Source organism: Hetaerina americana, unplaced genomic scaffold (assembly GCF_022747635.1).
Source record: "Hetaerina americana unplaced genomic scaffold, ioHetAmer1.1.p SCAF_4, whole genome shotgun sequence".
Taxonomy (NCBI): domain Eukaryota; kingdom Metazoa; phylum Arthropoda; class Insecta; order Odonata; family Calopterygidae; genus Hetaerina; species Hetaerina americana.
This window is the reverse complement of record NW_027286985.1, coordinates 88787927-89039392: the sequence shown is the minus strand read 5'-3', so window position 1 is coordinate 89039392 and position 251466 is coordinate 88787927. Positions and strand designations below refer to the sequence as shown.

At 40.7% G+C, this 251466-nt stretch overlaps 4 protein-coding genes across 7 annotated transcripts; 1 reads left to right on the top strand and 3 right to left on the bottom strand.

The window, feature by feature from the left end:
• Positions 1–14738: 14738 nt before the first annotated feature.
• MED27 (mediator complex subunit 27) lies at positions 14739–17085 on the bottom strand. Its single transcript, XM_071589996.1, has 6 exons — positions 16805–17085; positions 16521–16665; positions 16284–16411; positions 16109–16202; positions 15585–15830; positions 14739–15318 (listed from the first exon to the last, which is right to left on the bottom strand). The coding sequence occupies exons 1-6, from the start codon at positions 16990–16992 to the stop codon at positions 15184–15186; spliced, it is 936 nt and encodes a 311-aa protein (XP_071446097.1). The 5' UTR covers positions 16993–17085; the 3' UTR covers positions 14739–15183.
• Positions 17086–26142: 9057 nt separating this feature from the next.
• Positions 26143–185623, bottom strand: clu (clustered mitochondria protein homolog). 4 transcript variants are annotated; one of them, XM_071589766.1, is made up of 25 exons: positions 183021–183819; positions 111368–111447; positions 67237–67490; positions 65365–65526; positions 63815–63968; positions 62273–62403; positions 57789–57925; positions 54565–54794; positions 52912–53048; positions 51718–51912; positions 48351–48563; positions 46440–46614; positions 45100–45205; positions 44903–45011; positions 43209–43590; positions 40769–40974; positions 39347–39553; positions 36708–36806; positions 35697–35926; positions 35366–35495; positions 34958–35230; positions 34734–34859; positions 33060–33275; positions 32098–32312; positions 26143–28397 (listed from the first exon to the last, which is right to left on the bottom strand). In XM_071589766.1, exons 3-25 carry the CDS (start codon positions 67453–67455, stop codon positions 28280–28282), a joined length of 4170 nt encoding a protein of 1389 aa, XP_071445867.1. In that variant the 5' UTR covers positions 67456–67490; positions 111368–111447; positions 183021–183819; the 3' UTR covers positions 26143–28279. The 4 variants fall into 4 exon arrangements, with proteins under 4 accessions (XP_071445867.1, XP_071445865.1, XP_071445866.1 ...); XM_071589764.1 differs by lacking the exons at positions 111368–111447; positions 183021–183819 and adding an exon at positions 185498–185623; XM_071589765.1 differs by lacking the exons at positions 111368–111447; positions 183021–183819 and adding an exon at positions 185498–185623 and having other exon boundaries at positions 67237–67487.
• A 270-nt stretch (positions 185624–185893) lies between these two features.
• Gle1 (nucleoporin GLE1) lies at positions 185894–215386 on the top strand. The gene is made up of 13 exons (XM_071590263.1): positions 185894–185971; positions 186147–186308; positions 186691–186900; positions 195352–195551; positions 197061–197163; positions 198252–198342; positions 199665–199877; positions 201426–201559; positions 202136–202321; positions 207598–207788; positions 209628–209818; positions 211648–211787; positions 215133–215386. The coding sequence occupies exons 2-13, from the start codon at positions 186186–186188 to the stop codon at positions 215250–215252; spliced, it is 1902 nt and encodes a 633-aa protein (XP_071446364.1). The 5' UTR covers positions 185894–185971; positions 186147–186185; the 3' UTR covers positions 215253–215386.
• Positions 215387–215395: 9 nt separating this feature from the next.
• Positions 215396–220269, bottom strand: LOC139692202 (uncharacterized). The gene is made up of 5 exons (XM_071590264.1): positions 220153–220269; positions 219812–220006; positions 219569–219719; positions 218145–218470; positions 215396–216123 (listed from the first exon to the last, which is right to left on the bottom strand). Exons 2-5 carry the CDS (start codon positions 220002–220004, stop codon positions 215942–215944), a joined length of 852 nt encoding a protein of 283 aa, XP_071446365.1. The 5' UTR covers positions 220005–220006; positions 220153–220269; the 3' UTR covers positions 215396–215941.
• Positions 220270–251466: the final 31197 nt, after the last annotated feature.

Below are 251466 nucleotides of genomic sequence, written 5' to 3'. Positions count from 1 at the left end.
GAGTTCCATATGAATAATGTAATTTGAGGATGAAACAGTGTAATGGTATTTAGGTTCTTTTTTCACTAAATTTGAAAAAGGGAGCTCTCAAATATAAATCTGTACAAATGATCAACTAGTTCAATTATATGATCAGATAGATCAGCTACTCCAGTTATAATGGTAGAGATAGAGAAATACCATGAATAGCTTGTAGCTAAGTTCATTCATTACACTGTGAAATTCAATAAACACTATGTTTTTCCTTCATTTACAAATGTAAAGGAACAAATGAACAAATATACTTGATCATTGCACTTATTCAATTGATTTTCAAGACACACCGCCTGCAAATAAAACCAAAGCACATTTTCTGTAAGCATGGCATTTCTAGCTTCACAGAATAATTACCTAGTTATTATCAAAACCCTTGTTATAAAATGTACTCATTTCCATTTATTCCCTCTGAGAAGTCGAGTCCACCATGGCCGCCCAGCCTTGGCACCAACTGCTGAATGCTTGTGATGGACTTTTGGGCTTCTGTTGTTACTGATAGTCAGATTGTTATCTTCTGTAACTTATATGCTTGGCTAGCACCGTGGTGCATATACCATGCTAGAGCCATTGCCCTAGCATGGAGTTAGTAGTAGATTCCCCCCTAAAGGTTCCTTTTCTTTAAGGCATGCAACCATGTTCTTCCTCCATTTACCAGCACATCCTACTTTTGTCCTGCAGCATAATTTATTATTTCCACATTGCCTTTGATATTCTTTTAGTTTTTTACTTTAAGTAGAAGTCTATAATATTTTGTAACAGTGAAGGCATTAAAAGCAAATGGTTACAGAGTGAATTGGAAGTTGTCAATATGTCCACTGAAAAAAATGTACACATGATGAAAATACGTCATACTGCCATTGAAGGGTACTGGACAACAGCTGGTGCTTAATGGCCTTGACTTCAAGCGAATGAAACACTCCCACACTTAGATCTCTCACTGTGCCATAAGGGCCCGGGAGGAAGGAAGCAGACATAAGACATTCACAGTCTCTTTCGGAAGCTATTGATATCTGTGGAAAAAAGGTGTGTGTGTGGTTATACAATCAAAGTTCCTCCATGTCTTCTGCTTTCTCTTCAATGCCAAGGGCATGAGTAAGCTTGCCAACTTTATGCTACTTCGTCGATATTATTTTTCAATAATTCAGTGAATCCCACAAATTCATACCAGTTGTTTCCAAAAAACATAGATGTTTGCTTTACTTTTCCAGGATGCTGTGATATTTTCATTGAAATTGTACGCTCTGTATAACAAGAAATATATGAAAATTGCATATTTTGTCCCATTTTCGGAAGCTGCTGAAGTAAATGCTATCTACTTGGCCATTGACTGCTCAGATGAGTCAAGGGTTGCATAACTTGGGGATTGACAAGTGCGTTTATTTTTATTTGTGCTCGCGCAGACTTAGTAATGCACGAATAAGCTTTAGTGTCAGCGTTTTCAATCATATTTTGGCTAATTTCTGTAATTAGACTTCCCAAAGTGTGCAATGGCCTTTTTGTAACCGCAGCCTGATGAAATGAACGCACAGATTTAACAGTATCCTTGAGTCTATGCTATTCCTGGTACTATAATGCAGAAAGATTTACATACACAGAAGGATAGTGTCGACCTGACGAAAGGCCATCTAGAACAGGGTTGGCTAAACCGTGGCCTACTTATTTTTTTTAAATAGTTGTCATCACTGAATCCATCTTAATATTTTCAACACTAAAGAGATCTCAGTTCAATTCGTACAGCCTTCGGTAATGTTCAACTCCTCGGTGTCTGAAACATAGAATGGAACTTGTGAGATGATACTTCAGGTGGGTTAACAAACGGACGAATATTTTTATCAGTGTTGCTATTGTGCGTTCCTGCTCAAACGTCCACAAACACCGCGCACTGGCAACACATCATGTGTTTGAAGTCACATGCGCACGTTCGATATGGTCAGTCAGTTCTGAGTGAGCCATCGTGGCGTGGAGTTTGAAGTAGTGTTTAATTAAGTGTACTGTACTACCATGTTTTTTGCATTGAGAATGTTTTAAAGACAGATTCAAGATTAAATATATATTATGTTTGTCAAAGAAGAGCACAACTACTTTTTCTTGACACGAACGTAGCATTCAAATTTCACATAATTGATATCCTTTGTGCTACAGCATACATACTTGCAACTTATTTGTTCTTTTTCTCTTTTTTATAGTTTTAAACTTTTCTATGCTTAATGTCCTGTTATTCATTAAAGTGCAAAAGAAAATGAGCAATAGAAGCCAAGAAGGTTATTGCAAGCATGAATTCAATGAGCAGTGGGCTACAAATTTAAACAAATATTTTTTTAAATATCCAAAACTGAAATATCACTGCATTATACACCAAGAGGCGCTGCATGGGAAACCTTTCAGTATGCAGCACGTTATGTTGCCAGTTGTGAAATTTATGAATAAAATTAGGGCAAAAGCATTAAACAGACGAGAATTCAGAGAATACTGTATATTGTTAGATTTGGAATATGGTGCACTTATCCTTCATTATGAAGTGTGCTGGCTTTCTAAAGGTCAGGTTCTGATTAGATTTTGGATATTGAAAAATGCCATTTCTATTTTTTTAGAACTGGGAAATTAACTGCCCAATGAAATATCTTATTATTTGACAACAACTGGAAATTTAATTTGGCATTTTAAAATAATGTTACTCGCCATCTTAATGATCTAAAATTAAAACTACAAGGCAAAAATAAATTACTTCCTAACTTAGTTAATGGTATCAGTTCATTTAAAATGACATTAAAATTATTACAATGCAATAATTTCAGAGGGTAAAAATCATTCACCTTCAACAAGATGACCAGCGAATGATTTTTACCCTCTGAAATTGTTGCACTATAATGTACATTTAGTGGATGACTCCATTAAAAGTTACTGTCGCTGCATCTGCCCCAGTTTCTAGGAAATTAAAACTTTTAATCTCCCAGTTAGAAAATGAGGATTTTAGTAAATTCCACGTTTGAAAGAGCAGAGTAAATAGATTGCATATAATAGCAGCTTGGCTAAATATATTGAAAAATCAAGATGTAGCAAGAGCCATTTGAAAGTCGTTTTCATGGTTTAACTAAAGAAGAAGATTGCATAATCGTATTGATAAACCCATTTTCGCTTAGTGAACAAAATGTAATGCAGATGTCTAGCAACTTACAAATCGAACTGGTTGATTAAAAACCCAATCCATGTTTGAAAATGAAATTTGATGAGCTTTTTTCAAATCAAAATGCTTCTGATATAATTAATTTCTGGAATTCATTACCTAGTGAACATTTCCCAGAGCTAAGAAAATAGATATGCAAAAAGTTTTACAAGTCGTTTTGGAATGACATTCAGATATCAACAAGCATTTTTATTCATGAAATTGGTTAAAAGCAAAATAAGGTCGTGAATAAGTGACTCAATTTGAAGAACTCTCTGCTGCTTTTAGTGACAAATTTTACACCAAACATTAAAAAACTAGCAAATCCAAGCAGGCACTAAAATTTCATTAAAGATAAGTAATGGTCATTTCCTGTCCCCTTTTTTACAACACCAGAGTTGAAATTAAGAAGGTAAAATACTTACTTGAGTTGTATGGCGCATCTGAACTGGTCTGTGAAAAAATTGGTACATGGTATGCTTAAGGCTGATCACCACTGATCTAGAAGCTATCAAAGTGCATTGTTGCTAACCCTCACTTCCCACAGGGAAATTCGAGAGTTGTTTATCCATTTAAATGTACAGGGTGTGGCAGTATAATTTGCTGATTTGAATTGAGCTCGCCTTCAAATAAGCAGTTATGCTGTTGTAACATGTACCATTTTTTCTGCAGAATTTACTCATCATAGGTCATCTGCTGTGGCTGTCAGGTCCACGAGGGCCTTATTTCTGCCTTATTTTCCTTTCCTGTACCCTTCTCTTCACTTCCAAATACCCATCACCCTCTTCTACATCATCTGTCATTTTGACCCTCCTCGGCCCTCTCCCTACAACCACCATGCCCTCCAGTACTTCCTTCAAGAGGCAGTCCCTTCTTAGCTCATGTTGAAGCCAATTTCTTTTTCTTTCTGTGATTGTGTTCAGCAATCTTCTCTCTTCTCCCACTCTCCTCAACACTTCCTCATTCCTAGCTTGTTTTGTCTACTTTAGTATATCCAGCATTCTTCTCCACGCTCACAACTTAAATGTCACCAGCCTTTCCTGATCCCTATTCAATACAATCCACATTTCAAATAAATATAACATAATACTCCATACATTATATTGAATTAGTCTCCTTCTCAGTCCAATATCTATCTGCTACAGAACACTTTTCTTTTCCTGCTGAATGCTTCCTTGGCCATCAACCTTCTTATTTCAATTTCCTTTTCACTACTTCAGTTTTTTGTTACCTCTGCACCCAGATATTTCTACCCCTCCACTTGTTCCAGCCTTTCTCCTTCAATTGTAATATTTATTTCCTCATCTTCACCAACATTCATTGCTTTGCTCCTATTTATCATCAAGCTATACTCCCCCTTTAGGCCATTAAGGTGTTGCAACAGCCCATTTAAGTGTCCTTCTCCCTCAGGAAAAAGGATGATGTCATCAGCAAATCTGATGCACACCATCCTTATTCCTCCAACTGACACACCTGCATCTTATCTCCAGCACATCCTGACCATGCTTTCCACATCAAGGTTAAAGAGGATAGGGGAGAGGCAGAAGTTACATTATTCTAAATTCCTGCTACTTTAATATATAGATTTGTTCTTATATTAAATTCCTTTCATCTATTTTTAGCATGTCATATATTTTACTAATTTCATAATTCACAACCCTGGCATACAAAACCTCAAAAATATTTCACCAACAGCCTCTAGTCACACATTCACCCCAGAATGTATCACCACTGATATCCTTTATCGCAGTCACTCCTTTCCTTTCTTCTTCTTTAAATCTATTTTCAAATTCTTCCTCATTCCACTCAAAGTCACACTGCATTTTTTTCTGCTTCTACAACTCATATTATTTCATTACTTTCTTTTGAGGCAGTTTTGTATCAATCATATTCCTTTAACTATACTATTTTAGAAGATCATTAAGGCAGTAGGGTGTCCCTTGGTCTTGTATGGAAAGGTAATATTTCCACTCTTCTAAAATTTCTTGAGCCCAGAGCTATCAGGATATATTGAAGAGAATAGGTAAAAATTAACTTATTTTGCCATTATCACTTTCTTCCATATTTTTTCACATTAATTAAATATTTACTGTCATGAATTTCAAAATTATGCTATATGATTCAAAATTATGAACAGTTAAAATTATTATCATGCAAAGATATATGCTAATTTACTTTTTTAATTATTATTCCAGTGAAATTCTTATGGCAATGACAATTATCACTATTATTATTTTCTCAAAAAAAATCAATTATGACAGTTACCCATTCATCTTTATTTCATGTCTGAAGGTGGAAAGGGATGATGTTGTAGTTTACAAAGTGACAAGATTCTAGTGGAAGTCATAAATGCGAAGTTTAGGAAGTAGTAATTCAGTGATAGACAAATTTTCATTGAAGATTCATATGCAAAATTCATAGTTACTTAAGTATTTTTCAAGTTGATCTAGAACTTTGAAAGATTTAGTTGGTTAATGAAATTAGTTTTTCCCTTATTTTTTCAAAATAATTTAAAATTGATTAGTTATTACATGACACGCAGTCATAAAAATGAAATCACTTAGAATATGGGTCCTTTGATGTCATTACTGTAGTGCCTGATTTCGGGTTGTTTTTTTGGTTAGGAGAAATTTTATACATTTTGTTTATCCAAACCCTAACTTAACTGGTAGAATACCAATGCAATTCAGCAATGCTACCAATACCACAAGGATTCATCAAACAAATACTTACCTAAATTGCTAGCAACTACAGACAATGGATCATCAAGGAAATAATAATCCAAATCATCATAAACAGCTCTGAAATAAGGAAAAAATTATTTACATGACCAATGGATCAATTGGACCAAAATAAAACATCTTCTGAATGTTAGGTCTGTAAGACTACCATTAAGGTTTGTAAAAAAAGTTATTGAAAAATAGATTTATTTAAGATATTGCTACATTGTCTCAAATTTCTTCCAAGTACAACCCTTAAATGTTGACACACTTTTGCCAGTAGCTTTTCCACGACTCGAAGGCTCCCTGGTACGTGGATGCCGGAAGGTCCTTAAGGGTACCTGTGCAAGCTTCTTTGATAGCACTTAGGGTCCCATGGTGGTGTCCTTTGAGGGAGGATTTCTTCTTCTTTGAGGGAGGACTTCTCTGAGAGGGACTTTTGGGAATAGGAAATAGTCTGTTGGCTATTTCCTATTCCCTTGTGACTATCCAAAAAGTAGAGGTCTTCTTCAGCATGTTGTATAAGGTCTTCACAAGCCGACACTTGACTCTGTTCTCGGTCATCTGTAAAAACCTTTGGGACAAGTTTAGCACAGATCTTTTGCATTACCAAATTTTCAGTGATAATGGTGTGCACTGTCATCTCATCAATGCCTATACAATCTGCGATCATATGCACACTTAACCGACGGTCTGAATTCAGAATTTCACACACCCGTTGCACATTATGGTTGGTACTCCACGTCAACAGCCATCCAGTATGAGGCTCCTCCTTCACACTTTCTCAGCCAACTTTGAAGAGCTTGTGCCAATTAAAAACTGCAGTTTCTGACATGCTTTCATTCTTGAACACTAGGTAAATTGTGCCCAATGTCTCCGTACCCAATTTTCATAGTCCAACACAAAATTTGATGGCCTACTGCTGTACAATTGTTCACTGCTGTTAGCACTTCCACTGAGTCACTCCACAGGGTTCCACTAAAAACAATTTAGCCTAAACGAACGCTCAAAGGTGATTTTCGTGTTCCTGAGGGTAGTTCTTAAAACAGTCCTGATGAGTCACCAACACTCATGAATATTAATCGTTTTGTGGATTGTTGGTTTCTGCCATTATTTCCTCTCTTAAGCTTTCTTGACTACATTTACTATAAGTAGATCTAATTATTCATAATACTGCTCTGAATAAATAGCATTATGAAGCCACTTAAAACATGGAGATTGCATGCACAACTATCAAACTATAACATTATCAATACAAATCATTTGAGTCAAAGGCTACAGCAATGATGGAAGAAGCAAAAAGATATAGTAAGCAGAAAAGGAATGGCGAGGGCTTTCTATCAGAAGAAAGAAAAACTACCAGTGGCAAATATCATGGACGTGGGGAAGTAATGCATTAAGACTAATGCATCTCCTTTCTTACGGAAGTGAGACTTGGACAAATGGAGAAACAGGCAGAGGAAGAGTGGAAATGATTGAAATGTTATGCTATTTAAGAATGATGAAAATAAAATGGATATGTAGAATAAAAAATGAAGTATTTTGAAGAGTTGGGGAAGAGAAAAGATTACGGAGGACACTCACAAGAAGAAGAGTAAAACAAATGTGATAGATATATCCGTTGGGCATGATAGATTACTCTACGCAACAATTGAAGGAGATATTGTGGGGTTGAATTATAGAGGAAGGTCAAAGAAAAACTATGAGAAGCAAGTAGTGGAAAATATCTGTGCAAAGAGAATTGAAAATGAGATTGGCAGGAGGCAGGATCGTTGGGAGAACTGATGGTGCATGTTGATGATGACATGATGATAATGTAAGGCCACTGTATGAAATAGTTTGAATTAGCATAAAATTGTTACACGAGACCACGTTGAAATGTGAAGGGGGGAAATTACTGTGGAATGATGCAAGAAATTCTCCTTTTTCTCTCGCACAATAGTGGAGAAGACAGAGCGCAGCAATTCAATTATTCTGAAAATAAGACAAATATAATTACCGGTTACCCTAACTGATGGTGACCTATTGTGTCACATTCCCTTGTGTTGGCTTGCAGCATAGGATTTATTGTATGGATGAATAATAATAAAATATTTCATCAATTCAGGAGTTTGATTGCAATCCTATTTTTCAATGCAGGCTCTATTGCAATCAAAGTTCTTGAGACCACCTGTCTCAAAACACCACCTCTCTCCACTTATTAGTGGAACCGTACGAGGTCGCTCAATAAAAGTTGCACAGTATATACCTGTAAATGAGGTAAGCTTATATTAAAAAAAGAGAATTATCAAAGAAACAAAAAATTATAACTTTCTCTCAGATTTAATCTCTCAACTGCCTATGTTTGCCCTCAAATACTGTCAAATAAACAAAACAAAAGAGGGGAATATATTGTCACATATCTAGACTGATCCCAGAGTTGAGGTGTGTTTTATGAATACCCTTCTCATGGAGTCTTTTGCCTGGGTTGCCACAGGCAGAGCATCCAACTGCCAGCTAGTGCCTTTGACCGAGTGACTGTCTGCCCAAAGGTAGTACTTGACATTCACATGCACCCTTTCAGGGACAGAATGAAGATGTGTAGTTTTCATGTTACTTACTGGAATGCCTTTCATGTCTTAATTACCACAATTTACCTTTCCATTAATGAACTTTCCCTAGAAGTATTCACTATTACGGTGCCTGGTATCCAAGTGGGTAGAGTGCTGGACTGTTGAATAGCGGACCTAGGCTCAATCCCTGAGCACTCCCAGCTTCACCCAAGCTGTGAACTTTTCAGGAGCCAGATATTCGGGGGAAATCTGTGGTTTCCCAAGAAGGCAAACCTTCTACCCTGATGAGTGAATTTCACATGCCACATAGGGCTTAGTGCAAGGTAAGCTTTACCCTCACCTATCAAACCAACTTTTTGGGCCTCTATAAGTCTGTTTGCATGTACATAGGTTTTGCATCACAATGGCATTTGCATGCACAATGCCATTATGCCTTCAAACAAATTAATTTGTCACTCACTTGTGCAAATCATTTAACCTGTTTGTAAACTTTAGCTTAGATTGGGAGTATGGGATGAGAGTGAAGGGTTTGGTAAGCCAATGAAAAAGGATGAGGTCACAGGAACTGGAGTGTACAGCCAGTTGAACTTGCTTCAGGAAGAATGTCTCACAATAAGACTCAAAGTTCCACATTAAAATTTAGACATTCAAATGCATTTCTCTTTGACTCTAAGCAATTTATTCATTCATTTAGTTCTAAACTGAAAATAGCCAAGTTTCAGTTTTTTATACCAGACTACAAACATGAAATAAAAAGGAAAATCACAAACATCTGGCCCCAGGTGGAGGAAAACCCACCTTTGAGAGAGTCGAACCTGTGACCTTTGGGTTGTCAGGGGAGGACCTTACCCTGCCACCACTGCGGCTGGCAAATTGAAATGCATGCAAGGTGACAATTTCAACACACGCTGAATGACCCACAAATGATTATTTACACTCATGTGCAAGAGCAAAATTCACTTTGAAGAACAAAATTTGACTCACAGGGGGAATAGGAATGTCAATTTCTTCAAACAAAAATTTAGGATAAGTGAGGAAATGGCATATATGTTGATTGAAAGGGTAATTTCAGGACTCAGGTGATACAAGGTAACTACAAGGTCTGTCCCAAAAGATGTATGACTTAATATTTCCCAAAATAGACAGACAGATGGGCGGCGATTTCTCTGGCTGGGTTCAAGGGAGGAGATTCTCAGGATAGACTGAAGGTCAGTGGTAGTTGGCATCAAGCCTTTGCAGAGTGCAAATCATTCATTTGCTAAACCTCTATAATGTGACTTTTTTACGATCCACCATGAACTGGTTATTGGAACAGGGCTATGCCAACAAATTTTGTGTGAAACTAGGCTAACCTGGGAAAGAGACTCATGAAATGCTCAAGGCAGCTTATGGTGACAATGCAATGGGTAGATCAGATACTTTTGAGTGGTATAAGTTGTTACGGGAGGGTGAGAAGATGTTGAAGACATCCTTTACAATGTCCAAGATGTCTTTCAATCTCAAAAGTGACAAAAATCCTGCAAGAGAGAAGGCTTTGCTGGACAGGTATAGCAGATTAAGTGCTCACATGTTTTCCGATGGACTTGTCATCCCTACAAGCGATGTGCATCAACTTGTGATTGAAGAAATGGACATGAGAAAGGTGTGTGCAAAGTTGGTACCCCTAATGCTCTTGAGAAAACTGAAGAAAACTCACATACAGCTCAGTGGAAGCATGACAATAGGGAGCTTAGCAGCATTCCGGGTGCCACCTTCCAGAAGAAGGTATATGAGACGCCGAGCACCCACTGACAGCGGTATGTTGATGTCCAAGGGTGCTACTATGAAGACTTTTGAGTGAATGTATCAATTCTGGCCATTAGATTTTTTTAATGAACTCAGTACGACTACTTTTGGTACAGACCTTGTATTTGGATGAGAGCAACTAATGAGACAGTTCTATTGAGATCTTAAGTACAGTACAAGTATGCTGTTCTTTTGTTTTGCCTTCTCCATGGTAATGGTGTTGTTTTTATGACAGTGTATGGTGGTGGTTTTGGTGACAGTATATGATTTCACATCTTGTCAATCATAATTGGAAGATAAATTTTTATAATTGCTGTGCCATGCATGAAGTTTTATAATATAAAAATGTACCAAGTACGACTGTAAATTTAGCCTCAAATGCTGTCATGGAGTCATCATGACAGCTTTTGATACAGCCTGAACATTTGGGCCTCCCAAATTGAGGCAACGTAAGAACATCTATTCTAATTTTTCCTTAACTTAATCTTTCACATGATTGTTGGGATAAATTCAATGGGGGCAGGAAAGGTGGATGCAGAGCAATTTGCTTGGCAAGGGAAAGTTAGCGGATGACTCTGCTAAAAAGTTACTGACGCGGCATCTGCCATAATTTACTTTGATTTTTTTCAATTGTAAAGGTTAACTTAACCTTCCTTTTATTTTAAGATCTGATAACCTTTGTTTTGTTCACATTGCTTCTCATCTCATACAATTATCACTAATTTTCTAATACCCTCGTCAAAGATTGTGATCTTTGGCTGACTATGCTAGAACATCATCAAACCTTATGAATTTTATGTATTCTTTGCTAACTTTTACTCCTATCTTCAGTTCTTCTCATGCCTCTTTTACCATTTCTCTACGTGTTCTTTGAAAAGCATGGGTGGTAGCAGACAGCTCAGCCTTATTCCCATTTCTATTACTGCCCATCCTGATTCTAACACTTGTGCATTCTGACACAAGTACAGGTTTAGGATACTTTGTCCATTAATTATCATATGCATATGTATACATCCATTCATTTAATTCTAACTAAAAAGGTATTTTAACAATCCCTAATACCCTTTATCTTCAACACATCATAAGAATTTTCTTGTTTGCCCTTAATTAAGAGTATTTCTTTAATCATATCTTCATAATCCCTCCCATAGACCACAACCTTGACGTGGTGGAAGGGCTTGTGAATTCTGATGACCCCTAGAGCTGTGCTGGTGGGAGCAATGAAAATTGCTCCTAGTAGGGTCACCCATGCCAAATTGGTTGAAGGTTAGGAGCCAGATGAAAGGTAGTCCAGACAGCATCTGTTCCTCAGTGAGGAAGCCGCAAAGACGTCTGATCCCAGGGTGGTGGCCATTGAGTGATGGTGTCATGTTAAAATCAGTATTGAGGAAGGTAATGGGGAAACCACTTCAACTATTATTCCCAAGATTTTTATGATGGACAATATAGAGAAAATGAGTCCTGGCAACTATCACACTCTTGGCCATGTATCATGCCTAGATTCATGAGAGGCAAGGCTTCCATGGTCATTATCTCACAAAATCCTTGCAGAGCAAAATTAACAGAATTAATCAGAATAGGAACTTGGAATGTTAGGACAATGTTGAGGACAGGCAAATTAGAGAATATAAAGTAAGAGATGGAAAGAGTAAATATAAATATTCCTGTGGAACTACTGAAAGGTTTGGAAAAATGTGGGAGGAAGAGTGTGTATGGACTGATTTGTAGCATCTATGAGGAAGGAATCTGGCCGGAAGACTCTGTGAGATCAGTGTTAGTTCCTATTTCGGAAAAGGTAAAGGCTGCACCATGTGAGAACTAAAGAACAAGTTTGATTTTCCACACAGCTACAGTTGTTCTCAGGATCATCAACAAAAGGATGGATAGCAGGGCAAATGATTACTCAGGGAATGACCATTTTGGCTTTTGAAAGGAGAGAGACACATGCAATGCCATTGCAAGAATGAGATCACTAATCGAGAGGAATATAGAATACAATCAGGATGTATTTGCCAGTTTCATAGATTTCAAAAGACTTTTCAGTGAGTGACTTGGGAAAAACTATTTAGTATATTGGAGAAAATAGGAATATATTGGAGGGACATAAAGCTAATCCACAACCTGTATGTGCCTCAGATTACTTGGGTGCGAGTGGGGGACAGAGAGTCCAAATGGGCAGTGTTAGTAAAAGTAGTATGCAGAGTTGTCCATTATCACTGATGCTGTTCAAGGTATATGTAGAGGAAATGATCAAAGAGGTATTGGAAAATATGGAGACAAAAATGGAAGTTGGTAGGGAATTCGTAAAATCAATTAGGCTTTCTGATGACCAATTTCTAGTTTGTCAGCGAGCCATGGGGTTACAAGCGATGCTGAGTGAATTGGAATTCAGTGTGATAGTTATGGGATGAAAATAAATGTATATAAAAAAATATTTTCCAGGAAGACATAGGCTTTTAAATGCTAAACAATAGGAGGGCAGAAACTAGACCATGTGGAACAGTTTACGTATCTCGGAAGTGTCTTAGACCAAAATGATCAAAGTTTTACGCACATAAGGAGAAGAATTGCACTAGGCAAAGAGGCTTTCACAGGGAGGATGGAATTGATGACAGGGACGTTGAGCAAGGATACTTATAAAAGGCTTGTGAAAGCTTTGATATAGAACATAGTTATGTACAGTGTGGACACATGGTCACATAAGCAGGATGATAGACATAGACTCGAGGCTTTTTGAAATGTGGATGTGGAGAAGGTGAAGTGGATAGAAAGGAAAGCAAATAAAGAAGTGCTGGGTATGGTGGGAGAGGAGAATGGATTGTTGTAGGAAACTGAAAAAAAGCAGGAAGTGGGAATGCAGAACAATTTGATTGGCAATGGAATGTTGAAGGCTGTTATAGAGGGAAGAATGCTAATAAATTGAACTTTCCTTTTTGTCCCAGTTAATGTTCTAAATTAGTTACACTTTATTGCAAGTCTATTATAGTCTAGCCATTAATTACACTTCATTAAAGTCTAATTGAATCATTCTGATCCCTGGGCCAAACTCTTCATTATGATTAAGCCCCATCTTCTTCAGAACTCTATTGCTTTCTCCCCAATGCCAATTCTTGTTCTTTATCTGAAATCCCCCACCTCACACTCAACTCCTCCTTCACCTACCATCCTTCCAAGAATACCTGCAATTCTGTCCTCTAATTCATCATATACCCTGTTGACTGCTCCTCCCAAATGATTGCTGCATAACATGTGAACCTGACCAATGACTGAATTCATTGATTCAGCTTTTCCTTCACTATACAATTAATAATATTCTATCACTCCCCTACTCTGTTTACTGTGATTCTTGCTACATTTTTCCCTTCTGCTGTATATACTCTGTAACTGTCACTCCATTAATATCTGCTATCTTTACATCTCACTTCCCTAAAATATCTAGATCCTCGATCCAACTCTCATTTTATATTTTCTAATTAACCTGTCCTTAACATTAGCCGAAATTCCAAGTTTCTATTCTAATTTGGCTCTCTTCTTTTTCTCCTATGCTGTCACTTGGCAAGGTTTTCATGAGATAACAATTGCAGAAACCTTGCATTTCCCACTGCCAGGCATGACACATCACCCAACGGGGCGAGTCCCATAGATGTCAGGACTCATTCATGCTTTTGTCCATTATCATCATCTCCTGAAATATTTGAGGTGGTTTCCCTTAGCCTTACTCGTTAATGTTTCTAATTTGCGTTCATCACCTTAATGGCTGTCCTACTGGGGTCACATGCCTTTTGCAGCTGCTTTACAGAGGAACAGTTGAGTGGACTACCCTTGGTCTGGCTCCATCCAATCAGGCATGGGTAACCCGGCGAGGAGATGTTTTCATTGCTACCCCAGCACAGTTCTAGGGATCATCAGAATACACCACCATTTTCACTACACCGAGGTTGTAGACCAGGGGGAGGGAAGGAGTTGATGATTTAATATATTTCTTAGCTAATAATTTTTAAACAAATCGCAGGTGAGGAAGTAGCTGTAGGGATTTTAATAATGTTTGCTTCACAAAATCCTGATATTGATGCTGTATAAAACCTTCAGGCAAAGAGAAATATAAAGCAAGATAAACCAGGGTTAATTAAACGGGCAATCGGATGATGTGGCCAGTCTTTTATCCAATTTGAATATAAGCAGTTCAATATTGTATTGAGAACAAAATAATTTCATATTTACTGATATGCATTGGGACCTACATATTAAATACAGGTCATGTTCACAGAAAGGGTCCATACACTTAATAATCTCCAAAATCCTTTGAAACGGTTGTAGCACTTTGTAAGAAATGTATACCCTTTTAAAATTGGCAGAAGTTCCCTTACTGCCAGGTGGAGCATTTGGTGGTCAGCTGACCAGTTGTACAATAAAATATCGAAATTGTCATTAGTATCAGCACTGGTTGTGTACTGCCCATTAAATTGTAGAATGATTGGGCCTGATATTTCATTAAAAGACAAAGAGCATTGAAGGCTGGAATTAGAAACAAAAATATTTTCTTTATTTACAATACAAGGAGATTTCATTGACTGTCCTCCGGCCGGACCAAGAAAACAACTGACCAAAATAATTTCAAGAGTTTTCTCAACTCATTCTTCTACTTAAACTCACTCAACAAATTCAAACGAAATGGATCTCTAGCAAGATTTAAATGTAAATTGTGACTAATGGAATCATCATTTTGTTACATTTTTCACATGCATAACCAAGGGAGGATTTGAAAATTCAACAGTAAAAACTGACATGAATTGTAACCATTATCAGTTCATATCTTATTTAAGATTAAGTCATGCTAAATATTAACACCACAGATATAAAAACACGCACTTGTTTGAGAATGGAATACTCATAGAACATAATTTTTAATATTTATTAAAAGTTTCTTTCATGGTTTACAATCTTCATGGAATGGCTCCAAAGTTCGGAAGTCTCTCCACGTAGGAGGAAGGCCACTGTGGAGATGATTTCCACACCTTTTACAAGTGTCACTGAAGAGTGTGTTGAAACTATGAAACCATGTCTGCAAAACAAATACGTCATTATTTAAAATGCCATTGACACATTACAAGAATGACTTCATTAGAACTAAAAATCATAGCTAAATGGGCTTGGGTCACATGCTTCAGGGAATCAGAATATATTAACCACAGTATAAGGATATTTTCTGATGCAGGAGTGAAGGAGAATCTAAGTAAAATGCTCAAACATGGAAGTCTTAATTCCTTTATGCCAACTAACGTTTAACAGACATTTTGGTTTACACACATTGGTTTTCCAGTAACTCACCATGAAAGACCTTACAGCGAGTTCTGGTAGAGTAGGGGAATAAAAGTGCAACATAGCTGCATTTGCATTTTCTGTAACTTTCCTGAACACACAATATCGTGATTCACTCCACAAATCCAACTGCCCTCCCACTCCTCCACCACCCACTTCTGTGGAGAATTCTTCATTGTGACCCTTCACCAGCACCCACTCTATCATGAGTCCTTTGAAGGCAACGACAGCCTTCAGTATCCTGCCCAAGGTTATCTACAAAAGGAGTCACATGAAAATGGGTGATTTACTAAGGGATAACAATTCTCGACTAAAAAAAAACACATTTCAATATTAGGCCCAATGGAGGCTGAAAGGTGGAATTTAAATATTTTTTATTTCCACAACTTAGTGTGCCAATTAAGAGAACAGTTTTGAATTCCCACACACATAATTTGAGTTATTACTTACAGATGACTTCACTTAACTAAATTAAGGAAGCCATTGAATGACACTTGAGCATTAAATAATCAAAAGCAATCACGTTAGCAGACCTGGAGAACAGCATTTGTAGCGAAGGGTCTGGAAACTTTGACATGCATATCACTGAAGAGTCGGTCTATTGTCGCAATAACAGAGTCAACAGCACTAAAATAAAGTTAATTGAACAAATTAATAAAAAATAGGAGATTCGAAGATGCTACCATATTATAGGTACATTTGACTTACTGAGGAGGAACGTTGTGACTGCTGGTTTGCGTTCTTCTCCTTTTTGCACTGAGGCTGGCATTGATATAGGACCTTTTAAGCGAGTTTTGACTGAGCAACGCAACAGCCAAATTTCCATATTCGTGGACCTAATAATTACATTAAAATATTACAGGGGAATCAATATAATCAATATTTTTAGTTGTCGACTGGCAAAATACTGGGCACAAAATTCGCATACTTATGTAAAAATGATACCTTGTCGGTCCACTTGTAACTCTCTACAAGTTGAGGATACAATGCTTGTCTATCTTGAGTGGTTTCCTGGCTTAAAAATGTAGTGTTGCCCAAACTAAATGGCCCAGGTGGGGGCGTCAAGGAGCTTACGGCTTGCTCGACATCCCTAAATAATTAAATACATAGTTTCATAAATTCTAAATAGGTTTTCCTAAAGCCTTTAGCAAAATAATGAAAATGTCCGAGTTCACAGTAAATAAACAGCGGCCAAGCTAAATACAGGAAGGGTTGGGTTACTGTCTTACCTAAGATTACTATTTACTTTGGTCAGAAGGTCGTGTATTTCCAATAAGTACTTCGTTTCTTTTCCTTCTTCACCATGATCTGCTCTGACTCCATTTCCCAAAGTTTCGAAAACATGACCGACACTAGACCGCAGTACATGAATGGCATTTAGTGCGGTATGGAGAGCGTCCAATTGAGCTTTCTCCATAACTAAAACGTTCAAGCTTCAACCGCACGATTTTCCAAAACCCATTCCGTAAAACATCAACAACATCTGACCCTCGCTTGCCTTCCACCTACGATCGACTCCATCGTAATCGAGAGATCGAAATCTATCGAAAGTAACGAGGAATATTTGAGCTGCTGAGTTTAGTTTTATTAATAATTTGCGTGAACTTTGGAAAATAATTGACCTGTTTTGGAATTATGAAGTGTTCTTCAGGCATAGGTATACGATTCAGACTGACTTTGCTAGTACGATACCTTCCATCCTTGCGCTGGAAAATGATTTGTTTTCTTCCGAAAGACACATCATGAATCTGATCAAAACCTGTCTCTAACCTGTGGCAGTGTTCAAAGATGATGTCAAACTTCTTGATTTTTGTATTGATTCGAAGTAGGAATACCTTTGCCATTAGAAAATTAGTTTTCTCCGTTAGAAAAAATGTGCATTTATCCCCGTATTGACTCGGTAAACTAAAATGGTTAGTAACATTTTTGATAGTCTAGTTTAATCCAGGGTCACTAATTTTCTTGAACATAACTAGTTAATTTGCCCACTCAATACTTTTTAAACCCCACAAACTAAGAAATGCTCTGATTTGCTAACCTATTTTTAAAGTGATAAATGGAACAATATAATGGTTAATTGATTGTGGGCAATTACAAGAAGGTGTTCCTGGTTCTCACATTTATATCGGTCTATAATAACATAAAATCTTGTGGCAACTTACCCATTTACAAACAAATTACATTGTGCATTATTGTATGGATTAGAGGGAAGGGGAAGAATGAGCAGAAAGCAGACCATGGGTTATTTGTTTTCATCTTTTTGAGTGATTACTGGAGTATGTATAATTTACTTGTAACCTGAAAATCACCTGTGACTATTCCGGCCAAACACTCATGGGAACCTGTTAGTGAATTTTTCTATCTCCAGTTCAAATAGCTCATTGGACCCTGAGACGTACATCCTATGAGAAATAGGTGTATAAGAAAGTTCAATGAAATGAAGGGAAGTCACTGCATAATGGGGGAGCAAACATTTAAATCGTGTTGTGTTAGGACTGACCTTTTATTGTGTAAAAGGCACTCTTTCAGAGCTGGTTTCAATCCAATTATTCTAATTTTACAAATTTCTGGTCTTGCTCAACTATCATAGCATTACTGCATGAACTAATTAAACGATGAAGTTATGATATTTTTCTTTCTGAAATATAATTTATTTATTAGCTTTTCAGTCCATAGATCAATGATGACAACTCATTATTCATCCTTATCCCTCAAAGAGGTAATTTTCCACTCTTTCCCATTTAATGTTAATTCCATTATCCAGTTGATAGCTATTTATTCTTACCCATTTTCTTGTTTTTTTACGCTTTTATGTAAATTCTCTTTCCATTACACTCATTACAAACCTCATGTGCACCCACCTGTCATAATCCTTCCTGGCTCTGTGTAGCAGCTTTGGAATGAAATTTCTCCTCAATGGCTATTTTGAATGAATTCCTTTTGACCCCAAGTGCTAAGAAATAACTGCAAAAATCCTCAGTAATTTGAAAACTATGAAGAACATACCTTTTTTATTTTATTAAATCTGAACTATCTTAGCCAAGTCTTTACACAAGGTACTAAATGACTGCTCTACAGTGCTAATGGCTTATGGCTGAGCCAGAGAGATAAGCGGAGCCTTAATTATGGTGGGGCAAAAGATTTTAGCCCCTTTTACTAGGTCTACTGTGTTCAGCTCATTTAACTGCACTTGGCTGTTCTTTTTCCCTCCATATAGTGTGCATAGTTCAAATTCAATTTTAAAGTCTTGCAATTGATGAAAACTCAATAAATGCTTGGTTTATCTTGAATGGTCATCTCCTACATGATGAGGGTGTGTAGATTCAAAAGGGAAAAAAACAGGTAAATGCACTTCTGAGAAATATTGCTCCAGCAGAGATAATAAAGGGTCTAAGTAAGGAATTACTAGGGATATCTTCCAGTAATTTACAAGACTGGATGCTGTAGGAAATGGGAGCAATATTGCTGTCTTCCGAGAAATTTCAATGCCATTAATTCCACTCGTCTAAATTTCACAGCTATCATGTTGGCATACTCTAAAAGTTTTGTAGCAACTTGTTATGTATGATTGCAGTGATTTGTGATCACTCCAGGGATACATTTGATGCTCATTGAGCATTGGAGTAGACCCAGGCTGCTAGACTGTACATCTACCACAGTTACCAATAAGACAGAATACTTGGCTATTAAGGCGACAGCAATCATGAATTAAGCTTTGGTGGCAACAGATTGTAGCTGAAATGCCTGTTTCCTCATGTTGCCATATCGTTTGAGAGGCAATGTCTCCAACCTTTCAACAATACTCCCTAAATTTTCTTTGTAAACCATTATACTTTTGTACTCTTGGGAACTTTACCTCTTGCATTGGAGTAGAATCTTTTGGGCACATTTTCTTCTCAAAACTGGCTCTCTGAAGGCCCTTATGATGCTGTGGGTAGCAGAGATGGTGTTGCATATTTCTGGAACACTCTTCTTCAGGTTGTTTAATAAAAGATTCAGATGGTGTGATTCACGAGGGAATAGCATGGCTTTCTCATACTTCTTTCTGAAAATGCTTGCATGCCACCATCCTTGCCAGCCATAACTGAGTACCCATCAATTTTCTGGAATGTGCAATTCTCCAGATCAAGTCCTTCCAGTAGCTTCTCTCTCAATGCTCCAATTGTAATGGCATTGAGGCCAGGGAACTCCACAAAACCCACAAACTTCGTGATTCTTGACATCAGAGAAGCACAAGCAAATGGACAACTGCTCCTTACTTGATATATCAGCTGTCTTGTTGGTCAGCATGCTGCTTGCATATGCCATCTTTGCATATTCTATGATGTCATCTTTGATATTCCGATCATCTACGTAAATCCCAAATTAAATTCTGGATTTGAGGGGAATGTGTTTAGCATTTACCGTAATGGTAGACTCATCAAAGAGGCATTTCACTTCATGGTCCCCAGCACCAATTCAGAAATGGATTGCATCTTGAAGTGTATACCTCTGTGTTGCTCTTTTACCCGCAAAGGCAAGTCATGAGTAGCACAAAGCATACTTGTGGTGACTATCAGCAGCAACATGTTCTTGTTTTCCTCTGTTTGTTTCCTGTAGCCGGATACCATTTGAACATCAAGAGGCACTTCTGCCAAGAAGGCTTTGGCTTCACTGACTGCAGTTTTGTGGCAGTGGTTCGAGGCATGATTTTTGCAATTTTCACGTAAATGCTTGCATTGAGGGAAATGCCTCACTATGTACTAGATTAGGACACTGTGCTGGTAGTTGGTGGAAACAAAACAAGGAATATGCAGAGTCCATATTTTGAATAGGCTAGCCAAAAGGAGTAAGTTTTGCAGCAAACTGTGTTTGCATTTCCTTTTTAGGGGACTAGTATCTTTAGCAAAGTCATCGGTGTAGGGTGTGGCCCAACAGTGTTTCAGCTACTTCTTTTTCTATGCTGCTGTCATCTGTCTGACCCATCAATGCCAATTATTCTTGCAGCATTCCTAAACTTGAGATTCAGCCAACTTGCAACGTATTGAAGTGGAAGGCCCTGCTTGAGGCTCAACAGGACAAGGTGCTGGTGTGGTTTTAGCCTTCTTCTTCTCCTGTCTCCCACTTTTATCACTGTGTTGTGATTGGGCTTACTTACCAGTAAAAAACTTTTATGAAACAATTTCAAAGCAATTGTGGGCCTTATTATCCAGCTGCCTGCTGGATTTAGAAGTTAGCCAAATTGCCAACATGAACCTACTGAACTGACATTGACATAGGCCTGATGGGCTTATGCTGTATAAATAGCCTGTGTAAAACTTCCTGGCAATAATAGACAGGCCTGGCTAATATTGGGGTAAAGGTTAATAATAGAGTAGCCATTATGGGCCAATATTGATTTTTAAGAACGCTATACTGATATTTTGGTCAGCTGGATGAATATCAATGGGAGAATATGGCAATGGGGAAGACAGTCACAGCAGTGAAGTTTCACAGTAATGAAGGACTGCCCGTGGTCAAGTGAATAGATATGTTCAAGTGGAAGGGACTGGGGGAGAGGCAAGAATAGGAAGGGGGAGAAATGTGTATTGTATCACGTTGCCTGTGTACTTTGAAACAGAAACTGAGTTAAACAAGGGACTGTGGATGATTCCCAATTTGTTGTCCATGATTTTGTCTCCGTGCAAGCTCTCGGTGGCATAGAGTTTAAATTTCGTGTGGTGGGCCATCATTTCCGTTAACAGCTATTATTTCTTCATGGATTTGCATGGCATTTCAACCTTTCAAATGTAGGAAAGTAATCAGTACGCTTTCTTCCAACATCATCATCCCAGAGTAGTATCTATGCACAAAAAGGCTCTCAACAGTTTCCCAATCTATCTCTTCCATAGTTCCATTTCTTACCAGCAGTCAAATTATAAAATGCCAATGTTTATGAATTTGGCTATGTGGCACCTCTCAGATCATTTTTTGTTTCCATAAAAGCCCTTGTCAATATTACAGGGGTGATAGAAAATCTGTGAGATCTACAACCATCTTCAGTGTTATTTTTATTTCATAATTGCATTTAGACCTTACTGTAATTTAGCTGATGGTCATATCTGAACTACTTGAACAAATGGCCACACAAATTTACCTGGGAACCCTCTTCAATCTTTGCCCAGGAGCGTGAGCTACCAACTTCGAAAGGAAATCCATTAAGGATGATTAGAATGAATGAATTCTGACAGTTTAATGAATTTGGATTATGTGGATCAGTATATGTATTCGTAGCCCTTCAAACAGTTCTACCTCTAAACTCTGGTTTGAATGAGCCAAGCATATTGAGCTCAACACAGGCTGCTATGGTTGTGTGCAGAAGAATATAATTAGCTCGAGTCAGCTGAGTGGAAGAAGCAGAAAATTAGCACTCCACCCAGTGTCACTGCAAACTGTGTGCTTGGGTCCACATGAAAAATCTTTACCTACATCTAGCCCTCCTCAAGCATTGGTTCACCTGTTACTTCAAATTTTGGAAAATTAATTTGAGTGTATAAATCCGAAAGACCAGCAGAAATCAAGGACAAGTAAAACACTGGTGACAGCACCAAAATTTACGTGGCCTTATTGGAGAATACATAGCACATTAGGAACTTGGAATTCTTAATAAGATCTGCACCATAGTATTGTACGCTCTCGAGTAAAATATTCATGCTTCCCAAGATTTGCTGTGAAGAACTCTTGAAAGGAATAAGAAACACCACACACATTGTGTAATTTTCTTCACCAAGTACATAAAATATTTAAGTTGTACATTCATTTTTAATTTTTTCAAGCTTGGTTATATCATTTTTGGTACAGTTATTTTCATTAGGAGTCTTTTAATTGGTACTACATGTGTGTTACTTTTTTAAACATTGATACAACTCAAAATGATTGCTCTGGATTTAATATTTTGTTCCCTCTATCCAACTGAACTATGAAACCCTTCCATGGCTTTCATTCCTGGTCCCCTTTCAACTCAGGTTCCTTTGCCCTGTTAAGGCTCCAGGGATATTAGTTCCAACCCTGAGCTTGGTTCTATTAATTTTTGATTGCCTCTTCTGGTCAAACTTATGCACTAAGATGTAAACTACCACTAAAATGAAATAAAATACTAAAATTGAAAAGTTAAAATTATTTAGTGCAACGGAGCCGGCCTTCCAACTCTGACTGTGAAGGGCAATAAAAGAGAAAAGGTGAGGTTTGTGGAGGATAATAATAAATTATCTCACCTGTAGTGAGCTACAGTGACTGAGTGAAATTTGCGGAAATTCATGGCATGAATATGATTTTGAAATCTCCTCTCGTACTAATTTATTGTTGCAAAAAGTGACAAAGGGATATGGGACCATGTAAAAAATCTTTGTGCGAGAAGAAACAAATTATTTATCTTACTGAAATTTTCCAAGTGTGGTCCTTAATAAAAACCTCAAAAAATTTTCAACTGTTCCTTTCCTAAAGAAAAAATATTAAAATATCTTTCAGCAGGCCAACAAACCTCTCTATAGTGCTACGTAATGTGAAAAACAAACTGGAGGAAGAACTAAACAGTAGAGCGTAACAATTGAAAGGTGCATGTGAAGTTCATATGCATCTGTGAAATCATAGGGATTTTAAAACAAGACTTAAAAGAGGGCATTTCAGGAAGGTTGGCTCCTCAAAGAATCATCAATATAATATCATGTAGTATTTATGGGAAGAATACATGGATCAAGTTTTGCTTTGAGAATTATATATTCTTAAAGCTTCAATTTGAAATTGTAAAAAAAAGAGGATAAATTTATTGAATAAGTTTCATCAAACATTTCCTTTTGCTGGCCTTGAACTTTGGAATCTCTCCTGTACTCGCACATTTTTAATGAACATTGACCTTTTTTTCCAAGAAAGTTCCCTTCTCACCAAATTACAGAAAACTGCTCACTGGAAAACCTGAAAATTTGAATGTATCTGATAATGACATAAAGCACATTGGAATGAACTGTGCAAATATATTACGAGTGGGATATCACAAAATTATTTTTATTCAGTCATATTCTATATATTAAAAAACATTGTCAATAGCATGTTTTAAGAGATACTGGTTTCATCCATTTATTAAGCAAGTGTGGGTGCTTTTTGCAATAATTAGGAGTACATTGCTGAAAGCTACAGGTCAAATGACTACTGTTCTAAAAACAGGCATGAAAACTTGTTTTATAACATCCTGCGCCTTGAAATCAAACTATAAATGTTGTGTTAGAACAAAACATTTTAAGGCCTTGTGAACTGACTTCCAGTTTTGACAAATGGATTTCAGGGTTCAGTGATTACCTACTTAGTTATTCATAGTGTGGACCATACACGTACTAGGGATTACCAGTGAGCCTCCCTACCCATAGAAAAAACCCAGATTATGCTTAAATATACATGAGTTTGTTATACTGAAACACCCTTCGTGCAGTCTTTTTTTCTTGAGCACCACCAAAATTGTTCCAAATTAATTTATTATCTGGAGCCTTGTATCAACAGCAATGGTTTCTTGGGTCACTGGCCTATTGCAAGGTTGAGCCTGCAAGCCACAATTTGCTCTGAAACTTCCTGGGTAAGTGCCATTCATAAATGATGAATATTTTAAGAGAGGAAACTTCAAAGTCATCTAACCACCTAAAACACTGGTTTACAAGCTGAAAATAATTCAAAGTAAAATACTCTAATTGGTTTTGTATTATCTGAGGATAGTAGCCATTATGGATAAACTTCAAGTCATATCCTGTCATTAAATAAGTATTCCATCAACATTTACTATGTACATTATGGTGTATACAACCACTTGAGATCCAATCTCTGTAAGAGACTGAAACTCAAGAGTGCAGAATTTTACAGACCCCATAAGTGACAGCATACCACCAAGCTAACTAATACAGTTCCTCTCTCAATTCACTTCGCTACATTCCTTACTCACTGCTATACTCTGCAAATACCTTAGTTTAATACACGTTTCATTTTCAGGCACTGCATTCTCCTGGATGGGAAATTACATCCAGAATGAAAATTATTTCCTTTCCACTGTTTCCAACATTTTTACCTTTTGATGAGCCTATTTGCTGAGAAAGGTGATAGAATATTATTTAGCAATTTTTCATTTGCCATGATAGAAAATTTCTACCCCCCCCCTCCCCCCCACCCGAGGAACATTCATCTCATTTTTGTATCAATGTTGGAACCCATTACTTACAAGTTAAGAACTTAATCTTAACATTCAGTTTCAATGTGTTCTCTCAGCCATATACAGGGTGTGGTACTTAAATCCAGACAAATTTCAATTTGGGTTTCCCGTCATATCGTAGTTCCACTGGAGGTCGCGATTGGTTCTCTAAAAGCTAAAGGCATCTAGTACACGGTCTTAACCTAAAAATGGCTGAGTTGTCATGTACAAGTATGGATCACAATTGAAGAGCGGCTATTATCGAATGAAGTCGCGCTGGGCATTATATTTCATAATAGTTTGATTCTTCTGGTACCCCAGATCAACTGTTTATGATACTGTGGTTAAGTATAATGCTTCGGAGAAGTCTGGGGGAGGTTTTGCTAACCTGGTGAGGAAATGTTGTGCGAGGACACCCGTGCTTGTCCGGATTTAAGTGCCGTACCCCCTGTATAGCCATGATTTTTATTTTTATTCACATTTTGATAGCTCAAGTTCGGAAAAAATGACAGAGTGGGCTTTATGTGAAGAAACTTGTATAGAGTGAGCTACACAATTGGAATCTTGAAGGGCCACTGCTTCCATTAGTAAATAACTCATATCATTATCACAGAATTGAAGAAGCATGTCAGTTTGTGCATAAAATCTATTACTGCAAGGCACTGGCTTTATTCTACACAGCTACCTTTTCTGTAATCCCCAGATCCCCGCAATAACTCAAAGATTTCACTCATGAACACCTTAGAAATTTAAGGAATTTCATGTAACTCCCTAACTTTCCAGGTTGTTAGAACCAAAACCTAATATCCTCAACGTAAATCATTTTCCATAATTTTTGTGGGTGTACAGCAAGTGAATTACAGTATGTCTAACACTTATCACACTCAATTGCTGCTCAGGAATTTGTAAATGAAAACTTCTCTCATACTGCTGTTTATGACTAGACCACTCCCATTTCATCCTTAGCAATTCAAAACATGGGTTGCACATTTTATTTGTCCATCAGCCAACACCCTGAAATGCCTACTCATGCTCCAATTTCTATTAGAGCTCTGAGAAACAAATAATACATTATTGTTATACAACCATCAGGAATACCTCCTGAACTCAGAATAAGTGATTGTGCCATTTCTAATCAAAAGACATTGTTACCATTAGTAGCAGTCTAGGTTAAAACTAACGAAATCTAAAAAAAAACTACTTTGGTCAATAGGTACAATATTTTGTAATTCAAGAAATCAAATATAAAATGCTGAAACACGTAAACCATGATTATGTGATAGGTCACTTGATGGTCAATAATAATGACTCATACCTGGAGTGTTGCAAAAAAATGTGTATACTGAAAATTAATTGCATCAATAAATGAAAATAAATTCAATATATTGTGAAATTTTATATTTTTCAATTCTCTTGAATTAAAAAAAATATTTTTGCACACCGGGAAATATATGTGAATACATGCAATCCATGAAGCCATAAAGGAAAACATGCAAGGTGATTCCATTAGTGCTAACAACAAGATATTCATCTGTCTCAAGGAACCTGTCCAAACATCACAATGTGGATGCAACGAACCATTTCCTAACAGAGAATAAGTGACCTCAAGTGGTGATGAATCATATATGATTAGGTATGTACCAATTATTCCAATTGCACCAGGGCGGAAGACTAGGGAGTATAACAATTCTTGCAACAGCAATGACCTAGTGCAAGTTGAATTAGTGAAAAAACACTGCAACACTAATTCAAAAGAGGTAACTTGATGCTTAATCAAAGGAAAACTGAGCTGAAGGCAATGAGTCACAAACCTAAATCTATGGATTTGGTATTATAAACCTGGAATGTTGACTACAGGATGGCCTATAATACAACACATTCACACAACAAACGCGCTTACAAAAATACTAGAATGGTTTATTTCATAAGTCCATGAAGGCATGGACCTACATAACAAATTTATTCTATAAATGGGACTACAAAACTATACTTGGTCTATGTTATTTTAAGATATAATGGCAGAAATGATGAGGGTACAATGAAAACAATAGACAAGAGAAGACAGCAGTAAAGAAGGATGGACGTAGTAGCCATTGCTTTGCATATACATGAAATATATGTTTGTGACCCCATTGGATAGCCCATCCTTTGCCCACAGCTATCATTCTCACAACTCTGCTCTGCATCAACCTCAGCGCTGACTTGCATCAAACAGTAGCACTAGTGCAACATTTTCCAATCATGTCACTTAACAGATATAATGAAGCTTGCTTGGTGGCTAAAAATAACTTCATCAGGACAACATGCTCTAAAAACAGTTTCCCATTATATTTTTTCACTAATTACCAATTTGAGTATGCATTCTATTTTTTTTAATGAGTACTACATAAATCTCCAATTTGATTTATCTTTTGCCAGAACATGACAAAAACCACATTTTAAAACTACTGAGTAATATTGCTACTCTGCAAACTGTTAATACTACATTTCTCATACCTGAAAATATAAAACAACTAACTTCTTGGACATTATCTAATGCCATCTTTAACTAAACCAAATTCCCCAAATATTCAATAGGTAACTTGCATTGCAAGCATTGCATAATTTTTATAAATGGCAAAAAGATCCATTAACATCAACAACTCATATTTGCAATGATAACAACATAGCTATCTAGCCTCAACTCATGGAAGCAAGACTCATTTGTTTTACACCACAATCTCAAAGTGGAAAAAAAATCACACGGTTGAATCACAACATTTCTCCAGAAATGTTACTTCACCTTATTTTTCCACGCTCTTGTAAGGCAACAGAAATCCAGTCGTGCAACCAAACCTAGCAAATTTAACAGGTTACCACTTATTTGGCACCGGTATGTCTTTGTTTAAACATTCCCTGCATAAATGAACATGATGTTATATGCCATGCTGACATAATTATACCATTTCCATTCCCCGTCAAAGCACTATTTAAGGCAGACAGTTAATGAGCCGCCTTACTTAGCGGTTTTGAATGGGCTAAAGGCCATTTTAAATATCACTCCACCATCATATGAGTCACTATGATTAACAACAACCTTGTACGACAAATGGATGGACGTATGAGAGGTTTGCCACGTTAAGCCAAACCTTCCTCAGCACAGTTCCTGACTGGGTGGAACAGATGTTTTCTTTTAGGGCATCAATTACACACAGACACATTCCCTTCCACCACAAGATGATGAAGATGGCTTCCGTACCGTCCACTGTTGAATCATCTTTCCCAGGTTGCAACTGCACATATGCTCAGTTCTCTTCCTATACTGTGACCAAAGTCTAACAATAGTCAAAAGCACACTTATAATCAATTGCACATGCTATTCACAAACAAATGCAGTCACTCCAAAGTGCCAAAAAAATATAACTAGGCAGTCACCACTGTCAATCACATACACGTGCCCCAGGAACTCCACCCCACTCTCTCTCTCTCTCATTCCCGTCCTCTAGAACACACTGTTCTCAATGCCCTAAGCAGTCACTGCTCAACTAGACTTGAGTGATGCATTCCCATTCTCCTTCTCCTCTATTGATGGTGTCGGGGATGAATCCTTCAGTTGTCTCTTCTCAATTTCGGCTTTGAAATTTTCAATATCTTGCTGGCTGCAACCACAGAGATAAATATCAATATTTTAAAGAGGGAGGCAACAATTAAAATCATACAATAATACTAGAAGGCTGTTCGATGCAGAAGCTGTTGATTCAACCTAAAACAGGGAAACAAATTATTGGTTAGCAGTGGTGACACTTGAATTACAAATGCCATATGCATCACAGAGCATCATGCTATTTGAAATTTTAAGGACATTTTTCCTAAGTTATTTTCACTAAACTGTTCACAAGACAACAAAGACATTATTGTACCCAAGAGTTCTGTAGAGATGTTTCTGCAGGAGGATCATTTTTAAACATTGGTGGGCGCTATGCATTTCTAGTATTATGCAAGTTATTACAGTGTCCAACAATCAATTTGACCATATAATCAATCATTTGGTCAGACAATTTCCTCAAATAATGAGATTCACTGACAATTTTTAAGTGGGAGATTTTAGTCATTGCATTAGCTTTATAAGAGCCATTTTATTTTTACTTTGTAACAATGTCAGTTAAAAGTTACGTGTGTGTATATTTATGAATAGTATAAATGTAATTCTGAATAATTCATTCATATGAGGCAAGATTTGTCCAAGGACAATTTTAGCAAATGAAAATGCCTCACACTGTTTTCTGATGACAACATTATAGCTTGGAGCTATCAAAAAATCAGTTGACACACACACTTAAAGATATTTTTTATTGGGGTGAGAACATTACTCTTAGAAGTAAAAATATTAATCTGATGTGAAATATTATGAATTACACAATCATTCAATATTTTACCTATCTACCAATTACCTTTACATATTGGAATTAGAAAATGATCTGATGAGTCATATATGATGACAAGGCAGAGTGTTAATATATATGTGCAAATCCATGGATATGAGGAGAATTAGAAAATTTTACAAAACAATTTGCTACATAATTAAACGAAGGAAGATTACCAATTGGTACATCCCTTTTGGAAGGATGTAGTGTGGGTTTCTTGAAAACCCCCACTAACGATTATCTCTCCCAAGGAGGAGTACCCCCCCCCCCCCCCAGCATACCAGACAATGTATGGTGATGTAGTGCAGGTTTCTCGGAAACCAAGACAAGACAATGTCCTCAACTCAATTCCCTCGTGGCTACAATGTAGCTACTTTGAAGTCATCCCTCCCTCCAAAGGTGTGATGGCCCCGCTATCTCGATGCCTTATAAAGCGAGATGATCCTGGAGCAGGGACCCATTCCCTTCCCCATTCCTCACCCGATACCCTGCCTCTGAGTCCGTCGGTTGAGCCTACAACCACACCAGAGATGCCCAGCCTCGCCCCACTTGCTCCTCCCTACTCCCCGGTGCCTGAACCCCATAGCTTGAAAAGGGTTGAATAAAGACTCATATACTGAATACTACTGTCTCATTCTGTGCTATGCTCCCACCAATGATGTCGCGGCCGCCAACCATGCGGAAAATCGATTTGGCATCTTTGCACTCCCAAAATTGAAACAAGTCTAAAAAATCTGTTACATGTTCCAGGTGTGTTAGGAAGTTGTAATGTGCTGGAATGCCTGGAGTGGAAACAGGATGGGCTTGCCAAGGTAGAGGGCACACATCAATAGTTTCATGTTTCAATAATATTTTTAACTTGGTGTACAATTCATGTAAATTTGTGGGCCTGGCCCCCAGAGCTCTGAGGATCAATCAAAGTTCTGTGCAATGCCCTTTCCCTCTCATGCCAACAACAGGTAATGAAATCAATTCTCCATCACTGGATTTTCGGCATCTGTGTAGACTTTGGGACACTTTTAGGTTAAGTTTGACTGATTTACTCCTTATTTATTAAAAAAATATAAGTGCACAGTAGAAATACTTAAGTATCAAAAAAATCCATTTCAAGGTTTCATATCTGTCATTACACTTAATCAGCATTTTCATTTTTCTAAATTAATTTTTACATCCCTTGATAATTAAGGATCTGTCTCTCTTCTTCATTCTGTGCACACAATTCTAATTTATGTGGCATGAGGGTAATCCCAAACTTGAGGGCTGCAATTGTTATAGAAATAGTAAGGTTTACTTTCAATAATTAATACATCATTTTGCTTGAACATTCCTCTGTTATTCTATTAAATTACCGTTTTGATTTATGCATTTTTGTAGGTGCCAGGGCAGTTTTTGTATACCCATATCATATCAGCTCGTAAAACAATGTATCAGTCAGTCACTGAAAATAAATTTTTGTTTAAATTGGGGATCTAAATTTTGGGATTACCCTTATGATTTGAGGATATTTTCATGTGACATGGGAATACATATATTCACTTCCTTCTTCAATAAGTTCATTCACAGCCTATCTTCTCAATCTCCATCATCCATTTTTGCACTTAAAGCTAAGATTGTGCTAATATCAGTTTTATTGAATAATGTAACCACATCTCTCTCAAAATTTACATTTAAAATTTACAAAACTCTTCTGCAATTACCACATCTCTTGATGTAGTGAGTTGAACCAGCTGACCATCCTATTTCTGTTTCACCATCCCCACCTGAGCAATATTACTACCAAATCCAGACTTTGTGCAAAAACTTGCACCAAGGAAAAGGTGAAATTTCCTTCAGAGAATGCATTGCACACATAACAACATCTAGCATGATATCCGATTCATCAAGCTCTAAAAATGCAAGAGTTAAGTCCATCTTGGATAGGCAGTACCAAAAACTTGCCTACAGACGTAGTCTCTGGTGGCAAAAAGTCAACTTAATATTTTCAAGTTTGAGGTCCAGGCGGCCAGTAACATTGTCAAGAAATGAAATAACTATAAATTTCAATACACAATCACCACCCTTCAATGGCATCTTTCCCTTTTGCACCACTCCATGTGGTGCCTGCGGAGAGCCTCTGCTCTTCCTGCCCCTCCCCAGGGCCATCTGCTTTCCAATTCCTTCCAATCATTTCCACTCATCTGACTGAGCACTAAGGGGAGGTATTGGGACTTTGGAAACTGACTGCAGCCACCCCTGAGAGTGAACATCAGGGAGGGGTGTGTTCATTCATGTTTCTAATGGGCCCAGCAGATGATTTCTTACCCTTTGTCTGAAGAGATGCCCATAGGTTAAGAGTATCTGTCAATAGTGGTTGCACTATATTTGAGGTGATTTTCTTCCCAATACATAAAATGGGTTTTTGAATAAAGAATAAAGATCTGTGCAACAACAACTTACTTCCTGAAAACATTTTGTGACAGACACAAATATTTCCGTCAAGTAATATCAGGACCCCTGAAGAAAAACAAAATCTGCTATCTAACTACAAAATTCCTTGAAATACAAGTATAATACATGTATAGGAATGAGAGTACAACTTGGCCATTATATTGCCTACACTTCTCTTACTATTTTACCTGATTGTTGAAATCTACAAATGGTTTTCCGAGTGGTGACCATGCACACCCTTATCATTCTCCATTATCTTGGTCTAATATAGAGGGAGAGAGTATTATGTTTAAAAAATGGGTTAGGATAATCTTTGCTTGGCAGAAGTAGTTGCACAAAACTCATGGATCACATATAGGTAGATCAGATGCTTTTTTGGTTTTTAAAGTGGCAAGGATTTGATTTTGATCTGATTGATGATATGGTAGTTTAGATCCTTATCTTTTCATGTAAACCAATAAAAAAACTTAACAAACCAAATAAAACATATACATAACAATTTACATACCTGATTTGGACAAAGAGGATGCCGTTGATAACATTGAGCATATCCAACACGCTGCCCATGGAAGGTGCTTGAATCTGGATGGGGGGCAGAGAGGCTCCAGCCCCAGCCTTCCCATTGCATATCTCATTCATCTTCTTCTGAAGTACCACAGCTTGCGTTGTCAGGTGACGCAGGCACTCCGATGACTCTCGTGTCTTCTCATGATCTTCCCCCAGCTTCAGAAAAGGAAAGAATAGTGAGCAGCTGGGTCAGAACTTGGTACCAAACAAAGTCGCATGCATTAACACAACAGCCTAAAAGGTATGTTCAAAAAAAGATGAGACTGTTTGAATAAATGCTTGATTTTATTAGCTACCCTTTAATCATGCTAACTGCCTTCAAAATACATCCCTTGGCTGCCAATACAATGCTTCCAACATTTTTTCCAGCTCTTGAATGCCGCTACACACAACTTCATTCTCGCCGACACAAAAATGTGTACAGCAAGTGTGTGCAAGCTCAAACAAGAATCCCTGTTTTGCGGAGAGAACTCAGGATAGGGCCAGAAGCAAGGCAGTATTTTACTTGTCGCAGATGCTGCAATAAGGCAACACCCCACTGGTTGTGATCTGTCCAGCAGTACTTGCATAGATAGACCAGCCTCATTCTTTTTAACAGACCATGTATTTTCTTTCATTACATTCAAACTATGAATTCTAATCCAACAGATATGAATGTCCATACATGCACATAAGTGCTGAAGGAATACAAAGTAAATGTGTTGGCAAACCATAGGATATACTGAAAATCCCTGTTTTTGATGCAACATAACCAAGACTAAAACATGACCAAGGCTATTTTGATAAAACATGGCCAAGGCTAAATTTATCCTTAGGGACATGGAGCAACACATTGCTCGAGAGGTTTGAATTAATTCATGGTCAGTAATGCCTTTCACTTAAATACATAAACAGAATTCTAACCTGCTGTTTATAGATGGTGTAAGTTTCCTTCTCATTTTGCAGGGCTGACCTGAAGTCCCCCATACAAGATTGTGTCCTTGCCACCAAGTGATATGAAACGGCAACTTTAAGTGATTTGGCTCCATAGTATCGGATGTTCAGTGCTAGTGCTTTCTCCAGAAATCTCAACGATAGCTCATACTCTCCAACGGCATGCAGGATCAGACTTATATTGCTCTGAAATAAAATTTAATACAAGTTTTTTAAAGTATTGCTACAATAGTAAATTAAGTTTATAACTAGGAGTTATTATTCTATAAATTGAATGAAATATAGATGGTGGGTAAAGAATGCAGCCTAAACATTGTCTAACAGTAACAGAATATTTAAACAAACTTTAAATGGTTCCTAAAGGCAAATATTCTCATCAATCTATCCTCATCTCACTCAATACTTTAACTGCAGTTCATCACTACAACAAGCCCCTCTTCAATACTTCCTTCTGCCCTTCATCCCATCCAACGTCTCTATCCTATTCCTGCCCTTTCCTCCTTGGCCTAACATTCTCCCCTCTATCACTGTCTTCAACATCCCACTTCTGATCAATATGCCTGCTATCCATTTTTCCTGCCTCCTTACGATTTCTCTCAAATATCACCTCTCCTCTCCCAACATACTTTCTCCATCATCCTCCACACCCACATTTAAAAATCCTCCAATCTATGCCTATCATCCTCCTTCAATAACCATGTTTCCACATTGTGCATAACTACGCTCCATATCAAAGTTTTGATGAGCCTTTTCTTAAAATCCTAACTCATGATCCCTGCCATCAATTCCCTCCAGTTGAAAGCTTATTTGCCTAATGCAATTCTTCTCCCCAAGTTCCAACTACTTTGACCATTTTGGTCCATAACACTTCTGAAATTAGTAAACTGTTCCACCTGCTCTTGTTTCTGCCCTCCATTTTTAACGTTAAGCTTAGCCTTTGTCCTTCTAGAAAATCGCATAACCATTGTTTTATTTATATTGATTCTCATCCCATATCTATGGAATTGAATTTCTTATTTACTCAGGAATGCCTGCAACCCCTTGGCTGACTGGCAAACTAGAGCTTGATCATCAACAAACCTAACTGATTTTATGGATTCCCCAGCAACTATCATTCTTATTTCTGGTTCTTCCCATGCCTCTTTAATCATTTCCTTCACATATACCTTGAAGAAGAAAAGGTGATGTCTTACTCCTCCGCCTAACACTGCCCATCCAGACTCTCCATCCCCACTCGCACCTGAGCATTCTGAGACATGCACAGGTTGTCGTTAAGTCTCCTATCCCTCCAATCTACCCCTATTTTCTGCTATACATCCATTAATTCTACCCAATATATTCAATTAAATGTCTTTCTGAAATCTATAATACAGACAAATATATATATCTTGATTGTTTTCAATGTTCCTCTCTATTAGTGACCTCATTCTGCTATGGCATCACGTGTGCCTTTCCCGTTCCTGCACAATATTATGTCCATTAAAAGCATCATTAATTTAAAAAATGAACATTTGTCATTAGAGCCCTTAATGCTATTATTTTCGGTCCAAAATTAATTCTGAATGAAATAAAATACTGGGATAACATGCATACAAATCCATGTGTATATACATAAAAAAAATGAAGAGTAAAGCTCATACTCACATCTAATAGTGCTATTTCTGGATGATTTTCACCACAAACAAGTAAGGCAAGGTATCTTGCACGATATAACAACTTCAATGCTGTGCTGACTTGACTGTTGGCAAAGCAGTACAATGCCAGGTGTGTCTAAAAGAAAAATGGTTGGATTCAATTGGATTCTTATACAATTATTGTACTTTGATAACAACTAAAACTTCATTATTAATTAAACAACATGTCCTTACATATTCCGTTATTGTGTATGGATGATCTATACCATTGACTCTCTCTGACATTAGCACTGCTTTTTGTTGATATGCCATTGCTTCTCCATGTTCTCCCATTACATAATTTAAGCGAGCCAGCATCCGTAAACACTGGGCTATTTCTGGATGGGTTGCACCATACACATTGTTCAGTAAATTTAAAGCTTCACTTATTAACTCATAACCTTCTTTCAAGAAGCCCTGCTGAATTTTTCCTTGGCCTGTAGTGTAAAAGTTATAGGCATCACTCGCCTGCAAAAAACCAAATAAATAAGTTTATTCATTAAAAAAGTATGCATTGAAGTAGGTAATAAGGTTTATCAGAAAATGCAAACCAGCAGTATTTACTCAATTAGAACTAGCATAGAAAAAGAACTAAAGATTTACCCTTGGATTTATATGCTTGACAACAGGAAAAATATTTATAATGTCCTCTTCAAAAAATGATAATCGATTCTTAGAATCAAAAGAGTACTCCCGAAGAAGTATTTGAACACCAGTCTTTATACAAAATGATCTGAAAAGTAAGACACAGGACACCAATTATGCATATCCCTCTTTACCATTCATAATTCATTCATCATCCCATCCATTATTTTTTTAACACCATGTACATTAGGAATCTTCACTTTCTTCAGCAAAGAATGAATGTAAGGATTCGTGTACTCGATGGACACCAGGATTTGTACGCTACACCTGATAAGAAGAACTTCATTACCTGAGGAGTGAAATTTTCTGCAGGCTGTAATGCTCAACTGCAGCATCAATCCCATCCGCAGAAGATGCCATTTCCCAGTCATAATAAGTCTTCAATTCAGTGCGTAACTGTGCCCACAGAGATCGTGGTGTTAATGATGCCCACTCAGTGCCATCTACATTCCCTCTGTCCAGTGGATTACCACCTCGACCCTTGCGCTTGTTGCGCCTCTTAGCATTTTTAGTCTGCAACTATATGAAAAGACAAAAATGGATATTTTAAACTTCAATTTTTGCTTTAGTAGTGTACCAAGTATTCATGAAAGAAACAACATAAAATTAGACTGAATCCTACATACCATTTTCCTGCATGAGAATTTACTCTGTACCCTTATTCTGATAAATACATGAGATTTTTTCAAAGGAGCATCCAATGCACCATCAAAATTAATAATGCATTTCTTGTTGCAAGGATAAAATTATTTTATTAGATATTACGTAGATTGCATATTTTATTAGACAGTACGTAGATTGCATATTTTATTAGACAGTACGTAGATTGCAGATGTAGACAAATGTTATACGTATGATACATGTAGCAGTTGTTAAATGATATATGCATGCAAGAAATTATCACATAGTTTAAACATTGATATTTCAAGAAAATTTAAAATATGTTATCAATAGGTTTATAATAATTTCAATATTCAAGTTTGATATCCTGTATTAAAATGAAAAAAAATACACTTAAATAGCATATGAAGCAAATAACTTCAGTCTATCAGAACAACTTTTCATACATAAATCATTTAAATATGCATTATTAAATTAGAAATTTGACATACTATTCATTCACTTGAGTGTAAAACTTAACTAATAACACCTGCTTCATAAAATTAGTTACCCGAGTAAGACAAACAGTTTCTTGGGACTAAGACATTTTCCATTAGAGAAATTAAAAATTGTAGAATGAGCCAGAGGTAAAATGTATTTAATTTTAAAGTGCCAACAAAAAGATTTAAAAAAGTCTTACCTCATCAGTGCCTTGTTGAGGGTGTGGGACCTGACTAGATGATAGGAAACAGTTGAGGAAGTGACTGACTGCAGCAGACAAGCACATCAATTCTGTAGACTGAAAGGTAAAACAGGAATCATATGATGCAAAGTAATAAAAAAACCTTTATAGAATTTTCCAGGATCAAAAATATCTACTCCATTCATGCATGATATAAAATGAGAGGGGAGAATGACATTGTGAGGTATCCAGTTATTAGTATTTGTTACTACTAGTTAGTATTACTATTACTAGATTTAATAAAATAAAACTACTAAGTTGCTGTGCTGAATTACATTGCTCAATGCACAACAACAGTGACCATGCTCACATTTTTGGACAAATATAACATGGGAAAATAGTGACCCAGGTTGCAATAATTGCATATTGCAGTCTCAACGCAAAAAATTGCAGTACTTCAAGAGTAGTAGACAAAAAAGCATAATTTTACTGTGTTACTTTAAATTCCTTGTCAGAGAGATTAAAAAATTTTCAAAGTGAAAATAATCAACTCCAGAAGGTAAACCTGAAAACAAATTGCCAGTGTAATACGACTATATCAACCTAAAATATGAGGTATGTTAAGTAAGTACCACTTGAAAATATTTCTGCTGTGGAGGGAACTGTGGTTGTGATCTCATGATTGCTCACCTATATCTACATTGCTGGTAAAGCCAGGGACAACATTTATGAGCTATCAGATTTTTTTATGTGTCATCGTCAGTAGTTAACATATTTAGGTCTTTGAGTGCCCAGCTAACAGTAAAATGCCATTTATAATTAATTTCTCAATAAATAAAACATGAAGCTAGCTGACAACCATCAACAGACTTGTGAATCCACGGGGAAATTGCCATGGATGATGGAATGCTGAAGAAATGGATATTGTCCATAATGTGGATATTGACAAACAGTTCATGGAGGGGACGACAAGTCATCGCCAATGAAGCAGAAATTAAAGCTCAATTCTGTTATGACCTGCAAGATCACAAGCACAATGTTACTCAACACCATCATTTCATCATTTTCTGCCGTGTTCCTTTTCAATGCTTCTCAGGGTAGAGAAATATAAAATAAATATTTATTTGAACGCCATGGTATTTCGATTTGAATACTTGCCATTACAGTGACCATATTGGAATTTGAGACTGCAGACCCTCTGATGGGTTGTACCTCGCCATTTAAGAAACCTAAACTACATGTATATGGGACCTTATCGGAGTGAGACTTCCTGCTGTTTCGCCATGTTGTTACTTTACATTTGAAATAGCCAGATATTTTCTGATAATATCTGATGGGTAAATTTCATCTTATTTTGCTTAGGAATAACTATCGACACTTCTAGCTTCAGTGGTTAACTTATTCATATACTGCTTGAGTGGTCCTCAAGTTTTGGGCCTAAACTACAGCAGCACTGCATGATTTGAATCTATGCATAAGTAACATTGATTACAATTCCTAATCTGCATTTTTTTATAACTTAACAAGAGAAATATTTTTCCAGAGGACTAAGTCATGCCTTAATTAATAAAAATCAATTATGGATCATATTCGCAAACAAAACAAGGGGAAGAAGTTGCTACTCTATCCTTGCAAAAGCGACCCAATTATTATCCTTGTATTCTGTTGTTCAATGGATGAAGAATATAGAAAAACTGTCTTCGCTGCAGCCAGAATCAGGGGCAGGTACACCTTGAGGAGATTTGTGGACTGCATGAATGCTATAGTTGATACGGGTGAAACTCAAAACAGTGAACTCTGGTGGGGCAGGGAAGAGGGAGGAATTCTCACAATGCATTATAGTAGCATATATGAGTATTATTTCAATCCAGAGCCAAAAATATTGTAGGGGGTATATAGTACACCTTCATATGCTTGAAAATGGTTTTCACTTCCAAAGAATTTTTATTATTGTGTCTTGCATGCATTAGGTAAAATTCCATTTTGGACATACAATATTTTATTGATAATAGTGTTGAATGACTGTGACATGGGAAGCCTTAATGCTTATTATATATATTATGGTAAAGCTTAATGCTGGCATCAAGTGTATTTCCTTATCAACTAATTGCAACTGTGCTACGGTCTATTGATTGATTGATTTTTATTAGTTCCTAAATGTCATGTTTGAGACAGTTATGGAACACGTCACATTGATTACAAATATTCCAGACAGACACAAATACAAATGCAATTGGATACAAAGAGATTATTAAGAGATCTATGAAAAGCAAAAGTACACTAGATTTAGCACATCGCCCTGAAGGTAGGTGAGCATACATATTTCAATAATGGAGTTTCCAGAGATTGGTTTGAACTCAGTCATGCTCATGCTTAATTTATTGTGCCTAATATTTTGGCCAGGATGGCAGATATCATTTTATTGATGTTAGTTTTCACTGTAACATCCTTCCAATGTTGAAGTTTTTAGATACCTATTCACACAAAAGCTACATATTTATTCTTCAGGCAAAAATTTAGGGAAAAAACTTTGGCTTATGAGTGGGTATGTATGGCATTTTCAAGTATGCAAGAGCCCCTGTCTCCAAAAATCACCTAAGTTTTTGGCAAAAGAAAAATAAAATCGGCAAACAAAAAATTCAGGCAATTCCATTTACCTGCATATAGAGGGTGAAAATATGCTTTGCTGCTCTGGTGAGTAACTCTGCCACAGCAATGGAGTGGACATACTCCAGCTGCTTGACATTTGCCAGCATATCTGCAATTTTACCCAGGTACCTGACATTGATTCCCCGATTGTGCATTGCTTCACAGAGTGTAGTTCCATCCATGGGAGCAGAAGAATGGTCCAAACAATCTCTAATCTGAAATATGGAGAAAAAATCCATAAGAAGTAAAGCCCACAAGAAGTAATCCAGTTGCTATGGTCACATGCAAACAATTCACGAGGCTAACTCAAAGTTTTCATTACACCAATCTGAGAAAGTAAACCTAAAACAGCATGGCATAATGCAATGAGGTGCAACTCAACAGTGTATTACAGCAGAAGAACAAAATCACATATATATTTAGGCAATTAATAGAGGGAATATTTCAACAATATCAAAAATCAGTGAATTTAAGGTGCTGTGACAGAAGTAAGAATTTATAAACCTGTTGGCCTTAACACATGATTTTCTAAAATCCTTTGAAGATTTACTTATTGCCATTCTTTTTATTATAGTCATAGCTTTCTCTCTCCCCATGCGAATTTCCATCCAATTAGCCACAGTAACTAATCTATAAGGCTTTGATATATGAGGGCAGAGCTCAGCCCAAACAAATCCTCTCACATATGTAATTAACTCATTAGAGATACGTGAGGGGGGGGACAATTCTTTCCTTGCACCACCGTTTAGATTGGTTATGTTTAGGGTAAATTAAAACACTAAAGAGTATACGAATTAAGGCTAATTTAAAATAAGACTTTTCACATGCACAATTTGATGCAAAGCAGTGACTTAATTCAATGCAAATAAAAATTAACAGGGTGGCTACTCATTTCCCAGAATCTGAATCACAATTTTCCTCCATTTGCATCACTGATTATCCTTCTCCTCAATCATTCAATCAAATGTTTGGAATCCCATTGTGCCAGTGCCTTCTGCAAATCATCTGACATCATTGTAAAGGCCTTTGCTCTTCTCTCACCATGACCTTCAACTTTTGGCTTGGAAGCTTTGACACATGAAAACAATTTTATGCCAATCAGGAAGGATCTCCTAACCGCATGGAACATTATTCCCATTACGAAATCCAAAATTTAAAAAAATGAGGAATTTCCAATTTCCCAGTCTTCCCAACAAAGTTCTCACCCTGATTTAAGTATTAAGTGATAATTGCAGGCCATTTGCAAAGAAGAACCAGTTGCAATCATAAATCTTCAGGCTGAGAGTTAATATCAGGGGCATCTTACATGTTTCTGCTATGCATAACAGCCATGCAAATTACAATGCGAGTATCAATCTATTTACACGTTGCAAGCAATTTCAGAACAGCTTAGAGACATATTAAGAAGCATTAGCTAATGTAATACTTACAAAAGTAGGTATTTGCACAGTGAGAAGAAATTCTGCTGCATCCTTCACCAATTGCCTTTCCTTACGAATGCGAACACCATCTGGATCAACGTGCTTCACCCCAGGCGAATACACATCAGGATTGAACCGAATGTCGAACTCCGTGTCCTTGAGTGAACCAACAGCTAGAGCAGCCCGGCGCACTATGTCACGGGTACTCTCTTCCACTGGAAAAAATACAAGTAAAACAAGAAAAAATGTGCCCCCAATCATGGCCACCACAACAGCACTACATTTAATGGCATTCTTGTGAAATATTTTGTCTGGTCCCAACTGGAAAATTTCTAGCCAATAATGAAAACAAAAATAGTTCTTATCCAACACATTACAAGTACATATCTACATTTTCCCAGGAGAAATGGATAGTAAAACATTTGCCTGGCACAACCATAGAAATATACTTTAATATGTGTTATTCTTGGCAAAAGGGCCATCACTTTTATGCGCTCCGACTTTGAGCATTTTCATATCACTGCCACCAACCCTTCTGGCAAGTGTATGAAGATAATTTATCCCCATTCTAAATAAAGCTCAAATAAAATTAAATGCTATATCTTGTGGATTCATTCCAGTCTTCTCAGTCAAAGCTGTATGATAAAACAGACTTCGAAGTGGCAGTGGTACAAGATTTATGCATATGTAAAATTTTGTAATGCGACAGAAAATGAAAAAAATTATAGTTTACTAGCATTTCTTGGAGAAAAGGTGATGGCATTCAACATATTAATCATAAGCACAGAAAAATAAAGTAAATGAAGTTTACTATTTGTTGCAGGAAATATGGATGAAATTTCAGCATATTTTGATATGCCATTGAATTGGACAGTAAACACAGTTGGAGAGAGATCAGTCCTAATTGTAACAAGAGGGCACGAAAAAATAGCTTTCTTTCTGACTGTGCTTTCTTTCATGGTGGATGAAACTTATGCTTACGAAAAAATCTCCCGCTCCAACATGGTAATTCCCAAGAGGCAACATAGTTCATTTTGACAAAAAAGTTTGGATGGACAATGACGGGTTGACATCATGGTTGAAGAGATGTGGAATACTCAACCAGGAGGGTTACGAAAGGAGGAGTCTTCTCACTTGGGATTGAGTATTCAAGGCACATTTTATGAGTAGCAGTGTGAGAGAAGTGAGGTTACAAGACACTGATGCTGTTGCAGTGATTCCTGGTGGCCTAACTATCATCGCATAGCCATTGGATGCATCTTTTAATAAGGCTTTTTATGACAGTATGAGAAAGAAGTGATTGATTGGAGGAGGAGAAAGAAGTTGCCACACCTGCTCCTACTATAAAAAAATTGTGTAAACGGGTTTTTGAAGTGGTGTGGAAAGAAGACATAAAACCAGGAACCATGATTACATCTCTTAAGAAGTGTAAAATATCCAATCAGGTGGATAGCATAGATCACCTTAGAGATGAGGAGACTTGAGGATTAGCTTGTTCTCGATGATGACCCATAGGATTAGATAAGAAACATTTCATAAAGGACTGGAGCAAGCTACTTAGACCCGATGGCTCTGATTATGAAGTTGAATAACTTTAATGTATTTTCATATATGTTCAGTTCAAATTAAAATTCATTTGTCTTCATAAATAAACAATGTTATGCTCGTTACTGATTTTGGTTGAAATAGTAAATTATCTCATTAATTACAATAGTTAACAAGTTGTAACCAATCAAAATTAGTTTTGATTACTTACATATATCACCTTTTATAAATCAAAAATGAGATTTTGTAGAAGTTCGATTCACACTTGAAATAACATTGAGTTTTTGTATTTGAAAATGGCCTACATGAGCACTTAGGGTTCAATGGTGGTGTCATTTGAGAGAGGATTTCACTATTGGGAATAGAAAATTGCCTGCTGGTGCCTATTCAGGACTGTAAGGGGGTTGGGGAATCATTGCGATGCCATTGAAGGAAATCTTTGCAAGCAGAAGCAGACACTTGACTGCTTTTGGTCATCCATCAAGACCTTTGGGACGAGTTTAGCGCAGATCTTTTGCAAAGCCACAATTTTTCTGTGATAATGGTGTGCACTGCCACCTTATCAATGCCTATATGATCTGTGACCATGCGCACACTTAACAGACAGTCTGAATTCAGCACTTCACGCACACAGCAGGAAAAAATTGTTACCGATACTTTTTATAAATACCTTATATGTAAGCTAACATTAAAGATTTAAATTAGATAATGGCTTCAAAACTCGAGTCATGCCAGAGAGTTGGTGAAAGGGGAGAGTCTGCAATACTTGGTGCCATAGAGGGAATAGCTTATTTGTGACAAGTTGTGCCATTTCAAGGTCACTATACCAATCCCTCATGTATTGGGGCTGGTGGCATGATGCTTCATGGATCCCCAGGGGGTACAGGGGACAGCTATTACTCACTTTCCTGCTCCTCCCCGTTCGAGAAGGAATACGTGATGCTCTCAACTATCTTCTTTGCCTCATCGGCCTCTAGCTCGCTCTCGACCGACTCCTTCTGGCTGACGACACCATTCCTCGAATGCAGTTCCTCTTCCTTCTCCTTGGCAGCCACAGAGGTCTTGCACTCCTCTCCACTCTTCTCTCCATTCACCTTGTCCTTTTCCACACTTTCACTGCTCTGCTTTTCCACCACCTTTTCCAACTCCCTCTCGCCCTCCACAATCACTTGCTCTTTGCTCTCATTCACAACAGTCTTGTCCTCTGAGTCAACCTCACTCCCCTTCACAACGGCTACACTCCCATTCATGACCTTCTCCAACCTCTTCACCTGGCCATCCTTATCCTTTTCACAGAGAGAAATGATATTATGAAGCCAAATGATACAAAGAAAAAATACGGAATTTACTTAAAGCATTACCAACTATGTATACACTCAAAAATTGAAATGCTACAATTTAAAAGTGTAAAAATCATTCGCATTGACTAGGATAGAAATCCTGATTCGTATTCCAGTCAAGGTAAATAATTTTTACACTTTGAAATTGTTGCATTTTAATGAACATTACTGGATGACTCTGTCAAAGTTACTGTTGCCATATATCCTACAGTTCTTTTAAAAATTCAAAAATTGGTTTTATCTTTAAATTAACGGTGACTGTCGCAAAATAAAAAATGCACTAATGAAACAAATTTTGGTGCCATAATATAGTCACCACAAGAAAATGAAATACTTTGGAGAGATCTCGAAACTTAACACAAATAAATTCAGAATTTATTAATTTTGCAATTAACAGCTTAGGTTCAATAAAATAAACTTATAGCCATGCAAAATTTGGTTAGAGGTAATTTAAAACCATAATTTGAACTAATTTTTTACTAATACCATTATTCCCTGACCTCCCGAAACAGAACATTAAATACAAATCTGAAACAAAACTAAAACTAATTTTGAACAGCATTTTAGCATATTTTCTCCAGAGATTGCAGTAAACAATAGGAAAAATTTGGTACATTCAAAGATATTCTAACTTTCTGTGATATATTATGTCCACAAAATAGAACTTACCTCAAAGCTCATGTTTCATGGCACATTATGAAGATAAAACGTGTAATATTTCATTTAATTTCATCACAAAATCTCACTTTTAATTAACTTGCCAGTCAAATAACTGGACACGAAGCAAGTCCATCAGAAACAACAGTAAATGAGATCCCCTCCAATGAATCATTTAGGATTCTTAAGTATTTGAAAATAATTTAAGTCACTTGAACAGAAAATGCTTTACCATTTAATCTGGCCAAAATAGTGTCCTATCATGCTTGAAAGTGGATGAACAGTATTCTGATTTGTTATGAAAGAATGAGGAGTGTTACATAGGGGACAATGTAGGCAAGAGGAGGAAAAGGATAGCCACGCTGGATTGAATGAAGGGAGGTAGACAGTATGCACAATTGAAGAAGAGTTTGTTGTGATGCAGAGAGTCAGGTTAGGCAAGCATAGATATATGGGAGTGTTCATTCTCCGTCCATCCAAAACCTCCTTTAATTGATAAGGCTACCATTTAAACAATACTATACAATATATTTAATGCTATTACCATGGGAACTGCCCAACTGATTCAATGAAACAACTAGGTATACATTCACACCAGTACCTTTAATTCCTTCTCCTGACTGCTTCTTGCTTCTCTCTCCCTCTGCTTTTTCACTCCTAACTGCTGAAGATGAAAAGCAGCATACTTGATGTACATTAGGTAACGAGACCTGTAGGAAATTGGAGAAATGATTACAATTTTTTCTTTGTCCGGCTTCTCATATTCAAAAGAGCAAAAAAAGAAAACTTTCCACTCACTCTATGAAGGAGTCTATGAGCTCTTGACGAAGGCAGCAGAGTTTGTGCTTGTGCTCAATGGGAAATCCCAAAGACCTGACCTCCTTACTCAGTTCTTCACCTTCCACTGAAAAAATAACAAGAAAATGCCAGCTAAAGCAATTGAGCTGGAATAAGGGAACAGGACAGATATAAATGGGATAGGAAACTATGGAAGCGAAATATGTATATTTCATCACCTCCTAAGCCTGAAGCTTTTAAGATAGATGACCCACTGAACATTGATGTTTCTAACACCAGTGTTTTCCAAAATAAATTCCCAAATAGATCGAGGTTGTTGAAATCAAATACCAATTTTCCAAGCATCATGAATGTTAAGCTGAATCTATTGCAGCAGGAGAATTTACAACTTTTAACTTCAGCACTGATTCTAAGAATATGTGATGTGGACACAATCTTTCTTCCTGTCTAACACTAATTAAACACTAGAAGATCTATTTGAAAGAATTTAGGGAACCTATTGACATGGGCTAACTCTGGGGTTGGGAAAGCAATTCATTATCTCTGATGCCCAAGACTTTCAAATGTGTCATTGACTCATTTCAAGGCTAGATGACGACTAGTTCAAGAATTTATGAGAGATAATAACTGAAATAATAGGTTTTCCAAAATCATATCAAGTGAAAATTTTCAAGGAGGAGAAGTAAAGTTTCACCCCCATGTCCCCTTCTCTCTAACAACAGGCAAGGATATTGCATACCAGGGATTCGACCGCCGTTGGCAGAATCTAGGGTTCACGACAAAGAATGTTTATGAACTTGAAGCAGACAGGCTAATACCTGCTCTGCTATACATGCTGTGCTTACAAATTCAACAACAGATAGCCCAGAGTGGGTCTTGCTAGATATCCATGGAATGTCAACTTTTGAAAATAATGTGTAGAAATTTTTCCATTTTACTCCTTTATACAGGCAACCAGATATTGAGAGACCATCCGAAGACAGAGGGTGCATTGAAAGAAGCTAACTTATTTGCTATCACATCACTACACATTGGTATTATTCTGGAAAATACACAACATGGACATTCTTGAAAAACACGTCATACATCTACAAAAAAACAGCCTAGTCTTCATCCCACCAAATCCTCCAATGAATGCTGAGACAATGGCCTGCACGAGGCTTAAGAGTGCAGCAGCTTTAAAAAACCAAAGGACTCCCAAAATCAGCAATGCAAATAGTCAAAAATATGAGTCACTTTTCCAGATCATCTATGATACAGGTATGCAGAATACAATGCAATAATAAAAATTTGCTAATACTACCTAAGAGCAAGACCTTGATAATATTAGCACATCTTACATTTGAGGAAATTTACATCAGGTGGGAAGGTGCGCATGAGATCCAAGATGTAGTGCCGGCCATCATTTCCAACAATTCCTTTGCACTCCACAGATGAGCAGAGTTCAAACACTTCGCCCTTCTCATTCCGTACAGAATGGGGGAGGATCTTCAGTTGTTGACCTGCTTTACTGAGCTATTTTGAGGGAAAATAAATAAACATAATTAATATTTTTGTATCAATACTATTTAAGCAATTAAGAAAAAAATAAAACTTTACACAACTGTAGCTGATGGAGCAGACAAAAATATTTGTGAATAATCAGAACATGTTGGTGACTCCCTGTATAAAAGATAATGTGTTGTTCTTTCGTCAGTTTCTGGCAAGGGCCTCATGGAAAAGCATTGGTGGCTAACTTGATGCATGAAAATTTACATCACCACAAGCTCCCACCAACTACTCAGACATGCATGAATGAAGAATGGTTATTCTGATTTTTATTGCTCTTGCTACATATCTTCAAGCTGAGCCAAATACTAACTTAGCCGCAAGCTATATTAGGCTTTCAAATGAGAGGAGGGGAGGCCAGGAGTAGAAGAAAAACAATACAAAAAAGATCTTTCATAAGAAAAATTATAGTTCATAAAATCTAGCAATATTTTGTTGCTTACATAATTTAATAGAATGCTTAAAGAAACTGAAGTACATAGAGCAAACCCTTCCTAATCTGGAACAGTCTAATCCAGAGACCTGCACAGTTGTGACAGAGTGTGGCCGTGTACTTAGGGTGGCTTATTTTTGATTTATTTAACTACTTCATTTGGGTGATATTAAGACTTTATAGTCCCTTCTTCCACCTAGCCCCTAATTATTACATTTAAGACAAATACAAACACCCAAGCCCTAGGTGGAGGAAATCCCATTTTTGGAGGATGGCAGTAAAAGAAAATTTTGATGGCCCTTTTAATCACCTTTCTCAACCAACTTTAACTTTGAATTAAATAAGGTAGCTCAAAGAAATAGGATGCATACAGGCTTCTGTTGAGAGCAAATAATCCAATCTGAAAAAGAGACTTAGGTCCTTCTATTTTCTCTTAAGTTTGAATTAAATTCCACAAAATGGCAAAAGGCATCTTTGAAATATTAAGCTAGCAGGAGGTGAATGATAGGAAGAGGTGTCATGCTTGGACAAAACTGTTTCTGGTAAAGTAGTTGTTGAACACAAGTAAAAGAGAATGTGATATTGTATTACTTGATATTTTCATTGCATATAAAAAAAACTATAAAAAAATATTCCCTCTCATACTGTGAATATACAATTAAGAAAATTACAATTTTAAACCAGTAATAACGATCCCAAAATAAAAATTCTGACAACTCATGGTATTGTTCATATATTTTTTGACTCACCCAAAAATGAGTTATAGCATCACTGAAATCTTGTTTTTACTTGGTTTTCACATCCAAAATCCCAGTAATCAAGATATTTCACTGAACATTCCGGACTTTCCAGGTAATCCAAATAATCATTTTCCACATATAACCGGCTGATAGCAGCACTGACAGTACACGAATGAAATTCACCGTCACAATATTCTATGCAAGAAAATCTGTGTGTTATAATAAGAGTGGATTTGGAGAATTACAAATTATTTTGATTAAATGGCTTCGTAAAAAACCAGTATGAATAGTTTTGTGCACAATGTTATACGTGAAGCTGAGTACATACACCTTGACTAAATCTGCAGGCATTAAGGGTATTCTGGACCTATACTTAATATATGTGTATAACTTATAATACATGTAATCAGCAGGTTCTTCAATATGTCAGAATGTATCATTGATTATCCAATGGATTAATGGCTACTCCACATTCAGAAACATTCAAATAACAGAAAAATGCTACACTAATAAATGATGAAATAACTTACCAATTCAAGGTATTTGGGATGAGAGACCACCGTTCGACCAAAGTCAATGGAGCCATAAACAACAGACTGCTCTTGTTCTCTCTCCAAAATGCCTGGAATAATGGACTGAGCTGTTACACGATATCCTCTATAATCAATTACTACAGTTCCCAACGTGTAAAGACCCTGAGGGTCAACTGCACTGTACACCCGGACACCTTGTAGGTCATTACGCTGTGAAAGAGAAAAGGAAATAACTTATCATGCATGTCTAAGAAATCTCATAATTAATCACGCATGATCAAAGAGTTACTCAAGCTATGGGTATTAGAAGAATTATTACAACGCAAGTTCATATACTAAGGAACAAATAATAAGGATATTAGCCACCCCTGTACTGGAAATATCATTCATTGTATGTTAATTACAATCAACGGAGAAATTAAAAAGATAACTTTCTTGCTGATCTCAATAACCTTGTGCTAGCATAATTTTAGGGCCAAACATTAAAGGCCCATTCCAGGATTTTGCAAGATATTTTAGAAGTGGAAGGAATGGAATAGCCTAACTAGGTTTTATACAGATAAGGTGGATATTTCACAAGATTTTTTCCATTAAACTATTTTATAATGCATTTTGAATGATTGCCACATGACAGCATACACCTCTTAAGTGACAAGGCAGATTGGCAGCAGTTTGACTGAAAACATTCACCAAGCTAGGTCTTCAACGAGTGCTCTTTGATCCCAGGATTCCTGTGACCAAACACAATTTCATTAGCAGTGTTAATTGTAATGCCACCTCACCCCTTATGACTGAGTGTGTGGCAATCTATCATAATTAACCTTAATTTCATGTTCTCAGCGGCCCAAAAATGTCTTTTATGAATATTTGGTATTGCCGATAGACATATTTTTGATAGTGTAATGGCATGCATATTCAGTAGTTACATAATTCTCATTTAACATTGCATTTAAGTGAAGAGCCCTCATTTGAAGACCTCAAATGACTGGTTTGAAATAAAGGATGCTGTGTGCAACAAGAATGTGTTATGTCCACAATATGGCTGTTTAATGTTTTCATAGATTAATGTTTTAAAGATGGATTAAGGAGGCCAAGGACATCTAAGAATAACATTTAAATGCTTTCCAGGTCAAAACCTGCCATTTCTCCAGGATGAATTTGCTACAATTTACAATGTACATTATCTTATAAAACCATAATAACTCCAGTTTTTAAAAAAATAATATGTACTCTACTTAGTATCAATTTTTTCATTCAATCAAGGATAATTCTTTCAGATTGAGGAAAGGTCCTCCATATTATGGGAAACATTCCCAAAATGAAAAAAACATACAGCAAGCACACTTAGGCAAATGGTATGCTTTGAATATCATTCAAATACCGAGGAGTGGGGTTCATGGGAGGAAGAGCACTCCATGGTTATCATTCCTGCAATCATAGATTATTTACCATTAAATATACAAAAATGTTGTTGCCAGTGTACTACAAAATTTTCATATTTTCCAGGTGCCAGGCCACCCTGCAGATAAGACAGCTATAATGGTTGGATAAGTAAAAATATCCATCCTAAATGTTTATGACACAGAATGCTGCTGACTGAGAGGCCACAGAGGGACCTTTAGAGATTTGGAGCTACTGTGAAGTAATGGGGAGGATGAAATCATGGGTGAATGCATAAAAAATGAAGGCAGTCATGTTTGCTAACAATACTAGAAGGAAAAAATTCAAGAATGGGAGGAAAAATTGAAGAAATGCAGAGGGATCGAAAGATATCAACGTCTAGCAGAGAGGTTATCAATAGGAGTTTGTGAAGTATATGAACAATGAATGCGGGTCTAAAGCAGCAAAATGGCCATGTACGATAGGACACTCCTCCCTATGTTATTGCATTAAAGCCAAACTTGAATGTGCCAGGATGACAAGCACAAATGCACTGAATTCAGTGGGCATGGGATACTTGAGAAGTGTCTCCAGTAAAACAGAGAGACTGGTTGATAAACGAGAGGGTCAGAAAAGAATATGAATTGAAAGCACTAATACATGGCTTATATGAGAAGTATCACATCAAAATCACAAACATGAAGTAGATAATCTTTAGTCATATCCTGCAACTGCTTGTGCCATGAGGGGGAAAGGGATTTTTAAACATACATACATGTGTTATGAAGGAAATAAGTATTAATATTACAAATAAGTAATTTCCATTCAGCATGAAAATCAAGTCAAAGATGAAGTCAAATAAATTTAACATATGAATACCTCTTTAAGATTTATGCTCCTTTGGGAGACTTTTCATATTTTGTGTTGGTTTTCCAATAACGGCTAGACAGGCATATGGACACCATAATCTAAGCTATGCCAAAACCTCATTGATCATCAAAATAATCAGCGTTTAAAAAAGTATTGGCATTTAATCAAAAGAAGTCTTGCTACGAGTATGTAACTGTTGACATGCACAAGGAATATGAGTTAGGATATACCTCTTCCCCACAGGCCTATGAAGTGAAAATACTATACCATAAGATGAACATTTTTTTTTGCAACAACGGATCAATTTTAACCTTCTATTTTACATATTAATAGACAAATATTTAGATGGGGCAAGTCCTTTTCAATTACTATATTGAGGACTGGAACTGGAGAGTAAATAACTGATGACTCACACTCCCAAGGTTAAGTGGAAAAACTCCACTAGTAAGGATTAAATGATTTTCATGAAGCTCGTATTATGACATGCTTGCTAAATGTTGAATCAAAATCATAATTGGGAGCTAATAATTTATGAAATACTGGGCAGGAGCTGGTAAGCATGAAAATACAAGGAATTGTAGACAGATGTGCTACTGAATACAATGATACTTCTTGACGGCTATGAACTTTCTGAATGCCAAGAGTTGTCTCTCTCAACGTCAAATGCTAAACTATATTTTCAGTAAAAGAGGAGGGTCAAATTATTTCAGAAAGGGAGAGGAACAGTAGTGCAGAGCAAACTGGCAATTCAAAGGGTGATATAGTAGATTATGAAAAAAGGATGTATTGATTTTCATTCAGAAATGATAGATTTTCCAAGCACTTTTCCAGAACATGTGACTGATGGTTGAGGCCGAGACTTTGTGGAAATCCATTGCGAACAGGAGTTTCAGAAATAACTTTGCAGCTTCCACATAAAATAACTTATTTATTTTCACTTTTCAGAAAATAAATAAGTTATTTTATGTGGAAGCTGCAAAGTTATTTCTGAAACTCCTGTTTTCCAGAACATATTTTCCAAGGACTTGAAAATAAAACCTGTTGAGGCATAAGACATATATCAACCACATGAATCTCATTGCTGCTCTCCACTACTCATCTTGCAACCACTTACTGGGGCAACAAAAGCAGCAGCATCTCCACCTAGCTCCTTGTAATGATCTCTCACATCAAAACCAAGTGAGAAAAATATGTTGTTCCAAATGAACATCTGCATTTTCGCCTCTTCCCCTGGATTGATGGCCATCACATTCCCATCAATGACAGCCATAGCACCTCTTGTAGCAGCAGCTACGAAGTCACTGTGAACCTGTGACAAATAAATGATTCAAACACAGAGTTTATAAATGCTGTTGCTAAAAAGATAAGCAATTTTGGAATAATTAGGCAGTGCTTTATTGGGTTAGGGTAAGCTCTTGATGGCAATATACACCACAGTACTCATGCCTTCTAATAAGTTCTAACTTATATGGCACAAACTATCTTTATAGCCCATTCTTCTTACTGCAATAACTTACTCTTTAGCTGTACATACTTTATCCCTCTCTTAACTCCATCCATAATACCTGTTCATTTCCTCCCTCTAACTCACTTTCCCACAACCCTACCTGTATTACCCTCGCCATTACTGTCCGAGGCATCCCCAGTGCCCCTCTCAGTATCTGCTGCAACCACTTGCCCTCCCTTCTTTAAACTTCTCTTAAGACCTACCTCTCCTCCCCAAGGATGCCTAAAACCTCATTCTTTGTTTTCCTTTTCATCCATTTTATTTTCTCCATTATTTACCTCACCCACACCTCAAAAGCCTCCCAATCTCACCTTATCCTCTTGCTTCTTAGACCAAATTGCGGAATAGTCATTCAATTATACAGAAGATTACAACTAGACCCCATTTCAATTCATCATAAGTTTTTTCAGCGGATAAAAATTATATTTTCTCAACTTTCATAAAAAAATACACACTTGGGACATTGAAGCTAACACTGCCTTCATATTTTTTTGCATTTCACAGAAAAATTACAGTTATCTTTGTTGTTGAAATTGAAAAAAATGTGTGCAGTTGGCGCCATTGAAAATGGGCATTCAGCAGTTCCAACATTGGGGACACTAGTGGTGACATTTAGAAACAAGTCACACACAATAAAGGGACTTCAAGATGGCAGAGAAACTTAAGAGGCTTCAGTGGGCATTGATATAAATACAAAGATCTTAAAAAATTCACCTACAGTTTTCTATGTTGCACAGGAAACAGAATGTGCCAATAAAGGTTAACTGTTTATTTCAATTGACCAATTAAAATTAGACAAACCTTAAAAATTGCTCTTTCCCGTAACAACCGCTCTGGAAGATTTTTATGAGGCAATTCTCTAGTTGTTTGCAGCTCTTCATTCCAGTCCCTTGTCTGCCCAGGAATATGCTCCTCATATCCAAGTTTCGATGAGAATGCTATAAGTAAGAAGGTAGAATAACCAAGAAAGTGGAAACAACTATCATATAAACTGAAGATATGAACGCAAGAAAAATATCCCTTCATTTGACGATATTATAAACATGGCACACCATCTTATAGGGAATAAATAAGATTTCAAGTTACAACAGGCATGATTTTAGTCTAGCTTCTCTACAATGACTCAGTCAAGCAAGCCATTCACATCATTCTTAAGTTTGCTGCAATCACCGAGCAACATATTTCTTTTGCCTCACCTAAGGAATAAGAATATAGGACATACTGCTGACTTATTAATCCATATGGATGAGTTCTAGGAATAGCTTATATCATCTGTGGTTGGATATTTTGGAGCAGAATTTGAGTGATTATCAAAGAGTAAAAATCATTATCCTTATCAAAATAATATAATCACAAAAAAGCCGAAGTATGCCCATGATACGTTTTAGTATATTAAGTTGGGAGCCATAAAATGCAGCAGGCAGGATAGCTCACTTACTTATAAAGCATTTTCTTATCAATTATTATTAAAATTATGCTTTGATTAGTAAGAAAAATTTTCTTTTTTGAGCTCCATTGCTCTCATCTTCTGTGATGTGGCTACTCCAACAAAAGAGCAGACAAAATTTTTTGTGAAAATAAAGGAAGCATCTTGTGCCTAAATTTAATTTTCAACTACGGGATCAGAGAACTTCATTAGTGGCTTTAAGAATCTCCCAATTTCTGATGGTTACCTGCCAGCAACAGTTTTTCAATCGTGACAAGACAGATCTCTTTGGGAAGAAGATGCTCAAGCAAACTTATATACATGTAACAACAGAGAAGAATGCAGTGCCTGGCTACAAACCAATGAAAGGCTGTCTCATGCTACTATTTTGTGCCAATGCAAGTGGCGATTTGAAAATTGAACCCTTACTTGAATACCATTCAGAAACTCTATGAGCCTTCAATGGAGTGCCAAGTCCAGAAGAGCAGACTTAATAAATGCGATGTGGAGGTCATGGGAAATTTGTATCATACCATGTGTATGAATCATCTCCCTAATAAGGCAGTGGCTATGCGTGCTAGAAATTTGTCATGGTAATGCCAAGTTGCATTTTCACAAAATTTTGAAGTGCCAACAAAATCAAATGTCTAGAAAGCTCTCTAGTAAAAAAGAATAAGGATTAGATCATAAATAATAAACTTATTATTTGCGTTGACCGGGATGTTGCGGCATCTCCCCAATTTCATTGGAATTTAGAGAGCTCTAGTTTGGTTCATTTAGTAATTAATTAATATATTTATCAAAATTATAGAAGCACTACATCTCACAAATTTGGAAACTTTAAAGGAAAAAAACAATGAATATAAAAATGTTCTTCAAAACCATGAAGTTATGCACATATCATTCTGTAGTACTTACATAAAACCTGTATTCAGACATTTTTGGTGAAGAGGCTATCCTGCCAAATATGTACCACCAATAAAATTACAAAAATATATACTGATATATTACAAAATGATCTAACTCACTGTCTTCTGCTCTGATGGAATCCACTGTGTGGTCAATTAATGGTGCACACCAAGCATAAACCTGGTAGGGGGTTGCAACCCTCTCAAATGGATGACGCATTGTACGCTTCTTTTGCAGAAAAGCAAAGTTCCTCTTGAATGCTGGGGATATTTGGCAGAGGAGTTCTATGAGGGAATGGCACAAGTGGCTGGGTGTGGAAGGCTTTGGGTTGAATTCCTCTTCTGATGATCTGGAACGAAGTGAAAACATATGCATTAATCTCCAAAATTGTGGAGCATCATTCACAGCCACTGAAATTCAAGGTTGGAACAATGCATGTGGGATTTATGAAGGAATGAAGATGGGTTGGCCTATGCTGGCTCCACATTTTTATCATCTTCATATTGAAATGAATTTCTGAACAAATTGTATGGATGACTTCAAATGAAGATATCTCAGCAATACCTTTTACAATGGAAAGAAATTACAAAAAAAATAGAAATTCATAAATTCAGAGAAAATAAAAAAATACTTCAAAAACTTACACAACTACAAATATAGCTGTTTTATTTGCAATTGTAAGATGCCACTATAATCAAGTTCATTTTTATTCCTTCCTGATTACACAGACTAGTGTAAATTCATGCTTTGCATTATAAAACCTATATAATCTCATGTAAAGTTTTGAGAAAAATCACAAAATAAAGGGCAAATACAAACACTAGTGGTGGTCACTTCCCATATTTTGGAAAGTCAAATTAAAACAAGACAGTTATGAATTAAACACCAAAACATGACCATTAACCTAAAGGTTGCTTTGGTAGAGTCACCCAGTACTAAGCCTGATGGAATGTGAAATTCACACATCAGGGTATGGGGGCCAGATCCTTTCTCTGTGCCAGTTATAGTTTCCCAGAAAGACCTAGTACCCAAAACATCGTCCAACTTGTGTGAAACAGAGTGCCCACAGGTATTCCAGGGAATTGAACCCAGGCCCTCCAGTCAGTAGTCCAATGGTCTACCCACTGGATTATCACATTTCCTTCATTTATGCAATATCTAATTGTTACAATATTAACTTATCATAAGAGGCCAGTAATTAGGTGCTAAACTTGAGCCAATCAAGAAATTGATATTTAATTTACTGAGAGCATACCACTCATGAAAGTATCACTTTTAAGAGCAAAGCAAGAATAATTTCATTTTTCAGACCAACGACAGCAAATGTTGACATTAAATGGAATACTAGGGGTTAACAAGGGGAGGGATGTAGAGGAGTCACAGGATCCTCCATAACCTGATTGAAGGGCTGAGCAGTCACAAAAATTCATGAGTTGGTAAAGTGAATTTGGTGCAGCAGAGCAATGGGCAAAGAGTTGAAAATTCCATCATTAAGTATGAGGGCAGTCCAACATGGAGAGATCATACATTTTTTCCCCATACATTACTGACCAAAAAATTAATATTGTGAGCTTAATATTGCCATTGATTTGACTCCAGTATTGTATGAGCAGTAGCCATTGTAAGTTGAAACATGTTAACATGTAAAGTAAGCCTATGACAAAATGGAGGTAACACACAATACTGTATCAAAATTTTGCTTTTGCCCGGACGTATCATCAGATAAGGACTACATTACGCCACAAGAATCTTATGGATAGTCTGTTCTTCCCTAGAGCACACAGCTAGAAGATAGTTTAAAATAATTTGAGATGGCAGAAAATTCCAAAGAAAGGTGAACCTAGATCTTAAGTCACTGCCCTTTCAAAAGTAAACATAACATCACTGCTGCCATTTTGAAAGAAGATCATTGAATAACAGTTAGAGCACTCTCAGAAATACTCAAAATTTCATTGGGTAACACTTGCATGTTGGTTACAGGAAAATTGCACTCAAGAGATTTTGTGTATGGCGGATTCCAAGACTGATCATACCAGAACAACAGGATATCCAAGTGGAAGTTTATGTTTCAACTAGCCCTCCTGTTTTAAAGTTTGACTAACTCTTCTTTTTTCTAGAAAACTTTCTTCTAGAAACCTTTCTTCTGTTTACATTAATTCTCAACCCATATCTATCAGACTAATTATATATGCACTCAGCAATGATTTTAACTCCTTCAGCGACTGGCTAACTAAAGTTTGATCATCTATAAACAGAACTGATTTTATGAAAACCTCACTGACATTCATTCCTATCTGTCATTCTCCCCGTGCATATTCAACTATTTCTTCAACATATAGATTCAGAGTCAATTGATAATGGACAACCCTGTCTTACTCTTCTTAACACTGCCCATCCACACTCTGTCTTCGTCCGCAACTCCCAAATGAGCCATCTGAGACATGAACCGGTCGCTGACACCTTCTATCCTTCCTATTTACTCCTATTATCTGCAATAAACACAAATTTTTCCTAATTGACACTCTCTAAGGCCTTTTCAAAATCTCCAATGCAGACAAATACATCCTGATGGTATTCTATGTTCCTCTCGATTAGTGATCTCATTACTGCAATGGCATCATGTGCCTCTCCCCTTCCTGAACCCAAACTCATCATCCCCTAAGTAATCATTTGCTCTGCTCTCCAACCCGTCGTTAATGATCCTGAGAACCAGTTTGGCGGTGGATGAAATCAAACTCCTTGTTCTGTAATCCTATAAAAATAGAGCCTATACCTTTCTTGGGATAGGAACTAACACGGAATTGACAAAAGTCTTCTGGCCTGAATCCTCTCTCATAAATGCCACCAATTAAATCATTAAAACTCTTCCCCCCACATTTTACTAAACCTTTAAGTGGTTCTGTGGGAATGTTGTCAACCTAACTCACAATCTACTACCTTATGTCTGACCCTAAGCCATCCCCATCAGCATGACATTCTCTTTCTCTATTTCTAATCATGCTAGCCTAATACCTTCACTACATAGACCCACTATGCATGTTTTCCAACTTTCTTGAATCTTGTTACCTATATAATAAGTCAAAAATTTACATTTTTGCAAACAAATTCATTTTTTTAACTGTACTAATTTCAATGAAAAATCAGTAGCATGAAAAGCATGGCAGTGTCGAAAGAAATTGATAACACATTTAATTTGCAGTTCCACTCCATTCCTGTGTAACACACTTGATTAATTAATTCAAAATTTTGAAATATATTTCCAACAAATCAATATTTTTTATGCTCTGATTCTGGTATCAATTTGTGTGACCAATACAACTTGAAAACAAAGAAAGTAACTTACTGGTTGACAAAGAAACCCCTCGAACACGCAGTGATGTGGTAATGCTTTTCTTCCAGAGTCACAACGTGCAAGTACATGAGGTCTCCCCGCATTTTCCTGTGGCCTGGAGGGGGGTTCCAACCAGACGTAGTGAGCACCTGACGACAGGAATAAAGACAAACATGTAAGACTGCAACATGTAAACATTGTTTAAAACAACTAGCAGTTACATTTTCTTTTTCCGTGGAAGGCCTGCATTAGTGTAATACATGTTTTAAGCTAAAAAACACAGCATTTATGAGAAAGTAAGGCTAATTACAATTTAGTTTCAATGTAAAATATGAATCTTTGATTGTTTAATAATTTAAATAATTAATTGATTATTTTTTTTGTAAAAAATAGCAAAAATTCAAAGATTTCCTTTCACTTACTGATACTACAAAGTTCGAGGGTAGACTGAAAACTAATGCACACATGCTTGTAGACCACAAACAAAATGACCTTCAGAAGCACTCCTGGTGGAGTGTGGAAGTAACATTCCCCCTCAACATGCATGCACAGGTTTGAGGTCGTTACATTCATCCAGTGTATTTTTAGAAGTGGAAGTATAGAGACATGTTCTAGTGAGTTAAACAGCATGACTTAAAAAGTGACTCCTCCTGAGATACATCATCGTTTAAAGGCTGTTACACTATCATCGCTTAAAGGCTGTTACACTGCTGCTGTAAGGCTGGTGACAATGCTGTTGATGGGTCTACTGTATATCGATGGGTAGTAAAATTTTGTGGTTGCGAGCCTGGAAAAGCCATAATTGTGGATGAAACACACAGCAGATGTCCGATCACTGCCACAGATAAACATCACAAACTCGTCAAAGATTTAAGTCAAAATGACCGGTGAATCACTCAAAAGCATATTGCAAACCATATTGGAATATTCAAGGAAGAAGCTTGTCGTGTTAGAGGTGGCTTGGTACCAATAATCTTGCCACATGGCAACGCTTGTCCACACACCTCGCACGCAACTAGAGAGGCTCTATGAAACCTGAAATGTCAACCGATTAAACACCCTCCTTATTCCCCAGATCTTGCTCCTCGCGATTTTTACTTTTTTCCTCAACTCAAGAGACACCTCAAGGGTAATCATTACACCTCAGATGATGGGGTGAAGGCAACTGTCAAGTCTTGGATTCGAGAAAAGTCGGAAGAGTTTTTCAGTGACGGAATGAAAAAACTTGTTACATGTTGGGAGAAATGTGTTTGCCATAACGGTGACTATGTCGAAAAATACACATATAATTTTGAAACTTAAGAACTGTACTTCAATGCATTTTTAGCCCGATCTTGCTATTTATTTTTGTTTATGGTCTACAAGCATATGTGCATTACTTTTCAGCCTACCCTTGTAATTATAGCTGTAGGGTTTCAAATGAAAGTATAAAGAGGAATACAACAGTAATTCACACGAAGAGAAACTTTCACAGGTGCTATCAGAGGGAACTCATATTTTCTTCTGGATATGAAACTTGGACCCAGGAGAGTTGGTGAGTAATATTTATTGGAGAAATTTTAACAATAAAACAAAGGAACTGAGCTTAACACCAAAAATGCCAAGAGGCAGTCAATTGATCAAGACATTTTTATTTTTATAATGATATTTTTGCATATCATTTCACTGTTACATGTTTAATGATATTTTATAGGAATTAGACATACTTTTTCCTGTTGTGTGTTCTGGTTTTGAGATTTAAACTGCAGCTCTCAGCAAAAGAAAAAGAGGTCTGTTCACGAAGTATTGCAACTTTTGTATTTTTCAAAAATTATTTATGTATTCAACAATATCTATTTTGTCCCCTTCAAAGTAATTCCCAATAGATACTATACACTTGTGCCAAAGTTTTTTCCAATCCTCGAAGCACTTCAAAAATCATTTTTGTGATCTTGTTCAGCTCCTCCTTCGATAGTCTTTATCTCGTCAATCGAAGCGTAGTGTTGTCCATTCATGGGCCTCTTCAGTTTTGGGAACAAGAAAAGTCATTGGGAGCCAGATCTAGAGAATACGGTGGCTGCAGCATCATTAGTGTGTTGTTTTTGGACAAAAATTTGCGCACAAGTAAAAATGTCTGAGCAGGGACGTTATCATGGTACAAAAGCCAATATTTGTTCTTCCACAAAACCGGGCGTTTGTGGTAGATTGCTTTGTGCAAATTGCGTATAACTTGCAGGTAATATTCCTTATTTACCATTCCACCCTGTGGCAAGAACTCATGATGTACCATGTCCCTAAAATCGAAGAAAACTGTAAGCAAAACTTTCACATTCGACCAAACTTGGTGTGCTTTTTTTGGTCTTGGCCCGTACTGCAGCTTCCATTGGAATGATTGAGCTTTAGTTTCCATGTCATAACCATAAACCCATGATTTCTCACCAGTTATGACCCTCTAGAGCAAATTTGGGTTGTCGCACACACAGTCCAACACCTCATTAGCAATGTCAATTTGCTGCTGTTTTTGGTCAAAACTGAGCAATTTTGGTACGAGGCGAACTGTGTCAGGCCCAAATCATTGGTAAAAATCGAATGGCACGAGCCAATGGATATGTTCAGGTCCTCACCAACTTTCGTCTGTTGTTGACGCGCTCAGGCATCCAGCACGTTCTTCATCTTTCATATCTTCTCGGCCCTCTGAGAACATTTTGTACCACCAATAAACGTTGCTTCGGTCCAAGGTAGCTTCTCCATATGCCTTAGTCAACATTCGGAATGCATGCCTGCACTTAATTTCGTTTTTCACACAAAATATGATACAGATTCTTTGATCAATTTTTTGGGACATGCAAAAATAGAAGATAAGCTAAAACATGTCCAAGCATAACAGCTGTCAACAATTAACTGAACATTCGAAATGGCCGAACCTTTCGGCATAAGTGAGAGACATAAGTACCAACATAACGCCACAAAAAAATCGAAAATCAAATATATGTAACCAGTAAAAATTCAAAATTTGCAATACTTTTTGAACAGGCCTAGTGCATGATATGCTTTCATTTTAAATGCTCACAATATGATTCAAAACACTTTGCTTCACAAATTTTGTAAAACAACCTAAGTTTTAAACAAATAATCCCTAAAAGTCAAAGCTCAAAGCCCCTCCTGATCACTCCTCATCCTGTGAAGTGATTGGCAGGGGCTGCTCACATTGGAAATCCCAACAAGTGCACCAATGTTCATCAGTGCACACACACCTTCTATATCTCCTGGTCACCAATGATTGCAGGATATCATGAACATAGAATTCTAGTACACCAGAGATCCAAATTCACTTTTTGACATTTGCCATACTGACATCTGGTGAGTTTTCTGTCACAGCATTACTTGGATCCCTTGACAGCCCCCTGGCACTTCATAATCCCCAAAGGCACCTCACTAAAGCCCACCAAGGCCTCATCTCTACACTCCCTCACCCCTCCCCGAGCAAGGTGGTCGAGATCCACCTACTAGTGTCTTTAATAATTTCCAAATCAGCGCTTATCATCAGGAATACCATGGAGTAAACTATAAGGGTGCCAATCATGCCTTCACTCATCTGCTCTTCCCTTCTATCGGCATGCCCAAGATGTGGCTATTCTAGTGTTCCTCTTATTTTCTTCTATCTATCATTATCTGTTAGGATGAGTAGCTACCATACTCTGAAGTACATGGAGTTAATATTTAATGACAGAGTTATTCCATCAAAAGTGAGTTATTTACAGTGAATTTTACTTAGCCTCACATGTCTAAATTGGCTTAACTTTAGTACTGAGGTGTGATTGTAAAAGTAGTTCAAAAATCTCCCATGTTAATTTTATCATAAAAGCCTGGAATAATTTACAAAGCTCATCCAAATAATAACTGGCTCCAACTTTAGGATATGAAAAAATCCACAGGGTATCTCCCATGGATGCCCTGGGTGTTGTCTTTGCTCACCTTCCCACAAGCTCAAGTGTTTCATTATAACGATAGGTGACGAAAATGCTGATCAGAAGTGAACGTTCCCCACAGAAGTGACTCTTACGAGGCCCACCCAAAAAATTGATCTGTATAACAATGCTACATCATTGCGAGTAGGAGTCAGAGTGTCTTCGGGTGATATCTCCAGATGATTCACAATTTGCCTAGATTGCAATTTTATTAACCATGTGGAGGGTTACACCACCTTGTGCAGCTTAAATGAACTGATCTCATTGCTGCCTGAATTTAATTTAGCTACTGGTCATTGGCCTTAGTTCTGAAAACATTTAAGATGGCTGTCAACTATGGTTTATGAAAAAGTGTGCCAGGGAATTTGCTTTTTTCTGGCCAAATGGAACACTGAGGCTCAAGTTGACTTCCAATAACCTTCTACTTGTCGCCATATTATTCACGGAGTAAGACATCACCGTCTGCACTACACCCATGCCCTTAGCAGGGAGCACTGGAAAGCAGTGGCATTACATATGGGGTGGTGCTGAGGGACGTATGCTGCTCACCTTGATGCAGAGTGGAGCCTTCTGTTCCTTGGCTTGAGGTTGGAGGGCAAGCAGCGGCCTTTCTTTGCTCCCAGGCATGATGTAGTCTGGTGGAGTACAGTCCACACTCTCTGCTCGGCTCTTCTTCTTCTCTGTACAAAGCATATGGTGCACAGTCATCAGACTCCCAAGGGGCAACCAATCAGATACAGCCCTGACACCATTGTACGATATATCTCTCTTCAACATTTTGCATAGAGACCCCAAATGTTACATGGCACAACTGTGAACACCCATGTGTTTTTTATTAATGCATGATGTACAGAGCAAAACACATTTCAGTAATGCTCCACTTTCCAAATATAACTGTAGTATCAAATTTTTCAATTTAAGTTTTTTCATCCAGAATTTTCTCTCAATCCATGGGATTCTCCCATCAGAGGCACGAATCCAAGTTTATTTTCTCAATTTTCTGATTTGTATAGAGGAAAGGTAAAAAAAACAATTTAAAGACACTTTGGAATACCCTGGACAAATTATGACCATTTCCTTGTAGCTCGCCTTTTATATGAGCAGATGCGATTGAGAATTAGTAGGCATGAAACTCATACACAGCAAATTAAAATATTACTCATTGTTTTATATTTTTATCAATTTTATATCATTATATTTATCGTTTTATACTTTTAATAACTTTTATTTAGCATAATTGATCAGATTTTTTGCTACATTAGCTAACTGAACACCAGTAGTTTCTCATTCAAAACCAAAAAAGTACATTAATCTTATTATTATAGAAACAATACTTTATATAATATGCTTTATACTTAAGTATTTTAGCTATTATTATTTTTTATGAAATATTTTCATTAATTTCACATTTTTATTTAAAATCTCCTTCACCATTAACTAGATATCTATTTTGAAATGCAATAAAAATATAATTTCTATAGCAGAAATTTTTGTTCAGAGAAAACTAACTACAAGGGCCATTAAGCTGGAGTACTATTTTTTGCAAATCAACCAGATATTTACTTTTGAACACGATGGTCAATGCTAAGTGGGAGTGCACTGATCAATATGTCACATGAAAAATAAATGATTATGCTATTAATAAATCAAAATGCATCTGAAACACACAGGGCGCCTATTACCAAGGTAGATGTTCTCCTTGCTCTCCTTTTATCCCCCCAACTCCTCACGCATATGATAAGAGATTATACTAGTTCTTCTTCTTTGAAAAAGTACATAGTGGATAATAATTGAGAAAAAGTAGTTAATTCATTATGCTAGTCTTCATTTTAGTATTTATATGTTTTCATTACAACCAACACATTACTAATAATTGTAACTAAATAGAAAAATTCATAATGAGAGTATAAAAAGTGCTGAGGAAGCAAGGGGTCTTATTAATTTGTTCTTATACTCTATCCACAAATTTAACATGAAAGAGGAGAAAATAAAAATTTCCCTGGTACAACATTAGTTATCACACAAACTCAGTCTATGCAACAGAATAAAGGCTCACTTTTTGTCCCTGTTGTGCCTAATTTCTATTCTCACCTAAAATATCACCCTGAGTGACCACATTCAAGAAGGCAAGTGAACTGCAGTCAACGCCATTGTATGCATCTGCAGGATCAAGGGATTTCAGAAGGTCACGCACATGCCTCACATGAATTCGTGCTTCCCTCATTGTATATGGCTCTTCTACAACCTGGAATGGAAAGATTATTAAATATTTTACTGAAGAGTTTAGGAGAACGTGTGAGGAAGAGCTTTTATAGGTTAAGTTTTAGCAATTTAGAGGGAGGAATTAAGCCAGCAGATTATGTCAAATCAGGGTGAAGTTACAATTACAAAACTGGGGAAACCGACATATTCTATTTGTTTTTATTTCTTTTTAAATTTTGTTTTTAGTATCCTGCAAGGTTTGAGGCTAAGGAACAATAAGTTTGATTCTGCATGCAGCCAAGTTAGTAATTAAGATCATCAATAAGGAATGAAAAGGCCAAATGACAACTTAGGATATGATCAGTTTAGGTTCTGTAAAAGCACATGTGACGTCCTAGCAGTAATGGCGACTAATAGAAAGGAATATAGGGCACAGTCAGGATGCTTTTGCCTGTCTTTAGATATCAAGGAGTTGCAAGGTGGAGCACATTAGGTAGAATTAATGTGTTTATTGCTGAAGAAAAGAATATATTAGAGGGATAGGTGAATTATCTGCAACCTGTAAATTCTTCAGACTGCTCGGATGCAAGAGGGGCATAGAGAGTCCCAAATGGGAAGTGTTAGGAAGAGGTGAAAGGTAGAGGTGTCCATTATCACTGGTTTTGTTCAACATATATGAGGAGGAAATGGTTAAAGAAGCATGGGAAGAACTTGAGATAGGAATGAAAGTTAGCTGGGGGTTTGTAAAATCAGTTAGGCTTGTGAAGCTAATTGCCAGTCAGTCAGAAAAAAAGATGCAATTGTTACTAAACACATTATAAAATTGGGGTAATATGTATGGAATCGAATCATTTCGACTCAAAGGAAAGTTTAGGTTTTTGAAAAAGATGAAGCAAAATTAATGATACAACAAGAGATATTAACTAGTGCATTTACATAGATGACCTGTATTTAAGTGTTTTGGACCAAGGTGGTTTACAAAGCTTTCACAAGGAGAATGTAGTTGTTTATAATGATGCTGAGTAAGGATGCTAAGAAAAGATGATTGAAAACCTTTATTTGGAAATAATCTTTGAGGTCACAGAATTAAACAAATGAAAAAGTACTGGCCAGTGTGAAAGGGGATGAGTGAGGATTGTTGGAAGAAATCTAAAAGTGGTGAGGAAAGTGGGTTGACAGTATTTTGATTGGTGATAGAATGTTAAAGACTATGATAGAGGGGAGGACATTAGGTGGGAGAGGTAGGGTGAAAAAGAGAATAGGCATATTGGATAGGGTGAAGGGAGAAACGAAGTATGAAGGGGAGTTTGTTTAGTGCAAAGTGTTTTGTTTTATCTTGTTATGAAAGCCTTAGAAATGAAGCAGCAGTTAGTCTGTGTTCGTCCTAAACTTACCTTAAATGTTAAACTGTATAAATAAATAAAATTTTTATTGCATACCTTGATGACAGATCCTTCTTTAAGACCTTCAATATTCTTTAATTCTGCAAAATTATCAAGAGTATTGCCATCAAGTTGAAGAGAAAAACATGTCCTGTGACATGTATCCTCTCGGTCCATCAGCAGCTGATGGATTTCTTGAACAAGTTCCATGCTGGATACCTGTGAGAATTTGCAATGATAGATTAAAAACTAAATTTTAGAATCTAGTATGGGCCAATAAATAAAGCATTGTTCAATGGTCATGTTTCAATGGATACAAGTGGCCTGTATGCATTAAAAATTACAACTGCTATAGAAAAATCCACATGTCAGGTAGTACATATCCCACAAGTGGGCCTGCAACTGTGGAGTGGAAGGAGTTGGAAAAGTCTAGTACTGAAAAAACTTTTCATAAAGGTACCCACTTGGGGACCGAGTTCATCTGCCTGCAAGTGAAACTTTGAGCAGAGCACAGAGGGCCACACACTTAACTTCCCTGTTTTGGTAAAATAATACAACCCTTGAAAAATAGTTTGATTCAATAAATGATGTTACTGAACAACTCTTCCCAGCTTTGTGTTTTCCAATTTAAGCCAACATGAGAGACTTGTTTTCACCATTGTAGTACAAGAATAAATATGTTCTAAGGCGAAAATGCCAACTAATTTGACTTATCTGTACTTGAACTAATTATCAAATGGGTCTTTACAAAACTTGGATTAAGTGTGGCTACCAACCAAAAATAAGGACCAGTTTTAATTAAAACCTTTAAATTTGTATTATAGAACAAATATACTGTTTAATGCGTACATTGAGCTAAAATTTACTCTGGACTAAGGTATTATTTCCATGAAAAACCTCAGAAATCATACATCACATCAAATGATTACTATATTATCAATAGCAAAAAATGTAAAAAGACCAAAATTTCTGTGCCCCATTAATTTAAGTGAATAAATGACTCAATACCATTTGTACTCATAAATTGGAAAGTATTAACTTTTGGAGTTTACATGGTCAGCAAGTATATTAGCTGTACTGCATTAAACAAAACTTGTTAGAAATATAGTAATATGCCCTTTAGAATAATTCTATTATTAATGAACAAAATTAACTTTGAAAAAAATGGAGGTCAATGACAAACTTATTGAAAATGAATAATGGAAGTTCATAACTTGGAAAACTTCACCTGATTTGTATTACAGTAGAGCTACCGAATGGTTATAGTAAGATGACAACAAACCAAAATAGTAAGTGGCCGTTAATTTCCAAACTAAAAACACTATTAAAAACCAAATAATTGCAGTTTTCCTAACTGCAATTATTTGCTAACACTGCATTATTGAGCCATCAATATGTTCCAACTCAAACAAATCATACTAGAAACTATGCATTCCATTAAATAAAATTTTTTGGCATCAAACATTCTACATAATACTATTGAAACAACATCTCTAGGTTTAATATCAAAAGAAAAATTTAATCAGGCAAATTTTATCATTATACTATGGAACAAAATTAGTGAAATTAAGAAATTATCATTTTGATTGACTAATAATTTCAATGAATGGGTGTTAAAAGAATTCCATGTGCATGCAGCAATGAGAGAAATTAAAAATTTAATTTCAAAATAATTGATCACCAACGAATTTCATTCATTTAATGACATTCCACGCAGACTGAAACAAGCAATTCATCTTCAAATTTATAATTTGATCCTACTTTAAATTAAAAATAGAAAATTCAGAAGATTAAATTAAGTATGCATTTACTATGGACACAGGATGGCCAAATTCAACAGAGAAATTCACTCCACTCTTAGCACAAGGGTGTTCATTAATTAAGGGGACAATCAATTCAGTTGCATGAGTGGGTGTATCCTGCCCTCACCTGTATGTCAAAGGGCTCTGTTCCCGGGGAGACAATCTTCACGGTGAAGCCCATGTCTTGAATGAACACCACCTCCTGCTCCTCTTTGCCCCGCTCCCCCTCCCCCTTTGGGCTCTCCTCCCTCTCCACCCCATTTGTTATCACAGCCACACTCTCCACTTTCTCCTGCCCATTGATTAGGCTCTTGGTCACCACTGGCTCCTCGTTGTGCACCTTCATCTTTGATTCTGCATTGGTGGCAGTGTCACTGGCTTCTGTCATGAGGAGAAATCAAAATACATTTTTAGAAAACAAACATTGATAATTTCCGAATTACCACATGAATTTCACAATATTTTTAACACTACATGAGTTTTGACATTTCAGAGTCATTGTCCAGTGTTTGTAGTATAGATATTAATGTACCACAACACCCTCCAATATGTGCCTGAGAGAAAGATTGGAAACCCTCACTCGTAAACTCAGGGGGATGAATGGTTATACAGTGAAGAAAGTGGAGGGCTTGATCATGAGGATCAAGTCCTCCACTTTCTACACTGTGGCAGCATCGTCAGTAAGTGGTGGTCTTCCATTTCTGGGATCGTCTGTGAGGGACATGCGGCATGCTTGAAAATTCCTTTTCCACCTCACGACTGTGTCATATGATGGGCTATCATTTCCATAAACAGCCATCATTTCTACGTGGATTTTCCAGGCCCTGTGACCTTTCAAATAAAGGAACTTAATCACACTGCCAGCCTCTATATATGAGATTAGACTGAAGAGTCACCATCCAAATGATAAAGAATGAGACTGATCTTAGTTATGGCAGGTCAAGATATGCAGGGATAAATGTACAATTTGGACAACTTTTATAATTCTGGATGGCGGCAACGTAGAAAAGTCTTAAGAATGATAAATAAAAGTTGACTAATCTCGATCGCTTTTTTGTAACAAGTAAAGAGTTTACAATACCCCCTCACATCCTCAGGGATGTCATTACAAACTGACAAATGTACCAAATTGACTATATCCTTTTGAAGAAGAGATTTGTACAGGAATATTTTAAAGGCAGGCAAAAACTTATTCAGGGACATTCAACAATGACCAAATTTTAGCATAAATGAATTACCAATGATTTAATTAAAAATCTGGGGAAAACAATGAAGCACTAATGGCACAAAGAATGAAGAAAACCAAAGGGAGTCTGACATTCCACCAAGTCCAGAGATAGATTTTTATTGCGAAGCACAGGATGAAACAAAGGAAGATGTCAAAATATTAAGATAAGAATATTGAATGCCATAAATAAAGCTCTAGGTCAGGAAAACTTTTGATCAGGAAATCATGGATCACCAATGAAGGGCAGGTTATGAAATAAGGGAGAATAACTTTAAAAATTCCAGTGCTGGGGAAAGAGAAAGTTGTTACATCAGAAAATATTCAGAATGTATCTTTAATATGAGAAATTCTACATAAGAATGGATGAAAACCATGAGTGAAGAACTGATATGTATTTTCATCAACAAATAATAGGATATCATTACAAAGTGACGGTTAATAATAAATAAATAAGAGAGATAAACACCAACGCTGACAGATTAAAGCACTCATTCTTCCCTTGAACAATATGCAATCACAACAGCATCAAACTTAAGCACACCATATTTAATTAAAAATTTGAATTTAAAGATTTAGTTCAACACACCTATTATTGCATGAAGTACAAAGGCACATGCATGTTCATGTACATGTGCACATATACAAAGTTTACATAAAAATATTAGTAACAATTTTTTCCTGACGTGACACTGTAAGTCGCAGGGTGCTCACAACGCGCAGGCTCGGTGGTGGAGAAGGTGACCTTCAACACGCACCAGTCGCCTGCGAGCTTTCGTTCAGGCTAGGCACGTTTTTAGTGGACCCCTGTCGAGTGCCTTGGTGCAAGCGCAAAACGCAGCGAACGATTGAACTTCGGTCCGCCATCAAATTTTGTGTTGGGCTGGGGAAATCGTGTATGGAGGCGTTCGGCATGATTCGATTAGTGCTCAAGGATGTAAGCAAGTCAAAAAATGCGGTCGTTAAAAAGGCACGATCTCCTCAAAGATGGCCGAGAGAGTGTGGAGGGCGAGCCCCGCGCAGGACGGTCGTCAACGTCAAGAACCGACGACAACGTGCAACGTGTGCGTCAAAAGCTAAATTCATACCGTCGGTTAAGTGTGCGCAAGATCGTAGATCGCATTGGCATTGATAAGATGACAGTGCACACCATTATCACTGAAAATTTGGCGATGTGAAAGATCCGCACTAAACTAGTTACGAAGGTCTTGACGGATGACCAAGAGCTTAGTCAAGTGTCTGCTTGCGAGAACCTTATGCAACGGGTTGAAGAAGGTCCCAGCGGACATTCCCGACTTGGCACCAGCACACTATTTTTTATTCCCAAAAGTGAAATTTCAGTGCATATTTATGCATAAATTGCCCATAGCATCCATGCCATACAGTGGCTTGATGGGTTGGTGTAGATGTATTATATGCAAGAGAAGATAATTTTGATACTATTTCTTCTTCACTTCACCTATCAGAGGCAATACGTTGCAGTCAATTCATTATGCCTTCTTCCATATGTAGCATCCATTTCTCTATAGAAAGGAAAGCTGCAAGGAGAGAAAGGAATGTGCTGGACCCACGTAAGATTATATAAAGGTATTTTTTGGAGCATTTCCACCGGCACACACAGAAAAAAGATTAACTTCAGGTTGACACATTTTGGCCAAAATCTAACCCGTCATCTACTATTGATAAAGGCATGAAATTAAAAATTTCTTGCTGTCCACGTCAGTAGGCTGAGTTAAGGCGACACATTATCATCATATCAGGTGTAGTTGGAAAATGGTTAAAACCAGTTACGGCCTCTAAAAATATACATTTCGGTTAAAATAGTCAAATTTTTGTACAAAAAATCTTTCCTAGTATCTGCTACATATGAAAAAGTAAAAAGGGCAATGCCATTTGAGAAATAAGAGTAAAATGCAGACTTTCCAAGATTAATACGAGGAAAAATATATGAAAAAAGCTTGATTTAAAAAATATGCTCAGATATTGATGATGACTGCGGCAAGAAATAATTTTTCACTCAAATACTTTGAATGAGAGAGGTTCTGATTAAGAACTCGTGAAGAAACACCTTTAGAATAAAAAATAAAATCAATAGGAATTTCATGCAGCTCTAACAACAACTCTACATATAATAAACATAGTAGAGGAGATATATGGATGGGTCTTCAAAATATCTTACCTGCCGCGTTTCTTAAAAAAGCCGACGTGAAATTTTTCAAATAATGACCTTGTTCCATTAAATCATCAGAGATCATGACAAAATAAATTTTTTGAGCAAATAATAACATCTGCATAGAAATAAAGGCGAGGTGAAAGAGCACTGTCTTAAAATAAACATACAAATTAAGTCAATAGTCTGCACCTGAAGCAAGGAAGGTATATTAAAATATGTAAATCACTTGTCCTAACTTATGTCAGCTTCACATTGACGAGCTCTAATCAACCCATTACAGGCAAAATTTGCTACAAGAGAATCATGGAAATGGCAGTGCTTGCCATAGGTTGAATAAATTGAACTGATACGTTCAAAAGTATTTTATAAGCCCAGAAAGCCTGAAAACTACTTAAGTAGTTTTAATCATTACTATCTATAACAGCCCATCTTACAACTCGCATCAGTACTTCGAATGATGAGCTGGGCAATTAATAAAAGGTCACCTTTTTCTCACCGCTAGCTACAGACAGATTTAGTAAGCTGAAAATTGCTGTCAAGCGGGATCATTGTATTCTGAGGGGTTGCCAAGGGAAGAGGGAGAGGGGGGCTCGATGCTGGAGAGAGGCGATGCGCAGGGGAGAAGAAGAATGGCGGGGGGAAAAGGGGGAGGGCGCTGGAGACCTTAACTGAGGAAGACGCGCCAGGAAAGAAACTGTTATATTATTAGAGGTGGCCACTTTTAGACGTAAGCTCTCCGGCGTGCCCTCCCCCAATACACTCTCGGCGCATCCAACCACGGGTTCCAACTCCTTCCAGTGCCCCCCCCCTCCCGCCCCACTCCTCAACGCCAAACCTTTCGGCGCTCGTCCCCTCGCCGCACCCGACTCGACGAATCACGTGCTCCCCGTCCCCAAAAGGCCCCGCCACTACCCCGACGAAAACCCTTCACCTGCTCACGCACTTTACACCCGTCTCATTTTGAATCTTTTACCTTGTCGCTTCAGTTACGAAACGATGAGTTTCTGGACGCTCCGCCCTTTTGAAAACGGCACAAGAGCAATGCACGCAGCACCCCTGCTTTCAATTTCCAAAGCCCGAGCTTTGTGTCCTTCCGCCATCGGGTGGGATATCGAAAGTGGAGAGAAAAAATAAACAGAGGGAAGTTGGGCGCCGGAAAGTGGCGAAGGCACTCTTGCGACAGCGATCGAAAGAAATGCAAGCATTCCACAGACCTCACCTCCGAAGGGGGCGGGAGGGTTTGCAGAGGGTGACCGCGGGCTATGCTCCCCAACCGAGCGCCCTTGTGCAGGGTAGGGTACAGGTGAATGCAGATAAAGTCCATTGTATTTGTAAATTGTCCGTCCGGAATGTGTAGAATACTAACTGGTAGTAAATGTATAAATTGCATGTGTGCCTGCCCTCTTCTAATGATTTTTTCTTGTCCTCTTTGTGTAGGCACAGGAACAGCGACTAACCATGTGTAACTCGTAATATGTGTACGCATGTTGCATGAATGGTGTTCGGTTGACCCCTTTCTACGCGGTTTTTGGTTGGATCGTGGGGTGCCATGTGTATGAGGAAATAGAGGGAATGCACGTAGAATGGCTGGTGACTTACCAACCCCTGCCATACGTCCTTGCGACGGCTAGCAGGGTATTGTGCACATGTAGATGTAGAATTCATACGAACACATCGGGCATATTCCGAAGATCTTTGCGACACCTTCCCTAGATATGGGGGCGAGGAAACAGCCGGCCGGCTACGCGAAACCTAAATCCCCCCTCTTTTTTAGAGGGTCCTCCCTCTAAATTATGATGTATCTCCTTCTATCTACCTACCTATGTATAATGTATCTCGTACTTCATCCATTTCAGTTTATCAAACCTATACCAGCAATATACATCCTCATTTACAGATCGGTTCTTTTGACAAGACCAAATTAAACAAAACAAAGACAAAGAAGAGTTCAATTTCTAGTTAATTTCATCAAGTGAACCAAGAATTAATCTAATTCTATAAAATAAATATTATTAAACCTATATAATTAATCTATTATAGTAAATATTCGATTTTTCTAATTAAGATATCCAACGTTTATGGGTTTGTCACTCAGAGTGAGTTGAGAGGACAGGACGAAATATAAATTAAGAGGGTGAATCTTATGTCAGCCGTTGACCAACCCCATTGTATGCTAGGACCTATAAGGAAGTGTTGATGCTGGCGCACCAAATGTCCTCTCATTAACAATAGGCAGAGGAAATATTGGTACTCCAAGGAATGAAGTTCATAACTGGTGTGGACAGTACGATGATTTGTTTCTGTGGTGGCACATACTGCAATTAATGAATCTGTGAATCAATAATTTAACATTATCCGACCGTGGTAGGGTAATATTTGGGTCAAGATTAGTTTGGTGTGTATTCACTCCATGCGAAACACCCTATCGGAGGCTTGCAGGGTACTAAAAATCAAACTACATTTGTGATTTGGCAAAGATGACTTTAGAGACCCTAAATTTGACCTACACGTTGCCCTACACTATTCTAAAAAGGCCCTGAAGTGCTCGAATATAGGAGTACTACCCGCTACACAGCTGGCGTCCTCAGACGTGCAGTGAACCCCAACGGTTACGGTGGTTCCTACACGATTTGATCAACGGCTGCAGGTCGACGAAGGACGCCCCTATATCCCTGCAGAAACCGCACAACCTATGATTAATGCCTTCCACTCGGTTTCAAACCAGAGGTTCACGATTAATCCTTGGGATAATGCTGCAAATCAAGTATGTCACGTCAACCCTCTCAACGCCGCCCACCCGCTTAACTTCCCGAGTTCAATTCCCTGAAGGAATCCAGAATATCTTCAGATTCACTCTCCATGGCATCGTTGGCGTCAACATGAACCACAATTCACAGCCTGGCACACTTCGTGTCCGCACCCGCCGCTCCAAACCGCCTTCGTCACCAGGGTAACGCCGCCGATAAGAATGCATCATGCCGTCAGGCGCTGGTTCACACCCTCATGGTCTGCCCTCTTCCGCGATGGGACCATTACACGTCAGACGTTACCGCTGCCTGTCACTAGAATTAAATTAGTCTATTGTGTATTCACCCCCTGCCACACACCCTTACTAGCCGGGTACTTAATATATAATTTCTAGAATCCCTCCCTTCCCACTCTGACGGTTCATTCTCGGTGATGCTCTCACAGGGGCGGAGGTCAGGGCTGCAGATATCCCAGTGATATCCTCCAATAGCACCTGATACCTGTTGGAGACGAGGATGAAGTTTAACTTCGCATCTCCCAGCCTTCGCCGTAGCGTTAACATTCTTCCGGTACTGCACGAGACAACCTTCCATTCCTCCGGTTTCCGGAAAGGCCCAGGAGAAGACCGGAATCTGGGCGGCCTTTCGATCACTCCGCCGCATGCTGCATTCGGGCGAAGCCGTACGCGTGGTGGAAGAGCAACCTTCCCAACCTTTGATCGAGTCAAGAAATTAATTCACCCAAAAATGATTAAGGCGAAAGAGTAACCAGCATCTTGGAAAAGGCTAACTTATTAAATTCCTACTTTCAAAGCGTCTTCACCAATGTCTCACCGAATGTCTTCGCTAGCTTACGAAATGCCCAAGCGATGCCCAAAATTGCAATCTTATATGGAAACTTATAATCGAATGGAACGTTTGCTGAAAAATATTAAACCTTATAAATCACCCGAGCCCGATCGAATACTCGCTCGTGTATTCAAGGAACAGTGTTGGATATTGCGCCGTATCTAGAAATTATATTAAGAAGTACGTAGTAGATGTCAAGTTTCCCAGTGACTGGAAAACGGCTAATGTAACATCTACAAGTATATTTAAAAATGGAGATAGGGAGGAACTGAGGAATTACATACATCCCCTCACATCCATTTCATGCAAAGTCATGGGACAAATACCTTAAGGCAAGACATGGACCGATATATATATATATATATATATATATATATATATATATATATATATATATATATATATATATATGATAAAACCGCATGTATTATAGCGACAACACAGCGCGTAATTAATTTACGGTATCTGCCCTTCGTTCGATGCCGTCCAGTTAAAATGCTTTTTCCGCGTGCTCGCAGACACCTAGCATGTAATCCGATCGTAGTGCGTGCACGAGTCGTTAAAGAAATTTCATGCCCACAGATTATAACGCGGAAGTTGAATAATTTTTTCGTCCCGGCAATAACTCAGGAAATTTCAACTGTGAGGCGAGCGTCGGCACGACGTTTGACGAGGATGCCAATGAAGGGTTTAACGCGAGTGACCTATTTGCGGGGCAACCGGCGGCTCCCTCCCTATATTCCACAGTCATCTCACTCCGAAGGTTTCTTTCATTGAGGTCACGGAGCATCACTCACTATAAAAAGGCCGACGAGTCCTAATACCTTTGCCGTTCGACTAGGAACTCACGAGCACAGATGAGAATTGGATCAAGCGTTTTGTTCAACCAGCAGTCAGTCGAACGGCAACAGGTAGCTTTAGGGGAGAGCCCCCCTTATCGAATAAGTTGACGTTGCAAATGCCCACTTTTCAAAAAGAGGAAAAAAAGATACCACTATGAGTTAGAGAGAGAGAAAGATGGCACCTCTTCAATTTTATTCTCTAATCCAATGGTCACGGGATCGCCCCACCATGCAATGAGTCATGAAGACGAAGATATATCAACATTTAGGGATCGCATGTTAAACTAAAGAGTTAACCTTCTCCAATCAATGCGCAATTATTAATATGCTCATTTAATAGTGCGCAACGGTCGTAAAAAAAGCAAACGCTGAAATAATTAGAACTACGAGTAAAAAAATTAATACTTATAGTAGATATATTCTATTGTTTCAGGCTTCACTTCGTGGAAGTAATTGATATCCATTATTGAAATAGAAAGAAAGACTCGTACTTTTCCACAGATTTTATTATACGGCACGACGCGTTTCACCGACTTGCGGCATCATCAGGTACAAATTTGCAAAACAGACAGAGCAAGCATATAAGTATACCCTCAGGACAGAGTGGGGGCGGGGAGGGTTGGAAGGATTTGAGGGGGGTGGGGGCTCGCAGGTGCGTTGATGGATTGTTTTGACCATTTCCAGGCTAATTTCTCGGAGAGGAGTGGGGAGGGGTATGGGAATAATTGCTCATTACAAAGTGTCGTGTTGGGGTTCACCAAGTGCCTTCTAATCTCTAATTGCTCGAGAGCGTCCATTTTTAATCCTTTTGGGAGTTGTGTAATATCTCTGGGACAAAGTCACTGCTGTGGTTGAATTATGGTAAATGCTTGGCGAAGAGAGAGTTGTTATTCTGATTTTTGTGACACCTAGCGTGTTCCTTGACTCGTAACTTGATATTCCTGCCGGTCTGACCGACATAAACGCTGTTGCAATCCTCGCATTTCAGTTTATAAATGCCTGATTTGAGAAGGCTATCCTGGGTGTCTTTTCCATTGGCTAGAAGTTTGGAGAGGGTTATGGGTGGGTAGAAGGCTGCTTTGAGTGAGGTGGGTAGGCAGTTGGAAATCCTATATGAAAGATCTCCCAGAAACGGGATCGAGCACCACTTAAAATCTTTAGATACTGCGGGCTGAGATACGAAAATGCTTTTTACGGCCATTGCTTTTTGTTTTTTCCGTAGTAATGTGTCAACTAGTTTGGGGTTGAAACCATTGTTGGTAGCTATATTAGTGATATTCACGAGTTCAATTTTGAAGTTTTTGGGGGAAAGGGGGATGTGTAGGAGGCGGTGGATCATGGAGTGGAAGGCTGCGTGTTTGTGAGAAAAGTGGTGTGCGGAATCATTAGAAATTATATGGTCTGTATATGTGGGTTTCCTATAAATTGCAAATTCGTGTCTATTATCCCTAATTGTGATTGTCAAGTCGAGGAAGTTGATGGTGCCGTTGACGTCTTTTTCCATGGAGAAGGAGATATTCCGATGAAGAGTGTTTAGGAAATTAAGGAAGGAGTCTAACTGTCGGTTGGTTCCGGTCCATAGGCATAGTATATCGTCCACGTAACGAAACCAATAGCCCACGTTTTTGTTATGCTGATTGTCAGCATTAAAAAGATGTTCTTCTACAGAATTGAGGAAGACTTCGGCTAGGAAGGGGGACAGTGGGGAACCCATAGCTAACCCATCCGTTTGGCTGTAAAGGGTGTGGTTGAAACTAAAATAATTCTGGTTAACTGTCATTTTGATGAGGGGGACCAATTCGTCTGAGATATTTTGGGCAATGGTGGAATCCTTGAGTAGTTCTTCCACCCTAAGCAAAGTTTCCGATATTGGTACGCAAGTAAATAAATTGCTAATGTCGAAGGAGACTAGCCTCGCTTTTTCCGGGACATCAATATCTTTCAATTTTCGGGCTAGCTCTATAGAGTTTTTAACTCCATATTTAGGTTTAAAACCTGTGAGATCTCGGAGCAAAACGTCTAATTTTCGTGCCAGAAGGTGTGAAGGGGCGGACACAGCTGAGATGACAGGCCGAATAGGTATGGCTTTTTTGTGTAATTTGGGGAGTCCGTACAACCTGGGGGCGGAGGGGTTCATTTGGATTAAACTAAATTTTTCCCTAGCATTTAAAAACTTACACTTGAACACGGCACGTTTCACTTCACTTTGGAAACTCGCGGTTGGGTCTTTGGATAACGGAGTAATAGGATTGTTGTTGATGAACTCAAGGCACTTTTCCACATACACTCGTTTATCCAACACTACGACACTAGATCCCTTGTCAGCTTTCTGGATGATGAGGTCTTCCTTGCCAATAGTCTTCTTCAGGCGTCGGAGGGTGGACGTATGTTGCTGAAGGCTGGAAAAGCGGGTTGTTGTTGGCACTGCTTCCTTCAATGAGGACATGATGATTTCAGCAACTTGGTGTTTGGTAGCCAGAGATTGGTTCCGAAGGGCAACCTCGCAATCTGCGGCTAGATTTTTAATGTCGGCTTCGGAAACTTTCTTAGAGGGAGCAAACTTCAACCCTTTCTTTAAGATATTACTCTCCTCCTCAGTGAACGTATGATGACTAAGGTTGACAGGGTATATATATGAGGGTATATATGCTTGCTCTGTCTGTTTTGCAAATTTGTACCTGATGATGCCGCAAGTCGGTGAAACGCGTCGTGCCGTATAATAAAATCTGTGGAAAAGTACGAGTCTTTCTTTCTATTTCAATAATGGATACTTATAGTAGAATTTCACCCTCTTACTATTCAATTCTGCATGACCTGTCTTGTTATGATGAAGGCCTGTCGTATAAATGGTTTTGAGTTACGGCTTCCTCTCGATGTATACAAATTTGCACGCAATTTGATGGTTTATTAACGAATACTTTTCCCTTAATTTCTCTTATCCTCCCTTATCACTTACCCTTTTTCCACCTGGCGCTTGCACCCCCTGATTCACATATTTTTGTTGGATCGCGGGTTATTTACGTCGATTACCCTCAGTCACTTTAATGTAAACAATTGCTCACATTGAACGCAATGAACAAAGCGGGGGAAGGGGGAGGGGCGACAGCGACCCAACGGCTAGGAAATTTCGAGGGAAAGTCACCACGTTTGGATTTACATCATTTCAACCCTTGAGCGTCGAGGGGGGATTTACTCCTCCCTACGGATGAGCGACATGCAACCTCTTTCCCTGGCCACATACAAAGCGGTCGTTAATTTGAGAATGTCGCATCGAAGACAACTATTGAGGATTGCCGAAATAACTCCAACACTCAAGGTGTTCATGATGATCAGAGTGTAGAAATCATTCGCCTTCACCGGGATTCGAACCTGGATCCCTCGATGACCGGCCGAGTGCTTTAGCCAGTTAAGGTACCGAGGCGTCCTTTTACACTCCGGGATTTGAATATACCCTGAAAATTGTGGCATTGTAATGCACATTTAGCGAATGACTCAATTGAAAATTACTGTCGCGGCATCTTCCGCAGTTTTTTGGAAACCTAATGTTGTCCAAATACTTTTTCAAAACAGTTGACTTTCTAATCATTTACAACTAAGTGCATTTATTTCCGGGTGAGCAACATACTCACGGACCCCATTTGCTCGAGTCAATAGAATCATAAGGATGAAGCCCAGTGAGAAGAGGCACTCCATCTCACCCACCCAACACGAGCTCCACGCGGTTACTATCGCACCCCACGAACGCTGTTGGACCGTTCTCGATTTCATCCATGCCATTCATCAAATATCGAGGACAGGCTTTCGATGGTCCCTAGGCACCATCTCACTTCCAAGCGCAAGCAAGAGAACCTCTCCGTTCTTTGCACTAATTATTTCTCATTAATGCCTTCGTAACTTCTACCTAAATTCATGCTGTCTAAAAAGCCCACATTTTTACTTCCCCAACGTTATACTCAGGCCCTCAACATACCAATTACTACCTTTCAATGTCTGTTTCAGCCACTCCGTTTGCCTTCTTCTGATTCCTCTTAGCAACTTCATCTCTCCACCCACCCTTTTCAAAACCTTGGCATTCGTCTTCCTCTCTGTCCAACTTATTTTCTCCGTTCTTGGACACACCCGCATCTCAAAGGCCTCCAATTTATTGCCTCAAAGATTCACCCGGTCTCACATCAATTGAACACTACGCTCACTATTAAATTCTTTATCAATCTATTCTCACCTCTTTACTCAGCGTCCCTGCCATTAATTCTTCTCTTTTTGCAATGCCTCTTTCGCTTACGTAATTCCTTTCCTAACGCCCCCACTACTATCCACTTTCTTCTAAAACACTCCCCAAACTCCTCAACTTGCCTTAGTTTATTTCCCCCAACTTTAATGCTTAACTTAGCTTCCCTATTTCCCGAGAATCTCATTTCCTTTAGTTTTTGGTCAATTCTCATTCCATTTATCTTTCATGGTTCCTTTAAAGCATTCAACAGTAACTGCAATAATTGTAACTGATGTAGTTGTAGTATTCAGTAAACCCATTCTAAAGCCATACTGATCTTCGCCAGTTCTTTGCGCCACTTAGTAACGTTCTACGGATGATTTCTAAAATCACATAAACTGTACGTGTAACTAGACTTGTCCTCATAAAACCTTCAAATACAGCTGCTTTACCCTTTTTCGGGGATCAAAATTGTTCCACAGATATCTTCCGGCGATATTTCGTCCACATATATACTGCGTAAAATAACAAAGAATCCCATCCTTCCATTGTCCCCTTAACTACTTAGTAATTCAGCGGGGATATTATTTATTCCAACTGCCTTGCTCGACTTCTACTCCCTTAGCGACTTTTCTATCACGCTATCTAGTATTCCTGGAACCAGGCTGTCCACGTCTACACCGCATTCCATATCTATTTCTAAACTGTCCGGTCTGATAGTTTTCTCTAAAAGCTCTTCCATGTAATATTTCTGACATCCTTGAGTGTCTTTTGGCTGCAATAATATCTTTACTGCCTTATCCCTCATGGCGCTTTTAGCGTTTCCCTTGCTACTTCCGGCCAAGTTTCTTACCTTATCGTACATACCGCTTCTACTTTTTCCAGTATCTGACATTTTTCCACATCCTAGAACTGATCTTCCCACCTCATTTCCCTGGCCGTATTAGTTGCCCGCCCATGTCTGTTTATTTCTCAGCACATTTTACTCCACATTTGAGTGTTTGCGTTCTTCCATTCCCTTCTTTATGGTCATATCTTCTGTAAACCAGGACATTAAATTCTCTTATTCCCTACCATTCCCATCGTTGTCTTAGCTGCTTTCAATCACTGTCTTCAGCTCCATCCACCTTTCTCCATCCGTTTTCATTCGCCTGTTCTCATTTCAAAATATTTATTGAGTTTTCCTTGTTACTCTTTCCCTTTAACTCAGATTAAACCACATATATTTGACATCTTCTATCATTCCTAATACCTATGAATTATAAATACCAATTTTGAAACGACTTTCATGAAAAATGAATCATGGTCCGAGTCTGCAACCACACCCGTGCGACTACGATAGTGGATCTCGCTGCTTCTGAATCCATGATTCATAAATTCTAAATCTCGTACACGTCCAATCATGATAGTACACCCTATCAGGTATCCATGCACTTTGTTTCTCTCGGGTATGTATACCTATTTTTATGTTCATAACAGTGGTTAAGTATCAATTATCACACCCATACTTTTGCAGACCTCAGCTACTTTATCATTTCTAATCCTTAAACCGTTCTCACTCCCATCCCTCCCTCCATTCGCCTACCAGTGCGTTCCAATCCCCCTTTACTATTCTCCGAGTCTTCGTGGCACGTTTCCAAATATTTCTTCTTATTGAATCACGCAAGGCAATTTTCGGCCTATTTATATCCCTCAGTAGGGATCCGCAAGATATTGACCCCCCCCCTCCCTATTAAGCATTCATGGACCATATCATTAATAGTAATCGGGCAATTTTTTTCCAAAAAGAGAGAAAAATGTGCTATCACTTGAAATGCTACCTTTCCATTTTGTTGTAATTTAGTGCATACAATGAAATTGTTCATAGCATGAAAATCTTCTAAAAGATGAAAACTGTTGAAAAACTACGAAACCTTTTACTGGGTTTTGCAAAACCTCTTCTTTGGCGCTTAACAATGATTGAAATTCTTTGCTCATAAAAAATGGCCTAACCAATGCAGTCCTTTGCTTGGGAGGCGCCCTGAGGGGGGAATGTTACCTTAGGCGAATTCCTCGTGAACTCCACTCATCAAACCATCAAAAGGAAACGTAATTAAATGGCGCGCGCTACACACATCCCATTCCCCTTGGTGAGTTAAATGGAAGAAGGGGCCATTATGTCTCAATTTCGCCCATATAAAGACCTCTATCTATTCCATGTAGGCTTCCGCGGAGATTCTTCAGTGGACCTGAGGAAGCCAACTGGAACGTTGGCGAAATATCGTCCGAAAAATGGATACACGCGGAAGAAAACCCGAAAGAACCACTTCCTACCTCTATCTATTCCCCCAATCTCACTCACGACCTCTTCTGGGTGAAACATGTACGGGGAATGTGTGGACAAGCTAACAAAAAATTGGGATTTATTAGAAGATAACTGGGTAAATGTGATGAAAAGGTCAGAGAGAAATGTTATCAATCGCCGGCTAGGCCTCATTTGGAATATGCTGCAAGTATATGGGATCCTCACGAAGTTGGATTTATTGCCTAATTGGATCGAGTGCAGCGTAGAGAAGCTAGATTTGTAAGACATTGATATGATAAACTTAATTGCTTATCCAAAATTAATATTTAATTAAATTAAAATACGTGAGCAGCTAGGCTGGGAATCACAAACGGGGCGAAGTTTAAATTACAGATTGAATTTCTTGCACAAATGGGAAGGACATCTCTTTAGCAGTGATGTTGAAAATGTATTAATACCCACAAGTACTACGGTAGAAGAGATCATGACAATAAAATTAGAGAGATCAAGTGTAGAAAAGATTTAAGATGCTAATTTTTCCACGAACGATCTGGGATCAGAATAATATTGTCCCTACGCGGTAAGGGTAAAAATGTTTGGGTCAAAATTAGTCTGTTGTGTATTCACCCCCTGTCACACACCCAAGTGGTGGCTGGCAGGGTACTAGAAAATGCACGTAACACTCGAAATGACCGTTTTCTCTCTCCCCACGTCCAAATTTCCACCGTCCCAGCCAGATGACCGACTGTTTCATTAGCCACGAACTTCCGAAATAAGACGGGAGTTAGACCGCGCGGGAGAGCCGTCCTGGAAATGCAGGCAGGGAAGAGGGGAAGCCATTAAGCCATGGTTAGGACGCGATTAACTGGAACAGCTCCACACGCTCACGATCCAATCCAATGAAATTATCGCCATTCATCGTTGAAATATGTAGTGGTGGTGGTGACCAGATCTCACACGCAGAGCGGACACTGTCCCTTGGGGGCCGGAGGCCGTGGCCGAAATGATGTGGCGCCCGTCAAAGCATCGAATCACACCTAATTGACAAATATCACGTGGAACAACACAGAGGGTCGGGCAGCGTGGAGGGCTAACGCGGACGGCAGCGCCTGCGTCAGAAATGCACACACACGCACTCGAGGAATTGGTGAAGCTTAGTGCAGGGTTGCTAACGTAACGGACATAGAGCGACGACGGCGGTTGCGGAGGACGGATTTGCAGGGCAACAAATGGGAAAACACGAGGTGTGTCGCCCCTCATTTCAATGAGGCAACTTTCGACGACGCCCAAGGGTCGAGTACCTCAGCCCAGTCGCACGAGACGGGAAAATTCCCTAGGAAGGTCCATGCCAGAATGGTCAGCGGCGAGCCACACTCGCGTACTCACCGCGAAATGTCGCCGAAATGCCGCCACCCCCCAGGGGGCTGCGCACGGCCCTGAACGCTCATCACGTCCGTGGACTATAACAAATTTCTCCAAGCCTGAACTTATCTTCCCATTGCATTTATTTCCTCTTCGGTTCTTCGTAGCTGTCTTCATGCCATCCAACACACCGACTCTCTTTCCTCTACGCTTGTTCAACATTCTTTCGTCCATGACGGCCTTTAAAAGCCCACTGCGACTCAAAATCCGTTTCCACTCTTCCTACCGTCTTTGAGTGTCGCCCAGTATCGCATCCACATCGCCTATCTGTTTATATTGACAGTGAAAGGGTCGCGCTTTCCAAAGCTATCATCGTGGATTCACCGCCAATCCAAATCGTGTATGATGGACTTCTTCAACCTCCAAACCCCCCGCCGCACCGGTGGAAGTCCTAGGGGGTCCGACGAGCGATCCGCCGCTCTGGAATGAACGGAACTGGCTAATGGGGGAGCACGGTGTCGCTCTCCAAGTGATCGTCCCGTCTCTGTGGGCCGCAGTGGAACTTCCGCTGCGGCCCGCAGCAATGGGCGGAGAAATGCGACCTGAAAGGAATGGTGGGGGCAGGGTGGGCGACACCCGGGGCCGCCGAGAGTGAGAAGAATCTAAGACCCCTGCCGCCGCGAAACGGGCAACGCTCGCTTCATTGATAGTTCTTACATTTTAAAATCAAATTATCCCTTAGTGGGGCCACCCAGGTTTCGGGGCAAAATTATTTTAATTGTGTTCATTCAATTGACATAAATATAAAACATTTTCCGCCTTTCTTTCGTAATCACAGAATTCATAACTTGAAGCTATGATTAGTCATTTTATAAAATTATTTACTGCGTTCAAGACTCCGTCGTCGATTGAGGGAACACAGGGCTCCTCCCAGGTCGGCCCACCACCACCACCGCACCAAAGCCCCCGCGAAAGGACTGCGGGTACAAAGCTGGCCAAAGAGCGGCTAAATATTCGCGGGACAGTAGACTTCACTTCTCCAAAACCCCATAAATCCTGAAAAATTGGACGACCTAAAGCAATGAAACCGCAGTAATCAGTCCGAAGGTCGCTTCGATAGGTGAGGGCAGAGCTCATTCAGTATTAATTCCAACGCCGCGTGAAATGAACACAGAAACACGGTATTGAGTGGGGGCCAGTTCATTTCCCTGCGCAGCCAAAATTACGATGCTGATCAAGACGACAGACTAACAAGAGCTTTTCCAACCCAATGTTGCCAACTTTCGCAAATCGATGAGAAAACGAGAAAATTAATTCAGACAGGAAAGTCGAAATGACGGGCGAGTTGAAGCAGCTACGCTCTGCTTTGGATGACCTCCCAAAGCCTAATGTGAAATTAACCAGTCGTATCGAGGTATCGGAATGTGATGATAAGGACGACACTGGAAGAATTCCCTTTTCCTCCCCTAGTGGGGGATCAAATATAGACCTAATTACGTGAAACTCAGCCCTCCTCAACAGCTCACAGATTATTGGAAATCAGCGACCATCAACTGCTCTCCATGCGGGTTCTTCCCCATTTCCCTGAATATCCAACCCCGACCGAATTACCCACATCCCTATTACAGAATTACCCCTTCTAGAGGCATGGAAAGAACTGGAGTTGGAAATGAACGTCAGTGGGGAATTCATTAAATCAGTTAGGTTTGCTGATAATCACGCTTTAGTTTGTCATTCAGCCAAATGTTTGCCGGTATTGCTGAGCGCATTGGAAAGTCAGTGCGATGGGTATGGAATGATAATAAATGTAAACGAAACTGCTTATGTGTTTAGAAAAATAGCAGTCACAAGCAGGAGGAAGTTGATGACGGGGACGTTGAGGAAGGATGCTAACAAAAGGCTCGTAAAAACTTTGATATGGAGTGGGGTTTTGTACAGCGCAGAAACATGGTCTTTGAAGTAGGAAGATAGGCCTAGATTGGAGGTTTTTTGAGATGCGTGTATGGAGAAGGACGGAACGGATGACAAATGAAGAAGGCATCTACCAGGCATGCCAGAGAAGACGGGATTGTTGGCAGAAATCCAAAGGAGGCAGGAAAGACGGGTGGAGAGTATATTTATTGGCAGTAGGATGTTGAAGACTGTGATATAGGGGAGAACCTTAGGCAGGAAGAAGGTTAGAAGGGGCAGGAATAGTACAGGGATGTTGGACGGAATGAAGGCAGTATACCTGTATGTTCTATGAGTCCCCCTTCATCTATCCTTATATATATGACGAGGGGCTAGTCGTAGAGTAGAATATTGGGGTGTATTTTGTTATGAGAGACAAGGGAAGTTTCGCTATACCGTTTGGTATCTTAACCAGTGGATTACCGATAGTAATAATCCCCATCTGATGACGCAAATGACCTCAGCTGTCTGCCTCCTCACCTAACAAAGAACTAGTACTCCCAATGATAATATGAGCGCAAAATATGCGGCCCACTAGGAAATAAGAATCCACTATAAAGAAATGGAAGCGAAGAAGACAGAGATCATCAAATATGACGTCCAGTCGGCAAAAAATCTAATTAAGGGAAGAACCTTCGGGCATGAGGGAATCGATGAAAAAATGATTGCTCGGGCGCCATATATTACTGGTTACTTAATCTGGTCTGCTTCAAGAATGCCTGCACCAAGAATACTTAGCAGAAATATGGTAAATTAGACGTATTGAGGTCGAAGGAAAGGGACCCTGGAGACCCAAATACACCACGAGAGCATCTTACACCATCCAAAGCAATTAGGGTTCAGAAAAGAACGTTCAGCCAACAATTTAGCACAAAATGCTGTAAATAACTGGTGAACTCTCATTATAAATACAAAATAGCCACACTTAGTGACTTCGCAGGTGCATTCAAGTCACTCTGGAGTACTAGGGGCGCATCAAAGGCCGTTACTAAGAGAGGACCACAGAGTAGTAGTAGTAGTATTTAGGGGAGGCAACCGACAGCTAAGGTCATTTGCGCCATTAGGGATGGACAGGAATGGATGAAGGTTGGAGAGAAAACCGGCGTCGACATTACCCTACTCTTTACGAAAGGCGCCAAGGGGTCCGCAGCTTAACGTCCCATCCGACGGACGGCGTACTCACTCAAAGTGCCCTCCACAAAGTACCTCAAGTAGGAATCGATATACCGCTGATAAATGTTCAACACCGCCGAGATTTGAAACCGGGCCCTCTGGGTGGGAAGCCAGTACGTTAGCCTCCGCGCCATCTCGATCCCCCAGGACCACAGAGGAGCTCTCCCTCGGTCACCAAAGACCGATGGTCCATTACAATGAATGAGTTCCCCCCGGAACGCCTACCGCGAAATCTTACTTTTTGGACGGCTTAAAAAAGTAGGAGAAACGCTGGGAAGTGTATCGAGCTAAAAAGTAGAACATGCTGAAAAATAAAATTAAAAAATCCCGTCAAGTACTGATTGAACGACCCACTTACATCCAAATCAGACCTAGCCAGTTTTACTTCGTCTTTTATCCCAATGTATGCAAAAAATTATAGGGTCTTACTCTGCACCGTCTTGGTGTCGATGGACTTAAGAAAACTTTTAACCGTCCGTATATCAAAAAAGGAAGAGACATAGAATTATCTCTCTAACGACCCGTGCACCGAAGATTCTGACAGGAATGATCTACCCGAGAACGGAAATGAAAGCTAAAAACTATCTAAATGATGACTGATTTGGATAGAGAAGAAGTAGGGGGACGGGACGGGAACCGGAATTCTTGCTCTCACACTCACAGCAGAGGAGAAGACACAGAAAGATCAATCGGAGTACATGGTTTGTATAAAAAGTATCGGAAAAGGTTTCGGAAAAATAACTTATTCCGAATATTGCTACAATGCCTCGAAATTCTTCAAATTACATCCCTTGAGCATCGATGCACTTTTACCAGCGGCTTTTCCTCGACTCGAAGGCTCCCTGGTACGCAGATTCTGGAAGGTCCTTAAGGGTACGCGTGCAAGCTTCTTTGACGGCACTTAGGGTCCCCCATGGTGGTGTCCTCTAAGGGAGAATTTCACTTTTGGAAATTGGAAACCGCCTGCTGGTGTCAAGTCTGGAATACCCAAAAAGTCGGGGTCTTCTTTAACGCGTTGCAGGTCTTCGCAAGCAGATACTCGCCTCTGCTCTTGGTCGTCCGTCAAGACCTTCCCGACATGTTTCACGCATAGATTCGCATCGCCAAATTGCCAGTGGTAATGCTGAACTAAAGCTCGCAGGCGATAAGCGCTTGGCGCGTGTTGAAGGTCAGACCCTCCGAGCACTGAACCTGCGCGGTGCGGGCACGCTGCGACGTAGTCACGCCAGGCAAAAATTGCTCCCACTACTTTTTATACAAACCTTGCATATAGAGGGAAGCCTTTGACAACGCGGACTGGAATAGTTATGATTCTACGTATTCTAAAGGAAAATGAAATAAATTGCAACGACAAGAGATTGATACTTAGCGTCCACTTAATAGTTTAACAGGCTTGAGTTTTCTCCTCAGCCCATTTATAATGCACTGTTTGTAAAGATTCATGCTTCTGCGTGAATACTGATGTTCGAATGTTCATTCAATTTCCATTTTATGGTGCTCACTAGCAACAGCACCTTCCCGCTCGAACGATCGAATGGGAATATTATAAAATTTATTGGTGTTTTTTCACCAATCGATTTATTGCATTACGAAAACACATTCCAAATCCATGGCATTCCTTTTTCCACGGAAGATATATTTTAACAACTGCACCACGCACGAGCATCACATAGCGTCGTCATACGAAAGCCGTCGTTATAAATATGCGAAGATAATCTCTCTCCCTCGGCGCGCTTATTATTTACTCGAGGTCGGCGGGAAGAGCATTTCCGAAATCCAATAAATCCTTCGTCAACGACCGCGGTGGAACGCAGGTCGAATTGTCATATTGACGGCACTTCATTCGAAGGCCGAATTTTAAAAGCGGCAAGCAACTTTCCGGAGGTGCCAAACGTCCAACTTCCATTAACGTCACCAGTGCTTCCCGTTCCCATGTGTTAAACGAGGGGAGATAATGCATTTTGCATTCTCGTGTATCCATTTTATGTATTGGTTTTTCAGAGGAATGAAGCGGAGTCTCAGGAAGCATATCGAGTAACAGTACTAATTCAAGTAAATAGTGCTCATTTTATAAACACCGGATGAGCAAACGTTCCCACTTGGGCCCAATTGTAACCGGGAAATATAAAGTGTGGTTTGGAAAAGAAAAGCGACTTCAGGAAAGGGCTTCCATACAATATCAGTCGCGGTAATGGCTTCCCTGTCCGACGGCACGGCCCCCAAATCGCACTTCTCAACTTCTTTGCCGAGCGAGACACTACTACAGTATTCAGCGTGAAGGCCATCCATTTACCCGCAATTTGTTCTCTTCTGCTGACCCACGATCCATTTTTCGTTGCGAGATTGACGCTTTCCCTGCCGAAAGGCCCGGTTCCCCGTCGGCTACTAATAAACGACGAAAATCTGAGAGTTCAACCAATCCCGCTCCTCCTTTCCGCGACCTTGGTTTACGTCACACCAATCAAACAATTACGGTAGCGGCGACAGCGGATGGACGGCGCACCGCGAAGGAAGGAGGAGCAGATACACTCAGATGAAGGCAGTTCCAAGGGAGCAGGGCATCATTACGCAAGTGCATCCCCAAAAGAGATACCGTTGCGTGAATACATGCCTACTGTTGCTGTACAACCCTTGACTTCGATGTTATGCATATTCCTCAATGGAAACCAATCGAATCAAACCAGGATGTGATGTTTGATTATTAACAGAGAAACATTACTAACGTCCCTTAATATCACAGAATGGACAAAGACAAATGATTAGAAAAAGGGTAAAAATATGGGTGGATGTTGATGGCATTTAGGAAAAGAATAAACTCGCGATGTCGTGATGAAGTTGAAGAATTCGATTTTTCTCAAGTCTTACATTGGTATTGAAAAAGCAAATTAATAATCACCGGCAGAATTAAAAACAAAATGGTCAGCATACTATTCCTACGACTTTACGATGACCTCTTTCGATTAATCAGAATGGCGACTGGTAGCAACTTAACACTCCGTTTTCCTATTCCACTCCCGATTTCCGACTACAAATGGAATCTATATCTTCCATTATCTCATTTACCGCCGCTAATGCGGACCTCCCTCATCCATCTACATGTCCCTACGTAGTCAACATCATTCCTCGGCAGAAGTTCCAGTTTAACTCATTTTGGGACAGAGGATTTCGACAAACTGATAAACTCGGGAGAAGTTTTCTATCGCGGCTCTTTCGGTCGATTTGATTTTCACTACAAAACCTTAGGACACGTGCACCTACAAGACCATTGGTAGTTCAAAAGCTTGTCTTGTCTCCTCCGCTCAATTACTGACATGGTCTGTGATAAAAGTCCGATAAGTTTACGCCGCAGTGACATGCGCGAGCAATGTACAAATTTCACAGAGTCAGTCCTTCGTATCGAGCAGGGGAGTCTGTCTAACAGCACTACACACATACACTCCCCTGAAAGAGTCGACGAAGAAGCGCGCATTCCACCATGGAAGAGCGGGCCTCGAGAGTGAGGAGCGGCATGTGCCATCGCCCCTGGGGAAGGGACGGAGGAGGGCGGGTGGATGGAGGGGAGGAGATCACGAGGCGATGCAGTCGGCGACGTAGTAAACAGCTGGCAACCCTTTCGTTGCGGAGGGGCAGTGAGGGGAAGATGGGTTAGTGGGAGGGGGGCGAGGCTCAGCTATTCACGGGGTGATGGGAAGAAGAATGGACTCTGTTAACTTGCGAGAGGCGAGATTTCGTTTCAGAAACAAAATCTGCGCCAGCGTCATTTTTGGGACACTTCAGGATCTTCAAGCCCCGGAGATTTGGTTAACAAGAAACATTTCGAGGGGAAACCAGTTCGGGACATGGAGGAACAAACTCTGCAGACCAAATGCCTCAGGTATCTCACCATGACGGTAACAGCACCGTACCGACATGCTCGTGAATTCCACGACTTCCCCACTTACCCTCTGGGACCGCACGGAAGTTCTCCTCTCGACTATCTAGTCGTCGTCGAACAAGTACGTGACTGGAATACATATAAGGTGATATTTTAGTACCCTGCAAGCCACCGCTAGGGTGTGTGGCAGGGAGTGAATACACACCAGGCTAAGTTTGACCCGAATATGACCCTACCGCAATTGGACAATGACAACAACATTCATACACAGGATGAGAAATATTAACTGTAGCGATCGGATACATAAAATAAAACATGAAATTGAAAACGATCTATGTCGTTTAAAAATGTGAAAGAGAAGACAAAGTCATTTTAATAAGATAAAGGTAGGAGAAGGCACATACGTATTCGAGGCATATTTCCTGATTGCGCTTAGAACAATGTCGACGTGAAATGTTAACAACTTGCCGGTGCCTAGGATAACATTCGAGGTAAATGTCGAGGACATAAACAAACTAATTCACGTTCATCATAATTCAATTCTGATTCACGCATCATGAAGATATGTTACAAAAAGGCCACACAGGGGAAGGATTGATTGACATTTCGGGAGACTTTTCTATTAAATTTAATGTCTCGAGCAATAAATAGGGGAGGGGTATGGGGATGTGAATAAATGGCGGAGACAAGGCGTTGCTCCGGGGGAGAGGGTGGGGGAAGGGAGGTGGGGGGGACATATGGTGGGGGAAGGGAGGTGAGGGGTGGGGGAAGGGAGGTGAGGGGTGGGGGGGAGAGGGATGTGGGAGAGAGGTGGTGGGGGGAGCGGGTGGGGAGATAGAGGGGGTTTAAGTTTGAAGGGGATTCCAAAATTAAGCGCCTCAAGGGGAGGACCGCAGCACGCGCCCTCCCCTCTCCAGCCCCCACAGCGGCGATGGGAGTTGAGATAGCGGGGGCCGGCACCCTGCGCTAAGAGGCCCCTTTTTCCAGTCGCTCGCACGCCCATCCTCCCCCTCGCCTTCTCCAAATGCCCATCCAAATTTTTGCCCTGCGCAGTCGTTTTTGACGCCCAACAAATCTCAACAACGCCCCCTTCAGCAGGCCACCGCCGCCCTTCTTCCGATCGCCTCCTGCCCCTGGACTGACCATCCCTCCCTTCCACCACTCCATGCCCCCAAACCACGTCCGCTGACCACCTCCCCTCAAGAGTCTTTGGACCTACAACCTGCTCACGGAGCTTTTGCTTTCACTTCACTTTTCGCCGCACTGTGATCCCAGTCACTGGTCCCCGACCATCCCATGTTCGGGCGATACTTCTGGGAACGGCGATACCCGACCAATACCTTCCCTGTGCGCTATCAACTCTGATCACACTAGCGATCCCTGGCACCTCAGGCTGCTTTCGGGTGCTGTACGCCATAGTCCTAGGTCACCCGAACAAACCCAATCAGACCTTTCAGCGAGAGGAGGGCTACGCGACAAGGAATCGCCCGCGCAGAGGTTTATTTCCATTCATTTTCTACCGTTTGAGAGACATTTCTCAAAACACTAGTATGCAGAAATGGGATTTTCGAATGTGTCTCAGCGTCGTTTTTTCCCTTTAACGCTTCCCAATTTAGCTACACACTGCCACGTTTTCATCACTCGGGTTTCCCTCACTTGGCCGTTTTACGTGTATCTTACTCCGTTGTCCGCATTAGTCACGCATTCCCCGCTACAGCACTCGGTTAACTCCATCCTAGTCCCTAGCTCATTGGGGGATATAAGGGGACTACGGTCAATGTACACTTCAATATACAAACAAGAATTTACATCTCCAAGATGAACTGCTTTGGATACAACACGACTGTAATAACTCATCGAACTCAGTTTCTCTCGAGACAACCATAGAAAACACTGAACATGGCGGACACGAGAGACTATACATTTTCTGCTATTCATTCATCACTTAATCATGAAAACAATTTGTGTTACCATGAATGCAAGGTTGGCACTATCTTTAAAAAAACTCGTTACCAGAGGCTCCTTAATATTTTTAAATGCACACATTTGCCAGTCGAAAGGGAAGATTTACCTCATTTATGGCACTTTCGCCAATTGATAACGAATATGCTTCTTAGGCCCACTGCAATGAAACGTGCGAGTTTCGAAGCAAGATGGGTCAGCGAAGAATACTCAATAGTATTCAACCACACGGGCTTCAGCTAGCGACTATGACGGGACTACCTGTTGTGCTGAGGACCAACAAAATTAGATGTAAAGCTCCATTAAAAATATCCCGGTATCTCTGATTTTGGTGTACAATTCCTTCATTAATGGATTAATATCTCAATAACTGATATTCAATCACAATACTGTTTTTAGGCTACCACAAATAAGGCCATATATCCGCCTAAAATAAAGCAGTATTAACTTTATTACGAGTATTGAGCATTAATTTTACAACTAATTAATATGAACTTACATTTGCAAACGATTTGGCAACATAGTATTCTTTTTTTTTTGTCTTTATCATTAAAAAGTTTACAGTAAAAATTAACTTAATTCACGAAAATTTATCAATGAAGTTCACACGCTATCTTATGCCACGCGATTGGCAGACAGAAATACTAGACGTTAACAAACACAAGCTACGAATATTTGAAAAAAGACCATTTAAATTGTATAGATTTTTCGCGCTGAATATTGATAATTTTCATTGTAACTGCAGAGTTTGCTTCACGGAATTTTTGCCATTGCTCCGTGACCAAGGAGTTGACATCACGCGTCGAATAGAGTAATCATTCATTTCATAGTGTAATGTGAATTTGCACTATCAATATTTGCCATATGCACACCATTTCAAATAATGTCGCACCTTAAAGTAACTCCGTCAGCCAGACGCCTCGTCGCCCAAGGGGGCGAGACTACTTGGCGGTGAAGCACACCACCCTATCCACCCACGAGCGAGGCTATCGTCCATCGCACACCCTCCTCTCTTGCACAGTGCCCAGCAAGGATCTCGACTTGAAAACAATGAAAAATAAACCATCCACACTCTGGACTCCACTGAAAGAATCGAATTACGAATGTTTCACCATCAGAAGTTGGATGGAAACCAAGTCACGCAAGAGCACGACTAAAATTGTGGCGCGATACGCAAATTAATCGTTCGCTGCCCGCAGTAGGTCGGAGGCATTCCCGACTTGGGGCTCCCTCCCGGCAAGGGGCGTCGAGTTATAGGAAAAGCGTTCGACCGCATCTCCCTCTGGAGCGCGCGACCGAATATCTCCGTAATTGGAAACGAAACGAGGAGCACTTCTCCTCGATGGACAGCTCCTTTCAATCCAATCAAGTTATTCTGCAATAGGGTCGGAGGGAGAGAGAGGGAGGGAAGGTGGCAGATCGATCTCCGACAGTGTCCGTAGCTCAAATTGGAGACTGTTCCTCCGCTGCTATCGAGAAACACTCGAAAGGCAACATGGACGGATGATGCTGGCCGTCCGTCGCAGCACCTCCACGAGGTGGGGAACCACCAAACACATGAGAAGAACCGACGAATACATTTAGCCCTCGCATTACGAACTCAAGCCGTGGGGAAAATGCTGCCAGAGGTCTCCCTTACAATGGGAGGTTATGGCCATTCACCACCCATCGGCAACACATAATAATACACCACCAGCATATAGTATTTCAATAAAAAGCTGGTAAGTAGCAGTAAACATCTAATATATTAAGTTAAGCCTTTCGAAAAATTCGCCTAAAATGGGATGAATGTGTAATTGTTCACCCAATAATAAGCCCGATGGCGTGTGAAATTCACATATCAGGGTAGGGGACCAGTTCCTTTCCTTGTGCCGGCTGTGGTTTCCTAGGAAGATCACACCGAAACCCGAATAATCTCACAGAGTGGGTAGAGGTGAAGGTGCCTAAAGAGGCTTCCCCGGGAATCGAACCCGGGCCCTCAGATCAGTGGTCCACACTCAAAATGACGTACAATAACTTGCGAAAGGCCACTAACTCTTGGTAATTACGGGAAGTGTGCCTAGCTTTCAACGCTCGCCTACTTTCAACAAGTTTCCCCACGTAAGCCGGAAGAACTTCCGCCGTAGTTTCTCTAATGGCCTTGAAACACTTTCCTACTGTAATAATTGTTAAGATTCCCAAACGACAAACCTACGATGATCACCACGCTCTTAGTAACTGCCAACTACACCTCCTCCGATGGTTGCCCGCTGGCAGCGCACATTCTATGCGTGGAGCCAACAGGTGCGAAATGACTTCTCAGTATGTTCATTACTTCCATTGCATATTCGAGCAATAGAAAAAAACAATCATAAAACATATCCAGATCGATGGCCAGGGAATATTACGCGGGTTGGACTTATGTTTAATCCACGGGAAAACAATACAAACTAATTATCCAACCGCCTCCCACCTCAATGAAAGGAGGAGGGGGGTGTAGAAGGAAATGGCCCGTTGGCACGCAAGGTGAAACTGTGGCACGAGGGGAAGACGGAACAGCGTCATGAACCCGTGCTCGTCCTGTTAATCATGCATCGCATCCTTCGATTTTGTTCGCCGCAACAGTCCCTCGTTTCGCAATGGCGTGCGCCATGAGTGACACTGCCGAGTTCTGGCGGCTTGGTGTCGGCATCGCACCCACGTGCTCCCTAAAGCCGTTCGCATCGCAACGCGAAATGCGGACGAGTGCTTTTCCCGCGCGTCGCCGCACGGCCTGGAGGAGGTTGGGGGTGAGAGAAAAAAAGAGAGAGCAGAGAGGGCCCTCGGGGCTGGCAGGCATCTCCGTGTCCTCGCGTCGGTCGACGGGGCGGGCGAAGGGAATTTGGGGATGGATGGAGACGTTTGGAAGGGGCGCGCTGATAAGAGCGGGCAGGCCAGTGAATGGGGGGGTCGGAAAAGAGAACAAGGCGAGCGAAGGGATGACGACTGGGGGAGAGGGGAAGGCGAGGCTGGAGCTGCCGAACGGAAATAAACCCAAAGGAGTGAAAAGGGAAGCGAGAATGAACGAGAGTTGGTAGTCGGGGAGGGGGAAGGAGGGGGGAGGAGGGGAGAAGAGGGGGAGAGGAGACGTCAGAGGGGCGAACACGCGCTGGATCACTCGGAAGAGGGGTAGGGGCGCCGGGCGGAACACACTCAAGTTCAAACTCGGACACACGCAGACGCACGCATGAGCGGCAGCTACCAATAATCACTTTCGTGCGGGCAGGAGAACGTCACTTCCTATTCGTATGCGTACTTGGAATTGACACTGGAGGTCTTTAAATGTCAAGAACGGAGTTCGAGTCGTCGTCGAGAGGTCATTGGGTCAATCGGGCGCCCCCCCAAACCACCCTTCGTACCAGGCCCCGACTTACTACAGTAGATCAGAACACGACGTCAGATATGTGAACGGATGGATTTCAAATGACACTTTTTCCACGTAAGATGAAAGATCAAAATAGATACGATTGCAGGCACGAAGGGGATAATAAATATTGGTAGCGCATTTATTGTGCCGATATCCTGCATGCATTTTAAATTGACGCATCTTAAGAAAATGCTCGCCCAAAATTTTAATATAAATGCATCCTGTTTCTGAATAATTCTGTTGTTGAATATTTTGGCGCATAAATAGCTTCTTTCGTGTTGAATAACTTTTATCAAGGTTGCGATCCAATTTATATCTGTGTAGAGCTTTAATGATTATGCGTGCATGGCTGGTGACCTAACACCCCCCGCCATACCCCTTGCGGGGTATAGTGTAGATGTACTCGTAAACCCACCGAGTACGCTGGCAGATCCCTTGCGCGGCATTATCTCTTTTCCTGTCTTCCATTTCAAGTCCTCACCTCACGAATAGTATAAACACTGAATTCAACTGATTAATTCATTCTTTCATTTTATCGGAAAGCCTTTACATTTCAGATTACGCGTCTCCCCTCCCCCTCACGCGATGCAACCATCGGACGAGCGACAATATGCGGTCTGTGCAGAGCTATAATCATCCAAAAATCAATTGGAGACTCAGAAAACCATAAGACTCACTTTGGGCAAGAACCCCGAAAGAGTGGGGGGATCCTCTTCGTTCTAGGAAAAAATTCCGACGCCACGACACAACTGCAATACAATATTGATCACGACAAATATTTAAAGAATGGAAACAAATTTTCATGGAATGAAGAACACAAAACCAGTTCTCGTATTGACACACCTCAACTCATTACATTCCTATTAACACACATTTGAAAAGAGAGAGGAAGCTAGGATGGCGCTTTAAAAGCCTTCGTTGCGAAGTGAACAAAAGAGGGCACAATAGATTAGACGTACGAAAGAGAGAATGAAATCCGTGGATGAAGGAGAGGTGAGGGTAGAGGGGAGGTGGAATCGATCGGGAGGCCGCTTCGAGGCCAGAGGAAAAGAGAACACCTGCGGCGAAGACGACGGCGATATCTACGGACAAGCAGTCCAGCAATATTTCCTGTAATGCAATTAAAATTGTGAACGCCGGGTGCCGATACTTGTTTCAGTGAGCCGATAAAAGTGAAGAAAGCTCATGTGCCTCAAGCGTGACAGACCGCAGTGACATCAATGCTCACGGTCGAATAACAGCTACTTCATTCCGAGCGTCAGCCGTTCGGGTGGCGATCCTGTATGAGAACGGCATCGAAAATCGGAAAATCTTGTATTCTCTAAGTCCTGTACTCTAAAGTAAATTCCGACAAGATTGCACATGTGACAATGATACAGAGGTAATCCCGAGTGCGAGTTATTTAAAGAGGTCCCCGTAGCACAAGAGGAAAGGATTTTCATTCCCAAAAAACAGTGAAAAAATCGCTTAAAAGGCAGGAAACATGAACACTCAAGATCGATTATTTGAGGGATTATAGGAAAGGGGATTCCGTATTCATTCGAAGTTCCTGATTCGAGCAAGAGAAATTAGGAAGCTCCTGGGGGTGAGGGTTGCAATATATCGTACCCTGTCATTCTCTCAAGCTTATCACTATAAGGAATGATCGATTCTTTCGCGTATCGCGATCGATTTCTCCAACTAAATTATGTAAAATAATACTTAACTATGATGTGAATGCATTTGTGGCGGTGAAACAGTACGCAATGACCCATGATTGTAAACTCGCGTCGCGCACCGCCAGATGGGGGGCCGTTCAGAAAATACGCTCGCACTCTTCTTAAGTAGGCGGATAAATTTGAAGACGTTCGACGAACTTATTTGTTATTATATCCTAATTTATCCTAGTCATTGTGTAATATTTAGAAAAGAAAATGCAAAAAAAACTATGCCTTACGAGTTGTCAATTCAATCAAACCTTAAACTTTGGACGTCCTTTTTAAAAATGCAGACTTAAACCGCGGGCGTCTTGTTTGGACGGCCTCTCAAGAGAGAGTTCGCACAGTAATTGTCCCAATAAATGTAATTCGTCATCTGGACGTAATTAGCGAAGGGTTTTGTGGTATTACGCCCATCAACCCAATGCTCAGTTCCTCCGCATGCCGTATCGCCGCCATTTCTCCAGTCGTAAATTCAACTGGCCTTTAAGAACAACCAGTATTATTTCGAAACGCAGTTTTAGTCGGATAATAGCTCAATTGAAATTCCTGCAGTCTAGCATTGGGCAATCCCAGTCCCTCACTAATCGCATGCCGAAGCGGCAGAGAGACTATCGCGTACGTAATTGTCAAGATTTCAGCACGAATGCAAATACATGCAAGAATACCAGGATTGGAAAACCTGGGCGTTTCCGTCAGCTCATTCGACCGATCACCTCGGCGGTAGAGAAGGAAAGCGAATTGGCGTGAGTGAACATTTATCGACCCGACACCACGAATATTTCATTCATCGGGCAGACTCCCTCTTTTAAGGGAAGTAGGGAATTCTGGGGGTCGAGCCCAGGACTGACCGGACAGCCGGGGTTCGATTCCCGGGCAAGCCTGTCTGGGCATCCTCAGCTCCACCTGATTGTTCGAGTACCAGGTCTTCCTGGGAAACCATAAGCCATATCGCGGCACTGGGAAAGAAACTGGCCCCCATATCCTGATGTGTGAATTTCACACGCCGTCGGGCTGAGTATTCTACCATCACCAACCAAATCGACCTCCGGGTAGGTAACTATAGTTGAGTGGTTCTTTTCCCTATTTCAAAAATCAAGAATTCTTGTTTAAGCACGCCTTTTCTCCTCCTATATTCAGCAATACATTTATTCAACCTAGTCCACTTTCTCGAACGCCTTCTCTAAATCTACGAGATAAGCAAATACACCTTCGTATTCTAAATTTATCTTCAATAGTGATGTCATTAGCAAGAGGAAACTGGCCACTACTGCGTTACTTAGATGGATGAATAGAAGAACTTCGACCGACATCAAGAGTTCACCAAATGCTCCTCGATCTATAGAATAAAATCAGCGAAACATCGAAAAAACCACACGGGGAGCGTCGAGTACGAGATTTATCCGAGGAAGTTAAGGAATCGCGAGGTTCAAGGAGGAGACCCGTGATTGATACGATTCACACTGACCCAGGATGGTAGAAGGCTACGGAAGCACAGGGAAAATCAGCGCAACGGGGGAAACGATGCTAACTCCGAGAGGAAACGGAAAATAATGGAATAATAGCAAATTATGAGCATATAATCCGCTCATGGAATATAGACGTGCAAGACTAAGATTAAGATTGCACGAAAAGCAAATCGAGGAGATCAGTGGAAGTGGATTAGAGACCCTGGTCTCGTCATCGTGCAGGGGGGATGTGATCGAATCGTGGACTGGCTGGCTTGGAGGAAGTATGTGTGTGTATATATAGAGGGGAAAGGGGAGGGGGCCGGGAACTCGGTTGGGAAGAATCGACCGACAGCCTTCCGGTTAGAAAGGTCCAATCGATAAACCCGCCGAGCGCCATTCGTGGGGTCCGTCAGCCAAGAACAACACCACGGCGGGTGCACCCCAGAGAGGGTTCCCTCGCGAGGGAACTCCCGCCTCCATTTGCTAATGCGGCCCCCTTGCCACACCTCTCCACTGACCACTTAAATTTGTTTCGGCAACATTCCACTCCACCCCTCCCCCCACGCACATCCATCATCCAGCACCCCTTCTTAATGCCGCGCTTACTCGACACAACCAACCATCCGCGTAAACTATACATATTATTGCTAGAAAATCGGTCGGGGGTAGAATTTGATTGGCCCTGAAAACTGCCGAAATATGCCGTGAGCGTCTGAGGAACTCAGCACTTCTAAGCAGAATTATAAAAATGTTTAAGAAAAATTCGCAATACGAGCGACCATGAGTTTAGTTCTACAACACTTTCAACTTTAATTAATTCCGTCCGATATGCCCTTCCTTCCTCAGCCAAAATTTCCCTGCCGCTCAATACCTCCCGGATCCAATACGACTCTATCTTGCCCTCTCCCAAGCATTCTCAACCACCTTATTCTCCCTTCCTCAACCGTGCCCAGCACCACAACGAACGGCTTAATGAATGCCCTGCGATGATATTATACTCCTCGGCAAGAAGAACTCCTGTACATCGAAACTTCAGTGTTCATTGCACACACAAAACAGAAGATGCATCCTTTGCACGCGGCGAAATTCGAGGCAGAGATATTCGCTCACCGAAGGAAGAAAGTTGACAACTTCGAACAAAAGCCAATCACGCTAAACTTTTCGCCTGCTCCGACAATTTTAATGCCAACGATCGCTTCTCTCAAGTGAGCAGATTGAGTTCAATTTAGTTTATTCGAAAACATTTCCATTTATGAACTTATGACAACGTAATTGTTGACTTGTGCTCGCGAATCTATCGAGTGAAGAACTGTTAACTCGTTGAGTGTTAAAACCAACCGAATACAGGTCCACAATTCTCTCCATCGTATGAAATTTCTCATTCTTACCGCTCTAACTGATGCGCTTTCGCGATTCTCGGGTCGCATTTCACATCCCCCATCGCCCATCAAGGCTCACTCTCGGCGTTCCGATTCGCCCAGCAATTGGGAACAGGCGAAGTACACTTCCATTGCAGAGCGTATTTTCTGGGGTTCGTGCTCCAAGTGAGGCCGCCCCACTAGTTTCAGCACGGAAAGCGGCGGAGGCTTCCGCGTCGATTGCTCACTAGAAATGCCTCCAGCGCCTAAGGCTCCGAACTCCCGATTGAGCGATGACTCGCCCGGGGGCCTTCGCGCAATAGAAGGGATTTCCTCAAAGAAGAAGAATCTGAGAGACCTCACTCACATACGACGCCACGGCAAACGTGGGCTCGTTTGGGTTTCCAAGAGGGCGAACTTTCGAGAGAAAGTATCGAGCGGTAAAGTCGAGGACTCCTCACGCATCCGCCGCCCCTTCTTCCGAGCAAGGGCCGCCGATGCAATACGTCACCATCCATTGGAAGCGCCACCGCCAACAGAGCTCCGTTGCGGCCTCCTCGGGGAATGCGGGGGTCTCTCCAAATTCAAGCACCCTGCCCACTCCAAGGATAGTACCTCAATGGACCTCTCAACTGAAAGAAAGTTCCTTCTGTCCGCAGAGGAAGATGATTGGGCCAACGGAAATTTCGGTGTGTCTGTGCATGTATGTAATGTATGTGTATGTATATATATATATATATATATATATATATATACATTCATAAATATATATATATATATATTTTTTTTTTAAGGTAATCTACCGGTTAAGGTAGGTTTTTGGATGGACACAACTACCAAACAAATATTTTATTACTCCTATTAAAACACAAAATCCATCATCCTACTCTATATCAGGTCCCTCTTCATCTCTGAGTACTTTCTTCCTCCCTTCATCCCGTCCAACATCCCTATCCTGTTCCTTCCCTTTCCTCTTTTGCCCAACATTCTACCCTCTATCACAGTCTTCAACATCCCACTGCCGGTCAACACCCCCTTCATCCACTTTTCCTGCCTCCATAGGATTGCTCCCAACAAACCCCTCTCTTCGCCCACCATACCGAGTACTTCCTCATTTGTTTTCTTCTCTATCCATTTTACCTTCTCCATTCTTCTCCACACCCACATTTCAAAAGCCTCCAGCCTACGTTTATCCTCCTGCTTCAATGACCACGTTTCCGCGCCGTGCATAGCTACGCTCCATATCAAAGTTTTTACGAGTCTTTTCTTAACATCCTTACTCAAAGTCCCTGTCATCAACTCCCTCCTCCTTGTGAAAGCCTCTTTGCCTAGCGCAATTCTTCTCCTTACGTCCCTAATACTTAGACCGTGTGGGTCCAAAACACTACCGAGATACGTAAACTGTTCTACCTGCTCTAGTTTTTGCCCTCCTATTTTAATGTTAAGCTTGGCCTTTTTCTTTCTAGAAAATCGCATAACCTTTGTTTTATTAATATTGATTCTCATCCCATACCTGTCGCACTGAATTTCCAATTCACTCAGCAATGCTTGCAGCCCCTTGGCTGACTGACAAACTAAAGCTTGGTCATCAGCAAACCTAACTGATTTTACGAATTCCCCGCCCACTTTCATTTCTACCTCGAGTTCTTCCCATGCCTCTTTGATCATTTCCTCTGCATACAGGTTGAACAGCAACGGTGATAACAGGCAACCCTGCCTTACACCCCTTCCTAACACTGCCCATCCTGACTCCCCGTTTCCCACCCGCACCTGAGCAGTCTGAGACATGTACAGGTTGCGGATTAGCCTCCTTTCCCTCCAATCTATTCCTATTTTCTGCAATATACTCATTAGTTTTTCCCAATTCACTCTATCAAACGCTTTTTCGAAATTTACGAAACAGGCAAATACCTGCTGATTGTGTTCTATATTCCTCTCGATTAATAATCTCATTACTGCAATGGCATCACGCGTACCTCTCCCCTTCCTAAACCCAAACTGATCATCCCCTAAGTAATCATTTGCCCTACTCTCTATCCTTTTGCTTATGATCCTGAGAACAACTTTAGCTGCGTGGGATATCAAACTAATTGTCCTATAGTCCTCACATGACGTGGCCTTTACCTTTTTCGGAATAGGAACTAAAACCGATCTCACAAAGTCTTCCGGCCAGATTCCCTCCTCATAAATACTACGGATCAGCCCATATAGCCTCTTCCTCCCACATTTTCCTAAGCATTTCAAAAGTTCCACGGGAATGTTATCTACCCCCACGGCCTTATTTAGTTTCATCTCCCTTAATGCCCTTTCTATCTCATTGTCTAGTATGCCTGGACCTAAGCTGTCTTCCTCTACGTCATTTTCTTTTTCAATGTCTAACTTTGTTGGTCTGAGTTCCTTACTATACAGCTCTTCTATATACTCCTTCCATCTCTCTTGGATCTTTCCTGCGTCAACTATTACCTTACCCGCCTTATCTCTAACTGTTAGCATATCTCTTCCTTTCTTACTTCCCGATAACGATTTAACTTTGCTGTACAGCGCACCGATTTCACCCTTCCTCTGCAGACTTTCCATATCCTGGCACTACGTCTTCCACCATGCTTCTTTTGCTTTATTTGTTGCCCACCTCAATTTATTGTTCAATTCTTTGTACTTCATTTTGCCTAATTCTGTATTTATATTCTTCCATTTTCGCCGCTCATCCATCTTTGTAATCATCTCATCCGTGATCCATGGTTTCCTAGTCCTTTTAGCGTTAACGGTTCCAATAGTGTCTTTTGCGGCTTTAGACAACCCTTTCTTGATCATTTCCCATTTTTCTTCGATAGTACTAAGCCCTTTACCATCCTCCATGATTTTCTCTACCGCCTGATTGTATTCCTTCCTTGTCAACCCATTTAATGCTTCTACATTCCATTTTCTAACTCGCCGCCCTGGCCTTATCTTTTTGAAACGTACGCTACATTTTATAACAACTAAATTGTGGTCAGAGTCCGCATCCACTCCCGGGAAGCTGTGCGAATTCATCACACTGTTCCTAAACCTGTGTTTAACCAGGATATAATCTAGCTGATACCTTTCTGAGTCACCTGGCATTTTCCATATATACCTGCGTCTTTTTTGGTGTCCAAACCAAGTGTTGGTGATGACTAACCCCTGTCTCCTGCAGAACTCAACTGCTTTCTCCCCGCGGTCATTCCTCGTGCCTAAACCGTAGTCCCCGACCTCGTCACCATCTCTTCCTTCGCCTACCGTCGCATTCCAATCCCCCATCACTATCAAATGTTTCCCTGCAGGAACACACGCGATCATGTCCTCTAACTGATCGTATATCCTATCGACCTCTTCTTCCTTATGGTTGCTGCTGTTTATCTCCACTAGTAGTATTCTATCCGTTACCTGCTCTATGTTGACTACGCTTCTTCCTACCTCTTCATTTAATACTATGGCAACCCCTCGTTGGCTCTCGTCCCCGTCGCTGTATATTATTCTATAATTATCACTCCAGTAATCCCCGCTATCCTTCCATCTCACCTCGCATAGACCTAAAATATCTATACTTCTCCTTTCCATCTCTCGCTTCATATTCTCTAGTTTCCTGTCCTCATCGTTGTCCTAACATTCCACGTTCCTATTCTAACTAATTTGGTCTTCTTCTCCTGCGTCTTCTGTCCTGCTGCTGCTGGTTTTCCCTTGCAAGTGTTTCGTGGGATGACGACCGCGGAAGCCTTGCCTCCCCCGCTGCCGCGGGCACGACACACGGCCGATTGGGCCGAGCCCCGTGGTTGCCAGGACTCAAAATATCTCTATTGTCCATCATATTTTTCTTGGGAATGATAATTGAGGTGGTTTCCCGTTGCCTTCCTCAATAGTGTTTTTAACGTGACACCATCACTTACTGGCCGCCCCACTGGGGTCAGACGCCATTGCAGCCGCCTCACTGAGGAACAGACGCTGCGTGGACTACCTTTCGTCTGGCTCCTAACCTTCGACCTATCTGGCATGGGTGACCCTACCAGGAGCAATTTTTATTACTCCCGCCAGCACAGCTCTAGGGGTCATCGGAACGCACAAGCCCTTCCACCACGTCAAGGTATATATATATATATATATATATATATATATATATATATATATATAATATATATATAATATATATATAATATATATATATATATATATATATTATATACTCGACTCGCACTCGACTAGACTCGCACCACTTTCTGGAACGTCTACACTCAATCCCAATTCCGCACAACACAACCATTCTCATGGCCACGATAGACGTCACTTCTCTGTACACCTCCATTCCCCACAAAGAAGGCTTAGAAGCCCTGAAACATTACCTCTCCCTACGATCCACACCACACACCCCATCCACAGATTTCCTCCTCGAATTGAGCCAAATCGTTCTTACCAAAAATGCTTTTCAATTCAATGACAAAATATATTTACAAATAAAAGGCACTGCAATGGGCACGCGTATGGCTCCTGCATACGCCAATCTTTTTATGGGTAAACTAGAACACGACTTTCTGCAACAACAAACCCTAAAACCACTTTTCTGGGCCCGCTATATCGATGATATTTTCCTCCTTTGGTCCCACGGACGCGAAACTTTATCCTCTTTCACTTCCTCTCTCAACTCCTCCTCCTCAGTATCATTCACTTCTTCTATATCCGACTCAAATATTACCTTCCTAGATATCGATATTCACCTCCAAAACAATACGTTTCACACTTCAGTCCACATTAAACCAACCAATAAGCAACAATATCTTCATTTCGACAGCTGCCATCCTCCTCACACAAAGCGCTCCATCCCATTCTCACTCTCTATCCGTGGCTTCCGTCTCTGCAACAACACCCCCTCCCAACAGAAATACTTGGACCAGCTGCATGAATCCCTCACAAAATGTGGGTACCCTGAAAAACTGCTAAACAGTAAAATCCTCAAACCGGCAACCCAATACACTCCCCTCCCCAAACCAAACCGCCCAAAATGCCCTAATCTTATCACCACTTTCTTCCCCGGAACACACAAAATTAAACATCTAATCCGTGACCTCTTCCCAATTATCAATAACACTCAGTCCACATCACTTTTATTCCCACACTGTCCCTCTGTTTCGTTTAAACGCCCGTCAAACCTGCGAGACATCTTTAAGTCCACAAATCCAACTTCAAGCACCCCCGTCTCTCCCCCGCCCCTATCCGCACCATGCAACCGCCCACGCTGCAAATGCTGTCATCTTTTAAGACCCTCCCCCTCACTCAGTACCAACTCACAAACACTCGCCACCTGTACCTCAAAAAATTTTATATATCGCCTCTCCTGTAACTTCTGCCCTGCCTTCTACGTGGGCGAATGCACGACCGCACTTTCCCTCCGCATGAATAACCACCGATATTCCACCAAATCTCCCACCTTTCTTAATTATCCCATCCCTACTCACACCGCTTCCCACAACCAATCTTTTGACGACTGCTTCTCTGTTTCGGTGATTGAAATCCTTCCCAAATCTGCGAGTATAATAGAGGTGAGAACCCGCGAGATGGCGCATATCTGGGTGGCCCAATCATTCAAACCGCCCGGGCTGAACCAAGCCCACTGAATGCATCAATTGGCTGCCTACATATCCCCCCACCCCCTTGCTCATTTCCTATTGGTCCCTTTACCTCTCCTTCCCCCACCTCTCCCCCGCACATCCTCTCCGCTCTTCCCCGAGAACGCCATTCTGAAGACGACAGCCGTGCTGTCGAAACGTAAAATAACAAATTGTGAGTGTCCTTTCTTTGTGTCTCTATATTCTAAAAATCTACATCTGTGTTTTTATATATTTGTGTGTCGCCGAAGAGCGTTCCATTTCGAAGATATTATATATATATATATATATATATATATATATACACTTACATATATATATACATATATACATACATACATACATATATACATATATACATTTATACATACATAAATATATATATGTATATATATATGTATATATATATATATATATATATATATATATATATATATATATATGTATATATATATACATATATATATACATATATATATATATACATATATATACACATACATACATACACAGAAACACACACATTAGAACATGAAAACCCGCCACATGTCGAACATGTATTCATTCACATAAATACAGACAGAGAAGGGATAGGCACCCACATTAAATCCCGTTCGTCGATTTGTTTCTGTACGGAATCTGCACCCACCCTTCCACCTCCGCTAGCCATTTCTTCGCCCTGTGCAAGGGTTTCCACCGCTTTTCCCTATATCTATCTCCGTATAGACATACGAAAAAAGGAACAGTGGGGAAGTTGGAAGGGTACGCATCGCAAGCAGATAAAAATTCCCTTGACCCAGAATTAACCACAGATCTTCGACTTGCCAGCTCGATGCTCTGAATCGCTTGAGCTATCGAGGAAAAGTAATTGCCAAGAAAATCTGAGGGGGTTTATCTAACCATGTTCCTCGATACTTTGGTCTACAGATGGCGCTCGGGCGAAGACAAGGGGAAGAGATAACAGGGAAAGCAGTCGCGAGGAGTAGGTCCAGAGCGTTTAGATGCGAGAAGAAAGAAATGAGCTGTACTGACCACATTGTACACATTGAGACACAAAAACCCGCCAGACGAGGAGAAAATATTCACGCGGATATAGATAAATACAGGGACAAGGGAAAGAATCACATTCGATGGAAGAGCACACGGTTGGTGGTGAAGGTGGTTGGTTGGTAGGTTCACGGTTAGTCGGGCTTGAATACATATAGTAACCACGATTACGGCCACTATTGATTTGCCCTACCTCTGTACATAAACACCCCAAGTAGAAGTTCTCTTTCAGACATTTCCCTCCCGAACACCTCACTCCATATGTCCCTAGCACAGTCTTCCTTTTAAAACTTACAAATTTCGTCACATACATGCATACTTGGTATTTCCATACATTTAATTACAACGAGACCCAGGTTTCTATGCAACGCGTCATCCCCAAGCAAGTTGCGTTCAGAAACTTGAGTGCTCTCAAAAAGGTGGGAGCGTTGGTCCTCTTGGGGCGGCTGGATGTCGGGGGGGGGGGGGCGGAAGGAAAGGAGTTGAGGGAATTGAATCCCCCGTCGCGGGCACTTGGATGATGCAAATGTTCACGCCCCAAGAGGGGGGAGTGGGAAGCGCACAAAAACCGTTGACAATAACATACCTGTACTTTCAAAGGACATTTTTTCAGCTGTTCTGGGGCAAAACGTCATGGGCCTCATTCACAAAATATTGAATATCTGGATGGAAATCACATGTCGAGTATTGGCTGTTTCCGGCGATGCGTCGAAGATCTTTTCATAAAACACGTAATCCACAAATTAGACAATCTTAATCAATGATACTTCTCTTTTGGTGGGGCACACAAGTATTAAGTAACATTTTATGTTGTTTTTTGGGAACATAAACTCTTTCCAAAAAAACTGCGGGAGATGCCGCAACAGTAACTTTTAACGGAGTCATCCGCTAATGTGCATTTCAATGCAACAATTTCAAAGTGTAAAAATCATTCGCCTTGACTGGGATTCGAACCCAGATCCCTCAATATCCGGTCGAGTGCTTTAGCCACTTAAGCTACCGAGGCGTCCTCTTAAACTCTGAAATTTTGGGGCTTTTAAAGGAACAAGATGTTGTGACGAAATACCGTACATACAATGTCACAGGCATTCGTAGTCGTGCGCGAGGCGCCACAGTCCACGAGGTTAAAGGCAACTTTAAACAATTATGGTGTTTTCACTTTGACAAATTCCAAAGAAACTGCGGGAGATGCCGCAACAGTAACTTTTAACGGAGTCATCCGCTAATGTGCATTTCAATGCAACAATGCGCACGACTACGATACGAGGTCGGTAGCTTAAGTGGCTAAAGCACTCGACCGGATATTGAGGGATCTGGGTTCGAATCCCAGTCAAGGCGAATGATTTTTACACTCTGAAATTGTTGCATTGACATAAACTCTTTATATTGCCTTAAGTATTTAAGGAAGAACTTAATTTATTAAGCAAAAAATTCATTGGGTATTTAAACAGAATCTCCGTTTTCAAGCGAAATATTCAATCATGAATTGTATTTTGCACGAGTAATCGCTCGAGTTCCCGAAGAGCTCAATCTTTTTCAAAGCCAAGTTAAGAGAACTCACCAATTCAAGATCTATGCTACACATGCCATTTTGATCTCGCAATTGAACTTATTTTCAAGATACTACTTTTGTTGACATACTAATAAGAATTTAGCATCACTTTCCCACAACTCAATATTTTTTAATGAATCTTACTTCGGGAAAAGCACCGACTAGCAAGAAATTGACGAGCTACTATACGACATAATCAATTCGAAATCTAATCGAAATCACGGCATGACCAGAAAGATCACAAAATGTCAAATTTTGAAATTTTTTATCAAAATAAACATTGAGAGGCAACGCTTAGTGTTTAAATTTTTAATGCAGGAGAACATTAAATCGACTATATGTTTCGATTTCCATGTTCATTACGGTATTTTTTTTACATGAAATTGATGAAAATATCACGAACTTACAAGTACAGAATATACTCGATGGCTGTATATACCCGATTAATTCCCCCTCACGACAATCGCACGCATAATTTCAATTCACATGTTGGAAAACTCCGGCCCCCAACAGGAGGGGTGGGAGGCCGCGCGGCGAGTAGAGGTGCCCTCCCTCGTAGACCAAAGGCCCCCATCGATTCCCTCGTCTCCCCATCGGTGGAGGCACGCCCACCCCACCAGCTCCCCACGATGCTTTCTCGGTCCCCACGGTTTGCCAGGGAAAGAGGGACGCAATCAGGGATCCCTGAATCGGTGATCCAAAAGGGTGACGGCACGCACAATCCGGTCGCGCTGCAGCCGCTCTCCCAATACCAGCCAAGAATGCGGTACCGACGCCATGAGGCACAATGGCACGATCCCTAACAGATGGCAATTGGAAAAATAATTATCTTTTTCTTCAAACTGCGAAAGAATGCAATCGACAGCATTTCCAATAATGAAGGAAAAAGACGATTACTCATTTTTATATTTCAACTTGTTTTTCCCACGAAAAGCCTTCCGCTGTCGTTTATTGTACTCTGAGAAACCCAACTGCAAATATTTAAAACTAAAAAATTTCCACCTGTTACTCTTAAATCAGAACTACTGGGCAGCCGATTAGCAAATTTACAAACTCAATCTTTAAATCAATGATTATTCCCTCGAACAATTATTATTATCAATAGCAAACAAAATCAATCATTCTAGTATGTATTCTAGGGCTTTCAATAATTCATCTTGGATGGATCTAAGACGCTCAGCAATAGTTACACTGAAACAATTCACTAGATCTGAGGTAACATATCCACGCTATGCGCGTTTGCAAATTTTTAGTGCGTCCTGCAGGACCTTGCGGTCCGAGGAACTGCCTCTGAAAATATTGGCCAACGAGATGGCGGGAGGGACCCTCTGCCGATCCGACCCATGTGACCTCCAGTGCCATCCTCTTCTGAGACGAAATCATATTTCCGAAACGAGACAAAATCAATAGCGCTAATCTCCCCAATTAAAAGGGACCAATCGACCAACGAAGAATGTTATCTGCAGTACTGACATTAGGGTCTCACCCCCGCTTTCTTTCTTTATTTTTCTCTCTCTTTCACACACACTCGAGGCCTGATTCTCGAGCACCCAGAAGGCATCCTCACGATGGGGTAAAACATCGCACGCCCTGAAACCTTGAATATCCATACGAACTCTTTGAAACTGGCGAGCGCCTTTACGATATCTATGCACGTATCTCCACTAAGCACTGATGTTATTTTTCTGGTATTCTACCCGTGGACAAAAAAAAAATAAGTGGATCATGACGCGTGGATTGCAATGACACCCTCTGAAATATTCATTTACACATTCGACGTGGTTTTTTGTCAATAAAATATCGCGACATTCTACGAGTACTAATTGAATCGAAACTATCCCGGAGGTACATTTTAAGAAGTTAATATTCCCGTTTATGTTATGTTTCAACAAAATTAAGTCATTTTGCATACTTGTGATCTTTTCATTTTATTATTTCAAATTCCATCATATTCCTAGAAAGTTCATTCATGCTCCAACAATTTGCTTCAGGCGTTGCAAATAGATTCACAATTAATGGCCAAAGTGATCACGCACAAATCGTGTGCGAAAAAAGGATGCCCAGCTGCCAGATGGTTTCCATGAAGTGACCTTTTGTCTGAAATCATTATTTCGCTCATCACCGGCAGCGACGGAGCAAGTGCGCCACACGAGGACTACCCTCATCCCGGCGAAAACTCACTCTCCAGGGCGAACAACTGACCACGAAGACTGTGTGCAATACTTTACGTACGTACGGCGGTGTCTACACGCCGACGAGCTGGTTAAGATTTCACAGGAAGGCGTCTCACGGAATACGGATTAAGGCCATCGAACTCTTCATTTATTTATTCCACGTCAGGATTCCTGATGAGTCCAGAGCGTTTAAACGCGATTTTTGTTATAAATTAATATTTTAGAAATATTAAAGCCACAGCCCACAAATTTTTGAATTAAATAGGCATTAGCGTTGATAAATTGAACACAAAAGTTACACGCAATACTCCAATTACGAAAATGAATATCTTTAACTGTCAAGGGCGATGGGATATGATAATTTTGATATTGTAAATAAAACAGGCTTCATATCTTAATTCAAATTCGACTTCCGAGTATTGGAAAGGAGAAGATGGCAAACACTGCTTTGCTCTAAATAGCATTACGCGGACTGACCACTCTAACCATGGTTTGCTAATAAATTACACAATCAGCTCAAATACCAAACTGAAACGCTAACCATAAAATCAGCATTTACACACGCATTATATTTCTACCTCGATTCCAGAAAATTCCACAGTATGGGGTGAGCGTGAGGGATACCATGCCGGCCCTTAACCCGCGCGCAGGCCTACTCCAATCATATTACTTTCTATGAACACGAACACCTCTGATTCAAGTCTATTCTGCACTTATTGCGTCGATCATCCATCACCTATTACTAGTTTTTTGCATCCATCCAGCCTGCCACCCACCCAGCCAGCCGTCAACGGCGCTCGCCTGGCCAAATCATTTCCAGTGGACACAATAGGTTGACCGCGAATTCCATCTCGACAACTGAACAATCCGCATCGGCGCCTCCAAATGCTCCCCGCTCAATGGGATCGCGACGTTCTGGATGCGCCGACGCGGGGGCGCTCCACTCGCGAGGGGAAGGTCGATGGCAGGGGGTTGGTGGGCGACGAGTCTGGTGGGAGTGAATCGATCACAAGGGGGTTGGGAGGTCAACCGGGGGAGACGGAAGTGGAGTGGACCGCTGCGGAAGGGGGCGGTGCCGAGGGGGAGGCGGACGAAAGGGGTCGAACTCTTCGCAGAGGCAGTGACCTCTGGTGAGAGGGAGAGAGTGTGCCAGCCGCTGAGGAGTCCGGCACGCGACCGGTACCCGGACCGACGTGGGGTCGTGCTTCTGGCGACGCGCGCCTGCAGCGGCGTCGCTCAAACGAACGCGGTGGCGGGAAGGAGGGAAGCAGAGGAGAGAGAAGGCACGAGAGAGTCCCGGAAGCCAACGGGGCCGGATAAATCGTACTCACCGGCCACTCTACAAGAGTTCTCAGATGGAGACCTTTTCACCGCTTATTAATTGCCAAGGCGGTGAACGGATTTCCCTTACCTGAAATTAAGAACATTTTCATTTTAAAAACAGTCTCATTATATACAATTAGTATGCACATAAAATAATTATCACAATAATAATTAATAATAGTTCATTCAATCTTAGATCACAATTTACCAGTCATGAAAACATAACTAATTAAAATACATAAGAAATGTTAAAAAATTACCATTCGGATAACGCTACAACTTCTAACAAAGCCAAATAATTCACAGGAGATGCTGTAACAGTAACATTTAACGGATTCATCCGCTAAATGTGCAATAAAATCCAAAAAAATTCAAAGTAAAATCCGGGTAAGAATCCCCGTCAAGGCGAATAAATTTTTACCCAGAAGCAAGAATATTTGCTCACATATATTCTCAACGGAACCATTGGCAACAATGTTCGTGTGCTGGTTCACTGGTTCAAAATCACATCAATGTTAAGTGTGATAAAATAGCAATACAATTCAATTAACGTTATTTTGCACGGTCCGAAACGGTTTTTTATTAAATCTACAAAATTAAACAATACATATAGTACGTATTCAAATCTAGCCACTCCATGGAAGATATCTTTGAGCTTGGAAGAAACACTTTCGACACCTCAGCCTGTCATTTTTAAAAAAATATGTATAGAATGGCACTCTTAGTGCCAAACATTCGGGTCGTTGCTACAAAGTAGAAGTGACTGCCCATTGATTCCATTTCATAAGTTTCCAATATTCTCACGAAGAAACACTTAAGCACGGAAATTACTATCATCAAAATAATTCAGCGAACTCATTCGTGAACCTTATCATTTTTCTTCACCCAGTTCATTCTTTTGGCAAGCGTCCAAATACGCAGATTAAAGTGGTAACAGTTCTACTCTTTATATGTCATCTACACAATACCCCGCAAGCCGCCGCAAGGGCGTGCGGCGGGGGGTGTTTGGTCAACACCCGTAAGAGAGAATAAAACCAAATGCAAATCTACATGCATGCAAATAATTATACGACACACATATACCCACGCGATATAGCTGCACCAAAACAAGACTGGTCTCGCAGAAGTGAGAAATAAGAAGGGGAAACTCCACCATCACATGGACATGTATAACTCATGGCCCCCGCCCCCAAACACACAAGTTTTTGAAATCTCGAAGGCTGGAGTGCGGATTTCAACAGTGGATTCCCATCAATACTCGACAAGGTTTTCTCGCGGAGAGTATTGAAAGAAATTTACTTTCAATCCTCCGCCGCCTCCATACTTTGTTTTCAAATATACCCGACGGAACAATGGAATAAGTTTATGACAACTGAAGGGGGCACACGTCAGTCGGAGATTTGGAATCGCCATTTGTAAACATGGCTTTCCGTATTTATGCGTTCGAAAGCTCTCAATCACGAGAGACACGCACGGTTTAAAAAAATAATACACAAAAGGGAGAAAATGTGTCGTATACCGCGAACCCTAATATCTTCAAAGTACGAGGGTCATTCAATAAGTAAAGAGACAAATGACTCTAAATCAAAAACGGTTCATTGGATTCATATTAAGTTTGGGCTCTTTTTTAAAATGATCGCCCCAAAAATTATGTATTTTTCCCATCTTTCTTATAGCTTCCGAATTCCTTTGGCAAAGAATTTTTTCGGTTTGCCCCGAAGCCACTTTAGCACCGCTTCCTTGACTTCCTCGTTGTTGGCAATTCTTTTTCCACGTAAGGCGTCTTTGAATGGTCCAAACAGGTGAAAAACAGAAAAAGGCATGATGTGGACTGCATGCAGGATGAGGTAAGACCTCCTAACCCTATTCTTGATGCTTATCTTGGGTCAGCTGGACCGTATAAGGGCAGGTTTCGTGCTGAAAAATGACTCCTTTTGCCAAGAGTCCACGGCGTTTTCTGCCGATAGCCGGTTTAAGTTTGTTCCAGAATCTCAGACTAGTACTGGCTATTGATGCTCGCTGATCTTCAAGGATATCGCAGTAGACTGGACCCCGCGAGTCCCAAAAGATGGTCAGTAGCAGTTATTCCGCGGAGGATTGAACCTTGAATTTTGTGCGAACTGGAGAGCTGGTGTGTTTCGTACTCCATACTTCGGCCAAAGGATCGTAGTGATGGATCCAGACCTCTTCGCATTCTATTAATATACTGGTCGCAGATATTCTTTCAAAAAAAGCGTCTCCTTAAATCAATTTCGTTTATTTAAGTCCTGAATAATGGAAAGTCTCGATTCTTTACGAGAATCAGTAAGTTGGCTGGGAACCCATCTCGCACACATTTTTCTATACTTCGAATTGTTATGAATGATATTGTGAGCAGTTGCAACACTTCCTTGAACTTCCCTTGCTATCATTTTAACAGTAATTCTTCGCGAATTAGTCCATACATCCTCGATTCTGACGAGGGACCAGAAACTTTGACTGGACATCCACTTTGGGGTTTATCACCCACAATAGTTCGGCCACTTTTAAACCGATCAACCCAAATGTAAACATTTCCACCGTTCATACAACTTTTCCCCAATTCTATCAACATTTAATAAAGTATTTCACTTAATTTTGCATCATCTGCGAATGAAAATCTAATGAGAGAGCGCCGCTCTTCTAAGGCGCAATCTTTGAGTGGATATGCCATAGTGAACTAAAGATTATGTTGACATAAAATAATATACGGCTGATCAGAGCTCATTTCAAGGTTGCCAACCAATACCTCCGAAAACACGGTAAATATTGATTGAATAGTTATAAAATGTGAGCATTTGTCTCCTTATTGAATAACCCTCGTAAGTGGGCCATGAATAGGATGACCAGCGGTAAAACGACAGAGCCCTGCCACAGAGATCCCCGCTAGTGACTGCACCTTCCAAAGGTGTAAACCTGGGAGGGGGGAGAGAGAGAGAGAGGAGGGGGGGGAGCCGATTGCGCCGAACAATAGATATCGGGTGGGGCGGGGAGAGACGGGGGAGAGGCCGTAGGAGACTCGACAGCCGCCGCGGGTAACAATGGAGGAGAGCTGCGATGACGTAAAGGTCACCGCTTTGGGAAACCCCAGTCATTCTCAAACCGCGCGATCCTGCGCTGAGAATTTGAGACGCTTGCTTCTGGTGCTTTCAAAAGGGGGGAGAAGATACAATTCTGAGACATCAAGTTTCTGTGATCGAGTAAACCGCATCACGTGCGAACTGCGCATTCCCTTCCCCAAGAGTAACAGATATCGTACGCAGCCGGACGGAAGAAAAATGAAGGTACACTTCAAAATAATTCTGAAAAACCAAGACTACTGAACTGAGCAGGTAATTCTGAGGAATTCAATTGAGAAAACTGAAGTCCGGGGAATGACCTTCAAGATTTCTGAAAAACAAAAGCTCAAAAGAATTTTCGACTTTATATAAAGAGAGATGGCTTGTGGCCACCTTTGTCCGTACGCGTGTGGACACCTTTGGAATTTGAATAAGAATTTGGAGAGCGCCCTTTGTTTTCTCGCGAGAGGAGTCACATTCACTCTCTTGGGTACCGTATTTGCAATAATAACGCAGTGCCACCACCGAAATATAACGATTTATGTCATCGATATGATTCACAGAACTAGCTCAATCAAAACACCGGGAAAAATAGTCAACGACAAGCGCGCCTGAAGGATTACACCGGCTGAATAGCATCAACACACTTTTATTTCATCTCGCAGAAATATTTATTTCCCTGACTCTCATACAGGGTTAAAAATTACACATTTCCTGCCTTATTGTAATGTAAGCAGAGGCTGACATGTCTTAATACAAATTCCGGCATGCCGACATTCTAATCGATAGATTTCAAGTACTTGCATCGCTCAGGAGCATTTGCAATGAACAGACGGCAGCAGTAACAGCTGCGAGAGTCACGGTGGCCACGCGCGGTGCTGGGTCCTTCTTCAGAAATGTGTACGGCCACCGCGAATCCTTTGAAAGCACCGCATCATTATTTATCGATGGATGAGATCCACTCGAACTTTTTCGGCTACCCCGTTCACCAAACATTGCAGCACGAAAGCCTTAACTAAGGAGGGGACGGGAGCCGCGTTCTTCAGCGGGCGCGCGGGAGTTAAATTTAAATGCACTCTTCGAGAGGAGTCGAACGACGAGACCACGAGTCTCGGCCGGCACGTGTGCTCCTCCAGGGGATGGCGATCTGCCGTGGGAAAGGGGGTGGGGGGGGGTCGAAGTAGTCGATAGGGTGGCTGGCGAGGGGGAAAAGTGATATTCGTTTCGGAGGCGGAGGAAAGAGGGGTAAAGGAGTTGGGCGGACGGGAAGGGGGGTGGGGTTGGAGTTCAGGGCAGAAAGGGAGAGGGTGACGTCACGCGGCAAGAGCGAGGAGCAGTCTTCTCTCCCGCCCCCATCCGGGATTACGTCACTCCCTCCCCTCCAACACGGCGCCCAACGGGGTGATGGGAGAGCTGTGACGTCAGAGACGAGCCTACTAATCCGAGAGCTCCCTCCCTCCACTTCAACTTAGTCGTCGCCATGGCAACCGTCCTTCCATGAGGGCGCTCAAATATTCGCACGCCATAGTCCACGAGGAAATACTGTCCAATGAGCGAGATGATGCACGTACGCCTCTAAGAAACAGCAATGCGATACGACCTTGTAGAAGTGGGTCTTCACGAACAGTTGGGGCCGAAGCGATTGGGTTGCGTAAGGCTTTTACGGTCGGCTAAGCTCATGCCGCGCTGTAAGCTTCGCTTGTTATCCCACCATTGCTGCTACCGTCATGCAGACGAGGTTGACTTCCAGTATTTCATATTTTTTTCTAAAAAAAAGAGTAAACGGACGATGATGATTATCGGCCGATAATCTGATATGATTGCAGTCGTTCTTGAATATTCGGCTCCAATTCGGCCCCAATTCTGATTAACGAAATCCATGCAACGCTCGCTCCTTCAGGATGCCTCTAGTTCAGGAATATCCAAGCAAAAATATTCTACAAAAACTCATTGTGCCCCTCTTTAACTACTTTCCTGCCAAAACCACACATTTCAATAAAATATTTCGAGAGACTACGGACCTAGACTGACATTTTCTCCATTGATTTCTAGTGCCATTTATTAATCATCACTCACTTCACAAGCTGCATGATTTATCTGCCATTTTTTTCTTGCCTTTAGCACTAAAAATCTGATTGAACTTGCATTATTACCTTCATCGGATAAAGGAACAGGATAACATTGTCCGACTGCGGTGGGGTCATATTGGGGTCAAAATTAGTCTCGTGTGTATTCACCCCCTGCCGCACACCCTAGCGGTGGCTTGCAGGGTACTAAAATAAGTAAAATAAGAAACTAAAAGTCCAAGGGAAATAACGACTTTGTGTGGTAGTTGAACAATCAATCTGGATTAAATTGTTTTCGATAACAGAAGCAAGATAACAGACAGCATTCCTTTCCTCTCGGATGGGAGTTGAATTTGCATTTACCGACAACTCATTACTTTGATGACATGCACTCCGCAGACCCCACTGACTAGGATTCACACGGGAGACAGCTTTAGATGACGACCCGTGCTCACACTGGAGGTGTCTGGACGTCACGACTAAGACCATGGAACACAACGACGCCTTTCGATCAGAGATCAATGAGCACCCCATTAGCTGGACTCTCTGACTGATCACACAGGAGTTGCACGAAGAGAGAGCTATGAGTGACATCTCGACGGGTCCTAGCCCCTCTTTCTTGTTTCCAGCCCATGAGCCAGTTCCCCACTTCGCGCCCTTTCAGTCCCTTCGCCCCCCCTCCCCAGAAGTATTGTTATGGCGCCTTTCTCCCTCCGCCGCAACAATACGCGCCCTCTCGTCTCTGCCGCCACACCTCCCTCTCAGCTGCAGAGGCCGCGTCGCCACACGAGGCGGCGTAAGAGGGAGGGCGGACCTCGTCCTCCGCGAATTCCTCGCCGATCGCTCACGTGCCCGGCGCGTGTTGCGGAGCGCTGCTAGATTGACTCGATTGGGATTCAGTCAATCTAGCGGCGATTCGAAGTTCGTTCCTCCGCACACCAAACGGGGAGGAGCGGCATCCACCCTTCGTATATAGGTCGACAAGTACTAGTTGGTCAGGTCCCGAAGAAGAAGCGGCGACGTGCGCACCACGACTTCCACCCCCACGCCCCCTTCCTTCCCCTTGCTTCGACCCTCTGCTCCAGGTACTCCGGCCTTCCTCACTCCATAGTTTACAACTGTTCATCTTTTCCTCACACCTAATTCAATACCAATTCAGTTCTCCACCGCCCCAATCCAGGTTCCTCTCGCTCATATTTTCAGCCTTCAGTGAATTCCTTATTCCTCTCCTTCTCCATTACCTAAATTACTCATGATAACCAACTTGATGAACTAGTTTCATGCATTAGACACGCTATTCTTATTTCTCGCCACTGCCAGATTTAAAATGCTTCACTTGCAGCTGTGTTTATGCATAAATGCTCCAGTTTATATGAAGGCGCGACGTATTGAAGTCGATACGAAATAAAGCCAATTCCGAATAAGTTACTTTTTACGAAATTTTTTTATCTTAAAATGGGAGTGAGTTACACGCTATAAAATTACCTTCTAGAGCAGTCCGTATCAGTAAACCTAATTGATTTTCGGAAAGTCCCCCGAATTCCATTCCTATAACCAGTTCTTCCCATGCCTCTTTAATCCTTTCCTCCACGTTGAACAGCACCGGTGACAATGGGCAACCTACCTTAAACCTCTTCTGAACACTTTCCACACAGACTCTCAGTCCCCCACACACACCTTAGCAGCCTGAGACACGTACAGATTGCGGACTTGCCTCTTGTCCTTCCAATCTATTCATATTTTCTGCGGTATACTCATTAGGTTTTCTCAATTCACTCTATCAAAAGCCTTTTCGAAATCTGCGAAAAAGGAAATACGTCTTGATTGTAATCTATATTCTCTCTGTAACTGATCTCATTACTGAAATGGCATAGCGCGTACCCTTCCTCAACCCAAACTGATCGTCCCCTTCATTTGCCCTACTTTCAATCATTTTGTTGGTGATCCTGAGAACCAATATTTAGGGTGTGAACGTAATTAATACTTGGGGTAGCTCAAATATTGCGACTACATGGGTTCGATATGAAAATTAAATGACGATATTATGAAGTTTATTTACCCTGATAACAGCAACCATCACATTCGTGAACGCGGCCTAATAAGTTAAATGAGCATAAATTCATACAGTGAATCCCACCGCTGTTGCGTTTGGTTCAACATGAGATCATAAGTGATAATTATCGATCTTTCGCATCCTAATAAATGAAGGGGAACTATAAAGCTATACGTTTAGAGGAGACGGAGAGATTTGCCGCGGAAAAATAACATCTAACAGCCAATCATCGCAGACATAACTGCTGATGTTGACTTTTACGGAGTGTTTCTATGATTACAATTTCTCGTATAACTGAAGCAGAGGGATGATAAAACGACACTTAAAAAGTTAACTCGTTCACAGAGAAAAAGGAATCGGGCAAGGAAAATTCATGACACCCTAATAGAAACAGGAGAAAGAGAACGCAATACGAATCCATCTCTCTCAAAACGCGGAGACAGATGCATCTTACAAAGCTGCGAGCGAGAGAAAAATAAAGCAATTATAAACGCCAACAACTTCTGCCGCAAACAAGTCATTCCATGCCAATTTAATAGTCCGCAACTTCCGAGCGAATTGTTGAGAATATTTTTGAGCACAGAGCGAAAATTTTGATTTGAGGATGCTTAGCGAGACTGTGAGGGCGACGCAGTCACGATGGTTTGCGGGCATCGCAACTCAATTTGTTCGAAGACGGCAGCGAAGTGGAGACAAGTTACAATCACTAATACTGTCCGAACGTCACTTCAAGGTTATCTAATCAATATGGAGCCAGATCTTAGGATTTGGGTCAGTCAATTTGAGAGTACCGTGAACTAGCCAGCCAGACGGCGGCCAGCCCAGCTCTCCGTGACGGGCGCCCTCATCCACCGAGGACGCCAACCGTCGCGCCCAAGAGCGCCATCCGGCGATACGGATTTCGGAGTGACCTTCATCCCTCGGGTCGCTATACGCCTGCCGATACCACCCGCCGCACTCCCGAGCTTTAAAGGGAGGTATAACTATAAGGGCCGGATCAGTTACTGCTGCAACAAGGGTTAACTTCTTGTCCCACACCATTTGCCCTCACTCGTGTGCGTACAGTCATGACCCGCCAATCAAACGTCTCCCAATCCACTTACACTTCCCTTTACTCTTCAAACGGTTTCAAACATCACCATCAGTTTTAAATTTCAGCGCAAATCAACGATCCGCGAGACGCGTCAAAGGGAACTTGGACACAATTACAAATGCCGACCTCGACGTCACAACACCAATGTGTACCGTGTCGTCATGGCTTAATCCGCGAACGTACGATTTCGAAGCAGTCTACCGTCGCCCAGCGTTGTCGATCGGCGGACGACGATGGGGGCGAGGGAGTGAGAAGGACGGACAGCCTTCCCCACAAGAGCGCCGAAAACGGCACCCGACTTCTATCCCCTCAATGCCATCATTCCGTCAAACCAACACTTCCCTCCAACTCTTATTGGAAATACAGAAAAAAAGAACTAGAAACTACTTTTAAGGAACAGAGACTCATAAAATTGGAGAGATTAACGTCTCTATTATTACTTCCTCCGGAAGCCTTCCTCCTTTTTAGCAATTGTTTCGAGAATTTATTATTGCCCCCATCGTACTACGGTAGGCGAGATCATGTCAACAAAATTAGAGATATTAAGTGTAATACAGCTAGATTGAAGATGTGCTTTTTTCCTGGGATGGGAATATGGAATCAGAATAACGTTGTCCGACCGCGGTAGGAAGAAAAAAATCGAGCAAAAATTAGTCTAGTGTGTATCACTCCCTACCACACACCATTGTGGTGCCTTGCAAGGTACAAAAATGTTGGAATAACAATCAATGAATCACGGTATCTTTGATAACAATAATCATCACCATAAGCATTTACGTGCAAAAATATCTATGCTATTATTTTTAACCCTTCGCGGTAATGGTGTTGCCAGCCCATAGGTCACAACCAAAAACACTCTCTCCCAACAACTTTTCCAGAAATATACGGTGTAAAGCTTTATGGTTTCCTTTCGTGAATTAAGACTTCCAATTACTAGCATTAGATTTCCTCTTTGATGTTTTTCAGCGTTAGATATACGAGGGCTGTCCAGAAAGTAACCTCCGTTATGCTAATATAGTATATGTAAAGTATACTGGAATAGACACAGAAAATTTATTATTTTCATCTCAAAACTACATACTCTTCTATATATACATATTCACCAAACAGATTTAAACATTTGACATATATCTGAACTAGTTTACGGTTTTAGAGAAAGACCTTTTACCCGAAAAAAACAAACAGTTTGCGATGAGGGTGCCCAGGAGAGCTGAGGTTGCCGAAAGGGGTCCCCTGGAATCGAACCAGGGCCCCTTTGCTCATGAGGGGCTCATGAGCAATATAACTCTCCTTCCAGTGGACTACCGCGTCCCCTTCTTAAATAAAATTGTGTAAATAACTTGTACAAGGCAAAATTAACGATTGCCTCATATGATATCGTGCCTCCGTTTGGCGCGTGACACCCCAATGGAAATGCCTCCGCGAGTCAGTCCATTCTTCTCCGCGTACATACTGGTCGGCTACGGATTAAGCAGCGACCTCTGGACATGACCAAGTGTGGCCGAGTCCTCGGTGGGGCCTTCGCGTGAGGAGACTCGATGTGGCGCGGCTTTACATCTACATAGTACCCCGCAAGCCACTGGGGAAGGTGTGTGGCAGGGGGACTTCACGGCTCTAGCTGAGGGTTATTCGTTGGGAGGGACGGCGGGGAAAGGGTGATGCATGCACCTTAACGCCTTCGTGATCGGCTGTGCCCCATGCACGGGATATTGTCCCCCAGGTCGCGGTGCCAGACACGTTCAGGACTTGAAGGAAAAATGCTACGAGCATATTTGGAGGGGAAGTAACAGAATCAAGTCGACCGCCAACACTGGCAATCTGACGAATACGAAGGCGGTACTAGATAATACGTTGGATTGAAGCGAGACCGAAAGCTGGAGTGCTCGAGAGACTGTCGGGGCACGGAGTCTTAATGGAGGGGGAAAGGAATTCAGACAAGGCCGTGGAGGGGGATCGTGAAGAAATCCGAAGTGAATATTGATCCGACCCCCCGCCGATCCACCCTCGCTTCTTCGGGCATCAGGGAGGAGCGCCCTCCCGCTGCCGAAATTCCTAATGGGGAGGAGAGGAAAGGGAGGAGGGGGAGTAGGGGGCACGTGACGACCTCCCCCGCTCGTATTGGTCGATCGCGGCGTCCGCAGTTTTGTTGGGGTAGGTTCCGCGCCTCCGCCGGGGGCCTCTGGCGGCGGGGACGCGTTTGCGGGGGCGAATGGAGATGCTGCGGCTTCGAAGGTGGGGCGGGGGGATGGCTTCTGAACCACCAGATGGGAGCCGGGGGGGGGGGGGTCGGAGGAGATTGCTTAAAGAGGCGTCCGCTCTTTCCCTTCCGGGAAGGATAAGCGCATCGCACAGGGAACGAACCGCGGCGCCTCGGAGCACATGAACAAAATAATTTTCCCACGGAGGTGACGTTCGCACCATGAGGACTCTGCTCCCTGCTGGACAATCCCATGAAGACCTAACACCAATAAGTCCTCACAGCAAATAATAACACTCTTCCGAGAAACTTACGCGTAAAATAAACAGTGATTAATTCATTAAAATCCTTCTATATTTTGAGGGACTCGGGTCAACCAAATAAGGCGCGAACAAAACGATATTCCCAGTAAAGCGCCGTAAAGTTGCTTCCTAATTATGATGATGTGCACAAATGGAATAACACGTGAACTGCATGTTAAATTAAACCATGACATTAACATCCTAAGAGATACCTGGAGTAACCAATGCAACAAACAGCTAATTAACGATACTCATTCAATGATTAGTATCTACCCGAGCTCTATATGTTGGCAAGACATCCAACTGGTTTGCATTCAAATTTACATTACATAGTACCCCTAGCGCTGTCGGACAACTTGAGCGAATCTGATAATTTATCACCCATGGGAAAAAACACTCGAAATTTAACGGTTAAATGTCTCCTTCCTTAGACTGACTACATTAAATAATATTTCTTCCAGTTTTAAAGGGTTCAACCTTTTATAGTTTAAGGAAATATTATTTAATATAGTCAGTCTAAAAAGAGGCAGTGAGAAGCTTAATTTATCCTTACCGTCCTTCTCTTAAAGAAAGAAGAAATCTTAAAGCTGTCATCTGTTTTTGAGTGAATTAACTGTAGACTTATTTCCCTGAATCTGTCTGAGGTACGACCAAAATACTTTCGAAATCTCTTTCAAATTGTTTGCTTATGTTTCCTATTGAATTAAGTTAAAGCTTCCGAAATTCCTTCTTGACAATCGTACTAGATACCTTACAATCTCAAGTAACTAATTATTTTTATCGATAGAGATATTATTTCTTATATTTTTCATCTTGACGTGACATAGCCTTTGTCGTCTTAACGATTTTCTAACATCCACGTTGTACCATTTAGGTTCCGTGCTATCTTTTACAAATTAACTTGGAATGAAACTTTTGACTACTGAGCGCACGGTTGCAATGAAGTGATTCCACATAGCCTCGGTATTTCGTTGTTTACCATCTTTCACAAAATTTGCAAAGTAACTCTGTAGCATGCATCTTAGGCAATTCTAGTCCCATTCTTTTCGCAATCAGATTTTTCCTCTAGGTGTCTCATTTCAATTTTGGTTGACAATACTTGTTTTTGGTGGACTATCAAAACCGGTAGACGGATACCTTCCAAAACTGAGTCCTCGATTCTTGCGTTTCTATGACTCCTTCTACCCAAGAGTACAGCTGAGAGAAGTAAACTACTGAAAACCTAAAGATCACAAAACAATGTACTACGCCTTAGTATTGTCTCAATGATATTAAGATTTCGCAAGTACCGCCACTAAATGTGTTCATCCGCTTGCATGCAAATTTTAGGCTGGCCACTTTCAAAATGAGTGTCAACATTTCTCTTATGATTCATAGCATCCGAGTACATCCATATTTTGGAGAGCTAGAATCATTGCATCGCAATGATGAATGAATTACTCCCAATAAAACAACCGAGCTAAGTCTCACAGATCAATTGGTCACGTCGGGAAGCATACCTGTAGCTCTCCTAGGAAGAGAACGCCCAAAAGAAAAGAGAAAAAGACCTCAGGGAGCAGAGCTTAAAGAGCGCAAGGCAGCGTTATCGGGCATCGAAAACCCATCCCCCACCGTACTACTGGAGGCGAGATCATGTTAGTAAAATTACAGATATCAAGTGCAGAACAGATTGATTAAAGATGCAATTTTTTTCACGAACGATAGGGGATCATAATAACATTTCTCGACCGCAGTAGGGTAATGCTCGGGTAAAATTATCCTGGGGTGTATTCACCCCTTGCTAAAATCCCAAGTGGTGGCTATTAGGGTATATAAATAAATAAATGAATAAAAATAAACGTGGCAGGGATATTTGACAATAATGTGAGGACCAACCTCGCTACCCACGGCTCCCCCACACACACTCCGGTGCGTCACCTAGGAAGACCCGACCTGAGTAAAAAAAATTGACCACGAACCTACGTGCCACGGCATATTTATCCAGACCCAGCATAGAATCTTCGTCCCTCACGCGAAAATATCACTGCAGGCGGTACACACTCTCGCAAGTTTGTACCCCTAAATTAAAGATTAATGCCACTCTGCAAGACTACATCGCAAGCATTTTCGTATCCACTTGGTACGTTTTAAAGGCTTTCTCGTCGAATATTTACTGCTAATTTTAAGTGACCAAACGTATGAAGCTGTAATGCTAATTCACACCTCGCCTATCTCGCAGATACAAATCAGGGAGCTGTTCTCAATAGACCGTGCGGGGTTACAAAAAGACATCGCATTTCGCGACTCCGGACAATGATTTAGTCGGCTAACGGCCCGCCGGTGGTCTTTGACCTTCGCGTAAACAACCACGTCGGCGACAATGCCTTTCCGGCACCCGCTGCCCCCGGGGCGGACACCACACTCCGGGGGCGTATCACTTGACTCCGCCCCCTTCCCTACCGGTTAGAGTCAGACTCGGCAGGGTCTTTTTGCATGCACCCTACTAAATATGTTTACATTGTCATTAAAATGTCTCAACGTAATTAGGGAACTTTCTACCTTTAATAAACTATAAATGAATTGCGCAAAATTAATTTCCATTACTATAATCTAGTCGATCACTCGGAGATAATCAATGACGTTTCCCACGTCCTCAAACACCCAGACAACGTACAAAATACTGATTAAGCCCTGACCACGTGAGTGCCTTTATCAACACACGAACTCTTGCCACGTTTGACTTTTCATGACCTTGGGCAGACTGACGGAATGATCAGACAAAAAGCGAACGACCTTCATCAAATTCCGGCCGAGTTGGTCTTGGGTGGAACACGATCGCCTGCTCGTGCAACTCCCGCAGATACGAGTCTCGCCTTGAGCAGAGGGGGTCGTAAAAATTTTGTGGTTCTGCTTTTGGAGCGGCTGGTGACCGGGATGTCTTATCCCTGGGGTCACCAGTCGCGCCCAGGGAGCAAAAAAAAGTCCTCTAAATGCGCTGAATCGAACGTCCATTGGAAGTATCGTTAGCTACTAAACTCCAAAGCAACGATAGGAATGCATGCACTAATTTAACAAGTCATTGGCACTTCTCTCAAATTCACTCATTAATATCCCAACTCAGTTTTAATTGCACGAAGGCATAGTTACCGAATAAATAAAAACTTTGTATATTTTCACAAGTAATTTATAACCTGACGGTGAGCCTGAAACCATCCAAGACATATTAGTCAATTAAGAATTCGAGCAGAGCTCCAAAATGTACACAGAGGCCATATTGGTGGACACGAACAAATTAATGGACGATAGCAGCGGGATGCATGGTTAGGGACTGCTATTCCGCGAATCGATCCCAACCACTCGAGAGACACAGAACACGAATAACACCTTGCCAATGCTCGATTACGTTGAGGTTCGGCGGAAACAGGACGCCGTGAGCCTCCCACTGGAGCTACGGTGGACTGAGAGCGAGGCTCTCGATTAATCCGGCGTCGCCCATCCGCCCTATGTTCGTACGACTGAAGAGAACCACTGCCACAAATCGAAGGGAAGGCGACAACACCCACTTCCTGCAGAGACGAGCGCCAGTAACGGACCTCATTAATATTCGAGAAAACACCACGATAATTATAAAAGCTATATGGCTCCATTCCGCTTTTTGGGAGCAATCTCTCTCTTTCCCCATTTCGGGATTTTTAAATATTATTTTAGTACCCTGCAAGCCACCACTAGGGTATGTGGCTGGGGTAGAATACACACTAGACTAATTTTGACCGGAATACATCTCTACCGCGGTCGGAATATGTTATTCTAATCTCTTATCGTACGCGGAAAAAATGATATCTTAAATCTATCGGTTCTACACTTTATCTCTCTAATTTTACTAACATGATCTCTCCTACCGTAGTACGATGGGGGTAATGATGCATTTAAAGCATGCAGATCTGTAAACCAAGAGAGGGTCGACATGAAATCGAAGAATGAAGAGAAACAGAGCGATCCGTGAGCACAAGGCACAAGAAAACTCCAGGTGCATACCCTCAGATTTATTTATTTATTTATATACCCTGCAAGCCACCCCTAGGATGTGTGGCAGGGGGTGAATACACACCAGAATAATTCTATCCGAACATGATCCTACCCCGGTCGAACAATGTTATTATCATCCCCTATCGTTGGTGGAAAAAATGACTTCTTTAATCTATCTGTTCTACGCGTAATCTCTCTAATTTTTATTAGGGTGATATCTCCTACCGTAGTAAGATGGGGGTGATAATACATTTACAAAATCATCGCTAAAGAGGTTTCCTTCCAATTCATGCAAGAGCTTCAATCTGTAATTTAACCTTTGCTCCGAAGTAATTCCCAGCCTAGCTCCTCTAATATATTCCTCTTCAACCAAATGTTTTCGTACATCATTTATTGAAATGGTATATTCATAAACGCTTCATAACTGGATTGAGGCATTCCTTGAACAAACATAAGTTACCAAAGTCACTTGTTCCATCTTTGCAATAATCAGCGAAGGGATTTTAATGGCCCATAAGGCATTGATTAGTACATTGACCCCACTCCTGAAACCACTTTAAATTCATAGCAAAAACGTAAAGCAATACGTTGTTCAATACAACGACTACAAGCTGTGCCTTTCAAATAAACAACCTATTCAGCAAACTAACATTAAGAGGTAATAAAGACGTTGAAGAAATTTCAATTTCAAATATGATTCATTTCCGAGCCATTTTGAAACAATTTTCAATCATGCTGAATTTCCCACCTCATTTTATCTTAATACACTGCAGTTCCCTCCCCATTCATGCCGCCTTTCGATCACGGTGGAGAAGGGAAGTGGCGCGAGTGCAATACAGTGCCACGAAGGGTATTGCAAAGGATCTACGATGTTTTCGGGAGAACACCATTACAGTGCGCTTAGGTTGATTCTAAATATGGGAATAGGAATTACCATTTTACCCTTGAAATCTCCATTCCAAACAAAATCGAACAAATTACTTTTAAATCAAATTTAAACAAGCATCAATTTAATCAATCATCATCCCCGTTTGATTGCATTTTAACTGCAGGTAAAAGGCACCTCAAGATTGTCCAGGATTTGGTTATTGTAGGCACTCCTTATTCGTTCGAAGTTTTCTGAAAAATTGGGATGCCACACCTCCAAGGGAGGAGGGGGCTTATCGTGATAAAACCTGTACCCCTCCATCGATTATCCCCCAACATCAATAGCGGCATTATAACCGGCGGAGAGTTCAATGTCCCATCTATTGATTGGGAAACAGTTTTAAAACAAGAGGTGAAGACAAAGATAGCTGCGAGTCGCTATTGTGCTCTTTTAGTTGAACTACATACATTAAATTGTCACTTCAACTAGTGCTATAACATTCGCGATTTGCTTACAAAAGAACGTTTAACTAAATGGACCCCAAATAAGAAGCTCAAAGAAATATTTCACTGTCGGAAAAGGGGACTATAATGGAGTAAAGTACGTGTTATAGATTTCATTTGCAAGTTCTAAGAAATTTAATAAACACTGAGGATACATGGAATCATTTCCTTGAGATCAAGCGATCGGCAGTCAAAAATTGGTACAACGCAAATGTCAGCAAAGCATTGCGGCGTCAAAGGTTATGTCACGCCAGGTTGAAAAGTATAAGGACCTATAGTACCTTTAGCGACAGAAGGAATGAGATCACTTTAAATTATAAGATACTTTGGGTGAATGCCAAGAAGAAATTTCGGAGTGTTAAAAGAAATCAAGAGGAAAAGATAAGCTCAAAATTTGAATCAGAATCCGGAAGTGTTTTAGTCGTACGTCAGAGGTTCAGAGAAATAAGCCAACAGTTAATTCACTCAAAAAAGATAAAAGCTTGGAAAAGGCTAACAACTTCCTCCTTTCAAAGCGTCTTCATCAATGTGGCACCCTATGTCTCCGATAGCTTACCGAACCGTTCCCACCATCCGATGCCCAAAATTGAAATCTTATTTAATGGAATAGGACGTTAGGAAAATATTAACTCTAATCTTCCGAGCCCCATCAAATACCCGCTCGTATGATTGGGGATATAACGTCGGAAATTGAGCCATATATAGATATAGAATTAGGAAGTCCCTAGTAGATCACAAGGTCCCCAGTGACTGGAAAACGGCTAACGTAACACCAGTATATACATCCACTCACATCCATTTAATGCATGATCATGGAACATACAGCTGCTAGTTTGATCGTGAGACACCTCCAGAGTCAGGAGTTATTGATGAAAAATCAGCACGATTTCCGAAAGGGTAGATCCTGCGAGACACAACTAGCTCTTTGTGTCCATGTTATTCTTATTTTGGGAGATAGCAATAATCCAGTAGACGCAGTGTTTCTAGATTTTAAGAAAACCTTCGACAAACTAACTCAGAGTAAATTTTTCACAAAGCTAGAAGCCTATGGCATTTATAAGAATATTCTTATCTGAAATATTATTCGCGGAGGTTTATCGCAGAAAAATTACTCGGATCAAAGTAACAAATCCCGTCTGGATCGAAAAATCCCTCCGCTCTCTATGGATTGGAAGGTATGCTTATAGGAGGATAATTATTTTTTGCACCGATGGACGGTTTAAAAATTAATTTTTTTATAAATCCCACCCAAAACACGGAACTCGTACGATATTTTCCAAATATTTTGGTCACAATATAAGTAATGTTATTGAGTTCCAAGCCCATTCACCGCGGGATATGTAACGTAGTCATGAATGAAGAGAGATGTGGGAGCAGAAATAGTGAAACCACGGAAACGTAATCAGAAAAGTGAAAAATGATTAACGCAACAGGTCGTCCCCTTGGAAAAGAGAGGAGGGGAGGGGGGGTAACATTTCTACATGTGCCCGCCGTCCACGAGGCCGCCCTTTGAAGTGGAGAGGCAAAGCGAGGGGGGGGGGGGCTCCCCCATAAGAATGCAGTCTCTGTGGGGAGGGGGCTAGTAACTGTGGAACCTTGTCCCAGGAGAAAGCATATTAACGTCCCTTCAGTCACCTTTTAAGACATTAACGACCCGAGTAAAAAGACACGCAATGCTACCAAACTGGCGCCTCGTGGCGTTCGTATCGGATGGCAGATCAGTGTACACGCCTTTAGCTAGTTGCCCATCGGGCGAAATATTCTGAGTTAAAATTTTTTTTTGGAGCTTCATGCCCGGTGTGTAATCACCCCATACCACATACCCTAGCGGTGGCTTTCAGGGCACAATATATTTATGTATGTAACATACCTTGCCAAAGATTTGGTTTGGTTAGCCTTCAGCGATCACAGAACAAGTGGAAATCAATATGCGCGTAAAGAGCCCAATATCCGGCGGGCGGGACTGTAACTGCCAGTGAAAGTGGGTTGCAGACTTGCGAGACGACGGTTAGAAGGACACAGATAGCACATACACAGCACTAAAGGAAACAATTGTTCCGACACTGTCTTCCGAAACGTAGCAAAAAAAATCGCGAAAACAATGATAAGAATATGACAAGATGATGCCAGGCATCAAAACCATTTTCAGCGGATTAAAAGAATTTCTACGAACACCAATACATAGCTTCTCTTGTCATTTCTCAAAGAAGAAATTCCAACAGGTAGGGCTAAGCATATACTGCAGTCGAAATACATTTTATGAAAAACTAGTCAACAGCCTTAGTTATGGCTGCGTTAGCCTTAGTTATGAAAAAAAAGATTTCATGTTGTTCTCTACAATAATACGGACGGCAGAAATAAATCATGTCGACCACTCATCGTGACATGGCGTTCGAGATATTACAAGCAACATTGGCGAAGAAACCTTCACTCCGCTTTTCACCTCGTTGATAAGATACCGCGGCCTCGCCCACTTTGGCCCCGACCACGTGACACACACCCCTGGCGAGGGAGTGGGGGAGGGGGCACGTCGGCGACAGTCGCGAAAACGATGAGGACGCGGGTATTCGCCAGACATTCGGGACACCTTTTCCAATTCAATCATCGAATTATCGCGGCGGCAACGAGAGTGGGAGATGGCGCCGAGGAAATGCCCAGGTGGACGGCATTTGGAGCGAGGAGGGAACAGACGGTGCTCACCAGGTGATATTCCTAGACAATCAATATTCCGAGAAAATAATCCATATTTGTGCGGCGAATGAGAATGATTACGAGATATATGGTATGTACTTAGATGTTTTGACAATCTTTATTTAATTTAGGAAATTAAATGTAGAAGCATTACGTGGGTTGACAAGAAAGGAGTTTCAGCAGGCATTAGAGAAAATCATAGATGCGGGAAAAGAGCCAAGTGCCATGAATCTCGGATTAGATTATTAGAAAGATAGATGGGAAAAGTAAATGGAAAAATGTAAACACAAGAGTTAAGCCGAAGGAAGTACAAAGAGTAAAATAATGAATTGATACGGGTAAGGAATAATTCAAAAGAAACATGGAGGGAGATGCAGTGCGAGGATATAGAAAGTTTGCAGAGGAATAGTGAGATTGGGGCGCTATACAAGAAGGCCAACAAGAAAGACAGAAAGAGAATATGACGAAGATGAAGATAGCTTAGGTCCAGGCATAAACGACGAATAGATAGAAAGGGCATTAAGTGAGATTGAATCAAATACGGCCGGGGGAGAAGAACATTCCGGCAAAACTACTTAAATGTTTAGGAAAATGTTGAAGGAAGAGTCTATATGGACTGATTTGTAGCATCTGGCATTTGCAGAGAAAGGAATCTGGCCGGAAGACTTCGTGAGATCAGTGGTCTATTTTTCTATTCCGAAAAAGGTAAAGATCATATAATGTGAGTACCTCAGAACAATAAGTTTGATTTCACACGTAGCATAAGTGGTTCTCAGGATCACCAAAAAAAGGATGGAGAGCAGGGCAAATGACTACTTAAGGAATGATCAGTTTGAGTTTAGGAAAGTAAGAGGCACGCGCGATGCCATTGCAGTAATGAGATCACTAATCGAGAGGAATAGAGAATACGATAGGGATAGGAACACATATAAAGGACGAACAAAGGAGAGGTTGGGAAGGCGGAATCGGGCAAATCAGAAGTGTAAAAATATTTCCTAGACCAGGACTTGAACTCCGGATCTTTTAACTTGCCGGGCGGATGCTCTGACCACTTGAGCTATCCATGAAACGTAATTTACAATAAGATCTGCGATGCCCTAAGCAACCGAGTGCTCCGATTCCTTGGCCAAGAGATGGGGCTGTTAGGGAGCTGTTTCACCCACCAAAGGATATTTATATGTGTTCCTATCCCTTTTCCTTATATCTATTTCCATGTGAATATATATATATATATATATATATATATATATATATATATATATATATATATATGTATATATAAGTGTATATATATACATGCATAATGTGTGTGTATATATATATATATATGAGCATATATATATGCACATATATATATTCGTTGCGTGACCAATGACAGGTAGTGGGACTGCGATTGATTTCGTTTTCAAATTGATTAATACCTGAACTAAAGTTGTGGCCAATAATAATTGGCAATGGAAAATAAAATTTCAGTCTTCAGTTAAAAAAAACCAATTTGATATATCTGAAAACAATTCAATGCAATAAATACTACAAAAAAATCAGAGCACCAAATATTCATTTCGTGCGACCTTTCATGACATTTTTCAGCCTTCAAGTTTTCAAAAGAACGCATTCCCGACTCGTTTCAAATTCAACCTAAGTTTGCGATGGCTTCTGGTTGGGAGCAGCAGCACACTATGATGGCACCACCTACCCCTACTTACTACATTGGTCGTCCAGACAGGATGCCGTTGCGCCACTCGGGGGCAGTTTCGGAATTCAAAGAAGGCAGGCGAGGTGGGAGAAGAGTGGGAGTGGGATGTGGAAGGCCGCGACAAATGGGAGAATACTTGGCGAGCAGGTGAGAAAGACAATAGGTTTAAGGACGGCAAGGAGGCTGGCAGAGTGTATTAATACTAAAGAAGAAAAATAATGCTGGGCAACAAAATTGCTAGTCTGGGAGGACGTCTTTAGAAGTCCACGGTGATGTGTTTTCATGGTGACGAAACGTGCAACTAGATCGGTGTATTTTGAGCGGACTGTAGAAAAGCTACGCGAGGCTAACAACTGCCATACACACGCACATGCCTGGAAAAAGCCACGTCGAGTCCGATCTCGGCACAGGGGTGGCATCGAGGGCGGTGGGTAGGCGGGTAAGAGGGGGAGGGTCTTTGTGGATTCCGTTGTAGTAGTAGGCAGACTAGCGGTGGCGGGCGACGGTTCTAATTCAATTTACCCGTTTCCGACGGGGGGACACTCCCAACGACCAGCAGAGCCATCACACACACGGACACCCCTCACTCCGTCGGCCGCAGAAATCATTCACCTGTTATCCACACGAGATGGATGAACAGAGCCTGTCAGCAGCCAAGTTCCCCCTCCTCCTAATAGTACCTTGCAAATATCACACTTTCCTCAGCTAGATGATAAACGAGGTCAACCTGAGGCGAACATAACTGTTTGGTGGCCATGTACATTCGACATAAATTTCAACTCTATGCTCGAGCACGATTGGTATGAATGAGATGTCTATCGTGATCGATGAGAAGAGTAGCAATCGCGATTTCCAAATAAAAGCGCCGAGTGACTTCAAAACATGCTCTTTTCTGAGCATGCACAATGGACAACGAGAGCTGTGATTGCTTAAATAAGTAACCATTTGTTTCAATTCTTACTTCCTCCATCTGCAGCATAGAAGAGCGTAATGAAGTCAAGGGAAACGACCTCCTCTCTGATCGTTTCATTTGGCGGATATCCTTCAGGGTGGACGCTGGACAGAAATGTGTACACAGAGGCTTCGCATTACTTCTTTCCACCATCACACACGACTGCTCTTCTCCATCGCCATCAGGCGAATCACTGCCATTGACCCCTCTGGATTAGGACGACAGTGAATGAGGACAAAGACCCTGTCGCCGGACGATGGACGCCGGGAATCAATGGCGCGACTTCCTTCAGGTTTTTAAATCGCAACATGTTTTTTCTAAACTTTCCTGAATGTATCCGCGAACTACCTCGGCCGCCTCGATTCCTGTTATTTCCTATTTCTATTTACTAAGAATGTTGCTGTTACACATTGTTTGCCGAGAACCCTTAAAAATGATTCCGTGGTTCGACCCTGGTACTATCGAGCGTACCCTGAGGGACGTGTTTGCATGGGGGCGTTATTCAGCGATGAATGGGGTAGAAGACTATGTAAATTTGAAATCAAGAAGAGGAAGCGAAGGAAATGCAAAAAAATAAGGGAGTGATAGAGAAGAGAAGAGTGGGACGGCTGCATTTTCCGCGTAGAGAACAAGGAGGCCACCTTCAATCCCTTTGAGACCTCTCATCCAAACAACATAATTTTATTATTAACACGATTGGGTATGTAGTGATATTTATTCCAATACTTCGTTCCAACTATAAACCTTTGTTTGCGATGAATACATCTCAAAAATGTTTGGAGACAAAAATACGTTTAAGGTCACCGAAGGCTGGATAGAAGGCTAAATGATTATAACACGTATTCATTTACCCAGATAATTTTTTATACAGCACTTAATTGCAGCATACGATAATTTTTGAGCAAAGGTTTTCGATCCAATCTACACAAGCAACGCCAAAGCCATACCAACAGTTGCTCTCAATGGTAGGGCGAGGCTGCCGAGGACAATGCGTAACATGGGGTCCACTGAATGAAGTGCATCGTTATCGCATCCGAAGGACGTTTTTGCGTAAATATCTATTTAATTCTAAAAGATAACAATAACTTCACGATGATCGTAAACCGTTAATGGTAAAAATAACCGTGAACGGATAACGTTATCGAAAAAACTCGCTCTTATTGTGGCTGTTTTGTCACAATTCAAAAGTGTTAAGACGAGTTGGCGCATGAAAATCGCGCTCCTGTTCGCTGCACTCCTTACAACAGCGCAGCCACACTTTGCCCTTTACCACGCAGCCTGCACCCGAACGGAAAGAAAAGGCTTCCCTCCCTAGAGCGACTCGTTTAAAATAGCCCCTTCCTTCACCCCTCCCCCCCGCGAGCCCTCCACACTCCCCTCGGAGTCAGTTGTCGTCCGCAGGCAGCCGGCGGAGAGCGGGGCCCTCACGCCTCTCGCCGCGGTGCTAATTGTCGCCGCCAAGTGCTCTTAGCGGCAAGTAGATAATGGAAGGGCGGGCGGAGGGCAAGGTGTCGAACGCTCGGGGCCGCTCCTTCAAAACCATTCGACTTACAACTCCTCTAAATACCGTCTAACTCCATAATTTAACCATTCACGTTTGCAAACTGAGAAATGCAGACAAGTAGCAAGTGCAGAACGATTTATGATTTATTACCACCAAAATACAACGGGAGTGCCTGCGTGCAGTTGTACTCACGATCAAGGACTTGTTCACTGGTTGGTAACTTTCCGAAACGGACCCAAAGTTTATAAAGCCCCGGTGGCGGTGGGGTAACGTCCTCGTATGCCAACCCAGAGGTAGCGAGTTCGATTCTCGCCTAGGTGGCTTTTCCTCCACCTAGGGCTTGGGTGTACGTAATTGTCCAAATTTTATATCTATGTTCGAAGTCCGATGTAAAGGTCGAAGTGCTGTTTTAGGAATAACACAAAATACATTAATACGGGCTTACCGATTGCAAGGACGAGACAACCAGTGCACAATGCCTTCCGGTCCAATGCCTTCATCACTTCAAAGCTCATTCCCAAATAAACTAGACGAGTCCCGACAATTCCGCTCGGAGTGGCATGAACTGCGTACCGACCGGGCAAATATCAATTGAAGAAATGCGAAGCGCAAGCCAAGAAATCAATAAGAAGCTCCTTGGCGATATACGAACGTGGAAGCAGAGACTTCCAACTACTTATCCTAATCCCCCGCCACTAATACGTAATCCATTCCAACCATAGGAAGAATGAGTCAAATCTCGAATTCTTGTTGTTAGCATTCGACTTCAAATCACAGGCTCTTTGAATAAATTGAAATTATTACATGAAGTCAAATTCAACATATTTTTGTATGATAATAAGAATCCTTTGAGATTTCATCCTCTTCCTGCAAAGAACATTTAATTTTATATCACTGAACAAAGAGCAGCCATTGTGAGCCGTCTCGCGTGTTCTGACCTTTATGCTTCTTACGGATTCGGTAAGGGTTTCGATCACTAGATGTCAAATGATTGGTTGTGGGAAGCAACGAGAGTAGGAATGGCATAATTAAGGTAAGTGGGAGAGACAGTTGAGTATCAGTGGTTATTCATGCGGAGGGAAGGAAAGGGTAGTCAGAAGGCAGGACAGAAATTACAGGAGAGGCGGTATGCAATGTGTTTTGAAGTGCAGGCCACAAAGGAATGAATCTTGGGTCGGAATTTGGTAGTCAGGGAGGTGGCGGGTCGAAAGAGGTGGCAGCATTTGCAACGTGGGCGGTTACTTGGTGCGGAGAAGATCGAATATGCGACGTAAGGTGCACTAGAGGCCTCTTATATTTAAAAATGTCGCAATACATCGGGGATTGAATTAAGGCCAAAAAACGATACCTCTTGTTGTGCCCCCTGCTCCACGATTCTAACTCACTACACCAGGAGGAAATTCTTTCCTTCCAAACCAAACTTGGACCCAGAGAAGGCCTCTCACCAACAGACATATCCATTCCCCCCAACCCGAATCCCAAAACCCCCTACTTCTATTTGCTACCCAAAAAAACCACCCCAGACGCCCCATCGTCTCCAGTACCAACTCAACCACCGAAATAATCTCAGCATTAATGGACCAACACCTTCAACCCATCGTCACTTTCCTTCCCCTCTCACTACATCGAAAGATTCGCACCGCTCCCCTCCCCCCTGTCTTTTAACTTCCCTCCCAATTCCTCGAAATACTAACATTCTAATGATGTCTCCTCCCTCTACTCCTCCATCCACCACAAAGAAGGCCTCAACCTACCGGCCACAGTACACACTCCCTCCGCTGATTTTCTCATTCAACATCCTCAAAATCACTTCAAAAAAAATTAATCCGCCTTTGAACACAAATTAATTGCCGGCCCCGGTGTCGGCGGGGTAACGTCCTGGTCTACTAACCCAAGGGTAGCAGGTTAGATTCCACCATGGGAGGGTTTTCCTCCACCTAGGGATTGGGTATTTGTAATTGTATCCATTGTTAATAGTCAGTCAGATGGCAAAAAGTACTGTTTTTGGACTAATGCTTATGAATAAATAATTAAATATTCACAAAAAAAGGCACTGCAATGGGTACACACATGGCTCCGGCATACACTAATCTTTTCATTGGCAAACAAACACCATTCTTCAAAACCAAACTCTCGACCACTCTTCTGGGCCCACTACATGAAAAACGTCATCCTCCCTTGGCCCCACGGGCGTGAAACTATTCGCCTTCATTTCTTCTCTCCACTCCTCCCTCTATGTATCTTTCACTCTGACTTAATCTGATGAGATAATAACAACACACAAAGCTACATAGTATGAAAAAAGAAACATACTTTCCCCCAAATAGGAATTGCATTAATTTATTCTGATCCCTCATCGTTCATGGGAAAAATGAGATCTCAAATATGTTCTAAAACTAATCTTTCTAATGTTATTTACATGATCTCTCTTACCGCAGTACGATGAGGTAATTAATACATTTCAGCAACATAGCAAAAGTTACCTCATAATCTATGCAAGAGATTTAATCTCTAATTTGACCTCCGCTCCGCGGGTGATTCCCAATTAAGTTTTTCTAATGATTTTGATACGCTACTCAGTTCATCATACTAATGTATATTAAAAATATAGCTCTATACACTCTTCCCCAGGATTCACAAAATCAGATAACTAAACTAACTCTAACCCATAAACTAAAACAATGAGCATACACTGCTTCCGTTTCCACATATACCCTCCATCTTATTTAACGCAAGACAAACTTGTGAAACATTTTCTTCCCGGGATCCCGGTCAAAGCAACTGATTTTTACACTCTGACATTGTTTTACTAAGAATTTTGCTTAGTTAACATTTATTCTCATCCCATACCTATCGCATTGATATTCCAATGCGTTCAGCAACACTTGCAACTCCTTAGCTGGTTGGCAAAATTAAGTTTGATCATCCGTTTCCTAAACTCAATCCAATTAAAATTATATTATAAATTTAAATAAGTAAGCTATGGTGACTGAATATTTTACTAGTCTGGGTATCATCAAGTTTGAAGTATATGAATTTGAGAGGAATTCGACCAGTGGTAAGGTCCTGGACCAACAACACATTTTATCAATCACAACAGCGGAGTTTCTTCATGTTACGCCAAATAAATAGGCTCGGGGAGAAATAATTCCGAGATCCTTCAAACAAGTTCTCGTGAAACACGAAGATGAGGATGATATAAAGTGATCGTGGAGTAATATTGGGTCTACAAGGACAACAGTTTCAATTATAAACACGAAAACGCAACAATCAGCGCCTGTCCCGCGAAGAAATTTGAAGCGGACGTCACGATTCTTATTCTCGACTAGTCCAGGCGACCTTGGTCAGAAGAGACGAAAGGATGCCCACTGAAAAGTAGAACGCTCGTTGCCTCACGGCATTAACAACATCCACTAGAATTCCGGCCGGATGACTCGTAGAGGACACACCGCAATGAAATTCTACGAATTATTGTGGCTTTCCAATTTCCCCAATTATTTATCGCCAACTGAAATGCTAAGATATAAAGCAATAAAGATTGAAAAGTAATAAAAAATATCCAGCGAGCACTAAATGTCCACTTCGTAAATGCCCAGATTCATTCAACGTAAATGGTGTGACTCCACATTCCACGATCAGAAGAAAACTGCGCATCGCAGAGGAGCTCTGGTGGGGGGATGAGCGGGCAGCAAGGCAAGAAGGGGGCCGCGGGGCGGCTTCGGAAGCAGGGGTGTAAGGGGTGGAGAGGAGGAATGGGCAGTGGGAGGAGGAAGAGCGATGCGGTCACGTGATGAAGGAAGGGAGGGCGAGGGGGGCGACGACGAGAGGGGTTAAGGCCACCCGCGTTCGCCGAGGTTAGGGTCACAGAGCCGTGGGGCGGACCCCTCCTCTCCGCCGCCCGCCCGGGATTTAGAAATACCTCCTCCGCCGACACGGCGACCCTTCCCCATCTGCGCCCCCCCAAGGCTTGCGCGACGGAACACTGGGCGATCCCGTCTTCCCACAAGAAAATAATATAATTTGTGGGCCAACTTGAATCCATTGATTTATTTGTAGAGGCGTGCTTTTCTTTTTCACAATTTCTCACACTCGGTTTTAACATCACTCATCTGTCCGAAGATAATTAGCACAATATGGATACTCGCTAGAGTGTCGTCCATTAGGCTGGAAACTTCATTTACTGAAGTATAATGCAATAAAGGGAGGTAGAAAGCACAATGCTCATGATTCATGGAATTTACTTTGAATAAAGCCTTCTTTAGCCACTCAAAGTCAGACAATTTCAAATTAAATATTCGCACAAATACTTACGAAGTCGGGTACTCTAACTAATTCCAAGTAAAATAAGGCCCCTTCGTTGTTCAATGAAAAAGGTGAAGGCTCCATGACGGATTTTACGCAGTCCTCCGACGATTACCAATCAAATTGGCAAAGGCAGTATTTTCGTAGAGATAAGATCCCATCCTGGGGCGGCAGTGACAACAGAAACGGGTGCAGCAATCCCCAAGGAGTGCTTTTCATCGATTGAAGGGTTGAAAATTTTTAAGCGTCAAATGATTTTATTCCTTTACAAGAATATTAAATTGCTTGTATCACAACGTCTAGCACGTCGTTTCAACTATGAGAATTATTACAAAGCCTTTAAACGAGCAATCAAATGCTCAAGGTAATTATATTTCGACACTAACACAACCATAATAGCCATGGCAACACCCAACTATTTCTACGGCCTGTGATCAATGCTCGGTCATTTCCTGAAGCGTAATTCACGGTCGAACTGTCCAGTTAGTAGCCAACAAAATATCCACCAAACCAAGAATTTATAACATGGAGTGTTGTGGCTATGATACAGAACGAGGCGTATACCTTGGCAATCCTCACTCCAATGAAGAACGCAAAGTCATCTTCGATAGTCTTGTCGCATTGGCAAAGGCGACCGGATCCCTTCGTGAATAGCGTAACGATCTGATCAGATTCGAATGCCAGAAAGTTCTTGTTGCATCATAGCCGAAGAAGAGTGGATAAGCACGGCTATCTTAGCGTATGGATATGAAGGTAATGAAACGTAGAGATATCCACGACCGAAGGAAAGAATCCAAGCTTAAGAATGGACACGCAGCGAACACGGGGAGGGGGAACCAATTGAGGATCAAAAATATCACAAATTGGGTACGAGAAAAGTTGAATATTGAACTGATAACGCCATTCTAAAATTTGGCGTGCTCGTACACACACGCACACAAACCCCGAGCGCACCCATGGATACAGATCAGTAAGGGGAGGATTATTGACGTTCAACCGCACCCTAGTCACATGCACATCGGTATAGTTCTGCGCTACATGATTCTGATAGAAACCCTTAATGGCATTTTAGAACAGCGATTCAAATAGGAAACAATTTTGGGGTGAATTAAAGAGAAAAATAAACCTGAAACATCCATAAATACACAGTATCACAGCAGACATTGCAGAAATACTTGTAGAATTAACAACATCGAGTCAACCGCGAGCCAATGGAAATGTTATGAGAGCACATATATTGATACAAAAAATTATACCCGAGGTGGGATTCAAGTCCACGAGCTACCAAAAGTCAGCGACATTGCTACTTCCCGAGAGAACATCAATCGCAGTTTTGGAGAGGGCAAAATCTATATGACCGAAGTCTTCCCACTTGAATGAGTTAAGGGAAATGACTCCAGAAGCGCTACCAGAGCTACAGGGAACGTTTCAAATTGGTGAAATCCGAGGAACGGAGTTATATCGCGACTAGTTTTAAGGTATCACAACAACTGAAGCATGCTGGCAAGAGAGCGTCGATCGCAAAGGTGATTACGTGGAGACGTAACCGTAGTAGTAGTAGTTTTTAGGGGAGGCGACCGACAGCTAAGGTCATTTGCGCCATAGGGGATGGACAGGAAAGGATGAAGGGTGGAGAGAAACCCGGCGTCGGCATTAGCCTACTCTTTACGAAAGGCGCCAAGGGGTCCGCAGTTTAACGTCCCATCCGACGGACGGCGTACTCACTCAAAGTGCCTCAAGTAGGGATCGAGATACCTCTGAAAAATAATCAACACCGCCGGGATTTGAACCCGCGTCCTCAGTGTGGGAAGCCAGTACGTTAGCCCCCGCACCATCTCGATCCCGACGTAACCGTCTGGCGGTGAAACATTACATCACATTGTAGGTAATCTACCACTAAGTTTTGGATGGACGCAGAATGATCTCCGCATTAACGCCTCGTAGCTACGTTCAAAAAGACTAAACCCGACACCCCGAACTACATTAAACTGTTCTTCAATTCCACATACATTCTACCAACCTCTCCCTTCATTCCCGTAAAACATGCTTATCCTTTCCCACCCCCTGCCTTCCTCCTTCCCATCCCCTCCATCACAGTCCTTCACATTCCATCGCCAATCAAACTGCATCCATCTTTCTTCATGCCTCCTTTGGATTTCTCCCAAAATCCCCTCTCCTCCCCCATCATAATTAGCACTTCCTCATTTGTTTTCCCTTCAGTCCATTTCATCTTCTCCACACCCACATTTCAAAAGCCTTCAATCTACGCCTATCGTCTTGCTTTATGTTTCAGCGTTGTACATAACTACGCTCGATATCAATATTTAAACAAGCCTTTTCTTACCATCCTTACTCAACGCCCCTGTCATGAATTCATTCCTCCTCGTGAAAGTTTCTTTGCCTGACAAAATTCCTCGCCTAATGACACTACAATTTTAACTATTTTGATCCAGAACACTTCTTAGGCAAGCTGTTCCGCCTGCTCTAAATGTAAGCTGCTCTTTTTTGATATTCCCCTCAAGCGTCATCCTCTTAAACCTCATAATCTTCGTTTTGTTTAAGTTCACTTCCGCCCCATGCCTAAGACAACGATTTTCTAATGAGCTCACCAATGCTTGCAATCCCTTCGCCGATTGATGAAACTAAAGAGTGATCAACTGCCAACCTACCTGATTTTATTAACCTCAATGATTTTCATTGCGATAGGTATGGCATGAAGAAGACCAATGCAAAAAAAACCAAAGGTTTTAAGGTTTTCAAGATGCAGGAAGGCTAAGTTTAACTTTTTCCTGTTTTGGATTCATTAAAACGAGTCAACATATTTTCATAAAAACAGTAGGCATTCATTTTCCGCATACCCTAGCACAACCATCGATGGTCAAAGCTTTTTGGTTCTAAAACCCAAGTTCAAAATTAAAATTAAATTTCGTAAGACATAGCGGGTAATCGCAAAACTGAGAGTGGAATATGGAATAAAAAAGGTATTGCAAAAGCAAGCAGACAGACACAGTAGAAAGAACACGTAAACACACGTGAAAGATAAGATTAAGTAAAATGCCTAGTGGAAGTTGACACAGCCCTTTCACCGAACGAGAATGACAAAGGAAGGAAGCCGAAGTCCACGCATCCCCTGAAATGAGTGCGAAAGGGAATGAGTTTTGTGATTTTCCGATTAGCCTCGAACCTGTCCGAAAATCTGTTTTGGTCCTCCGTCCACCACGTGCTAACAGTCCCACCCCCCCGCAGCGCGGCTCACACACACACACACACACACCGGAGGCCAATGGACCAAGCAATCGGATCCCACACACTCGAGGTTTGCGCGCACGCACGAGGGCAGTGCGACCACTTGGTCCGGTCGCCCCCTTCCCTCAACCGAACCGAACGCCCTAGTCGGCGGCGCAATGAACAGTCCCATGCCCCATTGAAGATCTGACGGGTGGGTGAGACTGGAAGGAGGCAGGTGGGGGTGGCGATTGGCGAGAGGGAAACAGAAGGGCCTCCGCGGCGGGTTGAGAACAGAATGAGCGACGATAAAATCTTAAGGAGGGGGAGAACCATGGGGCCGCTCCGCTCCATCGGTGCAAAGTCCGCCCCGTCGATCCGACAAATCTGCGATCCAAGGCGAGGACTCGAGGGCCTCTTGGAGGGAGGTGAGGGGGGAGAATACACCACGTGGCGCCTCAACGGCACGCGAGGAAGAGTGGGAGCGCGCGCAGCGAAACAATTGCCAACGAATAAACGCACGATGCGCAGCTCCCTCTGCGTCTCACGAGATCAATCGTTAATTACGATCCACTTCGGGTGTAAGGTCAACTTGAGTCTCATTGGAATTGAGGACATTTCTCAATGAGGGAGAAAATATTAAGCAAAACTATTACCGATTATTAATGACACTTGAATCCATTCATACATATTTCTGATTTTCGCCATAATCCCCCGCTCCACTCCATTAGTATGTTTGTCTAACACCAACACCCCTCAAATGTGAGCGCGCGGGATAACCTGTGGCAATCGAATTGACATATTGGTTCACAAACTTCCTTCTTCGACGCAGGATTGTCCCTTGGCGCGATGGCCAGGTGGATACATTTCCAATACCATGAGTCCGGACGTTACGACTGCACCACAAATACACGACAGCTCTTCTTCCTCCGCAAATTCAACGCATTTACTCGGGGGAGAGAGACTCCACTTTTTTCATTTATTGCGTCTTTTTTAATCGGCAAAAGTTCACGTTTCAGTACAGGCAACACTTCATCTCCCTAATATCATATACTTGCTACGTCACTAAGGCTTCAGCCAATGGAATTGCATTTTGCACGGCGGGGTGGGGTGGAGTGGGAAGCAGCAGCTCTGCTTCTAATTTAAATGCCACGTCTCTCACATCAAAATAAAAATTATAAAACAAACTTCCGCGGGAGCTGTTTTTCATATTTCTTGTAAGCTAGATCGTTTAAATTCGATTTATATGTGTATAAAAATCCTAAATATTTATTTACTACTTAATTTTCTACTTGAATACGAGAACGCAATATCTCCTGCTTAAAACATTTACTATATCTGACCAATTACGGTGCCAATGCAGTGGATGCAATCAATACTAGCTTTATTAAGTTTTGGATGCAATACAGACAATCTATTAATTTCTTATGAAAAAGGAAAGTGTGAGGTGACACCAGCTTGGCTTAAATTAGCTCACAATCGTGCGCGTGTAACACACACACCCAGACACACGCATTGCGTGTGTGTGTGGCCCACATCGTTTACACTGCGTTTAAGATTCCATTCCAAAGCACAACTCCATCTTTCGGACGAACGTCCAAGCCCATAGTTCTCAACTTTTTACACCACGCAGACAGAATAGTCATTCGGCCGAGGACGGAAATAGCTTTCTTCGCCGCTATTCATTTTCATAAAATACATCAAAAACAATAAGAATACGAGCTCGATAAGAATCAGCACATATAGTATGCAAAACTCCCTTGAATAATATTTTAAAGCCCTCTTTTTGCAAACATACAAAGGGCATATTGGGAATAATTTTGCATTGCTTTGAGCTAACGAGTCAATCAATTTAACAAACTTAGTCGAATTTTAAAATAAAATGACAATTTTTTAAAACAATTCGGACGTGAGCATTTTGTGAGAACTTAGATATCGTGAGCCGTTGGCAGCAACCTCATGCCACCTCATCCCACGACCTCAATTACCTCTACGTAACTCCAACGCCTACGTTTAACAGATACATTTTTCTAACCATCAAAACTTTCAGCAAGGGCTTGACCAAATATTTGAATCTGATGCTCGGCAATATACTCCCATACCTCAGTGGCTACGAGCCTCCCCACTGCAGCAAGAGGGGAGCAGCGTGCCCTAGCACTGTTAACATTCTACTTAATCCTTAGGTCTCTCAACCAAGCGTCGCCATGTTCAGCCCCCTTGCGGGCCGCCACGCTTGCCCCAAGGGGATCGCTTGCACTCAGTCCCGCCGGGGAAGGCCTTTTCACGGCGCGACGAGTCGTCCGAAGGCCTTCTCGATGGAGAGGGAGACCGAATATAGATAGCAGGGCCGCAACAAGGGACAACTTGGGATGAGAGGATGCGGCCCGCCGGGATGGAGGCGAGGGAGGAGGGTGGAGTTGGACGATGGCGGCGGAGTGAGAGAGAGCACGCCTATGGACCACTGACTCGGCCAACGCTCGCTCGCGGGGGCGCTATTTTAAAATTTCCCCACCCCCCGTTCGACAGTCGATTAGGGACGGAGGGGGCCGAGCCCCTTCCGAAGGGGCAGTGCGTTACTCGACAGAACGGCCGTCTGCGGCAAAGGGATGGCGTTGGGGGAAGGTAAAATAGCGATTTGCAGCGATGATTTACTTTGCAAAACTGGCTCCCGAAGATACTTTTTGTTGCCAAGTAAGTTGCTTTTTCACTTCTTCAGACGTTGAAACAATCGCAGCGCTCCATCTGTTAGCCGTGTAAATGACCCCAGGGTAAATCGTAATCGATGGCGTACAAATAGCACCGAGCTCCTGGGCGGCGGCCCTACCAAGTAAAAAGATACTGAAAGCAGCATCATGATGCGTGCAATCCTTACGGTCCTTGTGTAACCTCTTCACCACGATGCCGCGCGTGCCAACCAGCGACTCTGCGACGCGACATCTGCAGCCTGGATGTCCGTTTTTTGGTGACACCTCACTTCCTATCTAGTCCTCTTCAGCATGCCCGCCACTAAAGGTCAACGAAACAGTCTTTAGGACCTTAACTTCATCTCTCTGACGTATATATAGCACTTTGGATTAACTGCGGTAATATCATTCCTTTGCGTCTGGCACGAGTTTTCCGGAACGACGAATATGATGATCCTTTACAATAATACGTGACTCGTTCAATAAGTCCTTAAAAAAAACGACATTTCGGTTGATTTTTTTATTTTTTAATATTTTCTTCTTTTAGCTCAATTAATTTTCCCCAGCGTTTCTCCGAATTTTTTAAGTTGTCCAAAAAGTAGGATTTCGGAATTTCCTCCAAAAAGGCATTGTGTCGTTTGATGGCATCCTCGTTTGACGTGAACCGTATTCCGCCGAGCCTTTATTTCAAGTTTGTAGGTAAATACAAGTCACCGAGTACCAAATCTGGAAAATACGGTCGATGTTGCAGTGGTTCGACCTTAAATTCCACAATTTTCACAAATGACACAGCGCAGGTGTACATCCGTGCACCCTCTTGATTGAAGAGAATTTTTTCTTTATTTCATCACTCAACCGGTGAAATAATGTCGCATAATACTCTCCAATTATCGCTTACCCTTTTTTCAAGTAAACGATGTAAATCATTTAGCGTTCATTCCAAAATAAATCATGGGTATTACCTTGTCGGACGAGTTTATTGTCTCCGTTTTTTTCATTTTCATTTTATGTTACTTTTATCTTAATGTAAAAGTGGTACATTGATTTTGACTCCATTATTGTGTCAGCGGTAGCCGTCGCAAGTTGAAACATGTTTAGTTCGCCTACGCCAGGTTCTGATGACGAAGAACACCCTCCACGGAGGCTTTTATTAGAATTGGAGAACAGGACACAGTCCCATGGGTTTTGGACAATTGGGGAACACATCTCACACTGATATTCGCAGGATGAAGATGAACGGCCGTGCATTAATTATCGTGGTGCGGCGTGGAACCTGCTGCTATGAAGTGCGGCCCTTTGCGATTATTATGGCAAGGGAGTGTTATGGGTTTCGCCTGGGAGAATTCTCACCGCATCGCCACAGTAACCTCCAGTTACAGTGATGTGTGCTGGAACACCATGTCGATACACTTCCCTGATTATCGAAAAGTGACATAACCACCAGCAAAGTACAACTTTTTAACTTTACCAGCAAAGGCGTTTCTTTTTTGTCGCAGTCAATATCGTCTATCTCCACACAAGAGCTTTGCAGTTTGCTTCGGGATCGATATGACGTACCCTGTGACGTAGCTCCATTTAGACTGATAACATTCGAATAAAATTCTCACAGTCACATTAACTTTGACTGCGAACAAACCTGAACCTCCTTTTTTGTACGGGTGTAAGAAATCTGGGAACCCACCGCACACCAAAAAGTCTCTTTCGCAACTTTCCTGATACTAATGTAAAAGGCGGCGCCCGGTAAAAATGTCATATTTTAGGAAAGCACTCTCAGAGCTATCTTTTTTCACGATGACAGCGGTGGTGCTAATACTTACTTCCGTAATAACAGTGACTGGAGTCAACACAGGGTTCACCCCCTTTGAAATACATTCAAAATTCAAACTTAGGAGATCATGGTGAAGACTCATGAATGGTGAATGTTATAAGTATTTACTATAGACGGGGCAAAACGACACACAACTTCCGCATCGACTCTTTTCCAGGATACTTTCCAGGATATTTATAAACATTAGATTCTTCACCGTCTATCATCAGACAAAGTAAAAATAACATGTGCCAATTTGCAGCCAACTGCTGACATTTGACAGCTTATCGTATTCAGCGCACGGATCCAATCGAGTATTTTGAAACTAAACAAGGCATTTGGAGATGCAAGCCGGGAAGGGGCGGGAGGGTAGGCGAAGGGGGGAGGCGAGGGGGGTTGTAGGGGGGGGGAGGCGAGGGGGGTTGTAGGGGGGGGGAGGCGAGGGGATTGTAGGGGGGGGAGGCGAGGGGATTGTAGGGGGGGGGAGAGCGCTCATCGGTCTGCAGATGTGGTCAACACATTACGCACTCCGCTCTAATCGGGATGTCACGCACCGTGGAGGGGAATCTACGCAGAAAACACACCACCGCTCGGCAAATATCAGCCGGACGCATTGCACAACCAGCAGTCAGGGTGAAGCGGTGTCCTGCACCGAACTGTGTCGCCTGGGAATCGCATCGGCTTCAACCGAATCATTCTCCAACAACTAACTCCAAGTATATTCTATTGTTTCAGGCTTCACTTCGTGGAAGTAATTAATATCCATTACTAAAAAAGAAAGAAAGACTCGTACTTTTCCACAGATTTTATTATACGGTACAACGCGTTTCACCGACTTGCGGCATCATCAGGTACATCAGGTACCTGATGATGCCGCAAGTCGGTGAAACGCGTTGTACCGTATAATAAAATCTGTGGAAAAGTACGAGTCTTTCTTTCTTTTTTAGTAATGGAAACTAACTCCAAGATTTTAATACGCGCATGGAAAGCGGAGATTTGAGGTATTTCGACGTGATTTCGAAAGATTAATTCACGGACCTGATCGATGCAATTCCGCACGTCTAGTCAAAACCTAGCCAGATTGAGACAAGATTATTCTGTAGATTATTACTTTCCCGTAAACCTATAAATGGCATTTTAACGGTTGACATCGACCGCACCTTATCTGGCTAGCGAGATAGCCCTGAAGGCAGGTCTTTCCCACTAGACTCCTGCACAAACAGAACATGGCACCAAGTTTCAAGAGCAAAACTACAGCCAAACTTCCCGTGAGATCAGCGAGATGGCTCCGCACCGCTTACGTCTGCGCCCCGTAGATCCGACGACATGTCGCGGCGGCTGAGACGGGCAACGAATGTGTCCACGACAGAAAAATGAGCATTCCACCCATGATCAAATTGCCCGTCATTTTATTTTAAAATATATACCTCTTACTGGGTGCACAGGGCTAATTTATAATGCTAGCAAACTACATATAACTGCATATCCAGATCATCGCAACGCCAGTTACCATGAAACCAATTCTAACAAAATTTGGAAAGAAGGTGTAAGAAATCAACCATCGATTCCTATCCACCACTCGTCACTATATTAGGCACATTGATTGATCACCCTCTTTTTTCAAAAAGCACAATGCACAAGAGTGGGTTAAAAAATACAAAAAAAAACTTCCACGGCTGGGTATTATTCAGCGCTAGGATTACAATTGATTCCACCAGGAATAACCACTCCTAAATGTATACTGTCTGCATGGGAAGACATTTAGCAAAATAACCAATGCAGGCTATAATAAATTCTCATCTGAACCGAGATGTCATCCGAGTAAATGCTAATCTTACGCAAAGCCCTCCTCTAATGACCTAAAGATCAACTAAGAATTCAGGAATATGATATAATGGGATTGAAACGTAATGAATGACCAAATAATAGCAATTATCACCGTAGAAATTAATTCGTTGCGGCCTAGATCATCGATGCTACTTCCTCACGTTCACGTGATAATAACATAGCACTATGTTGGTACGAAGTTGATTCTCTAGCACGGAGAATGTAAATTATTTGGCCATTCATTACGCCTGAATGAGTACCGTTCGAAGGGGACCAAGAGAGAGACTTCATGTAACACTCTTTCGATTCGTCTTCCGCAACAAGGCCAAAAAGAAAGGTAAGCGAACTTCCGTGACCCAGAGCCGTGCTCCCTGCTCGATAAGCCAGGAAAAGGAGGGAGGGTTCCACGGGAAGAAGAAAGGAGCGCGACTACGAGGACATTAGAATTCAAGGTCGGAGTAAGCAAGAAGCGCAGGAAGTTGACGCTCTTCGAAAAGCGACCAACTGAAGGCAACCAAATACGACGAAGCCTTCCACGCCCTCGATAGAACCAAGCGAACAACACTTCCCGGACAGTCCTCACGCCTCAATGACATCAAAACCCGCCTAGATCCTTGGTGGCCACGAGGCGTGTGCTGGTGTCATCCTGGATAGTACCCCGAATGCCATTCCAACCGATAGCAATGTTCAGATCCATCCGAGTAACTACCGATAAATATTACGATCTTCGTGTTTCGAGTGACATCTCGACCGACCAACACTGAGGGTCGAGGAGAGCACCACGGCCGTGACCTTGGACTGGGGGAAGGACACGCCGGGACTAAAAGGCAACATGCACTCGACAGCCACTCCATTCGTCGCATATCACGTCGCATTAGTGTGGGGGAAATAAACGCCCGTCTATGTCGTCTTGGTCATAACCCTTTGCCGCGACAACGAATCTCTGACCACCGAGGCAATGACGGGCCCCAGCTCTTGGGGTCCTCGTCCGATGGAGGGTGCATGACAACCACTCGAGGGCGCTCGATACCAGCTAGGCGACAGCCATTTAGACCTATATCATCGTCACCACGAGCATCGATCAAGTAATTTATAAAAGTAATTGCAAATCGTCTATCGCGTACTCCAAAATACATTGATGAACAAAATCGATTCAAATGTTCTAGAGTAGCGACGTCGACAGCGCCCGATCGTTCACATCAATTCGTTGATCCATTCATCGTTCGGGGCGAGGGGAATACATGCGAAGATTCGAAGATCAATCGACCGACAGGGGACATCCCGCCGCATCGGGACAAACTAAATGAAGAGCACTAACACATACCTCGTGTCTTGTAACAAGGATGGGACCAAAATGCAACGACACACCGGCCACATAATTTCTAAGAATTAACCGACTAATAACAAAGGAATGTAACTTCCCGGTGCTTGTTTTATTTAGCCGAGATCATGAACGACTCCGGAATTACACCAGTCAATGATTGTACCAAACTGAAAAGCGTTCCGCCGAGTAAAACGGCTCTCGGCAAATTATACAGCCGGCCGTTACACGCACTAAACGCTTCGAACCGGATCAGAGACCTGTTTGTGAATCAATTCGTCAAATATCATATTGCTGGACTCCCGTTGAACCGGGTAGGACTAGCGGAGGAGTGCCGAATTCCAATGTAATCACGGGCACACCACAGAACGTCCCGAAAGCAGTGCCTCATCCTCTAGGTCCCGCTCAAGGAGGGCCGATTGTCCAGCGCCAACCGGTTCCGCCCCTCCCAACGCAGCGCGAAAAGACCCCGGACTGCCACCTCCCGCCCCCCTGCACGACAAGGGGAGGGGGGTACGGCCCGCGCTCGAAGGAAACGCAGCGACGAGAAGGCGACCATCAACTTCCCTTTCCCCCCTCTTTCTCTCTCTCCTGCGTCGTACGTGCAAAGGAGGGGGGCACGGGGGCGGGCGGTGCCCCCCAGAACGGCAGAGATGGAATGAGGGGGGGAACGGGGGGTGGGGTCGGACTGGAACGAAATCCAGGCGAGGAGATGACGCGGGCGGCAGCCGAGGGGATTGATTGCCACACACATCCACGGGGCACCGCTGGTGCTCGGGCGACAACTAATCGCTTGCCACCGCAAATGAGAGAAATGCGAGATGACATTAGAAGCTCCAGGAGAAGAGGATGGTATGCACGAAATATGCGTCTTTCTTCAGCTGCGACGATCACAAGATAAGACGAAGGATTATCTCCCCTCTTCAAGACAGATACAGAAGGTCAACCAAAATAGTTACGGACATTACATAAGACTCCTCCTAACCGAGGCTGTTCAACATTCACTCGGAAGGGTGCGTGATCTGTGCAACTCGTAAAAGAAGCGCTGCGCAGGAATAATGACAGGAATTAATGACTAAATTAAATTTCCGTTTCGCAGTTGATAACGCAGATGTGAGAACTGAAAAGGCCCGCAAAATGAATGGATCAACTTCTTCATGCTGAATGAATGTTGACAGAGAGATAGCTAAATCCTGTCGGATAGAATGGGGAAGTAGAATACAGATCTCGACGAGAGAAACCTAAAATAATTCGTTTTTCCCATAAGTCATATGGTAACTTGAAATGGAAGAATATTATCGGGAAAGAAAGGCGGGATTGCTATATGGGGTTGACTACGAAGGGGCAATCGCCGTGCTCAAAGACGTGTGCATTGAGAAATAAGGGCAAAGAAGAGCGGGACCTCTCGGCTCTTGGAGCGCGGGACGAGAGAGCCGAGGATCAAATTGATGGATAGAGAAAAGGAGATACTCCGGGCACGATAAGGCCATAGTCGAGAGAAATAAAATACCAGTACCAGACGCCTTGGACGGGCCCATAGACAATTTTACGAAATTACAATATTTGTAAAAAAAATTATTGGTAACAATTTTTTCCTCACGTGAATGTACGAGTACGTCGGAGCGCGCAAAATCGGTGGTGGCGGTCTGACCTTCGGCACACGCCAAGCGCCAATCGCCTCCGAGTGTTCGTTCAGGCTAGGTCGTGTCTTTAATGGACCCCTGTCGAGTGCCTCGATGCAAGCGCAAAATGCAGCGAATGATTGACCTGAGTCTCGCCATCAAATGTTGGGTTGGACTTGGGAAATCGTGTGCGGAGGCGTTCGGCATGATTCGGCAAGTGTGCAAGGATGAAAGCATGCCACAAACTGCCCCTGTGGACCCCTGTCGAGTGACTACGCGCAAGCGGAAAATCCTGCGAACGATTGAACAGCGGTAAACCATCAAATATTTTATATTTATTTACTAGTTTCATATTTTAGCCCCCTGCAAGCCACCGCCAGGGTGTGTGGCAGGGGGTGAATGCATACTAGACTAATTTGGAACCAAATATGACCGTATCGCGGTCGGGCAATGTTATTCTGATCCCTTATCGTTCGCGGAGAAAATGAAATCTAAAATATAACTGTTCTACCCTTAATCTCCCTAATTTAATTGACATAATCTTTCCTCATCGTACTATGAGGCTAATAATACATTTTCAACACCATTGCTAAAGAGATATCCTTCAATTTATGCAAGAGCTTCAAACTGTAATTTAGCCTTCGCTACTCTAATATCCCAGCCTAGCCCAGCCTAGCTGCTCTAATATTTTGGATACGCTACCAAGGTTATCATTAAAATGTTTCACAAATTTAGCTCCTCTACGCTGAACGCGATCCAAGTCGGAAATCAATTCCAACTTTCTTTAATTCTATAGCATATATCTTATATCATAGCAATATCTGATATAAACCTATTTTCCCGAAACTTTTCCCGATAACATTTGTACCAACTTCGTACAACTTACAAGGAAGACCGGTGAACAAATATTAAGAGTGTAAATGAAGAGGGATGCAAGACAGAAGAGCTTTCAGAGGATTGAGGGAGCTAGAAATGGATGGGCATCAGGAAAAATAATGGGCTACGGTCAACAAATACTGGGGTTAGGAAGGTGATTGAATTATTCAACGCCAGATGCTAATCAATCGTTTTCTTGCCAAAATAAAGATGGTCGCGACACCGAGGACAATGATGAGCCGGACGCCCAGGCACAAATGGACACGCGAGGCACGGAAGTGGTCTCGTGCACTTGATCAGACGCCGAGGAAAGTCATGACCATACGAATTTATGGTCATATTTACCATTCTCTCCAGGGATACTAAAAAGTGACCCAACAGCAAATCACTAAAACTGGCCCAATTCCGGATTCAGAGCGCAGGAAATGAACGAATGGGAGATAAACAAAAAACGTATGCACAGAAAAATGGAAACTAGAAAGGTGTAATAATTTATAAAAACATGCCAGTGACTCTTTAGCTTATGATTACATTGAATGCCGAAGTCAAAATAATAAACAACAGTAGTCTAAAGCGAAACGGATATCGCGCCCACTAGGTGCCACCGGTCCCCAGCCCTGATGTTCGATCGACACAGCAGAGGCCCTCGCTCTTGATGTAGTTTGTGGCATAATGGTCTCGTCCACAAGTTTTCGGTTCATCTTTTATCAGAGATCTTTACGAACGAAAGGGAACATGAATCAATTGCGGAAAATGCTTTTCAAAGATCAATGCTATCCTTAGAGCATTATCTCTTGTAATGCAGAAAGAAACGCGACTGGACTCGAGATATTCATTCAACAACAATATTTTCGCCTTTGTTTATATTCCTTCAGGAGAGCATTAGTGTGTGTAGGGGAGATTCTACGAGGGATTTTGCTGCTTAAACACTAACAGATAAACCATTAAATCACATTCCCGAAGTAGGGCTCTAGTGCCTTGGCCTTCGGGTCACACGGCAAGCACATTGCCCACTGAGGGGTCAAGGGACCCCCTGCTTCGTTCCCAGAGTCGCCGCCACGGAGCGAACCGAGTTCGCCCTTACGGCAAAAGCACCAAATGGAAGTGATGCGAGCATTAGCGCTAATGAGAGAGGGTTTTCGCCGCGGGGGAACAGGGTGCGCTTCTGAAAAATACTCTCAAAGAGATCAAAGTAATGAAATTCTCAATAACTACGCCGGCTTAGGAAAACAGGTGGGGGTATTAAGAGATGAAGTGATCCAGAAAAAGAGGAATCTGCAAGGAGGAGGAAATAAACCCTACAGTTGCAGGCTTCACTTCATGAAATTTGAGTACAGCGCGTTTCACCGTGATACAGCATCATCAGGTACAAATTTGTATTAAGATACCTCTGATGCATATAGAGAGACAGTGAGCTCAGAATTACATCAATTTTACCTCCTATTGGTCACTTGTTTCTACAAGATTACCGATTCCGTTTGAGGTCCAACTTAGTCCTACCCACCACACTGTACTCGTATATACATGTGATTCATGTACTCGTGTATACTCATATATTACAAATTCGTACCTGATGATACTGTATCACGGTGCACGGCGCGTCGTACTAAACCAAATAAATTCTGTGCCAAAGCACGCTCTCTCATTTGATGGACAAGGAGGAAGGAAATTATGGTAGGTGCGTCGGGTAAGGACAGAAAGAAAAAAATAAGCGATAACTGTAATATGCGCGTATCGCTCTATAGATCCGACTCCTGATCTTCGAGGAAGCAAGAGGATGACTGTAGAGAGAGGAATGTTTAGAGGCGGGTGTGCGGAGAAGAACGGTTAAAACAAGATGGGCAAATGAAGAGATAAATATGGCGGAAGAAAAGAGTTCCAGGGCAAAATTCAAAGAGAGAAAAATCAGCAGGAGACGACGAAGGGCTGTTCAATGTCATACCAGAAGAGGTTAGCGGGACAGAGGAAGAGACGACATGACTGGTGGAAGTACAGGCATAAGAAGAACTGAAAAAAGGAAATAATGTAGGGCAATGGACGGGCCACCTGCAATACGTAATAGGGATTAAGTACCTTCCAAAACCTATCTTCATACGGCTGATTACCTATACATCAATTGATGTCTGACAAATACATACGTACATAATTATTTCCGCGATTGGAAGCCGTCAACCCGACTGACGAATCGACCCTCACATGGCGGGCAAGGTGCGCGCGTTGTCGCGGGAAACGCCCTCAAGGCGGGGAGATGGGGCGGGAGAAGCCAAAACATACGACGCGACCCCCAGAGTTGGCGGCTTGGAGGGGCTCACGGGAGGGGGGATGCATTCCTGGGGGCACGAATGAATGCGCGCGCGCGCTCGCTCGATAAGGAGATTTACGCACGTCCAACGCTGCCACCTCTCTGCCGACGGCGGGAAGGCATCACCCCGGGAGCAGAGTCCACGAATTCCCCTCTCCGCCTGATAAAGCGTCCCCCTTCTGGGGGCAGTGGTGGGGGGTTGTGGGCAAGGGACACGAGGGAGAGAGAGCCCTTCCACGAGGTCTTTACGCGAAGTGAGAGCGCGAGATGAAAGAGAAAAATTGAGCGGCGACGGAAGGGCATTCACACTCTTTCCAATGCAGCTTAGGGCAATATTTCCCATGCATAAATCACCAATTCATAATCCTCTGACAAATATTCAACAGAGTTATCACATCTCAAAAGTGAGCAACATATCTGAAAATGAAAAGGCAAATGAAGGTGACTGCACCCAGGAAATTTCCAAGTCTCCGTTGACATACTTCTTTAATAATTTTCTACATATGTTCGAGAATCTAACTTGCAAAGAAATCTTTTTCGCGATCCCTAATCCTTTCGCCAACGCACTTACATGCATGCAGACTTTGTCACTGTATGTAGACTGGAATAAGTTAAGATGTTCCAGATGCAGAGGGGTAACAATTCGTTGGAATGAACACGCCATACTCTTTCTTGTTCGATCATAAATTTATCCGAGTAGATAAAATAACATGAAGCTGGCAACACGATAGCGATAACAAGTAGGCATGCCATTTTGGAGGCTCAACCTCAAACAAACAGACTTATCGAAGAGATAGTTCACATGACCTTCCCTTGAACCGGTGATCGAGCATAACGGCTCTTTGCGTGTCAACCTCTATGGCGTGCACTGTCATCCGAGGCTGTTCGGTTAACAATGCAAGTTGCCCCGGGACACGCACACCGATCATCTCAAGAGGAGCCTTTTAGGAAGACAACTTTCAGCAGACACCACAGTTTTTCAATGCCCAATGAAAACCAATGTATACGCCCTGAACCCATCGCCAAAACTGCACCGAATTTCTACCCCAGAGCCAACTGTATGACACCCTTCCTTATTCATTCCTTATGTCATTTTTTCCACGAACGATAAGGGATCAGAAAAACATTGTCCGATCGCGGTAGGGTCATATGCGGGTCAAAACGGTCTAGTGTATATTCAACCCCCTTGCAGGGTACTTGAATAAATAAATTCCTGTCCGACTTGGTGGAATGAGCTCTATGGAGGCAATTCCAGCGCTCACGTATGATTGGGGCGAGCGGGGCGAGGACGTAACCCCCGGGGAATAATGAAGAGCGGCGCCAGGTGCCGAGAGGGGGTGCTGTGGAGAGCCACACCTGAGCAAGATGGTTCGTCACCTCAACAAAATCAAAAGAACGGCAAAAGAGTGAATTTATAATTATTCTTTGTCAGCGAAATACAATACGATTTTATCCTTTTAGTTTTTACAATGCTACCAGAGCCGTGAAGGTGGTATCATGCACTTAAATGCACCGGGTCAGGTACGCAGATGCAGTGAAAAGGTAACATTGGCCAGATAGCTTGCGATTGGCTTCAGGCTAATTTTTTTCCTCCATTATCCATGCCCAATACCCCTCTCATTGTTAATAGTAGTCAAGTTTTTAAATATATGTAATTGAAGTAGGTTCTATTGCTAGAAGTGAAGATAGTAGGTCAAATAGCTGAAAAGGTCTTCAATAATACATGAAAACTACTTTGTAAACTGTAAAAAGCGTTGAGGGAAAGAATGGTAAGTTGTTTCTTTTGGGGTTGCCTTATACGAAGCAGGGATGAGGATGATGAAGAAAAGAACGGATTTCAAGCATTTGAAATGTAGAGGAGAATGGAAAAGATTGGCTAGGTGAAAATGTGATGAACACAGAATTGTCGGAGGAAGAAACACGCGTAAGTACTCAGAAAACAAGAGAGGAATCATCTTTGGCAAAGACGGCAAAGCTTAGCGGGGGGAGGTGGAAGGAGGAATAAATAAAGAACTGCAAGAGAGTAGTTCATCCTTGTACAGGTGGCGGGCCACTTCCTCGTTTGCCTAACATTCTCCCCTCTATCACAGTCTTCAACATTCCACTGCCGACCAATACTACCTTCATCCATTTTTCCTGCTTCCTTATAATTTCTCCCAACAATCCCCTCCCCTCGCCCACCAAGCACCAAGCACTTCCAATTTCCACACACTTAGCGCGTGGAATTACAAAGTCAACAATTTCATTTCAACATTTTATGCAAATTCCATTAAGTTACGCTGGAGGAAACAAACTTCCTTATTTGTTTTCCTTTCTATACACTTCACCTTCTTCCTTTTCCACACCCATATTTCAAAAGCCTCCATTCTAAGTCTATTATTCTGCTTCAGTGGCCATGTTCCCGCGCCGTACATTAGTATACTATGCTCCATATCAACGTTTGGCTGAGCCTTTTCTCAACATTCTTCCTCACTGTCGATTTCACCAACTCCCTCCTCCTAGTGAAAGCCCCTTTGCCTAGTGCAATTCTTCTCCTTACATCCATACTACTACAGTATGACCATTTTTGTCCAGAACACTTCTGAGATGATGAGACTGTTTCACCTGCTCCAGTTTATCAGCTCCTATTTTTATATTTAACTTTGCCTCTTTCTCGGAAGCCGCAAAACATTTGTTCCGTTTAAATTTATTCCTATCTCATATCTATCACAGTGACCTTCCTAAACACTCTTCAATGTTTGAAAACCCTTGCCTGGCAGGCAAAATAGAGCTTGGCCATTATCAAACTTAAATGATTTCATGAATTCTCCACCAACTTCCTACCTTCAGTTCTTCCCATGTCTCTTCTATCATTTCCGCCACATACTTGTTGAACAGTATCGGTGATAATGTGCACCCTTGCCGCAATACTCTTTCTAATATCGCCCATTCGGACTTTCCATCCCCCACTCGTACCTGAGCAATCATCGCACATGCACAGGTTGCGGAATAGTCTCCTATCGCTCCAATCTACTCCTATTATTTGAGATATACCCATTAATTAAACCAAATTCATCCTATCAAACGCTTTCTGTAAATCTACGAAACAGCCAAATACTCCTGATTCTATTCTATGCTACTCACTAGTAGTAACCTCAACACTTCGTTGGCATCATGCATGCCTGTCCCCTTCATGAACCCAAACGGAGCACGCCGTAAGCATCCAATTGCCCTGCTATCAATCCTCTTATTAATGATACACTATTGGTACTTTTGTGGCTGCGTGGGTAATCAAACATTGTACTGTAGATCTCACAAATGGCTACCTTGCACTTTTTTCGAATAAGAACCAATATTTATCTAACTAAATCTTCCGGCTTAATTCCTCCATCATTAATTCCCGGAATTATTCCTACCACGCTCTCTTAAACAATTAAGTAGCACCGTGGGAATACCGTCTACCTCCATAGCCTTATTTGGTATCTATTCCTTTTGTGTTCATTCTACCTCGTCATCGAGTACGACCAGAACTAAGCTATCCTCATCTACGTCATATCCTCTCTCCATGGGTAACCTAGGAATCCTAATGCATTTATCATGCAGTTCTTCTCTACGTATATGCCTTCCATCTCTCTCGAATTTTCTCTGAGTAAACTGATATTTTTCATGACTTAATTTTTTATTGCTATTAGAGATTTTCCCTTCTTATCTTCTGACCGGATTTTAACCTTCCTGTATAGCGCACAGATTTCACCCTTCCTATGCATACTTTTCCTATCCTCGCACTATATTTCTCACCAATCTTCTTTTGCACTTTTTGTCACCCGCCTCAGGTTATCATTCAACCAATTATACTTCCTTCTACCTAACTATGTACTAAAATTTTAGTCCGTAATCCATGGTTATCAAATCCTTTTCCTTTTAACAGTTCCTGTAGCTTTTTTTGTGGGTTCAGATATCCCAATTTTTCCTCTGAAGTATCCCGCACCTTGTTATCACCCGTAAGTTTCTCTTAAGCTTGATGCTACTCCTTCCTTGATCTTCAAATTAATATTTCCAAATTCCATTTCCTAAACCATCTTTCTTACTTTATCTTCTTGAATCGGCCGCTACACTTCATAATTACAAAATTGTGACCGGCATCAGCACCCTCTCCCGGGATACTCCGAATGAATCACGCTATTCATATATATGTGCCTACCCAGAATCTAAATGACATCTTCCTCATTCGTGTATACCCACGCATTTTGTGGTGTCCGAACCATTTATTCGCCATAATTAACCCCCGTCTCCAGCAGAACTCAATTGCTTTCTCCCCGCGGTCATACCTCGTACCTAAACTGTAGTCTCCCACCTCATCACCATCTCTTCCTTCGCCTATCGTCGCATTCCAATCCCAATCACTATGAAATGCTTCCCTGCTGGAACATACGCGATTATGTCCTCTAACTGATCGTACATCCTATCGACTTATTCCTCCTTATGATTGCTGGGTGGTATCTATACCTGAACGATGACTAAATTGGTAAGTTGCCCACTAGTAGAATTTTATCCGTTGCTTGCTATATGTTGAATACGCTTCTTCATGTCTTTCTATTCATTATTATAGCAACCCCTCGTTAGCTCCCCCCTAGTAGTAATCCCCGCCATCCTTCCATCCCACCTCGCACAGCCCCAAAAAATATTTATGTACTCTTCCCACTGTTAACTTTATATCTTCTAATTTTCCTTCCATAAACGTCTTCCTAACCTTCCAAGTCCCTACTCTAACTCGCTTGGTCCTCTAACTAGTTACAACGTTTCATCTGTCTCCTATCCTTCGACCTATCTGGCATGAGTGACCCTACCAGGAGCTATTATCACTGATCCCACCAGTACACTTCTAGGGGTCATGGGACCGCACAAGCCCTAGCACCATGTCAAGGTTTTAGTCCATGGGAGGGCCTGTTTAAATACATACATGTCCTTTAAAATCGCGATACCTACTGTTACTTCTTTCACGATCCTGACGGACATGGAGAGTCGAGGCAAGCAACTCGTTCATATTTGAACAGAAGTTGTCCCAAAATATCAAATCAATATTTTCGACACACCTATGTATCCCAAAATGGGGTCACAGTACACGGGTTGCTACACGCTAAACTAATGTCACATTTTTGTGTAAAATAACGCATTGTATAGAGAAACAGACGGTGGTGTATAACTCACGGTTTTCTCGCAAGATTACTATAAGCGTCAGCTTACAAATCACTCTCTTTTCACCGCTTTGACGCAACTACCAATCGGAGAAGTTCATGCGTGAGGGCTCGTGGGATTGAAGGACGGGAGAGAGATGAACATAAGGACGTTGTCGCGCGCATGCCAAGTGGCCACATTAAGTTGTCAAGACTGATGGTCAATTGCCCACGAAGTAATGGAGACGCCTTTTTTTCTCGAACCCCTGCCTCGAACGGAGGATTATCTTCCTAAACTATACCGTAAAATCCTAGTGTCCAGTAACTGAACATCGAGGAAATTAGTTTCTACGAGGGTAAGTCAATAAATGACTAGCAAAACTGGACAGAGGCAATAATAATATAAGTAAATTCCTGATATTTATATCACTTTTCTAGGTGTTCACCCTGAACATTCCCACACTCATCCCATCTCTTTACAAGTCGTCGATTTCCTGTAACAAAGAAGTCTTTTGTTTGCTGTCGCAGCCAACGAGTAACCTTAAGGGCCTACGGCATCATCTTTTCCACAATGTCGGCCATCCCAATGACTTTTAAGGGGCCTGAACAGGTGAAAATCTCTGGGGGCTAAGTCGGAACTGTGCGGTAGATGTTTCAAGCCTTCCCAATGAAGCGTTCGTAACATCTTCCGAGTACATCTGGCTGACGTTTGCGACTTATTTATTGACCTCCCCTCGTATTTGCGCTTCGATAACAACGCCAAACTATCAGTCACGCTTTACGCAGAACAGCATTCGAATGTCATTTCTACGCGAGAAAGAATGACATCGTTTATGCTACATAGAGTTGCACGTGACTTGACTGGGGTGACTTTCCTTTCACGGAACGTTCGCGACACAACTTGCCCGAGTGACACGACTCATGACGCCACGATCGAATAAAAAACTGCGCTGTCACTCGCCTCCCGAGCGCTCCACGTATGGCGGAAAGTGCATCGAATGCATTCAAAACTTTCAAGGGATCAATGGATAGGGCGGTCTGATATTGAGATGCGGCTCGCGCTCGCAAAGACGCCCGAACGACGGGGACCGCGTCCCGGGGGGAGAGGGTAATTGAGATTCCCGGGTGGGGGGGAGACGTACGAATTAAGTGAGTAGCCACTCAGCTACCAAGCGCTCGAGGCAGGCACCGTCGACTATTGTTTTTTAAATTTTGTTTTGTGTGAAAGAGATGGGCAAAGTAGCGAGGCCATCAAAAGTGAGAATTGCTTTAGGTAAGCCATATTTTACAAAGAGGACAGAAACAACAATTTGAGTGGGTAAAAATCATTCACCTTGACCGGGATTCGGACCCGGATCCCTCGATATCCGGCCGAGTGCTTTAGCCACTTAATCTATCGAGGCGTTCTCTTAAACTTCTCTCTACTGATTTTTTTTGATTTTCTGAAATTGTAGCATTGATATGCATTTTAGCGGATGACTCCATTGAAAGTTACTGCTGCGTAATCTCCCGCAGTTTCTTGGAATTCGTCAAAGAGGAGGGAGTTTGTTACGAGGACCTTAAATGCGTACAGATCCAAAAAGAAGGGTAAGGGAACACTTGGACAAGGAGAGTATAATTTTGTGTGGCCCGGAAATTCGTTCGTTAGGCAAGAGGATAAGCGTAGAGGGAGGGAGGGCTTTTAGGGTATGGCCACGAAGAAGGATGGAAAAGTGGAATGGATGGAAAGAAAACAAAGAGTAAATTGCTGGGAATATTAGGTGAAAAGAGAAGGCCGCTGGAAGAAACAAGAGAAAGGCAGAACAACTGATTGCATGGGATACTGAGAGGGAATGGGGAACGGGAGAGCATCAGGGAGGCAAGAGGGAGTGAGGAGGAAGAGATTGAGATGAACATTGGACGGAATGGAGGGTGGCAGGGAGTGCGTGGAGTGGAATCATGCCTATTGGCAGTGTACGTAGGGTGTCGGCGTATTTGGTCTCGCGTTAGTTAGGGGCTTTGAAGTGCGTGAGTGGTTAGACTCATCAAGACCTCTAACTAGCAGATTTAGATTCTGTATTCCTTCAGGGAAATGAACACGGAAGTGAAGCGGGTGGGTGGCGTCGAGGGGGTTGATGTGACGCTCTTGACATGCATCCTTGCCCCGAGGATTAATCGTGGACCTCTGGTTTGAAACCGAGTGGAAGGCATTGACCACAGGTTGTGGGGTTTCTGCAGGGATATTGGGGCGTCTTTCGTCGACCTTCAGCCGGCGATCCAATCATATAGGAACCACCTGAGCCGTTGGTGTTCAATACACGTCTGAGGCCAGCAGGTGTGTAGCGGGTAGGATATACGAGCACTGCAGGGCTTTTTTAACCTCGCGAGTCGGTCAAATAGCGTCTAGGTCAAATAGTATGACTCTAAAATCTTCTTTACCAAATTATTTAGCTTTAAACAAAGTGAGGTTAAGTGCTAACATTAGTTCATTTAACACCAATCAGATAGATAGCCTCGGACAGAAAAATTTATAAGGGATTCAATATTAATAAGAAGACGATCCTCGTTAAAACTTAAAAAAAACCGTAATGTCAAGGGAACATTATCTGTATTGGTAGTAAATTGCCGAAGTTTAAAAAACAAAGTCGCAGAATATCATCACCTTATTCAAAGCACAGGTGCAGATATAATTATTAGGACAGAAAGCTGGTTATCCACTGATATGGCCACGGTGAAATTATCCATTTCATCAATTCGTTTCTTGCAAGGTCATGGAACAAGATGGTTGCTAGTTAGATCGCAAGACAACTCGATAGTCAGGAGTAATTGAAGAAAAATCACCGAGTTTCCGAGAGGGTAGATCCTGCGAGACAAAACTTTCGCTTTCTGTTTATGATGTTCTAATTTCGGGAGATAGTAATGTTCCAGTGGACGCCGTTTTCCTAGATTTTAAGAAAGCCTTCGACAAAGTACCCCGTAGTAAACTACTCACAAAGCTAGAAGCATATGACATAGATAAAAATATCCGGGGTTACAGTAAAGACTTTTTGAATGGTTAGGTACAAAAGTAGTGATAGATGGAGTTAGCTCAAATGCAGTCGAAATTACTTCAGGTGTTCCACAGGGAAGTGTCATCGGACCTCTCTTGCTCCTAATTTACGCTAAAGACTCCGACTACGCAGTAACTAGTAAGATACATTTATTTGCTCACGATGCAGTGGTTTACCGCGATATCCGGAACCTTGAGGATACAGCAACTTTACCATATGACCTTAACACTACACAGCGCTTGTGCGACAATTAGCAATTAGAATTAAACCGAAAAGAAACTTATATTAGTACGTAACGATGAATTTTTGGGAAAAGAGCTATTCCCCACCGAACGCCAACTACAGTGGGAACACCGAAATGGGATGAGTATACTCGATTAAATGCTTAGTCGTTACCCTCACTCGCACCTCTCCTGAGTGAAATATGTACGGGGAATATGAGGACAAGCTTAAAAAATTTAGGATTTATACGAAGAGTACTGAGTAAACGTGATGAAAAGACCAAAGAGAAATGTCATCTTTCGCTGGTTAGCCCCAGTTAGAATATACTGCAAGCACATGGGATCCTCACGAAGTTAGATTGAATGCTGAATTGAATCGCATGTAGCGTAGAGGAGCTACATTTGTGAAACGCTATTACGATAAACGTAAAAGCGCATCCAAAACATTAGAGGAACTAGGCTGGGAATCACTCATCCACAGAGGGAAGGTTACATTACAGATTAAATCTCTTGCATTAATTGGAAGGATGTCCCTTGAGAAGTGATGTTGAAAATGTATTATTACCCCCATCTTACTATGGTAGGAGAGATCATGTCATTTAAATTAGAGAGATTAAGTGCAGAACAGATGTAATATGTTTTTTTCCACAAACGATAATGGATCAGAATTACTCGGTCCAACCGCGGTAGGGGCAAACATTATTCGGGTCAAAAATAGTCTGATGTATAATAAATCCCTGCCGTACACCCTGGCGGTGGCTTGCAGGGAACTAAAAATATAAAATATAGCTCTCATTTTTACATTAATGCTTATAAATGTAATTATAAGAGCAATTGGCCCTGTATCCAGCACTGCTGTGGTCTTGGCCACTATTTGCTCGCGTTGATATTGCTAAGTTACACTTTCGAACGACATGACTAAATGCTAATTCATGAAACTCATCCAGGAAAGAATGCGATTAGCGTATTCGATTGAGGGAAAAACCTGGAGGGGCGTAGACCAAAAAAAGTCCCCTCAATGAATAATGTTGGACAATAAAAAAATGCTAGTAAGTTTATTTTAAATGAAAATCAAATCAATGTATAATTTATTTTGCCGTCATTGATAACAATTAGAAATGTTTTTGCTCTTCTAACTGATAACACTTTTAAAAGATGTTAATTCCCTCGGGAATCCGATTACGAGGGGTATCTCATTTCATGGCATGCCCCCGACGGAGAGTCGGTGCAGGAGGGAGGGGGTCGACGAGGCGGCCCCTTTCTCCTCCACAGGGCTCCTTGGTTCGCAACCCCGCTCGCACTGACCTCGCTGGCCGCGCCGCCCGCGACAGGGTGTGAGGGCGACCATGCATGTCAAAGTATCCGTCGATAAACGTAATACGCAAGGCTAATGAACAGGTGGAACATTTCGGGTGGAAATGAGTGATCACGTTAAGTGCAAAATGAGTGCGTGTTTAAGCACAGACGGTGACACGCTACGAACGAACCCCCCAGGGGCAAGGAAGGCATCATCCGGGGACACTTGTAGCCGCGCGCGCCGCGGGGGGGGGGGGGTGATACGGACAGGGTCACCAGAGGGGCAGCCGTGAGAATCGACCCGATGGCCACAGTCTCTCTGCTTCGAGAAAACAGCCGAAAGCCGATCACGCGAACGGCATTCGCAGCTGCGAGGAGAGACATGACTGTGAAAACAAATACCGATGCGTAACAATTATTTCAAACACAAACTGCCAATTTTCGTACAATCACTCGAAAAAGGGACCTATAATCCACATGAATATACGATATTTCTTCTATTCAAATTAAAGACAGTGAAATCGGAAGGAACCCTGGTTAAAATAATTTCAAGAAGCGAATTTAAATCGAAAGGTGGAATATCAGAAACCACAACTATAAACAAACGAAGGAACACGAAAAATAATGTTTAATTATCTAACAAAAAACCCCCTCCATACCACACGCATGTATACTCCAAGCAAACACGGAACATTCTGCGATATTATTTTAAAATCCATGAATCATATGGAATAAAAGGGTAAACCACCGCATGCGTATTACTTATACAACGGTTTAGATACCATTGAAGGTACTGAATTCACCTAAATAAATTCCTCTCAATTTAACGGACTATGATTCCATGGGAGGACATGCTGCTTTCGTTAGAAAACCTTTGTCAACAACTGGACGCCACTTACACCGCGAATATTTATGCTGACAGCATAATACAACCTTCAGTCCATTTGCAGTAACTAGAAAGAAGTTTTCAAAGAGGAAACCGTCTAGAGTGAGGAATGGTAAACGGAATTTGAGGAATCTAAAGGTAAAACAACGGCTTGGGTCTGCAGGCAAGAAGACGCAATAAATTGGGCTTTCGGAGTCGAAGCTATTCGTGATGATTGACACTAGTGACCTTCGGGAGAAATTTAAAGTAAATATGCAACAATATTACCTCGGTCAATGGTTTACCCGCCGCGCCCCCTTAAAACCCAGGTTTCCATTGTTGGGTTGGTTTTGAACAGATATTTACGCACTATAAGATAGTATAGTGCGTAAATATCTGTTTAGGAAGATATGCGGCTTATTTGTTTCAGTGCTTTTACACCTTTCAATCAGGAGAAATTATCGCAATTCTATAAATAAGAGACAACTGTAAGAGGCACTCTTTGTAAACTGTTGGATTATTTATTCAGTAAAATTTCGGCCCTGTTGAAGCAGTATTCCTATACTTGTGAGCGACTTCGGCTGGATAGTTAACACCGAGAGGTACACGCCAACTACGGTCGTACACGGGCAAATGACGTCACCTGACGTACTTATGTCCGGCTTGACGGCCCATACGTCCGTACCTCCTAAGTTAACTGTGAGATGGTGTAATTATAACAATGCTTACATCAAATTGCTTATTTTTTTGAACTCGTGTATTTCTAGTATTTTTTTACGAGTTATTAACCAGAAACAATTTCAAAAAAATTTATTTATCTATGTTTTGAGTTCAAACATTTGCGGAAATTAAATAAATTAGAATTAGGGCTAAACACGAAGGAGTAAATCTTAATATGGTCCGTTTTATGAGAGCCAGTTAACAAGATTACCATAACGCTAACGAAGAACTGGACAATGAGAATGAGGTAATTGCAAAACGAATATGTAAGGCCGGAGTTATGATTTCTGGACAGCTAAGTGAAGGGGAGACCCATATTGCCGCCAGAAATTCATGCAATGGCGATTAAAAAACATAAAATATCGCTTACAAATAAAATTTTGGGCAGCGGGATAAGATCGCACGGTTATGGACCAGAAGATTCTGGGTTCAATTCTCAGGTGAGTGCACTCATAAAACACCATCTATTTTCCCAAAAATCCAAGAACCGGTATTATTGTCAATGTCAAACATCTCAGTTTGCAAGCGATCAGAGAAACTAACTGACTCTTAATGTTAGGAATCCTTTTAACATTTTTAGCTCAAGGTTGTCAGCAGTCAACAATTCAATTGCATTCTATACATTGCATTGCATTGCATTGAACACTATAAAAGATAAAGAAATGTCAAAAGTGAGAAAGAGCGTCTTTCATTAAATAAATAAAATACCATGATTATCTTTTAAGTGGCTATAAATCATAAATGGATAACACAAATAGATCGAAAAGGTTTATTTTTCTTGACAATATTGACACAGAAAATGTAGATTTAATTTTTAAAATAGTACAGAGTGTGGTAATAGCTATTATGTGCCAGGTTAAAAGTAAACTGGAGTGTAGACCACTGTTTAAAAACATATTATACGCGGCTTACACAAAGGAATTAATTGTTTGGAAATGTTTATGAACATTTTTTAATGATTTATATAGACACACTGATAAAGTCTGCCATACCTGCTTTTCCACTTCAAACACAAGCCTACGCTTATTTCACGAACATTGTACTTGAATATAATTCCCAGTTATGAATTAAGCCATCATCTCCGAAACAGTTAAAAAAATAAAAATATATTGGAAGGGGCCCCGAGATTTCAAGTTAAATTTGCAAAAAACATCCTTTTCAACCTCGACATCATCTTAAGCATACTCTAACCTATAAGCCAATGTGTCTACTTCATTAGAAGATATCGGCTTCTGTTTGAAAACTTTTATAGATCCAACGAATGTCGTCATTAAAGAGTAAATAAGTATACTCGAAGAACAACCAAAAATAATAAATGACATTAATTAAACTTGCGCTACATACACACTCATCCTTAGATTCACAAAGTATTTTTCTCTATTCAATTTATATGAATTTGTCGAGGAATACCAACTCAAGTACCTCAGTAGAAGTGAGCGTGAAAATAACAGAAGTCGTCCGAATAGTTACTTCATTAGGCAATTGATTGAAACATTATCGGGCATACCATTATTATTGTCAGCTACGTACGATAACTACTCCTCTGTACATTATTTTTGCGCAAGCTGCTTATCAATGCTCTTTTAATACTACCTCACTTCGACAACTGCGATAGTTTACCACGACTTGCCTCACCAACTAACTTTCAGACTACAACGAACTCAAAACACCCGTATACGCTAGAATTTCTTTCTCCCTTCTCTCTAGAAGCTCTATTCTCTGCTTAACAAAATTGAATCGGAACCGGATGAACGAGAAGAAGAGGGACCTACATGTGTAATGTTTAATGTGTGAAGGCTCAGTAAGTGGATAGCTGAATATTCACATATCCAGAACAACCTTCACTTAAATTACTATGATTACGATCATCAATAAACCTACTTGTAAAAATAAAAAAAAATCTTTAGGATGCATCGCCGAGTAAATTGACAATATGTACAGTCAGAATAAAAGGTTGTTGCAGGGCCATCAATGTAATTTTTACCACAATTTAAAAAAAATACCACGAATCTACAAACCAAGTGCCCACAACGAGAGCAAAGTTTCTGTAGTGAGTAAAAAAGTAGAGTCGATTGGCCAAAATCGACAGACAGAAGGGAAGAACATACAACTCGCTATTTAGTATCGATGGATAAACAAATGCATAAACACTGTACTCAAGATTTTTCTTCGAATAATAAGTAGCTGTGAATTAAGTACGTTTAAATACATTCAAAAATAAGTTTGATATCCCACGCAGCTAAAAGGGTTCTCAGGATCATCAAAAAAAGGATGGAGAGCACGGAAAATGATTACTTAGGGGATGATCAGTTTGGATTTAGGAAGGAGAGAGGTACGCGTGATTGCAGTAATGAGATTATTAATCGAGAGGAATATAGAATACAATCTGGGCGTATTTGCATGTTTCGTAGATTTTGAAAAGGAGTTTAATAGAGTGAATTGGGGAAAACTAATTAATATACCGCAGACGTGAGGAATAGATTGCAGGGATAGGAGGCTAATCTGCACATATCTTGGACTGATCAGGTGCGAGTGGCGGATGGAGAGTCCGGATGGGCAGTGTTAGGAAGAGGAGTAAGACAGGGTTGTCCATTATCACTCCGTGCCATGTCCATTATGAAAGTCGGCGGGGAATAAGTAAAATCAGTTCGGCATGAGGATGACCAAGCTCTATTTTGCCTGCCAGGAAAGGGTTTGCAAACAATGAGGAGCGTTTAGGAAGGTCACTATGATAGGCATGTGATAAGAATAAATAATAACAAAGCAAAGAATAAAAGGTTTTCGAGATTAAAGCTACATTAAATATTAAAATAGGAGCTGACTAACTCGGACAGGTGGAACAGTTTACCCATCTCACAAGTGATTTGGAATAGAAAGGTCAAAGGAGGGACATACGAAGATAAATTGCGTAGGCAAAGGGGCTTTCAGAAGGGGAGAATTGGTGACAGGGACGTTGAGTAAGGATGTTAAGAAAAGGCTCGTGAAAAATTGTACATGGAGCGTAGTTATCTACGGCGCGGAATCGTGGCCAATGAAGCAAGATGATAAGCGTAGATCGGAGGCATTTGAAATGAGAGTGTTGAAAGGATGGAGACGGCAAGTGGACAGAAAGGAAAACAAATGATATGCTAGAAACGCTGGGGAAGGAGAGAGGGTCGCTGGGAGAAAGCATAAGGAGACGAAAAATAGATGAAGCGCGTATCGATTGGTCATGCTGAAGACTGTGATAAAGGGGAGAATTCAAGGCAAACGGGGAAGGGGTAGGAATAAAGTGGAAATGTTGGACGGGATGAAGGGATGGGAGGAAGTAAACAGGAATGAAGAGTGACTTCTTGTAGAGTACAATGTTGGGTAGTGCTTTGTTGGGAGAAACAAAATATTCATTTGATAGTTGTGCCCATCAAGAGCCTACCTTAACTGGTATTATTAATATTTGAAAAGTGACAACCGAATTAGGACTGACGTATGTATTAAACCGAGAAAGGGAGAGAAGGTGGTACGAAATGCATACAACCCTATGTATCCTTTAAAACAACTGTAATGGTACGCTATTACAGGAATTAAACCATCAAAAGATAAAAAACATAAGTAGAACATTGAGAAAAAAGAAATTTTTTAGGAGTTTGCAGAAGTGAACCTGATATAAAGGTTTGTGGAACTATGGGGCCCCCGCGACGGCTGAGTGTTCTTACTTGAAGATGTTTCAATAAATACATAAAATTATCAGAAAAATAAACCTCCCTGGCTTTATATTCATATACTATATTATGGAAGTTTAATTACACCACCCTGGTACTAATGCTTAAGTGGTAGAAAGGACCTCCAAAGGCATCAGTTATGTTTATCTGAAGTAAGCACAAGGCACACGTACACGTATCTCCCTACGCCCTTCCCAGCAGCGAAGCACGAAACCGTAGCGCCAGTATTTTCGATCCAACACGCTAACCACTAGTACTGTGCATGTGGCAACCACACTACCGGTAACGTGGCTCATGGATTTATTTGTGCATAAGTACTGCTTTGGTACGATGTCAGTATTTTGGCTAAATCATCAACTTTAGTGTGCATCCTTGTATTCAAAACTTGAGTCACAATGACAAAACTTATACAATAGCTATTCAAGTTTAATGGGACGTGCGCAATAAGAAATAAAGAATATTTTTGGGAAAACTTTGGCCAAAAGTAATAAATAAACACCACATGTCGAGATCGCTGATAATGAAATAGCCCTCAGAATATACGATTATGTAATAGGGCCACAGAAACTGAAAGAGAGCGAATTTGTAGGGAAAAAGATGAGAGATGTAGCAGAAGAGACATTTACCAGTGTCAAATCGACGCTGGATGGCAACGAGATATTGATTTCGACCTCGACATTTGTAACACAGACGTCGAAATATCGAGGAGGGGTCGACATTGAACTTACATCTCGTCGCGACATCAAAAAGCATGCACGGTCGTCCATGGAGGCTTAGGATTCGCATCCAATCGACCCACGCCGCCGGAAATGAAATGTTCCCGTGCAAGAAATGAATCCACGATTCCTCCTCCTTGATTACTCCACCACTGAACGACCTCGTCAAATCCAAAAGCTTACTAAATGCACACACCATTTAATAGTTTAACGCCCACGTTTTGCCAAGAGTCTTAGCCATTAAAATATTACAATTCTCTTACCGCAGCAAAAGCATTCTCGACGCACAAAAACATGACCACGGCTCAATACGATTGCAAAAGAGTGACACAGCAATGAATAGAAACCACTGCACGACTACTCTTCCACAAATTACATTCAACTACATAGAACACCCCTCAGAATATTGAGACGCGCACAAAGCAGCTGACGTCAAACTGTTTCCATTTCCAATGGCATTAAAATCCTCGAAACGAATAACTCACCTTTTCAAAGGGACGTGCACAAAAATACGTCGCATATTATGTATTTTAATATACAAAACGAGCACGATACGCCGGAGTGTTATTTTTCCTCCTCCTTGAATGCTAAAGTGTTAATCCTCCCCGAATATAGATACATCGCTATCGATTCAACTCCCACAAAATTACGAGTACGCACGCGCTCCCAATTATTACACAATACCCATCCACCGCTTACTGGGCTCGCACGTGTTTCTGTCACGTCTCGATTCCGATCGTTCCCATATGCATCCCTCTCACGAGAAGACTTGAGACCCATCCAAGGACCCAAAAACATATGAAAGACTACTCGGTGTCTCTTTGCCTATCGATTACCTTTAACTCCATCGACTTCACCCTGGCCGTGTTCGCCCAGTATCAGTAAAAATGTACGTATTCCTCTCGAGCAATAATAACGGATATTTCATTCGTCTTTGAATTAGTTGATAAGGATCGAATGACCTTGACATTTCGGGTATCAATGCTGACAGTTGACACTCACGAGCAACACTGGCTGATGATGGTCAACAGTCGGAACATCTCGATTCCGCATATTAGCTACCCTTCTATTAGAAACTAGTCATTAAGTTGCGCAGACAGAGTTTAAGCCGCGACTTCGGGTGCCACAGGAGCGGCACGTTAGCGAACGAACTACTCCGAAATATAAACTCGTGGTGAGGAAGCCCAAAAAATTCGCGACAAGTATTCTTGGGAAACGGGTTGTGGTCGACTGGACGGCAGTGCGATGAGTATTGATGGCGAGACAATCGCCGCCGTAGGTGCCGTGGTGGAAGTGGCCATCAGCCCCGGCCTTGACCTACGACTCTCGTCTCCGTCCCGTCGGTTTTGCATAGAATGGGAGCGTGTCTGGGCGCGGAGGAGCCTCGCGAGGGCCCGGCCCTCGCTACCTCACAACTGAAGGGGGAGTGAGCGCCCGCACACGACCAGGTGGCGATGGGCAGCGGGGTGCCGCCCCAATCAATCAAGGGGGGGCGCCGGTATCCCCCGTCACGCACAGAGCAGGGGGGAGGGAGAACCCCCCGAATGCTAACTTTCCTGGCCTCCCGCCCCTTCTCCGGGGCATCATATTGATCTCAGGCGACCGCGGCTCCGACTGTCTTCGCCGCCGGCACCCGGAGGGATGCCAGTGGCATGGGGGGAGGCCTTCAAGTATTCTGCGCGGTGGAGGGGAGCCATCCCGCCCGCTCTTCGTCTTAAAGGAGACCACCCACTTAAAGGCGCGGTGGGGGAGAGGGGATCTTGGTTTAAATAGGGTCAGGAGAAGGGTCGTCGGGATGGGAGGGAGGTTAGCGGAAGGGGTTGGAGGGCACGGATAAGGGGGTGGGTGTCTTATTCTTAGGGTGTTCAATTACTCTCCCAAAAACCCTTCGCACCCGCATGGCTGCCGACCAGCACGAGAGAAGTCCTCGCGAGGGAGTGAAGAGCGGAAGGCCAGCGAGGTTATGCATTCCTTCCGGACGCGACGCTAAAATCGTTATATATATATATATATATATATATATATATATATATATATATATATATATATATATATAACGATTTTAGCGTCGCGTCGCGTATATATATATATATATATATATATATATATATATACACATACACATTCAAATGAAAATAGATAAAAGAAAAATGGATAGGAACACACACAAAGGACAAATACAGGGCAGGTGGGGAAGGCGGATTCAAGCTGATCACAAGTGCAAAAATATTTCCTTGACCGGGACTTGAACCACGGATCTTTCGACTTGCCGGGCCGATTCTCGAACCAATTAAAAAATATATACCCGTATATGTATGTGTTTTCTTCTGGCCGACTTTGCCAGTTGTTTATTTATCGAACTTTTCACAGCAAGCGGTGAGGTCTTTTTTATTTACTTCGATTGTTTTATCAATTTTTGTACATTCCATTGCCTTGTTTTCACCATTAGGTAGTAATAATATCATTTAATTTGTCTTCCAACAAGGACTTCTAGTTTGTCTACCATTCTAACAAGTATGGGTCGAATGATTACTGTGGGTGCCAAGTTCTTTTATCATTGAGAAAGCTGCAACGCTGCTAAAAATTGGCGTTCGTTTGGCTCTAATTGCCGCTGTCTTATTAATGGTGTTTGTCGACTCTGCAAATATAATCTTTAAGATATCTTCTTCCGAAGAAGAGACTTTGGAGCTTAGGCCAGATTTTTTGAAAATTAAAGGAGATGCATAAAGAGGAGTAAATATCAGGATTGTCTGAATTGCTCCAAGATTTTCCAAAACTTTAATATATAATTAAACCATTTGTGTAAAATACAACCAGAATGAAGTTTTGATCCCTTTATGAGGTTTAAAGATAATCGAGATGATGCCCAAACGTTAGAGTTTGTTTTTAATTTATAATAATTTATTTACATCATCAATCATGGAGTTCAATTTTTTGATGTTGATGGCCATGGTTCCCTGCCTGGGAGAGAAAATTTTGATAAAATTTTCAGGGTTGTTGAGACTTATATGCAATAATTACTCTCGACTTTCTAAACTCCGGGGTGCAGTAGTCCCATGCTTAGACGTATGAGCTACAGACTGGAGGGCCTGGGTTAAGTTCGTAATGACGCTGCCGGGCACCCTCAACTTCTATCTATCTACATGACAACTGCCCAACACCGCTAGGGTGTGATGCAGGGATGATTACACACTAAGCATGCGACATCAAATATTAAGTATTTCTAAATAATCATTTACAATAAATTTCTGTAACAATTATATTTCGATTTGCACGGTGCGGGAACTTGGTCTTTGAGGCAAGATGAAGGGCGTAGCTTAGAGGCTTTTGAAATGTGGGTGTGGAGAAGGATGGAGTACGTGAAAAGAACATAAAGAAAAACAAATGAGGAAGTGTTAGGTATTTTGGAGGGGGAGAAAGAATTGCTGGGAGAAATCGTAAGGAGATAAAAAAAATGAAGTCAAAGCCCTCCGCATTTAAATCGTATTTGTTCAAAAAATATGCAAAATAAATTGCCCGCGTACATTAAAAAACCTAAAATACGCATTAAGTCCAAAACCAGCTTCATGGATAAATTGGTCCGGTGTTGCCGGCGGTATTATTGCACCAAAAAGAAGGACAATTATTGCTCCGGGGCGGTGGGACCTATGCCCCCGAAAGTGAAAATTACCGAGGGCACGGGTGCTGAGCGAAAGGGAGGAAAAGGTTCGAGAGTCGAATTATAGGGGGGTGAGAAGAGGGGAGAGGCGACTGCGAGAGGGCAAGGTTCATACCAAAGTCCGAGCATTCTCCTAGGAGACAAATGCACTCTAGGGTTTTGATCTGTAATATTGTATCTGATGGAGGAAGGGAGGCGACGAATGAAACGTTTGAAAAGTATTAGAAAGACACACAGCGGAGGGAAGTGTGTTTGGGAACTGGTAGACGGGACGAATCATAAAGAACGCAAGAAGCGCTGGGACTTGAGTGCGCGGTGATATCGAGATTGACTTGATTATGCGGCGCATTGTTCAAAGTGGAAGGAGGCAGAACTTGCAGATCAGTTCTTAAAGACGCCTTGGCGTGGCGCGCGTATGGCTCCAAGAAGCAGGACCCGGACTTGAGCATTGGCCAGAAGGGGTTGTTCTCCCCTTCCCGTTGACTCTCCCTCGAACCCTTTCCTCCTCTTCCCCCTCTCCGCTCTCTCTCTCTCGCCGCCGCCTTGGCCCTCTCCCCTTCTCTACGTATATAAAAAAACTAAAATAACAGTTTCTTTTGGTTTTTTTTTGCAGTCGTCAAGGCAGTGAAAACAGCTACATATATTGTTGTGTATACCCACACTCATACCTTATCTAAGATGTGATATTAAATTAAATCTGATTATTCCTTGACGTCCTGTGCCATGAAATTCAATTACAATGGCGATCATTGTAGCATCATAAACACGTGATCGTCTATCGCCGACTGGGCCACGTAGCGCGAAATCCAATATTTGATGTGCTTCCACTGCAACTCTTAAGACCGAACGGCCACGCACTAGACGACCGAAAACAAATCCATTTTAGTAATAGTTGTTTTTGGGGGAGGCGACCGACAGCATAGGTCATTAGCGCCGGAAGGGATGGTGGATAAACACGTAGGGTCGATATGTTTCAAGGAATGGATGAAGGGTGGAGAGTAACCCGGCGTCAGAATCCTCCTGTTCTTAAACGAAAGACGCCATGGAGTCCACAGTTTTACGGCCCATTCGATACACAGAGTACTCCACTTGAAGTGCTCTCCACGTAACATTCCAAATAGGGATCGGAATACTGAAAAATCCGGCTACCACCGGGACTCAAACCCGGGCCCACACAGGGTTGTGCGCCCGAGTTCGCAAACCCAGTACATAAGACATCGCAGCATCCCGATCACCAAACCCAAGTTAGGTCTGACAACGGTTGATGACGAATAATACCCCTAGGAACGGATCTGAAGCAGCAACAGCAACCACAGGCGGCTAACAATCCTATTTTTTACGCCGTGCAGTTGCCCGAAATCGATAAAGGCTCGTCAACATTCAAATTGCGACCTTTTCATTCTCTGGCCTTGAATATTTTACTAATACTCGGCAGCACATTAAGCTTAGGATAGTTATTAAACTGGAATTCTACCATTTCCTGAATATCGTACTTTAATTAAAATTTGAGCAATTCATTGACCAATTGCGACAGCTTTCTGAACTTAGTGTCCACATTATTGCTATTTTTCCTCGAGTATCCATTTTTATGGAAAATTCCCGAATTAAAACAATTCATTCAATCAATCAATCAAACAACCAACACCTGGGTTGGTCGTAGTGATATGACATATGATTAATTTTTCCGCTGCCATTTCTACCACGGTCCTCCCGACGTCACGTGACCGCCGTGGACACGCCGAGGCGGGGTGAGCGCTCTCTCTTGAACACACCCCCTTCCTTCCCCGTCCCGCTCAATGCCTGCGATTAAATTTCAGGTATTTTCCTCTTATATACATAATCAACTAATAAGCCATTTCAAAAATAAGGCACTCACGTGATGTGTTGTGAAGGTATTTGCACAAAGTTGGTAGAAATATTATTTCCGCCACTAACCACTTTTTATACTTTCAATATTTATAAAAAAATATCAAGTTGATAACACTAAGCCCATTTCTCCAACTATTATGAAACTTTTTGTCCATGCATATAGTGCATTGGTTATTTTAGATCCCTAACCTCCATCCAGGTCAATTTTTCTGACCAAGAGCTTAGCCGACCTCTTCCATAAAGATACATCGTTGGTTCCTTAATTATTTTAATGGATATTTGGGGCAGATAGAGATGTTTATTTTTTTACTCTGTTATCGTGTGTAAGCATAATATTTTAAAACATAAAAGAAGGAAAATTACAAAAATGATATGTACTATGTTGAAAAATGTTTTCTCTAACGGCACTAGCATGGATGGCTTCCATAAGTCCGAAAAGGGGAATGATTTGAATAACCCTGACAGAATGTGGCGAGGCGAATACTAGACGGCAACAAGTGTGCAGCGATTTATCCAATATAGAAGTATGAATTAAGTTTGCACCTCTAGCTTTTGCAGAAAATACTAGAAATGGATATTATAAATACCTAATAGCCTACCTAACCATTGGATCTTGGCCAACGTTGATTACGGCAGGAGTCGCGGAATCGGCGAAATTCCAGCCGGGAGCACGCGTATTTAAAAAATTAAAATGTAGCAGGGCACGCTTTCTCCGCCTGCTTTAAGCCACCAATCATGCACACCCGTGGATGTGGTATGGCGGCATTAGCTAAGAGACGGAAAGACCGCAGCTACGACAGACGGCTGCCACGTTGGTTTCCACATGCGTCAGCCATCAGAATTTACGTTTATTACAATGACCCAGAATTTAACTTGAAGCATCAGATGCATGAAATGATGAAGTAATGTATCAGGAAAGTACACAAAACAAAGAATCGAAGCTACGTGCTCGGGCACAACTTAATTTGGCCTGCGTGCTTCGAGTGCCTTCCGGCGAAGTCGTGCAGCGACTCCAGAACAGTGCCGCTTCAAACATATATCAACGGCATTCGTCATTCCACAAGTTTCCGCGAGATTTTTCAATTGCAGCTCGTTGTATATGCATATCTAAACAACCGGTTCAAAATTTTCCGCGAAGGCAAACGGGGCCAAAAACGATGTATGCTCGATTTACCTCAAATTACACGTTAAAATTAGGTAATTAATTTTTTTAAGGAAAAAACATAACTTAAGGAATCAAAACACCAAGGCCTTACGCGAAAGTTAGCTTACAAATATCATTAAGTTACAGCTAATTGATTGACTGAAAGATTCTGTTAACAAACGAATGCACCCCAAATTTAGTGAGAGAATGTTGAGGTACTTAACATACTATTTTAGCCATCTTTGAGTTTGTTGGGAAGGTCTCATTATCGGTCAAATATAGTCTTATACAATACCCTAATCTGTGCTTCACGTAGTGGCAAGTGTTGGTAAAATATCATAGGCCACAGACTGAAAAGATCACCATTTGGGCCAACTGTGCGCCGGCCGAAATACGAACCGAGAAGAAGCGTGTTATCGTAAATTACGCATTCGTTCAATAAAACGCTCTCAACTTACTTCACACGTTTTCTCAGAGCGTAAACAAGCCAATCCAAGGCGATGCCTGGAGCGTTCCCACGAATCACGGGAGGAGAGTCGAAAAATCCGCGATCGCAAAAAGTGTTACAAAAAAATCGGAGTGTGCGTGGCGATTATGCAAAAAGAGACGAATGGACACACACCGAAACATTCCGATTGCCAATCTTACGACATGGGCAGTGAGTGAGAAGGCCAGGGGGGCGAGGGGCCGGGCCGAACTAAGCAAGGGATGAAATCGCGTGGTGGTGGTTGTCTGCCAGCACCGAGGCACGCTCTCAATCTTCGCCAAGTTAAGTCCCTCCCCACGCAGCAGTACTAGTACTAAGCCCTCCGGGGCACCCCCAATGAACCAGGGTCAATCGGTCACGGGCCTAAGGTCCAACGAAATAAACTGCAGAAAGAATGCCACAGAGAGTGCGAAAACCCCAGCGACGGCCGTGGCGGGACACTTATTCGGTGGGCGCGAGCGCGTGGAGATTTCGGAATGTGGATATTCGCAGGGGGTGGAGGGGGGGGAGAGGTGAGGGGGGGGAGAGGTAAGGGGGGGAGAGGTAAGGGGCGGAGGAGGACGGCGAACACTCAGTGATTCGCGGGGACTCACTCCCGTGGTAGCGACGCTTCAGTTCTGCCGCGCGTCAATCCTTCCATTCGTCCCTGAAACTTTTCCTTAAAATTCCCCTTTCTCAAATGCTTGACGCGACTGATTCGTGTTAGCATTATAAAGCATTGCAACCGTGCTAAAACATTCCGAAATCAATAAGAGAGGAAATAGCCGCCGGGTAGGTCACACACTTGAAATGCCTTCTCGTAAAGGTCTTTTGGAAAAATATTTCCGATAAAGATCGACCTACCCATAAAAATCATAAAATGCACAAACAAAATTTCCACGGAAATGCAATAAAATACATCAAAAATGTTCTCCCTTTCGCCGAAAAATGAGCACATATTTCCTGTGAAAAGAAAAAAGTCAATCGCTATACACCATGTAATCGGATAATTATTTACTAACATTTTTGTCTGACACGCTTTGGAGGTTCTACAATTTCCAAAATCAAAAAAGAAAGCTCAGAATTTTTCACGAAAAATAGTAAGAAAAGGATATAAATAACGAAATAATGAAACTAATATATTTCAAATGACGCTCTTCCAAGTAAAAAAAGTCAAGTGCAAGAGAAACTAAAATGAATGAATCCCCCAACAGTATCAACCTGTAAGTACGAAAGCCTTCAGTCTGGAGTCAAATTCTGGAAGAAAACATTCACCTACGCCCCGCCGTTCTCGACGCCTTTAGTCCTCGTCATTGAAAAATACGTACTCGTAAGTTGGACGAGTGAAAAATGACCGAAGCTTTTTTTAATTTCTTTAATTATGAAATGCAAGACTCCACAACAAAGAGTAACTCCTTAATCGAACTGTAAGCTATTTCGATTCCAAATTTCAACGTGTAAACGTCAAAATAATCTTCTAAAAACCATTCCGAAATCGACAAACAGTCATTGGCCACTGTACGGACACTTCACGGAGAAACGAGCTCGAACTCCACACTCGGAGAGAGGGAAGACGCCGTGGGAGTGGAGGAGGAGCCATGGGCGAGTCTCCCCACGAGCAGCAGCTTTTGCGCAAGGTTATGGAAGCGAATCACGCACGGGGAGGGGGGCGCGAGACAACGGCGAGCACGCGGGGGAGAGGTAAGGGGGGGTGAGGCGAGACAGTCCCACCCCCCATTTATACAACGCAAACCTCGCTCGTCAACACGGTCGATTCGCCGGGGTCTGGGCGGATCACCCAGACGGATACGCACGACGGGGGGATATCACCGAATACGAATGCATCCATAGAAAGGGAGCGGAATGAAATTCACAAACTCGTACCGAACTCATTGCTCGCCGTCCAGAGTAAGCAGCCTCGGTGGCAAAGGGATCCGGGTTCGAATTCCAGTCCGGACTAATTAATGGGTTCCACACCGTAGAATTCCACGCTTTTGTGAGTGCACGCCCGAGGGGAACTCAGCAACGTCTGCCGTTGCAGCATGACCCACGGTCTCTGTGAACGCGGACGTAAAATACAGGCATAGAAAGAGATGCGGCTGTTTTCGCGATGTATTGGTGACGAAGACTAACCGAAAACTAACCCAAAGGCGGGCTGCAGAGCCGGCCGGCAGTTGAGTGGTGGGGGTCGGTTCGACCAGAGTGAGCGAGCGCCACAAGCCTAAAGGTGACCCGTCTTTGTACCCAAGATGAGTCTCGCTGGCAGCCCTTAATAGTCGTCCAGGGGTGATTATCCACGTCACGTTTCACAAGAGAGGGAAAATAAAAGCGATTGCAGCAGCAATTCCAACAAGAAGGCTCGAGTGCGAACTGAGCATTGACTTTACAAGCCTTTCCCTACGCTGGAATATATCTCGCCACCAGCAAAATATTATTGTCTCGTAATACTGGAAGTGAACTTACGAGTCGTTTAGAGACGGCAATCCATCTAGTATAAAATATCCCCATGGCGATGGACCGAGTGATCCAGAGTCGTACATGCATCAGCTACATGCCGGGCTCGTGCTCTGTTGTCGCACGCGACCAGCGTAGCCGTGATGAACATAGAAATATTAAAGGAAAAACGGCATCATCCGCGCTCCTTAAAGTCGGCACAGCGAAATAAGTGCTATCGAAAGAAGCACTCGAGGATCGCGGAGACTGAAAGTGGAATGACAGTTAGATGCAACGTAATTCTAAAGACAATATGGAAAAACCAAAGGAAACACCAGTTGCATGAGAAATTAAAGCATTAAACTTAACAATCAACTCGTAAGGCAATAGAAATAGTTTAGCTCGCGGGTCTGCCAGCAATGAAAAAAATCAGCAAAGTGACATATTTACCAGTAGATCACAATCCAGCTAGTAATTTTACATGAATAAATATTCACTCTAATAAAATCCTCGTTCCTACACAAATTGAAATACTACGAGCTGAGTTCAGGAAATTTCATTTATACTTGAGAAAAACTGCCCTTGCCGAAATAATGTACGAGTATTTTCGTACATTAATGCGGATTTTTTTGACCAATAGGGAATTGCTACAAATCAAGCTGCCTCAATTTTCAGTTTTCATAAAACGCGCCAATCGCCAGGAGCCACATGCCCGGTTTGATCAGCAGGCTGCATTACATTCGTACATAATCAACTGAAGAAAGAGCGATATATAATGCTCTGAAGTCCGTCAACGGCTCACTCCAGAGTCGGCGATTGGCGTAACCACGTCTGTGTATCAAGTTGCGCCCTCAGCGGTTGATTGATTGAGCGCGAGTCCCCTGGGCAGATGATGGCGACGCTACGCTTGCAATGGCACTGAAGATATTTGACATTCACTCGGCCACCACTACAAAAACTATGAATCAAACTTAACGAGCACAATATTCACCCTCACTTAGAGAAACATCTACATAATACCCCGCAAGCCGCCGCAAGGGCGTGTGGCGAGGGGAGACGATGTTCAACCTACGATAGAATGGCAAACTAAACAAAAATTTACCCCATCATTGGCTCAACGGGTGGGGGCGAAAAACGAAAGGAACTCTTCGACACGGGGGTGATGTAATATCATCCAGAAGAGATATATATGTGCTGGCTGATGACAATTCGCCAAGGCATTAATTTTAAATGCATTGCGACAGTAGTCAGTGATATGCAATGGTACGAGTCCATGAAATGCCAAATCAACAAACGCCCATTATTTTTTTTTACTTTGTATTAATAGAGCCACCCCCTTGGCTAGACTTGAAATTTGAATTTGGGTGCGCTCCTTCGTCACCAAATGATACGATGGAGTTAGTTTACGCGGATATATGTTGTGAATTACACATCTAAGAATGGAAACAGTGAGTAAACAAATACGGTTAAGCAGCGAGGGCAGTGATTGTGACTTTGGATATTATCTGGACAACTGAGAGCAATGGAGGAGGTCAACACGCAACTATTCTTAACATGAACTCATGAATCACTTTCGCCTAAGAGTAGCTGCATCCATTATTCAATTATTAGCATCATAAAATTTCTCCTTGGCATTCCGACTGGGTATTCAATAATGGCCATTGCTTTGTGAAATTTTGCGAAAATACTTATAGGAGAATACTTAATTCTATAAATTGTCCAGCTAATGCGCAATGAATACTTTCTACGTGCGCTACGGTTCACTTAGCCTTCGTCCGGTACACATCGTTCGAATGGAGATTTTTGCACGCACTCACACAGGAAAACAGATATTTCATACAATTTTCGACACTGCAAGAAAGACAGGTGCTCACTTATGTTAATACAAGATCATAATTTTTTTGGATTAGCTCCAAGGAGTCAGTTGGACACCCATTGTTTCACATATATAGGCAAGCGGGTAATAAATATACATGGTTAAAATAAATGAAGCATGTTTATTAACTTAAATAAATGACAATCATGAAAATACAAATTTCGAACTAAATAAGTTATGCGTTTATTTGCACGTATCAATGTCTGTATCCATATTACAACCCTTACATCACCTTACGAGACAAATACGGGCATTCATTTAATCTCAGAAATTTTACCCTAGGGCCATCTTCAAAATTTTATTAAGGTCAACACAATGGTGTCTTCACCAAAAACTACAGGAAATTGGCATTGAGGCATGCGTGTCATCTCACAGCCGTGAATGCAGATTTCGGTCTGGCAGCCCCTGGCTGGCCATTGGCACCTAGGACACGGGTCGGGGCACATTTACCGTTATAAATACCTAAGCCCCGAGGCGCGCAGGGCTGGGCCGTAACACTCCTCCATTCCACGCCCGACAACACTGTCGATACTTGCCAAGAGACGGGCTACCCTGCATCAGCTATCGCGCGCGCTTCCCCCACTGCAACCCGGCCGAAAGGGCAGAGATCGAAAATTATCTGTTCATAGAGAAAAGAGGACTGAAGTGGGCAATTTCAACCGTCCACATCTTGAGTGGAGTTAAATCCCGGCTCCTCTCCGCTCGAATGCAGTTCTTCCCAACACGGGTCCGAGAAATATTGCGGTCCGAAGCAAAGACTCGAAAAATAACGTCTTATAAGAGAAATGAAATGCCTCTTCAGTAAATGGATGCCATAGAAACGCTCCTACATCCCCCCCACTAAAAATCTTCGCACACACATTGGCGGACCATCCCCGATGAAACGGATCAATCACACGGCGCTAGAGCTTCCGCCGGATTATATACATTAACAAAACATGTACGCCATTCCCGAGCCAAAAATATTCGCAATAGCAATTAGCAGTAGAATAGAACGCACAGAAAGATGCATGCACCACGACAATCCAATTTCACCGAAAATGTCACAGTTTCGATCGACCAAGCCGGTTCCTGAAGAGCCCACGAAGAATCGAACGAAATGAGAGTATGGTCCAAAAGCAGTTCGCTCCGTGCCAATCTGGTACGGCTACAGTTCCGAGGGGGAATGTGGCATAATTGAGACGCGGACAACTTTCTCGGACAAAATGGAATAGCTGGTCCTCAAGTCCGACGAGAACAGTCGATAACTCATTTATCTCACAGAAGAATTGGCGGAAGCGTAAGGAGATTGATAGAACAAGAATACTTATAGTGGGACCCCTCGAAAGTAATTAATGAATCATCTGAAATATTCCACGGGGATAATCTGCAAAATACGTTCTAGAGTAGCCTCGCGCAACCACCCGGTGCACAAGGCCCATGATAACGTGACAAAACATCCAAAAGCGTATCATGAAACCCTACGAAAACTTAAAAATACAGTTTTATTCGAAATAATTGGATTTAATTTAACCAGTCGGACGAAACTGATTAAGAACACTCACGACAATTCACAGGAACTTTCTCCTTGAAAGACGATGTACTTCACACAAACAGTTTCAATTCCTTGGATTCCTCGGATTGGTAACAGATTCAGAAACGCGAGTTTATCCTCGTGCGCATTTCAATTCCTCCAAATCCACCGAATTGTATTTTAGACGCACACAAAAAATATACATTCATGCACACACACATACAGATACCGAAACATTTAGGCACGACAAAAACAAGCCGAACACTTATCCTTGGCATAGGCCAATCACTATCAAAAACGTCTGATTTACGTGCCTCGAAGTTAAGGTTAACATATAAAAAAACACATCAGCGGTACGAGGGAACACCTATCGTACATACAACACCGACTCGAGTCACCGAGTGATAAATATTCGGTGGCTTCGTCCGTGGAAAATGATGCAATGCGAGACTCCCCGACACGACACATTACTCCCGCGTTATATAACTTTCCGAGATGTGACGCAAGTCCTTCCATTCCACGCGTCATCGCGGAGCAAACATGCGGGAGGGGGTTAGAGAGATGATGCGAAGCAACCCCCTCGTCTTACGGGCGCACCACGTGCCCAGTTAACAACTCCGATATTGAGAGAACACTGCTTCGGGTGCGTTCCAGCGCTGGAGCTTCAAGGGGCGGGCCCTCCGGGAGAGACGACCGCGCCCTCCCTCCCGCAGGGCAGGCACTGTCGAAGCGGTGTTCCTCCCGCGAGATGCACGCCACCAGGGGCCCCGAGCGCGGCATGTCACAACGGAGCGAACTCCTTCGCTGGTGGGCACGGGCCGCACTCTTCCGAGGGCCACCTCGAAGGATTTCGCAGCAGAGAGACTATGTGGGGGAGAGGCCGACCCCCCCGACTTGATTCGGAGGGGGGCGTGCAACTGGATGGGTCCGGACGGACTAACTGCTCCCGGGGGAGGATGGGGGGAGAGAATAAAGGAGGGTGGGAGGTTCGGGGCCGATCGGGGAGGGGGTGGGAGAGTACGAGTTAGGAAAGTGGGGAGGAGGATAGGAAGAGCTGAATAACTGACCCTATTAAGCATATAACAGGAGGGATGGCATTGGGTGCGCCCAGCATGCGAGGCAAACAAAAACAATACACGCAACCGCACACGGACGAGGCAGACACGGTCCGCGATTGCCGACGAGGAGAGAACGATATCCTTGAGATGAAAATTATTCAAAACACTCAAATAGAAATGATGCGAATTTTTTTTCAAACCTCTGCTAAGGCGGAGGAACGTTGGCACGAAATATATTAATTACCGGACAAAAAACTTGAGAGAAGAGAAAAATCGCTGACGCCGATAATAGCGTTCCAGAAAACGTCATTTATAAGTAAGGATCACTTTTCAAAAATGTTCAAGGGCACTACATTCGAGTTCAAATGACAATCAATACAGGAACCCCCTTTCACCCTCCATTGAATCAGGTAGGTGGGGGATTTGGGGCACATAAGAGAACTGGAATGTCGAAAAGGTAACGATGATTATTGGTGCTAGAAATTTTTTCCTTAGGTAGTAATAAGAATAATACACAAACTGTGCGTTCTTTACAGTACGAGTGGCATTGGTAAGGTCATATGATAGTAAGTAGTTTGGCCACATTGTTAAATCAAAAAACACTATTTTCAATCTAAAAATTGTATTTTAACAAGGAAACTTAGTAAAATTTAAAAAATTTCAGAACCTATACTGACCAACAGATAGATAACTGTAAATAAATTCAATCAATTATCGAAAGGTAATTCGAAATCTAATGATCATCAACGGATAAATATTAACTTACTGGTAAAAAATGTGCACTAAATTGAAACAAGAAATGGAGAAATCCTCCAAATAAACAATGCTAAGTCTTATGGGGCATAATAACAAGAATTGAGTTAATGAATATCAGATGCGTGGACATCAACCAATTTGGAGGGGATATTTAATTATACGGAGTTCGCTCTATACGAAGGGATTGAGAATTACTCTCACAGCCACTGTAAACACAAGTCCAGGACCACTCAAAAATCGAAACGTAGTCTAACGTTACTAAGAAATTCATTATAACGCCAAATTTTTACAATTCTCACCAGCTACCATTAAAGCAACACTATCGTCAAAGCAACCGCCAGGTCATTCATTCACTACATCCGCAAATAAGAACTCAATTAGGCCATGTAAACGAAAAGAATTCACGAAGGAAATTCGAGAACTAATAGGATTGAAACAAATCTAAAACTTATGAATCCGATCGACCGAAATATGCGCAGACACCTCAAGAGAATGAAATATCAAGGAATAATATCGGCCTAGCTCACAATTTCATCGTTATTCTCTAATAAAATTGTAGTGTTATCATTTTACTTCACCATAATTATCCATTGGGCACGGTATAACTGCGTTAAACCCGGTTTCACGTTAAGTACACACCACATGCACACACTGATATGTACTATCTGGATCACAGAAAGGAAGAAACGCATACCTGCAGATGAATAGAGACCATTTTCTTCTTTCCCATTTTGCGAAATATGTCCATCCGCAGATTTTGTACCGTTTTCAGAAGTATTATCCACTTGAGTACCAAGAGCCATATTACCAACACAGAACACCAGAACAGTCTGCAGACGGCACGTGGGACTACGCCGCGAAGTGCAACGAAGAACTAAGCTCAATTGCATAAATATATAATATGTAAATTTAAAGGAATTAGCCAGATTTTTATGTCTAAATTTCCAATTTATGAAATATAAATAGTAAAAAATAAATAAATTCAAGCAATATATCTCTACATGAAATTATTAGACGGAATTAGACCGTTACCATTATCCCTTCAGAGCACACAAAAACAGTTGAGAAATGAAATTCACTATGCGATTGGTAAAGCGCAAAAATCATTGTGCGTCATGTCAAAGTACAAGAGAACTGTGGCTGAACTTTAAGAAATACCCATTTTTACGTGAGTCATTAATTTTAACTCACAGAAAAATATTCGAGAAACATTTTCAAACTTGGAAAATGGCGACATATTGGTTCATTTGCCGGAATTATATTGATAAATAGCAATGAATTGTAGTGTGCATTTTTGAATAAATAATGTCCTTCTGTTACCGTGGAATATGTTCTCATTTCAGAATAATACGTCACTAATGCCCGTTTAAAGAAATAAAAACATGTCTCCTCCGAAGAAGTCAATAAAAGACCATGATATCATTTCCAATGAGATCATGAATGGGAAATCCTCCGTGGAGAAAATGATGCTAGAACTGGACAGGATCAGAAAACTCCAAGTGAAGGTCAGTGCTACTATAAGAGTAAGCATAGGCGTCGTATATATGCAGTTGATGAAAAAATGTATCCATAACACTGGAAATTTTTGATCCGAAAATGTAATTAATGCTTGGGGACGAGGTTTGTATACTACGCTTTGCTAAAATTTAAAATGTATTGCGACTTTCTCTTTCAATAAAGACATCACTTAGCCTCTCAAACGCATTTAATCTATACTTTAATGGAATTGTAACTTACATGTAAAGGATTAAGTAAGCTAAATGAGATAAACTATTCTTTCTCGTAACATTTCTGTGAACTCATAGCTTATTCATGTTGCTAGTGAAGCTATCATACCTGTCTGCTCTACCTCTGGCCGATAACTTATGTACATTCCTTTTTTTATAGGAGGCTATGCAGGCTAGAATATGGAAGATGGGTGAAGATCTCAATGCTCTACATCGGGAAGAACAATCTAAAGAAGAGCGCCTAGCCAGAGAAAAGGCGGCCGAGGCTTTGCGACAGGAGACAGCTTTTCTCGCTAAACTACGACACGAAGAACATCTTGCCGCCACCCGTCATCAACAATTAAATCTTCAGCATGAGCAAAGTACTAAGGTTCGAATAGGTTTTCACGCACTCTTGTTTGTTGTATGAAGTTTTGTTCGGCCTAAATGCATTTCCATCGCTTTAATTTTACGTTCCCCTTGTCCCCATACTTCTGTGAAAATTATTAAGGTTCAATTAAAGAACACCACATGTATCTGGTCTCATTACAGTATGCACCAGGTGAGCATCAGCATTTATTTTCCTCGATTCCTCATTATTGGAAAGTCGAAAATGCTATTTTTTTACTACTTGATGTCCCTGCTACAATTTTCTATTACTGCTTTATTATAAGCCTCCATTTTTTCAGTTCTGGACAATTGTTTCAGAAATTAGTTTACCCAACTTGAATATAGCATGAAACATATGTCACATGTATATGTAATGTCACATGTATTATTTCTGATTGGCACAGTTTGCTCTCTTGGGTAAGCCTTTAAAGACAAATCAATTTGGCAGTTTTCTGGAAGATATTGCTTAAGGTTTTCCTGATTAGAGACATTTTTTGGAGGTTTCAATGAGGAACGAAATTCCGAGGTGAAGTCAAAATTTAATTTACTGTGTAAAATTACTTGTATATAAATGTTTTTAAATTATAATATAAGTGATATTGTGATAACTATATGTTTCTATTTATGCTTTCCCTGAGGGTATCTAATGTAGATACAGTGGAACCTAAACACTAAGAGCATAATTCACTCTGAAATCTTTCTTGGAAAGCAAAACACTTGTCAAATGAAACAATTTTTCCCATATATATCATTGTTAAATATTATAATGTGTTTCATGCCTAAAAATGTATTATGTACAATTATTCAAGGAATATTATATATATATATATATATATATATATATATATATATATACACATACATATATATAAATATATATATATACATACATACATATATATATATATATATATATATATATATATATATATATATATATGCATGGGTCGCGGTAGCCCAGTGGGCAGAACGTTGGACTACTGACCGGGGGGTCCCGGGTTCGATTCCCGGGCAAGGCACTCTGGGCACCTGCAGCTGCACCCAAGCTGAAGTGATTTTCGGGTACCAGGTCTTCCTGGGAAACCGGCACAGGGAAAGGAACTGGCGCCCTACCCTGATGTGTGAATTTCACATGCCGTCGGGCTTAGTACTGGGTGAACTCTACCATCACCTACGAAACTGACCTTCGGGTTGATTACTGTGTTTATGGTTTTATATATATACGTATACATATATATATATATATATATATATATATATATATATATATATATATATATACATATATATATACATATAAATATACATATATATATACATATAAATATATATATATACATATATATATATACACATATATATACACATATATATACATATATATATACATATATATATATATATACATATATATATATATATATATATATATATATATATATATATATATATACACACACACACATATATATATATTATTAGGTAATCTACCGGTTAAGGTAGGTTTTTGGATGGACATAATTACTAATTAAATTATTTGTGACCCCTGGCAAAACACAACATCATCTTTACATCAGGTCCCTCTTCAGCTCTGAGTACTTTCTTCCTCCCTTCATTCCGTCCAACATCCCTAAGGACGTAAGGAGAAGAATTGCGCTAGGCAAAGAGGCTTTCACAAGGAGGAGGGAGTTGATGACGGGGACGTTGAGTAAGGATATTAAGAAAAGACTCGTAAAAACTTTGATATGGAGCGTAGCTATGTACGGTTCGGAAACGTGGTCATTGAAGCAGGAGGATAGACGTAGATTGGAGGCTTTTGAAATGTGGGTGTGGAGAAGAATGGAGAAGGTGAAAGGGACTGAGAAGAAAACAATTGAGGAAGTACTTGGTATGGTGGGCGAAGAGAGGGGTTTGTTGGGAGCAATCCTATGGAGGCAGGAAAAGTGGATGAAGGGGGTGTTGACCGGCAGTGGGATGTTGAAGACTGTGATAGAGGGTAGAATGTTGGGCAAAAGAGGAAAGGAAAGGAACAGGATAGGGATGTTGGACGGGATGAAGGGAGGAAGAAAGTACTCAGAGATGAAGAGGGACGTGCTATAGAGTAGGATGATGGATTTTGTGTTTTGTTAGGAGTAATAAAATATTTGTTTGTTAGTTGTGTCCATCCAAAAACCTACCTTAACTGGTAGATTACCTTAAAAAAATATATATATATACATGTATATACATATATATATGTATATATATACATACATACATATATATATATACACATTTATATATATACACATATAACATATATATATACATATATATGTATATGTATATATATATATATATATGTATATATATATATATATACACATATAACATATATATATACATGTATATGTATATATATGTATATATATATGTATATATATATATATATGTATATGTATATACATATATATATGTATACATATATATGTATATATATATATATATATATATATATATATATATATATATATATATATATATATATATATATATATATATATACTACCTTGATCAAAAATTTCCCGGAATTTATTCAGAAAATTAAAAATACAAGTTTATTCATCTAAATCTATATTGTCCCCTTCAAAGTAATCCCCATCGACTGCAACACACTTATGCCAGCGCTTGATCCAATCCTCGAAACATTTTTTATATTCGGTTTTCGGTATGTCCATCAGTGCTTCCTGCGATTTTTCCATTACTTCCTCTTGGCTGCTAAAACGCGTTCCCCGTAATGGTTTTTTAACTCGATTGAACAGAAAGAAGTCACAGGGAGCCAAATCAGGTGAATTCGGTGGCTGTTGGATGGTATTTGTTGCATTTTTCGTCAAAAAATTACGAATAATGATAGCACTGTGCGACGGTGCGTTATCATGGTGCAAAATCCACGAGTTTTCTGCCCACATTTCTGGTCTCTTTCGGCGAATTGCTTCACGCAAACGTCTCATAACGCCCAAATAATACTCTTTGTTTACTGTCTGGCCTTCTGGCAAAAATTCATGATGCACTACACCGTTGTAATCCATGAAAACCGTCAGCATTGCCTTCTATTTTGACTGAAAACGATGTGGTTTTTTTGGTCTCGGCTCATTTGGTGAACGCCATTCACTTGCCTGATGTCTGGATTGCGTGTCGTACTCATAAACCCACGTCTCGTCTCCAGTAATGATCCTTTTGATGAATGTGGGATCGGATTCAGCCTCGCAAATCATGTCTTTTGCGACGTCAACACGGTCTCTTTTTTGCATGAAATTGAGGTCTTTTGGCACCAACTTTGCTGCTACACGACGGAAACCCAAATCATTAACCACAATGTCTTGGGCGGATCCATAGGCAATGTTCAAGTCCTCCGCTATTTCTCTGATGGTTAATTTGCGGTTTTTGACCAACATTTCTTTTACTTTATCAATTTTTTCACCGACTTTCGATGTCGATGGTCTGCCACTGCGTTCATCATCTTCGATTGACTCACGACCACTTCTGAACCGCTCGTGCCACTGGTAAACGACCGTTTTTTTTAGAGAATCGTTGCCGAAACACTTTTCCAACATTTCCAACGTCCGTGCGCCACTAAATCCGTTTTTTACGCAAAATTTAATACAAGTTCGTTGTTGCAAATTTAAATCCATTTCTGAAATTGTAAAAAATCGCCAACACACACAGAGATAGATGTACTCTTGGCTACGTAACTTTTGAAAATGTCAAGTTATGACACTAAGATTTAAAGGGAATATCAACAACAGATGTACCAATTTAACAAAAAAAAACAGAACTCAAATCGGAACGATGGGAGCGCCACACGGTGGTTATTCCGGGAACATTTTGATCAAGGTAGTATATATATATATATATATATATATGTATTTGTATATATATATATATGTATACATATATATATATATATGTATGTATACATATATATATATATATATATGTATACATATATATATGTATATAGATTGGAGGGAAAGGAGGCTTATCCGCAACCTGTACATGTCTCAGACTGCTCAGGTGAGGGTGAGAAACGGGGAGTCAGGATGGGCAGTGTTAGGAAGGGGTGTAAGGCAGGGTTGCCCATTATCACCGTTGCTGTTCAACCTGTACGCAGAAGAAATGATCAAAGAGGCATGGGAAGAACTCGAGGTAGGAATGAAAGTGGGCGGGGAATTCGTAAAATCAGTTAGGTTTGCTGATGACCAAGCTTTAGTTTGTCAGTCAGCCAAGGGACTGCAAGCATTGCTTAGTGAATTGGAAATTCAGTGCGACAGGTATGGGATGAAAATCAATATTAATAAAACAAAGGTTATGCGATTTTCTAGAAAGAAAAAGGCCAAGCTTAACATTAAAATAGGAGGGCAAAAGCTAGAGCAGGTAGAACAGTTTACGTATCTCGGTAGTGTTTTGGACCAACATGGTCAAAGTAGTAGGGACGTAAGGAGAAGAATTGCGCTAGGCAAAGAGGCTTTCACAAGGAGGAGGGAGTTGATGACAGGGACTTTGAGTAAGGATGTTAAGAAAAGACTCGTAAAAACTTTGATATGGAGCGTAGCTATGTACGGAGCGGAAACGTGGTCATTGAAGCAGGAGGATAGACGTAGATTGGAGGCTTTTGAAATGTGGGTGTGGAGAAGAATGGAGAAGGTGAAATGGACAGAGAAGAAAACAAATGAGGAAGTACTTGGTATGGTGGGCGAAGAGAGGGGTTTGTTGGGAGAAATCCTATGGAGGCAGGAGAAGTGGTTGAAGGGGGTATTGACCGGCAGTGGGATGTTGAAGACTGTGATAGAGGGTAGAATGTTGGGCAAAAGAGGAAAGGGAAGGAACAGGATAGGGATGTTGAACGGGATGAAGGGAGGAAGAAAGTACTCAGAGATGAAGAGGGACCTGATATAGAGTAGGATGATGGATTTTGTGTTTTGTTAGGAGTAATAAAATATTTGTTTGGTAGTTGTGTCCGTCCAAAAACCTACCTTAACCGGTAGATTACTTAAAAAAAAAAAATATATATGTATGTATACATATATATATATATACGTGTGTGTATATATATATATATATATGTGTATATACACATATATACGTATATATATATACATATATATACACACACACACACACACACACATACATACATATATATATATATATATATATATATATATATATATATATATATATATATATATATATATATATATATATATATATATATATATATACATTCAAACACGAAATCCCGCCAAACGGCGAATAAATACTCATATATACAGAAACAAATATAAGGAAAAGGGATAGGAACACGTATAAAGGACGAACACAATAGAGGTGGGGAAGGCGGAATCGAAAGGATCACAAGAGTAAAAATATCTCCTCAACCGGGACTCGAACACCGGATCTTTCCACTTGCCGGGCGGATGCTCTTAACCACTTGAGCTATCGAGGATATGTAATTTACCCTGAGATCCGTGGGTCTTATATGTCGCCAAGCGCCCCGATTCTTTAGCCAAGAGATGTATATATATATATGTATATATATATATATATATACACATATATATATATATATATATATATATATATATATATATATATATGAATTTCCACAATGTTGAGCTGGAAACAGTTGAATACTGAGAATCATCTTCATCCTTTCCCCTATAGTGGAATGAACCAATCTGGAATGCATATTTGATTTGTATAAAACAAAAAGAATTGAAATAATTAATTCATTATTAATAATATACTCCATATTGGTTTTACAAGAAAGCTGCCTAGAGACATTTATTTTTTCTGCCACTTCAAAATTTTGTGAGAATGCAACTCAGCATTTTCATGAAATAAATTTGCAGAATCCTTAAGAGGCAGTTGTGGCAGGTGACCCTTAGAATCTGGGAGCGTCTTGAAATCACCAATGAAATTTTCTGCTGCCCTTGGAGATGGAGATCACTGCTTCACCATGCCTCACAATGCTATGGATACTGGTTCTCTCGGAAAAGAAATGTTCTTCCACGTACATTTTATTATGCACGACCTGGGTTTCAGCTAACAAAGTCATCATTAGGTGAAGTACAGAGGGGAGACAGCTTTATATGCTAGACAGAGACGAAGAAGGGAGGTGTTGGAAAGTGGGAATCTTAGGAGGGGAAAGATATGGGAAACTGCTGGTAGGCTGGAGAAGGGAAGGCTGGTCTTGACAGATGACATCATTCACTCTTCATGTCAAGACATTATTTCTCCCAAAAATTAGCGGCGTTCTACTCAATGGTGCACGGTTTGACTAGTATTCCATTGTCCCCACAGAGCACCCAAAAAGAACTCCAATCAATAAAAATGATAGCTGAAAATAAAGGTTTCTGCTCCCAATTAGTTGAAAAATTGTATCAGAAAACATAAAAAAAAGCAGTCACATCCATTTTCAAATCCATCCTCAAGAAAGATGCATCGATATGGAAATCAATTCTCTTTCTGGGGAGTTTATCTCATAAGTGACCAGAACCTTTCCAGAAAACAGAATAAAATCAGCCTTCTATAATAAAGGCAACATACGGAAGCTTTTATCAAATAGAAAGGACAAAGTTCCCATCATGGAGAAGAATAGTGTGTATTAATTGTATTGTGAGTGCTCTGCTATTTACATCAGATGGACCAGGGGGAAATTCCGTAAACATGGGAAAGGCTTTATGCCTATTTCAAAAATAGAAACCCTTCTTCCCATTATGCCCAGCACGTCCTAGACAATAACCGCACAAGTGACTTTGTTCCTGATATTTCACATTTGGAGAGAAGGGTTTAAGATGAGATGCCTTTGAATGTTTAGAAATTTCCAAGGACACACATTATAAGGGTATATTGATTAATGACTTGATGTACTCATTCTTCCTGCTCCCCCTTCCTGGACCTCCCTCTGTTCCAGACCCCCTCTTCCCCCCCTGACGCCATACCCAACCGCTATCTCCCCCTCTCCGCCATACACACACCAGTTCCCTTCTCTTTCCCCTCCTCCCACTTTACCAGTACCTCCCCCCCTCATCACTGTCTAGCATATAAAGCCGTGTGTTCTCTGTACTTCACCTGATAATGACTTTGTAAGTCGAAACTTAGGTTGTGCATAATAAAATATATGTGGAAGAACAAAGAATTTCTTTTCCTATATGAATTGCTTCCAAAAAGTGATGCCTCAAACCATTCTATTCACTGGTTCTTCCCTTCATCTTCTTTAACCATCTATGGCTTCCCTCAAATACTTCTTCTGTGGCTGTTGATGGCCCTGGTATCTTCTTAACGAGGTGGAAGAAAATCACTTATGCCTTCTCACAGGTGATATTCTCGTTATAGTATCATATTGCCATTTTTTGTTGTGTATCCATATGGGAGGCAAATTTTAACATCATTGAGGTTATGTAACCATTGTGTAGATGTTCTTGTCACTCCCTTTGAAGAATTGATCTCCTAAATTTTGTCCTTGTTCTTGAAGATAGTGCAAATTGACAGATTGTATGTGCTGATACTTTGTTCTTGCTTTTCAATGATTTTACCTTCCGTTTCTATGGTTTTTTAAATTCTCTTTAGGCTGTCTTTTTGTGACTTTCTTCAGAGACATTTTTAAAATTATGCACCAAATATTATTAAACTTACCGCAAAAAATATGCAAACAATATGTCTCACCATAAATTTGGAAAAATGTGTGATCACCAGCAACACTAAGTCACTAGTAGAACGAGTGCTAAACACAAACTGAAGCAGCAGGTGGATAATCATTCTGAGAAAACCCCTTTCCTTATCACTCGTTATGCAAATCACTCAATGCACAAGGTGCCCACTGAGCTAGGTTCCACTGTATTGCATTTTAATGAGACCAGGAAACGGAAAAAAATAGAAAAGCACAAGTTTAATTAAATATTTATGCAAAGAAGGACCAGATAAATACTGGTGCATGACTGGATTCATGATGTCTAGCGATCCTTGGCCAATTTAAATAGGTCAACTATCACATTCTATCTCTAATATATGACATTTGCTATTGCTTAACCAAAGTAAAGTTTTTTTTGTATCGCAAATGCATTAGTCACCTTTGCGATGCCATGGCTTCTCTCCACTCTATTGTCTCTCTTCTCAGCTAGCCTCTTGGTATGTTGGGATTTGGGGGGGCATGAAAAGGGGCAATAGTCTGAGAGGGAGTGGACTGAGTTGATGCAGTGGACTGAGTTGATGCAGACCTTTCAGAAGATCGATAACAACTGTTAATGCTGTTTACTGCTTTTGTGTTACAAGAAGATTATAAATAAATGTTTCATGAAAAATTTTGCTTGGGTACTTAATATTAGCGGTTAACATTAAAATATCTTGAGGAAGTAGTTTTTAATAAAATGCCATTTAGTATTCTCATGGAATTTGATGTTTGTTTCACCAGAGAATAAATGAAATGCTGAAAGATATGGAAAAGAAACAGAGGGAGGCAGAAGAGAAGAAGTCTGAGGAGAAGAAACAGAGAGAGGCAGAAGAGAAGAAGTCTGAGGAGAAGAAGCAACACTTGAAACAACTCTTAAACCGGATATACGAGTCTCAAATGAGCTTCAGGGCCAAATACCAGCAGATATCTGATGCTACCAAGTAAGTTAAGTGTATGTGTAATGGAGTTTCTGGAATTACAGAATCATTCTGGAGGGACATGGCTTAATCTTCAGCTCTCCTCATTTAAGGTATACTTGATTACTAAAATGTGGAAAAGCCTCAAATTATGGATGAATATCATTATTAATGATTTACCTGCTAAATGTAGATTTTAGGTGATTGCTAACAGTATTTTTTTCCTTAACCTGTGCACTACCTCTTGTTTGCCTAATTTTATTTTTTTCTGTAGTGGTTTGCACTTTTTAATCTGCCTTCTTGCTGCCCAAAAAGCAGGTTAGTCGTATTTGATTGAAATAATATAATAAAGGGATAAATATTCAAAGATACATTGAAGCAAAATGCTATTACTCTGTATCCATGTGCATTTTTTTTACCTTTCGCCTTTTAATGTTCATTTTGACCTTATAGATCAAGATCATGAAAGAAACTCAGGTTTGATGAACTAAAGATTAGTTATTATTTCTTCAGGCATCAGGGTCTTAGCCAGTTCTCTTGTGCTGGGATACAACAACAAATCTTAAATATACTAATGGGTGGTTTTATTTATCAATTATGCAAAGTTAAATTGCTAATCAGAAATACAAATTAATGGCTTGTTTTGTGTTTTTTATATGTAAAGTAAAAATTAAATTTAGAGCTTTGGTCTTACCTTCTGAAGAAGACTTCAGAAGATTTGTTTACATTCTCTGGAGGAAGTAGAAGTGAGTCCAAAACTTAATTATTTCTCATTTAGCCCGTTGATTGAAGACTCGACAATAAATGGTCTAGCCTAGACATTGTGAATACAATTATTTCAGAATTAACACATATGCCTTGTGGTCAGGCACAGTAATGATAAACTACACATTGCACATTTAATTACTCTTCCTTTTAATTCTGAGTATTGACTCTTCCCTACCTTCATATCTTGTAGGAACGTATTTAAAGAAAAGAGAATTCTTCTGTTTGTGTGTATTGATGTGTACCATGCTATCTTCACCTCAATGAATGTAAACTTAACATTAAATTTGATCAGTAACCAAGATGTTCACAGTTATCACACCAGACATAGACAAGATTTTATTGTAACATCCCATATTGTTGTGTTAAATATTAATGGGCCATTGTATATGAGTTTTAAATTATTTAACTGTTAACCTTCAACTAAAAATGTGAATGGGCTTTCTAATTTTAAAGCAAAATTTAAAAAGTATTTCCAGGATAATTGCTTTTATACAAATGATGAATATCTGAACCTTTAATTTTTCACTATGTTCTGGTAAACTGATAATGTATGTGCTGTCCTCTTGTATTCTGATGGGTCTCATATGTATTTCCATATCTTCAAAACCAATAAAGCTATTATTATCAATGTGATTCTACGATGTACCTATCACATTATTCCTACCAAATTAGACAAATGAACTTATAAATTTTAAAGTAGTAAATTGCCTTGTATGAAAATGTTATGTTTCATCTACCTGTCATTGATATATGTTTTCATTTCAGATCTTGCAAAGACAGACAAGCTCTGGTTCCAGCATTAATGGAGCAGGTAGTCAAATTACGGAGTCTGTGTGAAGCAATGGAGCAGATGGTGAAGAGGTGTAAGGTGAGACAATAGAACTTAATGGTTTTAACACAACTTTTTTGGATGCCCCCTCTATCCATATTTTGCATTCCTAGTGAGAGAGGCCTATGAGAAAAAATTATGCCAATTGCTTTCTTTTCCTTGTGAAATAAATGCACTCTAAATTGTCATTTTTCCATAATATGGGTATTCACCTTGCCCAAGGAAGTAGTTAAAAATGACCAACCTATTAAACTATAAGGCTTCATCCTTGACACTAACTTGAGATGATCATATAAACAGTGTGTGTTTTACACTGAAATTAAAATTATTTCTACCATGTGAATTCCTCGTTCAGGTATACTGCAAATCTTTCCATTGGAATTTGCTGTACAGATTGAAACTGTGGAGTAACTTTCCTGTTATCAAATCTATTTGCCTCCCACGAAAGAAATCTGTGATGATGATTCTAGAGATCATTGTAAACCACAGTAAATTGCTCATTGTATTGTGAAACCTTATGGCTTATGTATTTATGCTATCTAATGTGATGTAAAAAAATGTTATTAATCTCTTGATAACATCCAATGCATATAATTATGAAACCAAAATAAGCCTTATGCATTACATGTTTAGCCGTAAAACCATTTTACTCAGTCAATGAGCTCCTTGAGAATGATGCTTGTGACTTATTTTCAAGTAAAATGTATTTGAATATGTAGCTTTTTTCTATATTTAATATTGTTGTCATTGTTGTGATGTATAGTCTTGTAATGAAAAAGATCATTATAGTAATGGACCAAATGCATAATTCTTCGCTGTGAAGATCATAATGTTTCTCTGAACTTATGAGAAAATATTGTTGCACTGATGACTTTCTTTTATTAACATTTGGTTTATTTGAAGGAAGAGTGATATTAATTAAAAACAAAATGGAAAATTGAAGTAATTAGTGAAATGATAAAAAGTACTTGTAAAATTGAGTGTGTGGTTCCATTATCCCCTAAGATATTTCATATCATAAAAGTTAGTGTGGCTGATGGGAAGAGAGATGATACCTTTTAGCATATGGAATTGGAAATCATAAAATATTTAAGCATTCATTACATTGTTACTATTCTGTATTCCAGGTGGGTGAGATTAGGGAAGATGATGCTGAGAAATCATCATCACTTGTGGGTGAACTGGATTCTATTCTGAATATTCTTCAGGAGGAAGTTGGTATGAATTATTAATACTTTCCTACTTCAATGGGTCCCTAGTGACACTAAAATTCATGATAGAAGATTCCTTTGTTTCATTCTGGTTCTTTTGACTTAATAAGTTCTGAATAAATCATGTGATCTACCAAGCCTGAACTTAAAGAAAATGAATGACTATTTGACCATTCATTGAACTAATGAAAAAGAAAATGTTGCTATTGCCCATGAAATACCTCAATCAGTGGGCCAGTTCCATCTCATGGTGCTAGCTGTTTTCAGTTGAGGTTATGAGGTAGAAAGCTCCCAGCCAAAGCCCCACTTTCATCCTTGAAGAAAGAATTTAAATTTTGTCTGCTGCGTAGCATCCTGGGGTGTGCAAAGTGGGGGCACAAATATTTTGCAACATTCAATACTGCACATAGTGGATCGCGGTAGTCCAGGGGTAGAGCATTAGACTAATGACCAGGGGGCCCAGGTTCGATTCCCAGGGAAGCCTCTCTGGGCACCTGTAGCTCCCCCCAAGCTATGTGATTATTTGGGTGCCAGATCTTCCTGGGAAACCATAATCATCACTGGGAAAGGAACTGGCTCCCCTACTCTGCTGTGTGCATTTTACATGCCATTGGGCTTAGTGGGTTTGGGTGAACTCTACCATCTCCTAGCAAACCGACCCTTCGGGTTAATTACTGTGTTAATGGTTTTTTTGTAATGTTACATAAAATAGCTGGTTATTTGTGAGATGTATGACATTTCTTTTCTGATAGTAAGTGAACGCCTTTTTTTCTAATATATTTTGTGAAAGGTCATATATTTTCATGTCTTTGTATATTAAGACCTAAGAAAGATATTTTCAAGTGTTAATTCAAGAGCCAAGTGTAATTATTTTGTTAAGAAATCACTGCTGGCGAGTATTTTTCCTCTGTTTGAAGAACCCAAGCAGCACAGAAGTGTTAAGAGTGTTACAGTAGAAATTGCATGCCATTCCTTACATACTCTTATGCCTTGGCCTTTGATGCCTTTTGAATATGCATTCCACTAGTGATTAAAAATCAATTAAAATTTGTGCATTTAACTTATTTGTCAAATTCAAATGAGCTAAATTTATTTATAAGCAGGAAAGCCAAAGCAATAAGAAACTTTTAAAGTTTCTACTTATCATAGTAAATAAAATACGTTAACTATGTATGACTTTTGAAAGTTATTTTTTCCTCTAGTTTCACATTCATGCACTTTGGTACTAAACAAACATTGTCAGATATTTGAGTAAGTTTAATGAATATTTTTTTTCAGTTTTTGATTTGCTTAAGTTTGTCTCCTGAATAAAACTACTCTGTGTTCCAGATAAAATCAATGCGAGACCTGATCAAGTGACTCAAGCAGATTCAAATTCTTCCCAAGTGAAACCTTTGCCCCAAAATAGTTCTGAAAGTGATCCACAGAGGGAAGTTACTGAACAGCCACAAGTAAGCGAACAACAGAGGCCTTCAGGAGTTGAAAAACTTGAAGAAAATGCCTCCTTGCCAAAAACTAGTGCATTGGATAGAATATCTGATGGTGAGTCCCGTGTTGATTTTTCATGTCCTCTCCCTACAAGTTTAGACATGCCCCCAGAAAGTGGGATAGTTGGATTTGCCAATGTGCTGATGACTAAATGAAAGATTTTCAAATTTTTTCTTAATGCGTAGGTACGTTAGCTGAGATTATGAAATGAATTACTGCTAATTTCATGGAACAATTACTGATAGTTTGAAAAAGATTTACTTTCACATGCAAGGAAGATTTTTTCCCTTAAAATTTTCATTTGCAAATAGTTGCTTGCCTCACTTGGAGCTTTTTGCTTTTTTGTCACTTTGCCTGGTTGCTCATTACAAACCAATAGTTATCAGCCATTGACTTTGGCATTGATGTGTCCATTGACTAACGGATAGAATATGGATTGCATTGTTGCTGATTAGTGGTGGTGTGCTGTGGTTATTGTTTTATGTGTATATGTTGTTATCAAGCCTGAGAGTTTATGTACAGAATGTCATCGTCTCAATCTCCTGTCCACCCATCACCATTATTATTCGTTTCATCTCCATACGAGGATATTTCTTTGAGGGGTTATTAAAAGTCTTTAAGCAATTTATTAAGACCTATTGGTACCAGCAAATGGATTTATGTTTCATTTGATGTCATATTAACAAGGTTATCACAGGAAACATGATTATGATATATTTTATATTCACCGTTCTAGAGAAAGTTTTTTACTTTTGGCATTGGCCTGGCAATAGTAGGTTACTCCTCTCCTGGGCCCCTTGGGGTACTTCCTCATGACATTTCCCTGGAATGCCACGAAGTGCATGATCAAGTAATAGTCTATGCCATCACCAACGTCTGGCAATACAGTATCCATGGCAATGCTAAGTTTTATCCGTCAATTGTGTAGAATGGAGACGTGCCCTTGCACCTGAGCCATCTGATTTTTTCCGAGAATACACAAAGGATCAGTCCAAAAGATACTTGAAAACAATAGTATATGCTTATAATGAATACCACTTTGTTTTAAAGCTAATCGAAATGTATGTTCTCAGGCTGCAAGTGAGTCATTAGAAGGGGAGTAGAGATACTTGAAAAGCCTGCTGAGGCATCTCATTTAAGGAAGTAGTACAGAAAGCAAATTGAGTGCATTAGCTGAAATCATTGAGATTTCCAGATGATGTTAATATAATGTGTGGTTGATGGAAAAAATACTTTATTCTGGTGCTGCACATCTGACTGTACTGAAGCAGAAAGCCTTGAAATTTTGAAGTGACTTTCTAATTGACCATATTAGTGATGAAATAATGAAGGAGACTTGATGAGTGAGATAGTCATATTGAAAAGAGCTGGCAGGAAGTGGGTACTAGACACCTAGGGTGGGAGAATAAAGGTACATATTTGAGTTGATGCTGCTTTTACCTCAAAATGAGTGGACCATTATATTCCACAGGGTAACTCCTTTAAAACCTTTTAAGTTCTCTCTGTATAGTGTTTTTGGTGTAAGATAACTGTCATTGTTATTTGAATGATTTCAATGTTAGTAGGATTAATAAAATGCTCTCATATTCTCTTCTTGTTTAGAACTAAAAGATTGTGTCGATCCTGAATCATTAAAAATGTACATTAATCTGCAAAACAACCTCAAAGCCTTTGAAAAGTCATATGAGGCATTATTTACTGATGACCGCTGGAAAAAATTTAGGATTGACTGTCAGGTAAGTGAATTTTAATTAGTATTTTCAAATGAGTATCAGTACATTTAATTCCTTTGTTGTCATATGGACTTCTAGAATGTTTATCCTTGAAACATTAATTTGTTTTAGAATCATTATTATGGATGCCATTCAAATACTTCTCTCAGCTGTGTTGGCCATTGAAGAATAAAAACTTGTACAAGCTTGTGTGTTCTTATTCAATAATTAAAATTTAATGTTTTGATGGAAAATTAATGAGGAAAGAAATAATAAACTTCTTCTGTAACTTCTTTTTCATCAATGTAACCCCAAAATTTAGCTCACATTGAAGTTAATGAGGTGCATTTCTATTTAGTTGCATGCTGTTGCCAAATTGTTCAATTAGTCTTGTCAAGTTCTGAGGAAAGACTGTAGTTATTCTTGAGTTGTAATTTTAATTACAGAAAGGTTACTTGCTTGAAATCTGAGCCAAGGTAGTCTTTTGAAAGAGTGCTGTGATTGAAGTTTCATTTTTTTTTTTCAAGCTTCTGAATTTCTGTCATACTAAAGCAGTCTCCCTTCCTTCCCATGTCTCCTTTCCACATCCATTGCCTTTAGAAAGCTGTGAGTACTCCAGTGAATGCTATCTCGCCAATAAGCTCAGCGCATATGATGGATAAGCTCCTTCGCCTGAGGCAGTTACTTACTGGCCAACCTGTTGATATTGGCAATTCAAGAGTTACATCTTCTGCTCACCCAAGTGGAATAGCATACTGCAAAAATCTCCTGGCCAAGAAACTGGTGGTAAATACAAATATATATAAATAGATATATAAATAGATATATAAATCGGTTGCTTGCTCTGGAGCAGGAGTTTCCAAATCTAATCTTGTCAAGGCCACTCACACATTGTGACATCCATCTTTATTTGGACTCCATTAACTAGTTAGCATACTGGCACCACGTCCACAAAGGCTATGCTGGTGAATTTTTTGGCACCCGCAAGCATTCACATAAGATATTGCTCTCTCTTAGTGACAAGTTTGCTAAATGCTTGACTTATTTGCGAAGTGATATTTTTCACTCACTCAGGTGATGACACTGAAATGATTTCTGCTATAACCTTTGCTGAGGCTGTAACGGAACCTGGAGTTATTTATAAGCAAAACCTTATAGTAATCAATTGCCAATCTCGTGGGGTAAACATGATGTTGGACATGGTCCTTGGCCTACTAGTTAAAGAGGCATGTGGCAGGGAGTTTAAGAATGCTTATTGGGGAAATTAAGGGAAATAAGACCATGTATGGGAGACTGGTATTACTAATTAGTGCATGACTCTTGTGTTTAGATTGCGGATTGTGTTAAGAGGGAAAATTGGGTCCTTGAATTTTTTATCTCAATGCTTAATCTCTCTCTAAATATTCCACTATTGATGATGTACTGTGGGGCCAGAAGTATTGACTTGCTGTTGTATGGATAATTGAATGATAAATATTTTTGTAATAAGTTAAGACTGTGTGAAGTCTTCAAATCTCCAGGAGTTGCTACCTCAGGTTATTAATTAGTCAGTAGTTGTGTGAACCTCAAAGACATTCTGATTGTGTTTCTGGTGACTTTTCTTGGCAGTTCAGCATAAACTCTGCAATCACTTTCATTTTCTATAACTGTATGAAATTCTCAAAAAATCATCATGCTGAAATACATTTTTAATTACTGATAATACCACCTTTCATAATTCAATTCTATGATGCAATAATTGGCCTTGACTAATGCTCTAGAAAATAGACAATAGATTTTTAAACAAGCCACCCTTCAATAATAAGTAGATTAAAAGTAATCACTTAAACTTCCAAAATTAATGCAAGTAATTTTAAGAATCATGGTATTAGGCAATTCATTTGTTGATGCCAGAAAAATCTAATGTTTTTGTTTCCAGTAAATTCAGGTAAATGAGATAAGGCCCCTTGCCTTTTTGGCATTCCATCTCATACTCTTCTACATGTTCTGTGGCAGTTTTGCATTATACTCAGTTTCCATTCTATTTTTCTGAGCTAAACTAGCCTAAATTATTGCGTTCATTACTTCTGTGCTCAATTTTTTGTGTTCATTCTTTGGGAATTGGGCTTCTCCATATGCCACAGTCAACATTTGGAATGCGACCGTGCACTTAATTTCGGTTTTCACAGAAAATTTGATACAGATTCTTTGATCCATTTTTTGGAACAGGCAAAAATCGAAGACAAGCAAAACAGCTGTCAATAATTAACTGAACACTCAAAATGGCCGAACTTTTCGGCATAAGTGAGGGACGTAAGTACCAACATTACGCCACAAAAAAATCAAATATACGAAACCCGCAAAAATTCAAAATTTGCAATATTTTTGAACAGACCTCGTACAATACAGACTTAAGTTTACAAAAACTTAATCCATCGTGGGTTTGTAGAAATCAATTATTGGGTACTTTGAAATTGTTTCCCATTTTTTAACTGCTAATTCAGTGCTCTTTTTAAGAAAGCCTACTACTCATTACCATTTTTTTGCTATTAAAAGTAAGATAATTTTTCTGTTAAACTGGAGTGGATAGAGAGATAACTATCTCTAAATCAGTTAAATAACCATTGGATTGCTCCCATGAAGCTAGTTACTAGTTAGGCTTCAATTTTAGGCTGACAAAGGATGTAATGTGAAAATTTTTTTATGAAAATGAGGATATGGATGTGAAAGGATTGAAAAAGCTGGAATGTCTGTGTAATTCCTTTGATAGAAGATGTTGGTTGCATAATTGGCAGTAAATCCACCCTGTGCTTAGATGAACAATGGCCCAAATCCTGGTTGAATCAAACCACTTTTCCTCCTAATAAAAGGAAGAAAAGAAAGTGTATGACATAGTAAGGGGGCTGTATGGTTGTTTGGAGTTGTTAAAAGACAAAACAGGATGCCAGGCAATTAAATAGCGGTGGATTGATGTCTACTAATAGAAGAGAGAGTGATGGGTGAGCAATGTAGAGGGAGGAAGAAAATAATGGGCACATGTCAGACCACATTAAGGGTGATATGCAGTGTATTGTGATGTGGGGTGTCAGTGCATTATGTCTAGTGTAGAGTGGGGATTCGTCCATAGGTCCATCAAAAACCTGCCTTGACTGGAGGATTACTGCTGATACTCTTTGATGACGCATGTTTTTCAGTGTTAGAGTTAGAAAAAAAAGTTTCTTCCATAATAAAATATCCATAACAGCAGAAAGAATAGCTTGATTTTCAACAGAATTTTACTATTTGGTACTATATTGTGATATGGCATCATCAGATGCATACAAAGTGGAGGTCAGTGTGTCTAACCCGAACATTGCTTGTACCTGATGATGCCATGTCGTGATATTAAACCAAATAGTAAATTTCTATGGATAAGCAAGTGTTCCCACCTGTTATTATAGATTTAGTGAAGCCTGAAACCATAAAGTTTAAATAATCATTCATGTGTTAGAATAAGTACTTGCGCCTTCTTGTTTTAAAATCTGAGATACTTCAGCTGTTCTTTCTGTCAAACTGTCCCCTGTGGAGGCTGACACAATATTTATATCATCAGCATAAAGTAATGGTCAACTCTCTCAAAGTACTCAAGCTTATCTGGTAGATCATTAATATAAATTAAAAATAAAATAGAGCCAAATGCAGAACCCTGGGGAACACCCAGTGTTACTTCTCTACCAGGAGAAACAAATTTGTACCCACTTCTTGGGAGCTCCACATGCTGACGCCTTTCACTTAGATGTGATTCAATCCATTTGTAGGATGTGCCTCTTATATGGTAAAATTTCAGTTTATGCAAGAGTAGCTGATGATTGATGCAGTCAAAAGCTTTAGTGAAATCAAAAAATAATCCTGAAGTTCTAGTTCCATTATTTAAACCTAAAAGTAATTGATTCTCAGTGCGATATGTGGTTGTTTTAGTGGACCTTGTTTTTCACATTAATGTTGAGATGTGGAGAACAGGTTGCATTTTAGGATATAATACTAGATGGCGATAGAAAACTATTTCAAATTTTTTCCCCAACTGGTTCTACAGGGATATTGGTCTATAAGAATTCATGGCCATTTTGCAACCTTTGCCTGTGTATTGGCAATATTTTGGCTGATTTAAGAAGGTTTTGGAAAATTCTGATTTTTTAGGGAGTTATTAATTAAGAATAACAGCTGATCTTTAATTGTATTTAATGACCTTTTCATGACTATCCCTGGGATGCCATCAAATCCAGAAATAAATTTATTAGGGGCTTTATTAATAATGTTGGTCAGTTCCATAGCTGAACTGGGGAATAGATGTAGTGAATTGCATATATTAGGAATATGAGAATAATTAGCTGAACTGACTGAAACTGTGGGATTTTGATGGTCTAGGTAGAAATCATTCAGAATGAAGGCTATTTTTGAGTGATCAGGAATAAAAAATCCAGTGGAGTCATGCAGTTGAAAATCTTGTTGTAAATTATGTGTACCCTTAGTTTCATTAATAATTTTCTGGATCTCTTTAGATTTATTGCCTGCATTGGTAAGTCTATGGTTGTTAAAGGATGTTTTAGCAGAATGTAAGGTTTGGCGATAACTTATCTATATTACTGAATATTCCTGATGGTCTGCTGGAGTAGATTTGTTTTTTTAAGACACAGTTGCATCTTCTTAAAAAGCCAACAAATTTCACCGTGGACCTACTGGCTTTTGTTTTTAACAGATGAGCTTTTGTTTTACATATGCTTCAGGACAACTGGAAAACAGATATCAAAATTGTGTCCATGGGTGAGAAAAAAAATATTGCAAGCTTTCATTAAAGGACTTCAAGCAAAACAAATTGGACCACTCGTAGGAATTTAATAATTCACAAAAGGTAATCATGTTCTGATCTAAGAAATACCTATGTAGTATTTTTTACTTTTGTTGAATGTGAACACAACAATTGTAGAAAGAAGTGGGTAGTGATCTGATAAATGGGCATTAATGATATTTGTTGGAATAAGTTTAAGGTCAATATTAGTCTATACGTTACTGAAAACGGTTTGAGCTAGCAATCACTCTGGTAGGTTAACTGTTGGTAGCACAGATGTTAAATGAGGCTAGTAATCCATAATTTCTTGTTTAGCCTTGGAATCGTCCATAAAATTACAATTGAAGTAACCTGTATTTATTATACAAGGGTCATGGATTTACCTATGGATTTATTTCCAAGAGTTTCTTTAGTGTAAGAAAAACACAGTAGCCACTTTTAGGGGAGCTATAATTAGAAAATACATTAAAAAAATGTAAAATTATAATGTAATAGCACTTGTAATTAGAATAGCAGAATGTTCAGTAAAAAATTAAAGTAAAAATAGCATTGTAACTCTTTTGAATAATAGTCAAATGTGGAAAGAGGCACTAAATATAATGATGATAAAAAATCATTTCAAGTTTTTATGGGAAAGTTTATGGTAATGAACAAAGTTATCACAAAATTTATGTGAGCCACTTTAAATCTATAACATTAAAGTAATCAAAAGTGCTGCTAAAGGCTTGCAATAATGAGCGCATCATGGAAAATATCAACTCACTGGAAAATACTGATGCTGCCTCATTTGGCAGATTGTTGCGGAATGATTTTGTAGCAGAGAATATCTCAACCCCTCCCTTCCTCCCAATTGCAGGAATGGAATACATCACAAGCAAAGTGAGGAAGGAGTGTGCATGTTTCAACCAGGTGCAGCATTTAAAATCATAGATGCGAGTATTAATTTCCACAGTTTTTCTCAGAACAGTTATTGGCTTTCCACAGAACATGTGTAACACAATTCAGGAACATGTGATATAATTTTGGAAACATTGCCTGGTTTTTAAAATTATGTAAAAAATAGATTTTTGTAATATTGGGAAATTTTTCAAATCTATGCATAATTATTTAAAGCGACTGAAGTTCAGGGTTAATGTTCGGAATAAATGAAAATTGCACTAATTCTTCATGTCTCAATGTGGAAATAGTGGCATATAATTATTGTTTGTTAGCCGATGGCAAAAATTATGCTGATTAACCATATAATTTGTTATTGTAGAAGCAAGGAGAGCAAACAGTTTCCAGCAAACCTGATGCAGCATTTGCTATTGCTGCAGTTGTTGTAGCCTTGTGGAATGAATTTCCGGATTTTGGTCTGTTATTGGTGGCACATTTTCATAAGGAATGCCCATACCTTGTCCCATTTTATATTCCACAACGAGGAGGGCAGTCTGACGAAGAATATTACAAGTAAGAATAATGCAGAATTTAAAAATATATTATTCACATGAAGGACTGTGGTAGTTCCAGTGGATAGAGCTCTGAGCTTCTGACCAGAGGTCCTGGGTGAGATTCTTGACACCCTCAGCCCTTCACCTAAGCTCTGTAATTTTTGGGTATCTGATCTTTACATCCTTCTACCCTTGGAAACCCCTGGGAATGGAACTATCCCTGATTATTACCTGATGCGTGAATTTCACATGCTGTTGGGCTTAGTCTTGGCTTCTTCACCAATCAAACCAACTTTCGCATTGATTACTGTGGTGGTTGTAGGTGTGAACTACTTAAGTTTTGCTAATATGGGGGTTTAGATAATATCAGAAGCTCAGAATAGTCTCATAATTGTAATCATAATTCGTAGAATTAGAAACATGCTTATATCTTAAAGGGATCTTATATTAAATGTTTATTGAGTAAAAAGTCTTAAAATAATTTATGCAAATCCTTTTTACAGTTTACCCTAATTGTAATCCAATTTGAAGTCTTAACACTGAATGCTGCCTCCAAGTGTAAAGTTCCACCAATTTCAGTATATCAGCAGAGGGAAATAAAATGCCTTCCCTTCCGTGAATGCTTGATTTCCTATAACCCCCAAGCTTAGTTCAAGTCAAGCTTGCTCCATACCAATCAAATCCAACCTTTACTGATAGGAGCTATTCGTAGCATCTTGTTAGTGATTTTTGCCCACTTGTCAGGGCCCACAGTAACACAAGAAGTGTTGGAGCAGTCATTCAGACTTTTTAAGAACAAGTTGTTTTTTTCTCATAGGCAAGCCCACAAAAATCTTTCATATTTCATGACTTTTTATGTATTCTAGTATTTTATCTAAAGTTAAAATAATTTCTTTCTAGATTCTTTAGTTTACAAAATATACCTATTAGTGCCAGAAGTGGTCATACTGATCACTCGTTAAATCTCAACAAATCTTTCTTTTCATTCATATCAATCTTACTTGCTATCATTTTTTATGAATAACTTGCACTTTGCAATTCCTCGTAGAAAATAAACTTTCGGATGGCCACGCTGTCACTGCAATGCAGCAATGTGGGGCCTGATGATGCTGCACCGCAGTGAAACGGAGGTCGCCATAAAATTTATTTTCTCTGCGGGATTGAAAAGTTTTATTTTGATGTTATTCATCATGGAACAATTTCACAAAGTTACTCCTGAAACGATTAATTATGCTATCCTTAGATAAGATCAGAAAATCGAGTAACTTCATTAATAAAATATCTAGAAGAATTAGCAAATTTTTATATTACAGGATATAATTTTTTCTACTGATTCCTGCATTTAATAAGTCAGTTGACCTACAGCTGTAGCACATGAGGTGCATATTACACATTTGTATGTTAAAAAGGATCTCTGATTTTGGCCAAATGGGAATGTTATTTGCAGAGGGATGTCAATGGCTATTGAAATAAAACCATTTGCCATTGAAATTCACACAAAAATATTACAGGACAATTATTATTTCTGTATTTAAATTATTGTTTGCGTGTAGGCAGATGCTTAGCAAAGCTGGACTGGCCTAGTGAGATACCAGCAGGTTCCTGGTTTAGGCAAAATACCTGTCATGCCTCCATATAAATTAATTGGAAGGATGGAAAATTTTCTGATTTCCCATGCCTCTTTGATATCCAGTCCATTACTGATGCTTACTGTTAACCTCATGTATTTTTGTGAAAATTACACCCTGGATTTCTCATTGAATATACCTCATGTCTTCATTTTTTGGTAATTTTAGAAGTTCTTTTCATGTTTTCAATTCACCAACTAAAAGAATTCAAATTCTCTTGATTTAACTAGAGCTCTTGGATACCGTTACTTGGATGATGGGACTGTGGAGAAACAGGATAAGTTCCTAAAGAGAATGTCAGGTATTATGAGGCTGTATGCAGCAATCCTAGTGACTAAACAGATGAGGCAGTATCAGAATAACCCGCATCCTCATGGTGTAGCCAATGGCTGGCGCTGGATGGCAGCAACTCTTAATTTAGGTACGTATGACATGCTTACTAGCTCATGTATGGACATAATATGAGCTTATGGTCAAAATTACACTCTTATATATTCCCTTCTTTTATGGAATATCTCTGGAATTTTATGGCTCCATCTCTCAATTGTGAGCAAATATTTATATCAGGGTTGATGTAAATTCTTGTTCATTTCGTTAAAACTATGAAATGAACAAGGTAATGGAAATTACTGACAATATCAAGAACATTACTCATGGGAAATTCTGAACCTGTGATGCCAAGGTTATCAATCCTTTTGACTTCAAATTAAAGTTATGGGAAAATACATATTAAGAAATGCAGCTACAGCTCATTAAAGTGAAGAGCTTAAGAGTGCTGGCTGTGTAGCCCTAAGGTGAACAGGTGAGTAGTGAAATTTTTCGGAAAACATATACTACTACGTTCAAGAGTGTTTGTTCAGCAGCCTACCATCCACTGACCTGCTCAACCAAATGATCCCAATCAAATTTCTAGTGTCAGATCTGGCAGCATTGTGCATCTTAACTTCCTCCTCCCCAGCCTGCTGCTGTACTACCCAAAAATAATCCTTCTCAAGGATATGCGACCTGCTGGAATACCAGTGGTGGTAGTTAAAGCAGTGGTAGATAATCCTTGGATGTCATTCTTTCCTTAAAGATGGCTGACTGAATTTTTTTGACTCTCAAATCATGTGCCATTTCATGCCAGATTGCTAGTGCAGGGTAGCATTAATACTAGTATTCATTGCAGTGAGGCCAAATGTGTCATATTACAATTCTACAAAAAAATTACGTAATTAGAGTTTCAGGCATAACATGGTGGAACTCCTTCATGATGAAAGAAGACACTAGGTTTTTTTACAGCGTAACATCTTCACCTGAAGATGTTATGCTGTCACGAAACCTAGTTCATAATAAAAAAATTCTATGTGGGAAAGCAGTGTCTTCTTTCATCATTATGTAATTAGAGTTCATATATTAAATGGTGTGGGTCGTGGTAGTCCAGGGGGTAGAGTGTTGGACTGCTGACCAGAGAGGCCTGGGTTTGATTCCCGGGCAAGGCACTCTGGGCACCTGCAGCTCCACCCAAGCTATGTGATTTTTCGGGTACCAGATCTTCATGGGAAACCATAACCGGCACAGGGAAAGGAACTGGCCCCCCTACCCTGATGTGTGAATTTCATACACCTCATAGGGCTTAGTACTGGGTGAACTCCACCATCACCTACTAAACCGACCTTCAGGTTGATTACTATGTTTATGGTTTTTTATATTAAATGGTGGCAAAACATGAGGCTTTTGTCATTATGGATGTGATTCAATTTTTCTAGAATTTTTACCAATTGATTTTTAAGTTAATATTAACAAAACTTTGCCTGCTCCTATTTAGTTGGCATAGGGTTCTGTGGATGATTAACTAATTCTAAGGGAGAAATTTTAGAGTTGTGGGGTAGGGGTAGAAAAAAATGAGTGGATACCATAAAAAGGCCAACGGGGAGATTTATAGAGATAATGGAATAGCAAAGGCTACCTCTGGAGATGGAGAATGTTCATAATATAGGGAGTAGAGAAAGTTGTTTAGAAGGGAAGGCATGAAGAGAGACTGGCATTACAGGTACAGGATGATGTCTATAGGGTGTGAAGGGCAATGGTTTTTGAATTTTTTCATGTTTATTGGAAGTTGTGATGAACTTATTGGTGTCATGGAACCATAAAAATTTGTCCGATGCCTGGTATGTCACTTATTGTAAAAATTAATTATATATGTTTAATATAGCCATATTTCAACCACCTAAGTTACTTGTAATTTGTGTATTAATTATCAATTTACAGATCCACAGCCAGATATTTGTGCATCCCTTCTCTTTGACTTCCTGGAAGTGGCTGGAAATGGCATGGCTGCCCATTACAAATCTCAGTTTCAAAAACTTCTGTACATAACCTGCAAAGAATACTATCCAAGACTGAAGGAGGTAAGGCATTCTATGCTTGAGAGAAATCATTTTCTTAAGTTTATAAAAGATTTCTACTATTTATATGAATATATGCAATTGATGTGTGATCCTATGCCATTTGAACCATTTCCATAATCTATATTTTAGGCTCCTATCCATTTAATAGTATTTTTTTGTGTAGAAAAATGGTCATATGAGTAACACCTTGTTTTACCTCTGTTGTGTTACTCCATTGTAAAGCTCAAACACATTAAATGATGATGTTCTTGTCCCTGGAAAGGGCAGCACCATCATTTCATGAGCACTGACTAGCTGTATGCTTCATTCATGGGGAAACATCAGGGGCTCAAAAAAATTAGTTAACGAAACACTTCCTCAATGAATTCTTATTTAATTGGTAGTCTATCATGTAAGGTAGATTTTGGATAGACATAGACTTAACATTTGTACATTTCTTAGCTTTTTCTAAAAGACACAGCCTGGCACTCTTAACTAACTGTTCTTCAATTCCACATACCTTCTACTTCCCTTTACTCCATCCAGTATCCCTATCTTATTCCTTCCCCTTCCTCAATCGACTAACATCCTCATCTCTATATATCACCATAATCTTCAACATCAAAATGCTCTGCATCCATCTGTTCTGCTTCCTTGGGATTTCTCTCAACAATTCCTTCTCCTCCCTTACCGTACCTAGCACTTCGTCATTTGTTTTCCTATGTGTCTACTTCATCTTTTCCACATTCACATTGTCGAAGTTCTGATGAGCCTTTTCTTGACACCCATACTTAGTGTTCTTGTCATCAACTCCTTGTGAAATATTTTTTGTCTAGTCTTCTCCGGAACACTTCCAGGACAGGTACACTGTTCCACCTGCTCTGGTTTATGAACTCTTATCTTAATATTTAACCTAGCCTTACTCTTTCTCTAAACCTGTGTTTTGTTTTTATTGACTCTCATCCATTACCTATCACACTGCCTTGGCTGATTGGCCAAGTGATCCTTTATCATATGCAAATCTGATGTTATGGATTCCTGACTTGGACTTCTGCCTACAGCCATGCCTCCCTTTATCATTACCTTTGCATATATGTGGAAAAGAACAGATGATAATCACGTCTTATCCTATAGGCTCGTCCCTTTGCACATCGAAACCTATATGCTCGTTGCTTCGCAAGTCGAAATCTATAGGCTTGCGATCGAGCACAGAAAATGGTTTTGGTCACGTCTTGGAAAGCTAAGAAGGGGATGTGAAATTCAAATGCAGGATGCTTTACTTTACCGCTCATTAAGCAGGATGAATCTGACATGCAGCTGTCCTTGATGGGCAGAATCGTGCCGGTATGGGCAGAATAGGGAGGGTAACTTTTACACTCTGTAAATCTTTTATTGAACGTGGTAAGGGATGGCACAACACGTTGAAACAGTTGAGTTGAAACGTGCAAAATCATTCTTTACATCTTCTTTTCAGGCATGATCATCATGGATACAACCATTTAATTTTCTTAGGCAATCATTTTCAGGATGATTGAATGTTCGTTGACAGTAACAAATTGCATACAAGCTGAAACTGGGATTGAAGGGGAGACTGAAATTCAGTCTCCCCTTCAATCCCCTGTCCCACACCGCGGGGGGACCTGACCATTACCTGCAACATTGGGTCGCATTCCCTGCCTTTCACAGTCTCCTTGGGGGAGAGTGTTTTGTGTTGCATCTTCATGTGGTGGTGGAGTTTTGCCTTCTTGCTTGTTGTGTACTGTCTTACGTGTTGTTGGATGACTTTCGTGCTGCATCCTGGGGTGCAGTTGTTTGCTGGTTTATGTGTTTGCATGAGTGTTGGATAAAGGGATTTTTGCGTATGTGTGTGCTGCTGTGGGTGTAGTTTTCCATGTAGTTGTTTTTGCATGTGGTATTATAATCTTTTATGGGTGGTGACCTAACACCCCAACCATATGCCCTTGTGACAGCTTGCGGGATATTATGTTGTAGATGATGGATATTGCAGTCTGACTAGTCTTCCTGACATTACCCATCCTAATTCTCCATCCACCACGTATACCCGAGTAGTTTAACGTGTATAAAGGTTACTGATAAAAGTCACATCCCTCCAATTTACTCCTATCTTCTGTAATAAATTAATTGTACCCAATCAACTCTATCAAATACCTTATCAAAATCCACAAAACAAATACATGCTGATTTTATTCCATGTTCCTCCCTATTAATGACTGCATTACTGCTATAGTATCATGTGTACTGTACCTCTCCCATCACTGAAATCAAGCTGACCATCCTCCAAATAGCCATGTCCCTTCTCCATTCTTTTATTGATGATCCTGAGCACCACCTTAGCCAATGTGAAATCAAATTTACAGTTTTAGAGTCCTCTCATAGCACTGTATTATGCTTTTTTCAATGGGAGCTAACACTGATCTGAGATAGGCTTCCAGCCCAAATCCTCCCTCATAAATGCATCAAATTAATCCATGAAAACTCTTCCTCCCTAGTTCCTTAAGTAGTTCTGTAAGGATTTTATCTCTACCCACAGTATTATTAGATTTCAATTCCCTCAAAGCCATTTGCATATTACAATCAAATATGTAGACTTAAGCTGTCCTCATCAACATCGTATTCAAATTCCATGTCTAAGCTTGCTAGCCTAATGTCTTGATGTATTCAATCCATCTTCCTCAATCGTAAAATAATTTTTCTGCTGTATATTTGATAGTGTTCATGAATTTTCCTTTATTTCCTGACAGCGCTTCACCTTCCTGTACAGCCCATTTCATCCATACCCTCTCAATGAGTCTTCAGCCGTGCTTTCTGCCTCTCCTACTTGATTGTTGAATCAAGCTTTTTGATCTAGGCTACAGATATACTTATTAAGCAAGGGGTTGAACAAGTGAAAAATGGTTCATCTTGGCTTTAATTTGAATCTGCAAGAGTGCATCAGAGATGGTCTTTGATTCTGGGTGTTTCACCAAGTTATTTGTGAAGTATACTTTTGAAAACTCTCAAAAAGAGAAAGAAGCATTGGTGATCCTGCATAATGATAGAGAATTTGTGTCTGATGTAAAAGGCTGACACGAAGGGGAAATGACTACAGACTTTCATTAGTCGTAAGCATACAAGGTGTGCATAATTATTTTACTTGAGTGGATTCATTAATATTTTTTCTGCCAAATTATTTGCAAGGCTTTCAAGAAATCTACAGCCTTTACAGTTTTCCATACGCTTCCTTTTTTAATATAAATATTTTAGATTGCCCTGTCCCTTACTGGGGTCATCCTGCCCCTTTGGGCTTTTACTAGAGCAAGTAAAAACTTCCTAATCACTCCCTTCTTTCCTTCTCTGCCATTATAGGTCACTCCTGCTGGTTCGGGAGGTCCTGTATCAAGACTGCAAGAATTCCTACAGAAAACCTTGAGGAATGGGGGTTTCATTCCTCCTCCAGAAGCTCTAATCTCACAGCCTCTGGGATAGCTGCAGTCCCTCAATTGTGACCTTTTATATAAATTTTGATGATTGCATTCGAATGAAAGCACTAAATAAAATAACTATCTTTATTGAGAATTGTATATAGAATGGAATTATTAAAAATATCACCTTTCATTTAATCTCTCCATAATATTATTGAAATGCAAAAATAAAATTTGTCATATACCTCTTACATTTTTATAAAAATATATAAATTTTATATTGTCTCAACTGCACAAAGTAGCTTCAAAAGAAACATTCACTGGTTTGAAATAAACAAAAACCTAATTTCCAGCAATTAACAAGAACATAATTCCAATAAAAAACAATTTTTGCAAAACAAAAGTAAATATAATTAGTTAAATAACAATTCTGAGAGTAAGCTATTTCTCTTATCATAGATGAATTGTTGATAATCATGGAATGAAATAAACCCCACCTGTTGTCCAAAAATAATTCATCAACAATTACTACTATCTCAGTAATATCCTAATGTATATGTATATTTACCTAACAGCATTAAGTATTTGACTTACTATATAAATAATCCAATTTAAAATAAATACCTGAGAAAAACCAAATCCCCTAAAAATGCTTTCTTAAAATAAAATGCTAAAAGATTGAAAAGTGAAATATGCATAAGGACTGTGCTAATTTGATACCAACAAAATTATGCAGCCTTATGCAGTGAGAAATCAGTAATATCGGACTCCAAGAGTCATTCCCTTAGCAGACTCTTGTATCTCACGCTCAGCCAAATATGCATCTTTATGGTTACTTGTAAAACCAATTAACCCAAACTCCTTCAAGTCTGCCATCCACTCCTGCATCTGATTCAACTTCAAAAATGACTCAACAATCTGCCTCTTTGTGGCATCTGGAATGACAGAGAAAAGAAAACATTGGTAGGATGAGTGATGGTGACATGATCCTTTCTACCCTAAAGTGTGCCTAGGTTTTCTTGTGGTCTTAGCATTTTTATGAAAAGTGGACGCAAATACAGAATGAAAAATACAAGGCAATATATTATTGACACTGATGATGAACATAGAAGCATACTCTGAAGATCATTCAACAAACTCCATATTGCTTAAGGATCATTTAAAAACAGCTTTTGATCAAGTCTTCATAAAATGCCTCAGGAAATAGTAAGTTCTTTACTTATGGTGGACATTCTGAGCACTGAAATGTTACTAGAGGTAACTAAGGAAGAGAAGTTACATAAGATATACTGAGAGATGTTGAATAATGTAGTAATCCTTTACAAGGATGTGAAGGAGCTAATTGTAATGCACATTAGTGGACGACTCCATTTAAGTTTATTGTCACGGCATGCAGTTTCTTTGAATGGAAATATTTGTTTGTATTTATAAATATATATTACCATACTTGCATTTAAAAGGGCTGTCAAGAAAGTAAATTATGTTACGGCCTAGCGTGGCAGTGGGTCTAGAGCCACCATCTTGGTGTCTAAATGTCCCTACACTCTGCTATGGTATTGTGCAGACTGTGGTTCTTCTAGTTTGATCAAAACAAGCTGTTAAAATATGCGCTGCCATAGATAATCCTGTGCATTATCAAGCGATCTGTGATTAGAGTTTTACTGGCAAAAAACATCAAGCCAATTGAAATTCATAGGCAACTTGATGATGTGCACTAAGACAGAATAATAAGGAAGGTGGAGTAAGGCATTGGATGCATTCAGTTAAAAAAATGGCAGCAACAATGTTCACAACGAGGATGGCAGAGAAGAAATATGATCATTATTTAGAAGAGTCCAGGTGAATTTTCTAATGTTCAAGAACCTTTAAAGAAATAACACATCTGAGCAATAATACCAAGAGCGGTGACGGAATTTGGAGTCATATTAAGAATGTTTTCACCACATCAATCAGTGGTAGGCCTAAAAATCACAAACAAGCACAAGAAAATAATTTATATGCAGCAAAAGGATCGAGGGACTAAACCAAACTTCTTTTGAAATATGAGAATAAGTAAAACACTGGCATCAAAAGTAAACTGAACAAGAATCTGTTAGAATATAAAATTGCTATCACTGTAATACTTCTTCAGGTCTTCAAGGAATGTAAGATAATTATCAAGGAGCCCACAATTACAATCAGTAATCAGTCATTCCAAATTTTCATCAAAAACAGATTCTTCCAGAATAATGTGTGCAGCACTCACTCATGAGTGCTGCTGCATACAATGAAATCTCCTTGTGGCATCCCCTCATTTAAGAAAAATTCCACACTACCAGTATGGAGTACTGAAGGGCATGGAAAGTCTAAATACCATCCCATCTCCTTTCATTCCCATAAAATGAAAATGAGAGCAGATGGGATGGTGTTAAGGCTTAAGTAAATGAAATGAGGCATGGGACAGAACAGGTTATTTCAGTCAACATGGCAGTATGACATATCAACAGAAAAACACTGTGATGACAGACAAAGTGCATCAGATACCTAATATATTGTTTTTCTTCCTTATTTATCATTAAAATATTAAATGGAACCTTAAAATGTCAACACTAGCTACTGAATGAGTGTTAAGTAGCATATTGGAATAAACTAGGTATTTACTAAACGTATATATTAAAATATTTAGAATTTTAAATGTGTGCATATATGTTTTAAATGTGTGTGATAAAGTGTGATTACAAATATAGCAAAAATGGGAGGTATATTTCATATGAGACAATGCCAAATATTTTCCTTATTTTAAGTCACTCAGGTCAAATGTAACGACTCATGAATTGAGGATTATATGAGCCTAACAGGTACCAGTCTTCAGTTCTACTACGAAGGAAATAACCAAAATCCATTGCAAATTGAATACTTCGAGAGAAATGAATTTCATTACAAATAGCAAATGCATAATAGGGTGTGTATTACTCACCATTTAACCTGGAATTCACTACAACTGGGTAAGGTGGCAATGGTCCAAGACTTTCCAGCACCTCAATATCTTTCCCCTGGTCTTGTAAGTACCTTTTGACACAGGCAAATGTGTTGGCATCCACACATGCAGCTTCTGCCTGTTTGCTCAGTACCATTTGAACAGATGACAAGTGGGAACCGGATTTAAGTTTGTTACCAAAGAAAGATGCATTCTCCCCCAAGCTCTTCAGCTTTTTCAGAATCACTGTACTACCACTAAGAGAATCTTCATTGCTGTAAGCCCACGAGCACCCACGTAGATCGTAAAAATCCTTAACAGTTTTTCTGGAAAATCAATCAGTAAGATTGTTATTTGGAATAAAGATAAAATCTTGTCACCGAATGTCACAGAAATTAACATGAGGAACTTTTAAATCAATTACTAACACTAATAAGTCCCCCATGAAGCGGGCTTACTTGTCATTTATTTATCTAATAAACAAACACTAAATTTCCCTCGCAAAAGCTACTCTCAAATGGCAAAGAATGCGTATATATATATTAATAAGGGTGTATCATCTAAAACATAATTAAGAAAAAGACATCTATTAACACAGAAATAATTGAAACCCAAAGAAAGGAATCAACTTATCATTGAAAGTAAGCAACATTCAAATATAATCAGTCAGACCTGTAATAAACTGAGTAAAACTGTTTATATGTTAAGAAAGCTAAACTTTCTCATTACCAATGAGTATGGTTCAACACTTTACCATGCCTTCTTTCAATGTCATTTGAATTATGGTGTTGAGTTATGGGGTCATTCCCCACATGTTAAACAAATTTTGCTACTACAAAAGAGAGCTATTCGCTCTCTTGCTAATATACCACCACATGATTCCTTCAAAACTTTTTTTATTAGGTACGGAATCATGACTGTATTTAGTTTATATATCTGTAAGGCTCTTATTCATGTGAAAGTCAATATAGAAACTTACCAATTAAGATCTAATATCCATAACTACTCCACAAGAGGCAAATCAAATCTAAATACTACTTATTGTAGATTGTCATCAACTTACAACACATTTCATAATATGAACATACGACTGTATAACTAACTTCCTACTCATTTGAAATCTGACGGTATCCAGAGTTTCAAGAATAGGGTATATACCTGGTTACTTGCTCACCCCCTTTACTCATTGGATGAATTCCTTTGTGATAATCTTCATCGCATTTAAGAACTTATGTTTATATGTTAAATAATATTTATATTGACGACATTTAATATGGTTGTATCATTTTTCAAAATGAATAAAGTAGTATTATTATACATTCACCAACCAAAATGGCTGAATACGAACTCTTTTTTACTTCTGTCATATGAAAACGACAAAAACCGAGGTTCGTGAAAACAAATGATTAATAATCAGTAAATACCTGCGATCAGCATGAATAATGATATCAGCGTAGTATCCTTTCAAACGATCGACATTTTTGGGGTGTTGGAACACTGGTGTCACTGGTAACAATTCAGCGTAAGTATTTTTTGCGTCCTCAAGTTTAACATATGAAGAACAACTCATGAAAGCTAAAAAATTGGGGAAATTGTATTATTATCTTCTTAAAACTGTAACAAAAGAGCAGTAAAATAGTATGAATCATGTAAAAGTGAAAAATCACCAATATCAACCAAGTCTGCCGTAAATGGGTCCTGCCGGTCTTTCAGCTCACGAGAAGACCTAGATTCATATATGAGAACAGCTTCGCATCTCAATACGTCCTCTAAGTATTTCATGTAAGTTTCATAAAGTTCAACAGGATGTCCTGGGCACATGTATGTAATGATTCGTAGCCTGGATTTGCTAGCTGACATTTCTGTAAACGAATCAAAAGAAAATTTCCATTATTCGAAAATAATTCGAAGCAGTGCCACCCACCCAGCGCACTGATTGGGAGTAAATACTTGTAACATACATAAATATATAAACATATTAATCTAGGCGAGTGTGAGTTAACATTACCTGCAGTAGTTTGGTGCAATTTGTACACGCGATACCAGAACGATGTCAAACCACACACCGCGCTTTCCAAGACTTTTCGTTAGGCAGCTTTCATGTAAACAGCTCAAGGTAACATTGCGTAACACTTGGTCTGCTCTAAAATCATGTGGTGGATTAAACCTAATTAGAATATATTAAGATAATGCGTTATGTGGAAATGTTTTGCGAAAATAAATTTTGATAACTCAATAAAAACTTGAATCTGTGAGCACAGCGTTTATTTTATGCCAAATACTAGTATATTATGGAGCAATATGTTCGTACATGTCAATGGGTCATTTTTTTATTTTTTTCTTGATATTTTAGTACTGTCGCTGAAATCAAGATGTAAGCCTATTGCAGCACTGAAAACCCACGGAAGTTCGGGAATTTTCCCATCATTCGTAGCATATAAGCGCGTTCTACGTAAGCTCGAGGGAAATATAAAATTACCAAACTTCGCACATTAATTATTGTTCTATTGCCATAGTAGAAAAAACTATACTTCGTCAATATTTGGGAAATAAATATAGCAATTTAACAAGGGCGATTATCTGCAATGGACTGAGCCAGTTTTAGGTCGACGCATACCTTCATTCTCTCCGGTACGACCGACCTACCTTTCGAGCACACAGGACATACGAGTATAAAATTGCATGTGGTTTTGAAAAATTACTCCTTGGTCGTCGGGACACATGAAACATACTTCTGGCCTACTTTATATGGTAATTTAGTTCAGCAGGTTGGGTAGCCAAAGTAGATGAAAAGGCCTGGTACATATATCATGGGCGTAATAACTGATTCACAAGAAACACGTCGTCGTTCTCACGGAGAAAGTGATGCCCGGTACATCCCATCGCCTCATTATAGCATGGGGCGAGGCGTATATTTTTCACTTGAGTTACGAAAAAATAATTTTTCAAGCAGTAATTAACGAAGGGTAATTTCACAGCTTCAGTTCGCTTCAAATGTGCATTCATTTGAAAACAAATTTTGTAAACTAGTTGAAATTTTGTTGCCCACACACTCCAGCCATAGTTTCCGAGTAAACTCAGCAACAGGTTGTCAACCAATTCTGAGAGTGAAATTCGCTCATTGGCAAGGTAATGAGGAGTGCCATTTCCTTTATTTGTGCCTTCTTCGGTTTCACAGAAATATATAGATACAGTTTGAGTGAAGTTAATATGGATATGATGCCCAAAAGAGTGTTCCACACTCACCGAAAGGATTAGCACTCATTAGTTAATAGATCTGCCTCACTATGCCTAAATAGTTCAGCCGACTATGTTGGCCAGCCTCAGCATAACAGATTTATAATAAGGAAACAATAACATTATATGATACGATATTTTTCGGGAGTGAGTCGCGGTAGTCCAGGGCGCTGGATTGATGACCGGAGAGGCCCGGGTTCGATTCTCGGGCACTTTGGGCACCTGCAGCTCCACCCAAGCTATGTGATTTTTCAGGCACAAGATCTTCCTAGGAAATCATTAGCGGCACAGGGAAAGGAACTGCCCCCTGTTGTGCGTATTGCACACGCCGTCGTACTTAGTACTGGTTGAACTCTACCATCACTTACCAAACCGACCTTCGGGTTGATTACTGTGTTTTGGTTTATTATTTTGGAGAGGTAGATGGATATTTTAATTGAAGTTAAATGTTGAGAGAAGAAATGGAAAGAATATCAATAGCACCTTGGCATTATAAGAGACTTAAAGAGAGCCATAATTCCAGAGTAAGTTGGCAAAGAAGGGTACAATTTAAGAGAAAATATCCACACTGAGATCACATTCGATAAGGACCTGCTCATCAAAGACCCCTATAATCATTGATGTTGCTGCCGAGCGTATTCATAATGCATGAGAGAAGCCTAATGAAGTCAAACAAGATCATCCTTGACTCATTGGAAAAATGCCTATGGTCTCGGGAAGTTGGTATCGGGCTTGTATGTTTATCTTGATTGTAGGTAGGCTTACGTCATTCAATACCTTAAAATAAACTTAAGAATACTTAGATTTTTGTTTATTTAAGACTTCTTATTTAGCTGAGAGTAGGGGATAAAACATTGCAAATTAAAAGTATAATCCGAAGATGCAATAATATTATTTTAAAGGGGACACTGATTCAAATCTTGTTCAAAGTTTTAGCTTTCCTCAGAATGGAATAACTTCCTTCAGAATTTGTTGTAGGTTATCAGCAAGAGTGCCGATGAGATCTTCAGAAACACGGTGGTGATATCGTGGAGTCTCACAATTGTTCTATTCAGAGGTTCTTTAGTCAGGAGTTTTATCGTCGTCTTGAAATGGCTGATCTTCGTCTCTCGTCAACTCGTTAGCGTAACACATGTTATGGAAAAATCTTAACGTAAATCTTGACCCGTCAAAAGTTAGTTCGAGAGACGATAGGGGATCCTCTTAAGAACGATAAGTATTCGTGTTTGGTTGGAACCAGTACGGGGCAATGGGGAAGAGAGCAAGAAGACTTAAGCATCAACTAGGACCTCCGGTTTACCTTATTCAAAGAAACGCACTTGTAAGCTAAGTTTACTGGTGGCTCCAAGGGACTGACTATGGCCTCACTCTGCACTGGAAAATCTGACCACCAGGATTAAACAAGAGAGATCGTCGACACCGAGACACCGTCGCTATCAGATTCGACTACGCCTCCTCCTTCCCTCGCATGGCCCATAATCAGAACAAAATCAAGTGCTTGACCATTCCTACATTTTTACCAAAAGGAAAATTCAAAACTTCGCTCAAACACAACCATTACTGCATGAGTAAGTGAAGGTTTGATTTTGTATGTGCCCGATTTTACATTTATTTTTGGCTATGTGAAATGCAGATTAATTCAGAAATTCCTGGGTCCCAATAGGACGAGAAATACGAAGCTTCTCTTCCTGTACAGTGTGTATAAAGCAGTGTGCATGCCATCGCAGTAACACTCGACAATATAGATTTTAAGAGAAAAGTTATCAAATGATTCATTTGTAGGTTCCTGGGCATATTGGAATAGCGAGCAACGAGAAGTCTGACTTTCCGGCACTCACTTGCTTCGTCTTTCTTCGAAGGGCGAAAATTGGGGAGATGGCGATTTGAGGGGGGGGGGGGCGTATATAGGACAGTGGCGGCTCCCACCGACGGCAGGTGGAACCCCTGGCGACCGCTTCGAGGTGAGGCGCCAAACGGAGTTTCTTGAAAATTCCCGTGTGCTGAAGCTTAGACGTGCCTTATACCTTAAAACAGCCCACGCAGCAAAAGGCACAAATAGTCACGATCTCCCGTCCTAGGGCTATCAATTGCCACCCATGTGTCAGCTCAAAATCTCATTTCGGAGGGCGATCTGGAAGGTCGAAAGGAAAGTCCAGGGATAAATGAAGAAACCAATGGATGTGGGATTATTCGCTCAAAATTGACGGGGAAGATCAGATCACCGATGGTCTCATCTAGTTCAACATCATTCCAATTCCATGTTCTTTATTCGTTTAGGGATAAAAAGGAGGTGTAAAAACATTTCAGTTTTCGTTTTTAATCAAGTCCGAACTGGAATGCTCCTGAATCTGTCCGTAGCGAAATCATTGTGAAACGGCACAAACAAATGCAAATCTACTACCACGACGAAGACAATATGTACACCAATTTGGAACAATGCGGCTTCGCCTGGACTGAAAAAAGGAGCCATTTAAAATGAGCTTGTAAATTCCCATAGACTTGTGTGTGGGAAATTACAAACATGAAGCAATTTCACGAAGTGAAGCCTGAAATTGTGAAGTATAAAAAAAGGAGCGCTTGCGCTAGAGAGTGGGTGTAAAAAATAGAAAATTAAACATTTAAATACGTACCAATGCCGCCGTCGGATGTCCAATGAGTTCTTCTTCCAGAGGGCTCTTAAATGCCATTAAGGTAAAGTAATTATGTAAGTTCTTGTTATCAATAGGAGTTCAACTTAAACGATGATGTTACACGTTTTTTTAAAATTTCTCAATGAAATGGAAGAATTACTGAAGGCCAAGAACCAAGTAACATACAGCAGAAGACGCAAATGTCAAGTGCGAAGAGTTCCAAGAGATTGGCAAAGAAAATGATAATTTGTCACGAACCAATCCGAATATTTGCCAACCTATCATCAGTGTTCACCTTCTTATTTATCTTTCTCATATACGTAGAAGTATTAATCAAAACTTTACGTCTTCCAATGGTATACTGCTATCAAAATATGGCTGCTTACCTTTAAAGAATTGGACAGCTAGGCGGGTGTAAGTTGCTGGAAGGACAAAGGGGGTTACAATCGCATTTACTTACAAGAGAGCATTTACCCTACTGAAAATGTATGTAGGTGTTAACAAAAGCTAATCCCAGATCATGTATTATTTATTGAAATAGAAATTGGATTGTTCTCATAATTCCTGTATTTACAATGTCTTCCAAGTAAAGATGAATATCTCAGTTATGGAGTATAAACATACATCTTACCTTAAAAAATAGTTTGAAATAAACGGAGCCATCATATCAAGCCACTCCTAAACATCTGATATATGCACAGTTGTGGAATTGTTCGTGGAATGAAAGTAATGCGAGCAACGACGATACGTGAAACGTGAAACACGTAATAAGTAATTCGAAACAAGGTGAATACCTATTCCAAAATGCCTCAGATTCACAATATTTTAATGGGTACACGTATGAAACGAATAAATGAGTTCGCTTTAGATTTGGCACCATGGGATAAGTGGCGAACGAATGTAATGAGAAAGAAATGGTGTTCTTCACTTTAGTAAGTCTACATTCAGTATGTGCGGTAAGAGTTTTGGACCCTTGGGAACAAGCATTCATTTAAGAATTGGATAAATACCAAATATTATAAGCTCTGTAAGATTTGTACAAAACTCAAATTGATTTTTGCGGGGATATTGTGTAGAACGAGAACCACTTCCGTCTCGAAAACAGAAATCCAAACGAAGACTTGTGACATTGAGACTACAGGCCTTCTTGGGTGGCCCTGTCCAATTATGGAGGAAGGGATTGGGTCCACGAGAGATGAGCGATTGCCATGGATGGAGAGAGCGATGCTTCATCATGGTGAGTACGTAAGCCCCCATTGAAGGCGAATGCGGTCTTCCTCCGGCTCACCTAGGCCTTAACACTTCGAAGAAATGGGACTCAAATCATTCCCCTGGTCTAAGAGCGGGGAGAGAGCTGGCAGAGATATATATTTCATCTTTGCCGACAATGATTATATATATATATATATATATATATATATATATATATATATATATATATATATATATATATGATGGGAGTGGCCTAAAATTGTTACTTTGTGGAAGCCCACCCTCACCCCTCCTTCGCCTCCCGTTCTCCCCTTCTCCTGGCCCCCTTCCCTTTCTCTCGCACCCCTCACCTCAACAACTCCAGCAGTCATTACTTCTATATCTTCAGAGGAAGACGGATTGTTTCCGTCGAAATATCAAGAAATAACGTGTGAGTGTTCTTCTCTTTTTTTGTGTTTCTATATTGTGTGTTACTGTGTATTGTACTATTCGGCACTTCCGTGTTACGTCTACGAAAGCATATATATATATATATATATATATATATATATATATATATATATATATATATATATATATATATGTATATATATGTATATATATATAATGTATATCTATCGATTATATGGAAACACTCACTCGAGCAGTATAATATTGGGACGGCACAATAGAACACAAATAAAATAGTAACAGTATAGAATCTTACCTGAAGAAGGCCTCGGAGAAGGCCGAAAGCTTAAACAATTTTACCGTGTGAGTGTCCTTTTAAATGTTACTATCTATTTTATTTGTGTTCTATTGTGCCGTCCCAATATTATATATATATATATATGATGTATATGTATATTTATATGTATATGTATATGTATATATATATATATATATATATATATATATATATATATAATACATGTATATACACATACGAGGGCGACTCGAAAAGTAGAGTCTCCTATTTTTTTTCATGAAAAATCAAATTTATTCTCAACTTTGTGTGCATCGCTGGAAAGGTTGAGCATTTAGCTATTTTTCTACATACAGGCCTGTAGTCGCCTTGACGATCAATCACTTTTTGCATCCTTGTAAGTAGCTTTTTAATACCGGCGTCGTACCTTTCTCCCGCCGCGTCGCGAAGCGGTACACAAAGTTGAGAATAAATTTGATTTTTCATGAAAAAAAGGGGACCTTACTTTTTGAATCGCCCTCGTACATCCTTAAGGCAACAGGGGCTAGCTTCCACCACGCTAAGATATTTTTGATTCGAAGAGGTGTCACTTAACTTGGTAATTTTTACTCCAGCTGACACGTAGTCTTCAAATCAATTTTGTTTATTATAAGCATCTTAAGATATCTTTTACGAAGAAAGACCTTTTAAGATTAACTTTAGGCCAGATTTTTGCACTTAAAAGGAGACACGCGAAAAGGGTAAATATCAGGATTAAATGAATTGTTCCAAGATTTTCCAAAACTTTAATATGAAATATTACCATTGTCGTCAAATGATTCACGGGTGCAGGTTTTGTTCCATTTTTGAGATGTAAAGATTATCGAGATTCCTATTATCCTTGTTTTCCTCATTTTAAAAATTTATTATAATTTATTCATATCATCAATCAATTGAGTTCAATTTTTTGATGTTGATGGCTATAATGACCTGCCTCGGAGAGAAAATTTCGGATATAATTGTCAGGGTTGTTGAGACTCATATTCAATAATTACTTTCGAAATAATATCTAAATTCCCAGGCGAAGTAGTCCCAAGGATTGATGTCTGAACTACTGACTGGAGGGCTGGGGTTCGGTTCCCAGTGACGCCGCAGGGCACCTTCAACTTCTATCTATCTACTCAACATGCATAACCTTAAGTGGATTATGCAAAATTTAGTTAGAGTTATTGAACTCGAAAGGTATAGATCCTCTCAAGCTGGCAAAACTAGGATATTCGAAATATATATAAAATGGCAAAATATTTCGCTTTCTTTGAAAATGAATGCAGTGGGTCGAAACCGAAAAGCGGGGGGTGGATACGGTGCAAACTAGATGTGATGCTTAAGTGAAGCCGTCTGAATGTGAAGCAAAGCCATGTTGGCCGATCGGGTAGAGCGTATGCAATTAATTAATATCGGGGCGTCCTTCGACGACCTTCAGCCGGCGATCCAATCGTGTAGGAACCCCCTGAACCGTTCTGGTGTTCACTATAGTATGTCTGAGGCCGCCAGGTGTGTAGTGGGTAGGTTATTTGAGCACCGAAGGGCATTTTTAGATTTAAGTGTAGGTCAAATGGTAGGTCTCTAAAGTCTTCTATGACAAATTATGAATTTTTAAATGAAGTGAGGTTCAGTGATATTATTAGTTCCTTTAACACGAATCAGATAGCATCGGACGGAACATATTATAAGGGATTAAATATTAATAAGAAGACGATCCTCGTTAAAAATTTAAAAAATCCATAATGTCGAGGAAACATTACATGTATTGGTAGTTAATTTCCGAAGTTTAAAAAACAAAGTCGCAGAATATCACCATATTATTCAAAGCACAGGCCCAAATATAATTATTGGGACAGAAAGCAGGTTATCAACTGATATTGTCGACGGTGAAATCTCCCCAAAATCCTTTACTATTTATTGAAATGACAGAACAAATAGAATTGGGGTTGGTGTCTTTATTGCAGTTAAATGTTCTTGCATGAGCAGGGCTGAGGTAATTCCGGGTAATAGTTTGGAAAGCGGTTGGTACTCAATTAAAAATCCTCAATCCAAAAGAATATATGCACGCGCGTTTTACAGACCGCCAGTCGACAAAGACAATTCAATTCTAGAATTAGATTAGCAAAACTAAGGTTTTTTATTCCAACACATTGGCCGCGACGTTATAATTGGTGGAGATTTCAATGTCCCATCTATTGACTGGAGCACACATAGTTTTAAAACGGGGGGTTAAAGACAAAGATATTCGCGAATCGCTATGGAATTCTTTTACGTTGAACTTATTGAATCAACTTGTCACTTCACCAACTAGGGGCAATAATATTCTTCATTTGTTAGAAACGAATATTCCCGAAAAAGACAACTATAGAAACTATGAAAGGAATTAGTGACCACGGGGCAAAAAAGCATGTTTTCGCTTCATGGGGTCCGAAATAAAAAGTTTAAAAGAAAATTTACTTGTTTAAAGAAAAGGAAAACAATGGTCTGAAGTGTGTGCTACAGAATCAATCTGCTAGTTTTAAGAAAGATAGTAAACACCGAAACATTGAGGATACGTAGAATTACTTCCTTGAGATCACGCGTTCAGCAGTCAACAAGTTCATTCCCAGTAAAGTTATAAAAGATAACATGGAACCTAGATGGTACAACGCGGATGCTAGAAAAGTATTGCGACGTCAAAGGCTATGTTGTGCCAAAATGAAAATTATTAGGGAAAATATCTTCAGCGACAAAAAGAATGAGATCACTTATGATTACAAGATATCTAGGGCGAATGCTAGAATGATTTTCGGAAAGCGCTTAGGGAAATTAATAGGAAAAGGTTAGCGGAATATTCGAACGAGAACTCGAAAGCGTTTTGGTCATACGTCAGAGAAGTTCAGGGAAATAAGTTAACTGTTAATTCTCTTAAAATTAATAAAGGTGAAATAGTAACCAGCATTTTGGAAAAGGCTAACCTATTGAATTCCTTCTTTCAAAGTGTCCTTCACCAATATCTCACCGAATGTCTCCGATAGCTTACCAAATCGTGCCGGTCAACCGATGCCCAAAATTGAAATCTCATGTAATGAAATAGAACGTTTTCTGAAAATTATTAAGCCTGATAAACCCTCCGGGCCCGATGAAATACCCGCTCGTATATTTAAGGATCTAGCTTTGGAAATTACGACGTATCTAGAAATAATATTTAGGAAGTCGCTGGTACATCACAAGGTTCCCATAGATTGGAAAACGGCTATCGTTACAACGGATTTACTAACGTATACTATTTAAAAATGGAGACAAGGAGGAACCGAGCAATTACAGACCTATTACCTCACATCCATTTCGTGCAGAGGTTATGGAACATATAGTTGCTATTTAGATCGTGAGACGCCTCGATAATCAGAAGTTATAAATGAAAAATCCTCACGGTTTCCGAAAAGGTAGATCCTACGAGACAAAACATACGTTTTTTGTTCAAGATATATTTATTTCGTGGGAGAGCATTGTTCCAGTGGAGGCGATTTTGCTAGATTTTGAAAAAACCTCCGACAAAGAGCCTCAGAGTAAATTACTCGCAAAGCTAGAAGCATATAGAATAGGTAAAAATATACTGGGTCGAATTAAAGACATTTTGAATGGTCGGGTAAAAAGAGGAGTCATGCTAGATGGAGTTAGCTCAAATGCAGTTGAAGTTACATTAGGTGTTCCCCAGGGAATAGTCATCAGACTTCTCTTATTCCTACTTTGCGTTAACGACTTTGAATCCGTAGTTACTAGTAAGATAAGTTTATTTGCCAATGATGCAGTGGTTTGCCATGATATCCGTAATCCTCAGGACACAGCAGTTTTATCAGATGATCTTGCTGCTATGCAACGCTGGTGCGACACTTGGAAGTTAGAATTAAACCTAAAAAAATATGCAGTGATAAAGTTTTGAGAAAAGAGCAATTCCTTCCCGAACGCCTCATACATCGGGTACACCGAAATGAAATGTGTACACTCGATTAAATACCTAGGCGTTACCCATGCGCACGACCTCTTCTGGTTGAAATATATGCGGGGAATATGTAGACAAGGTAACAAATTATTCTGATTTGTTAGAGGAGTTTTGGGTAAATGTGATGAAAAGATGAAAGATAAATGTTATTTTTCGCTGGTTAGACCTCATTTAGAATATGTTGCCATTACATGGGACCCTCACGAAGTTGTTCTCATTGCTGAATTGGATCGAAAGCAGCGAAGAGGAGCTACATTCGTGAAATATTATTATGACAAACTTAATAGCGTATCCAAAATATTAGAGGGGCTAAACTGGAAATCACTCACGGAGCGAAGGTTAAATTACAGTTTAAATGTCTTGCATAAATTGGGAGATATTCTCTTCAGCAGTGATGTTGATAATATATTATTACCCCCATCGTACTACGGTAGGAGAGATTATGTCAATAATATTGAAGAGATTAATTGTAGAACTGATAAATTTAATTTGCCATTTTTTCCACAAACGAAAAGGGATCAGAATAACATTGTCCGACCGTGGTAGGGTCACATTCGGGAAAAATTTATTCTGGTGTGTATTCACCCCTTGCTACACACCCTTGCGGTGGCTTTCAGGGTACTTAAATAAATAAATTAGTTTTCATAAAGGCTCATAAACGTGCCGGTTTGTAATTTGTATGAAAATCTCCTGAATGCGAATGACCGTTTGATATTAAGGGTCTGTGATGCTTCAATGTTTATTTTGTTCTGTGATTTTCAAATAAATACTTTAACTTTGCCCAAATAGGTAGGGAATTCGGTACGCTATCCTGAGGGCCACGGTTCGATTCCTCGTGGAGTCTCTGGGCAACCTCAATTTCACCCACGCTGTCTGATATCTCTGATTAAAAAATCTTTCTCGAACCTGCAGGTGGCTCACTGGAATTTGGAACTGACTCCTCTAATTATGTTGCCGATGTGTCAAACGCTGTAGGAGCCGTTACGAGGAGAGCTCTTCCCTTATCTTTCAAACTAACCTTCTGGGTAATTGATTCGGTTGTTTGGATGTCACTTGAAGCGGGGACAATTTTATTTACATTTTCTTCCAACGCCTCCCATGGTTTCTCCGCCGGTTCACTATTTTTAATCCACTCCGTTCGGATGCGGTTCCCCGAAAAAAAAGGAATGGGAATAATTACGACGTGGGAAATACCCACTTGTGTTTCTGGCCACGGAAATCTCACGAAACTCCTGTCAACCAATCGATGTCTGCTTCCGTGACGAATTTATTCGACACAAACGGACGAAAGTCCCACCGACCAGTTTGAAATGTCACGGCCGGTGAGAGAACCTTCGACCGGGTGCGGCGAGGTAAGCATTGAGCTAGCGGACGCCTTCCGTCTGTCCGCCGTGGTCCACTTGCCGCACCGCCGGGTCCAACTTTCCATAGATCGTGCCCCCCGCCCGCCGCCAACGCTCACAGCTGAAATGAAGAGATGCCCGTTATTATTTGGAATCCTTCGACATTAGCCAAATGCCATCCCAAAGACCAATACGATTTTCACAACACACATTGCATTTATGAGGAGTTCCATCAAGTTTCTTTGGAAACAGTTTGCCCGTCCGGTCGCACACGTACGGTTGAGAGTCACATCGAATTCCACATAGACGTCAAATATCCCCAAAGCCAGACTTTTGCAAAAGTTCTAACCATATGGTCTACTATCTAAAAGAATATGTGTTGAAGAATGGTTCAACGACGTTGCAGGTGGTGTAGATAAAGATGCTCACAGAGAAACAGATTCACTAATTGGGGTGGCGAAAGGGGGGCTGGTCCCTTTCTGGGTGCCCCCCATTCGGTTTCCCGGGAAAACTTTGACCACCAAAAATAATGCCGCTTGGCTGAAGCTGAGGTAGCTCAGGATCACCAATAGGTTTAGAACCTCCAATCGAAGCTGGCCCCCGGCAGAATATTTTGGTAGCTAGTGGAGACATTCAAAGATCTAGATGCAGAAATATTTATTAATAATTTTTTTCACTTATTAACAAGTTTTAATGATTTTGTTTTGATTCAGCAATTTTGAAAATATATGATAATAATTTTGGAGCACGGTCATTTAAATTACTGTTGGCTGATGACCACTCTTCCCAGTATACCGTTTGCGAATATACGGTTCTGTTGCATCTACATGTGGATGTAATGGAACCCATTGCGTCTCCTCTCTCCTTGGGAGGAGACGCTCTGGGTTTTAATACGCTAGTCTTCGGCTAGCGTCTGCTCCCACGTGCAGTCAAGACGGGCATTTAAGGTAAAGGTAGCTGACGTACTGGCTTCCCACCCAGAGGGTCCGGATTCGAATCTGTGGTGGCAGATATTTTTCAGTGGTATCCCGATCCCTACTTGAGGTGCTTCATGGAGGGCACTTTCAGAAAGTACGCCATCCGTCGGATGGGACGTTAAGCTGCAGACTCTTTGACGCCTTTCGTTAAGTGCAGGCTCATGCCGACGCCGGGTTTCACTCTCTTCCCTTCATCCTTTCCTGCCCATCCATAATAGCGCAAATGACCTCAGCTGTCGGTTGCCTAACTGAAAAAAATACTACTACGACGGGCAGTTTTTAAACCACTACTCTATATATGTAATGCGAGGTAAAGTTACATTTCCCATGCCAGAGCGTTTGAAAGTCTTGGTAGTTTGAAAATAAGAGACGAAACGCCTTAAAGAGATACGGTAAGGTCACGCCGCTGTCAAATATCGAGGCGCCGACCCCCGTCCCTCGTAAGAGTCGTAAATGTTTCAGATTAAGAGATATCGATTTCCCTTGACTTCTGGAGTCTTAAGAAGTGCTCAGTTCATTGATCCTTCAAAAACTCGAAGAAGAATCTGTTCGCTTATCTCTAAATGTAATGGGAAGAAGGAAACGCCGTTAAATATGAATACTTTCGGAGAAAAATTGAGTGTGTCGATTGAACAAGAATGCAAATAGGAATCGGGCGAAGTGAGAATGGCGCGTAATCACTGGGTTATAAACACGCACGCCCTATTTTTGCTCAACTACGGCTGGATAATGACCATCGCCGTTGAAAATGTCGACAGTATATTTCTCCAGTCGAACGTATATTGCTTGAATCATGATTTAGTTCAGTGCTTTCTCCACGCCCCTGAAGTTACACCAACGACCCGTCGTTTAATAACACACTTGTGCCGCGGATCAAATTCGGCAGCTCACTGTTTATGAACCCTGATATCTCACAGGTAAACAGTGAGGAAAAAATACCTGACGTTTTGAAACATAAAAAGCCTATAGTTTCTTTTTGAATAGCTAATAATGTAAAAATCACTATTTTTTTCTAAAATTTAAAACTAATTTTTTCATGTGCAAACAAAATTACAATTATGATCGAAAAGCAAATATTCAAGAATTCTTAATGTGTATTACAATGCAACAATTCCATAGTGTAAAAATCGTTCGCCTTGACCGGGATTGAATGATTTTTACGCTGAATTTTTTGCATTGTAATGCATATTTAGCGGATGACTCCGTCAAAACTTTAATGTCGCGGCTTTTCCCGCAGTTTCTTGGAATTCTTAATGTGTAGTTTTAAATCTTACGGAACAACCGCATTTCACGTAAAAAAAGGTGAAAGCCCCAGCGTTTCCATAATTAGGTGGATGATTTTTTATGGAGAAGGAGGCTGGTCGTAGGGTTATTTGAGTACGCAAACATGTTTTGGTTTTCCGTCGTGGAGGTACTCGACGCCATGAAAGGGACTCATTGCACGCTGCAAGGGGCGGGGGGAGGAGGGGACGCGCGCGACTTGAATTTCTACTAATCACATCGATGAAAATTTCCCAAACTGCTTCCTAGTATTTTTAAGAGCTGAAATTGATCATCATAGCATAAAATCCTTCCGACGCTGCCCTCCGAGAAAATTCCAACGCCACTGATGCCGACGAGGCAAATGGCATCGCGTTCAACGGTTTTTGGACGCAGCAAGTGGAGCGTGAATCAAATGAATTTGGACCACGCTTTGCCGCACCCCTCGTTTCCTTCGAAACGGTGTTCGTCTCCGGGCACCAATGGACTGCGCCCCCGCCCCTCTCGCCGCCCGGATGGCTGCCTCGCGTGGGCGTCACGCATACATTACAATGACCACGCGCACGACACCAGGCGTGAGACACTCTCCCTCGTGCTCAGGGAAGGAGGGGCCAAGGGCGGGGTGGGCGCCGTCATTCCCCCGCGCCCCCGTCCTGATAAGAGCTCTGCGGCTAGGGCAACTATGAGGGCAAGGGGCGTGAAAGAGGGAGGGAGTGGGGGAAGAGAGGCGGACGCGGTTGAACCACCGCGTCGAAAACTCTCGCTTACGAAGTGCGGTTAACTTTGCGCCGATGCTTTTGTGAGCCTTCCGGCTCTCCCTACTCTAGTGTCGGATGCCCAGCAGGTTGTTAGGACAGGCATGTAAATGCATCGTTGAAGCAGTTCCATTGGCTGTGTCCATCCAAAACCTACACTCGCTGGTAGAACATCAATAATCACAATAAAATTTTTCAAATTATTAACGGTGTAAGGGCTTATTGGGAAAATTTTTTCTTAGTCAAATTGATCAAGTACGAAGCATTTCTCAATGTGTTGCAAAAACACAGTCTCAGTAAATAATTAATTGTTTTTCCTAATGTCTTCTATAAACGCCGTTTATTGATCTTCAAAATTGATTAGGATTGCTCGTTCACCAGAATACGTACTCTAAATGGGATATTGTGCTCAATTTCGTGTTGTTATTACTCAAAATGCTTGCCTTCAAACAAAAACCACTTTTCAGCCAAATATTAATTCCTCAGTCGCCAGAAATATTATTCGAGGCTGCCTCGCTCATATACCTCCTCCCATTTCTAAAGGCACAATCTAATGCATTGCTTGACATGCATCACGTGACTCTGTCACTATTCAGCCGTTTCATCTTTTGATTTAGAACGCAAACGCCCAAAAATAGGGACACCCTCCAACATCGTCGCTAAGTTCCATTTCTTCTTTCACTGGGAGAAGGAATAAAGGGAGGCCTCTCCATTCTGGGCGCCATATCATGCCAGGTCGACAACGCCAGGAAGTCCAGCAGTTGACAATAGTAAACAGGTTGGCTTTCCTAAAATGCACTCAAGAATCACGTCTCTGCACGGCCGTGGTGACTGGAAGGAGATCACAACGTAACAACTTGATTATACTGGGACGATTATACGACCCTTAAAGGCCTTCAATCACCTCTAAAATGGTGAGTAGGACAGAGTAGAGTCCCCGTAAGCCTCACGAATCATTTTGTTAGTATCTTCAAGAGATTTTTTCAGTTTAGCACAAAATTTTGTAATCGTGTAACGTAGTTCTATCGTCGATTCCATTTTTTTCTGACACAGTCGGCGCGCAGAGGTTCACAATAACTGACGTCCTGCCGCTTCCACAGCTTAGAGAGCACTAAGAATGGTTTCGTGGCAAAGCTTAGCGTCCCCCCCACCTTCTCAAAGTGGTTTGATTCCACTCCGGCTAATAGAGGCAGCGCGGGAAATTCAATTTCATTACTTTCGGAACGCACCCTGTAATAGTGACGAGAACGGCGAATGGAAGTTTCCAGTGTGTCGTTCAGTCTATTACGCTGAAATACCGCTCATATTCTTTCGAAAACACTTCTGTCATTTAAGGAAGCGGAGAGGGAAAACTGATACAGGTTCATTTCTCCTAATATATTCTCTCGACCATTTATTTGGCTTCAACGCTTTTACAGCGTAGTGTGCCACAGTTATCAAATACGTGGATCAAAGAAACAATCCAACCGAAGTCGTAAACGATCCCTCGCGGAGTGACGTGGATATGGCTCGCCATCATATCCCCTTGACGGTGATCCCGCACGCTCGATCACGACTCCCGAAGATCACTAAGTGCACGCCATAAGTGCTCTCACCATCCCCCACCCGTCGTAAACAGCGAAGCGTGAATCACGGGTCAGAAGATATTTATAGAGGTGAGAACGAGATGAGATGTGCTGCACGGGCAACTAAGATTCGTGATCGTCTCTTCCGTGCACTCCCCTGACCACCATGTTCGGTTTCATTCCCACGCACCGCCCCCCCCCCTTCCTCTCCAATAATCACCTTTCTAATTCCTGCAGCGACATACAGGCGGAGGTGACGACTGGACTTGGCAGCAGGGCGGGAACGCCTGCGTCTGACAGGAGTAGTTAAACAGGCATCTAGACTAGAAATCATTTTTCCCGACTGAAGGATTGCACCCAATAACTCTAGAAGATAAATCATCTTCGGCAATAAAAGGAATGCTCCTGAAAACGACGAACTAATGGCTTTACAATGGCAATCTTATTCCGTTCAGCGGGACATTTTCTGTTTTATCAATGTGCCGTGGTAGCTAGCGCTCTGAAATGCATTTGCCTCGGCGATTATTTTCTTAGGGAGAGATATTTCAACTTCGATAGAAAGGCGTCACGAAGGAAAAGTCAACGAAAGCGTTGGCACGAAGGGAGAACATTAGAAGGCACTGGGAAGGAGTAGTTGCGGAGGTACGACGAGAACAAATAGTGCACCGGTAATCGCGAACTTGTGCAAAACGCTGGACCAATTAAAACTCTCTAAACATCTTTATTTCGGTGTATCTTCTCATATTCAAAGCAGTTAAGAAGAAAAACGTACGAGTTTTAGATCTACCATGTGAAGAACGAAGAGATAGAACAGAAGTAAAAACTAAGACGGTTACATGAAGTTGATCGTCTATAGCCGTTGAGCAATCGAGTTGAAATAGTTTTCATTCCGTTGAGCGATCACGAGTTAGGCGGCGGACGGTGTTTCCATTCCCGGGTGGAGGAAATATGCCGTCGCTCTGGCGAATGCTACAGCGAAGGGAGCTTCGACACGTCACCCCGGGGGCACCGTTGCGTCACCTCCCGCGTCCCCCTGCACCTCTAGCCTTGTTGAATGGCTGCAAGCTCGCGCGAGACTCCAAGGCGACGGGCGCTTTCTCCTTAGGGTAGCGCCACGGCCGCGGTGCTCGCGCCATCTCGCAGCGGGGCAACGAAACGCCACGCACCACCGCGAGAATCACTAGTTCACGAGGAGGGGAGGGACTGCTGCATCACAAGATGTACATATTCCTAATTCTTCATATCTCATATCTTAATTTACATTTAACTCGTTGGTGGATGGTCACAATGGATTAATTAAACAATTGCGAAATTTAAATAAAACTCGGAGACATGGCTTCATTGATCCGTTTTAGGGTTCTGCCGCAGAAACTACTCGGTTGCACAATCAAATGCGGTACAAAGGTCGTATGCGATTAATTTAATGCACAGGAAGCCATCGTGTAGGGATTAAAAACAAATCATCTTTCATTTATTTCCCACGTTTTAAGCAAATATTTCTTCTTCCCTTTTCATGGACTACAACCTTGACGTGGTGGAAGGGCTTGTGTGTTCCGGAGACCCCTAGAGCTGTACGGGCGGTAGAAATGATAATTGCTCCTGGTAGGGTCACCCATGCCAGATAGGTCGAAGGTTAGGAGCCCGACAAAAGGTAGTCCACGCAGCGTCTGTTCCTCAGTTAGGCGGCCATTGAGTGTTGGTGTCAAGTTAAAAACACTTTTGAGGAAGGCTACGGGATACCACCTCAGTTATTCCCAAGACTTTTATGATGGGCAGAATATGGGTCCTGGCTACCACAGGACTCGCCCAAATCGCCAGTGTCTCGTGCTTGGTAGCGGGAGAGGTAAGGCTTCCACGGTCGTCATCTTATGAAAACCTTGGAAAGCAAAAGGATAGGAAATAGGAATGTAAGGAAAACACTGAGGACAGGAAAATTTGAGAATATAAAGTGAGCGATGAGAAGAGGAAATATAAATATTTTAGGTCTATGCGAGGTGAGATGGAAGGATAGCGGGGATTATTGGAGTGATAATAATGGAGTAATACCTGTATATAGTGGCGGAGACGAGAGCCAACGATGCCTTAATATTGAATAAAAAGGTAGGAAGAAGCGTAGGCGACATAGAACAAATAACCGATATAATATTACTAACAGAGATAAAAGCAGAATCGACGAACTTGGTCATTGCTCAGGTATACGAGTACATGTACCAAGCAATCATAAGGAGGAAGAAGTCGATAGAATATACAATCAGTTAGAGGACATAATCGCGTGTGTTCCTACCGGGAAGCATTTGATAATGATGGGGGATTGGAATGTGACGATAGGTGGAAGAAGATATATTGATGAGGTGGGGGATTACAGTTTAGTTACGACGAATGACCGCGGGGAGACGGCAATTGAATTTTGCAGGAGACAGTGGTTAGTCATCACAACACTTGATTTAGACATCACAAAAGGCGCACGTATGCATGGAAAACCCCAGGTAACTCAGAAAGGTGTCAGTTAGACTTAATTAGGATTGGGCACAGATTTACGAACAGTATGATCGATTCGCACAGCTTCCTAGGAGCGAGTGCGGAATCTGGTCTCAATTTAGGTGTTATGAAGCGTAGCGTCCGTTTTAAGAGGATAAGGCAGGGATGGCGGGTTAGAAAATGGAATGTAGACGTATTAACTGGATTGACAAGGAAGGGGTATAAGTAGGCTTTAGAGAAAATCATGAATGAGGGAAAAGAACTGACTTCCATCGAGGAAAAATGGAAAGATACCAAAAAAGGGATATTGAAAGCCGGAAAAGAAACTATAGGAACTGTTGATGGGAAAAGGACAGGGAAACTATGGATCACGGATAAGATGATTATAAAGATATATGAGAGAAAGAAATGGAAGAATGTAAACACAGAGATAGACTGACGAAAGTACAAAGAGTGAAATAATAAATTGAGACGGGTAACAAATAAAGCAAAAATTGTATGGCGGAAGACGCAGTGAGAGGACACGGAAAGTTTTCCAAAGGAAGGGCGAAACTGGCGCGCTTTGCAAGACGGTTAACACTATAGGGAAATAAGAAGTGGAGGTCTGTGTTAACAGTTAGAGATAAGTCAGGTAAGATAATAGTTGAAACAGAAAAATCCAAGAGAGATGGAAAGAATATATAGAAGAACTCTATGGTAAAAACTTAGGCCAACAAGGTTAGACATACATTAATACACACATTCAAAGACAAAAAATCCGCTATATGGCGGACAAATATTCATTCACATGGAGGTAGATAAAAAGAAAAGGGATAGGAACACACATAAAAGACAAACACAGAAGAGGCGAGGAAGGCGGAACCGAGAAGATCAGAAATGAAAGATATTTCCTTAACCGGGAATTGAACCCGGGATCTTTCGACCTGCCGGGCGGATCCTCTAACCACTCCAGCTATCGAGGAAACGTAATTTACACTGGAATGTGCTTGTCTTTCATGTGCGATCCTATCCCTTTTCCTTCTCTCTCTCTCTCTCTCTCTCTCTCTCTATATATATATATATATATATATATATATATATATATATATATATATATATATATATATATATATATATATATTACACAAAAATATAAATAGAAAACACGCTCACGTCTTATTTGTCTCATATTTCTTCCCACATTATTCCTAATCGCTCAAACCAACTTTTTTCCACCCATTTCTCACTTCACTTTGGATCCGAAATTTCGCTGTCACGGATATACGAGTAAGCTCGTCAAATACAAGGTCTGCTCCAAAATTAGTATGACTTATTTTACCACGGATAGATGGACGGACGGACGGCGGTTTCTTTGGCTGGGTTTGAGGAGAGTCTCAGGAAAGGCTGGAGGCCGTTTACAGTTGGCTCCCAGCCTTCGCGGAGTGCGGATAGTTAGTTTGCGAAACCTCTGTCATGTGACCTCGTATGCTCAATCAAAAATGGGTTATTGGAGCAGCACTACGCCATCAAATTTTGCGTGAAACTGGGCAAAACCGGGAAAGATACTCATGATGTACTCAAGGCAACTTATGATGATAACACCACGCGTAGATGGGTTTTTTTTTGAGTGGCACAAGTTGTTTGGGGAGGGTAGAGAACATGTTGGAGAAGCCAACATTCAGGAGGCCCTTCGCCCTCAAAAAGTGATTAAAATCTTGCAAGAGTGAAGGATTTGTTGGACATAGATCGCAGATTAAGTGTTCACATGGTTTATGATGAGCTTGGCATTCCTAAAAGTGATCTGCATCGTATTGTGCGCGAAAACATAGGTTCATACCCATGTTTGTGCGATGGTGTGTGTATGTGCGATGGTGTGTGTATGGGTACGAGTGATCTCGGACGAAAAAAAAAACTCGCTGCGAAGAGCTTCTCGACCATGTGAATGAGAATCCAAATACTTTAGACGATAACCACCAGGCTTCTTCCTTTTCCACCGTCTCAAATCCGTGCTGAAAGGATGTCACCACGGCTCGGTAGAGGCGTTACTACAGGACATGACGAGGGAGCTTAGCAGCATTCGGGGCGCCGCCTTCCAGAAGGCTTCAAGTTTCCTAGAGATTGGAAAACGGCTAACGTTTCACCAACATCTAAAAAAAGAGAGAAGGAGGAACTGAGAAATGTGAACCACGTAAAAAGTTAGAAGCATATGAAATAGATAAAAATATCCTGGGTTGAGTTAAAGACACCTCATTCTCACGCTAATTGGCTCTCCAAAAATGTAATCTATCTGCTGACATGCAATCAATGCTCTTCATTTTACATAGTCGAATGCATTACCCTCTTGTCCATCCGCAAGAACGATCACCTTTACTCCTGTAATTCTACCTCACTGTATTTCCTCTCTACCCATTTATAAGCGAATTCCCACAGCATTTCCCTCGACCCGTGCTTCGCCCTCATCATTCCAGAATCCCTACCCAATTCAGCCACCAATATATAGGTGAGAGCTCGCGAGTCCGTGTACATATTAGCATTCCGATCTTTTGACATTCTCTGGATCAACCGTCACCATAAGATCCTTACCGCTTTTCTTCCCCTTCCCAATACACCCTGCGCTTCCCCACCCCAGTCCTCACATTCATTCCGCCCGAAACCTTCCTGACTGACCTGAAAAAGACCTTAGAGAAGGCCGAAAGTTTAAATTTCTTAAATGTGTCCTTTGACGTGTTTTCTATTTATTTTATTTTTGTTATATTGTGTTACTTCGAAGAATTCATCTATATTTATTCATATATATATATATATATATATATATATATATATATATATATATATATATATATATATATATATATATATATATATATATATGTGTGTGTGTGTGTATGTATATATATGCATAAAATACACACATAGGCAAATATTAATTTATTTATTGGTAATCTATCGGTTAAGGTAGGTTTTTGGATGGGCAAAAACTACAAACTTATTTTCTTGTCTCTCGCAACAAAACGCAACTCAATATCCTACCCTGCAACAAGCCCCTTTTTATAACCGTATACTTCCTTCCTCCCTTGATTTCGTTCCCACCATCCCTATCCTATTACTGCTCCTTCCTCGTTTGCCTAACACTCTCCCCTCTATCAGTCTTCAACATCCCACTTCTGATCAATATGCTTTTCATCCACCTTTCCTGTGTCCTTATGATTTCTCCCACCACTCCCCACCATACCTTGAACCTCCTCATTTGTTTTCCTTTATTGGGTGCGCCAATTTCAACCCCAGCAATCCAATCACCGTATTTGAAAACTTTCTGATTCACCGCTGCGCCGCTTCTAATTCTTCCGCTATCTATCTCTCTCTGGCTGCCTGGGTGGGTAAGTCCAGACGAAGGGGAGGGGAGAGAGTGAGGATACTCCTTCCCCTTCTCGCATGAAACAATTAAGTGGTTAGCATTGATTCCACAAGCGGCGCCAGTATCAGAATGGCGGAGGGAGAAATGAAATAGCGTGACGCATGGCTCCGTCCGCAAACTTACAGCAGATATAATATGCAAATTAGATCGAAGGGATGTGGTGAACTTAAGGAAAGAATATCTTCCCTCACTATGGCCAGAAGGAATACTTCAAACTGGGGGCACAAGTTTGACTACAAGACTGAAAAATTGATGAAAGGATTCCATGGCCTAGTCTCATCGATGCAAGTGCAAGTATTTAGAAATTCAAAGGTATGAAAAAATTAGGGATACCGAAAGTGATATTCGCCACGGATTCCATCACCTCCATTTTAAATTAAACCCATTGATAATACTTTAACTTATGACTAATTGACATAATGAGTCTTAGTTTAAAAGCTTGTAATAGCCAGGGCGCGGGTATTAAAGTATTTTCCTGCAACAGTCATTCAAAGGGGCCAGTGAAATTCATCCCAGATGTTTCCCGGTGACTATTTATGTAACTTTTATTTGTTATTGTGAGTTGCATTTTTTTGATATTCGTGACGCATTTTGTGTCGAGTCATATGTTGACAGCTAAATGAGGAAAGAATTTAATTACGAAATCCAAGGCTATTTAAAACAAAACTATACCGGAGAAGAAACTTGAACGGGAATAAAAATGATACATAACAATGAAATCCTTAGCTGTAGAAAATCTTAATTTCAAATATTATCTCATTAACAAATGCTTAAATCATAATTAAAAATATAATAGGGTTCTTGTGGAAGCTGTGATGATGGTTAATGGGGGATTATCCGGTTGAAATCAGCAATCCGAATCAGAGACTTTTCTTTTTAAGGGCAATAGAGAATTTCTCTTTCACGTTTCTATCAGTGTTTCGTTTTGGTCGCTTGAGCGCAAAACAAAGAACTCTAAATAGAAAGGATTACCATATGCTTGAAAAACGGAAAATTGATAAATTGAAAAAACATGCCCCAGTTTGACGATGAGGATAAATCGCATTTCCTCCCTCCTTGTACGGAATAGTACCCATGGAAACACTGGCGGCGCTGCCATCCGTTTCCCCTGCCCAAGTGACGAATGCAATCGCGTCACCCTCGCAATCGGAGAATGCATCATCGGCGGTTTTCACGAAAGCCTTCAGGCTGGACGGATGCTTTCTCCACGGGAGAGCATGCGTCAACGCTTCACGTGCCGATGGTCGAGAGTCACGCATTCACAACTTAAGTCATGAATACTCGAGGTACAGCCATAACTTATAAGCCATCATGTTTTTTTCCCCCGTATTTTCAACTTTTTCTATTCATCACCAATTAACCTTTAGACACCATGGGAATCTGAAATTCCCTATATACCGCGTAATCAATGCTAGAAATATTCCTTTCGGGCCCAGCCTCACTTTTTTCCCTAATTTTACAAAATTACAGTAAAATATAAATGCCAAAACCTAGTCGATTTGAGGCTTAACTTTCATCCCTTGAGCATTAAATAACATTTAGACAATCAGAAACTGAAAATCGTTCAAAATTCCTGTCAACGAAAAAATAAATTAATTAAAACCACGGTCACTCGAGCTATTTTATTCTGCCAACTTTGATTTTTGCCCACCAATACAATCCCATAATTCCCATCTCCCCACACACACCGCATCTTTCCAAATGCGAGTGACGCGGGTGAAAGGGTGTTATCCCCGCCGAGTTGTCCAAAGGAGTTATAATCAAAATCACCTTCACCACTACTATCCACCCACGAGTTCTTGGTTCTATTTCGTTCCTCCGCGCAGATATTTAAACCGTCTTTGGTAAAAGAATCCCATGTCGCAGTCATTGCAAATATTTAGGCGTTTACTTAACTAGGGATCTTGAGTGGGGAGTCCAAGTAGATGCCGCGACACGAAAGGAATTTAAAGTATTTCATTGGATAATAAGAAATTCAAAAGAAAGTAGTGTAGCCACAAAAGAAAAAAGCATATAAAGTACTGGTTAGCCCTATCCTAGAATACTCGTCCATAGTATGGGATCCATATGAGGTGGGGCATACTAAAAAGGTAGAAAAAGTTCAAAAAAGGCAACAAGATATGTACTCCGAAGGTACAAAAGAACAGATAATGTCACGGAAATGTCGGATGTACTGAAATGGGAGAGTTTCAAAAACAGAAGAAAAAGGAGTAGGTTAGGCGCGATGTAAAGAATAGTTAAAAATGACGAAGCGTGGTAAGATTTATGGGAAGAGATAGAAAAACCAAACTTTAAGGGAAAAAACGACCACTGCAAAATGACCTCTTTTTTTAACAGAACTACTTGTATTGTTGAATGGACCAGCTGCCTGGAGGTTTATTTGAGCCCTTTCCATACAATTTCAGGAGTTAAGTTATTTTAAGAATAAGTCTCAATCAGGCTTATGATTGAAAAATCTTCAATAAGTACATTAGTATATGAAAATATACTAATGTACTTATTAAAATATTGTTTGAATGTGATGTGGACGTCGTGAGAAGTTGTATTGCAAAAGTGAATGTTCACAGTGCGTGATTTGAACGGTATATGAAATTGAAGAGTGCGTGATTATGGCCGGAGTGCGGCGATAGACGGAGCGTTGTAGGTATGGTTTGAACCTAGCCCTTGGCCCTTTCGTAAAGAGTAGGCTAATGCCGACGCCGGGTTTCTCTCCACCCTTCACCATTACCTGTCCATCCCCTGTGGCGCAAATGACCTCAGTTGTCGGTCGCCTCCCCTAAAAACTACTGCAATGTAAGAGTGACCGTTGATCAGGCTTGACCCTTGACTCCAGGAAAATTGCCTAAATGTGACGAGATTAATATAATAGAAGAATAATAGATCCTGTTTTCAGGGAAAAGCCGTGACGTACCGACCAGCGAAGAGCCCCAAGGCAGTCGTGCGACACTGACACACACGAAAGGGAGCCGCCCGGCGAGCCGCACTCCGACGTCGAAATTTCACGACTCATTTTGATCGAAGGAACGGGGAATGCAGAAAGGTTAGCCGCAGAAGCTGGAGAGTCGCTTTCGGTCGCAGAGCGGGATGGGCCACCCCCTTCCAACTCGCTTGTCGGCGAGAGTCGCAAACGACGCGGGCTCCACGACCCCCGCCTCACACCGCCCGAGCATGGGCACACCCCTAAACAGACCCCCCCTCTCCCCTCTAAAGGAGCGGCTCTAAAGGGAGGATCGTCATCCACGACGACTACTGCTTTTTCAAGCGGGAGATGTTGTTGGTGATAAAGCATGGCAGAGGCTTCAGCGACCCACGTCGCCCCCCGCGGCTTTCACGTCGGCTTCAAGAGTCCTCTCGTGGGGCGTGTGCATCAAGCCACTGACTCCGAGGGCCACATTGACTGAGGAGCGTATCTAGAAGAACTCTTAAGGGTGGAAATTTAATATATGAACAAAAATACTTTATGATTTAGTTTTACCCCAAGGAAATCTGGAAATTGGTTTAGATTTGAAATGAATTGCTCTAGTGAATTAGATGCCCCTTATGCACTGAATGGTTGAGGCCTTAACTTTGTAGAATTCCATTTTTAACTCAGGACAAATACTATCTTTGCTTTCTACAAAATAAACTTTCCACTAGTCCTGAGGATGTTACAGTGTAACGAAACTAGTTGACCAATAAAGTTTATTTTGTAGAAACCAAAGATAGTATTTGTCCTGAGTAGATGCCCCTTGGTGGATAATTTTAAGGTCGACGGAGGAGAGGCATTCAAAATTAGCTTCGAGCATATAAGCAGCATATATTTTATAATTTGCTAAAGACAAAAATAATACCTGAGTGGAGTATGGACCTTACCTCCGTTGGTTCCGCCTCAAGGCATATGAGTTTACAGGGAGAACACGATTAGGATATACGGAATAGATTAACACCTACACAATACCCCGCAAGCCACCACAAGAACGTGTGGCGGGGGTTGTTAGGTTACCACCCGTAAAATAGAATTAAACCACATGTTAAACTAACAAATTCATGCCCACTTATATCCATCGAGGCGTATATATTCATGTAAAAATCATTTTACCACACACACACACACATACTTGTATATTACCCTGCCCTCCTGGTGCTTGCACCCCCCGCCACACAACTTTTTGGTGAATCGTGGGGTATATATATAGTGCATAGAAATATATATATATATATATATATATATATATATATATATGTTAGCACAAATATAGTTTATATGTGTGTGTGTGTAGATGATGTAGATGCACTCAGGAGAGCTATATATTAAGCTTAAATTTTCTAAAATGTGTTCTTTTGCGAGTTAACCATTTTATTTTTGTATTCTCTTCTGCAGTCCAAATTATATATATATATATATATATATATATATATATATATATATATATATATATATATAAATATATATATATAAATATATATAAATAAATATATATATATATATAAATATAAATAAATAAATAAATATATATATAAATATAAATAAATAAATATATATATATATAAATAAATATATATATATATAAATATATATATATATATTTATGTGTGCGTGTATATATATCGTATATATATAGTATATACAGAAACAGATATAAGGAAAAGGGATAGGAACACATATAAAGGACGAACACAATAAAGGTGGGGAAGGCGGAATCGAACGGATCACAAGAGTAAAAATATCTCCTCAACCGGGGATGATCCGTTCGATTCCGCCTTCCCCACCTTTATTGTGTTCGTCCTTTATGTGTTCCTATCCCTTTTCCTTATATCTGTTTCTGTATATATGAGTATTTATTCGCCGTTTGGCGGCATTTCGTGTTTGAATGTGTATTTGGCCAATGTGGCTCATCTCTTTCTTCTGGCTATGCGTGCCACGAAACGCACTGTTCCTTTCCTGTATGATGTTGTATGAATTCTAACCCACTGTCCTTTCCTTTCCTTGTGTATTGTCTATTTCTCCTTTGGTGGGTGAAACTGCCCCCTGACGCCATCTCTTGGCTGAAAGAATCGGGGCGCTTGGCGACATATTAGACCCACGGATCTCAGAGTAAATTGACTATCCTCGATAGCTCAAGTGGTTAAGAGCATCCGCCCGGCAAGTGGAAAGATCCGGTGTTCGAGTCCCGGTTGAGGAGATATTTTTACTCTTGTGATCCGTTCGATTCCGCCTTCCCCACCTTTATTGTGTTCGTCCTTTATATGTGTTCCTATCCCTTTTCCTTATATCTGTTTCTGTATATATGAGTATTTATTCGCCGTTTGGCGGCATTTCGTGTTTGAATGTGTATATATATAGTATATACATATATATATCTACCAGCAATTAACATACACATGAAATTGCACCTTCGAATATACCTTATGTCTACGCAGCGTTTAAACTTCTCAATTGCAAATGGAATGCCTTTATTATTTATCTAATGAGTTTTATTTCTTACTATTATGATTCCTGATTATTAATATTATTTGTGATAGCGAATATTTGTATTCATCTGCACTGGAGTCTATCTCCCTTATCTTATCTTTGTGGTCTAACCTACCTAATTGGCCTGGAGCCATAATAATTCCTTTTGTATCATTGGTAAACTCATTTGTTCTGAACCTTGCAAAAAGTCTAAGTCTCGCTTGTTCTCTCCGCATCTCAAGCGGCTCCCAGCATAATTCTTCATAAGACCTGCCAAGACTTATTATCTTATCGTAACAATATTTGAAGAATCTGGCGGATTTTCTCTGTAGTTTATCTAATTAACTTAGCAACACTTTCTCCCAAGGATCCCAAAATACCCTCGGCGCATTCTAAATATGGCCTAACCTCCTGTGATTTTAGGGGCGGAGACCATGAGTTACATGCCCATGTAATAGTAGAATTTCCCTTTCTTACTTTTCAATTCTGAATCACCTGTCTTGTTATGGTGGAGACCTGTCGTATCAGTGGAAGTGGTTCATTTTCATTCCCTTTTCTCGCGTGACTAATAGCTAATTTATTGGGTGAATTAACTTTCGTTTTGAATTAAGTGCTCATTCAGCATATGTACAAATTTGCACGCTATTTTGAAGTTTTTTACTGAATATTTTACATTTTTCCCTTCCTCTCCCGTATCTACTTTTGTCACTCACCCTTCCTACCTGGTGGTTACACCCCCTGAAAAATATCTTTTGGGTGGATAGCGGAAAATTTATGTCCATGTCGAACTAGAGCAAAATAACACCTCTCTTTAACTTTCTCATTACATTTCCCCACCACCTCTTTAAGGAAGCCAAGTTTCTTTAAAGCGACTCAGCATATCGTCCAGATATGGAGAAGACATGGTAGTGAGATGGATTCTTTATTAGACTAGGAAAGAGAAAAATAAGGTTCTTGAGATAACAAAAAAGATGGAAACTTGGTCAGATCACTGATTTCACTCTTATAAGACGGAAGAGAGAGCAGAGAAAAAATAGAGGATACATGTGTCGCTTTGACAAAGTGCGTCAATATATAAAGCTGATACACAGGGATTAAACAAAAGGTATGACTGGGCGAATGAATTTTTTTGTGGCACAGTATGCAGAAGACTTATTGGACGGATTTATAAACAGCTTGAAACAATGGAAAGAATAGAAAAGAACGTTGGTAATTTGGATGGCACTATCCTGAGGTGATTCGGCCATTTCAATAGGGAGGGCTGAAGGAGCTCTCTGCGAGGAGGGCATAAGAAGAAGAGTTACGTTGAGCAATTAACATTTTACTTTGAATGGGGAATTGATGATAGGTACGTCAAGTAAGGATGTTAAGAAAGGTTTCGTCAAAACTTTGATATGCGGCGCAGTTATGTACGGAGTGGAAGCATGGTCATTGAAGCAGGATGATAGACGTAGATTGGAGGCTTTTGAAATGTGGGTTTGGAGAAGGATGGAGAAGATGAAATTGACAGAAAGGAAAACAAATGAGGAAGTGCTAGCTAGTTATGGTGGGGAAGGAGAGGGGATTGTAGGAAGAAATCATAAGGGCAACATAAATGCAAAGGAGGAGGGAAGTACACAGAGAAGAAGAGGGGCTTACTGTAGAATAGGATGTTAATATTTGTTTGGCGAGATAATCCAATAAATGTATGATTGTATAGGTTGTCCATCCAAAATCTATCCTACCTGGTAGAAAACCAATAATGATAACATAATTACATTTTATATCACTGTGCGGGGAAAAATGATTATTGTTCAACAATGATTTTGGAAAAAGTTGAGTTGATTTAAGTTAAATACTAAGTGAATGGCAAAGTGATAATAAAGGTGATATAAATGAAATATTAAGTGCATTAGGTTAGTAAAATACGTGCTTGGGCCACGAGGGCTTGGATCCCGTAATTCACCCGACCGTGGACTTTAGCAACTACGGCCACTTGGTGGTGGCCAGTGGATGGCATGGGGTGGCGGGCACTCGATCCATCCTGGGTGCTGGTCGAACGACCCTGCTGCTGCGAGGGGGGGGGGGAATGGCGCCCTGCCCAACATCGGCGGGTTGTGACGCACGGGAATGACTGCTCTCGGCAGGGGTTGGAATGCCAGGGATCAGGCCGAACTCCTGATGCTCTTCTCCAGGGTGCGGGGTGGATGATGCAGTTGATAGAGAGGGGCTGTCATTTCGCCTTGCACCTCGACGCAATTAAAGGCGAGGCTGAAAAGTAAAAGACACACAAGTTGAGCACGCAAGGGGATATTCTAAACATTGAAAATAAAAATCAACTTCACCTTCATCACTGCGGCTTCAATGAAAGTGTGCCGTTTGCAACTTAGTGTTTTCATTAAGTAAGAATATCCCCTCTCATACTTATACACCACCTCGATATCTGATCTAAATGTTCCGAGAGTGAAAATTCATCTGCCACTATCCTTCTCTCTGTAAATCGCTGTGTCATCTACAAATATTATCAGATTGCTGATATACTGGTATCTTAGGCCGTTAGTGCGTATCAAGCAGAGTTGGAGCACCATAACACTACCCTGTGGAAGTTACGTTTGTGTCTTATGAACTCAAAATATCCACGACTACGTCTTGTTCATGGTTCGATTAGCAGTTTCTAATGCAGTTAGTCTCTTTTTTGTAAGTGCTGTGGTATATTTTTTCGCCATTTACTCTAAAGGGTCTTGTCATAGAATGTCTTTCAAAGAATACATCATCAACTTGCTTATTCCTTTCTCTCGATTCAGGATATAATTTACATTAATAATAAGACTAATTGTGTTTCGTATGGTTTTTTTCCTTAACCCTTACTGGTTGTAGCAGAGGACGATTGTTCCTACTGTCGAGAAAGAATATCATAATGCAGATATATGTTCTAAGATTTCGCAGGATATCGATGCCATGGTTTATTTTAGAGCTGAGCATTACGCATATTCGACATCAATATAAATATCCCACGATCAAAAAGGTATGTGGCAGGGGGTGCAAGTACCAGGTAAGAAGGGTAAGTGATAAGGGAGGATATGGGAAAGGAAGGGAAAAGGGAAAAAAATTCACTTCGCCCATAGCCTCTTTGTTCCCAATGGCACTAATGAGATACGGGCCACTACCGAAAAAGACTTAGAGAGTTAAAAAACAATTCTTGACAGATCACATTTCTATGTGAACCACTGTTATACGCGGGAATATATTTTCCGACAATATTTACGGGGTGACCATCTTCTGAGGTGCAATTGTCTGAAAATAATCTACCGCCCTATCGCCAAAATCTTCGATGGGTGACTTATGCGGCTTGAACCTAATGCAGGACATGATTTCGGTTCTTTCACTCTTGCATTCATTCGACTTCTAAAATGATATTCATCGTCCTTAGTTTCCGCCATACTGTAAACCCTGACGACCATCAGTATTGCTCATCCATTCGCGAATCATGCGGGACTGCAAATGACCTCAGTCGTCGAGGCACTCAACGGCATTGAGGCATTAAACTGAAATGATGCGGGATATATATGAATCATTCGAAGGAAGTACCTGAATGCCAAAATTTCGTAGACCGGAGGTGAAATGCTCACGACATCCCCGAAACACGTCATCGTCAGTCACGGTTCACGCACTTCGGTGGCATTGACCCTCTTGTGCTACTGTCCATGCATCAGCAAGTATTCGGGAGTTGGTTTTACTCGTCCAAGGAGAATATACTAATTATAAGTTCTACGGGAAGGTTATCGTGCGATGCCGAATAATTACAAAAATGCCCAATATGTAGCTAAAGGAATGGAGAAAATATTCATACTGCATGAATATGAATGCTATGTGAGTTTCCGGGAGTGAAATACGTAATTTTCTGGACACCGTTACATTTCTTCCGGCGTACAGTCTTGCTTGCTGGATTACTTATCGCTCGGACATCACCGGAGAAGGTCATTTGCCGTGACGATAATTTGCTGCTGAGTACTTCGGGGGGAGACATCGTCCACTTACATCGATTTTCTGTTACGTTCTCCTTCCCCCTGTACGGAACTCATTGCACTCTTGTGAGGCCTGGCCTATTCGAATGGGGCTTCCCGCAGTGGAGCTTCCCTCGGCAGATATAGAGCCACTTACATCAGCGATTCAATCCCAGAAGTTGTTAAAAAAATAGATTTCATTCATCTACACGGTGCCCTCAAGCCAACGCCAGTAAGCTGCTGAGGGTTATTCAACAACAGGAATGCAACATTAAAGATTAAATTTCTCTCGAGTGTTATGGGTCAATGAATATGTAAAATATGTTAAATAATGCAGATAATGTTCATCATGTGTACGTGCAACAA

Excerpts from the sequence above, each read along its gene's own strand:
- MED27 (XM_071589996.1), bottom strand. The coding sequence starts at position 16,992 with ATGGAGAAAGCTCAATTGGACGCTCTCCATACCGCACTAAATGCCATT. Across the intron at positions 16,412-16,520 it reads GTTACAAGTGGACCGACAAG|GTCCACGAATATGGAAATTT; the intron begins GTATCATTTTTA and ends TGTAATTATTAG. Across the intron at positions 16,203-16,283 it reads AGTCACAACGTTCCTCCTCA|TGCTGTTGACTCTGTTATTG; the intron begins GTAAGTCAAATG and ends ACTTTATTTTAG.
- clu (XM_071589764.1), bottom strand. The coding sequence starts at position 185,606 with ATGGCTCTTGGTACTCAAGTGGATAATACTTCTGAAAACGGTACAAAA. Across the intron at positions 62,404-63,814 it reads CACTCAGGGTGATATTTTAG|AGAAGAAGAAGAGCCGAGCA; the intron begins GTGAGAATAGAA and ends TGCTTTGTACAG. Across the intron at positions 45,206-46,439 it reads TGATGTAAATTTCCTCAAAT|TGGAAGGTGAAGAACTGAGT; the intron begins GTAAGATGTGCT and ends TTATTTTTTCAG.
- Gle1 (XM_071590263.1), top strand. The coding sequence starts at position 186,186 with ATGTCTCCTCCGAAGAAGTCAATAAAAGACCATGATATCATTTCCAAT. Across the intron at positions 197,164-198,251 it reads AGATGGTGAAGAGGTGTAAG|GTGGGTGAGATTAGGGAAGA; the intron begins GTGAGACAATAG and ends TCTGTATTCCAG. Across the intron at positions 209,819-211,647 it reads GGCAGCAACTCTTAATTTAG|ATCCACAGCCAGATATTTGT; the intron begins GTACGTATGACA and ends ATCAATTTACAG.
- LOC139692202 (XM_071590264.1), bottom strand. The coding sequence starts at position 220,004 with ATGTCAGCTAGCAAATCCAGGCTACGAATCATTACATACATGTGCCCA. Across the intron at positions 219,720-219,811 it reads GGCAGACTTGGTTGATATTG|CTTTCATGAGTTGTTCTTCA; the intron begins GTGATTTTTCAC and ends CCAATTTTTTAG. Across the intron at positions 218,471-219,568 it reads ATTATTCATGCTGATCGCAG|AAAAACTGTTAAGGATTTTT; the intron begins GTATTTACTGAT and ends TTGATTTTCCAG.